General features: G+C 37.5%; 6 protein-coding genes and 1 pseudogene across 13 annotated transcripts in view; 2 read left to right on the top strand and 5 right to left on the bottom strand.

Annotated features, from left to right (window-relative positions):
- Positions 1-31,937, bottom strand: part of IMPG2 (interphotoreceptor matrix proteoglycan 2) — a gene marked incomplete at both ends in the record, with an annotated part of 38,696 nt that extends 6,759 nt beyond the window's left edge. Inside the window, 13 exons of the mRNA XM_084232037.1 lie at positions 1,387-1,606; positions 2,245-3,500; positions 4,362-4,656; positions 7,920-8,005; positions 9,581-9,825; positions 16,312-16,332; positions 17,949-18,007; positions 21,524-21,685; positions 23,634-23,716; positions 24,890-24,939; positions 28,884-28,907; positions 29,020-29,051; positions 31,887-31,937. Coding sequence (XP_084088163.1) covers positions 1,387-1,606; positions 2,245-3,500; positions 4,362-4,656; positions 7,920-8,005; positions 9,581-9,825; positions 16,312-16,332; positions 17,949-18,007; positions 21,524-21,685; positions 23,634-23,716; positions 24,890-24,939; positions 28,884-28,907; positions 29,020-29,051; positions 31,887-31,937 — 2,584 coding nt within the window. The remainder of the gene's footprint in view (positions 1-1,386; positions 1,607-2,244; positions 3,501-4,361; positions 4,657-7,919; positions 8,006-9,580; positions 9,826-16,311; positions 16,333-17,948; positions 18,008-21,523; positions 21,686-23,633; positions 23,717-24,889; positions 24,940-28,883; positions 28,908-29,019; positions 29,052-31,886) is intronic.
- Positions 31,938-38,994: 7,057 nt separating this feature from the next.
- On the bottom strand, positions 38,995-176,068 carry SENP7 (SUMO specific peptidase 7; the record flags this gene model as incomplete). Of its 2 annotated transcripts, XM_084232254.1 has the most annotated exons (24): positions 38,995-39,132; positions 42,496-42,646; positions 42,927-42,995; positions 43,084-43,127; positions 44,893-44,945; positions 45,730-45,854; positions 46,471-46,563; positions 51,073-51,195; positions 53,554-53,670; positions 55,975-56,108; positions 57,992-58,260; positions 60,117-60,296; positions 67,653-67,686; positions 74,123-74,269; positions 78,179-78,336; positions 91,423-91,759; positions 94,064-94,236; positions 96,990-97,108; positions 121,032-121,226; positions 143,214-143,411; positions 149,381-149,478; positions 157,713-157,808; positions 163,079-163,131; positions 176,029-176,068. In XM_084232254.1, the coding sequence occupies 24 exons, from the start codon at positions 176,066-176,068 to the stop codon at positions 38,995-38,997; spliced, it is 3,144 nt and encodes a 1,047-aa protein (XP_084088380.1). The 2 variants fall into 2 exon arrangements, with proteins under 2 accessions (XP_084088380.1, XP_084088381.1); XM_084232255.1 differs by lacking the exons at positions 38,995-39,132; positions 42,496-42,646; positions 42,927-42,995; ... (15 more) ...; positions 163,079-163,131; positions 176,029-176,068 and having other exon boundaries at positions 96,982-97,108; positions 157,713-158,191.
- LOC311169852 (ATP synthase subunit d, mitochondrial-like) lies at positions 75,376-76,615 on the bottom strand (annotated as a pseudogene). Its single transcript has 2 exons — positions 76,595-76,615; positions 75,376-75,874 (listed from the first exon to the last, which is right to left on the bottom strand). The product of its transcript is annotated as an ATP synthase subunit d, mitochondrial-like (transcript).
- A 28,999-nt stretch (positions 176,069-205,067) lies between the features above and the next one.
- On the top strand, positions 205,068-206,444 carry TRMT10C (tRNA methyltransferase 10C, mitochondrial RNase P subunit; the record flags this gene model as incomplete). Its single annotated transcript, XM_084232644.1, has 1 exon — positions 205,068-206,444. Exon 1 carries the CDS (start codon positions 205,182-205,184, stop codon positions 206,442-206,444), a length of 1,263 nt encoding a protein of 420 aa, XP_084088770.1. The 5' UTR covers positions 205,068-205,181.
- A 5,591-nt stretch (positions 206,445-212,035) lies between these two features.
- PCNP (PEST proteolytic signal containing nuclear protein) lies at positions 212,036-224,684 on the top strand (the record flags this gene model as incomplete). 6 transcript variants are annotated; one of them, XM_084231472.1, is made up of 5 exons in its annotated part: positions 212,036-212,162; positions 218,155-218,369; positions 221,450-221,524; positions 222,769-222,824; positions 224,558-224,684. In XM_084231472.1, 5 exons carry the CDS (start codon positions 212,036-212,038, stop codon positions 224,682-224,684), a joined length of 600 nt encoding a protein of 199 aa, XP_084087598.1. The 6 variants fall into 6 exon arrangements, with proteins under 6 accessions (XP_084087598.1, XP_084087599.1, XP_084087601.1 ...); XM_084231473.1 differs by having other exon boundaries at positions 212,099-212,162; positions 221,453-221,524; XM_084231475.1 differs by having other exon boundaries at positions 212,099-212,162; positions 218,155-218,316; positions 221,496-221,524.
- A 14,600-nt stretch (positions 224,685-239,284) lies between these two features.
- ZBTB11 (zinc finger and BTB domain containing 11) lies at positions 239,285-263,370 on the bottom strand (the record flags this gene model as incomplete). The annotated part of the gene is made up of 11 exons (XM_084232494.1): positions 239,285-239,802; positions 240,536-240,711; positions 240,821-240,979; positions 243,916-244,033; positions 245,032-245,176; positions 249,042-249,287; positions 252,272-252,451; positions 252,686-253,524; positions 256,055-256,286; positions 256,974-257,209; positions 263,061-263,370. 11 exons carry the CDS (start codon positions 263,368-263,370, stop codon positions 239,285-239,287), a joined length of 3,159 nt encoding a protein of 1,052 aa, XP_084088620.1.
- Positions 263,371-266,028: 2,658 nt separating this feature from the next.
- On the bottom strand, positions 266,029-270,863 carry RPL24 (ribosomal protein L24). Its single transcript, XM_084231408.1, has 6 exons — positions 270,839-270,863; positions 270,640-270,715; positions 269,996-270,106; positions 268,254-268,390; positions 267,133-267,196; positions 266,029-266,446 (listed from the first exon to the last, which is right to left on the bottom strand). Exons 1-6 carry the CDS (start codon positions 270,841-270,843, stop codon positions 266,366-266,368), a joined length of 474 nt encoding a protein of 157 aa, XP_084087534.1. The 5' UTR covers positions 270,844-270,863; the 3' UTR covers positions 266,029-266,365.
- Positions 270,864-277,113: the final 6,250 nt, after the last annotated feature.

A 277,113-nucleotide genomic window follows, 5' to 3' on the forward strand; every position in this document is an offset into this window, starting at 1 on the left:
TCAGCCAAAAAGACACAGTTTCCAGCAAATGGGACATTACACACAAAGACTTTAAGGTAAGAAAAGTATTTTGAGCCTGAGGTACTAAAGAAAGAGCATTTGAGGGCCTCTCCTGGTGGCACAGCGGTTGAGTGTTGGGTTGCGAGGCTGTGCGCAGCCTCTGCAGCACCAGTTCGATCTCTGGCCACCGGCGAGGGTCCCACAAAAAAAAAAAAGAAAGAAAGAGCATCTGACTAAAACATTGCGAAAAAAAGAAGTTAATTTCATTGGATGATATTGGGGAAGATAAGGGACAAGCTTTGTGGCTTGTGAACCAGGCAGCCATTGAAGTATTTCAAGGAGGGAAGTGAGAAAATTTGACTGATGTTTTAGAAAGTGCCAGTAGAAATAGACAGAAGCACATAGGTTTCAGATATATTTAGAATTTAGACTCAGTATGTTTGGTGAGTGGCTGAAAACTAAGGTATCATAATGAATTGCAGGGTTAAGTAGATGAATGGATTCAGCTTCCATATATCAAATGGAGATGTTAAAAGAAGGAGTATTTTTTTAAATTAATGAATTTATTTTTAAGTGAGGTAATATTGGGGTACCCCCAGTAGGTATTACCACCACAGCGCACCCACCACTCACTCACCCATATTCTCCCACCAAAGAGCATTGTGCTTCCTTCCCTCTTTGTTCTTACTCCTCCTCTACCCCCTGGAGTCTCCATTCTGTAGTCAGCTATTAAGGGTTAGATTTTCAACTTGTCATTATCTGACTATTAATTTACTTACTTTTTAAGTAAAGTATTTGTCTTTCTCCAAGAAGGAGAAAACTTAAAGGTAGGGAGATATGGAAAACAAGAGCTTCCTCTTAGACATCTTATATTTAATATACATAGAATATATTCAAGTTGAGATTTTCAAGTATGTAGTTGTTTATTGAATGTACAGCTCAGATGATGTCTGATATACATAGAAAATATATTGGTATTTATATAACTTAAAATAATGGGAATAGGTAAAACAAATTAGGAAAGTAATATAGAAGGGAAAAGAGTTCACATCTATTGGTTCTGGCAACACAGATGTGGCAGGAACAGATCTAATGAATTAGTAAAAGAGAGATCCACATAGAAGAGTAGGTAGGAAGGGGACTAGGAGGTAAACAAGATTACATATGTGGACAACCCTTTTGAACAGAGAATGACATTGATGTCCTTTGAAGATATATTTTACTTATTATCAAGATGTAGAAAACTTGCCTGACATAGTACTCTTTTCCCCACACATATTGTATTCATATATTCACCTTGACTCACTGAAGAAGAAAACACACGAACAGTGAATTCAGTGAAACTGGATTCCACAAAGAAGTCACCATAATACTCAATATAATTACCTGATTCTACATCAAGGGAGTATTTATCAATAGCCAAGTTCATGGTTTGATAGGCTGTGGTGCAAAAGTCTTCCAGAATCATATATACAGCATTGTTGACATTAGGAGGTATAGAGTTGGCAAACTTCATTCGACTGTTCACCACAATACTGCCGTTTCTGAAGTTCAGGATTTCTAAATTCTGGAACCCTGTGAGATTTGACTGCAGATAGGGAACCAGCTGCAATACATGAAATGTGAGCAGTTTATTGACAAATTTTACATGCTGTTAAATTAAAAAAAAAAAAAAACCCTCCTCAAACAAGATTGAGTTCCTCCCCTATTTTCCCAAATTGGACACTATATTATTCAAACTGCTCATCAAAAGTATAAATTGCAAATTATTTGAGAGTCATAAGATTCTTATAGTGATATTTATGAATCCCATTGAACTCACAGTTTTAGATACCCAAAGTGTTTACCATCTATTTCACCAAAAAATCACAACAGCAAAGGCATCTAGTTACTTACAAAATATTGGCTCACAGTAAAATGTGAGAAGAAATCTTAAACTTGCTTCAGTCCCCAAATTCATAGAATACTATCTTTAGTATCTAAGTTATCACATCACCCTCATTCCACCTTTGTGTTTTCCATTTCTTATATCTGTGTGGTTACTGTTTTCCTAACAAATCTATACCATGACACTATTTAGAGATAAGATAGAGAATGAAAGTTCATTTGTAGATAAGATAAGATAAGGAATACAAATTCATGTAGACCATGCTTTCCTTGGTTCAGATCTTATATGTTTGGGGCAAATAGAGGTGCTTCATACACGATTGTTCACTAACACTCAAATTTACTTCTTGTGCTTACCAATTCTAAGAATCTTTGCTCCAGGACTTTATATCCCAAGGAGTTTTTGTTAAATAGATCTTCTGAAAACACCATGTTAGTCACTCGAAGGCTGAAGAAAACTACCAAAGTTCCTGGGGCCTGGGTATAGCTTGAATCACCTACTTTTGTAGGCTGAGTCATAATAGTCATCTCTGAGGAGTGAACATTTGTAGACATATCCACATAACTACCAACCTTGCCATTTTCCTCATGGATTATCTCTGACTGATAATAATCTGTGCCAGCCTGGTCTAGTTCTAATGAAATATCCTGTACGCCCATAATTACTTCATCTTCTTGCAGAACAGAGCCTGTGGTTGGGGGCAATTTGGTAGACTGTGTAGCTTTCAAACTGAGATCGTCAATATTCTGTAGTGTTCCTGCCAATGTATCTCTGGACAATTTCCCTGGGGAAGAAGTTCGTGCCCAAACTACATCGGATTCTGGCAATGTGGTCCACAGAGGTCGCATATCTGGCTTCTCTATTGAAGCCTTGCTATGAAACCATTCACGGCTGAATGGCTCTGTAGTTTCCTTTAAAAAAGCTTCTTCTTGATGTGATTTATCAGAAGCAGCAGAAATTGCTATAGATGGCTGTAGAAAAGGTGCTCTGGTAACTGAATAATAATAATCATTGTCCGGTATCTCTGGTAGATGCTTGGAGAGAATTAGAGATGCAGACTGTGCTGTGGTCTCTGCAACAAGTTCTTTTTCTGTGGTGTTTGTGGAACTGTTAAAATGCCCATACTTTGAATGCTCAGTACTTTGGCCCATGGAATCTATTTTGTCATCTATAAGAAGTTTCTTATCTACATCTTCAGGTGGCAAAAGTGAATCCTCATCTTCAAGCCATGACTTGGACAGTGGTTTAGTGCTCTTCCCTAATGAAGTCTTGCTCCATGGCCAAGTAATCAGATCCACCTTATGGCCAGACCCTGAACCTAAACCACTGTCAAATATGAACTCTTTTTCCACAGATGTGTCTGGCATCAAACTACTCATTTCTAATTGATTTTTTATTTTGGAAGCTAGAGAGTCCAAGCCAAAAGTTGTAGTTATTTCTTTAGTAATAAGATCTAATGTGACAGAGGAGGCCAGATACGGTGGGGATGTCAAAAACACATCAGAGTCTTCAATGGGTGGTACTGTTTCTTTTGGCACAAGATGAGTTAATGGATTTAAAGGCAATGGATCAATAGAAAGAAAATCTTCTGACACTTCCACTTTAGTTAATCCTAAAAATAAAATTTTCCATCAATTAATCTACAGAGTTCCCAAAATTTATTCCTAGTTATCCTAATAAAGCCATCTAATTGCTTCTCCCCATAGAGTCAAGAGACAATTGTTGACTTTGTTGACTTTTACTTTGCTATATCCAGTCAACAGCAAGTAGGTCTGATCTTGTTTCTGTGATGTGGCACATCATTAATGAATATACTTCCTCTCTCTGAGTATCTTGGCTATTAAAATAATTCATCTTTAAACAAACACTTGATTTTTTTAATCCACAAAAATAAAGAACTACTGTTAGTCACATTAAGAACAAAGACTGAATCTAGTAGACACTTAGAGGGAAAATTGCCTAGGAAATTTTGTCTTTGAATTACCATTTCTTTGTTATGTGTATTTATTATTTATACCTTTGTTCATTTTTCTCTTTCACATATATACTCCATCCCTAAGTCACATTGATTTTTTTCCTACACAGCTACATCTTGATCAATACTTGACCTTCACAATTAACCTATTAAAAACTACCAGAGTAATCTTTGTTTATACTCCAATATACAAGTAACTAAAGCAGTTCTTTAGTAGTAATTTACCTGAATTATATATTCTTCAGTAGGACCTTCAAAATATTTATAAATTATCTCCACCCCACCTACCAAGTTCATTTCTTATTACTTACCTAACTGGACCCTCCATTCCAACTAACTAAATTTGAGTGTTCACTTTCTCACACAACTTTCCCAATGCATTTCATCCTAATGCATGCTACCATGCTTTTTGACTAATACTGCCTTTTTACTCTCTTCAAAACTCTTGCCATTTGATACAAGAGTAAAGACATAAATAAAATGATTGGAATTTCTTACCATTTTCTAATGAGTAAGATCCAGAAGTCCTTTCCTCAGAAGGCACAGGCAAGCCAGTGTGAGGCTCTGCTGGGGTGACAGAATGAAGAGTCAAACTGCTCGCCTCTAAAACCTCTGGAGATGAACTGAGGCTTAGCTTTGAGGGAAAGGTTAATTTGGGTATAGACACTAAATCATCCACAGGGCTTTCTAACCCGAGTTTCCTGTCAGTGGTTAAAGGAGGACCAGAGCTGAAATCAAGTGGTGAAATATTGCTGATGTTGGATTCATCTGCTGAGGGCCATTCAGTATTATCCTAGGGAGAAGGGGGGGGAAAGGTTAAGTCATATCATAGATAAAAGAAATAAATTAAAATGATTTCAAACACCACCTATTCATCTATTTTCCAGATTTTCTAGGGATAATGAAGCAATGTAATCTTGGGGGAGAGGAACATGGGCTCTAGACTCAAACAGATCCATAATCAAATCCCATATTAAAAAATCTTTTGTTATTCTCTGCTTACTTCAATATCCTTATTTTCACTCCCTTAACCCTAAACATGCTGCCATTTAAGTGATCTATTACTATTAATATCCTCGCTAAACCATGTTTTGTAGTGCAATACACTTAAAATATAAAAAAAGAAATTTTAAATAATTTCTGTCAAAAATTACATAATTTGTAATGAATTACAAATGAAGAGTAAAGAGTGAGAATCAATTAAATCATCAACAATAACATGAATCCAAAAAGGTCTCTCTGGTTAAATTTAATTAGAAATAAAGTGCAGGGGTCTCCCTGGTGGCCTTCGGGTTAAGTCTAAGGGCTATCACCATGACAGCATGAGTTCAATCCCCGGCCAGAGAGCTAACCCAGATGGGGCAGCAGACCTCTCCTGTCTCACCCACTGTTCCCTTTAGCAGTGTATTTCAGTAGATCTGCCTGTTCTGCTCCCACTCTGTCTCTGGTGAATCCTCTCACTTCCCACACCTCTGGCCTACACCCCAGATCTTCTATATAAATATAAAAAAAAACTTTTAAAAAATGAAAAGAAATAAAGAGTGTAGAAGGGAAAGAAGGAGGTGATGAAATGTAGATGATTTCTGGCTATGTGACTTTGCTCAAAAAAAAAAAAAGGAATAGAAGACATATTTAGAGGTTAGATTCACTTCTGCTAATGCCAGTTCAATGGTTTGCTAGTGCTAATAAAGCATAATACTGTGCAGCAAGGGATTTTCCAAATCAGGATGCCAAAAGCTGTCAAGTTCAATATCTCAACATTCCTACCTCTAACATAATCTGTAATAACTGTACAATTGAGGCTACTACAAGGAGGTTGGGGTGGGGACAAAGGGTAAAGGACCCCCATGATGAAGAACTGTGGGTGCTTTGGTGGTGGATGTGGTGTGGTGACATACATCTGTGGAAGAGTGACCCTTTTCCCCTAAATAATGTACAGTGTTGTAAACAAATGTTACCTCAACAAAAATATATACAATAATAAATAAAACAAATTCTAAAAATCAAATTTGTTTTAAAAAATACTCACTTCTACAAAAGAACAAATTCTTTCTAACGGTGTGCCAGAGGAGGAAGGGGTTGGGGAAAGGAGGAGAAGAAAGTAAAGAAGCAATACAAAGTCCTTCTAATTAATAATTTTGTTCATGTCTCTTCATTACCCATTAGCATTCCAATGACTCCTCAAATAGTTAATTTCCTACAGCTATCACTAATCAAAAATAAAGGACTTGGCTTAAACACAAATGAAACTACAGAAGAAGTCAGCCCGGCTAGTCAGTGCTTGCCATCAATAAAGGGGCAGCCTCTTTCAGCCAACCTCCAGCCACTTTCTACAACAAAGGAATGTGAAATTAATGATACCAGATCTTCCTGTTCTTTACAATAAAAAAGTTGGAGATCTTTATATTCATGCCAAAATCTACTAATCTATAAATTTGGCCCCAAAGTACATGCCATAGCTCTATCTAACTAACTGGTTTCTGGTTTGCAAACATTGACTGTATAGAAACTCCTGTCTTTACAAATCATTCTAAAATATCATCTCAGATCTTCTAGGGTTATAGAAGTCTGAAGTTGAATGGGGTTAGAAGAAACTAGTGATGCCATGTTCTTATGAATCACCATTCCCTCCCAGTGCACCCTCCACAGACTTCAACGATAGCATCATCTAATTTGTGCAAAAGTCTGTGTACTACTACCAGACTGGAAATTTCTTGTAGACAAGTCCACACCTTATTTGTCTTAGTTTCCCCAGCACTTGGCACATGAAAAACACAAAATAAATATTTGTGAATGAATAAATAAATGCCAAATGAATGTAATCTCTGATGTCAAACCCCCTCTAACCTTTTTTCTTCAATATGAAAATTGGTGATTATTTCTATGATTACACATTTCAATCTGAGTTACTATATAATTGAGTAAAAGAAATTGTTGCATATATTAATGCTTAAGTAAAATTCAAGTATTTCAATTTCATTAACAGGAGTTTATTTTGTCATATGAGACAGAAAAGAAGTGCTGCAAGTTTAGAAGGACTGGAGAATAAAGAAGGGAGTTCCCCCAGCTGTGTCTATGTGATAATAAAAGAATCATGTATTCATTGTGGACAGGTAAGTCTGTCGTGGAGTTGTGATTGTAGTGGTAGTTGTCATTGTTACTGTTTTTTTAACTGTACTTGAGGAAGTCACTTTCTTTTCTAGTGAATGCCTTCCTACAGGTGAAGTGGCAAGTGAAGGTTTGGAGGGAGTAGGGAGTACCCTGGAAGTTAGATGGTAGGAACGAAGAGTAAAATTCAATATGGTATTAATCAAAAGGAAATTGGAAGGGGTGGAAGCAAGGGTAGAGGCAACAATGGGCAGTGTAATTGCACTAAAACTTTGGTGGTGGATAAGCAAAGCTTCTATACATACAAAGGAATGAAATTGTGCCCCCCAAACTATATAGTTTGTAAATGAATGGTAAATCCATAAAATTTGATTTAAATTTTTTAAAAAGTTCTTTCTATGCTATTTCTGTACAAATGAGAAGGTTTTCAGCTCAGGTTAAAAGGAGCCTGCATGATATTTGACAGCCAGCCATATTTTCAGTTTTCCTTCTCCCCTTTCCATATATACATGATCCTATATGCTTAGGACTCTAAATTTGCTCTTCAATACAATCCCAGGGAACAAAAACCTATATTATGTACCCATGTTCATCAATTTATAGTCTTGGCTATAAAAACTATTGCTTGGTCACTTTTAGAAAACAACACAGTGAGGACTTATAGTTAATTATCATCAAACAAGTACAGACCATAAATATGTTTTTTACCATGTGTGGAGTTTGCTAACACCAAATGTGTGGACTTCATTTAATCACTGCAGAAGGTTTAAATTTTTTAAATGAATTTTTGGAACCCATGAGTTGACAACTATGAATAATGTTCCAGGGATGATGTAAGAGAATATTTGAAATCAGAAATATTCTGATTTCATGATGCCAAAGTAAGCAGGTAAGGGTACAAAAAAAGCAAATGTTGAGTGCCTGGTTCAAGGCATAAAACATACAAACCAGAATAGATGGTGGAGTTGTCTGAAGACTCGAGCTTTGGGTGTTCCAAACTCGCTCTTCAGTTTGAGGAAGTAAAGCTCCTTTCACTAAATAAAGAACAATATTAAAGAACATTTTTTAGCTGAAACACTATTGTACTTGAGGTTCAAGTACAACTGAAAACTAAATCCTCCTTCTCTACAGTTTAGATGTTAGCAAAACAGAGTGAGGAGACTTGCTTAGAAAACACAGATATTTTACTTAGATTAGCACAATGTGTCTGAATTATAAGATTTCAGCATAAATATTTGTTCCATTATCACATCTAGGACATTCCTATATTATTTCTTTTCCTATGACAAGTCAGAATTACTCTTCCCAAGATTTCTATGAAGCCATTATTTGTAACCTAACTTTTTGCATTTTAAATTAAAAAATTGAACTGACATTTCAACTCATTTGGTTGATATTAAGTTTGGAGAAAATTATACAAAGTGATTTCCTTTTTGGCAGAAGTGCCTTTGAAAAATTGGTTAGGGCACCAAAAAATTTATCACTATAGCAATATTAAAGAACAATGAGATAATAGATTGCATAATTTAATTCAACAAATAATTGCTGTATCTTTGCTAGTTACTATAGACTTTGCCTAAATTATGGCTATAGCATTAATAAAGGCAAACTTCTATGGAAATATTCCCTATGACAGAGAGACAAACACAAACATAAACTATGAAGGAATATAATGTATGGGAACATAGACAGGGAAGAAATTGATTTTACCTGGAAGGGGGAGGGAATTAATAAAAGGAAGGAGAGTGATCTGCTATATGCTCCAAAAGTAGAAGGAAGATCTCTCTCTCTATTGACCTGTTCAATGGCCTAACAAAGAAGGATCAATCAGAAACCAAAAATCCTATTTTGGTTTACTTTTTTTTTTTTTTTTCAAAAACTCTTTCCAACAATGTATACAATTACCTTGAAGAAAAACAAGTGAAAATGATAGAAGAGAACTCAGGAAAGTAAATCAATAAGGTACAAGAAAGTTCAAAAAACATATTCATAAGCTCAGAAATAAAATTAACAAGGCAAAGTTAGAAATTGAAGCTTCAAATCAGAAAATCACATAGACTCCAAATTGAAAAGAAATAAGTAAAACTTTCATTATTTTCAGATGACATGGTAATACACAAAAACCCATAAAGACTCCACTAAAAAGCTCTTAGAAACAATAAATCATTACAATGAAGAAACAATAAATCATTACATTCATTACATTACAGGTTACATACTCAATACATAAAAATCAGTGCAATCCTATACAAAACAACAAACTAAAAAAGAAAGAAGTCAAGGAAACAATCCCATTTACAATTGCTTCAAAAAGAACTTTCTGTACTTGGCTCCTATTTTTTCTAAATTACTTACAAATTCCATACTGTTCTCCATTTTCCCCACTCTTTTTGTCTTTTGGTCTATACATATGTCAAAGCCCCTGATTAACCTATCCAAAATAGCTGCATGACTAAAGTTCCATTCATGTCATGATGCCTCGCGTGTCAAGCAGTCTAGAGAACACTCAGCAGAGAACACTCAGCAACACATATACTTAGGGAAATCAGTGTTCATACTGGAAAAGAACTAAAACTAAACAAGCATTTCATGATGGGTATCAAACTCACCATCAATAAGTTGAAGGGAATCAGGATCCAGATGCAAGGAAGAGTTCCCCATCAAAAAATTCTGGTGCAGCGTCTCGGCAATATAATCTCTGAAGTTACTAATTGTATAAACAACAGTGGGCTTATCATCCAATTCCACAAGACCATGGTTTTCCACCTTGTTGGAGTGAAGGCTAATTAGGTCCCAGGTGGTATTGCTGATGGCTTCACCATTGAAGGTAACTGTGTAATGAACTTCTATGCCACTATGGAGGAAAAGAGGACATATTAGGCACTGCCAAGGAATCACAAAAAAAGGAGCTTTGAACCCATGGAGGACAACATTAGACAAGAGGAAGAGTCTCCAAAAGCATGGATTTCATCACCATTCTTCTAGACTTCGGGCCATTTTTTGCCATTCCCCCACATCCCCCAGAAAACAGAGGTTCACAGAGCTAAGAAATTGGAGAGTTCTAGGAATACCACAGAGCAATTCTGCAGAATACTCAAGCATCTTCTTCACCTACATTTTTACCCTATCTTTTTACCATCAAAACCAACAGCTTCTCTCTACTATTAACCTGCTTCCTACTTCTCCACTGATATTAAAAAAAAAAAAGGAAAAGAACTTGTAATTCCACCCAACAATGGGTGGTCTTCTCTTTATTTTGTTTATTGTTGTTGTTGGATGAATTTTGTGCTCCACAACAGGCAGTGATGTAGTGAAGTTTAATTACTGTGAACTAAAACAAAGGTATTATTGTGGACATAAAATATAAAAACCTTGAGAATAAAGCAAACTGATGATTTGTGATTTTTTTAAAATATCATAATAGGATATTTTCTAATAGGACAGTTATCTAAGTCTTTCAGGAGACATACTTTTGTTTGGTAGCCCAGACAATTTACAGACCTATAAAATTTAATAGCAAATTGTAAAAACATACTAAGAAGTGATTTTTTTGTCTGGTAGGAATAACTCCAAATTTACAAATTTACTACATTTTAGGGCATTAACCAATTCTGTGTCAAATTGAGCAGTCCTTTTCCAATCAACTACATAAATTTCTGTTTTTCAAATGTTCTACAAACTAATTCATTTTTTTTTACAGATTCCCTCATCAATGAGTTGACTAAACCTTGACAACCACTAACAAATAACTTTATCTGGAAATGGGATTTTTTTGCTGTCTACTTTTCTATGAGCAAACAAAGAGAAGATTTCTTAGAATAAATAACAGAGTGAAAATAAAAGAAGTAGAAGTTGATGTGTCATTTTGGAGAAATAATATCAAAATATAAAACTTTAAAGCAAACAGGAATACTTTTAGATGTTAATTCAGATGTTTCCAACAACTAGAAGCTAACAATTTGTAAGTGTTTACCATGTGATAGATTTCACATGAACATTTATTATCTTCGGATTATGGTTAAGATATAGAACTTAAAGCAGGGCCCTCCCCAGTGGTGCAGCTGGGTAAGCACAGCCCTGTGAAGCTTTCCGCAGCCTCTGCAGCATGGGTTCGATTCCCGACCGGCCAGGGAGAGTCCCACATGACGAGGCAGACCTCTCCTGTCACACCCCCTGCTCCCCTCGGCAGTGTATTTCGGTCATTCTGCCTGTTCTGCTGCTCACTCTGTCTGTGGTGAATCCTCTCACCCTCCCTCACCTCTGGTCTTTATCCCAGCTATTGTATAAATTTTTAAAAAATCTTAAAAAAAAAAAAAGAACTTTAAAACAGTTACAAAACCTAAAATTTCATAACATGTAAGTAAGAAATAAAGATTCAAACACAGGGGCCTCCCCAGTGGCGCAGCAGTTAAGCGCTGGGTTGCAAAGCTTCCCGCAGCCTCTGCAGCACCAGTTCGATCCCCAGCTGCTCCCCAGCCACCGGAGGAGGGTCCCACATGGCGCGCAGACCTCTTCTGCTGCCCGCTGCTCCCCTCTGCAGTGTACTTCGGTCCTTCTGCCTGCTCTGCTCCCTGCTCTGGCTCTGGTGAATTCTCTCACCCTCCCGCACTTCTGACTGTACCCAGTGCTTGTATAAATAAATAAATAAATCTTTAAAAAAAAAAAGTGTTTAAAAAAAAAAGATTCAAACACAGATCTGTCTGACTTCAGCACCTGCATTCTGAACTACTCTGGCACAATCTTGGCAGCTTTAATTAAACTAATTACCAGGAGAAATATGGGGACAGCTTTGCTCTAGTCTGATCTCCAGCCTGTCTATGCAACATGCCATTAGAGGCAGATCTAAGCTACAGCAACATCCCTCCAGAAGAAAGAATACTACCTTCCTAGAGATGAATCACTCACGACAGACATGAGAGGTAAACAATTTGCCATCTTCAGGATTCTGTAAGAGCAAAATGACTCCCAAATCAAAGCATAAAAAAATTAAGTACTTCCTGCTCTAAACTTATGTATTTTTGTATGTTCTTGATTATAGCTTTTTCTGTTTTGTAAAAAGATCTCATTTACAATAACTGCCCTTCAGCCTCTTTTTGAACTTCTGTTCCCAATGTTCAGCTTGGTCACCTGGCACTGAGAGAGATCCACTGCCTACTAAATAAACAAGAATTTATTGTCTGAATATGAAAACTACCACCCAGTGAAGATACTCAGTTATCTAACGAAAAAGTGTCAACATACAGAGAATGGTATCATGAAGTCAAGAAAAAGGAATTAAACAATTAATTATCAGAAGGCTTCTGATCAGTGTATTGTGACTTCCTTATAAGAAATTCTTAGCTTGGAGACGACTACAAAAGCATGACTTAATGATAATGGCCACTGAGATCACCTAACTGGCAAAGGGAACTTCTGACTTTTAACTCCCTAAAGACTTTTCTGTGGGGAAAGAATGCAAAGCAAGTTGATGCAATAATCAGATCTATTTCTCACTTAAAATGGACCAATTGACATCCTAGAGAATGTGTTGCATTTTGTGATTCAATAAGCATGAACCCACTATGAAACCACCCTTTCCTGGAAGAACTCACAGCTCTGGACCTGTCCTGGGTCTGCATCCTTCAGATCACACCTTGGACTACAGGAGACACCATGAAGGTGACAGCTCTCACCTGCCAAGTAGCAGGTTTCTTTGATGTTCCTGACTCTCAATAATTTCATTCAGGTTTTGATAGTCTAGGATCTAATAAGGTAGTCTAAGGCTCTACATCTGACACCCTGATGCTCTACTAAGTGGCAAAACATCTGCTTGTCATCTGGAACTTCCCTTAATGTTTCATGTCAGAATAATTTGATTCATAAATAATTCCTGATCTTGTTTACCAAGGGAATAAATTCACAGTAAAATACACTAAAATAAGCAAAGGATGGCTTCCAGGAAGACTAAAGCAGTAAGAGGGACACCTACTGGTCAGAATTCTCCATACCATATGTGTCCCAAGCATCTAACACAAGGCTAGCTCATAGCTGTTTAATAAAAAAGCTTGAAAATAATGAAAAATCACAGGTCAATTTTATTCACCAATGCAGGAAGATAAGACAATTAAATCTGTGCCACTTATATGTGCCACTACTTAAAAAAGAATAATTTTTTACTCTAAAAGGTATCTATATTATTTGCATCTTCTGAGTAATCACTTTAGGCACAATGTATCACAGTTACACCCCAAATCTAGTGAGGATATACATACCCTTCCCAGGATCTAAGGGATGGACCATGCCTGCATCTGCTGAAAAGTGAACTTTTCCTTGGGATCTTTGCATAACCTATTACCAAGTTAACATGGCTTAAGGTAGGAAGCAAAGATAAGGAAAGAATGGAGAAGGAAAAGTTGTGCCAGTTAGCACTTGAGTTGGTTCCTAAACTCTGCAAAAATCAGATAAGGAGAATCAAGCTTTTACTGGAAGCTTACCACAACCCTTGCATGACTTTTTAAATATCACAAGGAGAAGATCAAGAGAAATGTTCCTGGATCAAGAAATGTATGCAGATCAGGAAGTCTGGGTTAGATTACTGGCCTTACTCTATTGGCAAAATGTAATTTGTCTCCCAAGGTCTCTCTTGGACATTCTTAAATTGTTATTCAAAATACCACTTCTATTATAATCTACATAGTCTAGTGAGGATAAATTCATTAAAGAAGATAAAATAATAATCTACATTAAAGAAGATAAAATGCCTCAGAGAGATGTTGTAATTTATCACCATGTTTTTATCCTGGAAAGAGAACTGAAAGAAACATTTGAGGTATCAGGAAACTATCTATTCTCAGAACTGAGAACTTGATGTGATCTAGAACAGAATGAGTTCTGGCATGGTAAACGACATACAAAGACATCTCCAAATGAGGGTCAAGAGAGAGAAAGTCAAGAGACCAAGGAAGTGTATACAAAGTGGAAGGCACACTGATAGACAAAACATTATCTGATTGAAGAAATCTGTGCTGGCTCTTTGTGCTCAGCAACTCAAAGTTAGCCATTCACTGTATCATCCTCTTTCATCTAAACTAGACTGAAACAGCTGCTATGTAGAGGAAAGTTTCTCTGTCTGACAGTTATTTCCAGAGACATCAATGATGTGGGGGTGAAGTTACCCTTTTTTATTCTTTCACCTCAAATGCCTTGATTGGCTGTTTGACATGTGCAGATTAAGAAAAAAATGCTATGTCTCATTAAGATTGACCAAAATACAGATATTTTGAAGAACTCAGACATTCCTTCTCCAAAATCTGGAGTTGAATTTTTGAAGTATGTATAACAGGCAGATACATTGCTGATCCTTGTATTATTGTAACATGTACACCTTGAAAGAGACGCAAAGCAAACAGAAAATTTCATGTACATACAAATGTTTACAGAGGAGATTATATGTTATATAGGTTATTTCTGTACCACATATTCACTCACACACAGCTCAGAATAAAGGTATACCAAAAAGTTAGGAAGAGTTTCATCAACTGGGTAATACTGGACAACATTGGAAAGTCTACCAAAATTAACAATTCTATCATAAAACCTAATTACTTCATATTGAATTGTTATCTATGTCCCTGAGACTCTTAGCATTCAGGAGGTGGCTATCATTCTTTTAATCACAGGGTTTAAAAAAAATAATAGTCACAGGGTTAATGTTAGAGTCTGGGTTGTTCTAACACTCTTATCACTCTTGAGAGGGTAGCAGTGAAACAATCAGGCCTTTTGGTTGAGTGCTGACCATCAACACACATACTTATGATACATACACAGACAACAGCTCCATGTACTAAGAGTACAGAATTCCAAACTCAGATAAGCTTGGTCAAAATATATGATATATCCTACTAATAAAACTTACAGTAATTCATTTTGCCTCTCTGAGGCAAATTTTCCTCACCTTAAAAAGGAGATTTATATTAATTTCATTTTTAATATCTCACCGGGATATAAGAAAATAAAATGAAAGAATGAGCACTTTGGCAGTCTCTGAAATCACTTTTTATTAGACTGTGTGTTTCTAGAGGGTAGAGACAAAGAGTTACTCATTTTTATAGGCAGAGGGTTTACCCAATTTGTAGACACATAGTAAATACTTGCTAAAGTAATATAAATAAAATGAGGATGTCCAAAAGTCCTTTCCAAACATAAAATATTACAATGAAGAAATATTACTATATCTCTGAACAAATACAGATTTAGCATTTGCTTCATAAATTCTGCATTATACTAATAAATCTTCCAAGAGAAATTGATTTTTAAATAAATTTTAATCCCAAGGTTAAAAGAGACAAAGCAAACTTCAGGAGGTGCATTAACTACACTTTTAGATTATGCTACTTCTACAAAACTCCTGAGTGAAGATGTTTTTGCAAGTCAACTATTACCCAGATCACTTTCTCCACCGCATTTACTTTTTTAAAGGGCAATGACTATACAATTCAATGACAAAATATACTGTAAGTGGTTGCATTAGTGCAAGTTTTTATTCTTATTTTAAATTAATTATAATTCAATATTTAAAATACTTGTCAGTCTGGGCCTCTCCAGTGGCACAGCGGGTTGAGCACAGCACTGTGAAGCTGTCTGCAGCCTCTGTAGCGTGGGTTCTATTCCTGGCCGGCCAGGGAGAAACCCACATGGTGCGGCAGACCCCTCCTGCCTCGCTGGCTGCTCCCCTCAGCAGGATCTTCAATCCTTATGCCTGTTCTGCTTCCCACTCTGTCTCTGGTGAATTCTCTCACCCTCCTGTGCCTCTGACTGTTCCCCAGTTCTTGTATAAATAAATAAATCTTTTTAAAAAAACTAAAAAAAATAAATAAAATAAAATACTTGACAGTCAGCAACCTAGAATAGGAGCCTGCACACTACAGCTTGTGAGACAAATCCAAGCCACTGTCCATGAGTTAAAGGATTCTGAATTTTTAAATGGTTGGAAAAAATCAAAAGAAGAACAGTATTTCTGACATGTGAAAATTATATGAATTCAGATTTCAATGTCCATAAATAAAGTTTTATTTGACCAGATCCATATTCATTTTCAATATATGGTCTGTATCTACTTTTATCTACTAGTGGTAAGTCAAGTAGTTGCAACAAAGACCATATGGCTTCAAAAAATGTAAAATATTTACTACCTGACCCTTAACATAAAAAGTTTCCCAACCCCCAATCTATAAGAAGATAGAAAATGAGAGTGGAAGCAATGAAAGGATTAAACCATGCTCCATTAGACCTAGGGCACCAAATTTTCTAAACTACCTCCTTATTCAGTCAAGTGCATAGAAAATACCAAAAAGTACCCTACCTGCCATTTTCCTTGGGGGACCTGAAAACAAAAATTGATTGTGTTAAGCAGAGTTTAAGACAGTTGTAATTATCACATTATTCATCAAAGTACAAGTTCTTAATATATTTTTACCTTGAAATGTTTCCTGAAATGAAAATGCATATATGGTATCATAACAAATACTGATAAATTCCTACAGATTGAAGGAAGTAAGCAAAGGTAGAGAAAGTATTCTATTTTAAAACCAATAGTTATAAAACTTATCATTAAACTTGGTTTAAAAGACTTCATATATGGTTATCTCTTTATTAATAAACTTTTTTAAGATTTATTTATTTATTTATACAAAAACTGGGTACAGTCTGAAGCGCAGGAGGGTGAGAAAATTCACCGAGCCAGAGCCGGGAGCAGAGCAGGCAGAAGGACCGAAGTACACTGCTGAGGGGTGCAGCGGGTGGCAGGAGAGGTCTGCACGCCATGTGGGACCTTCCTCCGGTGGCCGGGGAGCAGCTGGGGATCGAACTGGCGCTGCAGAGGCTGCGGGCAGCTTTGCAACCCAGCGCTCAACCACTGCGCCACTGGGGATGCCCTTTATTAATAAACTTTTTTCAGTAAATTAGCAGAGGACTTAAGCAGAGTTGTTGACATTAACACAATCAGGATTCCATTTTTGGAGCTACCGTGTGTTATGTAGTATTTAAAATAAATGGAAAGAAAATCAAATGGTATATAGAAAGTCAATTCTGACATTTGGGAATGGTCAGAATTGACTAACTATAGTTTTTAATATTTATTTATTTTATATAATGACACTTAATAGAACATTCCCTGAGCCAGGAACTGTACTAAGCATCCTGCATAAATTTAGTTCATTTATTCCTCATTAAGACTCACTAAGCAGGGCCTCCCCTGGTGGCGCAGGCTGTTGAGCGCTGCGCTGTGAAGCTGTCCACAGCCTCTGCAGCGCAGGTTCAATCCCAGCCGGCCTGCGAGGGTCCCACATGGCATGGCAAACCTCTCTTGTCGCGCCCGCTGCTCCCCTCAGCAGTGTACTTCGGTCAGTCTGCCTGTTCTGTTCCTGGCTCTGTCTCTGGTGAATCCTCTCATCCTCCCACGCATCTGGCCTGTACACCGGTTCTTGTATAAATAAATAAATAAATCTTTAAAAAAAGACTCACTAACGGGGACCTGCCCCAGTGGCACAGTGGAGCTGTGAAACTGTCTGCAGCCTCTGCAGTGCAGGTTTGATTCCCAGCCCACCAGGGAGAAACCCACATGGCGTGCAGCAACCCACATGGCGCAGCAGACCTCTCCTGGCTTGCCCACTACTCCCCTCAGCAGTGTACTTCGGTCAGTCTGCCTGTTCTGCTTTCCACTCTGTCTTTGGTGAATTCTCTCACCCCCTGACAAACACACACTTCTGGCCTGTACCACAGCTCTTGTATGCATAAATAAATAAATCTTTTTAAAAAAATTTAAAAAAAGAAAACAAATTTACTAGAAAAAGCAATAAATTGCAGTATTCAAACCTTTGCAAATCATTGTTAGAGAATATAAAACACAAAAGAGAGTCCAAAAGAAATAAAGAAATAAAGACAAAAAGAAATACAAAAGAAATAAAAAGTGCTAACAAACATTAGAGTATGTCTATTTACCTAAAGTCAAGTATACGTATGTCTTTGTAGCCAGGTAATCCAGTAAACGCATTTTCAACCTATTAAAAATAAAAATAGAATGTATAACTATGGAGAATGTGAAAAAGTGTATAGAAAATAGCACACTTAAGAGTAGCATATAAATTATACTGTTTACAATTATTAGGAGCTTGTACACATACATAGATACACAGAATATTAAATAAAAATTTACAATAGATACTGTGTTAGAAAATAGTCTCTATCTTCACATTGGCACATTTTTACTTCTTACTTTGTCTTTCAAAATTTTAATGTGCTTTAATATTGGTTTTGTTTCAAATTATAAAAATCATATGTCATATTGGCAAGGCACCATGTCTTCCTTATTGTGATGAAATGTACAAATAATGCATTCATTGCTAAAAAAAAAAAAAAACAAACACTGTAATAACATTTTAAAACGTAATTGTTTGGATTAGAAATCTTGCCACAAAACACACACTGATCGTCAGTGCTTATTTTTATAAAAATGTTTGTTAGCATCTGTTTCCTGTTCCCACAAATGTGAACATGGTCTACATTGAAAAGAAATCTGTAAGCCTGAACTCAGCCCCCCACCCCCACCCCGGAAAGAACTTTGTTAACTAAGGTGGCTAGGAAACAGTGACTGATAACGTAACTATCAAAAGATCAATTTGTGAGCATCGGATGTACAGGAGCCAGTTTTATTAGAGTCTTTAAAATCTAATCATGTAAATCAATACAAACTTAGTGACTAAAGGAGAAAAAATAATGCCAGACTGGACTAAAGACCTAAAAATAATCAGGTTATATACAAATACATTTTAAACAAAATTGAGTATTTCCGTTGACATTCTCACTAATTAAGTAACTATGGAACCAATACCAGAATACAGGAATTAAGGGGTTAGTGGTCTTTGGGGACATCTCTGGGCTTCTGCTCTTAAAACCAAGTCTTCATGTGATCAGGAGAGAGGGATTTAAAAAAAAAAAAAAAGATTTTATTTATACAAGCACTGGGTACTGTCAGAAGCGCGAGAGGGTGAGAGAATTCACCAGAGCCAGAGCAGGCAGAAGGACCGAAGCACACTGCTGAGGGGAGCAGTGGGTGGCAGAAGAGGTCTGCGTGCCATGTGGGACCCTCGCCCTGCGGCTGGGGATCAAATCGGCACTGCAGAGGCTGCGGGCAGCTTTGCAACCCAGCTCTCAACCACTGCGCCACCAGGGAGGCCCCAGGAGAGAGGAATTTTTTAAAATCTTGGATCAATGAATATCTTCATACCAGAAGGACAAAGAATCCAAACCCATGAAACTCTTTAACTATAATAATTCACCTTGCTTTATTCCCTGAGAGGAAAGAGAATAGTGTTATAATTCTTGTAAGATGATATGGAAATGGAATCCATAGGACTAGGAATCCAAGAATAGCTGAGGCATGGTCCTAGCTGTTTTGCTAGCAAAGTGACAATGCATAAGCCTCTTATAGAACTAGTAATGACTTACCCTACAACAACATTGGTTATTGTAAGATTAAAATGATGGTACCTGACAGAACTCCATCAACTGCAAAATGTTGTACAACTGTACATTATTATTATTATTACTAAACCTATCTCTTTTTGGGTTTTGCCATCTACCGAGTCTAAACATGTATAGGTATTCTAATTCACCACACCTATTTAGCTACTGTACAAGTGTCTAGTTGCAAAAAGCCATTCTACTTTACTAACATCAAGATTAACAACAGGTACAATTTATTGAATGACTGCTATGTGCCTGGTACATTGCAATATGAATTCTAATTATTGCAACAAACCTAAGAGATATATATTTTTGCAATTTTGTAGATAAGCAAACTGAGACTCTGAGAAACTAATTTGCTCAGGATCACACACTAGGTTAGTAACTCCATCAGAATGTATTCAACCCTAAATGTCCCTTACGTCAAAACCTGTATTCTCCCTCACTGAATGGCATGCCTCTTTCTCTTTCCCCTGCCTCATAAATATGGTGAAATGTTAGAAGTAGGACTGGGAAAGCTATGGAACTCACCATAACTTCTCACCTGAATTAAAACAAAGGGAATTCAAAGAAACTCTCTGAAAGGAAGTTTTTTCCTTCTATTCCTAAAGACTGAAATGATCATGAAAAGGTTACTTTCCTCCAGAGCTTTATCTGTAAAAATGGAGATCTTACCCCCATGGCTGCTGTGAGCCAACAGACATAAAACCATGCATGGACACTGTGTTGGTATGTGGCTGTGTCCAGATACCAGTTCCCCCAAGCCTATAACGCTAACTTTTCCCTCTCTGAAGTCATATTTGCTGTTGTCCCAAACTTGTCTTACTCTTCTCAATAAAAAAGAGAGAGAGAGAGAGAAAAGGAAAGAAAAAAGAATAAAAGCTCCTGAACCTCAATCCTCTCCAAACAGGCTTTCTTTTTCCCTGTATGTCTTCCGTAGTACCTAGGAAGTAATACTGAAGGAAGAATTCCTGTGACTGTGCCCTAAGAGAGCTAAAGGGTCCCCTTCAGTTTGCTGTACACATGATGACAAACCGGTCAAAGCACAGTCTCTGACCTTGCTGTTCTACACAAACATGTGGTGGTTGGTAGATATTTTATTCCAGGTAAAGGGACCAGGTTTAGAGATAAATTAGAGAAGGAATTATTTCATAGCAGGCCCAAAGCCCTCATCACCCTTGAATTACCACAAGTCAATAGCTACCTACCTCATAAAGTCACTGCTGGGGATGTTTTTCAGTGTTTATTAGACTTTCTCTAAATATGCAGTCATTCAGCACAACAGTTTACCCACACACCCAGGTTTATTAACGTTCCCTTAATCCAAGGGCAGAGAGAACCAGAAAGCAGATCCAAGACATTATCTGATGCCAGGTGGCCACTGGCCTGGCTGACATTTCTTCCACATACCATACAGCCTCACAACTTGGCCCCAAAGCTAGGAAATTAATCGTCTGACCTAGACTACCCATGTCTGATGGCTTCAATGATGCTATTTGGCTGAGAGATGCGCATTTTTTTTTCCTCATCTAGACACAGTGTCTAGAGAAGGAAATTAATCCAAGGTAGTGGAATTGAAAAACATGGCCAAGGAGAATCCCATCAAGAGGGAATGGAAAAGAAATAAACAGGAAGGAATGATATGCTCTATCATCAGACAGAGAGGGAAGATGGGCATTTTTATGTCTTTATCCCTGCAAAGACGTACAAAAGCAGGTAAATTATGGGTCCTTTCTGACTAAAATAACCTTGAGTTGAAATGCTATAGAGAATTCTCCCAGAAAGTAAAGTTGTGAATGATAAAATACATGATTCTTTAAAGAATTCCTTTTTTAAAAACATCCCCCAACCAAAGAACATAACTCATCTTCTTCCTGTGAATTTTTCATGAACTTTTGGAAGAAATGGTAAATCATCATTCCCTAAACCAAGTATGTAGACTGACTCCTAAACCTACCTTGAACCAATGTTGTGAATATGGGAAATTCACTTCAGCAAACTGTCTTGTGTATTAAAAAAATGAATAAAAATAAGCAATAAAGATCACCCACCTCTGAAATGAACTCTTCTACAAGGCGCTGGTGGTGAAAACTAGAGGGATCCTGGAGTTCTTCCAAGTATTGCTCCCCCAAAAGGTGGATACTGAACTCTGCAATCTGCTCATCTGCCAGTTTTGTGGATTCCTCTATCACATTCTCAATTTCATTACTAATCTAAATTTTTTAGGAAAAGAACAATAAATGTCAATGTGGACTCATTTAATCAATAAGTATTTTTGGCTACCTATTAAATGCCAAATACTACTAATGCAACTTATGATGATGACCTTTTACAGAGCACATGTCATGTCTTTGGAACTACTAGGTGGGCTTTAAAACACAGCCTAATATTAAATCTACTGAGCATATGTACATTCCTTGGAACATATAAAGACAGTTCAGGGGAAGACAGGAAACTTTCCAGATAGCCACCAAAGTTGACATCAGCAAATGAGTTAAAAAGAAGTGACTATGCCAAAGTTATATCTGAAAATAGCTTAGAAGAGTGAGTCTCAAGCTTTTTGGTTTTAGGATCCTTTTATATTCTTAAAAATCATTGAGGAGCTCAAAAAACTTTGATTTTTTTATAGGTTATGTCTGTAGATATTTACTAAACAAAAAAGAGAAATTTTTTACGTACTTACTAAATCGGTAAAATAATAAGCTCAGACTGTATAAAAATTAACAATATATTCTGCAAGATAAAATTAGTGAAAAGAATGACATTTGTATTTTATAAGTTCTTTAATATCTAATTTAATAAATGATTACTGAAATCTCGTTATGTCTTTCTGCATTCACCCTATTGCAGTATCTTGTTTAATATGAAGTACATGAATAATACACAGTCACAGAGATATATGTATTGGGGAAGGGAGAAATATATTAATAGCATTTTCAGACAATTGTGAATTTTTTTTAGATATAACTTCAAATTCAGCAAGTGGTAGTTTCTTAAAGATTAGTTGCTCTGTGGAGTCTGAGACCACATAAACAATTTTTTGTACTCTGTATTACTAAAATCCACGTCTTCCAGAGTGGTCAAAGCTGGAACAATTCAAGCAACAAAATGAAAATTGTATTATAATCCAAATAATAAAAAAAAAATCCATGAATGCATACTGATATTAACAATTTAACAAAGAAATGAGGGTATTTCTAAGTTATTATGCCATATGATCATATGTATATTTTATATATATGCATATATGTATATATATGTGTGTGTGTGTGTGTGTGTGTGTGTATGTATAGTTACTTAAAAGTAGACAAAAAAACAGCCAAATTATCCACAAGGGAATAACAAGTGAGTTGACAGTTGATTCTCAGTAGCAACAATAAAATATAGTGAAATAAAACCTTGACCTGCCCTCCTCAAAAAACTCAATCTGGAATTTACACAGATTTAGAATATCTTCCTGGGATAATAAAGAAATTTTCAGGTGATCAAAATCTGAGATTGAACCAGTGAGAGACTTTTACTAAAGTAGTATCAGAAGCAACTATTTCAGAAGAAAAGTTTTCACAGAAGAGATTACCAAAACGCAACAACAACAAAAAAAATTTAAGAAAATAAAATAACATTGGGTAAGCATTCAAGAAACTTTGTATAATACATTCTAAATTGTGGAGTTAAAAAGAAAAAACAAAAAAGGAGAAAGAACAAAAATACTGGCCAAAAAAACCCAGGTTAATCAATAGGGTGATCCTTTGAATTGTAATATTCTAATGTTCCTGCATTGCTGAGGAAAAATATAAACATTTTGAAAAACTTAAGCTTTGCTAGATCATATATTATAATTTGTAACTACTAAAAAAATAGAAATAATTTCTAAAATGGAAGGTAAAAAATATATTAGAAAAAAAAACTGAATGGTAAAAACATACCATAGACTTCATTTTCAAGTAGAGATACTAACAATCTAATTGTTAGATATCTCTACATTAAATATCCCTAGACCCCAAGTCATCCATTTACAATCTGAAGCCCTCCCTGGTCAAAAGCAGATTTACTAGACTCTAAGGAATCTCAGCTTACTTTTAGTGTACCATTTCAGAAATCCCATTTCCACAAACTGTTCTTCACACTAGATACTAACTAACAAACCAGAATATCACTCACATTCTCCTCCTGCCTCTCCAAGTTATTCTCTGAGGTACCTTCATAGGAAGTCACACTTGGATATGGAACACTGAGAATAGCGCCTAAGTAGAAAAGCAAAAACATGTCTGAATTCAGTCCCTAAGTCAGAATTCATATTTAAAAACATAGAACTGATTTCAAAACCATTTCTATAAGTCTAAGTTTAAATATAAATATGTAAGTCATTTGCTTTTTCATGCTGGAAATCTAGTGTATTCTAAATCTAACCTCAAGTATATTTGCAGAAGAAGAAATAATTCTGAGCCATTTATTCATTCATCATTAATTTACTGAGGACCTACTCTATGTCAGGCTTTATGCAAGACACAAGCGTTACAGACAAACTCCCTATCCCTGAGGAACTAGTAAGGGGGCAGATACTGAAAGAAGAGGCAAAGTGGGTGAAAGTTAGAAACTGGCAGGAATTGATCATTCTTGAAATTGCAGTTCATTGTGACTACTTTTGAGTACTTGGAATATTTTGAATATTCTGACTACTTTTGAATATTTTGACATTTCAATAGAGAGAAGCTTTTGAAAAAAAGTAAATAATGTAACTGCCAATTTACAGAAAACAGAGTTCATAGGAACATGTTATAGTGCACCACAGAACACAATCAGAAAAATACTTTGGGAACCACTAAAAGACAAATGGTGAAACTAGAAAGCTTCCTTTGACTTATGCAGTGGGTACAGAGATCTTTGCCTTAGAATTCTTAAATTTTATTTTAAGTAGTTTTCTGGATTATGCTTAATAACGATTTTTAAGTGCCCACAATAAAATAAATGAAAAAAGAACTACTTTTTGTTGAGATTCTTGAATAACATATAAGGAGAAAGAAACATGGTTTTTTTTTTATTTTTTTAAAAGATTTATTTATTTATGCATACAAGAGCTGGGGTGTAGGCCAGAGATTCAGGGAGGTGAGAGGATTCACCAGAGACAGAGTAGGGAGCAGAAAAGGCAGATGGCCTGAAATACACTGCTGAGGGGAGCAGCAGGAGAGTCAGGAGAGGTCTGCTGTGCCATATGGGTCAGCTCCCTGGCCAGGGATCAAACTCATGCTGCAGTGCCTGCTGATAGCTTCATAGTGCCGAGACTTAACCCCTTACACCACCAGAGAGACCCCAACATAGTGTTTTTAAAATGTAAGCTAAAAAGTATGTTTGCTGGCAAAATTGTGTTAAGCTATAGATAATTTAAAAAGAGAAAAGGATAAAGGCACAAAACATACCTCCCAATGTTGAGATATCATCAATAGGAAGTGGCGATGACAATTCAGGACTGGAGGGAAAATGTTGAGAGTTAATACAGTGATAGAAATGTAAGGTTTTATTTGGGGAGTTGTTTTCCAAAAAGGAAATCACTAGATCTCCAAATAAGCTTTCCAAAACAAATTACTGAGTAAAGCAAATTTTAAAAAATAGGAGAGGGAGCAAAGGGAGGGAGGAAGGAGCACAGGGGACTGAGATGATGGTGCACAGGTACATTGGTGAAGGAAACTCTGTGGGGACTACACCTGAGGGGTGGGGGAAGCAAATATTGTTTAAAAATGAACAATGATATAAAAAATAAATTAAAAATAAAAATAGCAGTGTTCATAATTCATTTATTTTACATTAATTGATGCCTATTCTGCGAGAATCACCCTATATAAAGTACTTTTCTACTTACCATTTCATCACCCTGTTTTCATTTTTCTCATTTGTTATCACTCTAGGAAATTATTTTGTTCATTTATTTACCTACTTTTTTATCCAAAACCTTTAGTCATCTTGAATGGCATTATCTAATAAGTTAGTCACTGGATATATGTGACAATTTGAATTAACTAAAATTAAGTAAAGTTTAAAATTCAGTTCTTCATTCACACTATGTTTTTCAAGTGCTCAATAGTGACATATGATTAATGGCTACCATTTGGATAGTACAGGAAAGAACATTTCCATCAGAATAATGTCATTAAAATGGCTATATTACCTAAAGCAACATGCAGATTCAATGTAATCCCCACCAAAATCCCACAGGCATTCTTTACAAAAGTAAACCCAAAGAATCATGACATTTATTTGGAACTTTGAAAAAATTTTATGTGGAACAACAAAAGATAGCAAAAACTCCTGAGAAAAAAGACCAAAATAGTTATCATGTTCCTTGACGTCAAACTATACTATGAAGAGATAATAATTAAGACAGCTTGGGATTGGAATAAAAACCGACACACAGATCAATGGAACAGAATTGAGAGCCCAGAAATAAAATCACACACATGCAGACAACAAATTTATGGCCAAGGAGCTAAGAGTTTACAATGGTGCAAGGAAATTCTCTTCAATAAATGGTGCTGGGAAAATTGAACTGCCTCATGCCAAAGAAGGAAACCAGACCACTAACATCACACATAAATATTAATTCAAAAATGATTAAGTACTTGGATGTAGGACCTAAAACCACAAAATACACAAAAGAAAACAAAAGGGATATGCTCCTCGACATCAGTCTTACAAATGTGTTTGTGGACTTGATTCCAATGGCAAGGGAAACAGATAAACAAATGAACTACATCAAACTGAAAAACATCAGCATGGTGAAAGAAACATGCATCAAAATGAAAAGACATACTATCCATTGGGAGAAGATATTTGTACATCCTCCATCAACAAAGGGTTGATAGTTCCAACAGGGTTTAATATTCAAAATATACAATGAATGCATAAAAATCAATTGAAAAACAACCCAATAACAAAATGACCAGAGGATCTGAACAGATACTTCTCCAAAGACATACAGGTGGTAACATGCACATGAAAGAATGTTCACATCTCTTATTAATAGAGAAATGCAAATTAAAAACAACAGTAAAATAGCACCTCAGACCTGTGAGAATGGCTATTAACCAATTGAGAAAAAATAGGTGTTGGAGAGAATGTGGAGAGAGGAAAACTTTATATGTGGGATTGTAAATTGGTGCACCCACTATGGAAGTAGTGCAGAGATTCCTGAGATATCTAAAAAAATTAAAAGAGACATTCTATGCGATCCAGTTACCCCACCTCTGGTATTTATCTGAAAAACACAAACACTAATTGGAAGAGATACATGCCCCCCATCTTTACTGCAGCATTATTAATAATGACCAAGAATTGGAAACAACCTAAGAACCAATCAATTGATAAAAGGAGAAAATGTGGTATACATACATAATTGATTACTATTCAGTTATAAATAAATATGAAATCCTGCCATTTTTGCAATAACAAATCCTGCAATTTGGATCTAGCAGGAATTATACTTAAATACTTATAAGTCAAAGAGAGAAAGATAAACCCCATATGATTACACTTGTGTGGAACATAGAACAAACAGATCCAGTAAATTAAACAAACGTAAGACATTTGTAAAATGTAAATAAAACAAAAAACATTTGTAAGAAAAAAAATCTCCTGGCTTTTAAAAATACTGTCTAGAAAGAAAACTATATTAAGCCCCTACATGAAACTTATTACTATGGGTTACTTATACTGCATTTACAGGAAATTGCTTACTAAGTGCTGTCATTTAGAGGTATATGACACCCGGATAAGTCATTATGATGAATGATGAGCAAAGGATGATGACTTGGGAGAAAAGAAAGCATCCAGAGACTTCTTGGTTTACAGGAGAAAAAAAATGGGATTCAGATGAAATTGGGATAGACATGAACATAATCAGACCTAAATAGTCTATTCATAGTCCACAATTCAGAACCCCTTCAAAAAAACCTTCATTTTATACATGGAAAAAACAAGAGCCAAAATGGGAAAAGCAATTTTCCCAGTACAGACAGTGCCTTGTCAGTAAAAATTTTATATAGTCAGTTCAACTATGATGCTATTTGTAAAATTGTTTCATTGTGATAAATATATTAGGAAACAACTACACATAATGCAAATTTCTCCTTCACTTATACAGAGTTTCTTAGTGAGAAACACTAGAGGAATGCAGAAAACTACACCCAGTTGAAGTGAGTCACAGAGAAAAACACAGAACACACACACGCGCACACACACACAGTAACTCAAACATCTTTCAGCTACTTCTGTGTTATAAGCCACACCCATCAACATACATTGCTACAGCTTCCATCCTATTTCAGATAACTCTCCTTGTACGACTTTACAGTAACTCACAAGCTATTTTCCAGTGTCCACTTTCACAAGCAAACTTCGGAGCTTCTTTGATGTCAAGTGCCAGATGTATTATACTATTTATTTATTAACCACACAAGATGTGTAAAAGGTGCTATCATTTTCATTAGGTACAACTCTGGTAGTATTCATCAGAGTATTTAATCCATTGCCTATGTGTTGCAATAGCAATCACAAGGAACCTCTCAGATCTTCTTCCTCTTCCTCTCAATGGTCAAAAGCTCACACCCAAGCAACCACATGGCCCCACCCTAAGTAGGTATTTAATCCCAGGCCAGCATAGACTCAGAGGTGATATTAGCTCTGCGGATGCGTGAGATCACACAGAATCCTATTTCCTTCCCATTTGTTCATGACTACCTTGAAATCAAACATATACCCAACTACTAACCACATGTACAATCTACGATGCCTTTCCCTGGACTCTGCTGCCCAGGTGGGCACACTGACTCATCTACTTGATTTTTCAACTTGTCCTTCCTTCACTTGGAGGCATAATGGATTCTGGCCTGAATTGAATGTCCTAGTGATGCTTTTCTAAATAATCACCCACAAACTGGCACCATCTAGATATTCTGAATATGGGTAGAATCAAACATTTTTTAGACCTTGTGGATTCAAAGCTCCTTACCTTCCGTGATCTGCTTTGTACTGCTATTGCTCGAGTCAGGAATAAAGCTAACCCTAAGTCTAAAGGCCAATAGAGCCAAGAATCATAACATTGGAGGACTTATCAAGATTGTGTTATTCCTGTTTCAAGATCATAATCATCATCACTCAATAAAGTGAGCCACACCACCCATCATTTAATAAACTATGCTCCTCTACAGTGTACTATTTCACAACAATTTTACCCTCAGTCTGTAAGCTTCAACAACAGTAGGTCATTCCAAATCCCATTTCCCCAAATCTATTTTTCTCACCCAAGAGAGAGGAGCAAGTCTGCCTCCTGTGAGGTCAGACAGTAAACAAGCACAGCGGCTGTGATGGTGGTCCGGAAAGGTAAGTGGCCTCAAGATGAGGAAAAGTATTTGGACTTACCCACAGGCCTGGTCACTGCAGGGACTGGCAATAAAAAAAGAAAGAAACCATTAAATTTGAGGTGAGTCTTGGAGTAGATGTACAATCCATTCTCTGTTGCCAAACATGAACTAACTTGGGGAAAAAAGACACTCACCTGCTTACAGTATCCTTTGTGTACATCAGTTTCTAAGGAAAATAAAGATGTTAAAATGACTGCCTGAATTAATGACAGTTATTAAACTGTAAATAAAAGTTATTACACAAGGAACATGAATGCCCTAAAATTACAGAAATTTTGTTATTATTCCCTTTGGTTAGACAAATAGTTAAAACTAGGCACCTAAAAATACAAAGATTTTTTGTGTATGTGACTGTGGGAACATCCCTATACTAGGTTCCTGTGCTCTTATAATGAGTAAAGATTAACAGATTTTGCCTGCTAATCATTCCAAAATAAACTACAAGTTAGACATGGGTAGAGTTTTATATTAATTTTCCATGAAATTAGAATCAAAATGTTTTCTGATCTAGCCTATTTATAGTAACAATAATCCCAGAATAATATAAACATGCTTGTAAAATAACTGATAAATCTGATTCTCCAGAATTCAAACAAAAAGACAAATTGTATCAATTAGTGGATTACTCCTCTGGAGTATTATTTCCAAAGTAAAGCATCCCAAGATTCCTCTAAATGAGTGGCTTACATTGATCGCTCCTTGATTAAGCTTATGTGTCTTGCTTGTCAGTTTAGCTTCAGTGGATTCACACCAGCTTTTTCAGATTCACTGGAAATCTGACAAATTTGTTAGATACCACTCAATTCTTGGGTAAAAAAAATTAAAAATTAATTATGGCTTAATGTTGAGACCAAAAGATAAAAAGATCAGAAAACCTAGTTTCAAGTTCTGTTCTCTCTTGTTTAGCTATAGAAGCAAATCCGAAAATCTCTCTGGTGTCAGGCTTCAGTTTCTTCATCTGTAAAATGGAGACAGTATTACTCTAAGTAACTCTCATAAGCAACTCACTGCTCTTATTCTACAGACTTTTCCAGAATAATTTCAGCCACTCCTATGGTTTTAATGACCACCTCATGACTGGTGATTTCTATAGGTATATTTGTGACCCACATCACTTCCTTGACTTCATATATAAATATCAACTCACATTTCATACATGGCTCAACTCAGTATGTTCAAAAATGATGTCATTCTTTCCTCCCTTGCCCCAACATCTACAAATCTTCTTCTCTGATTTCTCAGTCTTTGCCATCCAAGACTTCCTGTTCCATTTCTTTGGTCTTCCCACTGACCACCAATCCATGACATGCTCCCTTTCTCTATCTCATGGTCTAGTTAGGACCTTCATCCCCTTAGGCCTGGAGTTCTAAAGTAGCATTTCTCTCCCCTCTCCAGTCTTGTGCCCTCTAATCCAGCCTACAGTGACCACCCATAATGATCCTTTTAGCCATGTGACTCACCCACTTAGAGATTTTTGATAGTTGCCTATCATCTAAAAAGTTAAATACCAACTTATTCAGTTGTCTGCTCTTCTAGCTTGATCTCCTCTCATTTCTAGTTTACCCTTCTGGTGTTCTGGTCCAAGCAATTCCCTCCAAACTCTTGGCTTACATTGCCCCCGCTGTCTAGAATGTCCATCCCAAATTCTTCCTAATTTAGCTAACTTGTGCTTGTTATTTAAGACTCAATCCAGATAACACATTTACCCCCTTTGCATGTTCTACCAAATAGTCATTTAGTTTTTTTTTGGGGGGGGGGTTGTGTTTTTTTTTTTTGTGGGACCCTCGCCGGTGGCTGGGAACGAACCGGCGCTGCAGAGGCTGCGGGCAGCCTCGCAGCCCAGCGCTCAACTGCTGCTCCACCAGGCGAGGCCCCAAATAGTCATTTAAAATGTATTTTTTATGCCTTTAAATCTAACTTACTAAAAGTTATACTAGTGAGAGACAACTTCCAAAGTAACAAGTTATACAGTCAATAATTTAGTTTCCCTAAAGTATGTAATACATAAAACCGGTATTTAAAATAATATACATTGTTTATAAATTGCAGCAAATAGGAAAGGGACATTGATAGCTATTGGTTATATATTTTTTTATTTCAGCAAATATCTATCGCATGTTTACTTTAACATGGAAAAGCAAAATGAACAAATAATGATGTAATTTTTGTTCATCAGCCCCTGGCCTGGTAGAGGAATTAATTACATATAAAAGTAATAATAAAATGTAAAAAAAAAATTAAAGAATAAAAATGTTGCTCGTCAAAGAATTATGAGAGCTAAATTTGCTGCATTGGGGGTTGGTTCCTCACAAAGGAGGCTACATCAGAGTTGAGGATGTATAGAACTTAAAACAGATGAGTGGGGAGACACAGAGGGGGTTATCAGACAGCATGAACAATTTCCCTTATCCCTTAGCCCACCACTTTCTGTGATTTCTGTTACCTGCAGACAACTGCTATTGGAAAAAATTACACACAATAAGACATTCTGAGAGAAAAGGAGAGACCACATTCGCATAGCTTTTTTACAGCATATTATTAAACTGTTCTATTTTATTATAATTTATTATTGTTAATCTCTTAATTAAAAGCTAACTCATAAATTAATATTCATAGAAGGTATATATTAGAGGAAAATACATAATATATATAGGGCTTTGATATTATCCATGGTTCAGGCATCCATCAGGGGTGTTTGAACATATGCCTTGCAGGTAAGGGAGGACTGTTATATACCTAAACAGTTTTAATGTCTTGTCATAAAGTCATGCCACTATTTGAAAAGAAGAATGGGCAGGGTTAAAAAGACTACAGACACACGCCCAATGGGAGTCCACTCAAATAGCCTAAAAAAAAAAAAAGCAATGCAGAGATTTGCCACTTGTTCTTTCCCCCTTTTTAAATTTTTTCCCTCTTCCCACCCTTTTTTCTTCCTTTAGTCTTTAACTGTGCATACATATTCCTACAATAACGCAGCAATTCCGTTCCTTACTACATTTACCTTCATAATTAAATGTCTGTGTTCTACAGACTGACTAAAATGTGTGCCCATTTCAAATATAGTTGTGACTCCATCCTCACACAAATCTATCCAGTAATGATATTCTTCATCTCCAGGAAGTCGATACCAGAAAGTCCTGAAGGCTTCCCAGACTGCTTCCTGACACACTGGAAAGCAAACAGAGAGGTATTTTTCTTTTTTAAATAATTCTGTTTAATATTTCTCAAATTATTTGATTATTAAAATTATTTGATATATATTCAATAGTAATAAAGCATACCTGTAATTAATAAGTATTTGCTATATCCAAGGTGGCCTGTTGAATTTTTTCTTTTTCTTTTATTTATTAAATTTATTTTCTTACATTGTTGTTAATTTTTGTCACTTGATTTCTTCCCTCAGGTGTAGTCCACATAGTTCTACCACCAACGTACCCACGACCCATCACCACAATCCCTTGTACTCTTCCCTCCCCTGTTTTGACCCCTTCCCTGCTGTAAGCCTCAGGTCTATGGTCAGTTTACAAGTTCTGTCTTTTTCCTAACCCTTTGTTTGGTTTCTCTACATTCCATATATAAGTGAAAGAGTCCGATATTTCCTTTAAAGCTAAGAGTGTTTGGGGCTCACACAGGGATCAAGTAAATGCTCAATAAATAATATTTAAAATTATGCATGAATAAACAAACCTAATTTCATTATCATTTCATCACCTATCATAACTTTAGTTTACTAACCTCACATCCATACTAATGCTTTTTTTTATTGGCTATTGAGCAAAAAGCAAAGTTTGGGGGTCCTCCAAATATCTAAGGTATACATTATAGCCAGTTAAGCGATTTTGGTTAGTAAACATAAATATACCTAATAAAAGAAATAGAGAATAACTCAAATAATAAAAAGGTATGAGATCAAGGTCAATAATTTTAACCCCTGGTGACACAAGGGGTTAAGACACAATCTATGAAGCTGTCCACAGCCACTGCAGCACAAGTTCGATCCCCGGCCAGGGAGCTACCCACATGGCGCTGCAGACCTCTCCTGACTTGCCCACTACTCCCCTTAGCAATGTACTTTGGTCAATCTGCCCGTTCTGTCCCCCACTCTGTCTCTGGTGAATCCTCTCACCCCCCACACCTCTGGCCTGTATCCCAGTTCTTATATGCATAAATAAATAAATCTTTTAAAAAATCCCAATTGTGTTGCTTTAGCATTCATTATGAGAAATTACATCATTATACACATAAAAAGCTTTAAATATATCAATTAGAATGTAAGTAGCATAAATCTGTAAAATATCTAAACTATAAAATATAGAATTTGATTGTATTTTCATATATATAATTAAATGGGTATGTTTACCTTGGTAAATACATATATATGTATATTTAAGTAAATGAATTAATGAAAAAAGTAAAAACTAAAATAAGTGTATCTAGTAACATAAACTAGTACTTTTGAAACACTTAAAAAGATTTAAACCATCTCCTCTTAAAACAATGCAAACTTTCCTCAGAAGCTATAGAGATACTATATTCATAGAAAGTTCTTTTTCCATCTAATAGAAAGATAACATTTGGTTCAGTCACTTCTAAATTATCATATTTTTAATTATGAGATACAGTAAGTGTGATAGAATTACATATGAATTTCATCCAGGGTAAGGGTGTAACTGTTTGCTTACCTCGTACTTTGAAATACTTCACATGTTTTGCCACAGCCTCTGTAATACTTTCATCTGGGCAGATTTTCACTCCATTAGGAAACAAAGTAGATCTCCTTCTTCTGAGCAACCACTGTCTCTCAGCTTCTCTGTGGTCCAGTGGTGCTTTCTTTTCAGTAGATAGAGAAGGGACTGTGGATTCCGGATGGGTCAAGAGAAAAGAAACTGCACTCCTGGGTTCCTGGAGTTCTTCAAAGGATAAGTAGGTTTGTGCTACACAGTGAAACCATAAACAAGGCTTTTGATAATAAAGATAAAGTAAAAGACAATAAAGAAATCTGGTATTTGTGCCACATTTGGATTTTGAAGTCAATGTTCAGATTACAGACATAGTTGCCTAAGGAGAGGAGGAATGACAATTTAAATTTGTTCCATTAAATTCCAACTCCTTTATTTCAAGATTGTTAGCTATTGAAATGAATATACCTCCAAAAATTCAACACAAGAAATAAAAGGAAGTAAATTACCTTAGAGCTACTAATGAAAGAATTACTAATGTACATGGAACGTAAAATTACTTGGAAGATTTTAAAACAACGTAAATGAAGCAGTATCAAAGATTAATTAAGAGTATTTCATTCAAATTCTTCCAGTACTCAGCCACATCAAATAGTATTTTTAGAGAGACTATATTAGAGATAAAAAGAAAAACTGTAGATTTTTAAATACCTGTTGATGGATGCTTTTCTTCTGTCATGACAAACAGCAAAACACCCAGAAAAGTCTTAATAAAATGAGGAAACATAATCAATTGGGCCAAAACTGAAGGAATGAGAGGCCAAAATCCTTGAGTATCCAAAACCTTAAAACTTCCAGTAACAAATTGTTACAGAAAGATCTACCAGTTTGAGATTTATACCTGTCCCAAAACCATTTTAAATTAAATAAAAATGATGTTCTTATAAAATAACCTCTCACTCCTTTTCTGAAATAACCAGCATGCTTTGAAAGCAGGAGAGGTAAGCTAATTAGAACAGATGGGAAGAGACAATTTCTTCTAATCTAGCCAGCTAAGCTCTTTACTAACAGTCTCCTTATGTCCAACAAGTTCATTTACAAATACTTATTTCACATATAATAACGTTCTATGACTTTTTTCTTAATATATTAGTCAAACCTTATAGATTCTTGTTTTCTCTGGCTTCTTCTGAAGCCTAATATAAGAATAACTATACCTATATCTATCTACTTCAGACTGACTTACCTATCTACTTCAGAAATGCAGAGCTACATAGAAAATTTGTTTTGTTGTAGTTGTTTTTATAATAAAACCACTATTCTGTACATTTCTCTCCTGTATAAAAAATTTTAACATCTTGCACTACAACGCTGTCCCTTTCTTCACCTATTAAATAGGATTGGAATAGTGTATCTATCTCATGATAGAGTTGCTATGAGAACTACTAGACAAAAAATGCTCAAAATAGTGTCTGACACATACAAAATATTCAATATAAATGAAAACTGTGTGGTATCTTTGTTCTTTAAAATTGCTATTAAACGTGAGACCCAGTTTGTTTATTTACATTAAAACTTAACCAAGAAAAAAATGAAGATTTTATCTGTGGTCCAATATGGATGAAACTGGAGGGGACTATTCTAAGTGAAATAAGTCAGGAGGAGAAAGACAAATAACAGATAATTTCACTTCTATATGGAACACAGGGAAACAAAATAAAGGAACTGATGGAACTAAACCAAAACTAGAAACATGACTACAACATTGAATACTAGAGGGGGATAAACTGAAGGGGTGCAAACAAGAGGGAGAGCAGATCCAGTGGTCAGTGGGTGCTTTGGTGGTTAAATGTGGTATGATGACATGCATCTGAGGAGGTATGAACCTATAACCCTAAATCAGATAGTGTTGTAAACCAATGTTACCTCAATAAATCATCTCATAATCCACATTTTCAGTTCTTATACAAGCTAACAAATTTAAATGACCATTAAATACATGGATGTAGAAGCATTTTCAAAATATTGGTAAGAAATTTTTTTGCCAAAATTTACTGTTGAAAGACAAAACCTGGAAATTTCATTACCAAAGTTCTATTTTAAAGTCTCAAGAGAAGCTTCATGTTGACAATTCAGAATAAGGGAGAACTTCTAGACAATAAGTATTTGTTGCAAATTATTCTGTTTGATGGCTTCATATAAGCTAGAAAATCTGAGAATCACAGCATTCTAGAAATATTTCTGTACTTAGAATGAGAAAACCTGGACTCAAATTTTGTTTTTTACCGTTCAATCTTTGATTTTGATATATTATGTAAACTCTTTGAGCTTATTTTACTCACCAAAGATATGATAATTTCTCCTGAGATCAAATAGTTGCTGGGAATAATTAAGGAATATTAGAATAAGAGAAGTTTATACAAATTGTTTTTTTGTTTTTTTTATTTTTTACATCATTGTTCATTTTTAAACAATATTTGCTTCCCCCCACCCCCTTGCTTATACAAATTGTTATGGAAAAAAGAGGAAAGGGAATAAGTAATTCAGTTTGAGCAAATATAGGAATGAAGATGTTTGAGTTATGTTTTAAAAAAAGAATTATAAGCGTGAAAGAGTGCTCTAGGAAGAGGGAATAGCATATATAAACATGAGGTATGGAGGTACAATCCCGCAATGCCCACTGCACACAATATCTGTGATCTTAAGTCTAAAGTCTAAAGTTTTAAGTCTAAAGTCTTAGGTCTAAAGTGACTTTCATACTCACCAGACAACAGTCCAAAACGCCATTAGACTACAGGCAAGAAAGCAGTGTTATCAAGATAGTATCAAGTAAGGCATCTTCATCTAGAATCCTTTAAGAGTCCTGGCTGAACCTTCCAAGGCCCAAAAGGGATACATTCAGTTATAACAGAAATGACCACTTGGGTGGATGCAGACCACACCAGCATACGGAAGCCTCACACAAACAGAATTGTTATCTTTTAAAAGCCGCTGGTCAAAGTTTCCATATTTCCAAAAGGACAAGAGACTCTACAGAGAGAAACAGAAGCTGCACCCTTTCTAAATCCTTTCCAATAGGATTTTATAAAGTTCTGGAGCACTTCAGAAGATACACATCCATTCACAGTTCCTCCAGTCCAGACACAATTCAACAATTAAAGTTTTATTTTTTGCAATCAAAAAATATTGGTACAGTACTGAAAGAAAACACACGATCATTTCCTACAGAGAAAGGGCTTACGCTTGGTGTAAGTGAAAAGTAATGAATGATTTTATATGACCGAAAGTAGGTGACAGTGGAAAGCTGAAGACAGAATATAATTTGGAACCAGTTCTAAAAAGTTTTCTGTATGACAACTCTAGACTATTTTTTCCACTAACATAAAAAAAGAAGTTGATTTTAAAGGTATTAAAGTTTCCCTAGTTCTTAAAAAAAAAAAAATGACATGTACTACCAAAGAAAAATTATGGCCATTTTACCAGAGAATATTAAAAATGATTATATGCCCATTTTTCCCATTAGATTATAAATAACTCAGGAATAAGAGGTATGATTTATTTATTGTACTTAGCAAATTGGCTGTTAGCAGTAGATGCTCAAAAATTATTATCTGAACTATCAAATGAACTACATGCGACTTATAATCATAAGAAAAATTAATGTAAGCATCAGTTATATGTCTTGCAATGGGTATCATATAATTTAAAATCGATTTCTAAGAATTGATCGTGTTTCTTAAGAAAAAAATGACACCTCAATTTGAGGATTTGGAAACATGTTTAATATAAAATGGTGATATTCTCAAAGCATTATTTCCACATGAATTTAGGCAAGGAATTTTAAATAATCTTCAAAACATGATAAAGAACAGTGGTAATTGTGAAAAACATTTAAACAAAAAAGTTAAGAAGTCACAAGAACATGTATTATATAATTGCTTTCCAAAATTAGATGTACAAAATAATAGTCATCTTTAAAAGTCCCCTCCCACACACACAAATTGGGAATGAAATATTTAATTATGACTAACTTTACAGGAAATCCACAAAAGACAAATGTCTCCTAACAATAAAAAGATGATGACAAGATTAACAAAAGCTTTAAAACACTGAAGTTTAACTGACAATCTCAATTCACATGATTTTGAAAAAAAAAATAATTCCAAATTTTATCTTCCTCTTAAATTGCCTTTGCTTCACTGCTTTATATATAGCTACAATGTAAATCTAGATGTTTAAAACACAAGATTAAAATGTCTTAAACAGTTTTCTAATGTAAGAAATACACTAAAATCACTCCTCAAAATATTCCTGATAACCTTAGAAATGCTGTGAAGAGTTAAAACATATATAAACCACCATCACCACATGAATTCAGAACTGTTACCTGAACATTTAATAAAATATTAAGTTCCATGGTGCTAAAAGGTCTCTAAAAACTACAATTTAAAAAATATAAAAGCAATGACAGCAATCTGGCTTTGCACTGAATAGTGGATAAACAGCTATAAAATTATATATTTAGTTCTAACAATTAATAAATAAATTTTGAGGGTATTTTTTTAAGGTTATGGGGACATCAATTTTATCTTCTATACTTAGAGCATCTGTGTACATATATTCTGGGATAATGAAGGAGTCAACATTTATATAGCTATACCCCAAACAAACTAAGTTGAGCTATATATATAACTTTAAAAAACCTATTTTGGATAGCTAAATTTTTTTGTTCCAAATCTCTCCTAAATGAAAGAACTAAATTCTCAGATCCCCACATATGACATCAAAAGAAATTGGGGGGGAAATATTTACAGCAGAGTAACAATTTCATTTAGCAGTTGACAAAAAAATAAGCTGCACTTTGAAAGAGTGAATTTTCACCATCTTCCTATCATTATATCTTATTACACTATACAGAAGGGATGCCGTCAATGGCATTTTCTGAAGCCTTGATACGGAACTCTTTATAAAAATACACAGTATTTATACTGCATGCTTGAGTTGCAAAGAATAGAAGTATAATGTGACTTGTCAACAAATTTGACAAGCACGGGGGCTGGCACCAGGGAGGATCTAACTCCCTTTAACCCCCATTATGTGGAAGTACAGATCACAAAGTTTTATTACCTATAAAAACATTCCCACATTACATGTGCTATTGCATAATTCAAGCATATTTATTATAAAAATATCAGTATTTATGAAATCTTAATGTCTATCTGATAAGTTTATCTGTATCACTCCCATTTCCACTCCATCTCTGAGATCCCAACAATTCTAGTAATATATCTGATATATTTTAAATAACACTCAATGACTTATAAAACTACTGCAAGTTATTTTCTTCTCTGTGAGCTGGCTAACACAAATGCTGGTAAGCGGCTTTCCAGTAATCGTACAGGACATCTGTGTCATGTCTGTCAGGATTAACTAACTCCTGCTGGCCTTCTGTTGCTGTAAATGAAGTTTCAAAATGAGCTCTCGGATATCTTCCCGTTTGGTCTTTATTACATGACGAGGAAACCATTTCTCCAATTGAATCGGGAGCTCAAAGTTAACAATAGGGTCCTAAAGAACAAAGAAAAATGCAATGACTTTTAGCCACATAATTTCAAATTTGCTCTAATTTCATTTGACAAGAAATGAGGAATTTCTGTTTTTATTTTTTTTTCACATTTTAAAATTTTTTTTATATTCCCCATACAATTACAACCCCGTTATTTTGACCCCAAGCCCTCCTTTCCCCGCCCCCCACCCCCCATAGAGTGTCTCTGGTTCATAGTTGTTTGTTGATTTTGATATTTTCTTTCTTATAGTTATTCTTTTTCCTGGTCCCTTATTTAAATTTTCTAGATTCCTGCTATGAGTGAGACCATCCGGTATTTCTCTTTTTCTTTCTGGCTTATTTCGCTGAGCATGATCCCTTCCAGCTCCCTCTATGTTGCTGCAAATTGCATGTGTTTATCTTTTTTGAATGCTGAGTAATATTCCATGGTGTATATGTACCACATCTTCTTGATCCAGTCATCTATTTTTGGGCATGTGGGTTGTTTCCAAAGCTTAGCTATTGTAAATAGTGCTGCTATAAATATAGGGGTGCAGGTGCTCTTTGGAGAGGAATTTCTGTTTTTAAACAACAGCTTTACTGAGATACAATTCACAGACCATACAATTCCACTAAGGGATTCAACTGAATAGTTTTTAGTATATTCACAAGAGTTGTGTGATCGACACCACTCAATTAAGTTACTAAGTTTGAACATCAAAATCAAATACCTCTGTCCTGCCACAATGCACATTTAGGTAGATTAGGGCAAACAGAATTGGTAAATAGAGAATGATTCAATACAGTGCAAACTTCACTGCTTTCTGGGACTTTTTCTCCACATCTTTGCCTCTTGATATAGGCCATTCTCACAGGTGTGTGGTGGTCTCTCACTGTGGTTTTGATTTGCATTTCCCTGAGAGTAAGTGATGATGAGCATTTTTTTAAGTGCTTTGCTGGCCATATGTATGTGTACTCTGGAAAATTGTCTGTTTAAGTCTTCTACCCATTTCCCGATTGTGTTATCTGCTTTCTTTTGTCAAGTTATGTGAGTTTTTTGTAAATCTTGGGTGTTGGCCTTGTCTTATATATGGCGTGCAAATACTTTCTTCCTTTCGGTAGGGTGTACTTTCATTTTAGTGAGTTTCTTTCACTGTGCAGAATCTTCTTAATTTCATGTATTTGCTTATCTTTAGTTTTATTTCCTTTGCCATTGAAGTAAAGTCCCCCAAAACATCCTGAAGTCAATATTGTGGAGTGGTTTGCCTGTTTTCTTCTGTATATTTTAGGGTTTCTAGTACTGTATCCAAGTCTTTGGTGCAGTTAACTTTTGTCTGTGGAGTGAGACAGTAGTCAAATATTATTCTTACATATGGCTGTCCAGTTTTCCCAAAACCATTTATTGAAGAGACTTTTCTTTCTCCATTTGTTGCAGATTACCTATCCATATAAATGTGGGTTTATTTCTGGACACTAACGCTATTCATTTAGTTTGTGTATCCATTTGTATTCCAACACTATATTAAGATTACTATAGTTTTGTATACTTTGTAAGTTATATAGTTTGAAGTATGCAGTGTGATACTCCACCCTTCCTCTTTTTTGTCAGGGTTGCTTTGGCTATCCAGGGTCTTTTGTGTTCCCATATAAACACACAATGTTTGTCCTATTTCTTTGAAGAATGCCATTGAAACTTTGACAGGGATTGCACTGAATCTGTATATTGCTTTAGATTAGTAAGATGGTAGTTCTAGCAATGCTAATTCTTCTTATCTATGAGCAGAGCATACCCTTCTATTTTTTATGTCTTCTATTTCTCTTAATGATGTCTCATAGCTTTTATTGCACTGGTCCTTCCCCTCTTTTGTTAAATGTACTCCTAGGTATTTAATTCTTTTATGATGTGATTGTGAAGGGGATTATGTTCTTGATTTCTTTCTCTTTTAGTTCACTGTTGGCATACAGGATTGCAACTAATTTTTTTATTTTCTTACATTGTTCATTTTTGTACAATATTTGATTTCTCTGCTCAGGTATAGTCCCTATAAATCTTCCACAATCATATCACCTGTGAACCATCACCATAGTCCCTTGTGCTCTTCCCTCCCCTGTTTTGACTCATCTCCCTCTCCCTCCCCTGTATGCCTCAGATCTATAGTTTGCCTGCGAGTTTTCTTTTCTTTTCTTTTTTTGATCCTTTGTTCAGTTTCTCTATATTTCTCCTATTAGTGAAACCACCCCATAATTTTTTTTCCTGCTGATTTGTCTCACTTAGCACAATCCTTTCTAGCTCCATCCATGTTGCTGCAAATGTCATGAGTTTATATTTTTGATTGCTGAATAGTGTTCCATTGTGTATATATACCACATGTATATATGTGTATATATAACACATGTGGTATATATACCACATCTTTTTGATCAAGTCATCTGTTTTTGGTCATTTAGGTTATTTGCATATCTTAGCTATTGTAAACAGTGCTGCAATAAACATAGGAGTGCAAGTTTCCTTTCAAATTAAAGTTTTTATGTCCTTTGGATAGATTCCTAGGAGTAGAATCATATATCCATGTTTAGTAATCTGAGGAACCTCCGCACAGCTTTCCATAGTGGTTGGACCAGTTTGGGAATGAAACTCATTTTTGCACATTGATTTTGGAACCTGTAAGTCTGCTGAACTGATTGTTTCTAGGAGTCTTTTAGTGGAGTCTTTAGGGTTTTCTATGTATATTATCATGTCATCTGCAAATAGTGATAGCTCCCAATGTGAATTCCTTTTATAGCTTTCTTTTACCTAATTGTTCTAACTAGGACTTCCAAAACTATGTTGAATGTTAGTGGTAAAAGATGAAATCCTTATCTTTACCTGATCTTAGAAGAAAAATTTTCATATTTTTCCCACTGAAAATGATGTTAACTGTGGATTTGTCATATATGGTTGTTATTATGTGTAGGTATTTTTCTTATTCCTCATTTTTTAGTTTTTTATCATAAATGGATATTGAATCTTATCAAATGCTTTCTCCGCAGCTACTGCAGATCATATGATCATATGATTTTTGTCTTTTCTTTTGCTGCTGTGGTGAATTAAATTCATCCTGAATCAAATTATTTTAAAGTTCTTATCTGCTAATTCCAATATCTGGATTGTACGTAGTTTTATTTTTCTCTTTCTTAATTACCTATAATATTTTCCTGATTCTTTGTTTGCCCAGTAATTTATGATTGGTAATTGTGAATAAAAAACTTACTTATGATGATGGTTGTTAGACTTATTGTGGTGATCATTTCACAATATATACAAATACTGAATCGTTGTATACCTGCAACTAATATGTTATATATCAATTACATTTGAATTTTAGAACATTTATATTTTTACATACCTTGAAGAAGCTTTCCACATATTGCAGCAAATATACTCCACAATCACTGCTATTATCTTGCTTAGGAACTTTAGGGCATAGGTCCACCATGTTTGTTTTGCTGAATTCACGGTGAGTTTTTCGTTTGACTTCCCACTCTACCTCTAAATACCTTAAATAATGAAAGAGTAGAGTGTCTAGAGTAGAAATGTATTTACTATCATGCAATATTTTCATAAATATAGAAAACATTTGCTGACAGATATGTTGCTTCAAGCCAAATTAATATAACAAATTATAATACGTGATGCTTCAAAGTTACTTCACATATCACATGGTCAGGATAGATATAGTTTTTGCAATTCTGATATAGCTTCAGCAATTTTTAAGGTAGCTTCAAAATTACTAAGGCTTTAGACAACAAAGTGAAGGGTGAAACTGTCATTACTTACTCCCGCAAATTCTGAACTGTGTTTTGTACAGAAGCAGCTTTCAAGGAATCTAGTATAAGAATGCAAGGCCTACGAAAAGCAAAGGAAGAAATTACAATGTAAATATCTGCATATGAAATAAACCTAATTATATGAAAAAAATATAGCATATACCTACCTTTTACACATTTTCTTTGGTGTTGACATATTCCTCTCAGTACTCTGAAATAATATTAATTTTTATGATTTTGTAGTTAAAACAAGTTTGAAAAAATATTCAGTTGTTCTATAAAATGTTTCAAACAACTGTGGATCAAAATTTTAAATAAGAATTCTTTTCATCACCTGAAGTAAACTAATTTCATTTTTTCAAAAATTCACTGATTTATTTTCTTGTACTGGTGAAACAACTGCTTCCCCACCCCCAATTCTATAGTCAATTACTATGGGTTCTAAAGGTAAGTTTTAAAAGTTTATGAGTACACTTTTCCATGTAGTATCAAGAAGTTATGGGGTCAAAAAAATATACAACTTTAATTACTTTTATTCAGAGTTACTATCTTAAGCAAAAATAAACAATTCAATTTAACCTTTGCTTACATACATTCTCTAACTCAATATAGGATGCTGGTAGAGACACATTTTTTTCCTTTGAAGCACAAGAGTACAGAAGGGATCATGCTCAGAGAAATAAGCCAGAAAGAAAAAGAAAAATACCAGATGGTCTCACTCATAGCAGAAATCTAGAAAACTTAAATAAGGGACCAGGAAAATGAATAACTATAAGAAAGTGAAACTCAAAATCAACAAAAAACTATGACCTAGAGACACTCTATGGGGGGTGAGGGGCGGGGAGGGGAGGGATTAGGGTCAAAATAAGGGGGTTGCAATTGTTTGGGGAATATAAAAATAAAATTTATTTAAAAAAAAAGAGTACAGTATTTTTTTTCCTTTTTTCCCCTTTTTTTATTATTAATTTTTTGACATCATTGTGGATTTTTAAACAATATTTGCTTCCTCCCACCCCCTCAGGTGTAGTCCCCATAGAGTTTCCTTCACCAATGCACCCATGCACCATCACCTCAGTTCTCTGTGAAGAGCACAGTAGTAATGTGTACTGAGGGAAAAGGGATGGAGTGTTTTTTTTTTTTTAATTAATTTGCCAAACAACAGATCAAACTAAAGCAGTGTTCTTTAATGTAGAACTTCTCAGTATCTTTATTATTTAAAAACACAGCATCTCTAAGAAAGGAATAACACACTAATTTCGAATAGCTTAACTGACCTTAATTCTTTTTATCACAACTGCACCAAAGAACAAATGTTTTAAGCAACCCAATTTCAGAAGCCCAGTCCTAGAAGCAAGAAGGAAGTCCCCTGTCTTTCCACTATGACAACAGTAAAGAAAATCCCATTCCTTCTGCCCATTCTATACTAGTGACAATAAAGACACCGACCTATATTGGGAGGCTGTTGCTATCCATACAAAAAAATTAATTAGGTGGCTACCTTAAGCAATTAAGACACTGAATCTAAACCATGCATGACAGTTTGGAGACCCATATAAAGAAAAGTTAATAGTATCTCTTATCCTCAGAAGTCATATAGATTAATCTTTAGTCTACTTTGAATAACTTTTACAAAAAATTCACAAAAATGGAAAACAGAATATAAAGCATGTTTGCTCTGATTATTAATTATGATTAAGTAAAAAAAGTAAATCTGACTCACAGAAATTAGAAAAGTTGTTAAACAAGATGATCAGATGAACTATTGAATAAACACACCCAGGGATTTAAAATAAGCGATTATAAATGCAAGGAGAATGACAATTTCTCTTGTTCTCTTTCCTATCCCCACAAAATATATCAAAGAATCATAAAGCAGCAAAATCAAATTATAGTCCACCTAGCTATGCCCATTTTACAGATTAAAATTATTGTATTTATGAATTCCTTCCTTCACATCCAAACAATAACACACTTACTTGGGAATCCTCTGTCCTCGAGAAGAGTGCTGCAGAAGTATGAAGATCATTATCTAGTTAAAAATAACAAGGCAGTTTTGAGTTTCTATTTAATATGTAATACAAAGTATTTAAATAAGTTTAAATTATAGTCTGTATGCATGGTAGCAAATAAAGGGAATAAATACATGGAATCTATTTAATTTTTTTCATGGCTAATGTTATGAATAAAAGCAAATAAAACTGTTATCAGATAATATATAAACCCCAGAGCCAAAACCTGAAATACCAATTAATTGGGCCAGTTTCCTATAAAAAGACAATCTTTAGAAATAGCACACTAATCAAAATGTCTGTTTTAACATGGAAGACTGTTAATTTGCATAGTAGTGTTTCTTAAACTCTATGATAAGACTGCTGCATAAGTACACACCTGAAGCATAAGCAGATCAGGAAAAAAAAAACTGAAAATAATTAGCTTTATTAGTTTTTTTCTGCCTCCCATTGCCACCTATATGTTGGTCAATATTAACTGTAATAGCTATTATTAACTCTGCTTGCCACTTTGCTACAACTATAAAACATATAATTTGGAGTTTTTGAAGACTCATTGCTTAAATACTTAGTCATGTTAGCAAGATTATTCTATACAAGTGCTGTCATAAAACTTGATAAGACAGTACAACTTAATACTTTGTCTATACACAACATACACATCTATCATGAAAATCTCAGATTTATTATTTTCTTCTAGTAAGCTTAATAATCACTACACTATTTCAATGTCATATTGTTCCCTATGATCATTGTACTGTTGTTATCATTTTTAAAAAACACCATCTACATTAACTTTATCACCTATTGCTTTGTTGTCTTGTTGGGACTGCTGAGTCTGGGAGTGCTGAGATGCAGTTTGTGGAAAATCTTCATACACTGTTTCTTCTAACCAGGGAAAACAAATGACTGCAAGATACCAGTGAGATCTGTTGAAAATTGAAACAGTGTATAAGAATACAGTGTACAGCTACAGCTGAGGAAATGGGTATGACAAACTTCCTATCAATTTTGAAGAAGTCCATTGTAATATCTGATAGAATGTATGCGATTATAAAACTAAATAGCAACCGTACTTAGAGTAAAATATGAGTAACAAATTTATTTACTTTCATATAATCAACATTTCTCTTGATGAGGATCTTTTTAATGAACACGGTATTACATTATGAGGATCTGTTTTAATGAACACGGTATTACCTTTATTAAATTAATGCTTAAAGAGCATGTTCTCTTTAGTATTTGAAGATTCATCCTAAAATCTTTTGAACATATATTTAGAAAATCTTTTCTTGAATCCAGAAATTTAACACCTCAGTGGAGTTGATCATTTGTCATTTTTTCCACTACTCTTATAATATAACCATATTAAAACAAAATCCAAGACAAGTAATTCATTGTTTTAGTTACTTCTACAGAAAGGAATAAAAATAATTTCTGGGGTTTATGTACCCATACATTTTATTGAATTTTAATCTAAGCATGCACAAAATATTTTGTCTGTAATCTCTCCAATTTTTTTTTTAAATAATCTGAAATACTCACGACTCATTTACAGGCACGAAGATGTAATCTTTATTAAAGATGTTTATATGACGAGTCCATGTTCTTACTCGTTTATGTCTTCTCTGTGCCAGTCTAGGAATATGGAAGGTAGATATATTTCACAAATTAAAAAATTTAAATTTAAGAATTTCAAGAATCATTTTTTTAATCACTTTTTTTTAAAGATTTATTTATTTATTTATTCAAGCACTGGGTACAGTCAGAAGCGCGAGAGGGTGAGAGAATTCACCAGAGCCAGAGCAGGGAGCAGAGCAGGCAGAAGGACTGAAGTACACTGCTGAGGGGAGCAGCGGGCGGCAGGAGAGGTCTGCGCGCCATGTGGGACCCTCCTCCGGTGGCTGGGGAGCAGCTGGGGATCGAACCGCTGCTGCAGAGGCTGCAGGCAGCTTAGCAACCCAGCACTCAACCGCTGCACCACCAGGGAGGCCCAAGAATCATTTTTATATACCAAAAAATGCTAGGTTTAGTATACCTACCTAGCCACCTCATTAAGATATATAATATTTAACACCCTAGAAAATTATCTGCTTTGACCAATTCCTGATTGTTCTTAAACCTGATCACTATTGATAAACAATAATGTTATGGATAGAAGAAAGGAAGCAATATATTAAAAGTTGTGTAGATTTCAAGAGCAATTAAGCCATTCAATATAAACACAGCTATACCTGTTTATTCTATATAATTCCATCTAAGCATGATATAAAATACTGTCATTTAACCTTAAAATTATTCTCTCGTAATATCTGATGAGGGAAGTGTCAAAACAAAGGAAGAAGAAGAATGAGGCCTATGTTGGATATTTAAAGGTAAAATTTATCTCCTTTCATTTCACATGTAAGGAAACTATAGTACAGTATATTAAGTATATCCTTCATTCATACATCTTTCATTTTATTTCTTCAACAAATATATATTAGGTTCCTAAGAACAAATTGTGAAAATCACTCCTCACACTGCCCTAAGGAATTTGTAAAATAATGAGGGTAGGAAAAAATTAAAACAACTGAAATAGAAGTTTTATAGGGATCAAAGGAATAATGTTAAAGCATCTAGGAAAGCCACCTAGAAAAGGATTGGACACACACACACACACATACTAGTTTTTCTTCACCTCACTAGAGAAAGAAGGAAAATATCAAACCAAAATTAAATGTAAAAAAAAGGGGGGGACCTCCCTGGTGGTGCAAGGTATTAAGACACAACCTATGAAGATTTTCGCAGCCACTGCAGCACGAGTTTGATCCCCAGCCAGGGAGCAACCCACATGGCGCAGCAGACCTCTCCTGACTCGCCCGCTGCTCCTCTCAGCAGTGTGCTTCAGTCAATCTGCTTGATCTGTTCCCTACTCTGTCTCTGGTGAATCCTCTTACCCCGCACACCTCTGGCCTGTACCCCAGTTCTTATATGCATAAATAAATAAATCTTTTAAAAAATTATTAGGAAGGAAATAGCATTAGCAGTGGCTCATCTGGCTTAGACTTTGAAGGACTTCTTTTTTAAACATGGAATTAAACAAATCATAGTATTCTTACAAATTTATATACCAACTAATACAGGAAACATATATCTTCACTCCATCCATGTTTATCTGCATATCTAATCAAAATCACAGGGGTAGACATTAGGAATAAGATGGAATCCAGAATAAGATAAAAAAAAAAAAGTGCAGGCAATTAGACACTAATACATTAGATTAACTTTATAAAATAATCAGGAGTCATATGTTTACTGAATTTTTCTTATTTTACAATGAAATCACCATCACGACAATCATTAGCAATTACTTGCAACTACTACAAAATCTATTAATTTGTTTTCCATTTGAAAATCTTAAGGATTGTCAACCTCATTTTCCGTTGTGTTGTTATGTTGGTGTTAGGTCAATCTAATTCATTTGGAATATATTAGACAAAGAATAGGGCAAGGATAGGGGAGAATATGGACCACGACTTAATCTCTTATTATCAGTTCCAAACCATATAAAAAAAATACTCTCTTCAATAATATACACTGCTATCATCTTCTACTGTGAGCTCCTACTATGTTTTAAGCACTGAGCAAAAGATGCTGGGGAGAATAGAAAATTACACTGATGAAATCCCTGACTTCATGGAACTTGTACCTTAGGATGAGAAAATGAACAAGCAAACAACCAAACAAAATGATAGAGAAATATGTCACAAAACAAAGAAGAAATTTGTCAGAAAATAGGAAAGAGCTTAGGATATCTGAAAACTGACAGGAGGTAGGTTGAGTTGAATTATGGGGAGTAGAGAGAATACTGAGATGAGTTTAGGGAGTTGGACAGAGGCCAGATTGTGCAGGATCTCTTAAACCATAATAATTAGTTTGTGTACCTTTAATTTGCAATGTCCTAACACCAGCAGTTTGAGCCTCTTGTTGGGGATATATTGACCATTAAGATTTATACACCTCGCCACTTAGATTCTAGGATATTCTTTGTTGTTCTTTAACTGATTCATAGGGCTTCATTATATGAATGCTAATTATATACATATCAGGTAAGCATTAGCATGAACGTGAATGTATGTGTATATTTACACATAAATATAATATTTTACCCGTCTTACCCTGGAATATGCCACTTAGGTAGCTTTTTTCTATTACTTTTGTTTTCTATTACTTTTATATATGATCGAGCATACAATATCTAATTTTATTTTTCATTTACTTAAAAAAATTAAAATATAGCAGAATCTACTTTTTTCCCTTTGGTTTCTAAATTGGCATGCCAAATTCATAATCTCTACATTGACTAGTAATCTTAAAATAAAATGTAGGATTTAAGGCATGGTGCCACCATCAATTTCTATATACATAAAGTAGAACAAGAGAGCACTGAAAATATTAAATAACATATTTTCTTACTAAATCTTCCCTCTCCGCTAACCCTGAAATCAGGAATATTTTCTTTTTTTTTTTCCTTAATTGATGATGGCAAGCCTTGTCCATGAATACAAGCCCCAAACTTATAAACTCTAGTTACAGTGAACTATCCATTTCAGTTTATCTAAAGAAGACCAGTACACTTGTGCTGTCCAGTATAACTATTAATAGAGGTTCCATTTATATTCTAAAGTGCTCCAATTAAGAGTATAATATAGTTACAACACTGTAAGCAATGAAAAGAGCTAAAACTTTGAAATTGGAGTTACATCCATGTTTGGACAACTCATCTATCTTTTTTAAGCTTCAATTAATAATGACAATGGTTACTTTTCTGGAACAGTTATTGTAGAATCAAACAAAATAACTTTATGTTCACTGCATTGGTTCCAAGCAGGTATTCAATAGTTACTAATATTTTCCCTATTCCTACTTTCTTTTTCCAACAATACAACAAATTCAGACAGTTTTGATCATCTTTTTACTTGCTTCTTATTACTATTATTTTAAAGAGATGAAACAAATTCTCACATACTTTTTAAAGGCTTTCCAACACAATGAAAACATTACTGGACAAGAGGCTAAAAGATAAAAATTTAAAGTACCAACCAGTTCTTCCATTCACTAGCTGAATGTCTTTAGTTATTAAATATTCATTGACCTACTTCTCATGTGAAAAGCTGGGATATAATATGCCCTACATATCTAAAAGCACTGTTTTGAGAGGAAATAATGTACTTTGTAAATTGTAAAGTGGTAGACAAATGTTTACACTAACTTTTTTAATGAATAAAAACTTAATTTTATCATGGGTCTACCATATGTATTATCAAATGGACTGTTAAAGTATAGAGGTAATGAATACTACAATTATCAAATTTAGTGCTATCTAGAAAATAAAAATAACTTCTTCCTCCTTTTTGCCTATTCCTCCCTTTTACCTATTCTTTGTCACTACTCTATAGGTTTTAGCATTACTCAAACATATGTTCAAGAGAAAAATTGTGCCAACAAGTATGGCACATAATATAATATTTATATTATATGTTTTGTATAATTTACATCAGTGTTTTGTATAATTTACATCAGCTTAATTAAACATTAGTATGCTGGTGATGATCTTACCAAGATCTTACTGTCCTATATATGTAAGACAGTGAAAATATAATGCAGAGAATTGGCAACAGTGGTGATAGAAAAAGAGCAAAGCCAAAAAAGAGGGCAGTGAGGTAACCAGAGATTAGCATAGCAGGAAACTGCTATACTCCCATGCTAAAGGGCAGAGAGAAGCACCAGTACCTCCAGATGGAAACTAGAGCTCTAGCAGGTCTGTCCACTGAGAGACGGACCCACAGAGGAAATATAGCCACTGCCAGAATGACTGACCAAGGCAGAGAGAGTAAGAAATAACCTGGCTTCTTGCTTTTTTGCCTTAAATCTCTATAGTGTCCTCACAGGACACACAACTGGGAATGCAGCCTGCAGGAGTCAATCTCTCTGTGATAGGGAATAGAACAGTGGAAGGAGAAGAAATGTCTCTGAGAGCAAACAAACCCAGAACCCAACAAGTGATTATTGCTCACTCTTGGAAATATTCATTCTTGCTCACTAACAGCATCAAAAGAATATATTTTCCTCTTAAAACTTAAGTATACTGGAAGATTGACTTACGAAAGATTTGGATTATCTTCTGTTAAATTATTTTCCTTTCTCGTCAGGCACTTATAGAAAAAGCTACTGAAAATGTGACTGCGTTCAACAAGTTCATCCGAGGCCTTCTCCAATATAAGATACCTGTAAAGTAACAACACCACACAATTATTTTAATATTTTACCTAGTCTTCCCCAATTATCTTGTATGTTCAGGAAATAATTTTTATATTCAATTAGATTCAAGGTAATGTTGCAATTTGCTCTTATTTCAGTGTTTTCTTTAATTACCTCACTATCCAGCAAGGTCATTTAAAGCAGAGATCACACATATAGTCATTTATTTACCTAACATATTTATCAAAGTCCTAACATGTGACAAGCACCATATTTATACTACTGACACAAAATGGGAGAGAAAACAAATAGTACCTGTCACCATAGAAAGAGTACTGAAGGCTGGGGCAAGAACCACCTGTAAAATTAGAGGGAATAGTACCTAGCAAACACACTAGCCATGGCCATGGCACATTTTACCTGGAAAACATCATAATGTATAAAGCATGGGATAGAGTGCTCACAAGGATCTTTCTTCAGTAGTTGAGATTAATTTGTTGGTTTCATCTAACAAGTCTTAAGAAAGCTAGAGCCTCAAAAGCATCAAACACTTTCCAAATACTATTCCAGAACAACATTCAAGAAATGTATAGGAAGTGAAAAATACCCAGCACCAAGTGACCTAACATGCAAAATAGTGAAAATATGCATTTCATAATACAGGCAAATCCGCTGAAATCAGCCCAAAACTGACACAGTTGTTATAATAGGCAGGAAAGGACAGTAAAACAGTTATTTAACTATATTCCACATCTTCAAAAAATTAAATACAGCAGGTCCTCAAATAATGCTGCATCTAGTTTCATTAGAGCATTTGTGAAGGGGGAAAAAAAAACAATTTCCAACCGGGAATTAACTGTGTGAAGAATGTCCATTTTCCCCATGTCTTCATGAATTTTCTCTACATACTATGGTTTTCTCTCATACTCTAAAGATGTGCATATTATGGTCCTTAGCATGTCTAAACTGTCCAATCTAAGTGAGGGTGTGTCTGTTCAAGCACTGATAGGGATTGGCATCCTGTCCAGGTTGGTTCCCACCTTCCACCCTGAGCTACCAGGACAGGACCCAAGGACCCATGACCCGAAAATGGAATAACTGGGTTGGAAAATGAATGAATGAATGAATGAATGAATGAATGAATGAATGAATGAATAAAAACTATTTAATATAAGAAGCATTTTGGGATCATAATTAGAAGTTCAGTCATATTTTTATAATCAGGAATATACAATGTTTTACGTTGTAGACACTTAACTCTTTGTTTATATCAATTAGTCTACAACAAATGGTTTCATTATACATCACACTGTATATATTTATAGTTTCCAGGAACCTATAAACAACATTAAGTAAGGACTCACTGTAGAGATATGAAGATTTAAAGACCCAAACTGAACTTCGAAGGGTTAAATCTATAGTGTGTGAGATGAAGAATAAATGATGTGAGACGGTGGAGTCAGAATAATTGCAATAAAAATGGTATTATCAGTAAAACAATAGAGCACAGGTAAGATGATAATAAATCTGGCTTGAGAGGGTGAGTGACATAATTAGGAAGATTTCAAAGAAGTGTTAGAAATGCTGGTCGAGGAATGCAGAACAAAATGAGAGCCAGAAACAAATTATCTTTGCATGAATGTTTACAGAACTTCCCAAATTGTTCCTTCATCTTAGCTAAGAAAAAGTTGAAATTATTTTTTAAAGGAAGTTATATGGCTTTTTTAAATGATAGCTATCTTTTATAATTCTTAAAGATATGATAAGCATTAAGTTGATATAATAAGCATAAGAGTTGATTTTTTTCAGCTCCCAACATGATTTTTAATTATGTCAGTAGTTCCTATACCACAATAATAGTCAAAGAAGTACTATAAATCAAAACCAACAAACACAACATGGTTATTTGGGGAAAGGGACTTTAGGGAGGTAATTAAGGTTAAATGAAGTCATATCTTAGGCCCTAATTGCCTAATACAATTAGTGTCCCTCTAAGAGGAAGAGATACCAGAAATAGGGTAAGGACACAGAGAAAAGGAAACCACCTAAATTACAGGGAGGAAGATCTAACCAGACACCAACCCTGCTGGTTCCTTGATCTTGAACATCCAGTCTTCAGAACTATGACAAATAAATTTCTATTGTTTAAGTCCAAAAATAAAGCTAACAAAAAATAGTAGCTTTTCTGAAATATATAGTATCTACAGTAAATCAAGGAATTAAATCAAATTGGTCAATTCTAGAAACCTTCATAGGTAAATGCTTTTCAAATTTGAAATCTTGGCAGATTTCTTTTAGCAACAGTTAAAACACTTCAAAGGTAAATGCACTTTAAGGTTCATATAAAACCTGCAAAACATATGAAATGACTATATTTGTACTTACTTAAGATAAAAATCAATGATTACATCATTAAGAAACTCTCCTTCTTCTAAGCACTCCAGGTCTTCATTAGTTACTCCTAATCCCCCTTTCGTAGGTGGTGGAGGATATACAATCAACCTTAAAAAAAGTGAAAATGAAGTTCAAATACATTGATATTGAAATTCTAGTATGAAAAAGATTTGCTATATAGAAAACAATAGTAGGGTAGTAGCATTCAACAACTAAAATTTGTAGGGTAAAAAATTAGACAAATTACAAGAAATTATACTTTCCTTTCTTTATTTCACCAAATACTAACAGTACTCTCAGTGAGTATCTTTTCATTTCCAATTCCTTCCCATGGGAGCTAGTCTTGCTATCTGTCTAATTAAGAATCTGTGTCTCACAATCATTTATAGTACCATTATGGCTCTCCTCTGAACAATTTTTAATTTTCAACAAACTGATATAATGAACTGTTGAATATTTTACTAACTCTATTTTCCAACCCTAAATTTGAATCCCCTAAACTACCTCTTTTCCATTAAAAAAAAAAAAAAGCCAGCAATCAAAAAGTATGTTCTCCTACCAGTGGCTAGTCTACACCAGCACTGGGCAATAAAGAAATAACATAGTAGTTTAGGAGTCAAGGTTCCCATAAGAAAATATTTACAACATAAAATGTAAGGGCACATAAAGAAAACAAATAGCTTGAAAACAATCAGAAAATAGAAAACATGACAATCAAACATTTTTCTTCTGGCACACTCCATTAAAGCTCAGAAATAAAACCAGTTGTGAATTCTTGGATATAACCTTAGAATACATAGTCTGGTACTACTGTACAAATTTAGTCAATAAGAAACCAGAAAGATTCAAGAAAAAGAGTAGTCATGTACAATTAACTTAATACAGGTAGCATGGCACATGAATCAAACAAGAATATGTGAAAATCTTAAATGCTAATGACAGTTTCTATTTTATTGACTATTTTCCTATCCTGCAAGTTTGCTTTTCTTTTTAAACAGAGAAAAGGAATCACATAAAGGAATAGAAATCACCCTCAAATACTCAGATTCTGCCTTACCACCAGAAGACATAAAGGAAGAAATATGAATAAAGAAGCAACTTGTGAAAGAGAATTTGTAGATAAGCTTCAAAATTAGGCATACTAGTGAGCAATTTCATCTTCCTATCATATATTCAGATGTGGAATATATATAACCTTAAAGTTCATACACTGTTGTTCAAATATTTCCAACATGCCGAAGACCAGCTCCAGCAAAATGTCGGGTTAGGTGTCCCTGAAAGGATGAGATGGCGTCAGCCAAACTTGAGGGCTGAGGGGAAGGGGAGTAAGGCAGACACAGACACTCTTTGATGCAAGTATCTCCTGCTGAGGGTCTCAGCAGGTCTTTATTTATACATTAAGGAAAGCAGTGGGATTACATCATCCTATGCATAGAAGCAAAACAGAAATAATCAGTACATTCCTTTCCCAAAGACATTTTGGCGCCTACGTGTTTTGAGAAAAGAAGTGACCTTAAAAGTTAAATAGATAATTAAAACTTATACTCATTATTTCAGCCTAAATAACTACCTAAGACAGCTATTAGTCCTTGGTACATTCCTATCCACCAAGGCTACAATATCAGGAGACTCTTCTATCTATTTGGCCTGCAGCTAGAGACCAGTTGCTTTCCAGTTATCAGTTATTAGAACTTTTTTCTACCTAAAAACTCCTAGAGTAATCAACTTTATGAATCATTAAAAGGCTTCTTTACGGAACTTCCATATGAGGAAAATTGCGGCCAGCTCTGGGTTGCTTATCAGGCATGCTCTTGTACAGTAATTATTTCCCATTGTCAAGTGGGCCAAATTGTTCCGTGTTTAATTTTTAAGCAAGTAATTCTCCATGCCATGTATTTACAATATTCTTATATGTATAATTTATTGCCCAATGTATTTGCTAAGAAGTTCTTTCTATTATGACCAAGAACAAAAAACAAAGGGATGTTTAATCTTCAGCCCTACCATGTGAGGCACAAGGAATCTTCAGCCCCATGGTGTGAGGCTCTTTGAGCTTCTGTGGCCCCATGGTGTGAGGCCCTATTCTTAGCTGCTTGCCAGTGTCTTATCTGGCTGGGGCAGCAAGTCCTGCTGCACCAAAACATGCTTTCATCTAACCAAACTTGACATTTTGACTGTCATTCCTGTCTTACCAACATAAAACTAAATTAAATGGCACTATTTTCTAAATTAAGTTTTTAACATTCTTAAAAGTAAATTTTCTTCAATTATTCTTAATTATATTTGTATTAGCTGTCAGCATGAAAATAAAATTCAAAACATTTTTTAAAATAACCTACTTAGAAACAGAAATAGGAATGAAAACCACTAGAGCGCCCACCTATTACAAACAGGATATGATACAGTACATACTTCTGAACAGGTCCAGTGTACCTGACTTCTCGCCATTCTTCATCAGGATTAGATGTAATAGAAAGTGAATAGCAACCACTACTTTGCTTCTGCAGGAAGGTGTAGGTAGGTTTGGCTGTATCTATATTTAAGGGCTGTCAGAAAATGGCAAAGAAAAAGGTCCTCTTGTAGATATATTAATACATATTACCTCTCAAAAGAACAAAGTTAAAACCTAAACTTACAAGAGAAAATGTGAATGATATACATATCAATAAGTTATACCTATACTTTTAGAATTTCAACAGCTATAACAAAATCAAAAATGCTTTTGATTAAAAGATACTGGATATGGGCCTCCCCGGTGGCGCAGCGGTTGAGCGCTGGGTTGCGAAGCTGCCCGCGGCCTCTGCGGCGCCGGTTCGATCCCCGGCTGCTCCCCGGCCACCCGGAGGAGGGTCCCACATGGCGCGCAGACCTCTCCTGCCGCCCGCTGCTCCCCTCAGCAGTGTACTTCGGTCCTTCTGTCTGCTCTGCTCCCCGCTCTGGCTCTGGTGAATTCTCTCACCCTCCCGCACTTCTGACTGTACCCAGTGCATGTATAAACGAAACAAACAGACCAGCAAACAAATAAATAAAGCATGCCTCTATACAAAAAAAAAAAAAAAAAAGATACTGGATATACAATGATCAAAATTTACTTGAAGTATTAGTTCCTGGTCTGAGCTTTATAATTGAAGAATTTGAAAATTTTACAGTCCAAATTGAATAAAAGAAGTGCTATTAAATATCCATAGTAGGAAAATAAAATGTAAAAGAAAAACCAAAATAGTTAATAACAAATAATACAGAAGTAAATGAAAAGTAGAATACACCCTATAATTATTCATGCAAAATTTGTACATTATGCAGAAAGCGGTGAAGTCTTATGCTTCCGCCTCTACTAATGTGGCTTTCTATAGACCTTTTAAAAAATAGAGTAGTCCCAGCCCAATTCCATGTGTTGTGCATGTTCAAAACTTAATAATAAAATTTTTTCTAGAGGTATTTGGCAGAGAAATAAAAGCCATACATATATTACCAACTTCCTATAAAAATAAATATAACATCTTTAAACTTACTATTGTCGATAAATTTTTAGAGTTAAGTTGCAAAAAACAAAGCAAGTCTTTCCAGATTCCCATAATACTAACATTTTTTCTAACCATAGCGTAATTATAAAAATTAACATTTGCATATTATAAAATAGAAGATTTTATTCTGAATTCACTAGTTTTTCCACTAATATCTTTTTCTCTGTATCAGGATCTTACAACTCCTCAGTCTTTCCTTATCTTTCATGATCTTGATCTTCACGATGTTCTAAGATGTTCAGTAAATTCATATTTTGTAACTGGGTTTGTCTGATTTTTCTCACTATTACACTGAAGTTATATAATACTTGGAAAGTGATGTACCCTCAGCACATGACATGTTAGGGTACATTAGTCATTATATTTTATTGCAGATGATGTTAAATTTGATAACTTGGGTTAAGGTGAAGGCTTTCAGGTTTCACCACTGCAAAGTTGCAACTTTCCTTAATTAACAAATGTTTTAGAGGAGAGGCTTAATATTATGCACATGTACTACTTCTCCTTTATTTTTCACCATTAAATTTAGCGTCCCACAGTGGACACTGCTTTAACAATCGTAAACTATGGTCCAGTGGTGGCTTTATATTTCTTATTCTTCTACATTTATTAACTAGAATAATTTTCTAAGAAAAATTGTCTTCTACCTACCGTTTATTATTTACTTACTCATTCATTCAGTGACTTAAATATATCTATACAGAATCGCGGAGATTTGTTTTATTCTTTATTATTGACTTTATTGACTGTTGATCAGACTGTTCTAGATTTGGCACTGGAGTTCTTTCAGCATGGGTCCTGTGCCCTTTTGATAATTAGCATTTTGAAATCAACCTAACATCAGTGAAAGAATTTTAACTGAACCTCCCCCTTCCCCTTCACCAATTATATTAACCAATGCTAACCTGAGATACTGGCTTCATTTTCACTTCTTCAGCAGCAGCAGCAACAGCAGAAAAAGGACAAGTTGAAGCACGGTAATAATGAATAAAAGAACTTTCTTCTGGAGAAAGGTTCTGAAATAAAGGACGTGCCTGAAGCCAATTCAACGGATAAGAAAGCTCTAAATCTCCATTGGTTGTACTTATTGCTGTCATAATATCTTTCAATTTTAATTCTTCTCTTTGTGAAATAGAATTGTATAGCTCGAGGAAAATGAATTCATTGGATTTTGCTATAAAATAAAAAAGAAACCAATATTTATCAATAATATTATTTTCCAATTTTAATTATTAAAAATAGTAAGTTGATATATAAACCCCAAAAATATTTTGTATGTTAGTTAATAACTCAAATAAACTAATCCCCAAACAACAGACCATGAGTAACTTAGACCCAAAACTCACAATTTTTGGACTCCTATTGCATTAGAATGGAAATTTCACAATGGTAGTGACCACTACAACTCCAGTCTCAGGCATATAGTAGGTACTAGTAAACATTTGTCAATGAATGTATAAATAAGTTAATAAATGACAAGCAATTATTTTTCTCTAGTCACCTCCATATATCAAATCTATCAATTAAGTATTCCAAGCCAAACACTTCCTTCAAAATCATTTTCTTTCATCAATTGTATTAATAGCAAGCTCAGAAGATATTCTCTCGCCACATGATTTAAATGACTATCTCTATTTCCCCAATTTCTTTGCTATTTAATCATTTCTCCCAATCAGCCTGGGATTAGAATAAGAAAATCATTCTAAAGATATAAAATTTATTTAATACCTTTGTTTTTAAATAATTTCTTTACTCTGAATATCTTTAATGTACAAGGCAGAATGGGGGAAAGGCAGAGAGATCAAAGAGATGTGAACTAAAACTTAGTTCTCACTAATGTGATTTATCCAATTCCTAAATCCAGATTCCTTTAGAAGTTGGAAAACTAATCACAATTGGGAAACATCTTAAGACTATAGAGAGTAAGTGTTAGAGGGGCATACACAAAATATTTGACCCTAGTCTTAGGAATATATATCTTATAGATACATATCTTATAGCTATATATTCCTATATATCTATATATATAAAAACTGAGTTTTATTTTTTAGAAACTAAAGAAAATGTTGAAGGTAAAAGACTTCTGTATTGTATTTAGCTTTACCACTGATTATCTGTCACAGTTCAGTATAAAAAACTGTATGCAACTCTCATAAGAAATATTACCAAGGGGACTCCTGGTGGCACAAGGGATTGAGTCTCAGCACTATTAAGCTATCACCAGTCACTGTAACATGAGTGATTCCCAGCCAGGGAGTTACCCACATGGCACAGCAGACCTCTCCTGTCTTGCCCATTGCTCCCCTCACAGTGCGCAGTGTATTTCCTTAATCTGTCTGTTCTGTTCCCCACTTTGTCTCTGGTGAATCCTCTCACCTCCCCTGCTGCACCTCTGACCTATACCCCAGGTCTTGAATGCATAAATAAATAAAAATAAATCTTTAGGGCCTCCCTGGTGGCGCAAGGGGTTAAGAAGCAGCCTATGAAGCTATTCGCAGCCACTGCAGCATGAGTTCGATCCCTGGCCAGGGAGGAAACCCACATGGTGCAGCAGACCTCTCCTGACTCGCCTGCTGCTCCCCTCAGCAGTGTATTTCAGTTGGTCTGCCTGTTCTGTTCCTTGCTCCATCTCTGGTGAATCCTCTCACCCCCTGCACCTCTGGCCTGTACCCCAGTTCTTGTATGCATAAATAAATCTTTAAAAAAAATAAATAAATCTTTTTTAAAAAAGAAATATAGCCAAGGATGGCAACTGCAAAAAATATAAAGTATCCCCGTTTACTTTAGAAAATAATTTCACTTGCTTGAGTAAATTTATCAGGAGAAATTAAGTAAAATTAAAAAAATTGAAACATATAACATTAAGGGATAAAACTATTTTTAATTCATCAAAATAAATTTAAATTCAATGGAATAATTCTACTAGATTATTTTAGAAGATAAATTATTCTAAATTATTTTAACAGATACCTTATTTACAACATTTTTCAGCTATCCTAAAACTTACCAAATTTGAAATTGTATACTCACATTGTTGGCTTAACATAGTATTTTCTAACTGGGTCTGAATAGTTTGAAGATAATCTGAAGAGACCCAGAGGAAAAGAATAGCATGACTCCTTTTCCCGTGATCATCATCCTTACTTTTCCATAATCCAAATCTCTTTAAATATGTGGTATCGACCAGCAATGAAATCTCATTCAGGGACACTGAAAATGTTAAAAAAAAAAAATTAATGAACTAATCAATTCAGGAATACAATAGTTGCATACTACATGACTTTTTTAAAACACTATTTTTCAAAAGAATTATACACAAAATTTTCAAAAAAAGTATTTCCAGTGTCCTTCACTAGATAATTAGTTGAAATACCCCAAGCATTATTATTAGTATAAAAAAGATATTATAATTAGAAAATGATCAAATAATTATTAAATGACAATTAGATGTAAGGGTCTAATCTCTCACACAATATGATCTCAGTTATACCAGGCAAAGAAAACATGAGATTAAATTTTCATAATATAAAAACTGTCCAAAGAGATTTATTACCAGGGGGAAAAAAAGAAAGAAATATTCTCTTATCAATGCAGAAAACTAAGAGAGTATAACTTAGAAAAGCATGCATTTCTATGTCATCAACTATCAACCAAGACCACATATGCTATCATAAGCTATCAATAATTATGCCTTCCTTCTTCTCCCAAAACATCTGCATTTCACAACACAGACTAGTCACTCTCAAAAGATTCTTAAGAATAATGTGTTTCCAAATGTTCAAAGAAAATAATGTTTACAAATTCTTCCATGTTTTACTTCTCAAAACTTCCAGGTAACCACTCTGAATTATCAATCTTTCTCCCTCTTAAAAAAAAAAAAAACTGGTGTAAAGAAGTACTGAAGGTGGTCAGTCCAAGATTAAGAAAACAAGCAGCTGGACTAGGAACACAAATATTTCAGTATAAACCTAAGATGGGTACCTATTTGTTTTTATTTCTTTTTATTAATTTTTTTATTTTTTACATCATTCTTCATTTTTAAACAATATTTGCTTTCCCCCACCCCCTCAGGTGTAGTCCCCATAGAGTTTCCTTCACCAGTGCACCTGGACACCATCACCTCAGTCCCCTGTGCTCCTCCCTCCTCCTCCCCTGCAGGATGTCTCTGATTTATAATTGTCCATTTTGCTTTGCTGTGTTTTGTACTGTTATTATTTTTTTACACTGATGTCTTATTGGGTTCCCCTGTATTCCGGCTATAAGTGAAATCATCCGATATTTTTCTTTTTCCTTCTGGCTTATTTCACTGAGCATAATTCCTTCTAGTTCCATCCATGTTGCTGCAAATGGCATGAGTTTATCTTTTTTGATTGCTGAATATTCCATTGTGTATTTATGCCACAAGATGGGTACCTATTTGAAACAAATCTCTTAGTACCCCTCCCTCTATTATTTCCTGTCACCTTACTTCTCAAAATGCAGTACCCAGTCTGTGACACTGGCATCGCCTAAAAGCTTGTTAGAAATACAGAATATCAGACCCCACCCTAGAGCTACTGAATCAGAAACTTCAATTTTCAAAACCTCGCAAGTGATACATATGAATACTAACGTGTGACAAGTATTTCACAATGAGCATTCTTACTTTCATATTTAAGCCATACTTTTTTCTTATACTTTTTCTTAAAAGCTAAACATTTTAAACATCTTCTCTTTATTTCCTTTGTATTTTCTCCTTTCCTTCCTTTATTCCATTTCCTCATACCCTTTTCTTGGTACTGCTCTGTATTTCTATTTTGCCTCTGTACTTATCTGCCTGCTTTCATCTCTTCTTAGCCTGTCCTGTCCTGTCCTAACCTAGCCTGTCTATATTATTTTTGTTTTACTTTCTAACTAACAGCCCCTTTTTATTTTATTTTATTTTTGATGCAAGGGTTTTTTTTTTTTTTTAATAGAGGCATGCTTTATTTATTTATTTATTTTGTTTGTTTTGTTTATACATGCACTGGGTACAGTCAGAAGCGCGGGAGGGTGAGAGAATTCACCAGAGCCAGAGCGGGGAGCAGAGCAGGCAGAAGGACCGAAGTACACTGCTGAGGGGAGCAGCGGGCGGCAGGAGAGGTCTGCGCGCCATGTGGGACCCTCCTCCGGAGGCCGGGGAGCAGCCGGGGATCGAACCGGCACCGCAGAGGTTGCGGGCAGCTTCGCAACCGAGCGCTCAACCGCTGCGCCACGGGGGAGGCCCGGGTTTTATTTTTTTTAATATTTTATTTTATATAATTCTTACATCATTTTTAATTTTTGCACAATGTATGCATTTTCATTTTGGTTATATTCCCCATACAATCGCACCCCCCCTTATTTTGACCCTAATCCTTCCTCTCCTCAACCCCCCCACCCCAACCTGCAGTGTGCCTCTGGTTTATAGTTGTTTGTTGATTTTGATTTTTACTTTGTATTAATTAGTCTTTTTCCTGGTCCCTTATTTAGGATTTCTAAATTTCTGCTACGAGTGAGACCATCCGATATTTTTCTTTTTCTTTCTGACTTATTTCACTGAGCATGATCCCTTCTAGCTCCATCCATGTTGCTGCAAACTGCATGTGTATACATAGAGAACCCCAAAAACTCCACATAAAAACAATTAAACTAATCAATCAGTTTAGTAAAGTTTCAGGATACAAAATCAACACGCAAAAATCAGTAGCCTTCCTATACACAACAATAAATCTGAAGAAGAAGAAATTAAAAAAAAATCCCTTTTATTATTGAAACAAAAAAAAAAATACTTGGGAATAAACCAGCCCCTTTTTAAAATGTTTATTTCTTTTCCCAGTCTAACTCTTTTTTCTTTCATATACTGACTTGTTTTACTGGGTTCTCCCTTTCAAAATTAGTTCTATTAATTACCTACCTATGGCTTTAGCTATTTGTATTTTAGAAACCAACCTAACTATCTGCCTACCTTCCTATCTAGCTGTTATCCATCTATTTTATTTTACTGTAATATCTTGATGAACTTCATTTTAGATTTTCCCTTGTCCACAATTGTACTTAATTTTCTTACTAGCTCCCCCTTTTCACATCCTTATCTCTCTCGCCTTCAAATTTTCCCTTCTTTTGTACTTTACTGTTTCCCACAGACTCATCACTTATACATCTTTCTTTCCTCCCACTTACCCCCTTTTTATTTTGCTCCTTCCTTCTTTATTCATTCTTTCAAAGCCTTTTTCTAGTCTTCTTGCTCCATTTCATTCACCAGCCTTTCTGTCTTTGCATACCTGCCTTTTTCTTCTTCTCTTCCTTTCTTCCCCTGTCCCTCTTTCATGCCTGTGTCTTTCCCCTCCTCTTTCCTTCTATTTGTCCCTCCCTCTTTCTAGCCTTTCCCTGTCTTTCCTGCATACTTCTGTCATTCTTGTGTTGCTGCCTCCTGCTTCTAAACATTTTTTCTTTCTTGTTCTAACTCTATCTCTTTGCATCTATTTTGTAGTCTTTCATACTAGCTTATACCTTTAAAATCACATCTGGCTCCCCAGTTTCCTTTTCTATATTACTACCTTTTTTACTAACTTCCATTTTTGTTATTTTCAGATTATTTAGATAAAAATGACATAGAAAAAATACGTCAGTATAAGGTATTAACACATGCTGATTTGATCCTCTTATTTATTGCAAAAATATTTTATTAATTACCATAGCCATATCCTTAGCTAACACTTCCATAATATTACATGATTATCATCTCATTTTGGGGGTGAGAACATTTAAGAGCTAATCTTTTAACAACTCTGATCATACTCAACAAATCCCCTACTGTCCTCTCCTAGCCAGCTTTTTTAGACTCCAAATATAAGTGTTTTTATACAGTATTTGTATTGCTCTGTCTGGCTTATCTTACTTAACCTAATGCCCATATTGTTACAAATGGCAGAATTTCATTCCTTCTCATGGTTGAACAATATTCTACTGTGTGTGTGTGTGTGTGTGTGTGTGTGTGACATCTTCTTTATCCATCTATCCACTGACTAGACTTAGGTTATTTTCATGTCTTGCCTATTGTAAATAACACTGTTAAGACCATAGGTGTACAGCTAGCTCTTCAAGATCATATTCTCACTCTGAATATATACCGAGAAGTGGAACTGCTGAATCATATGGTAGTTTGATTTTTAATTTTTTTGAGAAACCCTCCACAGTGGTTGCAACAATTTACATTTCTACCAACAATAGACAAGGGTTTCCTTTTCTCCACATCCTTGTCAACATTTGCTATTTCTTGTCTTTTTGATACTAGGAATTCTAAGAGCAATGAAGTGATAACCTATTGTGGTTTTGACTTACATTTTGATGATGATTAGTAATGTCAAGCACTTTTTCCCTATAAAGTTATTATTTATTTGGGTAATGTTGATTTATATCACAATATATGTCTTAGATTATAGATTTACACCTGTACAAATATATGTTATTTCACCTCATTATCAGCAAAACCCCATTAATCCTCCATTGGGCCCCTCTCTCCCCTTTGTTCCCACCCTACCACATCCCCCTTCTGGTAGCCTAAGTCAAATGTGCTCATCCCCCTCCTATCCTCAGTTCTCCTCTTTTCTCTCCCCTTATCTCTCCCCTTCTGGGTGCTTTAGATCTACTGGTCAGCTTACAAGGTTTGTCTTTGTCTGACCTTTTGTTTGGTTTCTCTATATTCCACATATAAGTGAAACCATCTGGTAATTACCTTTCTCCTTGTGACTTATTTTATATGTTAAGCACTTTCTTCATGTACCTATTGGCTATTGGTATGTCTTCCTTAGAAAAATGCCTATTTGAATCCTCCACCCATTTTCTAATTGGATTGAATTTTTGTTACTGAGTTATATTAGTTTTTAATGTACTTTAGATAGTAACCCCTTATCAGATATATGATTTGCAAATGTTTTCTCCAGTTGAGTAGGTTGCCTTTTCATTTTGTTGGTTTCTTTCGCTGTCCTGAAGTTTTTTTAGTTTAATGTAGTTCCATCTGTTTATTTTTGCTTTCAGTTTTTGCTTTTGTATTTTTTGTTTTATATTTTTATTTTCAGTTCTAAAAAAGACTGATGTGAAGACTGATGTCAAAGAGATTTACTCCATGTTTTCTTCTAGTTTTATCATTTCAGGTCTTATTTTCAAGTCTTTGATTGATTTAGAGTTGACTTGTGTGTATAGGGTTAGATAGTAGTCCAATTATACTCGTTTGCATGTAACTACAAAAGTTTTCCCAACAACATTTATTGAAAAGACCATTCTTTCCCCATTGTATAGTCTTGGCTCCTTTATCACAAGTTAATTGACTTACATGGAATACTAAAAATGGATTTATTTCTGAGCTCTTAATTCTCTTCTGTTTATTTATATCTGTTCTTATACCAGTATTATATTCTTTTGATTACTGTAACTTTGTGATATAGTTTAAAATCAGAAAGTGTGACGCATCCAGTTTTGTTCTTTCTCAAGGTTGCCTTGACTAAATGGGGTCTTTTGTAGTTCCATATAAATTTTAGGATTACTTTTTCAATTTCTGTGAAAAATACCACTGAAATTTCAAAGGGATTACATTAAACCTGCAGATCACCTTAGGTAGTATGGAAATGTTTACCAATATTAATGTTTTCAACCAATGAGCAATGTAACTCCCCCATTCTGAAAACAGTCAGTAAAACTGGCAGCAAAGTGAAATAGATTAAGTTAAAAGAACAGTGAGAACCTTCAGAAAAACTTTTCAACGTTTCTTCCTCAAGCAACTCAATGGCCCACTGATAGTGGAAACTATTTCTGTTAAATGTAGACAATTACTGCTAATCCAATTGTTTTGCATTTTTAATATTAAAGCTAAATTTTTGTTAACAAGACTGCTTTAAAGTGTTTCCCTTGAAAAGGGGGTAAAGGGAGATAACACTTATAAGAAATATTTTCCTCATTCCAAATAATCCCCTAATATTTGACTTATTCTGTTACTGGCTAGAGCAACACTAGAAGTAGGAGTTGCCTATCATTTTTCCTACCCACTGTGAGCAATCTTAGTAACAAAACCCTAATTTTATTTAGGAAGTAAGATACCAAGCTTTTAAATACTGTTTCCTGCTTTGACAAATAATTGTGTCATCACATGACTAAATTCTAGCTAAGAAAATATTTTCTTTTTCCTTTATAAGACTTATTTTCTTTTTCCTTTATAAAATTATAAACTTACTACTACTGAAAAGAGCATTTGCCACAATTTTTAACTAAAATTATCTTATAAAAGTCATATGGGATAAAAAATTATAAAAAAAAGCAATATTTGAAATATATGAACTATGAACCTAAAATACCATTTTTGAAGCTTGTATCTTAAGAATTTGAGAGTTAGCTCTCTCTATAACACTACAGATGATAGCACTATCTTTTCTCTCTTTTTTACTCTTTATATTCTTTTATTATCAAAATGTTCTGTCAGCAAAAGTCATTTGCTTTTTTTTAATAGATATATTTTAGGCTTGGTGCTGGGTATACATACCATACAGTGACAATACCTGATGTGGGCACCCAAACATTACCTCAATTAAAAGTATATAATTCAATAAAACATGATCTTTTCTGAAATTGTTTCCTTTTAAATTATAGGTATTTGTTTCTTTCAAATGGATAATATTATTATTCCTCAATAACAAAAAAATTTCCTAAGTAGGAATATGAATATTTTCATTTTGTGCCTTATATAGTCTTACTATTTTTAGCAGCTTCCTAATTATTAGATTCATCATCATAACGTATAACTATGGAGCCTACACATGGGTATCTGGGGAGTCCAACTGAAATTTCTTCGATCACAACTTCATTCTGTGAAGAGATGATTCCTATTCTCTAGCTCATATCTGAGGTATCTAGTACATTCTTGGGTATTTTTCTTCCTTGGCATTTTTCTTCCTCATTCTTTTCATAATTCATTCTCTAAAGAGAACTTTACTGATTATTTTTTGTTTTCTTAGAGTCTTATTAATTCTGAAAAGTTTTTACATGGAGAGAGAATGAGAAATTGGTCTAACTCTCTACAAATTTCAGTAGTATTTTCTAGTCTATTTTATCTTGTTCAGCTAAGAATTAGTATTAAACAAAAATCTTTTAGCTCTTTTTCAAAAACATTTTAAATGTTTGTGTGCAACATTAAAATTAAGCTTCTTAAGCAGGAAATACAAGTTAACATAAAAGCTAAATAAATAAAATTAAGCTTTTTATACATTTTTATATACCAAAAATCTTCTTGCTATCAAAATATTATTTCTGTTACTCCCAAGAAGTCACCAGAATTCCTTAATATTGCTTAACTTAAAATTATTAAAACAATTATTTCCATTTTCAGTGTTTCAAGACATTTTAATTCTTTCAAAAATAGTGCTAAGTTGAACTACATTATTAAATTTAGTTTTATTTAAATTTTAAACTGAAAGAAAATATGGAAAGCAAGTTGGAGAAAGATTTCAGAATTTATGTTGACCAATTATTTTATAATCAAAGTGCAGTGAAGAGGGGTTATTAAAAAAGATAGCTTACCTTGAAATGGGATCTTAACATACTTTGGTGTGAACTAAAAAAGAAAAATTAAAAAGCAAAGAATGAATTGATGTAACACTCAAAAAGTATTTCTACTGAAAATCTAAAGTTATTTTTCTATTTTCAAATGACAAATACATATTCAAAATGTACATTAAAGTATTCAAGACTTTTTATAATTAAACCAAGAAAATATTTCACTTAATTTTATGGAAGTTTAAAAACCCTGTGCAAGTATTTTAATTTTCAATATGCCCATTTCTGAAAACCAAAGAGAACTTACTTAATAAAATGTTTCCTTAATATTTAAAAAAGAAATAAAACATAATCTGAATAAACTGTCAAAAGACCGCACAAAGCAGCACTGACTTTGGTAAATAAGACTGGGTTTGATTCCAAACATTCTTGCTCTTTTTGTTTAACTGTGTCAGGACACTAATTTTTTTGTTGGTACCTTTTACAAATATCTGACTTCCCTAAATGCTACTTATATAATGAACTGTCAAGAGTTGTGGACAAGAGTCAGCGAAATAAGCCAGAAAGAAAAAGAAAAATACCGGATGGTCTCACTCATAGCAGGAATCTAGAAAACTTAAATAAGGGACCAGGAAAATGAATAACTATAAGAAAGTGAAAGTCAAAATCAACAAAAAACTATGAACCAGAGACACTTTTTTTGGGGGTGGGTGGCGGGAGGGGAGGCATTGGTGTCAGAATGAGGGGGTTGCAATTATATGGGGAATATAAAAATAAAATTAAAAAAAAAAGATTAACATACTTTAATACACAACCTATGGGATGAAAGACTTGTACACTGTAAACTATGAAAAAAAAAAAAAGAGTTGTGGAACACTGAAATCTTATATGTACCATCCGAAACAAACTTATGCTTTGAAGTTGGTCTATTAATGCCAAGAGTTCACTTCCATTTATCCTTTCATTAAATTTAACCAATACATTTGTGAAACTTATAACCAATTTGTGAGTACAAAGCAAAATGGAAAATGATCTTGGTACATGTATACCTCAATTAACTACCAACAGAGTTCCGTAAGTGGCAAAAACAATGTTCAATGAAACTACAGGTTTACTGTAAAATTTAAACATTATTTCATATTGTAAATTTCATAAATATAAAACTCATATGCCACAGTATAAATTAATCACTAAAGCAAAATGTGAGCAAAAGGATATGTATGTTAAAAGTTGATCTTAAGGTTGAAATCCTACATCTATTATTTTTGCCACTGTACAGGTAAGTACAGTACCTCTCTAAATTAGATAAGACCTTTACAGGGAGCTATAAAATCATTAGATATTAGCATCTAACTAAGATTACCTAGCTTAATTTAGTCAAATACACTTTATTATTCCATCACTTTCAAATAACTGCTATATATATTTTGTGTATATTTATATTTTTGTGTATATTTATATTTATGTATTTTGTGTATATTTATATTCTATTTTCCCTTGTCAAATCTTTTTGACATGTTTTAGTGGGTCTTTAATCTCAAAAAAATAAATCTTAGCAAATATAATTTGTTCTAGAAAATGGATATAAAAAGTGTTTGCTGGCCCTCCCCTGGTGGCGCAGGCGGTTGAGCGCCGCACTGTGAAGCTGTCTGCAGCCTCTGCAGTGCTAGTTTGATCCCGGCCAGCTGGTGAGGGTCCCACATGGAGTGGCAGACCTCTCCTGTCTCGCCCGCTGGTCCCCTCAGCAGTGTATTTCATCAGTCTGCCTGTTCTATTTCCCACTCTGTCTCTGGTGAATCCTCTCACCCTCCAGCGCATCTGGCCTGTACCCCGGTTCTTGTATAAATAAATAAATAAATCTTTAAAAAAAAAAGTGTTTGCTTTTGAGATTTTATAGTCATTAAAACAAAAGTATGAAACAAAAATAGTGCAACTATATGTCCTTTGCCTCTTTTTTACATTATTCTCTGGTTCAACTACCATTAGTTCTTTTCCTATCAAATCTTTCTGTTTGGGCAAGGATCTAGTACTCATTTACATCTTTTGTGGTGACTAAGCCAACATACTACCTCTCCTGGGGCAAAACTCTGCTCCACCAAAAATGTAATGCTCAGTTAAGTAAATGAGAAAATGTTTTTGTAATAAGATAAACCCAGTTCTCTGAAATCATACCACATCTATTTAAAGTTGAAAATAAAGCTGAGGGCCTCCCTGATGGCCTAGGGTTTAAGTCTCAGCTCTACTCACCACTACAGCCTCAGTTATATTCCATGCCAGGGAGCTGGCATAGCAGTCCTCTCCTGTCTCACCCACTGTAACCCTCAGCAGTGTACTTCAGTAGATCTGCCTTTTCTGCTCCCCCTTCTTTCTGTGCTGAATCCTCTCACTCCCTGTACTTCTGGCCTACAACCCAGTTCTTGCATGAATAAATAATAAAAATAAATCTTTTTTTTTAAAGGAAGCTGAATGTAACAGTTATTTTATAACTTATTAAAATAATCAGTACAGTTCTTGAAACATAATATGTTCTGAATAAATATTTTTCAACTATCAACAGAATTGAGATCTAAAAAATGAAATGGAGAGTGACTGGAGAACATGTGTACATATAGAAAACCAAAAATACAACCCAAAATTAAAAATTAAAATGTCCACATATTGCAGCATTCTTAACACTAAAATAACCTAAATGTTCAACTATAAGAAAGGAGCTATAATTTATGTGACAGTTTTCTACTATGGGATTTTTTCCATTTCAGCTAAATTATAATTAAGATGAAAATGAGAACAATAGCTCCACTGTTCTCAATACAGAGTAGAAAATAATGAAACATTTTGGAGAATGAATGAATTTTAATTCTCTCATATAGTTATGGACTTCCCCCAAAAAAAGTTCTTTAATTTCAAATGTTACAGACCATCATAGAATATATCTGAAAAAAGGTTACATATAATAATTCTTTTGAAAAACTTTTTGAAAATTTTAAGTTTAATCCTTTTCCCCTTGTTATTCATTATATTTCTTAATTTTTTTAATTATGTAGGTTATCTCTATCACAACTTTTTCAGAATTACTCAGCCTTTATTCAAATAGAAATATTTTATCTATATATATTGATTTGATTTATTAAACATGTTCCTATAATGAAACATTTTTATGTTAATTATAAGAAATGTTCCAACAAATATGAGACAAAATTTAAAGACCTATTTTATGACATTTATTGATATATGCAGTCCCTTACTATCTGTAATACCAAAATGCTGGCACAACCAAATTGTCCGATAGTAAGGTACTATAAAAGGCAATCCAAATATTCCAAAATAGGTACATAAATTAAATTACCATGTTGTAATTATGGTAAGTTACAAAGTCTTATGTATGATGTCATATTCTCTTGTTTTTAAACATGTATATGCAGCTAATATGAAGAATATGGAATGATATACACTATAGAGTTCATGGCAGTTACCTCTGTATAAGCAAAATTATACTTGCTCTTTAAATTGTTCCTTTAGAACTCTAATACACTATTGGTGGGAATGTAGACTGGTCCAATACCCATGTAAAACAGTACGGAGATTTCTCAAAATAGATCTACCATGAGATTCAGCAATTCCACTCCTAGATATCTACTAAAAGAATGAAAAATACCAATATGAAGGGATATATGCATTTCTATGTTCACTGAAGCACTATTTATAATAGCCAAGCTATGGCACCTAAGTGCCTAAAGACAGATGAGTAGATTAGGAAGATGTGGTGTATATAAACAATGGAACTCAACTATTAAAAAAAAGATAACTTCAACTTTTGTGATGAAAAAAGATTGAACTGGTGGAGGTTATGTGAAGAAAATTAGTTAGGAGAAAGATAAATACTGGATATTGTCATATATGTATGGAATATAGAAAAACAAAACAAAGGGTCAAAAAAAAAAAACAAAAACAAACCCTAGAAATCTGACTATAGAAATGAGGATATCAAGAGGGAGAGAGGGGTGGGCAGAACAAAGTGAGGAGGGGGCACAAATCAACTATGATAGGTGTGGTATGGGTGATATCACAGATTTCTAAGCCACATACAATGTTTTTAGCCAATGTACCTCAAAAATAAAGTTAATAATATATTGGGCCTCCCCGGTGGCGCAGCGGTAGAGCGCTGGGTTGCGAAGCTGCGCGCGGCCTCTGCGGCGCCGGTTCGATCCCCGGCTGCTCCCCGGCCACCGGAGGAGGGTCCCACATGGCGCGCAGACCTCTCCTGCCGCCCGCTGCTCCCCTCAGCAGTGTATTTCGGTCCTTCTGCCTGCTCTGCTCCCCGCTCTGGCTCTGGTGAATTCTCTCGCCCTCCCGCGCTTCTGACTGTACCCAGTGCATGTATAAACAAAACAAACAAACAAACCAGCAAACAAATAAATAAAGCATGCCTCTATAAAAAAAAAAATAAATAAATAAAAAATAAAGTTAATATATTAATGAAAACCCTGATGTGAATAATTGTCAGATGTTCTGCACCTTTTTAATTCAATCATTATATAAGTTATTAAGTTCTTATCATTAAGTTCTCAAAAAAAATAATTAGTTAAACCCTGAATTTAAAATAACAAAGCAGGGCCTCCCTGGTGGCACAAGGGTTAAATTCTCAGCACTATCAAGCTACCACCAGCCACTGTAGCCAGGGAGCTAATTCACATATGGCGCAGCAGACTTTGCCTGTCTTGCCTGCTGCTCCCCTCAGCAGTGTATTTCAGTAGATCCACCTGTTCTGCTCCCCACTTTGTCTCTGGTGAATCCTCTCCGCCCCCCCCACACATCTGGCCTACACCCCAGTTCTTGTATGAATAAGTAAAAATAAATCTTAAAAAAACAAAGCAAAATAAGGTGGAAATTATGAAAAATGAACACAATTCCTTAAAGAAAAAGAAATATAAAATCACCCACTCATGTCAAAACCATTATTATCTGAAAACTAGTGGCCAGGGACTATTAATTTTAAACTAAATTTTTCTTATGCTTTCAAAGCAATTTTAACTGTATCATAAGCTACCATTATTTGTAGTTCCCAATTTGCTGGGTTTATGTATGATATTTATTACCCCATTGGGATTAAGTGTTCCCCTTGTGTTGTCAATAAGTTAGGTCCACATTTAGTCTTAAATGGTGTTAGATCTCAATTTCTCCAGAGAGTTATAGATTCTCATTCCCATGTGCATCCTTCTTGTACATATTTCCATTGTACATTTTACCATAATGAAAAGTGTCTATTTATGTATTTGTCTCTTCCATTAGACTAAAAGCAGATCCAATGTCTTACCATTTTTATATTCCCTACTCTCTCCCTGACATAAAGAAATATTAATGAAACTTACATGAAAATACTGAGTTATAATTAAATATAGTTACCTCAATTCAACTAAAGTCCGTAAGTGCCTACTTAGACTTGAGCCATTTATGGAAGGTATTAAAAGGGAATTAAAGCAAGACACTTCATCATTATATGCTTAAAGGAAGTTTAGGCAACAATGGGGAAGTTTAGGCAAGAATATAAATAATTATAAAATATATAGAATAACTCTTACAACCAACTTACAAATAAAGTGCTATAGGTATACAGTAAAGAAAGGATATAATTATGGTTAAAAAGGAGAAATCAAGAAAGGTTTCCTGGAATAGGCAGTATTTCAGACAACTTTAAAAGACTAAGATTTTTAACAAGCAGAAATATTATGAAAAATACAGAGAACTGGGCCTCCCTGGTGGAGCAGGCGGTTGAGCGCCGCGCTATGAAGCTGTCCGCAGCCTCTGCAGTGCCGGTTCGATCCCAGCTGGCTGGCTAGGGTCCCACATGGCGCAGCGGACCTCTCCTGCCTCACCCGCTGCTCCCCTCAGCAGTGTATTTCGTCAGTCTGCCTGTTCTGTTCCCCACTCTGTCTCTGGTGAATCCTCTCACCCTCCCGCACATCTAGCCTGTACTCTGATTCTTGTGTAAAATAAATAAATCTTAAAAAAAAAAAAAAATACAAAGAACTGAGCAAAATCCAGTCTGGCTTTACATGAGGATGACTATTGAAAAAAAAAAGTAGAAAAACAGAATAGGAACTGTTCCTGGAGATCCATAAATGACAAAGTTGAGGAATTTGGAGAAGTCAACTTAAAACAATTCAAGCCAATTTAAAATGAAATTTCTTCTCACTTTAAATTAAAAACTAACTTACTACCAAATAACTTTTAGAACCCAAAATTCAATACCACATACAATTTTCTTTTCATCTATTATCTTCAATATCTAATTAGATCAGAGATATGATTTCAGGATAGTCGCCTATGATTTGGGGACTTTCCCTCTAGTTAAGGACACTTCAAAGTAGGTATGATGACATTTACAAAATATCCCATCTAAAGTTAATTTCAATTCTGTTTTCTATTAATAGAGAATATTCTGTAATTCCTTGTCTAAGACCCAAAACTTTTTAAAACAAAGAAAATATACTTACTGTAACACAACCTTTAGAAGCTCCTTTTATTTTACCAATATAAACAGAAGTAAATATAAAATCCAGCTGTCGATCTACCTCATTTGTGTCTGTAATACAGGAAATGTTTTCCATGACGGGATTATATGGACATAATTCAGATGAATCCTAACAAAGAACAAATCATAAAACACATTTAAGCAGTATATAAAAGCTGACGTGACTTTCAAAATTAGATTCTTCAAAAAGGGGAGAAAGCACAATGGACAACGGTGGTAGACTATGGGTGATTTGGTGATGGGTGCGCTATGGTAGCAATAGCTAACAGGAGAATCCATTACCTCAATTTAAAAAAATAATTTAATATTAAAAAGTTACTATTAATGTATTTGTGAAGGGTTATACTGTTCTTATGATGAAAAAATAGATACCGAGATTTTTCCCTTAAACAGTATGTGCTTTTTTTTTTAAAGATTTATTTGTTTTTTTATTTATTTATTTATACAAGCATTTGGTACAGTCAGAAGCGCGGGAGGGTGAGAGAATTCACCAGAGCCAGAGCGGGGAGCAGAGCAGGCAGAAGGACCAAAGTACACTGCTGAGAGGAGCAGCAGGCGGCAGGAGATCGAACCGGCACCGCAGAGGCCGCAGGCAGCTTCGCAACCCAGCGCTCAACCGCTGGGCCACCCAGGGAGGCCCAACAGTATGTGCTTTAGGGCCTTCCTGGTGACACAAGGGGTTAAGTCTCAGCACTATGAAGCTATCAGCAGCTACTGCAGCATGAGTTTGATCCCAAAGCTGGGAGCTTATCCACAGGGAGCAGCAGACCTCTCCTATCTTACCCACTGCTCCTCTAGCAGTATATTTCAGTACATCTGCCTGTTCTGTTCCCCACTCTGTCTCTGGTGAATCCTCTCACCACCTCACTCCCCACACCTCTAGCCTACACCCCAGCTCTTGTATGCATAAATACATAAAATAAATCTTTACAAAAAAAATTGTGCTTTACCTTGAGAAAATTAATTTTAATAGCTGAATCCAAAATTAATTCCATAGTCTAAGACCCAGAAAATTATCTTCTTCCTCTATATCAAAGCCATGATTTCAAATTCAAAATTCTCTAATAGATTTTATTCATTTTTTAAATTCATTTTTAAATTAAGAATAAATTAAGATGTATATAGTATATTAGGTTTAAAATTACTTTTTTCCACTATATAATTATTTTTAATATTCAGAATTAGGAGAACCGGAGCTTTCTTCTGGACTCAAGTTTAAAAATTCTCAATGTGCTTGTGTGGCCAGTAGGGATACTTCTTCTGATCTAATTTGGTTTCTACGAAGACTTCGTTTAAGTCCTCAATGGTCATCTGATCAAATGCAATTGTGTCTTTAATCTTCTCCAACTTTCTGGTACTCCCAAATCCTGACCTTTGAGAGGTTCAAAAACTTGCACATTTTCTCGTATCTTCTTTATCTTCAGCGTCTACTTGGGCAGTATATTTATCCTCTCGCACAGGAACCTTTAGAACATTAAACTTTTTCTCAAACTCATCTACTAAGTCAACCTTCACTACATTGGCTTGTAGGAAGTCCAGCTGATAGCAAGTAGATTTTCAGGGAGAGTAGCCAACCCAGAGATGAGGGTCTCATTCTAAGATTTCAGGGAGTCGGAAATGGCTTTCAGTTTCAGGGGATGATATCCCCAAAAGCTACCCAGTAAATGGCTTTTAGAGCAAGTTTTCTCATAGCTATCTTGAGATACTTCACTAACTACAGCAGCTCAGAGTCCACAGCAGAAAGTAACAAAAGTGGGGGTATAATTACTTTTAAATAACTCTCTTTTAATTTCCACAACTGCCTCACAAGGGCGGTGTTTTACTTTTTTCCTTTTTCAAAGAGTTAACAGACATTTGGATTAGTTACATGATTTACCCAAGGTCATACAGTTAGTAAAAAGCAAAACTAAGACAAATTCAATTTTCTGTCTCCAGATCAAGTGTTATTTCAACTACATAAAATTGCTTCCAAAACCAAGGTAATGCTGAAACTACTGTACTTTTAGTGACCAACAAAAGGTCCATGAATGTCTAAGAACTGTTACATCAAATCTATACACTTTGCTCTACACTCAGTATGTATATGCTCTATCTTGACTAGTCAAAAAGTTGTCTACAACCTCAAAAGTTATACCACTTCTACTCAAACAATTGTACAACGTGGCTTTTAATTTATATTAAATACCTCCGCAGTATCAGCAGCAGCTGTTTTCCACAATATCCTTGAATTTCATATTGCTTTCAGATGACTTTTACAGCTCCACATTTCTGAGCCTTCGCAGAATATTCCTCTTAACACTAACATCACAAATGACCACTCATACAATTATGTATGTGTACTCATTCTCTTCCTACCTCCAGAAAATGTGATTAATCTTCATCTCAGACATATATGGTATTCATTATTTTCAACCCAGCTCAAAATATCATTTACCTGCTTAACAGAATTTGTCATGTTCACCTTTTATTGCCTACTATACTATACTACTATACTATTGCCTACTATACTATTCTTCTTGTTCTCTACGTAAAATTGGGGCGTCAAATCAACTAAAGGAGGCTCTAATCTAATTAGCCAAATAACTGTTTTGTTAAGTGATAAAATGAAAAAATGGAATCAAAAGAATTTCTCATTGGGTCTCACATTTTGTAAAGGCTAACTGCCTCCTAAAAATCAACAATTCATGTTTCTCATAAGTTTATTTTAAACTGGAAACAAGGGAGAATATGAAGATGTTATGCTATTTTTGCCTTATAGGTCACAGTAGATCTCCATGGTATTTGTGCTTCATTGTGATCATAAACTATTAGTTCTACAACAGATACTATTTTCTTCTCTTTAAAAATCTTTACTTTCACAATTGCTATTTTCTTGTACTATAATCATTTCATACTGTACGGCATTGTCATCTTATATGGAAACTACACTCATTTAGAAATTTAAACAGACACTGTTTTAACTACAAATACACTAATTCATCAAGTAGGCTACTGGTACAATCTGGACAGAATGGTTATATTTTAACAAAATTTCAGAACACAATTGCTGAGTAGGTTTTTGTATGGAGTTCCAAATGCAATAGAAATACCTATGAGGCAATAATTAGACCATCAAACTGTTCTCATAGAACTGACTAAATTCTTCACTATACTACACTATAGAACAACAGTCTCTCACATTATTCAAAACAAACTGAACTCTGTAACTATAACTCTGACCTGGTGATCACTAATAATCATTTCTTAAAAATAGGATAATCAAAGGCTGATAATATGAATGAATACTGGCCATAAATGAGTTGGACTTGACTTTATAGCTACACTCTTCAGAGTACTATGTCAAAAAGCATGACTGGCTGACATTAAACTGATAGAAACTTCCCTTTATTTTCTGTAAGAAAAAGAGATTAAGATATATTTGTGACACTATTATAAATATTTTCAATTATTTAATTATTATTCAAAATAACCTTGTGAGGTAGGAGTTATTATTTTTAACATATGAGAAAACTCAGGCTTAAAAATGTTAAGTGACTTGCCCAAATGGCCAAAGTAGGATTGGAGTTAAGTCTGTATACCTCCAAAACCCATGTTCTTTCCTCCATATCATGCTGCATTAACAGCATGTGAAAAAAAGAAACAATTTCAAGTAGCCATAGTACTACAAGACCTGACAGACAAACTTTGGAAACTGTTCAGTTCTAAAAATGTCTTGATAAAATAGTAATATATCCAGTTAGGACAATAAGAAAAAATATTCAAGTCATAGAATGTCTAGACTGAAAAAAATATAAATATAAATGACTGGGAGAAAAAAAAGATAGAATCCTTTCACTTCACAATAAAGACAATTAGCATTTCTCTCAAACTAATATGAAAGTTGTCTCAAAATTCAAACTAAGAAAATTACAAAAATTATAATTTTATTACCATATTCAGCTTGAGGAAATAAGAAATAAGTCACTAGCTAACAGTGCATATTTCATGGCTAGTCTGTGAGAAAGCAGAAATAAATTACCTGTATAGATTCACATGTAATCAAAGGTAGTCCTGACAACGTTGATTCAAGGGAATTTTTATCTTCATTAATGATGGCATGGTCTTGCTCAGGTTGTAATTTAAGAATTTCTGAACGTTTTTGTTCTACTGGTCCTTCTTCATCACTGGAAACAACAACTAAAAGTAAAACATTTATTTTAAATGTCACAATATTCTCATACCCAAAAGAGAACTTCCTAATTCATGTAACAGATCTTCAATAATGCCATTAAATTAAATTATCTGAATTATTTGATTTAGAATCTGGTCTATCATTCATAATCTATTTATAGTAGTTATACACAATGTTTCCATATCAGCACTACTGTATAGTAGTTACCTACAACTTAACATCTTGGAGGATGAAGATTTTTAAAAATGACTAAAGCCATTAAAAAACTTGGGAACAGGTTCTAGTTCTAATAATGTAATGTGCCATTGCTTTAAATTTACAACTAAATCCTATTAGTTGTTTCAATTAATGGTAAATGGCTGGCTAGAGGAAGATGTGAGAGATTACTCACTGTATACCTTTTAGAAGCTTTTTTTTTTTTCACATGTGACCACAGCAAATACTCAAAATAGTTACATCAAAATTGATGATAGTAATTACCGGTACTTAAAGTCTCTGTAATTCAGATTCATCACCCCAAAGGACAATAATAACAGTCCTTACAAAGTCTTTTTAAAAACTACTGAGATGACACCACTCTCATCAATGGACAGATCAACGAGACAAAAAATGAACAAGGACACCAGAGCTCTAAATAAGGACCTAGATCTTATTAGCTTAACAGACATCTATAGGACACTGCACCCAAAAAAATCTGAGTACAGATCAATATGGTGGTGGGGGGCATCCCCTGGTGGCGCAGCAGTTGAGCGCTGGGCTGTGAAGCTGCCCGCAGCCTCTGCAGTGCAGGTCCAATCCCTGGCTGCCAGCGAGGGTCCCACATGGCACACAGACCCCTTCTGCCATGCCCGCTGCTCCCCTCAGCAGTGTACGTCATCAGTCTGCCTGTTCTGCTCCCCGCTCTGGCTCTGGTGAATTCTCTCACCACCACCCCACACTTCTGACTGTACCCAGTGCTTGTATAAATAAATTAATCTTTTAAAAAAAAAAAGGAATAAGTCAACAACAATAAAAAAAAAAAATGGCATGGTCTCACTCATAGCAGGAATTTAGAAAGCCTAAATAAGAGACCAGGAAAAAGACTAATCAATACAAAGCAAAAATCAAAATCAACAAGCAACTATAAACCAGAGACACATTGGGGGGGTAGGGAGGGACAGGGAAAGGAAGAACTAGAGTCAAAATAATGGGGTGGTGCAATTGTATGGAGAATATAACCAAAATGAAAATGCATACACTGTGCAAAGATGAAAAAAGATGTTAAGAATTATATAAAATAAAATATTTAAATAAAATAATAATAAGCTGAACTTACCAACTAAAAAATATATAAATGAACAATGATGTAAAAAACATGTAAATAAAATATTTTTGAAAGTTAAAAAAAAAAATATGGCGGTGGGGAAATGGTGCGAGCAAGTACTCCCATTAAAAAAAAAAAGGTATAGGAAGGAAAAGGGGCAGGTCCCTGCGAGCCGAGAACCGGGACATGGAAGATAAACAGGAGACTCTGTCAAACTGCCCGAAGAGGAAAGTCACCATAAAAGAGGACCGAAAGGGAGGAAAGCTCAGAATCCTGCTATCCTCCCCTACCCACAAAGCCAGCACACTCTGACCAACGGAAAGGGGGGAAAAAAGAAAAACAACAACAAGAACAAGAACAAACTACAGATCAAGCTGGAGGGTGAGTGGAAAGGAACTACTGCAGGCACTGCATCCCGCAAACAGGAACTGTGGAGAGCAGTGCGGGATTCATCACAGAGGTGAGAGACAAGCTCTGGGTGCCATTAGAGGAAGATAAGGACTCCTTGGAGAGACCTGCAAATAGCCCAAGGCCAGCCGGTAAGCTTGCACCAGAAAAGCCAGCACCCGCGAAAGCATATGCGGATCGCGATGCCTCCGTGCCCGCGCTTGTGACCTAGGTTCATGGGGAGAGGCACAGGAACCCTCACTGAGGTGAATGACCCTCACTAGCTAATCAAAAGCCAGGTGCCTGGGCATGGGAGCTGGGTGCAAAAGGCGCCATTTCTGTGGACACTGACTGTGCTACTAACCATGTCCTGGATCTGAGGGCTTCAGACTGAGAAGGGGGCCTTGAAATTAGGAGCCTGGGATCCCTATGATGGCGGCGTACAGGGCAAACACAGCTCCCCCACACTGCTGAGGTGCTCTATGCCACCCCCACTCTATTCCCCAGAGACCCACAGGGAAAAACGCAGTTCTGGAAGGATACTAGGAAGGATCTCTGGTACCACCTAGTGACAAGAACAAAATCACCAACATCCTGACAGTTGTAAGCCAGGGATCCCAAAACCACCTTCAGGCTCCTAGAGAGGGTGGGCAACGCAAACGGGGGTAAGAAGGGAAACAAGGCGTGGAGCAAGACCCCATTCTGGAACTGAGAGCCAGGCGCAAGATTCAGGGCGTGGGACACGCCATAACGACACAGGGTGACAGCCAGCATTTTGGATCTGACAGCCCTCAAACTGAGACATTGAGTGCAGAATTCAGGGTGTGGGATCCATACAGCACCAGGTGAACACGGGCAGAGACAGCACCCAGCTTGAACAAGAGTCCCTGTGTTGAGGTGCTCCTCTCCCTCCCTCAGTTTCTCAGAGAACCACTGGGAAAAAGTGCAGGTCAGCAAGTACTGGTCTCTGGTGCCACTTAGTGACCAGAACAAAATCAACAACTAGCTGACTCCCTGCTGGAACTGAGTAAATAGAGGGAGGGAACTGTAGGAACATTGCCTAGCAACACAGCATCAACACCCTGGTGAGGATTTGGCAAACAGTGCAGGACTCAGTCTGGTAAAAAGTTTCTGACACCACTGAAGGAGCACCGCAAAGAGATGGCCACCAACACCAGTGGCACAATGTCCCAACACATAGAACTAATTAGAAAGCAAACAGCAGGGAGAAGGAAAAATACAAATAACCAAGCAAGCCCACAAGAGAAGGACACACCACAAAAAGAAAAACAGTCACCAGAGCTCAACAATGACATGGAAAAACATCTCTGCCTGTCAACTAGAGAATTAATGATAATCATAATAAAAAAAAGCAGAAAGAAAACGAAAAGGAAAAAAAATAATTTGAGACAAATAATCACTGAACTGAAGGATGAAATTGAGACCTCAAGAAAGGAAAGAAAACAAATGCAGGAGATTAAAAGATTACTAGAGGAAAAGCAATAAAAACAGAATCAATGAAATTGAAGAACGGATCAGTACTCTTGAAGATACAGAAATAAAAAGAGCCAAAAGAGAAAAGGAAAGAGAAGTGCAAAGGATGAAGTTTGGAGACATTCCTAGACAATTATCAGACTCCATGAAGAGAGGAAATGTAAGAGTGATAGGTATTCCAGAAGGTGAGGAGAGAGACACAGGAACTGAGAAACTATTCAAGGAGATAATTGAAGAAAACTTTCCAAGCATGAAAAAGGAGACTAATATAGACATATAAGAAGTGAGAAGAACACCCAAAAACCACAAAGAAAAGAAAACTACAGCAAGACACATAATAGAAAGCTTGCAAGAGTCCAAGACAAGAAAAAAAATTAACTGGCAAGGGGGAGGAAACAGATAACTTATACGGGAAAACCAATCAGGCTAACTTCAGACTTCTCCAAAGAAACACTACAGGCAAGAAGAGACTAGAGTAACATATCCAACAAACTTCAAGATAGCAAATGCCAACCAAGAATACTTTACCCTGCAAAGCTCTGCTTCCTCTGAAGAAAAAATATGGACCTTCTCAGACAAACAGAAACTCCAGAAATTCATTACAACTAAACCCCCATCCAAAAACTTCTATAAGAAATCCTAAAGCCAAAACCAACAGAGGAATGATCAAGAAGAACGGAATAAAGCGAGGAATAAAATCACAAAAAGACAAACAAATGGCAAATACAGATGCCAACATATCAGTATTAACTCTAAATGTAAATGGATTACATTCATCAATAAAAAGACACAGAGTAGCAAGCTGGATTAAAAAACAAAATCCAGGGCCTCCCTGGTGGTGCAGGCGGTTGAACGCAGCGCTGTGATGCTGTGCACAGCCTCTGCAGTGCAGATTCAATCCCAGCCAGATGGGGTGATACCCACGTGGCGCAGCAGACATCTCCTGTCTCACCCACTGCTCCCCTCAGCAGTGTATTGCGGTCAATCTGGCTATTCTGTTCCCCATTCTGTCTCTGGTGAATCTTCCCACCCTCCCACACATCTGGCCTGTACCCCAGTTCTTGTATGCATAAATAGAATAAATATATCTTTAAAAGATAATCCAACCTTCTGCTGTCTCCAGGAAACACACTTAACCACAAAAGATAAACATAGACTGAAAGTAAAAGGTTGGAAAACAATCCTACAAGCAAATGGACCAAAAAAGAGGCAGGAAAAGCCATACATAGATGAAACAGACTTCAAGTTAAAAAAAGTAAAAAGAGACATAGACAGACACTACATTATGATCAAGGGGACAATACATCAGGAAGATACAACACTCATCAACAACTACTCACCAAATGAAGGAGCACCAAAATATATTGACAGTTTTTATCAGTTCTGAAAATGGACAATAAAGAAAATGCACTGTATGCATTTTCTTTATTGTCCATTTGGGAGACTTCAACACTCCACTCTCACCAATGGACAGATCAATGAGACAAAAAATAAATAAAGACACTAGAGCCCTAAATAAAGGCATAGAACTCATGGACTTAACAGACATCTACAGGGCACTGCACCCAAAAAAATCCGAGTACATATTTTTCTCAAGTGCACACAGATCATACTCCAAAATCGATCATATATAGGGCCACAAGACAAACATCAACAGACACATGAAGATCAAAATCATTCCAACTATCTTCTCCAATCATAAAGGCATCAAACTAGAAATAAATCATGAAAAGAAAACAAGGAACCCTCCCACTTCGTGGAGATTGAAATCCACACTACTGGAAGACCATTGGACTAATGAGATCAAAGAAGAAATTGAAAAATACTGTGAGTTGAACAACAAGGAGGACACCACTTTCCAGAATGTACGGGATGTAGCAAAAGCAGTAATAAGAGGAAAATATATTGTAATACAGGCTCACATCAAGAAACAAAAAAGAACTCAAAGAAACAACCTAATCTCACATCTCAAAGAGCTAGAAAAAGAGCAACAAAAAAATCCTAAAGCCAGTAGAAGACAGGAAATAATAAAAAGCAAGCAGACATAAATGAAATGGAAATTTTTTAAAAAAAATCCAAAAGATCAATGAAACCAAAAGTTGGTTCTTAGAAAAAATAAACAAAATAGACAAACTCCAGTCAGGCTCACAAAGGAAAAATGGGATTACAAATGAAAGAAGAGAAATCACAACAGACTCAGTAGAAATCAAAAGAATAATCAAAGATTACTATGAACACTTACATGCAAACAAATTCAATAATATAAAAGAGACAGAAAAATTCCTAGAATGATATAATCATCCAAAGCTGGACAAAGAAGAAATACAACAACTAAACAGACCAATTACAAGCAGTGAAATTGAGGCAGTAATCAAAGCACGCCCCAAAAACAAAAGCCCAGATCCAAATGGTTTCACATCATAAATGAATTCTACCAAACATTCAGCAGTGTATTAGAGCCTATTCTACAAACTCTTTCAAAAAATTGAAAAAGAAGGAATACTACCAAATATGTTCTAAGAAGCAAGCATAACACTAATACCAAAGACAGCACAAAAAAAGAAAATTACAGGCCAATCTCCCCAATTAACACTGATGCAAAAATCCTCAACAAAATCCTTGCCAACAGAATTCAACAATGCACCAAAGGGATAACATACCACGGTCAAATGGGATTCATCCAGGGGCACAAGGATGGATCAAATATAAAAATCGATCAGTATAATCCAACACATCAACAAAAAGAAAAATAAAAACCACATGATCATATCAATAATGCTGAGAAAGCATTTGACAAAGTCCAACATCCACTTATGACAAAGGCCCTTGAAATTCTCAGGACAGAAGGAACACACCTTAACATGATAAAAGCCATATATGACAGGCCTCCCCGGTGGCGCAGCGGTTGAGCGCTGGGCTGTGAGGCTGCTGCAGCCTCTGTAGTGCCAGTTTGATCCTGGCCCCCGGGCGAGAGTCCCACATGGTGCGCAGACCTCTCCTGCTGCCTGCTGCTCCCCTCAGCACAGTACTTCGTCAGTCTGCCTGTTCTGTTCTCCGCTCTGGCTCTCGTGAATTCTCTCACCCTCCCGCACTTCTGACTGTACCCACTGCTTGTATAAATAAATAAATATTTTTTTAAAAAAGCCATATACGACAAAGCCACTGCCAATATTATTCTCAATGGCGAAAAGCTGAAGCCCTTTCCTTTAACATCAGGAACAAGACAAGGATGTCCTCTCACCACCCTCTTCAATATAATACTGGCGGTCCTAGCCAGGAGAGTAAGACAAGAGAAAGACATACAAGGAATACAAATAGGGAAAGAAGTAAAACTATCACTATTTGCAGACAATATGATAATATACATAGAGAACCCTAAAAGCTCCATAGAAAAACTACTCAAAATAATCAACCAGTTCAGTAAAGTAGCAGGATACAAAATCAACACACAAAAGGCAGTAACCTCACTATACACAAACAATCAATGTGAAGAAAAAGAAATCAAGAAAACCATCCCTTTTATAATTGAAACAAAAAAAATTAAATGCTTGGGAATAAATCTAACAAAAGAGGTGAAAGACCTATACAAAGAAAATTATGAAACACTGTTAAAAGAAATTGAAGAAGACACAAAGAAATTGAAAGACATCCCCTGCTCATGGATTGGAAGAATTAACATTATTAAAATGGCCATCCTACTAAAAGCAATATACAGATTCAACGCTATTCCAATAAAAATCTCAATGACGTTCTTCAAAGAAATAGTACAAATATGGGCCTCCCCAGTGGCACAGCAGTTGGGCGCTGGGTTGTGAAGCTGCCCGCAGCCTCTGCAGCGCCGGTTCGATCCCCGGCTGCTCCCCGGCCACTGGAGGAGGGTCCCACATGGCGTGCAGACCTCTCCTGCCGCCCGCTGCTCCCCTCAGCAGTGTACTTCAGTCCTTCTGCCTGCTCTGCTCCCCGCTCTGGCTCTGGTGAATTCTCTCACCCTCCTGCGCTTCTGACTATACCCAGTGCTTGTATAAATAAATAAATAAATCTTTAAAAAAAAAAAAAAAAAGAAAAAAAAAGAAAACAAAGGAGAAAGGAGGTATCACACTTGCAAACTTCAAGCTGTACTATAAAGTCGTAATAATTAAAACAGTTTGGTTTTGGAACAAAAACAGACACACAGACCAATGGAACCCAGAGAGAATAGAGAGCCCACACTTATATGGACAATTAATTTTTGACAAAGGAGCAAAGAACATGCAATCGAACATGGACCATTTGTTTAATAAATGGTGCTGGGAAAACTGGACCACCACATGCAAAAACATGAAACTAGACCATTACCTCTCATCGTGCACAAAAATCAACCAAAATGGATAAGAGAACTGGACATAAGACCTGATACCATAAAATATATAGAAGAAAATATAGGTAAAACACTACAAGACATAAATCGCAATAAAATCTTTAAAGACTCATAACCCAAAGCAAAGATAGTCAAGGAAAAGATAAAGCCCTGGGATTACATCAAACTGAAAAGCTTCTGTACAGCAAAAGAGACATTAACCAGGCCTCCCTGGTGGTGCAGGCAGTTGAGCGCAGCGCTGTGAAGCTGTCCATAGCCTCTGCAGTGCTGGTTCGATCCCCCCAGTCTTGGAGCAACCCACATGGCGAGCAGACCTCTCCTGTCTCACCCGCTGCTCCCCTCAGTAGTGTATTTCGTCGGTCTGCCTGTTCTGTTCCCCACTCTGTCTCTGGTGAACCCTCTCACCCTCCCACACATCTGGCCTGTACCCTGGCTCTTGTATAAATAAAATAAAATCTTAAAAAAAAAAGAGAGAGAGAGACATTAACCAAAACAGAGAGACACCCCACTGACTGGGAAAAAATCTTTGCACTCCAGTCAACTGATAAGAGACTGATCAGATATACAAAGAAATACAAAGATATACAAAGATATACAAAGAACTCACATGACTCAACAAAAACAAAATAAACTTCTAGTCAAGAAATAGGCAGAAGAGGGCCTCACCGGTGGTGCAGTGGTTGAGCGCTGGGTTGCAAAGCTGCCCGCAGCCTCTGCAGCACCGGTTTGATCCCAGGCTGCTCCCCGGCCACTGGAGGAGGGTCCCACATGGCATGCAGACCTCTCCTGCAGCCCGCTGCTCCCCTCAGCAGTGTACTTTGGTTTTTCTGCCTGCTCTGCTCCCTGCTCTGGCTCTAGTGAATTCTCTCACCCTCCCGCGCTTCTGACTGTACCCAGTGCTTGTATAAATAAAAAATAAATCTTAAAAAAAAAAAAGAAAGAAATGGGCAGAAGAACTTAAAACACATTTCTCCAAAGAGGAAATGCCAATGGCCAACAGGTATATGAAAAATGTTCAACATCCCTTATCATCAGGGAAATGCAAATCAAAACCACATTGAGATACCAACTTACACCAGTAAGAATGGTACATATCAAAAAAACAAGCAACAGCAAATGTTGGGGAGGATGCAGTGGATAAGGAACCTGCCTACATTGCTGGTGGGAGTGCATACTAGTCCAACCTCTATGGAAAGCTGTCTGGAGGTTCCTCAATCTACTAAAAATGGAGCTACCATATGACCTGGCAATTCCACTCCTAGGGATCTACCCAAAGGACACAAAAACACTGATTCAAAAGACCACCTATGTTCACTACAGCACTATTTACAATACGTAAAACCTGGAAACAACCCAAATGCCTAAAAATAGATGACTGGATCAAGAAGATGTGGTACATATACACAATGTAATATTACTCAGCAATCAAAAAAGATAAGCTCATGCCATTTGTAGCAATGTGGATGGAACTAGAAGGAATTATGCTCAGTGAAATAAGCCAGAAGGAAAAAGAAAAATATTGGATGGTTTCACTTATAACAGGAATAATGGGGAACCAAATAAGAGATCAGTGTAAAAAAATAATAACAGTACAAAACACAACAAAGCAAAAACAGACAATTATAAATCAGAGACATCCTGCAGAGGAGGAGGCGGGAGAGGGATCGGAGGGAAGGACGGAGGAGCACAGAGTACTGAGGTGATGGTGCACGAGTGCATTGGTGAAGGAAACTCTATGGGGACTACACCTGAGGGAGTGGAGGGAAGCAAATATTGTTTAAAAATGAACAATGATGTAAAAAAATTTTTTTAAAAAATATGAGTACTTATTTTTCTCATGTGCACACAGATCCTTCTCCAGGATTGATCACATATTGGGTTACAAGACAAACATCAACAGATATATAATGATCAAAATCATAACTCTCTCTCTGATCATAAAGGCATCAAACTAGAAATAAATCATGAAAATGAAGCAAGGAACCCTTCTACTTCATGGAGATTGAACCCACACTATTGGAAGATCACTGGATTAAGAGGAGATCAAAGAAGAAATTAAAAAATACCTTGAAATGAATGACAATGAGGACACAACTTTCCAGAATGCATGGGACACAGTAAAGCAGTAATAAGCAGAAAGTATATAGCAATACAGGCTCACATCAAGAAATAAGAGCTCAAAGAAACAACCTAATCTCTCATCTCAAAGAACTAGAAAAAGAAAAACAAAAAAACCCAAAAGCCAATAAAAATAAAGGGAATAATAAAACTCAAAGCAGAAATAAATGAAATCAAAATTTTAAAAATCAATCCAAAAGATCAACAAAACCAAAAGTTGGTTCCTTGAAAAAAATTAAAATAGACCTCTATCCAGGCTCACAAAGAAAAAACAGGAGAAAACACAAATAAATAGTATCATAAATGAAAGAGAATTACAACAGTCTCAGAGATTAATTAATTAAAGAATAATCAGAGATTACTAAAAACAGTTATATGCAAACAAGTTCAACAATTTCAACAATCTAGAGGAGATGGACAAATTCCTAAAATTATACAATCATCCAAAGCTAGCTAAAGAAGAAATAGAATACCTAAACAGACCAATTACAAGCGTGAAATTGAAACAGTAATCAAAACCCTCCCCAAAAACAAAAGCCCAGGACCAGATGGCTTCACAAATGAATTCTACCAAATTTCGGAAACGAACTAGTGCCTATCCTACACAAACTCTACTTTGAAAACAATAAAATAAGAAAAATACATACAGGGCCTCGCTGGTGGTGCAGGGGTTAAGACACAACCTATGAAGCAATACGCAGCCAATGCAGCACGAGTTCAATTCCCGGCTGGCCAGGGAGAAACCCACATGGCGGGACAGACCTCTCCTGTCTCGCCCGCTGCGCCCCTCAGCAGTGTACTTTGGTCCATCTGCCTGTTCGGTTCCCGGCTCTGTCTCTGGTGAATCCTCTCACCTCCCCACATCTCTGGCCTGTACCCCAATTCTTGTATAAAAATAAATAAATCTTTAAAAAAGAAAAATACATACAAAGAACCCAAAAAGGGAAAGAAACAAAACAATCACTATTTGCAGATGATATGATAATACACAGAGAATCGTAAAAACTCCACAGTAAAACTAAACAAAATAATCAACCAGTTTAGTAAAGTAGCAGTATACAAAATTAACACACAAAAATGAGTAGCCTTCCTATATGCAAACAATAAATCTGAAGAAGAAATTAAGAAAACCATCCCTTTTATAAATAAAAAAATCAAATACTTAGGAATAAACCTAACAAAAGAGGTGAAGGACCTATACATAGAAAATTATAAAACATTGTTAAAAGAAATAGAAGACACAAAGAAATTAAAGACATCCTCTGTTTATGGATTGGAAGAATTAACATTATCAAAATGGGCATCCTACCAAAAACAATTTACAGATTCAATGTTATTCTGATAAAAATCTCAATGACATCCTTCAAAGAAATAGAACAAATACTGATGAAATTCATATGGAACCACAAAAAACCTTGAAGAGCCAAAGCTCCCCTGACTAAAAAGAAGGAAAATAGAGGTATCACATGCCCAGACTTCAAACTATACTAACAAAGCCATAATAATTAAAACAGCATTGTACTAAACTGAAACAAAAACAGATACACAGACCAATGGAATTGATAGAAAACCCAGAAATAAACCCACATATTTATGGACAACTAATCTTTGACAAAGGAGCAAAGAATATGCAATGGAACAAAGACAATTTGCTCTATAAACTGTGTTAGGAAAACTGGACTGCTACATGCAAAAGAATGAAGCCAGACTTCACCACGCACAAAAAAAAAAACCTCAAAATGGATAAAAGAATTGAACATAAGACCTGAAATCATAAAATATTTAGAAGAAAATATAGGCAAAACACCAGATAACATACATCTCAGTAACATCTTTAAAGACACATCTCCCAAAGCAACAAAAGTGAAGGAAAAGATAAAGAGCTGGGATTACATCAACCTACAAAAGTTTCTATACAGCAAAAGAGACAATACCCAAAACAAAGAGATACCCAACTGACTGGAAGAAAATTTTTGCACACAATACAACTAATAAGGGACTGATCACAAAGGTCTACAAAGAGCTCACATGACACAACAAAAACAATCCAGGGAAACATGGGCAGAAGAGCTAAAAAGACACTTTTCCAAAGAGGAAATGCAAATGGTCAACAGGTATATGAAAAAATGTTAAAACATCACTTGTAATCAGGGAAATGCAAATCAAAACCACAATGAGCTACCTATTACCTTACAGCAGTGAGAATGGCACATATTAAAAAAAAAACAGACAACAAGGCCTCCCCTGGTGGCACAGCAGTTGACCACTGGACTTCGAAGCTGCCCGCAGCCTCTGCAGCACCTGTTTGATCCCCGGCTGTCGGCAAGGATCCCACATGGCATGACAGACCTCTCCTGCCACGCCCGCTGCTCCCCTCAGCAGTGTACTTCATCAGTCTGCCTGTTCTGTTCCCCGCTCTGGCTGTGGTGAATTCTCTCACCACCACCCCACACTTCTGACTGTACCCAGTGCTTGTATAAATAAATAAATCTTTAAAAAAAATTTAAAAATAAAAAAAAGACAACAATAAATGTTGACAAAGAGGTGTAGAAAAAGGAACTCTCCTACACTGCTGGTGGGAATGCAAACTGGCCCAACCACTATGGAATGCTGTGTGGAGGTTCCTTAAATTACTAAAAAATGAGATAAACATATGACCCAGCAATTCCATTCCTATGTTTATTGCAGCACTATTTAAAATAGGTAAGATATGGAAACCACCCAAATGCCCAAAAATAGGTGACTGGATCAATAAGATGTGGCATTTATACACAATGGACTACTATTCAGCAATCAAAAAAGATAAACTCATGCCATTCACAGCAATATGGATGGGGCTAGAAGGAATTACGCTTGGTGAAATAAGCCAGAAGGAAAAAGAAAAATATCAGATAGTTTCTCACTTATAGGAGGAATATAGGGAGCCAAATAAGGGATCAGGAAGAAAAAAACAACAATAATAATAAATAAAAAAAAAAATTAGCAGGCAACAAAAAATCAGAGAGATTCTCCAAGGGAGAGGGAGGTAGTGGGATCAAAACAGGGGAGAGAAGAGCACAAGGACCATGGTGATGGTTCACGGGTGAATTGGTGGTGGGAATTTTATGGGGACTACACGTGAAAGGGGAAAGCATACAAGCATACATTACACAAAAATGAACAATGATGTAAAATACATAAAAATTAAAAACTACTGAGATGAGTTACAGCACACTAAAAAAAAAAAAAAATTAGCCTGCTCCTAAGAACTCCATTGTTTACCTAAACCAATACAACAAAATTCATCAAGTCCCAACACTCAGTCTTTTTTTCTAAAGTTAATATATTCTACAGTGATGTCATACACAGCTTATTCCATTATTTGATCAAGAAAAGAAATTAAAAATCTAAGCAGAGAAAATTAAGAGCCTTGATAGTCCTCCAGTCACTTACTTGGTTCAGCTGAGATCAACAATTTGTTCCCTGCACTGTGTTCACTTAAAAGAGGCTTTTCTACTGTGTGAATTTCATGTTCACCCTTCTCAACCAGGGCAGAATGCCCCAGAGTATCACCAGAAATAAAATCCTCAAAAGTTTCAGTGATTGGACAGTTAGAGTTGCTTTCCTGAGCAGCACTCAAAGTCACCTGCTGACTAAATGAGGCGTGTTTATTCAAATCACTCGTTGCAGGCTCAGGTGCAATTACTTCAAGCAGTTTTGGATCTTGATGACAGTTTTCACTTGACTTCTCAGATACCGTAGATATTGTTGAGTCATTTTCTTGTTCTTTCTGAACATAAATAAATGCACACAAAGATTAGCATTTTCAAATTTGGATAGTATAATGAATTTTTAAAGATTTAATTCCTAAAGAAAGAACATAAAATAAATATATCATTGCTATAACTGCAAGAATAGAAAACTGTACAATACTATTTTTTCAAAGATTTACGTTATTATTTATATGACAAGAGCTAAGGTGTAGACCAGAGGTGTGGGGGCGGGGGTGTGGGTGAGAGGATTCACCGGAAACAGAGTGGGGAGCAGAATCCACTGAAATACAGGCAGATCCACTGAAATACACTGCTGAGGGGAGCAGCCGGTGAAATAGGTGAGTTCTGCTGTGCCATGTGCTTGTGCCACCAGGGAGGCCCCACAATTATACTATTTTACTTTTGCCAGCACCTCCCAAGTCAAAGATAGACAGTTTAGGCTACTCCAATCTAACACTAACCATTTTTTTAATACAAGATAGTTGTAAGGGGCTGAACTGGACACAGTGCAGGTTTTCTGATCCCATGCAGACCGGGTAAAGGAGGAGTCAGAATCCTCAGTGGTTTTGCAGGTTTTTATTGGGGTTCAGCGGGTACGTGCAAGGCAGGGGTGCTGGCTGGGAGGCTGGCTGGGGGGCTGCCAGCCTCCCAGCCCCTAGCAAGTCCTCACTCTATCTGAGCTCTCTGGAGTTCGTTCTGCTGCTTCTCGGCTTCTCTTTCGGCTTCTGCTTCGGCTTCTGCTGCTGCTACTGGCGTCCCCGTGACGCCGCCCTTAAAAAGCACAGTCTTAGCTCAGCTGAATCCCATCTACCTATGCCCACACCCTATTCCAGGTGCCCGCCATTAGGCATGCATTCAGGACAAGGATCCATCATCTATCCTGATGGCGGAAGGGCAGAAAAGCCTGACATTTTCTTTACCCTACAGTAGTGAAACCCCTATATTTACAAGTGACCCAGATGGCCTTTCTATTATGCGAAAAAATTGTTTTACAGTGTTCCTTTGTGAAATAATGAGACCATGAGTAACAAAAGCAAAAAATTAAGAGAATAATACAAAAAATTATGAAAATCAATCACTGACTTTACATCTCTATTACTCTATAAACCCAAACTATGTTTATAAGTCAAAAGCAATGCAAGATCCTGAAATGCCTTGTGTAATGGCGGGAATGGGCACAGTGCAGGCTTTCTGATCCAGCAGACTGAGGTAAAGGAGGAATGAGTCCTCAGTGGCTTTTGTAGGCTTTTATTGGGATTTACCAAGCACATGGCAGGCAGGGGTGCTGGGGGGCCGGGAGGCTGGCAGGCCTCCCAGCCCCCAGCAAGTCCTCACTCTACCTGGGCTCTCTGGCGTTCTCTGGTGGCCCTGTTCTTGTGGTTCTCCTTTCTCCATTTGTTTTGCTTCTGCATCTCTGCTTCTGCTGGCGTCCCCATGAAGCTGCCCTTAAAAGCCCAGTCTTAGCACAGGTGAATTCCATCTACCTATGCCCACACCCTACTCCAGGTGCCTGCCATCAGGCATGCATTCAGGGCCGCAAGGATCCATCATGTATTCAGATGGCGGGAGGGTAGAAAAGCCTGATACTTTTTACCTTACCCTACACCTTGTAAATCAAAAAGCTGTCTTATAGTTTTACTGTTATCTGTATACTCTCTTTGAAAACAGATGATATACGCATGAAATATAGTAATTCTTTACTTACCCTATTAAGGTCTTAAAAAACAAGAGACGTATCGTCAAATAGTACAGGAAAAAATCTCATTTAGAAAAGTTCAAAGAAACATTATCAAAAGTGCGTTATAATGTACTTCCAAAGCTAATATAAAAAGACTGTACAGTATTAAATTCTCATAGAGCAAGGGGCCTCCCTGGTGGCGCAGGAGGTTAAGACACAACCTATGAGGCTATCCACAGCCACTGCAGCAGAATTCAATCTGCTGACTCGCAGCAGACCTCTCCTGACTTGCCTGCTGCTCTCCTCAGCAGTGTATTTCAGCCAATCTGCCTGTTCTGTTCCCCAGTCTGTCTCTGGTGAATCCCCCCCGACCCTACACCTCTGGCCTGTACCCCAGTTCTTGTATGCATTAATAAATAAATCTTTAAATATATAAATATATTTAAAATTTTTTACAATAAATGTATTACTGCAAGAAGTTTTCATTAAATTATTTTTAAAAATCAAACAATTTAGGAGAGAAGCAAATAAAAATACGAAACTTGATTAAAACAGAAAACTGAAAGAATATTATTTTGCACAGTCAATTCACTTTCAACATAGCACAAATTATTTCATAAGACCTCAAAATACTTATACTTACTGACTGTTCTGCTGAGTTATACAAAGCAGAAGTAGAATTAAGACAATCAGGTAAATTACTTCTGAGTCTTTTCTTTCTCTTCCTGGAAGGTGTTTTTGAATCAGCATATGTGTCATCTTTGTTTCTGCTCCCCTCTTCAAGATGATCACAACTTCTACTTCCCCTATTAAGGTCTTTTAAAAAAGAGAGACATAGTCAAAAAGAAGAGAAAACAAAATCCTGTTTAGAAGAGTTCGAAGATCCAGCATCAAAAATGCTTTATAAAGTATCTCCAAAGCTAATATAAAAAGAATGTAGACTATTAAATTCTCATATAGGCACTGATGAATAAAAAGAAAGACCTCATTTTAAACTGCATACACAAAATAAACATTCATTGTACAATAAATATGAGGTGAGAAAATAACACTGAAAAGGAGTATTCCTTAGTAACCAAAGCAAAGCAACCAAATCACATTTTCCTTTTACTATAACTACATTTGGCTATCATATCCAAAAGTCTTCTTTGGAAAACTCATTTCTTTTTTTTTTTTAATTATATCATTTTTATTGAGATATTTTTAGTGTACATCACTGTATATGTTTTAAAGGTAAAGATTCACACTTCTTCAAATTTATGTTTTCACACCATATCCACCACTGAAGGCTTTGTTTTGGTTTGCTTTTTTCAATTTCTTTGCTTGCTTTCTTAGTATTCCACATGAGTAAACTCATTTGAGTCAAAATGCCTTTCCTAGAAAGCAGTTGAGTGTGATATGAAATCATTCACATAATTATCAATTTGCTTCAGTTTGTCTGTTCTTTTTAAATATCTAGGCCCTATCATTTGAAATCTCCAATAAATTTATTGCCCTACAGAGAAGAAAGTTTCCCTTTTTTAAGTCAACATTATTTAAAACCCATGTCAATTATTACTAAATATACTTAGTATTTCAGATATCAAATATATTCTAGTTATCAAATATTATTTACTGAAGAAAAGTATCTTCCAAGAGGTTCTACCTAATTAACTGAGGCTTATCATGAATTATTTTACTTCAGAATCTATATCATGAGTACTAACTCAAAGTTTATACACAGCAAGCCCCAAAGCAGCTTCCTTGAATTCATAAATTATAACCCATGTAACACTAAATGGCCCAACCCTTCCATTTTCAAAGTTTTTTAACAATACACTACGCTCTTCAAATTCTGGCTGCTATCTAGCTTCATAAACACCTAATGATTTACATTCATAACATGTTTTTGTTGTTGCTTAAAGGTCAGGCATTGGAAGAGACTGAAAGCAAAAACTCCAAGACAGCCAAGTCTTCCAATTTCCAAAGAATAAATTCTTTACTACCTCCCTTAAGGAAATCAGCTCCCCCCAAATCATCTACTCCTTATTTTGAAAAGCACATTAAATTTCATTTTCCAATTTTGTACATTGTAAAGGTAGTAAAATATGACTTCTATATGTAAGACATTATCAAATTATAATTTCTAAACATAAATGCTATCACAAAAAGACTGATTAAAAGAAGAGGGCTTGAGAAAAACACTATTACACAGGAGATTCCCTTCAAATAGTTTAATATTTGCACATTAGTTAAGACTATCTCCAAATATGAAAAAATTTACTAGATAGAGCTAGGTATTATTAAAATAGGAATCCACCTGAATAATATAAAAAATTGAACTTGCAAATACTATTGGCATGTACAATTTAAGAAGTATAAAATTCCTATAAAAGAAGAATATTAAATAATTCTAATGCATTATTTTCATAAAAGTAAAGTCCACAAGACAAACTTAATATACTACAAAAGAATGGCATAGCTGTGGTTTAATTCAGGATTCCCATTAATTTATAGGTGTAAGTAACTGGAATTAGACATAGTTACCTAGTATGAAAACAATGAATTTTAATAAAATTTCAATAGCTAATTCTCTTGAAAGCACTTTACTTGCAAGGAGAACCATAAGTGATACCAAGAGAGTATAGAGTGTTTCTTTTATCATGCATTTTTTTCCCTGCTTCAAGTCTAAAATTCCACTGTGACTTTTAATTAATACTCAAAGGGCACAAAGAGAAAGATTTGTATTCAACTATTCTTGCTCTACCTAGGAACACAGTGGATTGTGAGGGCTTAATAGCTATTAAAGGACCAAGCCTACCTATAAAATTACTTATATTTTTATTTGGTAGTTAAAGACAATTGTTTCTGGGAAAAGTTTATATATAAAACAATTCAGAAAACAAAATATCCCAACTAGTAGCTGTCACTAATCCAAGAAACCCATTAAGATGTTAAATTCACATCTGACTAATGTAGTAAATCATTTAGGTGATAATTTTTATGAATTATTTTAAAATATTAAGAGAGACAAAAAGGAGAAAAGAAGTTAATCAATTAACCCTACATGCAAGGTGGCCTACAAAGAATTTTCAGAAGTCTAGGATGTATTTACCTTTAAATTTGCTAATAGTGGCTTGTTTTGGCATCCTCCTAGAGTTGAGAGAAATTCTAATGAATAAAGAATATATTTCATAGTAGGAGGATAGACAGTGGGAAGCTAGCGTTGACAACTGAGTTAGTAGTAATATCCATTACCAGATATATCCATGGAAATGACACTTAGAAATAGATAAATTAATACTATAACTGTATAGCTCTATGCCCACCCCATTCCCACCACCAAAGAAAAATATTCAAATTTAACTTTTGAATTTAGTAAAAAATCAAGAAATATAAAAAAAGTAAATTTAGCAATTTTCTATATATTGCTAAATAATCTTGCTCTACTTTCACATCTTTAAATGAACAATGAGATAAAGCTATATATACATATAAGATGGAGCTATACATAACTTTATATCTTTAAAGTTATTTCAAATTTATTAAGCAAACATTAAAAAGACAACAGTTTTCTAAGGTTCACAAACCTTTAGGCTGAGTATCAGAAATTTTAAGAGAAATGCCATCATCATCTCTTCGCTTTTCTTTAGTGTGTACATCATGCTGCATGTTATTATTATCTACAGTTTTACTTGGTCGTGAACCCCTGCAAAACAAAGTAATATTACTTGACTCTTCTAACCCAAATGAGTTTAGAAGTCATCTGGCCATTCAAACTAGAAATTCAGTAGGTTACAAATGCACCTCAAGTAGCAGAGTACATAATTTGAGCAGTGAAAAGAATAAAGGCTGAAGTGGCAAGTTTTCGTCCTGGTTCTACATTTCAATTTTCCATGTATTTTCGAGGGAAAAAACACACTACAAGATTGTGGACATACAAAATGAGCAAAAGAACAATACAAGTGTTACACAAATCAACGCTATCTAAAAAGTAAAATTCCATGAACATTAGTTCATAAATAACCACACCTATGTGTAAACGATTATGTTATGTTTCAAGTATGGTTAAAACATCAAAGGTTAAGCACAAAATAAAGTTTGGAGTATGGCAACAATTTTTACCTATAAAGGAAGTAATTTAAAATATAAAGAACCCATTAAGTATATAAAATATAAAACTGTGTGAAAAACGATTTGGAATGATAAACACAATGTCATCATTAATGAATCAATACAGCAATACCAGGGCACTTCAAATACCCCACTGTCAGCAATGAATAGATGACTGAAACCAAAAAAAAAGAAAAACTGCAAGGAAAATATTTAAACAATTAAAACCTCACACTGGACCAAAAAAACAGGCATTTATAGAACATGCTTTTCAACAGCAGAAGAATATACATTCTTCTCCTGTGTGCTTTATAGAAAACATTCTCTGGCATAAAACATATAATAGCCACAAAACAAGTCTTAGGATATTTAAGAAGAATGAATTCATACCAAGTATCTTTTCCAACCATGACTGTCTAAAATTAGAAATTAATAACAGGAGGAAAGCTGGAAAATTCACAAATATATGGACATTAAACAATATATTCCTGGAATAACCAAAAGAAGTGAAAGGGAAATAGAGAAATATCTTGAAATAAATGAAAATGAAAGTATAACATGTCAAAAGCTACATAATGGTAGAAAAGCACTTCTATGAGGGATGTTTATATCAATAAAAGTCTACATTAAAAAACAAGAATGAACCCCAATAAACAACTTACTTTCTACCTCAAAGAGCTAGAAAATGAAAAACAACCTAAGCCCAAAGTTAAAAGAAGCAAATAAACAAAGATCAGAGCAGTAATGAATTAAATAGAAACTAAACGACAATAGAAACTAAAAAGATAAAGAAAAGATCAACAAAACTAAGCTAGTTTTTTTAAAAGAAAAAAAAAATTGACCAACATTAGCTAAAGAACAAAGAATAGGAAGATTCAAAAACAAATCAGAGAGAAGTATTAAAACAAAAATGAGGGAAGAGGGCGGATCACCATGGCGGCGAGGAAACGCTGTGAGTAAGATCTCCCATTAAAAAAAAGTTAATAGGGAGGAAAAGCGGAAGGTTCCAGTGAGAACTGGGACACGGAAGATAAACGGGCAACTCCAGCAAACTACCCGAAGAAGAAAGTTGCCATAAAAGAGGACTAGAGGGGAGGAAAGCTCAGAACCCTACTACCCTCCCCCACCCACAGTCAGCACTCTCCAACCAACAGAAAGGAGGAAAAACCAAAAAAAACTGAAACAACCAAAAAGAACAAACTACGCATCAAGCGGGACTGTGAGTGGAAAGGAACTATTTCAGCCACCACACCCCGTGAACTGGAGCTGTGGAGAACCCTGCAGGATTCGCTGCAGAGGTAAGCGAATGGCTCCTGGTGCCATTAGAGAAAAACAAAGACTCCCAGAGACCTACACACAGCCCCGGGCCAGCCAGGAAGCTTGTGTGGAAAAGCGGCGCACTGGAAAAGGATACACAGATCGCGGCTGCCCAGGTCCCCGTGCCTAAGACCTAGGCTTGCGGGTAGACGCGCGGGGGCCACCACTGAGGTGAATGTCCCTCACTGAGTAAACAGAAACCAGGCACCCGGACATGGGAGTGGGGTGCAAAAGGCGCCATTTCTGCGGACACTGAACTGGGCTACAATCCACATCCTGGACCTGAGGGCTTTGGAACTGAGACCCGGGGCATGAAATTCGGGGCATGGGTTCCACATGACGGTGGGGCACAAGGCAGACACAGCACCCCAAAGCCGTTGAGGCTTTCCCCACCACTCCCACTCTGTTCCCCGTCCCACGGGGTGAAAAAACAGCTTCCCAAGGACACTAGGAGAGATCTCTGTCACCACCTAGCGACCAGAAAAAAATATCACCAACACCCCATAGAATAGGGACCTTTCTTCAGTAAAGATTGCTTGAAAGCAGCAGAAGGCTCCCGGAGGACTCAGAGGTGAGCTGGGAAGTTCGCCCAAGCCAGGCCCCTTCTGGCTATCAGTCTGAACCCAGAGGGGGAGCGGGCACCCAAGGCCAGGGCAGACCAGGCCGGCAGAAGAGTGTGACAGTCTTCGAATCGCCATTTTAGAATAGGGACCTTTCTTCAATAAAGACTGCTTGAAACTGGCAGAAGGCTCCCAGAGGAGCCAGAGGTGAGCTGGGAAGTTCACCCACACCAGGCCTATTCTGGCCTGCAGTCTGAGCCAGGAGGGGGAGCGGGCACCCAAGACCGGGGCAGACCGGGCACACAAAGGAGTGCAAACCCACATCGCCTTTTTAGAACAGGGACCTTCCGTCAGTAAAGTCCGATTGAAACCAGCAGATGGCTCCTAGAGGAGCCAGAGGTGAGCCGGGAAGTTCGCCCAAGATGCCAGCCAGTACCAGCAACACAGTGTCCCAATGCATACAGCAAATTAGAAAACAGAAAGTAGGGAGTAGAAAAACCACACATAAACCAGCAACTCCTCAGGAAAAAAGAACACCACAAAAAGAAAACCACCCCCCAGATTCCAATGACAGTAACTTGGAAGAACTTCTGACCCTTCCAGAAAGAGAATTTAAAATTGCCATAATTAAAAAACTGACAGAAGTCATAAAGGAAAACAATGATAAGAGAAAAATAATCAACAATCAGAAGAATGAAATTGAGGCCCTAAAGAGGGAAGCTGACAAGAGGGAAGAAACAGATAACATTCAAAGGAAAACCAATCAGACTGACATCACACTTCTCCGAAGAAACACTATGGGCAAGGAGCAAGTGGAGGGACATAGTCAACAGACTCCAAGAAAACAGATGCCAACCAAGAATACTCTACCCCACACAGCTTTCCTTCCTCTATAAAGAATGAATAATGACCTTCCCAGACAAACAGAAACTCTGGAATTTCATTACGACTAAATCCCCACTCCAAAAAATACTACAAGGAGTTCTAAAGCCAGAACCTCAGAGGGACGAATAACAACAAAATAAAGCCAAAAAAAAGTTATTAAAAGAATAAATAAATAAAATCAAAGGACAGACAAACACAATGGCAAATACAGATGCTAACATATCAATATTAACTCTAAATGTAAATGGACTAAACTCTTCAATAAAAAGACACAGAGCTGCAGACTGGATTAAGAAACAAAACCCAACCTTTTGCTGTCTCCAGGAAACACACTTAGCTACAAAAGATAAAAATAGACTCAAAGTTAAAGGATGGAAAACAATCCTACAAGCAAATGGACCAAAAAAGAAAGCAGGAACAGCTATACTTTTATCAGATAAAACAGATTTCAAACTCAAAAAGGTAAAAAGAGACCCCAATGGTCACTACATTATGATCAAGGGGACAATACTTCAAGAAGAAATAACACTCATTAACATATACTCACCAAACGAAGGAGCACCAAAATATATCAGACAACAACTGTCATCTCTGAAAATAGACATCAGAGAAAACACATACGTAGTGGGAGACTTCAACACACCACTATCAACAATGATTAGATCAACGAGACAAAACATAAGTAAAGACACTAAAGCTCTAAATAAGGATCTAGAGCACTTGGGCTTAACAGACATGTATAGAACGCTAAACCCAAAAAAATCTGAGTACATATTTTTCTCAAGTGCACACAGATCATTCTCCAGGATCAATCACATACTGGGACACAAGACAAACATCAACAGATACACCAAGATTGAAATCGTACCAACCATCTTTTCTGACATGAAGGCATCAAACTAGAAATAAACCATAAAAAGAAGGCAAGGAACTCTCCTGCCTCATGGAGATTGAAAACCACACTTCTGGAAGACTACTGGACTAACGAGGAGATCAAAGAAGAAATTAAAAAATTCTTTGAATTGAATGACAAGGAGGACACCAATTTCCTAAATGTATGGGATGCAGCAAAAGCAGTAATAAGAGGAAAATATATAGCAATAGAAGCTCACATCAAGAAACAAGAAAGAACTCAAAGAAACAACCTAATCTCGAAGCTCAAAGATCTAGAAAAAGAACAACAAAAAAACCCCAAAACCAGTAGAAGAAAAGAAATAATAAAAACCAAAGCAAAAATAAATGAAATCGAAACTAAAAAAACAATCCAAAAGATCAATGAAACCAAGAGCTGGTTCTTTAAAAAAATAAATAAAATAGACAAATCCCTAGCCAGACTCACAAAGGAAAAAAGGGAGAAAGCACAAATAAACAGGATCAGAAATGAAAGAGGAGAAATCACAACAGACACAGCAGAAATCAAAAGAATAATCAATAACTACTATGAACAGTTATATGGAAACAAGTTCAACAATCTAGAGGAGATGGACAAATTCCTACAACTCTACAATCACCCAAAGCTAGATAAAGAAGAAATAGAACACCTAAACAGACCAATTACAAGCAGCGAAATTGAAATGGTAATCAAAAACATCCCCAAAAACAAAAGCCCAGGACCTGATGGATTTACAAATGAATTCTACCAAACGTTCAGAGACGAATTAGTGCCTATCCTTCACAAACTCTTCCAAAAAATTGAGAGGGAAGGGATAATACCAAACACGATCTATGAAGCCAACATTACACTAATACCAAAACCGAACAAGGACAACACAAAAAAGGAAAACTACAGGCCAATCTCCCTAATGAACACTGATGCAAAAATCCTCAATAAAATTTTAGCTATCAGAATCCAACAATGTATCCATAAGATAATTCACCACGACCAAGTAGGATTCATTCCAGGGACACAAGGATGGTTTAACATCCGAAAATCAATCAACGTTATCCAACACATCAACAAAAAGAAATATAAAAACCATATGATAATATCAATAGATGCTGAGAAAGCTTTAGACAAAGTGCAACACCCATTCATGATAAAAGCCCTTGAAATTCTTGGGATACAGGGAACATACCTCAACATCATAAAGTCCATCTATGACAAGCCAACAACTAGTATCAATCTCAATGGTGAAAAGCTGAAAGCATTTCCATTAAGATCTGGAAGAAGACAAGGATGTCCACTCTCACCACTGCTTTTCAATATAATACTGGAAGTCCTAGCCAGAGCAATAATACAAGAGAAAGACATACAAGGAATCCAAATAGGAAAAGAAGTCAAACTATCACTATTTGCAGATGATATGATAATATACATAGAGAACCCCAAAAACTCCACAGAAAAATTAATTCAACTCATCAATCAGTTCAGTATAGTGGCAGGATACAAAATCAACATGCAAAAGGTAGTAACATTCCTATATACAAACAATCTGAAGAAGAAATAAAAAAAACCATCGCTTTTATTATCGAAACAAAAAAAAATCAAATACTTGGGAATAAATCTAACAAAAGAGGTAACGGACCTATACAAATTATAAAACACTGTTAAAAGAAATAGAAGAAGACACAAAGAAATGGAAAGACGTCCCCTGCTCATGGATTGGAAGAATAAACATTATTAAAATGGCCATCCTATCAAAAGCAATATACAGATTCAATGCTATTCCAATCAAAATTTTAATGTCATTCTTCAAAGAAATAGAACAATTATTGATGAAATTCATATGGAATCACCAAAAACCCCGAATAGCCAAAGCTCTCCTGAAAAAAAAAGAAAGGAATGGAGGCCTCACACTCCCAGACTTCAAACTATACTACAAAGCCATAATCATCAAAACTGCATGGTATTGGAACAAGAACAGACATACAGACCAATGGAATCAAATAGAAAATCCAGAAATAAACCCACAGATTTATGATCAACTAATCTTTGACAAAGGAGCAAAGACTATGCATTGGAGCAAAGAAAGTCTGTTCAATAAATGGTGCTGGGAAAACTGGGTCTCTACATGCAAAAGAATGAAGCTTGACCACTACCTCACACCATACACAAAAATCAACTCAAAATGGATTAAAGAACTAGACATAAGACCTGAAACCATAAAATACATAGAAGGAAATATAGGCGAAACACTACGTGATATTCACATCAAAGACATCTTCACAGACACATCACCCAAAGCAGTGATAGTGAAGGCAAAGATAAACAGCTGGGACTACATCAAATTAAAGAGCTTCTGCACAGCAAAAGAGACAATAACAAAAACAAAGAGAAACCCCACCAACTGGGAGAACATTTTTGCACCCAACACTAATGATAAAGGACTGATCACAAAAATCTGCAAAGAGCTGATGAGACTCAGCCACAACAAAGAAAATAACCCAGTCAAAAAATGGGCAGAAGAGCTAAAAAGAAACTTCTCTGAAGAGGAACTGCAGATGCCCAACAGGCATATGAAAAAATGCTCAACATCACTTGTAATCAGCGAAATGCAAATCAAAACTACCATGAGATACCATCTTATAAGTGACTGGATCAAGAAGATGTGGTACATATACACAATGGAATATTACTCAATATTCAAAAAAGATAAACACATGCAATTTGCAGCAACAACAAGGGCGCTGGAAGGGATCATGCTCAGCGAAATAAGCCAGAAAGAAAAGAAAAATACCGGATGGTCTCAGTCATAGCAGGAATCTAGAAAACTTAAATAAGGAACCAGGAAAAAGAATAACTATAAGAAAGAAAATATCAAAATCAACAAACAACTATGAACCAGAGACACTCTATAGGCGTTGGGGGGCAGGGAGAGGAGGGCTTGGGGTCAAAATAAGGGGGTTGTAATTGTATGGAGAATATAAAATTTAAATTTAAATTTAAAAAAAATCACAGAGGAGACATAAAAACTCTTAACACAATAAACCATAAAATCCTCAAGACAGTACTATGAGCAATTACTAATTGAATAGGGAAAAGTCATCATGGCACCAGATTCAGCAATAATTTCTCATATACAACACCAACAGTACAGGCCGCACAGAATAGTAACAACAAAACAGACAAATCAGACTTTATCAAAATTAAAATTTTTCATACATCGAAGAGCAATATTAATAGTATAAAAAGTTAATCCATAGCATGGGAGAAAATTATATTTCTGCTAAGACATTACTATTCAGAATATACAAAGAACTACTAAAAATCAAAAACAAAAGGCAACATATTCATCAATGGGTGAAATGGTCAAACACTTGAACAGCCTTTTCTCCAAGGAAAATACATAAATGGCTAATAAAGTCATGAAAAGATGTTTAGCATCATCATTATTATTATTACTATTATTATTATTATTAGGGAACTCCACATTAAAACCACAATGAGACATGGCTTCACACCATTAAGATGGCTATTATGTAAAAACAGAAAAAAACAAGTGCTGACCATGTGTCCTGCTGGTGGCAATGTTAAATGGTGCAGTTGCTATGGAAAACAGTTTGGTGGTTCCTCAAAAAATCAATAATTACCATGTGGTCCAGCAATTCTACTTTTAGGTATACACCCAAAATAATATAGAAACATAGATACTTATACACTGATACTCAAAGCAGTATTATTCACAATGGCCTAAAAGTGGAGCAACCCTAATATCCACACTCTATCAGACTATAGAAAGTCAAAAAGAGGAATCAGAACTCAATTAGAAAAGTGAACTCCAAACTGTTGTTCTGGATCTGATACCTTACACAAAGCATCACAATTTAATTTGATTAACCTATTTCTATACCAGGGGTTGGGATCTAAGGATAAACCAAAACCTAGGCGTCAAACACTGATAGATTTTACAAAATAAAAATTTTTTCAAAGTATAATTTTTAATTCTGCATTGCAGAAGATACTATAAACAAAGTAAAATCACAAACAGCAAATTTGAAAAATATTCTTAGTACGTAAAACAGTTAATACTTTTAATAAGACTCCTTAAAAGTAAAAGATTGGAAGAAGAGTTCTTTCAATAAGAAACAGGATAACCCAGTACATGCAGAGACTAAAAAACACATAAGAAACACAAAATCCATCTTAACTAAAAATAAAATGAAAACAATTTCATGGAAAAATTATATTTTTGCTGACAGGTTACCAAAATGTGTTTAATGATTACACTGAATGCTGGTCAATGTATAGGAGAACGGGGCTATCAGAATTTTTGAGAACAAATACACAAAGACATATACCTAATCCACTAGACAAAAGTTGAAAAATGCCCTAAATGTACACTCATAGGGAAGTACATAAATGTAAAAGAAATGAAGTATATTTCTATGTATTGACCTGGAAATTACCAAATTAAAAGAGATAAGCTCATTTTCTCACTTATTCCCCTAGCATACCAAGATATTATCATCATTTTAAAGATGAGGCAAGCTGAAGCAATGAGAAAGAAGTAAAGCAAATTGCTTGAGCTTCAAGTCAAGCATGGACTAAACATGCTTATACAGGCATGGCATTACTCACACATAATAACGTAGTGAAGATTTAACAAATACTAGTTAAAAGCTATTATGGAAATAATATAAAGCTTAATAATGACCTACACCCTGAAATAGTGTTGTCCAGAAAAAAAACAAATATGTCAATTCAGGAAGATTATTTTTTAAATTTCCTGTTCAAAATATTGCTGAAATTTATATGGAAACACACACACACACACACACACACACACAAACCCTGAACAACCAAAGCTTTCTTACTAAAAAGGGGAAGAATGAAGGTATTATATGCCCAGACTTCAAACTATACTACAAAGCCATAATAACTAAAATGACATGGTACTGGAACAAACACAGACACACAGACCATAGAATCAAATTGTAAACCTGGAAATAAAGCCACACATATATGGTCAACTACTCTAAGACAAAGGAACAAAGAACATGCATTGGAACAAGGGAAGTCTCTTCAATAAAAGGTGCTGGGGGAAATTTAACCACTATATGCAAAAGGATGAAACCACATTACTATCTCACAACATACACAAAAACCAATTCAAAATGGATAAAAGGATAAAAGATGAATGTAAGACCTGAAACCATAAAATACATGGAAGAAAATATAGGCACAGCACTCTTTGACATACATACATCTCAGACACATTCAAGGACTCATTTACAGAAGCAAAGAAAATGAAGGAAAAGATAAACAGCTGGGATTACATCAAACAAAAAGCTTCTATACAGCAAAAAAATAATAATAATAATAACCAAAAGGAAGAGGCAACCCACAAATCTGGGAGAAAATATTTGTACTCCATAAAACGGACAAGGGTCTGATACCAAAAATATGCAAAGAGCTTATACAACTCAAAAAAAACAAAGCAAAAAGCCCAATCAAATAAAGGACAGAGGAGCTAAAAAGGAGAGAGGATCAACATGGCAGTGGAGAAAGGCTACAAGTTAAGTGTTACAGGGCAGGGTGAGGGGCAGCCCAAATCCCGCAAACCTGCCTATTCTAAATGGGTTCTGCCATCCACCACATCAACACAAAAGATATGAGACTTTAATGGGAAGGAACTTTAATACAACTAGGAAACAATACAGAAAAGGCAAAGAATATAGTTTCTAAATCAAGCACCCAAAGTTACCCGTCCCCTCGTGGGTAAAACTCCATCCAAATGGGATTGGCCCAGAGCAAGGCCCCAAAGCCTGCCACAAGCCTAAAGCATCTTCCAGTGGGGACCCACAGAAAAGGGTCAGAAACAATCAGACAAGCCCAGAAGGAAAAGAGCAAAATCAACATCAAGATAAAAGCTGCCATTGTCACCTCCCCATGGGTCTCACCCACATCTGTGTCACCCAGTCCACGACCAAAAGACAAGCGCAGTTTCTTCACGTGTCTCTAGGCTCCATGCGCCTCCTCCAGGTCTCCTTCTGGCTCCATCCTGCTTCCTTCCTCAGTCTACTCTTCAGCTTCTTCTCTCTCTGCTCAGCTCTCTGCTACCCTCCTTTTGGATGGGGCAGGAAACCTGGAACCTCCCCCTTTCCTGGGGACCACCCTGTTACATAAATACTCCCATAAAAACGATTAATAGGGAGGAAAAGTGGCAGGTCCCTGCAAGAACCAGGACACAGAGGATAAACAGGCAACTTTGGCAAACTGCCTGAAGAGGAAAGCTGCAATAAAAGAGGATGAGAGGAAAGCATCGAACCCTGCTACCCTCCCTCACCACAAAGCTGGCGCTCTCCAGTCAACAGAAAAGAGAAAGGATAAAAAACCCAAACAAAAACAAAAAACAAGAGCAAACTAGAGATCCAGTGAGACAGTGAGTGAAAGGAACAATTGCAGGAACCACACCCCGCGAACAGGAATTGTGGAGAACCATGCGGGAATCACCACAGAGATGAGCTGCTGGCTCACAGAGCCAATGTAGGAAGATAAGGACTCCGTGGAAAGACCTGCAAACAGCCCAAGGCCAGCCTGTAAGCTTGTGCAGGAAAGCACACGCATGCTCGAAAAGCATACATGGATTGTGGCTGCCCAGGTCCCCACAACCTAGGATTGTGGGGAGACACGAGGGAGTCAGCATTGAAGTGAATGACCCTCACTGGGTAATCAAAAACCAGGTGCCAAGGCTCTGGAGCAGGGTGCTGAAAGGTTCGGCGCGGTAAAGAAAAGGAGAGCCAGGCTACATTTCTCAAAGGGAGGGAAAGTTTATTGCGCCCCGGGCGGACCTCACAGACCCAACGTGGGGGTCAGTGGAGTCTCACACGTTGTTAGGGGGAAGCAGGGTTTTATAGGGCGAGGAGAGGTCAGGTGGGTAGTTGGGCTGGTAAGGTGGGAAAAGTTTGTAGGGCAGGTAGAGGTTCTTTGTCTGAGATGAGACTCCTAGGGGGAGGGGGGAGGCTCATTGTCTGAGTCCTCCAGGCAGGTATCCCCATTCCTGCCCCCCAGGTGGGCTTCCTGGTTGGCTCCTGCATTCTGGCTTCCTGCATGGACCTTTCAGGTGCAAAAGGCGCCATTACTGTGGACACTGGACTGGGCTATTACCCTTGTCCTGAATCTGAGGGCATCGGAGCTGAGAACCAGGGCACGAAATTCGGGGTATGTGACCACGATGAGTGGCACAGGGCAGACACAGCACCCCTACGCCGTTGAGCCATTCCACGCCACTCCCACTCAGTTCCCCGGAGACCCAAGGGGGAAAAGCACAACTCTGAAAGGATACTAGGAAAGATATCTGGTGCCACCTAGTGATCAGAGCAAAGTCACCAACTTCCTAATAGTTGGAAGCCAGGATTTCCAAAACCACCCTCAGGCTCTGAGAGGGGTTGGGCCATGCAAATGGAGGTAAGAAGGGAAACAAGGTGTGGAGCAAGACCCCATTCTGAAACTGGGTGCCAGGCATAGGATTTGGGGCATGGGACGCGCCATAACAGTGGGCACGGCACAGGGTGACAGCCTTTGTTTTGGATCTGAGACCCTGGGATTGAGAACTAGAGCACAGAATTCAGGGCACAGGATCCACACAGACGCTGGCACAGCACCGGGTGAACATGGGCAGACACAGCACCAAGCGTGACCAATAGCCCCTGTGTCCAGGTGCTCCCTTCCCCCCCTCCATTTCTCAGAGAACTACAAGGGAAAAGCACAGGTCAGCAAGTACAGGTCTCTAGCGCCACCTAGTGACCAGAGAAAAATCACCAACTAACTGATTCCCTGCTGGAACTAGGACTATGGAGGGAGACAGTGCCCAGCAACACAGCCACAGCATCAACACCCTGGTGGAGTTTTGGTCTACCAGTGCTGGTCTTGCAACAGGGTGGTCCCCAGGAAAGGGGGAGGTTCCCTGCCCCACCCAAGGGAGGGTGGAGCTGAGCAGGAAGGAGAGAAGCTGAAGAAGAGACTAAGGAAGGAAGCAGGATGGAGCCAGGAGACCTGGAGGAGGCGCATGGAGCCTAGAGACACGTAGAGAAACTGCGCTTGTCTTTTGGTCGTGGACTGGGTGACACAGATGTGGGTGAGACCTGTGGGGAGGTGACAATGGCAGCTTTTATCTTGATGTTGATTTTGCTCTTTTCCTTCCGGGCTTATCCGGTTGTTTGTGACCCTTTTCTGTGGGTCCCCACTGGAAGATGCTTTAGACTTGTAGCAGGCTTTGGGGCCTTGTTCTGGGCCGATCCCATATGGATGGACTTTTACCCACGAAGGGACGGGTAACTTTGGGTGCTTCATTTAGAAACTAGACTCTTTGCCTTACCTGTATTGTTTCCTAGTTTTATTAAAGATCCTTCCCATTAGTCTCATGTGTTTTGTGTTGATGCGGCGGATGGCCGAACCCATTTAGAATAGGCAGGTTTGCAGGGTTTGGGCTGCCCCCTCCCTGTCCTATAACAGATTTGGCTACTCTTTCCTTAATACCCAGGCATACATTTGCTAATTTAAACACCATTGCTCAACAATTGGCTTGCAAAATCCATCAGGCAGAGAGCAGGAAGTAGCCAAAGACAAAGCAACATACCACTGAAGAGCCATTATTGCCTTTAGAAATGCTAATGAGACAGCAGAGATTGCAAAAAGAAAGAAAGAAAAAAGTTCCACAGTCCTAGCAACAAGAACCTTTGAATTTTACAAGAGCACGCCAAGTGCCCTCAGACGCCATCTTTGATCTGGCCACATGGTCCAATGTACTGCCTTATCTTTTGAGTAAAACTGGCACAGAAAAAAATTTCCACAAATTAAAATGTCTTAGCTAGTCACGACAAACAAATTACACACAAACACACAGAATCTTCACAAAGCCCAAGCCAGTTTTTCAACAGCAAATCGACATATGAAACAAACACACTGGAGAAACCAAAAATCACATTTGCGCTTATCGTAGCCAGTGCCATAGGGAAGCCCAATTTCCCCATGGGGCTGACTAACCACGGATGGCTCTGTCCTAAATCACGTTGGACGCCAAATCTGTTATAGGACAGGGAGGGGGCAGCCCAAACCCCGCAAACCTGCCTATTCTAAATGGGTTCGGCCATCCGCCGCATCAACACAAAACACATGAGACTAATGGGAAGGATCTTTAATAAAACTAGGAAACAATACAGGTAAGGCAAAGAGTCTAGTTTCTAAATGAAGCACCCAAAGTTACCCGTCCCTTCGTGGGTAAAAGTCCATCCATATGGGATCGGCCCAGAACAAGGCCCCAAAGCCTGCTACAAGTCTAAAGCATCTTCCAGTGGGGACCCACAGAAAAGGGTCACAAATAACTGGATAAGCCCGGAAGGAAAAGAGCAAAATCAACATCAAGATAAAAGCTGCCATTGTCACCTCCCCACAGGTCTCACCCACATCTGTGTCACCCAGTCCACGACCAAAAGACAAGTGCAGTTTCTCTACGTGTCTCTAGGCTCCATGCGCCTCCTCCAGGTCTCCTGGCTCCATCCTGCTTCCTTCCTTAGTCTCTTCTTCAGCTTCTCCCCTTCCTGCTCAGCTCCACCCTCCCTTGGGTGGGGCAGGGAACCTCCCCCTTTCCTGGGGACCACCCTGTTGCAGTCTCAGTCGGGTAGAAGTTTCCAACACCCCTGAAGGAGCAATCCAAAGAGATGCCTGCCAACACCAGTGGCACAACATCCCAATGCATAGAACAAATTAGAAAGCAAACAGCAGGTAGAAGGAAAAATACAAATAACCAAGGAAGCCTGCAGGAGAAGGACACACCACAAAAAGAAAATTAGTCCCCAGAACTCAACAACAATGAATGGAAAAACTTCTCTGCCTGTCAGATAGAGAATTAATAATCATCATGATTTAAAAGTACAATGAGATGAGAAAAATAATCAATGAAATGAAGAATGAAAACGAGACCTTAAGAAAGGAAATAAAAGGAAAGGAGGAGACTAAAAGATTACTGGAGGAGACACTTGGAAAAGCACTGAAAAAGAACAGAGGAAATGAAAGAATGGATCAGTACTCTTGAAGATACAGAAATAAAAAGAATCAAAAGAGAAAAAAGAGAAGTGCAAAGGAAGAATGAGAATACCCTTATACAATTTTCAGACTCCATGAACAGAAGAAATATGAGTTATAGGCATTCCAGAAGAAGAGGAGAGAGACAAAGGATCTGAAAATTATTCAAGGATAACTGAAGAAAACTTCCCAAGCATGAAAAAGTAGACAAATATAGACATACAGAAGAGAGAAGAATACCCAAGTACTACAATGAAAAGAAAACTACAGCAAGACACATAATAGGAAAACTTGCAAGAGTCCAAAACAAGGAAAAAATAATGAAACTGGCAAGGGGGAAGAAACAGAAAACTTATAAGGGAAAATCAATCAGGTTCACCTCAGACTTCTCCAAAGAAACATTATGGGCAAGAAGAGAATGAACATATTCAGCAAACTTCAAGACAGCAAATACCAAACAAGAATACTTTACCATGCAAAGCTCTGCTTCCTCTATGAAGAAAAAATATGGACCTTCTCAGAAAAACAAACTCGAGAAATTCATTATAACTAAACCCTACTCCAAAAAATCCTACAGAGTCCTAAGACCAAAACCAACATGTGGCAGCTCCTGTCTCCATGGTTGGTAATGCCACTGTTGCCACCATTGCTCGCCAGTAATTGGATGAAATAAAGAGTGGCTGTACTGTGGATGCTCACAAATAGAGTACGTAAGACCCTCTTCCCCTGTGCGCTGGACTGGACAGTCAATGACGGGTAATATCAGGGGCAGACTAAAGAAGGCACTGGCCAGCCTCATGTCTGTGACTCCTGACGACCTAAGACAGGCGCAGTCCCCGAGGGGCTTCATCATAATAAACTTTGGCGTTCAGATCAAACAAGGCCTACAAGCCTATAAGCCCAATCTAGGCAATAAGCCTGCAGTAAAAAACCCCTTCTTTGCTTGAAAACAAGGCTGCTAAGAGCGTTGCCTACAAACAAGCCTGATGGAATTACCTACAAAGCAGTTTAACCATTAACCAGTTAATCATTGTTTCTGAATAAGTAGTAACTTAGCAACTTGTCCATAATTAATTTTCTTACCTGACTTTTTCTATATATGTAAAAATCAGTTTCAGGAAATGTAACCACATATGCTTAGCAACTTGTAAACTATTAGCTAGAAAATTGTATTCTATGCCTAGGTAACAAGAAACATTGTTATGCTGGGAAAATAGATTTTGTGTGACCTAATGCCTTTTGAAAATGTATAAATATGCATAATGATTTGAGCAAATTACACTCAGATTTTCACTCTCCCTTGAGTGTGTCTGTGTGTCATTCTTTCTTGTCCACCGCCCTAATTCCTTCGACCACCTTTTGCTCGTTCTCACTCAACCCTGAGATTGTCTCGATCTCCCGCCGCCGCTGAGCTGGTCTGCGGCACCAACAGAGGAATGATCAAGAAAAACAGAATAAAATGAGGAATAAAATCACAAAAAAGACAAAAAAAATGGCAGATACAGATTCCAACATATCAATATTAACTCTGAATGTAAATGCATTAAACTCATCAATAAAAAGACATAGAGTAGCACGCTGGATTATAAAACAAAATCTACCTTCTGCTGTTTCCAGGAAACACATTTAACCACAAAAGATAAACATAGACTGAAAGTAAAAGGTTGGAAAACAACCTACAAGCAAATGGACCAAAAAAGAAGGCAGGAACAGCTATACATAGATGAAATAGACTTCAAATTTAAAAAAGTAAAAACAGCCATAGACAGACACTACATTATGATCAAGGGGACAATACATCAGGAAGATACAACACTCATCAACAACTACTCACCAAATGAAGGAGCACCAAAATATATTGACAGTTTTTGTCAGCTCTGAAAATGGACAATAAAGAAAATACATATACAGTAGGAGACTTCAACACTCCACTCTCACCAATGGACAGATTAATGAGACAAAAAATAAATAAAGACACTAGAGCCCTAAATAAAGGCATAGAACTCATAGACTTAACAGATATCTACAGGGCACTGCACCCCCAAAAATTCGAGTACACATTTTTCTCAAGTGCACACACATCATTCTCCAGAATCAATCATATACTGGGCCACAAGACAAACATCAACAGACACATGAACATCAAAGTCATTCCAACTATCTTCTCCAATCATAAAGGCATCAAACTAGAAATAAATCATGAAAAGAAAACAAGGAACCCTCCCACTTCATGGAGATTGAAATCCACACTACTGGAAGACCACTGGACTAATGAGGAGATCAAAGAAAAAATTGAAAAATACTGTGAGATGAACAACAAGGACACCACTTTCCAGAATGTATGGGATGCAGAAAAGCAATAATAAGAGGAAAATATATAGCAATACAGGCTCACATCAAGAAACAAGAAAGAGCTCAAAGAAACAACCTAATCTCACATCTCAAAGAGCTAGAAAAAGAACAACAAAAAAAATCCTAAAGCCAGTAGAAGGAAATAATAAAAATCAAAGCAGAAATAAACAAATTGGAAATTAAAAAAAAAAATCCAAATGATCAATGAAACCAAAAGTTGGTTCTTAGAAAAAATAAACAAAATAGACAAACATCTAGCCAGGCTCACAAAGAAAAAATGGGAGAAAACACACATAAATAGGATTACAAATGAAAGAGGAGAAATCACAACAGACTCAGTAGAAATCAAAAGAATAATCAAAGATTACTATGAACACTTATATGCAAACAAATTCAACAACATAAAAGAGATGGACAAGTTCCTAGAATGATATAATCATCCAAAGCTGACAAAGAAGAAATACAACAACTAAACAGACCAATTACAAGCAACAAAATTGAGGCAGTAATCAAAGCACTCCCCAAAATCAAAATCCCAGGTCCACATAGCTTCACAAATGAATTCTACCAAACATTTAGCAGTGAATTAATGCCTATCCTACACAAACGCTTGCAAAAAATTGAAAAAGAAGGAATACTACCAAATACGGTCTACGAAGCACACATTACACTAATGCCAAAACCCAACAAAGCACAAAAAAAGAAAATTACAGGCCAATCTCCCTAATGAACACTGACGCAAAAATCCTCAACAAAATCCTTGCCAACAGAATCCAACAATGCATCAAAGGGATAGTACACCACAATCTAGTGGGATTCATCGCAGGGGCACAAGAATGGTTCAACATACAAAAATCGGTCAGTGTAATCCAACACATCAACAAAAGGAAAAATAAAAACCTATATGATCATATCAATAGATGCTGAGAAAGCATCCAACATCCATTTATGATGAAGGCCCTTGAAATTCTTGGGATAGAAGGAACACACCTTAACATGATAAAAGCCATATACGACAAACCCACTGCCAATATTATTCTCAATGGCGAAAAGCTAAAACCTTTCCTTTAAGATCAGGAAGAAGACAAGGATGTCCTCTCTCACCATTGCTGTTCAATATAATACTTGAGGTCCTAGCCAGGGCAACAAGACAAGAGAAAGACATACAAGGAATCCAAATAGGGAAAGAAGAAGTAAAACTATCACTATTTGCAGATGATATGATAATATACATAGAGAACTCTAAAAACTCCACAGAAAAACTATTCAAAATAATCAGGGCAATAAGACAAGAGAAAGACATACAAGGAATCCAAATAGGGAAAGAAGAAGTAAAACTATCACTATTTGCAGATGATATGATAATATACATAGAGAATCCTAAAAAATCCACAGAAAAAACTATTCAAAATAATCAACCAGTTCAGTAAAGTAGCAGGATACAAAATCAAGATGCAAAAAATCAGCAGCTTTCCTATACACAATCAATCTGAAGAGGAAGAAATCTAGAAAACCATCCCTTTAATAAATGAAACAAAAAAAATCAAATACTTGGGAATAAACCTAACAAAAGAGGTGAAAGACCTATTCAAAGAAAATTATAAAGCACTGTTAAAAAAAAAAAAATTGAAGAAGACACAAAGAAATGGAAAGACATCCCCCACTCATGGATTGGAAGAATTAACATTATTAAAATGGCCATCCTCCCAAAAGCAATATACAGATTCAACGCTATTCCAATAAAAATCTCAATGATGTTCTTCAAAGAAATAGAACAAATACTAATGAAATTCATATGGAACCACCAGAAACCACGAATAGCCAAAGCCCGACTGATGAAAACAAAGGAGAAAGGAGGTATCACACTTCCAAACTTCAAGCTATAGTACAAAGCCACAATCATTAAAACAGTTTGGTATTGGAACAAAAACACACACAGACCAATGGAACCAAATAGAGAACCCAGAAATAAATCCACACTTATATGAACAAGTGATCTTTGACAAAGGAGCAAAGAATATGCAATGGAACATGGACAGTTTGTTCAATAAACAATGCTGGGAAAACTGGACCTCCACATGCAAGAAAGTGAAACTAGACCACTACCTCTCATCATGCACAAAAATCAACTCAAAATGGGTAAGAGAACTGGACATAAGACCTGAAAACATAAAATATTTAGAATAAAATATAGGTAAAACACTACAAAGCATCTATCTCAGTAACATCTTTATAGATTCATCACCCAAAGCAGTGATAGGGAAGGCAACGGGATTACACCAGGGATTACATCAAACTGAAAAGCTTCTGTACAGCAAAAGAGACATTAATCAAAACAGAGAGACACCCCACTGATTGGGAAAAAAATCTTTGCACTCCAGTCAAGTGATAAGGGACTGATCACAAAGATATACAAAGAACTCACATGACTCAACAAAAACAAAATAAACAATCCAGTCAAGAAATGGGCATAAGAACTTAAAACACATTTCTCCAAAGAGAGAATACCAATGGCCAACAGGCATATGAAAAAGTGTTCAACATCCCTTATCATCAGGGAGCTGCAAATCAAAACCACACTGAGATACCAAATTACACCAGTAAGAATGGCACATGTCAAAAAAAACTAGCAACAACAAATGTTGGCAAGGATGTAGTGAAAAAGGAACTCTCCTGCATTGCTGGTGGGAGTGCAAACTGGTCCAACCACTATGGAAAGCTGTCTGGAGGTTCCTCAGTCTACTAAAAATGGAGCTACCATATGACCCGGCAATTCCACTCCTAGGGATCTACCCAAAGGACACAAAAACATTGATTCAAAAGAACACCTGCACCCCTACGTTCACTGCAGCACCATTTACAATAGGTAAAACCTGGAAACAACCCAAATGCCCAAAAATAGATGACTGGATCAAGAAGATGTGCTATATATACACAATGGAATATTATTCAGCGATCAAAAAAGGTAAACTCTTGCCATTTGCAGCAACATGGATGGAGCTAGAAGGAATTATGCTCAGTGAAATAAGCCAGAAGGAAAAAGAAAAATATCAGATGGTTTCACTTATTGCAGGAATATAGGGGAACCAAATCAGTGTTAAAAAATAGTAACAGTACAAAACACAACAAAAAAACCACACCATTATAAATCAGAGACATACTGCAGGAGAGGAAGAGGGAGAGGGATCAGAGGGAAGGAGGGAGGAGCACAGGGGACTGAGGTAATGGTGCACAGGTGCACTGGAGAAGGAAATTCCATGGGGACTACACCTGAGGGGGTGGGAGGAAGCAAATATTGTTTGAAAATGAACAGCAATGTAAATTTTTTTTTTAAAAAAAGAGTTAAAAAGACACTTCTCCAAAGAGGAAATACAAATGGTCAACGGGTATATGAAAAAATGTTCAACATCCCTTTCATCAGGGAAATGCAAATCAAAACTACAATGAGATACCACTTTACACTGTAAGAATGGCCCACATTAAAAAACTGGCAACAATTAATGCTGGAAGAATGCAGAGAAAAAGGAACCCTCTCTTACACTGATGGTGGGAATCCAAAGTAGTCCAACCATTATGGAATGTTGTGTGGCAGTTCCTCAAATTAGTAAAAATGAGCTACTATATGACCCAGCAATTCCACTCCTAGGAATCTACCCAAAGGACACAAAAACATTAATTCAAATGAAACTCGCACTCCTATGTTTATTGCAGCAGTATTTATAATAGCTAAGATATGGAAACAACACAAATGCCCAAAACCAGATGACTAGATCAAGAAGATGTGGTATATATACACAATGAGATACTAGTCATCAATGAAAAAAAAATAAACTCATGTCATTTGTAACAATATGGATAGAGCTAAAAGGGATTTATGCTCAATGAAATAAGTCAGAAGAAAAAAGAAAAATATTGGATGGTTTCACTCACAGGAGGAATCAGGGCACCGAACAAAGTTTCAAAAAAATAAAAAAAGACACAACTTGAAGGCAAACTATAGATATGAGGCATACAGCAGGGGTGGAGGAAGAAGAGGGGTCAAAACAAGAAAGGAGAGCACAAGGGACTATGGTAAGTGTTAATAGGTGATGTGGTGGTGGGAGATTTATGGGGACTACACTTGAGGGAAGAAATCAAATATCTTACAAAAATGAACAACAATATAAGAAAACAAAAATAGTGAGAGTGGGATGCCGCGGACCAGCACAGCAGTAGACGATGAGGCCACCTCAGGGTTGAGAGAAGCGTGCAGGGTGGTCAGGGCATCGGTGAAAGAAATGACAAACAGACACACTTCAAGAGTGAGACAGATAAGGGATTAAAGTTTGTAGTTCTAGAAAGACTGGATAAGATTTTTAGCATTCTTGTAGTGGTTCTTGGTGGTCGTTATCTTTTTGATAAGCTTCTGCCTTTTCAGGGAACTTCCGCTGAACTTCCTCTGCTTCAGGCTGTTCTTACCCCACCCCCCCACCCCCCGCCCCCCCACCCCCCCACCCCCCCACCCTCCGACCGCCCCCCCCCCCCTTGCCCAGCTGGATCTAGGGACCGTGGTGAAAGCCATTCCTAAAGATCACTGGGGGGGGGGGGGTGTTGGGGGGGGGGGGTGTGCAGCAGGTAGGGTTTTGCTGTTCTTCCCCTGCAGGCTGGTTGCCCAGCCGGACCTAGGGCCGGTTAGCCCTAAAGGTCACTGCAGGGGGAGGTGCAGCAGTGGGAGGAAGGAAAGGAAGGGGGAGGGGGAAGGGAGGGAAAGGGAGAGGGAGGGAGGGAGGGAGGGAAGAGGAGGGAGGGAAGGAGAAAGGAAGAAAAGGAGGGAAGAAGGAATAAGGAGTTCCTGTTCACACTTGGTATTTCTATTGTTCCTTAATTTTTCTCATAAAACACAAGATTATTTTTCCTACGTAATTCCATTCAGGTTGCATGTTATAGTTATTAATAGTGATTCTGAACAATAAAGATAGGCTAATTAAGACTTTTCATCTTATATAATAGTTTTCTATATGTATCATCATGTGCACAAATGCTAAGTTTCCAGAGGAAAACTCAGTTTTCAGAGTTACAGCTCCCATCCTTAAACCCACCAATTTATAGTTGTTACTTGACATTATATTTTTATAACAAGAGCTGGCATGTTTGCCATATTCTTTTCAAAACAGAATACCAATCATATCAGGATATCATGACTCCTTCTAAGAAAATTACATATATTCTATTTATTCTTCCTGATTTTGAGAAAGGGAAGCTGGGAGGGGGTTGATTACAATGGAGTCCCATTCTTCAGCCTACCCTGTGTTCATCCTGTATTTCAGTTCTGATGGAACATACCTACTGAAATGATGGTACAGTCATACTTGCAATTACTTCCATGAGTCACTCTGGATTCTCCTCAAAATTAACTCATATTAAAGGAAGAGAGAATTAAGTTTGGTTTAAGGAGTACAGTACTCCTCATTGAACCAACCAGTAATACAGGTATGACTGTAACAACTGCTGTGGTAGCAATGGTAATAGCAAGAGGTAACAATGGCGTCCTCACCATAGAAGACTTCAGTAGTACCAACAATGGCAACATTTGCTTATGGCACTTTTGATATTAGCAGCAATATGAGACACAAAAATAATGACTACATTTATTAATCATCAAGTTTCTTATTATTCCTGTTTTAAAGAAAGAATAAGTAACTTGACCCAAAGAGCATCAGTGTGTTAGTACTGCTAAAATCTGAACCCAGATCTTTACCTGCAAACTCTATGCCTATTTCAAATGTAAGAACCAAAATTACTACAAAGAGAACGAATTTTCAGGACCCCATCAAATACCACCTGGAAATTTCATTACTATTTAAAAAGGATTCGAGGAAAACTAGAGTTCTCATTGAAAACATTTTTAACAATTAGAAATTGTAAATCTATATTTAAATCTTAGTTCCAGGTTGGTAAAAAGTCTGAAAACAGATTACAATTTGAAAGGTTTCATACAATTCTTATAATATTGCTATTTTTCCTAATAACATGAATATGTACTGATGTCTTTTGAATTCCATGGCAACAGTACATCTTAACTTTTTCTATAGAAAGTGTCTTCAATGATGATTTTTATTTGCATGGTATTTCATATACACCAAAAATTGTCCCATGTGAGACTTAAAAGAGCTATCAGTTTTTGAGGCTAAAATGTCATTCAAAATTACTTTTCTTTATATGGTTCAAGAAACCAGAGCTCAAGTTAAATGACATGAAAATCAATCTAATTGCACAAAATTTAACATGTGCTGAGCTAAACTCTAGGTATAAATGTAAATAATACATAATATCCCTCACGGTCTAGCAGAGAAGGCAGAAAATAGAGTCTTCTAATGGAAAAGAAAATGTACTTCTAATATCTAATTATATATTAAACTATTAGTTATATATTAAACTATTTAATTATATATTAAACTATTACTAAACCACCTTAAGGGGGTTGAATCCACTGAATCACTCACAGTTTTTTTCAAGCAAATTCGAAAAGAGACCTTATAAAGTATAAAGTGAAAATTGCACTGATGATTCACTAAATGGAAGCTAGGTGAAAACATAAAATATTTTCCAAAAGGAGAAAAATTCATAAAATGTATAAGTTAATAAGAAATAATCAGTTTATAAAAATAAAATTGTTAGAAACATATGAAATTTGTTACAGTTCTTTAAAACAGTAAGTATACTCTTTAATAAATGTTATTAGGTCTAGAAGAGAAATACAAATCAGAAGTTACCTTCGGGTGGTTTAGCATCAAAAATAAACAATTTAGACTTTATTAATAATTTCTCAGATCAAAATTATTTACTATAATGACTGACAGCAGAACATTTTTTAAAGTTCATGAAAATAAAAGGATAAAAATCTAGTAGTATTTACTGAGAGCCCCTAGATTTTTTGGTCTTATGTATAGTCCCCTCGTGTGCCTCCCCTTGATTTTAAAACAAAAGCAACTACGAGAGCCTGCCTGGTGGCATAAGGGTTAAGTCTCAGTGTGATCACTGTGCCAGGTACAATTCTAGAATATGGATATGGAAAATAACGGAAAAAACAAGATGGAGGGGTTAATGGATAGAAGGATGGACTGACACAACTGGCAAGATGTATGGGTAAGACAGAGGAATAATAGACAGATGTTAGGGGAATGACTTTCAATCATACCAGACAAACAAAGTGAAAACCTGAAATAGGTAACTAAATTTCCATGAAGAGTATGCAGTCATTTTCCCAAAACACAAGTAGAGTGACCAGTAATTTCTAAATCCATTCGCCATGGACTACTGGATACAACCAATATTCCAGTCACAAGGGAAGAAAAGTCATAATAGTCATAAAAGTAAATCTGCCTCGCAGATAGCAATAACTTTATCTGGGGGAAGAACAGAGAAGGGTTCATGAGAATAAAGTAAGTTATCACTAAACATACCTTTCGGAAAAAAAGAAGCTCTTGTGAGGATTTAGATTTTGACAAGATTCTAGGCTGCCATCAGATGATGAAGCAAGCTGTTCTGATTTCAAGTTGTCTGTATCACCCAAACTGGCCTCATTAACAGGTGAGGTCTTTATGTATTTTCTTCCTAACTCCGTTCCCAGGACATTCGTCAATATAACTCTCGGTATCCTGTCACACAAAATAACAAACACTGTACTGTTCTGAAGTCGCTGTGAAAAATATATTCTCGGAAGTTCAATTTTCAAACATTTTCATCTCAGCACAAATAAGCTATTAGAACTACACCACTCTAGAAAATGACCCATACTCAATTTTTGTTAATGAATCCACTCTTTTGTTTCTAGTACTTGTGCTTTATAAATTGGCATTAGCCTGTCACTAAAATGCTTTTCTATTGAATGTTATTGGGGTGCTTAAAATTTTAAACATTTGTCCAAAAATGCTTTCCTTTTCCAACAATTACTAAAAATACAGATAACTACACAACCATTCAAGAAATCTTTATTCTTTCCATTCAACAAAGATCCTTGAAAAGTAATTATACATTTGTAATTAACAAATGAAAAAGTTAAATTAACAAGAAATGCATCATTTAAATTGTGTTTATGAATAAAAACTGCATTTATGATAATGACAGATTTTATAAGTGAAACAACACATATACTGATGGTAATATATATGCTTTATATAATAACATAAGAAAATTCAATGTTTAGAAAATTAAAGTATATTTTTTAATCCAAACTTTTTATTTAATAAAATTTTATTGACTTACCATTGATTTACAAATCTATATGAATTTCAGGGAAGCATCTTCACCTTTATGTGTATAAGCCTGACCTACCATCAAAGTTCTACTGACCTTCCCACTATCAGATCCAAACCCTTCTAGCCTCACTTCTCACTGTCCCTCAACCCTAGCGCCTCTGGTAACAATTGCATTTTTCAGAGTCTAAGAGTTGTATTTATTATGATTTTATTTGGTTATTTATATTCCACGTGTGAGAGAAACCATCTGATAATTATTTTCACTTATTTCATTTAGTATAATCACCTCAAGTTCCATCCACACTGTGACAAAAGGCAAGATACAATCTATTTTAATGACTGAGTAGTATCCCACTGAGTATATATACCACAACTTCTTTTTCTAATCACCCATCAATAGGCATTTAGGTTGTTTCCATGTTTTAGCTATTGTAAATAATGCTGCTATGAACATAGGGGTGCATAAATCTTTTTGAATCTGTGTTTTCATATTCTTCAGGTAAATATTGAGGAGAAGTATTTCTGGGTCACATGGTAGTTCCATTTTTAGATTTTTAAGGAGTATCTATACTGTTTACCACTATAGGTACACCAATTTAGATTCCCGCAAATAACAAACAGAGTTCCTTTTTCACTGCACCCTCAACAACACATTTTTTCCAGTCTTTATTATACAGGCCATTCTCACAGGTGTGAGGTGCTATTTCATTGTGGTTTTGGTTTAATTTCCCTTATAATAAGTGAATTTGAGCATTTTTTTTTATGTGCTCCACAGTCATCTACATATATTCTTTGGAGAAGTGTCTTTAATTCCTCTGTCCATTTTTTTTTAAATTAAAACTTTTTAAAATTGGTGGGATTCATATTACATGTACTATATAAGCCTGGTGTCTTCTTAAACAGAATAATATCTTTTCTTGTTTAGACAGTTGTTATTATGAACAACTGATATACTTTACCATACTACAATGATGCCCTCAAAGTTATTATTTGATTCTGAATTGACTGGCCCAAGCCAAATTATTGTGATTCCTAAAATTCTTTTTACTATATTTTTTAGCTTTTCCTATCTTCTCTTCATCAGATACCCCTTTAACTATTATTGATATGTCTCTAGGAGCACTTTAATGCCTTTTTGTGAAAGATGATAGATACCACTTTTTTTAAAAGGGTCAGTAGTTTTAAGTAAAAAGCGGGAGCTTTACTGTACTTTGTTATATTTGCTGTAGTACTTAGAAGTACTCTGTTTAGGCATTATGTTCTTTTCACTATGTACCAGACAGCACAGAATTTTAGATCCTAGCAGAATGTTAAAATAATTAAGTCTTCTATTTAATTTAATTGTGAAGAACCCAAAGTTCAAAAACAGTTAAATGACTTGCCCAAATATAGGTAACTCTTAATAGTAGAAGAATTTGGGTCTATTATGACTTGTTTTTTTAATTTTATTGTATTACACTATATTTTCAATACTAATTTGCCAGAAGTCAGACAACTGAGCTTTTCCATAGACACTTCAGGAAACACTTAAAAATTCCTATTTCCAGCACAACCAACAGAAAAAATATGATTAAGTAGTATCTATGCTCTAAAAAGAAAGGTCATTGCTGAATATAACTCCCTGAACTCAGGATTTGAGAAAAGAAAGAAAGGAAAGGACTCTATTCAATATTCTCCTTTTTGTGTATTTAATGCCTAACATGTTCCTCTTTAAAAATCCTGGATTTAAGCAACATGGATGGCGCTGGAAGGGATCATGCTCAGCAAAATGAGCCAAAAAGAAAAAGAAAAATACCGGATGGTCTCACTCATAGCAGGAATCTAGAAAACTTAAATAAGGGACCAGGAAAATGAATAACTATAAGAAAGTGAAAATCAAAATCAACAAAAAACTATGAACCAGAGACACTTTTGGGGGGGTGAGGGGCGGGAGGGGAGAGATTGGGGTCAGAATGGGTGGGTTGCAATTGTATGGGGAATACAAAAATAAAATTTATTATTAAAAAAAAATCCTGGATTTAACATGAACAAAAGAATGAATCTAGACCACTACCTCACACCATGCACAAAAATCAACTCAAAATGTAAAAAGATCTGGACATAAGACCTGAAACCATAAAATATATAGAAGAATATAGGTAAAGCATTACAAGACATATATCTCAGTAACATCTTTAAAGACTCATCACCCAAAGCAAAGAAACTCTAGGAAAAGATAAACACCTGGGATTGCATCAAACTGAAAAGTTTCTGTACAGCAAAAGAGACATTAGCCAAAAGAGAGAGACACCCCAATGACTGGGAAAAAAATCTTTGCTTTCCAGTCAACTGATAGGGGACTGATCACAAAGATATTCAAAGAACTCACAGGACTCAACAAAAGCAAAGTAAACAATGTAGTCAAGAAGTAACCAGAAGAACTTAGAAGACATTTCTCCAAAAAGGTAATGCAAATGGCCAATAGGCATATGAAAAAATATTCAACATGCCTCATCATCAGGGAAATGCAAATCAAAACCACAATGAGATACCAACTTACACCAGTAAGAATAGCACATTTCAAAAAAACTAGCAACAAATGTTGACACGGATGTGGTGAAAAGGGAACTCTCCTACATTTGCTGGTGGGAATGCAAACTGGTCCAACCACAACGGAAAGCTGTCTGGAGGTTCCTCAGTCTACTATAAACGGAGCTACCATATGACCCAGCAATTCCACTCTTAGGGATCTATCCAAAGAACACAAAAACATTGATTCAAAAGAATACCTGTACCCCTATGTTTACTGCAGCACTTTTTAAAATAGGTAAAACCTGGAAACAACCCAAGTGCCCAAAAATAAACGACTGGATCAAGATGATGTGGTATATATACACAATGGAATACTATTCAGCAATCAAAAAAGACAAACTAATGCCATTCGCAGCAACATGGATGGAGCTAGAAGGAATTATGCTCAGTGAAATAAGCCAGAAGGAAAAAGAAAAATATCGGATGGTTTCACTTATAGGAGGAATATAGGGGAAATATAGGGGAATATAAGACAGCAAGGGGAAAAAATAGTAACTATACAAAACAAAACAAAAACAAACAATTATAAACCAGAGACATCCTGCAGGGGAGGGGGAGGGAGAGGGATCAGAAGAAGAGAGGGAGAAGCATACGGGACTGTGTGATAGTGCTCGAATTGGTGGAGGAAATTCTATGGGGATTATACCTGAGGGAGGAAAAAAAGCAAACATTTTTTAAAAATGAACAATGATGTAAAATATATATAAATAAATAAATTAAAAAAATAAAAATCCTGGATTTGCTGGGGACAAAACAGGACAAGTAAGGAGTCTCAAGAAATCTTTTACCTTAACTCATAACTAGGAATTATTATGAAATGAATTACTAAAGGGTCCTCCCTGGTGGCACAGGGGTTAAAGACACAGTGCTGTCAAGCAACCACCAACCACTGCAACATGAATTCGATCCCAGTCAGGGAGCTAACCCACACGGTGCAGCAGACCTCTCCTGTCTTGCCTGCTGCTCCCCTCAGTAGTGTATTTCAGTATATCTGCCTGTTCTGCTTCCCACTCTGTCTCTGATGAATCCTCTCACCCCCCACACTTCTGGCCTACACCTGAGTTCTTGTATGTATAAATAGATAAATCTTTAAAAAAAAAAAAAAAAGAAATGCATTACTAAAGAAAACTCAACTGTGGTTCTCGGTACTTCAAGAAAAATTAGTAATGTTAGCAGAAAGAATTTTTTCAGGTTATTTTATAGATAAATATTTTATAAGAAATATAATTTTATCTATTTTTAAGATGAGAAAATCTGATCTATTAGATCAGATGTTTTTTATGGTCCCTATCATTACTGAATTCTAAAATCTGGCTTACAAAAATAAAGTACAAAAACTGTAGAATTTAAGTAAAGAAAAAATTTGGGAAATGACAGATCAAAGAAATGACAGCTGTCATTTAGTTTCTCTATTTAAAAGTCTGGCTATAGTACGTTTAAGTATGTGTTTAAATGTTAAGTCCCTAGCATTCAAAAAAGATAAACACATGCAATTTGCAGCAACATGGATGGCGCTGGAAGGGATCATGCTCAGCGAAATAAGCCAAAAAGAAAAAGAAAAATACCGGATGGTCTCACTCATAGCAGGAATCTAGAAAACTTAAATAAGGGACCAGGAAAATGAATAACTATAAGAAAGTGAAAATCAAAATCAACAAAAAACTATGAACCAGAGACACTTTTAGGGGGGCGGGGGTGGGAAGGGAGGGATTGGGGTCAGAATGGGGGGGCTGCAATTGTATGGGGAATATAACAATAAAATTTATAAAAAAAAATAAATAAAAAAAAAAATAAATGTTAAGTCCCTAAAAATGAAATGCATATATATATATATATATATATATATATATACATACATACACACATACACACACACACATATATACACACATAGGTATAAAGTTATATTCCCAAAATTAATTTTGCAAATAAATGGCAAATCATGAAATCTGATTTTAAAAGTAAAAGTGCTGTCTCTCCAAATAGGGGAGTTGGAGTTCATAGAAGATTTGTCCTATACAAAATGTTAAAGAAAAAAATCAACAAAGACAAAGTATTTATCAGGAAAATTTTTAAATGTTAGAATTCTTATCTGAATAAGTGATGATCATCCTATTTTTGTATGATTTGTTTTGCTGCTAGATTTTGAAGAAAGAAAAAGCAAATAACCTTAGAGAATAAATGAGACCTTTAAATGTTAAGCAAATAGCTAAAAGTCTTTCCTAGAAGAGAAAAATTTCAAGATTCACCTAAAAACCATTTAAAAAGATCATATTTCAAGCTATGTAGAACCTACATTTCTAAAGCACCAGTATCTAGAGGACTTTTGAGCTATCAGAAGTTTAAAGGAACCATCTCGCCATGCCAGCCATGGTATATCTTTCAATTAAAGAGTACTGTATTACTATGTGAACAAATGCCATAAGGAAAAAAACTAAAGATTAAATAGAATATTTAAAAGTTAATAAACTAAATTATCACATAAAATGTGTAATAAGGGACAATTCCTACTTTGCTTATAAAAAAAAAATTTAAGTTCTTAAAAGAGTGAAAAGCAGTATGGCACAAAGGTTAAGAGCAAGAACTCCAGAGTCAGACAAACACAGGGTCCGATTCTGATTTCAGCACCTTATAACTATATAACCTTGGACAAAGCACTTACCATAATTTATGGCTCTTAGCATTGATCTCCTCATCTCTAAAATGGGAAGAATAATATCTACCTTACAAAGCTGTTGACATTAAATGAGATAATAGATGTAAAGCAGTTAGCACAATTCCTCACATAGCAAGTACATAATAAATGGAAACTCACTTTGTGTGACAGTCTCAAAATACAAATCTATAAAGTGAAGACTAATTTCATAATACCTAGGCTGTCTTTCGGATGAAACTATACAAATTAGTACTACTGTGGAAACTCTAGAGCTAGCCAATATTTCAAAAGATTCTGAATTTTCACAGGAAATATACAAATATTAGTATCTCTCATACTACAACTTGAAAGACCAAAAACTGTACTTTCATAACATTTATCCAATTTTTCCCAAATATGTAAACAACATCTGTAATTAAAATAAATTTTCTTAACTTTACTTACTAGTATTATAAAATCACACTTCAAAATGTAATGATACAGTAGTCTCCCCGCACCCCATCCATGGTTTTGCTTTTAGCAGTTGCAGTTACCATGGTTAATTGTAATCTGAAAATATTACATACAAGAAGATAGTTTGAGAGAGACAGAAAACATTCACTAAACTTTTATCATAATTATTCTATTTTATTATTAGTTATAACAAACTTCTTACTGTGCCCAATTTATAAATTAAACTTTATCATAGGTATGTATGTAAAGAAAAAATAAAGAGAGTTAAGTACTATCCATGATTTCAGACATCCACTGAAGACTCAGAAAGTAAGTCTAAGCTAAACCAAAGAAAAAACAAATTTTGTAAGTGGATGAAGCATAAGCAATGTGATTAACTGATTGTACCTCTGCATAATTATTCTGACTCAAGTTTCCCAATTATAAATTGTGGATTCTTTCTCTATTTAAGTAGCAAAAATTCAAATAATGTAACAAATTGGGGGAAATTTTGAAAAACTGATGAGTTGTTAATATACACTTGGTGACAAGCAAATTTTTGAAGAAATGGGAGGAACCCTTGTTAAAAGATAGTTATATGAGGGAGTAAAGCTATAATATAACAAGCAAAAATCAGAAGGAGAAATACAAATATCATGTTTTCACTTATATGGAATATAGAGAAACAAAGCAAGAGAATGGACAGAACCAGATCAAAGCCAAAACCTAGAAACCTGACTCTAGAATTCAGACTACCAGATGGGGAGGGTGGAGGTTGGGGCGCAAGGTATGGAGGGTTCCCAATGGACTATAGGAGAGGACTATGGTATCTAGTGGCATCTGAGGCATCTAGTGTCGTATATTAACATTTTCTCAATTAAAAATACAATTAAAAATATATAACAAGCAGGCCTCCCCGGTGGCGCAGCGGTTGAGCGCTGGGTTGCGAACGAAGCTGCCCACAGCCTCTGCAGCGACGGTTGGATCCCCGGCTGCTCCCCGGCCACAGGAGGAGGGTCCCACATGGCGCGCAGACCTCTCCTGCCACTTGCTGCTCCCCTCAGCAGTGTACCTCCGTCCTTCTGCCTGTTCTGCTCCCCGCTCTGGCTCTGGTGAATTCTCTCACCCTCCCGCGCTTCTGACTGTGCCCAGTGCTTGTATAGAAAAATAAATTAATTTAAAAAAAAAATATATATATATATAAAACAAGCAAAAAAAAAAAAAAACAAATTGAGTTTCCACTGCTGTGACTTACATGAATGTCTTTCTAAAACTTGCTATATGATATTTAAATAGGGCTTTATAAACTCATTCTTATTCCAGAGGATACAATCTAAATCAGTTTCCAGAACTATGTAGAAAAAAATTAATTTGAAAAATTAAGTTTTTGTAACTTTCTTTAAAAGATTCAGTTTTTTTCTAAATTTGCTCTTTTCTTTTACTAAGCTAAATTTTAAGTGACCAAGCTTTCATTCAACAAAAATATTAATGGTTTAAAGAAATCTTAAGATAATAGTAATACTGTAATATCTAAAAATCTCTCATCCCAATAGACAAATAAGAAATTTTTAAAACTCCAAACACATGTAGATTGAAGAAAAAAATAATAAATAAAATTCCCATGCAGGGAATTTTCAGAAACAGGAACTAATTTTTCTTAATGGAATCTAGGTATGCCATATCCACATTTCTCTAACAATCTCAAGTGCCAATTGACAAAACTAGGAAAGTGGTTTTACCTTCTCAAAAGCCTTCTATATGTGTCTCACTAGGTACCCTTCCTATCTAGCCTACTGATGAAAGTTTATAAATGTCCAAAAATTTTCCCCAAGGAAAACAGATTTGGATCACATACGGAGATAAAACCTTCACTTAAATACTGTCTGCTTACTTATAAAGGAATTTGATGGGCCTCCCCTGGTGGAACAGAGGGTGAGCGCTGGGCTGTGAGGCTGCCCGCAACCTCTGCAGTGCCGGTTTGTTCCCTGGATGCTGGTGAGGGTCCCACAAAAAAATAAATTAATTAAAAATAAATTAAAAATAAATAAATATATAAAGGAATTTGAACATTCTATATGATTTGATATCGCGAAGACTCTTGATGTTTTTCTTCGTTATTTAACAGGACTGATTTGAATTGTATAATTTTTCTGAGGATTTTGTTCTCAATCTGTTGCAGAAATTAAAAGGCTAAATTGTCCTTACCTAAATAGCAACATACTTAGATCACTACCTACAGACCTCAGAATGCAAATAAAATTTCTAACAAAATGCCCCTTCTGGGATTTAATGTTTAATTTTTTGTTTACTCAATAGTTAAGCTTTAAGGTAAATTTAAGTACAAATATAAAAACTTTCCCTTTCCTCTTTCTAAAATAGTACAGTCTGAGTAGATAAGAAAGAAAAAAAGACAAAAATCTCAAGTTAAGCAAAGACTGAAGAAAGTAAGTCTCCTACTCCAGAGAGCAACTGCCAAAGGAAAACATCTATTCAAAGATATATCCTAAAAATTCTGCAATTTTCTTATTTGAAACTTATCTCCTTTCCCTGATTGTCACAAAATCACAGAGCAAATAACTGGCTGTGATGGAGGAAAATGCATTACAGAATCTGGAGATGTAACTCTTCTGAGAATCAGTCTCTTTCTTGTACTCTGTAAGTATTTATTGAGCACTTACTATGCTCAGCACTAGTAATAGAAGAAAAATAAAATGTAGTCCTTGCCCTCATGAAGTTTCTAACAGGGGAGACAGAGAAATTAAAAATCACAATATACTGTAATGGGCACTACATATATGAACAGGCTGCTTAGACAAAGAAAGGGATCAAATGCAGATATGCGGGGGAGGGGGAGAAGAAGGAGGTAGAATCAAGAAAAGATTACCAAGAAGATGGCACATGAGCTCACTTTTAAAGACCAACATAAGTCAATGAAAGGGAAAAGGATAATCATCTCTATGATAAGAGAATAAACAGAATGAGCTCAGAGGTATAAAACAGCATGATCTATTCAATGAGCTAAGAGTCCCCTAAGTCTAAGGTACAATATGATGTGGAGGAGCAGACTCTTAGAGATAAGCAAAGATATGATCATTAAGGACCTAGCACACCAAACTAAGAAGTTTGGACTTTGTCCCCAAGGTTATGTGGAATCATGGAAAGATGAGAATGACAGGTAACACCTGCCTTTCAGACTGACTACTATAAGGAAATAAGCAAGAAAAAGATTATGCATAGGAAGTCCAATGAAGTTAACATTGCAGTTATAAAGGCATAGAATTATTGTGGTTTGAAATGAAACAGTGGCAATGTAGAGGTCATTCCAAGGCAGATTTAGGAGGTAAAAATAAACTAAACATGATAAATGACTGGATATAAGAAATAAAAAAGAAAGAGGAGTCAGTATAATTCCTACTATAATTTGAATGTATAGAAGAGTCATAAACTCAGACTGGAAGGGATACAGAAATAGGAACAATACTGAGAACAGGGATAGTTATGTTAACTTTGGAACAAGTTTAGGATATCTGGAGCTCAGTCACCCCAGAAATTGAACACAAAAAGAAAAAAAAAAGTAAAAACCAAATCAGAATCTTATTAGAACTTTTTAATACATATTATATTCATATTTCACAAACATATCCTCTAACTGCTATAATTCCCGGTGAGAAAAACAATTCTTTTGAAAGAACGGAACAGGAGCCTCCCTGTTGGTGCAGGGCTTAAAGTCTCAGCACTATCAAGCTATCGCCAGCCACTGTGGCATGCTTTGGATCCCTGGCCAGGGAGGTGACCCACATGGCACAGTAGACCTCTCCTGTCTTGCCTGCTGCTCCCCTCAGCAGTGTATTTCAGTGGATCTGCCTGTTCTGCTCCCCACTCTGTCTCTGGTGAATCCTCTCACACACTCCACACCTCCGGCCTACACCCCAGTTCTTGTATGCATAAATAAAATAAATCTTTAAAAAAAATTAAAGAATGGAACATTATACTTCTAATCACACTGTTCTAATTGAAAAAGGACAGTCAAAAGTTGCAGACTGATAAGCTAGTTGCCATTGGAGAGCTAAAGCCTCTTTTCAAGAGTGAAAGGAATTAGAAGGGCCATTGCTTTATCCAGTCACTTTATTTATATCTAACAGCAAAATGAGGGAAAAGTTCCCCTATACTAAAGAGGAGAAACATTAGATCTAGCAGAATAAGAGCAAAGTTTCATAAATTACTGAAGCTAAGTTGTTTGACCTTAAGTCTTAGTATGTTTTATAAAGTTAAGTTCACATCAGGTATGACCTAGTAAAAAAGTTCATGTTAAACTTAGCTTCTGATATTTTGCCCCCTTTTTTTTTAAGATTTTATTTATTTAGGCCTCCCCAGTGGCGCAGCGGTTGAGCGCTGGGTTGCGAAGCTGCCTGCAGCCTCTGCAGCGCCGGTTCGATCCCCGTCTGCTCCCCAGCCACCAGAAGAGGGTCCGACACGGCGCGCAGACCTCTCCTGCCGCCCGATGCTCCCCTCAGCAGTGTACTTCGGTCCTTCTGCCTGCTCTGCTCCCCGCTCTGGCTCTGGTGAATTCTCTCACCCTCCCGCGCTTCTGACTGTACCCAGTGCTTGTATAAATAAATAAATAAACAAATAAATCTTTAAAAAAAAAAGATTTTATTTATTTATGCGTACAAGATCTGGGGTACAGGCCAGAGATGCAGGGAGGTGAGAGGATCCACCAGGGACAAATTGGGCAACAGAACAGGCATACTTACCGAAGCACACTGCTGAGGGGAGCAGCGGGTGAGCCAGGAGAGGTCTGCTGTTGCTGTGTGGGTTGGCAGGGGATCAAACTCGTGCTGCAGAGGCAGCAGATTGCCCCATAGTGCAGTGCTTAACCCCTTGAGCCATGAGGGAAGCCTATTTTGCCCTTTAAAAAAAAAAAGTGTGCATTTTGAAAGTTGAGTTTGAACTTTTAATAAGCAGGCAAAGATTCCTAATTTTATACTTCAAATAAATGACTGCAAAAATCAACACAAAGTAATTTACCCTGAATTTAATTTCAAAAACCTATTCCTGAGAAAAATCTAACAATGGAGGCCATACAAATGAGTTATACAAAAGAAACTAAAGCAAACACTTTGCCCCTCACTTACTATGTTAAAGATTAGCAGTAGTGTAACAAAATTATACTAGATTTGCAGAGACATACTGCAGAGGAGGAGGAGGAAGAGGGATCACAAGGAGGGAGGGAGGGAGGGAGGGAGTGAGGGAGAGAGGGAGGAGCACAGGGGACTGTGGTGATGGTGCACAGGTGCATTGGTGAAGGAAATTCTATGGTGACTACACCTGAGGGGGTGGGGGAAAGCAAATATTGTTTAAAAATGAACAATGATGTAAAAAATAAAAAATTAATTAAAAAATTATACTAGATTTAGAAAACTGACACCTCACCATCACAATTTTCCAAATACTTCATAATCATAGAAACTCCAAAATATAACTCAAGATTTTCAATAGAAACAGCATGTGGCAGTAGAAAAATTAAAGGCAAAAATGCTTTGCATAATTATTGGGACTATTATTAAAATTAAAAATTCCATGGCAATTATGTGAGAAAGTTAGTTTCTTGTTATTAATGCACACTGATTACTTGAATTATTTCCAGATATTCTTAAGAAATTTTTTTTAATATTTATTTATTTATTTACTTATTTATTTATTGTACAGAGAACTGTGGCGTAGGTCAAAGAGGCAGGGGGTGAGAGGATTCACCAGAGACAGAATGGGGAACAAAACAGGCAGATCCACTGAAATACACTGTTAAGGGGAGCAGCAGATGAGAACAGGAGAGATATCCTGCTCCATGTGGGTTAGCTCCCTGGTTGGGGATTGAACTCAGGCCATAGGGGTGATAGTGCTGAGGCCCACCAGGGAGGTCCTCTTAAGAAATTCTTAAGAAAAGAATCCTAAAACATCTACAGTCCAAAACAAAAGTTTTGATAAAAAAATACAACTAACTTTTTTAAAGAGCAGATAATCACATAAAGCAAAATCACTTATAAAATAAATGGTCAAGGAGTTCTATCACATCATCTCTTCTTGGAAGTATCCAAGGGGATGTCTAATGTCTGCTGACCTTTCTCTAGTTTGATTGAATTATTTTTCATGAACATACTATCATTAACAATAGTATAAAATCATAAGGTATATTTACAGTATTAAAAAACTATGACATCCCTTTATTTACAATGACCTTTTCTAAATAAAATACTGTGGGAATGGTCAGGAAATTAAGACTTGGAAATGAGTGAAAGGTATATGTTTCTTTAGGAAAAACACTTCCATTTTCCTACACTCTAAATACTATTATGCTAAAGCATGACAACAGACATAAGTTATATTCATGGTAGCTAGTTTTCAGAATGATCATGTCAGTTCATTCAAAATTAGCAAGAAATCTACATTAGTTGGCATATTTATCTAAATTTCAGTAAAAATAATAGCTATTTAAAATTAAACCTTTAAGCAGTGCCTTAACAGTACCAAAGGAAGATTATGTCTAGTAGTATATCTGAAAAAAGGCATTTATTTCATAATAGATAACTCCATATTAAAATTTTATATAATACTTTATATAAACCATACTCCTTAACAAGGCACTTTTCGCCCTATTCATGCTTAAAGCTGCTGGCTCTATCTATTTCCATTATTTTAAAATTTATTTTATTTTTATATTCCCCATACAATTGCAACCCACCCATTCTGACCCCAATCCCTCCCCTCCCACCCCCCACACCCCAAAAAGTGTCTATGGTTCATAGTTTTTTGTTGATTTTGATTTTCACTTTCTTATAGTTATTCATTTTCCTGGTCCCTTATTTAAGTTTTCTAGATTCCTGTTATGAGTGAGACCATCCGGTATTTTTCTTTCTCTTTTTGGCTTATTTCACTGAGCATGATCCTTTCCAGTGCCATCCATGTTGCTGCAAATTGCATGTGTTTATCTTTTTTGAATGCTGAGTAATATTCCATGGTATATATGTACCACATCTTCTTGATCCAGTCATCTATTTTTTGGGCATTTGGGCTATTTCCAAAGCTTAGCTATTGTAAACAGTGCTGCTATAAACATAGGGGTGCAGGTGCTCTTTGGAATTGATGTTTCTGTGTCCTTTGGGTAAATACCTGGGAGTGGAATTGCTGGATCATATGGAAGCTCTATGTTTAGTAGGTCCAGAAATCTCCACACAGCTCTCCATAGTGGTTGGACCAGTTTGCACTCCCACCAAGAGTGCAGGAGAGTTCCTTTTTCTCCACAACCTCGCCAACATTTGTTGTTGCTAGTTTTTTAATATGTGCCATTCTCACTGGTATAAGATGGTTTCTCATGGTAGTTTTGATTTGCATTTCCCTGATTACAAGTGATGTTGAACATTTTTTCATATGCCTGTTGGCCATTTGCATTTCCTCTTCAGAGAAGTTTATTTTTAGCTCTTCTGCCCATTTTTTGACTGGGTTATTTTCTTTGTTGTTGTTGAGTCTCATCAGCTCCTTGCAGATTTTTGTGATCAGTCCTTTATCATTAGTGTTGGGTGCAAAAATGTTCTCCCAGTCTGTGGGGTTTCTCTTTATTTTTGTTATTGTCTCTTTTGCTGTGCAGAAGCTCTTTAATTTGATGTAGTCCCAGCTGTTTATCTTTGCCTTCACTATCACTGCTTTGGGTGATGTGTCTGTAAAGATGTCTTTGATGTGCAAATCACGTAGTGTTTCGCCTATATTTCCTTCTATATATTTTATGGTTTCAGGTCTTATGTCTAGTTCTTTAATCCATTTTGAGTTGATTTTTGTGTATGGTGTGAGGTAGTGGTCAAGCTTCATTCTTTTGCATGTAGAGACCCAGTTTTCCCAGCACCATTTATTGAACAGACTTTCTTTGCTCCAATGCATATTCTTTGCTCCTTTGTCAAAGATTAGTTGACCATAAATCTGTGGGTTTATTTCTGGATTTTCTATTCGATTCCATTGGTCTGTATGTCTGTTCTTGTTCCAATACCATGCAGTTTTGATGATTATGGCTTTGTAGTATAGTTTGAAGTCTGGGAGTGTGATGCCTCTATTCCCTTCTTTCTTTTTCAGGAAAGCTTTGGCAATTCGGGGTTTTTTTGTGATTCCATATGAATTTCATCAATAATTGTTCTATTTCTTTGAAGAATGACATTGAAATTTTGATTGGAATAGCATTGAATCTGTAGATTGCTTTTGGTAGGATGGCCATTTTAATAATGTTTATTCTTCCAATCCATGATCAGGGGATGTCTTTCCATTTCTTTGTGTCATCTTCTATTTCTTTTAACAGTGTTTTATAGTTTTCCTGGTATAGGTCCTTCACCTCTTTTGTTAGATTTATTCCCAAATATTTGATTTTTTTTTTTGTTTCAATAACAAAAGGGATGGTTTTTTTGATTTCTTCTTCTTCAGATTTATTGTTTGTGTATAGGAAGGCTACTGACTTTTGCGTGTTGATTTTGTATCCTGCCACTTTACTGAACTGATTGATGAGTTGAATTAGTTTTTCTGTGGAGTTTTTGGGGTTCTCTATGTATATTATCATATCATCTGCAAATAGTGATAGTTTGACTTCTTCTTTTCCTATTTGGATTCCTTGGATGTCTTTCTCTTGACTTATTGCTCTGGCTAGGACTTCCAGTATTATATTGAAAAGCAGTGGTGAGAGTGGGCATCCTTGTCTTGTTCCAGATCTTAATGGAATTTCTTTCAGCTTTTCACCATTGAGAATGATACTGGCTGTTGGCTTGTCATAGATGGCCTTTATGATGTTGAGGTATGTTCCTTGTATCCCAAGAATTTCAAGGGCATTTATCATGAATGGGTGTTGCACTTTGTCGAAAGCTTTCTCAGCATCTATTGATATTATCATATGGTTTTTATATTTCTTTTTGTTGATGTGTTGGATAACGTTGATTGATTTTCGGATGTTAAACCATCCTTGTGTCCCTGGAATGAATCCTACTTGGTCGTGGTGAATTATCTTATGGATACATTGTTGGATTCTGATAGCTAAAATTTTGTTGAGGATTTTTGCATCAGTGTTCATTAGGGAGATTGGCCTGTAGTTTTCCTTTTTTGTGTTGTCCTTATTCGGTTTTGGTATTAGTGTGATGTTGGCTTCATAGAACGTGTTTGGTATTGTCTCTTCCTTCTCAAATTTTTGGAAGAGTTTGTGAAGGATAGGCACCAATTCATCTCTGAATGTTTGGTAGAATTCGTTTTTAAATCCATCAGGTCCTGGGCTTTTGTTTTTGGGGAGGTTTTTGATTTCCATTTCAATTTCGCTGCTTGTAATTGGTCTGTTTAGGTGTTCTATTTCTTCTTTATCTAGCTTTGGGTGATTGTAGAGTTGTAGGAATTTGTCCATCTCCTCTAGATTGTTGAACTTGTTTCCATACAACTCTTCATAGTAGTTACTGATTATTCTTTTGATTTCTGCTGTGTCCGTTGTGATTTCATTTGTGATCCTGTTTATTTGTGCTTTCTCCCTTTTTTCCTTTGTGAGCCTGGCTAGGGGTTTGTCTATTTTATTGATTTTTTCAAAGAACCAGCTCTTGGTTTCATTAATCTTTTGGATTGTTTTTTTAGTTTCAATTTCATTTATTTCTGCTTTGGTTTTTATTATTTCTTTTCTTCTACTGGTTTTGGGGTTTTTTGTTGTTGTTTTTCTAGATCTTTGCGCTTCGAGATTAGGTTGTTTCTTTGAGTTCTTTCTTGTTTCTTGATGTGAGCTTCTATTGCTATATATTTTCCTCTTATTACTGCTTTTGCTGCATCTCATACATTTAGGATATTGGTGTCCTCCTTGTCATTCAATTCAAAGAATTTTTTAATTTCCTCTTTTATCTCCTCACTAGTCCAGTGGTCTTCCAATAGTGTGGTTTTTAGTCTCCATGAGGTAGGAAAGTTCCTTGCCTTCTTTTTATGGTTTATTTCTAGCTTGATGCCTTCATGGTCAGAAAAGATGGTTGGTATGATTTCAATCTTGGTGTATCTGTTGATGTTTGTCTTGTGCCCCAGTATGTGATCGATCCTGGAGAATGATCCATGTGCGCTTGAGAAAAATGTGTACTCCGTTTTTTGGGGGTTTAGTGTTCTATAGATGTCTGTTAAGCCCAAATGCTCTAGGTCCTTATTTAGAGCTTTAGTTTCTTTACTTATTTTTTGTCTTGTTGATATATCCATTGTTGATAGTGGTGTGTTGAAGTCTCCCACTACATATGTGTTTTCTCTGATGTCTGTTTTCAGAGATGACAACAGTTGTCTGATATATTTTGGTGCTCCTTCATTTGGTGAGTATATGTTAATTAGTGTTATTTCTTCTTGAAGTATTGTCCCTTTGATCATAATGTAGTGACCGTTGGGATCCCTTTTTATTTTTTTGAGTTTGAAATCTGTTTTATCTGATATAAGTATAGCTGTTCCTGCTTTCTTTTTTGGTCCATTTGCTTGTAGGATTGTTTTCCATCCTTTAACTTTGAGCCTATTTTTATCTTTTGTAGCTAAATGTGTTTCCTGGAGACAGCAAAAGGTTGGGTTTTGTTTCTTAATCCAGGCTGCAACTCTGTGTCTTTTTATTGAAGAGTTTAGTCCATTTACATTTAGGGTTAATATTGATATGTTAGCATCTGTATTTGCCATTGTGTTTGTCTTTCCTTTGATTTTATTTATTCTTTTAATATCTTTTTTTTTCCTTGCCTTCTTTCGTTGTTATTCGTCCCTCTGAGGTTCTGGCTTTAGGATTCCTTGTAGTATTTTTTGGAGTGGGGGTTTATTGGTAATGAAGTTCCATAGTTTCTGTTTGTCTGGGAAGGTCCTTATTCTTTCTTAATAGAGGAAGGAAAGCTTTGCGGGATAGAGTTTTCTTGGAGTCTGTTGACTATGTCCTTCCACTCTCTCCTTGCCCGTAGTGTTTCTTCAGAGAAGTCTGATGTCAGCCTGATTGGTTTTCCTTTGAATGTTATTTGTTTCTTCCCTCTTGTCAGCTTCATTATTTTTTCCTTGTCCTGGATTCTTGGGAGCTTCACTATTATGTGTCTTGCTGTATTTTTCCTTTCGTCATGGAAGTTTGGTGTTCTTCTTGCTTCTTGTATATCAATTTTCAGCTCCTTCTTCACATTTGGGAAGTTCTCTTCAATTATCTCCTGGAATATTTTCTCTGTTCCTACATCTCTCTCCTCTCCTTCTGGTATTCCTATAGCTCTTATATTTCCTTTCCTCATGGTGCCCGATAGTTCCCGAAGTCTTTCTTCGTTCTTTTTCCTTCGTACTTCTCTTTCCTTTTCTGTTTTGGTTCTTTTTATTTCTGTGTCTTCAAGAGAACTTATTCGTTCTTCCATTTCATCTATTCTGCTTTCATTGCTTTTCCCAGAATTCTTTAGTTCTTCCATTAATTCTTTGATCTCCTGCATTTCTTTTACTTCCCTTTTTAGGGACTCAATTTCATTCTTCTGATCGTTGATTATTTTTCCCTTATCATTGTTTTCCTTTATGAGTTCTGTCATTTTTTTAATCATGGCAATTTTAAATTCTCTTTCTGGAAGGCTCAGAAGTTCTTCCAAGTTACTGTCGTTGCAATCTGGAGGCTGGTTTTCTTTTTGTGATGTGCTTCTTCCCTGAGGAGTTGCTATGTTGCGTGTGGTTCTTCTACTCCCTACTGTATGTTTTCTAATTTGCCGTATGCGTTGGGACACTGTGTTGCTGGGACTGGCCGGCATCTTGGGTGAGCTTCTCTGCTCCCCTCTGGCTCCTCTGGAAGCCATCTGTCAGTTTCAAGCAGTCTTTACTGAAGAAAGGTCCCTGTTCTAAAATGCCGATGTGGGGACACACTCCACTGTGCTCCTGGTCTGCCCCGGCGGTGGGTTCCCTCTCCCCCTCTGGGCTTGGACTGCAGGCCAGAGGTGTTCTGGTGTGGGCGAACTTCCCCAACTCACCTCTGGCTCCTGAGGGAGCCTTCTGCAGGCAGTCTTTACTGGAGAAATGTCCCTGTTCTAAAATGGCGATGCGGGACACACTCCCTGCGTGTCCAGTCTCAGGCACACTCTTCTGCGTGCCTGGTCTGCCCCGGCTTTGGGTACTCGCTCCCCCTGTGGGCTCAGACTACTGGTCGGCATGGCCCAGTGTGGTCTAACTTCCCAGCTGGCCATTGGCTCCTCCAGGAGACTCTGCTGGTTTCAAGTCGCTAGGTGGCACCAGAGATCTCTCCTAGAGCCCTTGGGGAGCTGTTTTTTTTTTTTTTTCACCCCGTGGGACAGGAAACAGAGCAGGAATGGTAGGGTAAACCTCAACGGCTTTGGGGTGCTGTGTCTGCCTTGTGCCCCACCATCGTGGAGAACCCACGCCCTGAATTTTGTGCTCTGGATCTCAGTTCCAAAGCCCTCAGGTCCAGGACACGGGCTGTAGCCCAGTTCAGTGTCCACAGAATGGCGTCTTTTGCACCCCGCTCCCGTGCCTGGGTGCCTGGTTCCTGGATACTCAGTGAGGGACTTTCACCTCAGTGAGGGTCTTCGCGCGCGTCTCCCTGCAAGCCTAGGTCGCAGGCGCAGGGACCTGGGCAGCCGCGATCCCAATCCGCGTTTGCTTTTCCAGCGCACCGCTTTTCCGGGCAAGCTTACTGGGTGGCCCAGGGCTGTGTGCTGGTCCTGGCCTCCTCCTGGGGGGCGGGGTCTCTGTTTAATGGCGCCTGGAGCTCACCTCCGGCAAATCCTGCAGGGTTCTCCCCAGCTCCCGTTCACGGGTTGTGGTGGCTGCAATAGTTCCTTTCTACTCACAGTCCCGCTTGCTGCGTAGTTTGTTCTTGTTGGTCGTTTTAGTGTGTTTTTTTCCTCCTCTCTGCCGGTCGGAGAGTGCGGACTCTGTGGGTGGGGGAGGAGAGCAGGGTTCTGCGCTTTCCTCCCTTCTAGTCCTCTTTTATGGCAACTTTCTTCTTCGGGTAGTTTGCTGGCGTCACCCGTTTATCTTCTGTGTCCCAGTTCTCACTGGGACCTGCGGCTTTTCCTCCCTATTAACTTTTTTTAATGGGAGATCTTACTCGCAGCGTCTCCTCTCTGCCATGTTGCTCCGCCCTCTCTATCTATTTCCATTCTTAATTTCCATTACTTAAATGTCTTCTATGTAAGTTATTTTGACTGTACACTCCTTACCAGACACCTTACATGGAGCATCTTGGAACTCAAAAAACTCTTAAGCAGAGAAAATATTCCCACTTTTGGTAATTCTTGATTAATATTTGTATAAAGAATGGATATAGCATTCAATGGCTTAACAAAAAATGAATTATCTTCATTCTTCCTGCCAAACTTTATATCACCATGCTATATGGAACATGATACCAAAGACCATATCCATTTTTGCTTACTATCACTTGAGTCATGTATGAAATTTTCCTATAGTATAACAACTGGGCCATGATTCAACAGTGGTCATCAAAATGTTCTTCTGCTTAATGCCAAATATGGTAGGAAATACAAAAATATGGTAGGAACAACAAATACAACAAATATGGTAGGAAATACAAAAATCCTAATTAATTGCCTGTTGATTAGCATGACCTGCAAATCAATACTGTGGACACAACAGTTGGTTCTTCTCTGCCAAAATTTTCCCATAGTTTTCCAATTTCATAAAAATGTTCAACTCTGGATATATCTTTCTCTTGCCTCCAAATCCTTCATTAACTTAGTTTGTGGTTTTCTTTTGCAGTAGCAAAGGTTATTTTGGAATTCTACAGGGAACTTGCAGTCTGGTGTACACTATGGGTTTGGGATTGTGGTGTCCCACACACCAAAAAAAAAAAAAAAATCTGAGGTTCATTTTCACAGATGTCAATTTTATTGAGCCATCTGGAATCTGGCAGAAGGAGTCCCACATCCTTGTCACCACTGTAACATCCTAAATTAAAATAGGCTGCCTTGAAAGCTGTGTGGAGATTCCTCAACCAACTAAACATAGAGCTTCAATATGATCCAGCAATTCCACTCCTAGGTATTTACCCAAAGGACACAGAAACATCAATTCCAAAGAGCACCTGCACCCCTATGTTTATAGCAGCACTGTTTACAATAGCTAAGCTTTGGAAACAGCCCAAATGCCCGAAAATAGATGACTGGATCAAGAAGATGTGATACATATACACCATGGAATATTACTCAGCATTCAAAAAAGATAAACACATGCAATTTGCAGCAACATGGCTCTAGCTGGAAGGGATCATGCTCAGCGAAATAAGCCAGAAAGAAAAAGAAAAATACCAGATGGTCTCACTCATAGCAGGAATCTAGAAAACCTAAATAAGGAATCAGGAAAAAAGAATAACTATAAGAAAGTAAAAATCAAATCAAAATCAACAAACAACTATGAACCAGAGACACACTATCGGGGGGTGGGGAAAGGAGGGATAGGAGTCAAAGTAAGGGGGTTGCAATTGTTTGAGGAATATAAAAATAAATTTTTTTAAAAAATAAAATGTTTTTTCCTAAAAAAAATAAGAAAAATAAAATAGGCTGGATAATAAAATATAATAATACAAAATAATATAAAATACAATAATAAAATATAATAATAAAAATAAAAATAAAATATATTTTTCAATAGCTGGAGTTACAGAGGAGGAGGTGGTTAGGGTAAGGCCAAGTAGCATGAGGCTGGATGAGTGCAAGTATTAGTCTTACATAAAGAAATTTATTCCATCACCAGTCTTGACACCAGCTCCAGCTGCAGTTGAAATACCCTTTTTAAAAAATTAATGTACAATATTATGTTCAGATGTCTCAGCAAGTTCTTGTATTTTAAAAAATATTGCGTTGAAAGTTAGCAGTTTTTATCTGGGTCTTAGGTTAAAGTACTTATGAGGTGTCATTCAAATTACAGACCACCTAACCAAAGCATAATCTAGCTAAAGACAGGTTTTCTAATTAAAAGCATGTACCTCCCTTTAAAAAATACTTATTTAACAATTAAAAGCATAATGGAAATACATTAAAAATACTATGTTACAAATCACAAATTTCAAAAACTAATTTCAACTCCAAACTCAATACACAATACTTTTTAAAAGTACACAACAAAACTAGTCTTTTAAGTTTTCAAAATTAAAATGCATTATTTGTTATTAAAAAATATCAGGGTAATATTTCAATATCATCTTCTTTGTATAAAAATGCATGTAAAATACAAGAAAACTCACAAGCAAAAAGTAGGAAGACTTGGACTGAAAAACATCTAAAAGTTATTTTTAAAAGGCAGAAAATAAAAGGTATATATATATATATATATATATATATATAGAGAGAGAGAGAGAGAGAAACAGAAATGTCTTTTTATTTTCTGCCTCTTTAACGAATATTTTAAATGCAATTTAATCAAGCCTATCTATCTACATATTCTTTCATTTTATATCATTAATAAATCTGTAAAAACATATACACATAAATCATATTATGTAAACTAAATACAGTAAGGATACTTGTTTATAAAATAATTATATGTTAATCTACTTAATAAAGTATAAAACTATCACCTGGTAAACTAAGGCTGTCAGCTTTAAGATTTGCTTTTGAGTGGGACACACCTATAATTGAAGATTTTCTTAACAATCATTTCCAACAATCTTATTTATAAGGTTATTGGACATATTTCAAATGTGGTAAGTTGAACAAAATCAATACTGAACAACATACCTTTCAGATAAATTAAGGCTTTGGTGAAGAGGTTCTAATTTTTGAAATGTCTCTAGGCTGTCAACAGATGTCGAAGGCAATGAGTCTGAGTGCACCTTGTTCCCATCACACAAATTAGCATCGTTTCTAGGTAGGGTCTTTCTGAATTTCCGTCCTAAATCCGTCCATAGGACATTCGTCAACATAACTTTGAGTTGCCTGTTACATACATAAATAATTAATGCATACAGTACTAAACATTGTATAACACATGAATTCATCACAAACTATATGAAAATCTGTAAGAGCACTAAATTTCAGTTCTTGAAGAGTTTAGAGTAATAAATATCCTAAATTAAGAAATTTGCCTAGCCATTCTCAAATATACATTCAAAAGTAATCTTACTTGGGCCTCCCCGGTGGTGCAGCGGTTGAGCGCTGGGTTGCGAAGGTGCCCCCAGCCTCTGCAACGCTGGTTCGATCCCCGGCTGCTCCCCAGCCACCAGCCACCAGAGGAGGGTCCCACATGGCACGCAGACCTCTCCTGCCGCCCGCTGCTCCCCTCAGCAGTGTACTTTGGTCCTTCTGCCTGCTCTGCTCCCCGCTCTGGCCCTGGTGAATTCTCTCACCCTCCCGCACCTCTGGCTGTACCCAGTGCTTGTATAAATAAAAATAAATAAATCTTTTAAAAAAAAAAAAAAACTCTTTAAAAAAAAAAAAAAGAGTAATCTTATTTGGCCCACCACACTGACCATAAGGGGCCAAGCTACACAAAAAGCACTAGGTCCGAACTCCCGTCACAAAGCCAGGCTAAATTCTCCTCTCCAACACTGGTTTGAGCCCTCATGCACAAGCCTCTAGTAAACCTACTAGTTTAACTACAGCTAGCTGACCCTGATGAATTCTTTATCTCTGAGGGCAAAGGACACATTCTTTTGTATCAATATCCTGTAGCACATTTTATGGTGACAGATGAGTGGATTAACACAGCTATTTAAAAAGATGAATACTTGTCATTAGACTAGAGAATCAAAGGGGATTATACTAAATGAAATAAGTCAGAAGGAAAAAGACAAATACTTATGGTTTAATTCATGTGCTAATTATACAGAAACAAACAAAAAGAAAAAAACAAACCCTAAGAGTCTGATTATAGAATTCAGGCACTAGAGGGGGAGGGTGAAAAGCAGGGGACCCAACACCCTATGGTGGGAGCTATGGGTGCCTTTGATGGTAGGTGTGGTACAGTAACAGACATCTGAAGAGGTGTGATCCTATACCTACAAAGCATATTCAATGCTGCAAACCAATGTTATTTTAATAAAATTAATAACAAACAAGCACAATAAACAAGAAAAAAAACAATACTTCAAGGGGGGGGGGAAATCAGATTTCCAAAGTTACCATGTTATTAGATTCATATACTCAGTTTTCAACAAAAAAATCACAAGGCCTGCAAAGAAACAGCAAAGTATGGTCCATTCAAAGGGAAAAATAAATCAACAGAAACTAACCCTGAAAAAGACCTGAAGACAAATCTACTAAGCAAAGTCTTCATAACAACTATCTTAAAGATGCTTAAAAACTGAAGGAAGATTAGAAGGAAATCAATAAAATAACATATGAGTAAAATGGAAATATCAACGAAGAGACGGAACATCTTAAAAGAAACTAACAGGAAATTCTGGTGCTGAAAGTTCAATAAGCAAAACAAAAAAACATCACCAGAGGAATTTCAAAAGCAGATTAGAGCAGGCAGAAACAAAAATCAGCAAACATGAAGGCTAATTATGTTTTTTTACATCTTTGTACTCCCCATAGTTCCCCAGCCACCCTATCACCTATGAACCATCACCATAGACAGCTGTATTCTTCCCTGCCCTGTTTTGACTTACCATCCCTTCCCCTCCCTTGCTATATGCCTCAGATCTATGGTTAACTTGGAAAGACAACTTAATGACTAATGGCTGAGAGGATTATCTGGCACTGTGTCAGGGACATAAACACACACACAAAATCAAACAGCAGGGCCTTTCTGGTGGCACAGGGGTTAAGTTACAGCACTATGAAGCTATCCACAGCCACTGCAGCACAAATTTGATCCCCAGCCAGGGAGATAAACCACATGGCACAGTAGACCTCTCTTGTCTCACCCATGGCTCTCCTTAGCAGTCTGTTTCAGTAGATCTGCCTGTTCTGCTCCCCACTCTGTCTCTGATGAATCCTCTCACCTGCATCTCTAGCCTGGACATCAGTTCTTATATGCATAAATAAATAAGTCATTAAAAAAAAAACAAATAGCATAGTCAAAAAATAGTAATTCAGGGAGAATTTTATATCAAAGTGACAAACTCACAAAGGAAAGAGTAATAACCCAAAGCTAGTCACAAGCAAAGAGTGACCACCAAAGAGGGAAAAAAATAAGCAAACCTGAAGATAGAACAATGGAAATTGTCAAGTCTGAAGAAAAGGATAAAAAAGAAAATTAACAGAGCCTAAGGGAACCGTGTGACAGACCAACTTGACCACAGATAAGGATTCCAGAAAGAAAAAGGACAACAGAGCAGAGAAAATATTTGAAAAAATAATTATAAAAAGCTTCCCAAATTTGAAAAGAAACATCAACAGAAACATCCAAAAAGTTTAAAATACTCCATGTAAAATGAATTCACACAGATTCATTCTGAGATACATCATAAACTCTTGAAAGACAAAGACAAAAAGAGAGTCTTGAAAGGAGCAAGAAAAACATAATTGAGAGATACTCAATAAGATGATAAAGAAATTTCTCTCCTTAATTTTGAAAGCCAGATGGCAGTAGACTAATAAATTGAACATTCTGAAAGAAAAAAGCTGTCAACCAGAAGTCCTTTACTGACAAAACCGTTCTTCAAGAATGAGAAAGGAATTAAGACAGTCCCAGACCAAAAAAAAAAAAAAAAAAAATCCTACCCTACAGGGAATGCTCAAAGAATATCATAAAGTGAAATGAAAAGACACTCCACTCTATACCATATGAAAAAATAAAGATCTCAATAAAGGTAAGTACATGAGCAATTATAAAAGTTATACTATCGTGACATTGGTTTGTACTCTACCTTTTGTTTCCTACATGATTTAACAGACTAACACACTTCACAATATTTGCCTAAAGGCTATTATTATTCCAACTTTGATTTATAACTATTTTTGGTCCTAAGTAGTTTTGACATAAGTTCTTTGCTGAAAGAATTTTCACCACATAACCAATTGGCCATAAGGCAAATTTGTCTCAAAAGATAAAATAACTGGTTGACTGATTTCAAGTTTAGTTTTAACTGACATATGCCATACTAAAAAATCCTAACATATGAAGTGTAAAAATCCTTCAGTGAACAATTCATTTCCAACCATTTAAAACAAATGGGTTGGTAATTAAGTCTCCAAGAACACTAATTATCAATTTTTTGGATAATTTAGATAAAATAGCTTGTTCTCTAATGTCATCTTACCAAATCCATCACAAATTAGAAGTTGGAAGCAAAAGGAGATTCAATCTCCTCCTACCTCCCCCAAATGAAATGGTAACATGATTCCCACAGAGCCTATATTTTTTAAAAATGATAATATTCTTTTTGCTATTTGATAGTGGAAAATGTGTGTTATATAAAGAATTTTGTGATTTGGCAGAGACTCAGGCTCAGATGATGTGGTAAAATGTAAGAACTAGGCCTGTTATGACAGTTTAAGTGTAGTTCAGATATATACTATCACTTATGTAAGTTACACATAATGATAAGAAACAGTAGTACCTATCTTCCGTTCATTTTACTTCCACGGAAATGTGAAAAGACTCACATGATATTTTTTGATATTAAGAACTTACATTCAATATTAGATTGTGAATCCTTCATGATCAACTTTGAGGAAGTATTGCTACTTTTTTTAAAACTCAAATACAACCAAACTGTGAAGCAATTATTTTATAATTAGTTATATAGTAGAAATTTTTGTGGCTGAAACTAGATGTGGTATGATTCCATTCATAAAGAATGTCAAAAAAAAAGCAAATATATAGAAAGAATAGATAATTGGTTGCCTTGAGCTGCAGGTAAAAAAAGGAGAGTAGCTGATAATGAGCATGCAGTTTCTTTGGGGGTATAACAGAAATATTCTAAAATTTGATTGTGGTAATGGTTACAAAACTCTATAAATGCACTAATATTACTAAGTTAGATTTCAAGTGGATGATTTGGTAAAATGTAAACATATTGCAATAGCTATTTAATTTTTAAAAAGGGGGGCCTCCCTGGTGGTGCAGTGGTTGATTGCTGGGTTGTGAAGCTGCCCACAGCCTCTGCAGCACCGGTTCGATTCCCGGCCGCCAGCAAGGGACCCACATGGTGCAGCAGACCTCTCCTGCTGCGCCCGCTACTCCCTTCAGCAGTGTATTTCATCAGTCTATCTGTTCTGCTCCCTGCTCTGGCTCTGGTGAATTATCTCACCCTCCCGCGTTTCTGACTGTACCCAGGGCTTGTATAAATAAATAAATAAATAAATATCTTTTTTTAAATAAATAAATAATAATTTTTAAAAAGGGATACTGAAAGGTATTAGGATCTTTAAAAATAAGATCAAACACAGGAGACATTATAAATAATACAAATGTATGAGGAATATTTTCCCCTTTCCAGATATATTTTTCTTGCATTTACTTCCCTGCACACAGTAGCAACTCATATTTCAGAAAGCCTAGCAGAACTCAGTAATATCTGTGACTAAATAAAAAATAAGTCTACTAATATCCAACCAAGTTTTCCAGAGATATACTAATATTCCTCCCCATAATAATTAGAAGATCTAAGTAAGGCCAATATTACTTATATTCAGACTTGGGAAAATTAAATGAGACAATTAAGGGTTAGCCTAATGCCTGGCATACAATAAACACTCATCTATTGAGCTAACAGCCTTAATTATAAAAAGTATTCAGATCCAGTGTGATAACAGTATTCATATTGTTCATTACTGACATTCCAGCAGGAATCATTAGTAGAGCAGGAAATAATAATACAACTTGGTAAGAATATTACATTTCATAACTAGGTACTTAAGTGCAAATTCTATAAACTCATTGGTAATGAAAATGAGATCAATAAAGGTGGAAAATGAAACTTGAGTAATAGAAGTTTTGAACTATGCAAGGCTTTCAGGATCTATCTCTATCATCAAACAACCTTGCATATGCAAATCTTTTAGGGAATGTTAATTTTTTACTAAAAATATGATTTCTCTACTTGTAGCACTCTACCTTGGTTCAAATTATATTTGAAACAAATATAATTTTTAGTATGATCTCAGTAATATTTAAAGAAACCAACTCTGTAAACTGAGTGTGTGGTTATTCTGAGGCTTAATACATAATCATTGCAACATCATGCTGCCCTGTTCACCGTTACAATTTTATCCCCTGTTAGAGGATCAGGAGTAACCGATGTTTGTATATTTCCTCAGACAATTTACCTAAAAGGGAAGAATAAAACTAAGTAACAGTGCTTTGATATAAAGTCAAGAATTCCCATTAATCTTCTAGTTTGTGTGACTTCCCCAAAATTTTAATTTTTACTTTACTATTGTCATTTTTTTATTCATTCACTATTCTAAAAAGAAAACTCAATACCCTTTTGTAAAATAACAACTTTTTAATCACTTGCTGATTCCAAATCTAAAATGCTCTAAATTCCTTCTGTTGATAGTTGCAAGTTGAATTCCCCCCGATATTTAATTCGTTATATCCATTAACAAACACTATGATTTGAATCACAATTGCTAAGTGGAGCATCTTTTTCACTACAGACTACAAATGATTAATTAAGCATTATAATTTGTGTGTGTGTGTGTGTGTGTGTGTATGCTGTTTTATCAGCTGAAGTTTTCAATGGACAAATGTTTTCAATGGACAAGATGTTTTCAATCAAGATGTCTTCAAATGGACAAAAAACAAGGGGTTAAAGATGACTTAGAGGAAGTTAAGAGTTTGGAAAGAACCTCAGAGGCCACTGAGTCCAATCCTTATGTTTTAAAAGTTGCAGTAATGAAAAAATAAATAAATAAAAGTTGCAGTAATGGAGACGCAAAGAGTTTAAATGAATTGCCCATAGAAACACTATTTATACAAAGTATGAATCCATCATGTGTCACACACATACCTTTCTGATGAGTTCACAGAAGTGACAGGACGCCCACGGACACCTTTTTTACTTTCATGATCAAGAGAGAGGACTTTATTTCTTAGGCTTCTTTTCCACTAGGAAAAAAAAGCGGGGGGGGGAGGATTTTAATAATAAATATAGCAATGAACATAAAAACATAGACAGACAGATAAGAGGCACTGAATTTTTCATTTAGAAATTCAAGATAAACAGCCAAATCCCGTAACTTACAAGTAAAAAAATGTGCAATCTACAAAAAATCCTGGCTCTTTTGCTAGTACAGATACGTAAGTCCACCAAAAAGTAGTACAAAGAGATTTAAAAATTTCAAGGTTTAGGAAATCGACATTTTGAAATCCTGAAGCTTATGAAAATTATAAACACCTTTAAAGGAAATAATAAAAATTATTACATGCCAAGTTAAATAGGATCTATGATTCTGAAGTAACTGCATTTTTAACAATTGGAAGGGATTATAATTGGTTCCCCAGGAATTGCTTCATGGATACTGTTTGGAAAGAATCAAATATATTGCTCATAGGTAACAAAATGAAAAGACAACCTACCAAATGTGAGAACATGACTGCAAATCACATATTTGTGTGTTAATGTATATATTAATATCCCAAATATTTATAAACTCTCACAACTCATTAGCAAAAAAAGTCTGACTTTTTTAGTTGGCAGAGGATCTGAAATGACATTTTAGCAAAGAAGACTTACAGGAATGAGGGGTACATGGGTACTCTCTGTAGTATTCCCTCAATTTTTCTGTAAACCTAAAACTATTCTGAGCTCTGCTAATTAAAAAAGTAAATAAACGGATAATACCAAGAGCTGACAAGGATACACAGCATCTAGCACTCTCTACATATTGCTGGTGGGAATGCAAAATTGTGTACTTTGGAATCAATTTGGAAATAAACACTAAATATCATTCAGAAATTTTACTCATGGGTATTTATCCTGGAAAAACTAAAACAGGTTCACACAAAAACCATACGCAAATATTTATAGCAGTTTTATTACTAATGGCCAAAAACTATTAACAACCCATATGTCTTTCAATGGCAGAACCAATAAACAGAAATATTAATACACACAACGTGGAAGAATTATAATAGCATTATGCAGAATAAAAAACTCTCAAAACATTATATTCTCTATTTTTGCATTTATGTGACATTCTTCAAAATATGTAGTATAGGTACAGAAAAAGTTACCACCATTTATGGGTGGGGATAGAGAGCATCTACAAAGGGAATGCCACCAATGAAGGTTTTCAGAATGATGGACTCATCCAATATGTGCATTGTGATGATAATAATATGAGTCTATATATATCTTATAACTCAAAGATCTGTATACTGAGAAAAAAGAAGTATAAATACAAACACACACCTTTATTATGGTATGGTTATAAAAGTGTATACCTTTGTCAAAATTCACAGAACATTTAAAATGGATTGATATAATTGTGTGAAAATTAATCCTCAATAATATTTAATGCAGTATATACACATTAATTTTTAATGAGGTACAGCAGAAACTTACATGTTATAATACCATGTTACTTCAATTTTTAAAAGTAGGTTAAAAGGGAGAGCAAAAGGTTTAAACACATATCATAAAAATATACATAATGGCCAAGCAATATATAAAAACTGTTTTAGGGCCTCCCCGGTGGCACAACGATTGAGCGCTGGGTTGCGAAGCTGCCCACAGCCCCTGTGGCACCGGTTCAATCCCCGGCCGCTGGGCGAGGGCCTCACATGGCGCGCAGACCTCTCCTGCCGCCCGCTGCTCCCCTCAGCAGTGTATTTCATCAGTCTGCCTGTTCTGTTCCCCACTCTGTCTCTGGTGAATTCTCTCACCCTCCTGCGCTTCTGACTGTACCCACAGTGCTTGTATAAGTAAATAAATAAATCTTAAAAAAAAAAAAAGCAACCCTTAAAAAAAAAAAATAAAACTGTTTTAACACTATTAGTCATCAGGGAAATGAAAATTAAAACTAACTCCAAAAGACCATCAACAAAGAAATACTGTAAATAGTGTTATATCCTAATGTAATCAAGTATTAGTTAACAATAAAAAGGAATAAACTACTGATGGATGCAAAATAGGGATGGACTTCAACAACATTTTACTGAGCAAAAGAAGTCTAACACTGGAGTATAAATTGTTTAAACAGGCAAAACTATCTTATGGAAATCAGAAGATTGGTTGCCAAGAGTGGATGAGGCTGGGGGCAGGAGCAACAAAAAGATATAATAGAAAGGGACTCAGGAACTTTCGAAGCTTATGACAATGCTCTAATTTCACTGGGATATTGATTACATATGTTTGTTTACACTAGTCAAAAGATCTGTGCAGCTTACTTGATATAATTATATCTCAATAAAAATCACAAATAAATGAGTAAGCTAAAATTGTGTTAAAAGGGCCTCTCTGGTGGAGCAGGGGTTAAGACACAACGTATGAAGCCATCCACAGCCACTGCAGCATGAGTTCAATCCCCGGCCAGGGAACAACCCACATGGCGCAGCAGACCCCTCCTGACTTACCCGCTGCTCCCTTCAGCAGTGTGTTTCAGTCAGCCTACCTGTTCAGTCTCTGGTGAATCCTCTCACCCCCCCCCATACCTCTGGCCTGTACCCCAGTTCTTGTGTGCATAAATAAATAAATCTTTTTTAAAAATTGTGTTAAAGACTATGGAAAAGGATACTTACCCCATTCTCTTTCACTGAAACTCACTAAAAAACAACTTCAAAAAAATGTGAAAGAAACAATGAAGCAAGACACTGACATACTCTCAAACTGCACAAACTATGAAGTACACTTGAATACTGTGAATCTAAGCCAACAAGGACACACCATACTCTTGATATATGTGCCACTTCAAATCTCAAACAGGATACATATTTCTCAAAAGTTAAGTGTCACTATCCTAAGGAAGATATCCAACTAGGGCATTAAACTACTTATAGGAAAGAAAGTCGGACTCTGAAGAGGACTTGTTCATTCCATGGATTAGCAGGAGCCAAAGGAGAAATAAAGCTGCTAGCGTCTCAGGAGGAAAAAAAAAAAAAAAAGACTGCCAAAATGAAGAGGAGGTAAGGAAAAAGGAGAAGACACCAGATTATACCACAAAGATAATACCTAAAATGTAAAGCACATCTGCCTCTTGAAGGGCAAAAACTAAAAAAAGGTATGTAATGTATTCCCCAAGGGTAAAGGAAAAACATATTTAATAAGATACTGCTTAAGAAAACTCAACAAAAAGCATCTTTCTACTTCCAAGAAATATGTGTGTATTAAAAATTATATATGTTGTGTATATAATTTTACTCCACAATAAATTCTATATTCTAAAACATAAAATAAAATTTTCTTATAATAACATTTTTTCTTCCTTTTTAATTGGCAACAATTTTACTTCAAGATACAACCCAATGCTAGTAAGTTTGTAGAAAAATGAGAACTCTCATTGTGGCAATATAAATGGGTGCAAATTTCCAGTGAGAGAATTTTGCAATATTTACTGAAATTTAATATACAAATTTCCTTAGAACTATAATTCCACTTAAAAATTGCTCCCTATGAAGAAAAAATGACGTTCACTGCAGTATTATTTCCATTAGTAAAACTCTGGAAACAACCAAATTGTCTAATCAATACACTAAGTAAATATAGTATATCTATATGATAGAGCACTACAAAATCATCACAAATTAAAGAGGTAGATCTAGATTTGTGAAAATAGAAAAAAAATATTAATTAACTAAAAACAGCAAAGCACAAGTCAGTATATTTTATGATCCCTTTTCTGCAACAATTGAAAAATAACAAACTTACATGTGGGCATATGCATATTTTTCCTTGAAAAGAATGGGGAAAAAACTGTTAATAGTGATTGCCTTTAGGAAAAAAGGACAGAAAAGAATTCTTTATTCACATTACCTCACACCTTTCTATAAAGCCCAAATTTTCTAACGTTAGGCAATTTTTTTTCTTTTTATGTCAACAGAAGTCATCTGGTCCCATTTATTATTACCCCTTTTTTGTACCTTACATAAAAAAACCATCGAATGTATGACTGAATAATTAAATTTTTAATAGTTTTAAAGCAACTAATATTAATGACAAACATTTCCTCTGAGAACAAGTTATAGCAAATGGTAAATTTTTCTTGTCTGCATATTTGGAGAAGTGAGTCTTTAAAAATTATACAGTTGTGGAACCTCCCCGGTGGCGCAGCAGTTGAGCGCTGGGTTGTGAAGCTGCCCGCAGCCTCTGCAGCGCCGGTTCAATCCCCGGCTGCTCCTTGGCCACTGAAGGAGGGTCCCACATGGCGCGCAGACCTCTCCTGCCGCCCGCTGCTCCCCTCAGCAGTGTGCTTCAGTCCCCTGCCTGTTCTGATCCCCGCTCTGGTGAATTCTCTCACCCTCCCGCGCTTCTGACTGTACCCAGTGCTTGTATAAATAAGTAAATAAATCTTTTAAAAAATAAAGAAATAAAAACGCTATCTTTAAAAAAAAATTATACAGTTATGTAAATGAATGGCAAAACAATGAAATTTGAGAAGGGAAATTTTTTTCTTGTCTGTAACATAAAAACACATATTTAAGATATGTTAAAAATTGTTACCCTAACCCAAGTATTAATATTATAAAAATGTTCAACAAAAAGCAATTTACAGGGACCTCCCTAGTGGCACAAGGGGTTAAGTCGCAGCACTATGAAGCTATACACAGCCACTGCAGCACTGCACAGAGTTTGATCCCTGGCAATCCAGGGAGCTAACCCACATGGTGCATCAGACCTCTCACATCTCACCAGCTGCTCCTCTCAGCAGTCTATTTTTCAGTAGATCTGTCTGTTCTGTTCCCCATTCTATCTCTGGTGAATTCTCTCACCCCCCCTGCACCTCCAGCCTGGACCCCAGTTCTTGTATGCATAAATAAATAAAAATAAATCTTTAAAAAAAACTGGAAAAAAATAAATGCTGAAGAGAATGTGGAGATAAAGGAACTCTCTTACACTGCTAATGGGAATGTAAACTGGTCCAGTCACTATGGAAAGCTGAGTGGATGTTCCTCAGAACACTAAAAATGTACCTACCACATGGTATAGCAATTCCACTCCAAAGGACACAAAACACTAATTCAAAAGGAAACCTGCCACTCCTATGTTTACTATAGCACTACTTACAATAGCCAAGATATGGAAACAATCCAAATGCCCCAAAATAGATGAATGGGTCAAAAAGTTGTGGCATATTTATACAATGGAATATTACACAGTGATCAAAAAAGACAAACTCATGCCACTTGCAGTAACATGAATGGAGATGGATGGGATTATGCTAGTCAAAATTAGTCAGAAGGAAAAAGATAAATACTGAATGGTCTCAGTTATATGTAGAATATAGAGAAACCAAATAAAAGGTCCAAGAAAAAGTCAAAACTAGCAAGCTGGCCATCGAACTAAGGCATACAGCAAAGGAACAGGTGCAAAACAGGGGAGGTATGAACACAAGGGAATATGCTGATGGTTTACAGGTGATTCAGTAGAAGGAGAACTATGAGGGCTACAACAATGTAGGAAAAAAAATATTAATAAAATGTTATCCCAAAGTGCTACAATTATGAACTGAATTGTGCCTCCCCAAAATTCTTATGTTGAAATTCAAACCACCAATATGGACTATATGTGGAGACAGGGCCTTTACAGAAGTTAATTGAGGTTAAATGAGGTTGCTTGGGACCCCAACAACAAGTTTGATGCCATTATAAGAAGAGAAAGAAATATTAGGGTTATGGGCAATAGAGAAAAGGCCATATGAGAATACAGTAAGAATATGGCTACCTATAAGTTAAGAAGAGAGGTTTAAGAGAAACCAACTCTACTGGCACCTTAATCTTGGACTTCAGCCTCCAGAACAGTGAGAAAGAAGTTTCTGTTATATAAGTCACCTAGTCTGTATTATTCTGTTATGTTGGTCCTAGCAGATTAATAATCTTCAAATGAATAAATTGAAAAAAATCTAAGAAAAAAAATTTTAATCAACTAAGATTTGTGCCAGACAAAAGAAAAAAGGTACTTAAAAGCAGCTATCTTAAACACTTAATCATAAAATTCTTAATGGTGATAAAATTAAAGCCCAGATTTATACAGAATATTTTTTATATCATATTAACTATGTCAACATTTAAGATATACCCTCTCAAAAGAGTCTAAAAAACTTAATATTCTAGTAAACTTAAAAAATAATTTAATTGACAGTAATGACATTTAAATTTCATGAAGAAAACAAGCATGCACTAGGTATGAGTTTCTTTTTCAAATTAAATTTTATTTCACGTTGATAGAGACCACAAAAAAACCTTGCATAGTCTCATAGCCCATTTCAACAGAATAGTGTTTGCCATAAGTTAGATCTTGTTGCTCTGTATAACAGAAAAAAAGTTTATATTCTTCAAAATAAAGCAAAATAACTTAGTAAATGATTGTTTAAAAATCTTAAATTCAGAAGCACAAGGCTTCTATATAGTCATTAGTAATTATTTCCTTTATCAATTAGCACCCATTTATAAAGATGCATTCCTAAAAAATAAATAAGAATATATTCCTAGGGCCTCCCTGGTGGTGCAAAGGGTTAAGATGCAGCCTATGAGGCTGTCTGCAGCCACTGCAGCACGAGTTCGATCCCCATCTGGGGAGCTACCCACATGGCGCAGCAGACCTCTCCTGACTCACCCACTGCTCCCCTCAGCAGTGTATTTCAATCAATCTGCCTGTTCTTTCTCCCACATTCTCCCACTTTCTCCCACTCTATCCTCTCACCCCCCACACCTCTGGCCTGTACCCCAGCTCCTGTATGCATAAATAAATAAATCTTTAATTAAAAAATATATATTCCTAACATTGTTTAGTCAGTTGGAAAACAGCAGAAAAATGAACAATTAAGGAATAGCAAACATACATTTTTGCTACATATTAAACAGTCTGGTAACTACATCATATTTATTGAGTTTTCACTAAACTATTACCTGTAAATTTGTTTTCAAATAATTTTATCAGTAATCTGAAAACCTCACCTATTTAAAATCAAATAATTATAAGTTTTATGTTACACAAAAACTAATTTTTAAAAATCACAACTAAAGTGAAAATTTCAAAATTTTCAATTTGTCAGATAAAAAGTAAAGTAAAATTTCTAATGGAGGTTGATTTTTCAACAGAAGTTAGTTTGAAATATATATATGCAAAATACATATTAAAAAAACTAGCAACAACAAATGTTGGCGAGGTTGTGGACAAAAAGGAACTCTCCTGCACTGTTGGTGGGAGTGCAAACTGGTCCAACCACTATGGAGAGCTGTGTGGAGATTAATTGACCTAATAAACATAGAGCCTCCATATGATCCAGCAATTCCACTCCTAGGTATTTACCCAAAGGACACAGAAACATCAATTCCAAAGAACACCTGCACCCCTATGTTTATAGCAGCACTATTTACAATAGCTAAGCTTTGGAAACAACCCAAATGCCCAAAAATAGATGACTGGATCAAAAAGATGTGGTACATATACACCATGGAATATTACTCAGCATTCAAAAAAGATAAACACATGTAATTTGCAGCAACATGGGGTGCTGGAAGGGATCATGCTCAGTAAAATAAGCCAGAAAGAAAAAGAAAAATACTGGATGGTCTCACTCATAGCAGGAATCTAGAAAACTTAAATAAGGGACCAGGAAAAAGAATAACTATAAGAAAGTAAAAATTAAAATCAACAAATAACTATGAACAAAAGACACTCTATGGGGGGTGGGGGGCGGGGAAAGGAGGGCTTGGGGTAAAAATAAGGGGGTTGCAATTGTATGGGGAATATAAAAAATAAAATTTAAATTAAAAAAAATTCCTTAATATGAAACAAAAAAAAATAAAATAAAATATTGATGAATGAAAAATACATATGTGTAAAATAAGTAAAATAAAACTATGCTTTAAGGATAATCATTTTAGAGCAAATCACCTTAGAAATTACAGGCTTAAAAATCCCAGAACACACTACATTATGACCCAATTATCCTTTGTCTATGGAAAAATAAAACCACAAAACCAGTCTCTGTCTCCTTTCCAATATTCTTTATCTTATTTTAAACTATTAATTGAAGATTCTAATAGTTAAATAAATCTAATCTGAAATTAAATAAGAAATGAAAATCCAAAATGGACATATAATTTAAATTCAGTTTTACTAAAATATTTTTAAACATATCAAATAAGGTTTTATACTTAAATCAGTTTTTATTTACCCTCTGCAAAGGGATATCCCAGCGTTCTGAGCTTCTGAGTTTCGAGAGTGATGACTGAACATGAACCTCCTCTGGTTTTGTATTTAACATCTTTTTGATCTGAAACCAGAATTAGAAAATAATCAGTTTGACTGAAATATAAATAACATTTGAATCAGCTAACAGAACCATGTTATCCTGCATTAATATTCTGCTACTTTAGTTTTAAATTCAGTGCTTAATATTTTGGCAGTTAAATACAATTTGATTTAAAAAAAAAAAAAACCTTGCAATTACTATAGAGGTAGATAGATAATAACAATAGCTTCCTAACTATTCTCTTACCTCCAGTTTCCTAATCTTTCAAATGCTATCCTTAGAGATCTCTAATTTGCAAATTTAAATATGGTTACAATATTTAAAAACAAGAATAAAGACATCCCTTACTTAGAGATAAAACTTAAACCGGACTCTTCCACATCACCCACACATTGCAAATTCTGCCCAACCACATTGAGTTTACTCAACCTCTCCAAACCAGTCCTATTATACACTAAACTTTTTGTACATACTGCTCCCTCAATCTAGAATGCCCTTTTCTTGCTCACAATTATCCTTTCATCCACACAACTGTCACTACCACACCACAGCATTCTTATCTTTGGTACATTCGTACAATGCACTTGGTATATTGACATACATCATTTATATTATACACAGACCATATAATTATTTATCTACATTTCTGTTCTCCATACAGTATAAGTTCTTAAAGAGAGGGCCCTGACTTAGTCACCTCTATATCTCCAAATTACATGGCTCATGATACATAGAATAAATAAATGAATGAATAGATGCACCATAGCCACAAGTTTGAAATCACTTGTTTAGAATTTATATATCTTAACTTTCATAGTAAGAGAAAATGTGATATAATAACCACAACATACATAAACTAGATCCAGTAATAATCCATAAAAATTATTTCAATGAGAGTCAAGCATAAATCAAGAGGATAGAATAAATTTGAAAAAAGTGTATCTCAACCCTTTTATTTAACTAGTACCTCTGAGGTAATGCTCCCAGGCACCAATACCTATTAGTTGTACATATTCTGTATATAAATGTACTTCTTTATAATTCTTCATGTGTAAAAGACAATGTAATCTCTAAATCATTTCTTTGTATTCTTAGAGAACAGTTACTTTCTCATGGGGTAAATTGAGGGGTTCAAGCTGTTCACACATATGGATCCTTTATAAGTTTTTTTTAACCTACTCTGGATACTGTGGTATACTGTATTTTCCAAAGATGGCCTAACCAATACTCCACATCCTACAGGTAATCTTATAATGTGACACTGATAATTCTTCGACATCAAATAAGGTCTATGTTCCTTCCTCTTGAATCTGGGTAGGCCTGTGACTTTTAAGATTAGACTATAATGGAATGTATCTTCAGTCTGGCTCTCAAGTTCTGTGTTTTATCTCTTCTTCCCTCTTTTTTTCCCCTTTCTGCTCCTCAGCACACATCTTGGGAGTCCTGAGCCAACAGGTAAAAGATCTTGGATACCCTAAAGCTGCTGTGCTAGAAAGATCCCAGGGGAAAACTAAAAAAGAAATATACACCAAAATATTTGAGTCCTCCTTCTAGCACAGGAGGACTCAAGATAAGAGTATGAGAGTCACGGAGATGTCTCTGAGAAAGACGTTGAGAATCTAAGATGATTCCAGGCCCCAGCCTCCAAGTCAACCTAGGTAACACCATATGGGACAAAGAAAAGCTACCTCCAAGTAAAATCTTCCCAGAGCACAGATTCATGAGCAAAATACATTTAAACCACTGAGTTTTGTGGTAATTTGTTACATGACCCTAGTAATAACCTGGAAAGATAACAAGTTCAAATTTGCAGAAGAGTAGTTGAGATTTAGCAAATTTAAGTGTTGGGTATAATAGTTGGGTATTTTATAAAATGAGTATCTTATGAAAGACTGATGATGTCCTCTGTGGAAGACTTAATGTTCTTTTCACAGTGATTAGTTCTTATCATTTTACCTATAAGTTTCTTAAACAGTATCAGTGGAGTATTTACCCCACTAAAATATTCACGTACACTTCCAATAGGATAAACACAAAATGTCATCTACCCTATTTTCAAAAGGGTAACTTTCTACTTACCCCAAAGTATAAATATATGAAGCCTGCATACATATTGAAACTCTAAACTGGCATCAAAAGCCTTGAAAATGAAGGAACAAAGAATATATAATGGAACAAGGAAAACTTACTCAACAATGGTTCTGGGAAAACTGGACTGCAACATGCAAAAGAGTAAAATGCACACCATACACAAAAATCAACTCAAAATGGATAAAAGGCTTAAATGTAAAACTTGAATCTATAAAATATATAGAAGAAAACATAGGCAAAACATCCCATGACATAAACCTCAGAAAAAGCTTTGAGGACTCATCCCCAGACAAGGAAAACAAAGAAGATAAACAGCTGGGCCCACATCAAACTAAAAGGCTTCCATGCAGCAAAAGAGACAGCAATCAAAATGAAGAGACACCTGAGTGGGAGAAAATATTTACACATACAACTGATAAGGGACTGATATCTATGATCTATAAAGAGCTTATGCAACTCAACAAAAACAAAGCAAACAACCCAATCAAAAAATGGGTAGAATCACACCATGCACAAAAACCAACTCAAAATGGATTAAAGAACTAGACATAAGACCTGAAACCATAAAATATATTGAAGGAAATCTAGGTAAAACACTACATGACAAACACCTCAGTAACATCTTTAAAGACACATCACCCAAAGCAGTGATAGTGAAGAAAAAGATAAACAGCTGGGACAACATCAAATTAAAGAGCTTCTGCACAGCAAAAGAGACAGTAACCAAAACAAAGAGAGACCCCAGTGACAACACTAATGATAAAGGACTGGTCACAAAAATCTGCAAAGAGCTGATGAGACTCAACAACAACAAAGAAAATAACCCAGTCAAAAAATGGGCAGAAGAGCTAAAAAGAAACTTCTCTGAAGAGGAAATGCAAATGGCCAACAGGCATATGAAAAAATGTTCAACATCACTTGTCATCAGGGAAATGCAAATCAAAACTACCATGAGATGCCATCTTACACCAGTGAGAATGGCACATATTAAAAAAACTAGCAACAACAAATGTTGGTGAGGATGTGGAGAAAAAGGAACTCTCCTACACTGCTGGTGGGAGTGCAAACTCATCCAACCACTATGGAAAGCTGTGTGGAGGTCCTCAATCTGCTAAAAGTGGAGCTTCCAGTAGGATCAAAACAAGAGGGGTGGGAATTTTATGGGGATGATAACCAAGATGAAAATGCGTACATTGTACAAAAAATGAAAAATGATGTAAAAAAATAAAATAAGCTTTAAAAAAATGGGTAGAAGACCTAAAAAAAAACATTTCCCTAAAGAAGAAATGCAAATGGTCAACAGGCATATGAAAAAATGTTTATCATTACTTGTTATTAGGAAAATGTACCAGAAAGCAAAGACATGCTAAAAAGAAAGAAAAGATTAGGAACATGTCAAAATGGTATAGGAATCAACGTGAGAGATCTCCCAGTGCCAAAGCTGGAACATTTTGATCAACAAAACTAATAAAGATAGTAGTAGATTATACTCTATATAATAAATTAATTCTTATGTGTCATATTGATATAAGCAAATAACTAAATAAATAGTGGAAGAGGAGGAAGTTCAATTAACATAGGTAGAGAGAATGAAGTAGAAAATCATTGAAATATTATATAATTGTTGCAGGCAAAATTCAGTTAGATGCTAAAGTAGTGGGGAAATTTTAAGAAGAAACAGTATATTTCCATAAATTCAAATATCTCTCCCAAAATGTCTAGTTATTACAAAAAGAAAGACTAGCCGTACAACAGCATAGCCAGGCAGACACCATCTTAACTAGGTGATGGGAATGACATTATCATGTAACCCATCTGTCCATTGCCTGGTACAGAGAAGGGCACATCACTTTGTGGTATTCTTCCCCAAAATCCATAACCTTAATCTAATCACAAGTAACCCTAGACAAACCCAAACTGAGGAGTATTTCACAAAATACTGACCAGTCATGAAAGAAAAGACTGATGAACTATCATATACTAAGGACATACACAGGATCCTTGATTGGATCCTGGAACAGAAAGATGAAATTAGTGCAAAAACTGAAGAAATCCAAATAATGCCTATAGTTGGTATAAAATATATCAATCTTTAAAATCTTTAAATAAATAAATAAATAAATAAATTATATCAATATTTCTTATTTTTGGTTATTATTCTTTGATTATATAAGATATTGACATGGGGGAAGCTGAATGAAGGGTAGAGAGAAATTCTGTACTATTTCTGTAACTCTTCTGTAAGTCTAAAGTTACTTGAAAACAAAAAGCTAAAAAAAGACTGTACTGCATCTAAAAATAAGAAAGAAAAATGTATTTACTCAATATTATTAATGTCTTATGGTAGAATATCAGATTAAATTCCATGAAGCAGTAGTCTAAAACAGAGACTTTCACTTCCCTGGAGTCACTAAACAGAAAAGAAGTCAACAAAAAGGTATTTAAAATCAGGTATGGTAGCAATGCAAGATTTTCATTTTTATCTCTCTCATTTACTATAAATTAAATCCAGAACTTTAGATGGAGAAACCATACCCCGCATATCCGAAATAAGAAAAAGTAGAGGAAAGGTACCTGCAGTTCTGCTCTCTGAGCAGTCTTGTAAGGTACTTGATTCCCTCTCACAGCTCTCCTTTATGATCTTTCCCTCCCTCTTTGTTGTGGAAAGTGTACCAAGTTAAAGTTCTCTGTGCATAAGATAGATTATCTTTCTAAAAAACAGATTAATTTGGGCCTCCCTGGTGAAGCAAGGGGTTAAGACGCAACCTATGAAGCTCACTGCAGCACAAGCTCAATCCCCACCTTGGGAGCTACCCACATGGCACAGCAGATCTCCCCTCTCTCGCCCGCTGCTCCCCTCAGCAGTGTATTTCAGTCAGTCTTCCTGTTCTGTTCCCCACTCTGTCTCTGGTGAATTCTCTCACTCCCCACACCTGTGGCCTGTACCCCAGTTCTTGCATGTACAAATAAATAAATCTTAAAAAAAAAAAAACATTAATTTTTTGCGGTCTGGGAAGTATACCTATTCATCTTACAATTATAAATAAGGCTGGTCCCAGAAAGGGTTTTCTGGTTAACACTTGGTTAAAAAAGAAAATAACAGTGATCAATTTAAGTTTTACAGTATTTTTAGATAAACAAATACAGTCAATACAGAAAAGAAAACACATTCAATGAACAAGAGCAAAACTAATGCATACCTTATGTAACTCAGAAGATGAAGACTTTTTCCTTTTTCCTTCTGTGACAATTTCTACAAAGACATGGCAAAAATTATCATTTAATATCTAAATAATATAAGTAAATAAATCCTTTCACAGTCATCCTGTGCTTTAAATTAAACTCTTGTTGGAGTTAGAATTTATACTGATATATTCTACAAAACCAGAACTAAACATGAAGGTCAAAAAACAGAACAGTAGCAGAATCTCGCAAAGTCTCCATTTAACAACATATGTATAATAACAACTTTTTTAAAAGAAGAAACTTAGGGAGCTCCCTAGTGGCACAGGGGTTAAGTCTCAGCATTATCAAGCTATCAGCAGACACTGCAGCATAAGTTCGACCCCCAGCCAGGTTGCTAACCCACAGATTAGCCAGGTTGCTAATCTCACCCACTGCTCCCTTCAGCAGTGTATTTCAGTAGATCCACCTGCTCTTTTCCCCAGTGTTTGGTGAATCCTCTCACCCCCCATACCTCTGACCTGCACCCCTGTTCTTGAATGCATAAATAAAAATGAATCTTTAAAAAGAAGAAGAAGAAGAAACTGAGGTCCAAAGCCTAAATCAGAAATTCCCTGACAAAAAGCCTCCCATCCAGTAAGTAGCTCAATAAATGTTGATTGAACCCAATGGCCAAAGTCTTTGTAGATAATGAAGAAAGACAAAGCAGAGGTAAGAGCTAGAAGTTGGATTATTCTACAAAAAACACTTTTAGTTTTACTACAAGCTCAGTATGTGACTGGAAATGGTTGAACTCTTTGCCAACATTTTTCAAACTTCTTGTGAAGTTTTCTTTTATGAATTCTTTTAATCAGGAAATATTTGTTCAAGGTCCATGATGGGCCTAGCACTGTGCAAGGCAGTGAATATAGAGCAGTGAGTAAAAAAGCTTCCTGGAATTCACAGTTAATTGCAATATTTCATATCACATAATTCACAACAAAAATGGTAATATCCCTATGTATGTGGTCACTACTTTTGATAAACACACCACTGCAATTCAGTAGGAAAGGGATAACTTTTTCAATAAGTAATACTGAAGCAATTTGATAACAAAGAAAGGAGGGCCTCCCCTGGTGGCGCAGTGATTGAGTGCTGGGCTGCGAAGCTGCCCGCAGCCTCTGCAATGCCGGTTCTATCCCCAGCCACTGGGTGAGGGTCCCACATGGCGTGCAGACCTATCCTGCCGCCTGCTGCTCCCCTCAGCAGTGTACTTTCGTCAGTCTGCCTGTTCTGTTCCCCACTCTGGCTCTGGTGAATTCTCTCCCCCTCCCGCGCTTCTGACTGTACCCAGTGCTTGTATAAATAAATAAATAAATCTTTAAAAAAAAAAAAAAAAGGGAAAAAAATAAGCCTTGACCTCTACCTCACACTATACACAAAAATCAACCTGAATGGATCACAGAGCTAAATGTCAAAGATAAAACAGTGTTACTAGAATAAAAAGAAAGTAAATACCTTCATGATCATGTAGTAAATAAAAATTTCTCAAACAACACACAAGTAGACTAACCATAAAGAGAAAGATTAATAAATTCGGCTTCATTAAAATTAAGAAATTCTATTTATCATACTTCATCACAAGAGAGTAAGAAGGGAAGCCAAATTGGAAGATCATTTATGATCCATGTATTTCGATATAGCACTGTGATTGTTGGCAATAGTACTGTGTAACATGTACATCAAGGGTCTCATCACCAAAATATATAGAGAACTCCTACAGGGACCCCTGGTGGCCTATGGGTTAAGTCTCAGCCCTGCTATCACCACTACATCCTGAGTTGGATCCCGGCCAGGGAGCTAACCCACATGTCACAGCAGACCTCTCCTGTCTCACATGCGTCTCCCCTCGGCAGGGTATTTCAATAGATCCTCCTACTCTGCTCCCCACTCGGTATCTGGTGAATCCTCTCATGACCCCTCCTGCTCCTCTGGCCTATACCCCAGTTCTCCTACACACAAAAAATAAATAAATAAAATCTTTTAAAAATAAATAAATAGGGCCTCAAGGGGTTAAGCACAGCACTCTGAAGCTATCCACAGCCTCTGCAACATGAATTCGATCCCCAGCCTGCCAGGGAGCTATCCACATGGCGCAGCAGACCTCTCCTGTCTTGCCTGCTGTTCCCATCAGCAATGTCTTTCAGTCAGTCTGCCTGTTCTGTTGCCCACTCTGTCTCTGATGAATCTTCTCACCCGCCGCACCTCTGGCCTGTACCCCAGTTTTTGTATGCATAAATAAATCTTTAAAAATAAATAAATAAATACATTTAAAATATAAATTAAATACTCTAAGAGACCTTAGTATATCATTATTAGCATATAGAAAATAGCATATAGAAAATACTCTCTATTCTCAATCTCAATATGAGTCAAACAATTTAAAAATATGACTTTTTCTTAAGCACCTTGTGAAATAATTCATTCACTTACTTATCCCATAAACAGCTATTTAAGATGTTTTAACATCTACTTAGAAGATTTATTTTTTTAGAATTACAAACTTCTTAAATTTTTTATTATTTTTTATATCATTTTTCATTTTTGCACAACGTATGCATTTTCATCTTTGTTACAGTCCCCATACAATTCCCACCCTCCCCTTGCTTTGATCCCACTCCCTCCTCCCTGCCCCTGCACTAAGTACTTTACACGAATTACTGTATTTAATCCTTACAAAAGACTCAAAGATCATTAATGGTATTATCTCTGTTCTACAGATGAAGAATTTAAGTTGGAGAATCCAAATAATTAGCCCAACATCACAATGCTGATCCACCACTAGTTTGATTCCAGAGATGGCATTCTTAACCAGTACACGCTAGGCATGTGGATGCTATAGGGGCAGAAAATGAATACGGCAGTCCCTGTCACAGAGTTAATAACAGCAGTAGTTATTATGCAGTTAATAATAGCAGAGATTAAGCAATTCAGCAAGCTAGAAAATAGTGTAATTTGATAAACATCGTGTAAAAGGCACAAAGACCCATGGAAATTCAAAACGTAATTTTTTCAAGTTTGAGTTAAATAGGAGATAGTTCCTAATTGAACTGGGCTTTGAAGTAAGTTTTAGGTAAGTACATTGTAGATAGCAGAAACAGGTGAAAAGCTCAGTGGGAGGCAGAGCCAAGAGTGGAATTATCAATATAGGCACATGTGAAGTCTAGCCAGCTTCCTAAATAATTGAGACCATATTAGTTATCCATGTGGGAGGTAAGTTTGAGACAGCACCATTATAATAAAGTTCCTGTCTAGACTCTGGAGCTACTCAATCCTATCCAAAACCCATTTCCTGGATTACCATGTCCATCTGATATACTTTCTAATCCTCAACCTTCATCATCACGTTGGGAATCACATTCAGCATTCTAGGGGTCAATTCTTACATCCTATACCTTTGCTAGTCTCATCGCTTATATAATTCAACTGTACCCTTTAATCTACATTGTATTCCACCCTAGCCCACAAAATTCCTTTCCAGAGCCAAGTTTCCTGAAATTCTGAATCTTTTCCTTGAACATTTCTCTCCACCTTAACTAAATGAATCCTAGCTTTCTATTGATGACACTACTTTTAAAACTTTCAAGAAGATTCTTCTCCTACTTACAAAACCAGGAGCAGAGGGCCTCCCTGGTGGCACAAGGGGTTAAGAAGACACAACCTATGGAGCTATTTGCAGCCACTGCAACACAAGTTCGATCCCCAGCCAGGGAGCTACCCACATGGTGCAGTAGACCTCTCCTGTCTCGCCCGCTGCTCCCCTCAGCAGTGTTTTTTAGTCAGTCTGCCTGTTCTGTTCCCTGCTCTGTCTCTGCTGAAGGAGGCGATCCTATACCTCTAAATCATATACAATGTTGTAAGCCAATGTTACCTCAATAAGAAATTAAAAACAATCCCTTCCCACCACCCCTACTTCCAATTAATATTGTATCTTTATTGGAGTAATTCCTTTTTTTAAAATCCAATAAACTTGGGGCCTCCCTGGTGGCACTGGGGTTGAAGTCTCAGGGCTATCAAGCTAACTCCAGCCACTGTGGCATGAGTTCAATCCCCAGCCAGGGAGATACCCACATGGTGCAGAAGACCTCTCCAGTCTCCAGTAGACCCTTTGCTCCCCTCAATGGTATATTTCAGCAGATCTGCCTGTTCTGCTCCCTGCTCTGTCTCTGTTAAATCTTCTCAACTCCTGCACCTCTAGCCTAGACCCCAGTTCTTCTTATCTGCATAAATAAATAAAATAAATCTTTAAAAAAAAATAGAATAAGGGCCTCCCCTGGTGGCGCAGCGGTTGAGCGCTGGGTTGCAAAGCTGCCTGCAGCCTCTGCAGCGCCAGTTCAATCCCCGGCCACCAGCAAGGGTCCCACAAGGCGCGCAGATCTCTCCTGCCGCGCCCACTGCTCCCCTCAGCAGTGTATTTCGTCGATCTGCCTGTTCTGTTCGCTGCTCTGGCTCTGGTGAATTCTCTCACCCTCCCGCGCTTCTGACTGTACTCAGTGCTTGTATAAGTAAATAAATAAATCTTAAAAAAAAGAGAGAGAGAATAAAAGTCCAATAAATTGGGTAATTACCTCCCCATATTTGTGATTGCCATATACTAACCCAAAACCCTTACCGATGTTCTTAGATTACTCGATTCTCGATTCAGTTATCCTCTCTATCACTAATATTTACCATCATTCCAAAACCTAAAACTTCCACAAATTAACTCCCTGAACACTGTGGAAACTTACCTTAATTTACTCTAGTCCAAAAAACTTCTACACATGCCCAGCAACACATATTCATGAATGGATTTAGGAACAATGTTGCACTTCTCCAGTTCTCAAATATGGAACTTTTCATTCTAAAACAAAGTGTCCTTCCATCCTTCCTATTTCTTCACTCACACTGTCAGTATCTTTGTCCCCACATCTTGTCAGATGCTTTAAATTCTAATTAAAACTGAATTCTTTTCTTTTTTTTTTTTCAAGCTCTTGCTCCTAGACTGTTTTAGCACCACTAAAGAAAATCAGTAAGTGTAATGGCAACTATTACTGCTACAAACTCATGCTTAACAAAGACTTTCTAATTGACCTCCTAAGCTATTTTGAGTTCCCAATACCAACTGAACTGAACGTCTCTCTCAAAAGCTGCTTTAAGCAGTGATAGTGAAGGCAAAGATAAACAGCTGGGACTACATCAAATTAAAGAGCTTTTGTACAGCAAAAGAGACAATAACAAAAACAAAGAGAAACCCCACCAACTGGGAGAACATTTTTGCACCCAACACTAATGATAAAGGACTGATCACAAAAATCTGCAAAGAGCTGATGAGACTCAACAACAACAAAGAAAATAATCCAGTCAAAAAATGGGCAGAAGAGCTTAAAAGAAACTTCTCTGAAGAGGAAATGCAAATGGCCAACAGGCATATGAAAAAATGTTCAACATCACTTGTCATCAGGGAAATGCAAATCAAAACTACCATGAGATACCATCTTACACCAGTGAGAATGGCACATATTAAAAAAACTAGCAACAACAAATGTTGGCGAGGGTGTGGAGAAAAAGGAACTCTTCTGCACTGTTGGTGGGAGTGCAAACTGGTCCAACCACTATGGAGAGCTGTGTGGAGATTTCTGGACCTACTAAACATAGAGCTTCCATATGATCCAGCAATTCCACTCCTAGGTATTTACCCAAAGGACACAGAAACATCAATTCCAAAGAGCACCTGCACCCCTATGTTTATAGCAGCACTGTTTACAATAGCTAAGCTTTGGAAACAACCCAAATGCCCAAAAATAGATGACTGGATCAAGAAGATGTGGTACATATATACCATGGAATATTACTCAGCATTCAAAAAAGATAAACACATGCAATTTGCAGCAACATGGATGGCGCTGGAAGGGATCATGCTCAGCGAAATAAGCCAAAAAGAAAAAGAAAAATACCGGATGGTCTCACTCATAGCAGGAATCTAGAAAACTTAAATAAGGGACCAGGAAAATGAATAACTATAAGAAAGTGAAAATCAAAATCAACAAAAAACTATGAACTAGAGACACTTTTAGGGGGGCGGAGGCAGGAGGGGAGGGATTGGGGTCAGAATGGGGGGGCTGCAATTGTATGGGGAATATAACAATAAAATTTATTTTAAAAAAAAGCTGCTTTAAGTGAAATCTGGGGGAGAAAATCAAATACCACATATTTCAGTCATGTGGAATATGGGGGGCAGGGGGAGGGAAGAGTACAGGAAAAAACAAACCAAACCAAAACCCTAGAAATCTGACTATAGAATTACGACTACCAGAGCGGGGGAGGGGAGAATGGGAAAAAGGGAGGAAGGAACCCACTGGATTATGGAGGAGAACCATAGATGACCTCGGAAGAGGTGTCAACCTATTACTTCTAAATCATACAGTGTTGTAAGTCAATGTTATCTCAATAAAAACTACCAAAAACAAAGATGCGTTTACCTCCTATTAGAAGCTACAACTGCAATAACCTTAACTTCTTAATTTTTCTCTACTTTTATCCATTTCACTGTGACTATCTTTTGATTCCATCATCCCCTATTTCTTCTGGGACCTCACCCCATCAATTATCTCTTACTTGATATCCTTTCTCATTACTGACCCCCTTCCCACTTCCTATCAGCCTGAATTAAGTCTCTTATGGTCTTTAAACAAAAAAAAATGAAAACAAGCTTCTTTTCTACCTGATTTCCTACTGAAGGAAAGGAAAATCTGAGCTTGATCTCTACTATTTACTATCCTATTAAAACCACTGTCACCACTGGTAAAAGTAACTTGCTCATTGTCAAATCCAGTAGCCTAGTTCTTAATCTCTGATTTACATTGTTTTTCACTCTTTTTCTTTGCTTCCCAAATCTACCATGTTCCTAATCAGCCTAACTACTTATCAATATCTCTTTCTACTTTCTACTTTGAAATTAAATGTATTTTATTCAAGAGATTTCTCACCCTATGTTCTTTCTGTAATTCTATTCATTCCAATGACTTCAGTTAGTATTTCTACAAATAATGTGGTTTTATCATGATTAACCAGTTTTGAACTTAAATTATGGCACATTATATGTACCATACAACTGTACAGATAATACCTGAGTCTACTGGATAAAAGGATGTAACATCATGCAACACTAGTTTCTTAAGATGAAACTGGGGAATGAGGGAAGAATTTCAAAATTAGGTAAATAAGAGACACATTGCATATTCAGTCACTCTTTTGGAAAAGGGATCATGCACAGTAGCATAGCAAAGACTGAAAAATGCTACAGTAATTAACATTTTCCAACCACCATCACACTTACTTGTCCATGAAAACTGTTTTCAAACATCCTGTGACAGTAAGGTTCAAATTACATATTTGTAACCAGAAAGACCAGATTTTGAATCTTGACTCTGCTTCTTAGTTGCTATTGCTAAATTGCCTACCCTCCTTTAATCCCAGTTTCCTCATCTGCAAATCAAAAATAATAGCCATGTCATAAGGCTATTGAAATAATTTAAGTTTATAAAATTCTTAGTATAAATTTTTTAAGTTTGTATAATTCCCAGTGCCTAAGTACTCAACAAATATTTATCCTCAACAAATATTTATCCCCAGACCTCCAATGACGTTGCGTGAAGCAACTAGTTGAAAGCCTGGTATTAACTTGAACTTTCTTGTTTTAATTCAAAAATTCATTTGAAATTTGTGATATATGACTCTAATATAATTTATACTTTTGTTGTTGTTAAACATTTCTCACGATAATTCTCCCTTGCATCTAATTGTTATTTCATTCAATTGTTAGTGGACTTCTTCTAGTGCCAATATTTTTTTTTTGTATTTATGCATCCAAGAACTGGGGGGGGGGGTAGGTCAGAGGTGCAGGGGTAAGAGAATTCACCAGAGACAGAGTGGGGAGCAGAATAGGCAGATCTACTGAAATACACTGCTGAGGAGAGTAGTGAGTGAGACAGGAGAGGTCTCCTGTGCCGTGTGGGGTACCTCCCAGGCTCGGGATTGAACTCATGCTGCAGTGGCTGGTGATAGCTTGATAGCACTTGATACCCCTGTGCTACCGGGGAGGCCCAGGGCCAATATTTTTTTAAACTGTGTCCCCATCTAATTTACTGCTTTTGATGTGCTGTGAACTTGGAAAAAAGATATTCATATTAAACGAAGTCATAAGTAATTTGAAAATACAAATTTCAATATATTCTGAAAAAAGATTTAAGAAGCTTCTCATGAGTGAATTCTGGCACAAAAACCTTGTAATTTCTCCTCTCACGGCTCAGAAATGTTGTGTTCATAATTACTGATTCATGGCCACATTTAAGAAAATTAATCAGTTTTTTGGGGCCTCCCCTGGTGGCACAGCAGTTGAGTGCTGGGCTGCGAAGCTGCCTGCAGCCTCTGCAGCGGTGGTTCAATCCCTGGCCAACGGCGAGGGTCCCACATGGCACGCGCAGACCTCTCCTGCCGTGCCTGCTGCTCCCCTCAGCAGTGTATTTCGTCAAGTCTGCCTGTTTTGTTCCCTGCTCTGGTTCTGGTGAATTCTCTCACCCTCCCACGCTTCTGACTGTACCCAATGCTTGTGTAAATAAATAAATAAATCTTTTTAAAAAAAGTAATCAGGGCCTCCCCGGTGGCGCAGCGGTTGAGCGCTGGGTTGCGAAGCTGCCCGCGGCCTCTGCGGCGCCGGTTCGATCCCCGGCTGCTCCCCGGCCACCGGAGGAGGGTCCCACATGGCGCGCAGACCTCTCCTGCCACCCGCTGCTCCCCCCAGCAGTGTCCTTCGGTCCTTCTGCCTGCTCTGCTCCCCGCTCTGGCTCTGGTGAATTCTCTCACCCTCCCGCGCTTCTGACTGTACCCAGTGCATGTATAATCAAAACAAACAAACAAATAACTAAATAAATAAACATGCCTCTCTTAAAAAATAAAAAAAATAATAAAATAATAAAAAAATAAAAAAAGTAATCAGTTTTTGTAGTTCTACTTGGCAATTTTTTCCTTTAGTATTAAAAATTTATTAATTTACTTAAAAATAACAAATGCATCGCAGATAACATAGATCTGTTCTTTTTATGAAAAACTATATTTTAAAAAAATACTAAGATGAATGGAATTTTTGTTTTAAATATTTATTTATCTATACAAAGAGCTAGGGTACAGGCCAGAGGCAGGGGAGGATGGGAGAATTCACCAGAGACAGAGCTGGGAATAGAACAGGCAAACGGGCCAAAAGCACTGCTGAGGGGAGCAGCAGGAAAAAGGAGAGGTCTGCCACACCATGTGGATTGCTCCCTGGCCAGCCAGGAATTGAACCCGCGCTGCAGAGGCTGCAGAGAGCTTCACAGCGCTGCGTTCAACCCGCTGCGCCAGCGGGGAGGCCCAAATGGCATTATTTTACTTGTTTGCAAAGGTCTTTAATGTCTGGTTAGTAAAAGACAGTTGATTTCCAGAGCCTCCCTGGTGGCTCAGGGGTTAAAGTCTCAGCTCTATCTGCCGGTGCAGGGGTTAAGTGAGCGCTGGGTTGCAAAGTGGCCCGCAGCCTCTGCAGCACAGGTTCAATCCCCGGCTGCTCCCCGGCCACCAAAGGAGGGTCCCACATGGCGCGCAGACCTCTCCTGCTGCTCGCTGCTCCCCTCAACCGTATACTTCGGTCCTTCTGCCTGCTCTGCCCCCCGCTCTGGCTCTGGTGAATTCTCTCACTCTCCCACGCTTCTGACTGTACCCAGTGCTTGTATAAATAAGTAAATATATCTTTAAAAAAAAATCATCACCAGCCACTGCAGCATGAGTTTGATCCCCAGCCAGGGAGCTAACCCACATGGCACAGCAGACCTCTCCTGTCTCCTCCACTGTTCCTCTCAGCAATGTATTTCCGTAGATCCATCTGTTCTGCTCCCCACTCTGTTTCTGGTGAATCCGCTCACCCTGCCAACCGCCACCTCTGGCCTACACACTAGTTCTTCTATGCATAAATAAAAATAAATCTTTTTTTTTAAAAAAAAAAAAAAAGACAGTTGTTTTCCCCTATCTGCTTCTACATTCAATTTGTTGTAACACATGTTATTTAGCCTCTGGAAAATTCTGCCATATACATGGCAGAAAAGGAAAAAGCAGCTTGTCTTGAAATGATTATGAAAACAGTTTTGACTTCCCAGACCCAAAAAGGTCTTAGGGAACCCAGAGGTCCCCAGACCTTGAATCCAGTGCCTAAAGCAGATGCAGCCATGCTGGAAACTATCTCACTCCTACAGTTATATGAGTTTATAAAGACTTGTGGTTTAGCTTAAACCAGCTAGAATTGGGTTTCTGCTACTAGCAACTAAAAGAGTTATGAGAAATACAATATGTAATCCTTCACAGTTCTACCTTAATTAGGAGAAAGCTTAAGGAAAACTAGTACAGTCTCATGAAAGATATTTTAAAACAAACTTCATGTCTTGTTTTCTCTTCCTACTGATATCTGCAGTCTATCTATTCTAACTTAGAACTCTTCCTGTTTTATTACTCAAATTTCTCTCTTTAGAGACTTATGAAATTCTGGTGACCATAAATATCACTTCTAATCATATGAGTTCCAGTTAGCAACCACTCATAAAGAAATGGAAACTTTACACATGCAGATTCCAGAATCCCTTTAAACTAACTGATCATTTGCTTTGCACCTGAGAATTTATGTGGGAAAATTAAATAAACAGTATTAAGAATCATTTTTCAAAGTCAATGTTTATCCCTTTAACCAAACTGGAGAACAGCTAGGCAATAGATTTGTTAATGTATTTATATACAAACAATAACTTTTCAGAAAGGGCAATTCCAAAAGGGAAGTCAGGAGGAAAAAAAAAAAAAACCAATGGCTTTTTGGAATTAATAGCTTTATTTTCAAAATTTACTTCCCACAACTACTAGCATCAAATGAACTGTAATAAATTTGTTTAACCAGGTAATTAAGGACAGATGGAATTTCGTGAAGGACAAGGCTAATATTTTGCCGCTTTCCTTCCCAAAAATGTATTAGGCTAAGACAAAATGCATATGTTGGAAAAAAAGACTGCATGTAAAACTGAGTATGCACTATGGAAAGCTGTGTGGAGGTTCCTCAATCTGCTAAAAATGGAGCTTCCCTATGATCCAGCAATTCCAGTCCTAGGTATCTACCCAAAGGACACAAAAACATTAATTCAAAAGGACACCTGCACACCTATGTTTATTGCAACACTATTTACAATAGGTAAGCTATGGAAACAACCCAAACGCCCAAAAATAGATGACTGGATCAAGAAGATGTGGTACATGTACACCATGGAATATTACTCAGCAATCAAAAAGATAAACTCATGCCATTTGCAGCAACACGGATGGAGCTGGAAGGGATCATGCTCAGTGAAATAAGCCAGAAAGAAAAAGAAAAATACCGGATGGTCTCACTCATAGCAGGAATTTAGAAAACCTAATAAGGGACCAGGAAAAAGACTAATTATAATAAAATCAAAATCAACAAGCAGAGACACACTACAGGAGGGGAGAAGGGAGTAGGAACAAAACAAGGGTGGTGGGAATTTTACCGGGACTATAACCAAAATGAAAATGCATACATTTTACAAAAAATGAAAAATAATGTAAAGCACCCAAATGACACTAGATAAACAATGTGCATTTTTGTCATTTGTCAATTATACTTGATGTTCTTAGGGGGAAAAAATACACCAAAAAAACACTGATCTATTGGAAGCATATATACATATATGTACTTTTAAAGGCAGTGATATCTCTAGAATACATACACACACACACCCGGTTACATATGAAAAGGGATCTGAGGTTTGCAACTGCTTCAAGCAACGTTCCAGAGATACTTTTCACTCTCTTTTGCGGTTAAGTCCAAAAACAGTTTGAGATGCCACAAGGGCACTCCTGATTAAATCTGAAACTATTAGGACTGTCTGAAGAAAAAAAAAACGGCACAATAACAAATAAAAGCATGAAACCTAACTGCTGATTCTCTAGGTGTTGTGTACTTTACTGTAAGCTTATTAAAGATAAGAGTCCTCTTCCTCTCCTCTGGTAGCGCCACAGGACTAACACAATGAATTGAGGTATCTTTGATGGATGAGATGTTTGACAAAAGCTTGTTGACAGGAAGGGTCTCTATCTTATGTCTTGTAAATCCACTGTTGTGTTTCCAAGATGCAGTACTTAAAACTGTAGTTATTCAAATCATAAAGCAATTTCAGAAACAAAAATACGCTGAGAATAAAAAAACACAGTGAAAGCAAAGCTTCAAATCTTTAGTTCGACTTTAGCCACTTTTGGAAGAAGCAGAAGGAAGCTGAAAAAGAAAAAGGTTATTAAGCGGGGCTTTTCAGAAGAACGAGTCAACTTGCATGGTCCATCCGAGAAGTGAAGTGGCAATTCGCAAGCCCCGCCTTCCCTTCTTTGTAGCCGCTTCTACCTGCCTGGGGCGGGTGGGGGCGGTGTGAGAAAGAGGCAACGTCGAGAATAAAGGAATAGAGGAAAGTGGGGTCCGACGCCGAGAAGCTGGAAATGAAACCGGGACATTGGTGGAATTACGAGGAAGGCGTGGCAGGAGAAGAGCAAACCAACCGGGAAGATGCGTGGGTTGTGAGACCCAAGCAGGGTGTTCGCGGGAGGAGGGAAAAAATGAAAAGGGTACAGGGGTGAAGAACGTCCAAAGCTCGATGACAGCTCACGCTGGGTCCGCCGCTTGCCCGGGCCGGGGGAACCCGGGAGCCTTCCATTGTGCGCGCCCCTCCGCGCCCTCCCCCTCCCGCCCCTGTCACCCCCGCCCGAACCGGGGCAGGAGCCCGGGCAGCTCCGGGCCGCAGCGCCCGTCGCCGCCGGTGCCATCCACTTGCCCAAGGCAGGAGATCACGGGCTCAGCCCCGCTCCGACCCTCGCTCACCGGATGGAGATCGCCGTCGCCCAGGCTTTCCCTTGTCCATCTTCTCCTGCCGGAGTCGCAGTTGCTGTCGCTGTCACCTCAGGACCCCTCAGGCTAGAGAAGGGAGGGGGAGGGGGACGAAAAAGCCAGGAAAGTGAGAAGCGCGCGTGCGCAGGAGGCCCCGCCAGCCCTCAGACCGGAAGCAGCCGCCCCTCCCACCGCCGCCCGGAAGTCACTTCCTGGGACGTGTTTTCTGTGCCCGCGGCCGCCGCGGGCCCTGCGAGCCTTTTTTTGGACGCGCTTTTTTCTTTCTCTCTGCGCGTTTGGATAGTCAAGTGGGCGCGAGGTTTTAGCCCGCGATCTTCAAAAGCTTTGTTGAGTTTGAGGACTAGGGTGGCTAGAAATTAAAGAGGGGAAGCTAGGAATTTCTCCAGGTCGCTGGATTCCCTCAAGGTGGCCCCGAAATAGCGTAAATGTTTGTCCTTTTGCATTATTTATTTTCTCACGGTCTCTCCTATGGATTTGTCCTCAAGGCTCTGATTCAAACTCAAAATCAAAGACGAGCTTAAGGTGGAGAAATCATGTAATAGCCTCGCTATCGGCTTATCAGCTGAAGTGGAGATAAATTAAGTCAACCGAAGAAAACATGTCAGAGGGGGGTGGCAGGAGAGAGAAATAAGCTCGAACTCCGTCTTTTACAATATAAAATGCTGAGATGATATTGCAAGTGGAGGACTATAACAATTCGTTCGGCTAACAATTTAGGGAATAGCTCTGTCCCCTGAACTCGACCTCCAGTACTTTTAAACTGATCGTTGTTGAAATCCTTTCAAATGGTCGGTCAATTGCGAAAACTGCCCTATTCTACTAGCCATATTATGCATATTTGAATCATTTTTAATGTGTACGTTCAGCAAAATTTAAAGTAAGTTCAGCAGAATTTAACAGAGCCCTCTAGTCAGAGGCAAAACGATGCTGGAACGTTGCAAGCAAGAAGGCACTTAGAAATCGGTGAATTGAGTATTGGTCCCTACATTTCACCCCATTTTATCTGGGCCAATAAAGGCACTTCCCCTAGCTCGCCGCTAGAGCCCAGTCTAGTGCTTGTTGAGTTGTGTGTCTTAATTACTGTGTGGTGTGGGCTCAAGTAGATAGGGAGGTAAACCTTCAGGTGTTAAGGACTATTGGGCTGGGCGCTGTTTTACAAGAAAGGAATGGCTGAAAAACAGAGTTTGCCAGATACTGACTGACATTCACTACCGCGAGGCCCTAGTTTATTTCTGTTTAACAAAAACCTTGCATGCTGGAAAATATATAAAATTTAAGGTTCCTTATAAATCAACTTAGGTTGAATAATTTAGTTCAAGAATCAAACCAGTATAATTCATTAGCCAATATTACAGGAAGAAAATTAACTGCAAAAGAAGGAAATAGAGGTAAGAGATGGGAATATTAAAAAGGTAAGTGTAAATAGGCCTAATCCATTGCGGCTGAATTAAAAGTTTCAGAAAAGTAAGTAGTTTTAAAGTTTAACAGTAGAGGTTATGGATGGGAAATTAAAGTATTCAGCAGTGCAGATAGATCATTTAAATTTGCCATTAAAATGAGCATAGCATTTCTGCTATTAGTGAGGTACTGTTTCTTAGAATTGGAGCCTGTTTTGAATAACACACTTGCATCTAAGTGACTTTAGGGACAGGAAGGGGCACAGTGCAGGTTTTCTGATCCCATGCAGACCGGGTAAAGGAGGAATCAGAGTCCTCAGTGGGTTTTTGCAGGTCTTTTATTGGGGTTCACCAGGCATATGGCAGGCAGGGGTGCTGGGGTGCTGGGGGGCCCAGCCCCCAGGAAATCCTCACTCTATCTGGGCTCTCTGGCATTCTCTGCTTCTGCTTCTGCTTCTTCTTCTTAGCTTCTCTCTCGGTTTCTTTTTCGGCTTCTGCTGCTGCTGGCGTCCCCATGACGCCGCCTTTAAAAGCACAATCTTAGCCCAGGTGAATCCCATCTACCTATGTCCACACCCAGGTGTCTGCCATCTGGCATGCATTCAGGACTGCAAGGATCCATCATCTATCCTGATGGCGGGAGGGCAGAAAAGCCTGACATTTTTCCTTACCCTACAGTGACTTTTAACCTCAAGAATTGCAAAGTTGTTTTTGTAACAAATATTTTTATTGTTTTAACTTTCACTATCTGTACAGCATAGTTAACTATACTCCCGACACTAAAAAACTAAAAAATTCTGTTTCTACTTCGGGAGTCCATTACCATCTCACTTTGTCTTTTCGGAAAGACTACTGAATGATTAGTTGTTAAGTGGTAGCTTTCTTTTATAGTGTTTGATGATGCTCAGGTGAAAGCTTCCCTGTTTAAAAGATAATATCAAGAAAGGTAAATGATTTATTTAACATGTCGGGGATAGTGTCATTCTGTGTAGATTTAACTCACACGGTATAGAGCCTTTTAGATTAAAATCATTTGCAGTGAAGCTTATGTACATACAGAGATGTGAAGGGGTAGTCCTGAAATTTAGTAGTGTAAATTAATGAAAAATCAATAAACTTTTAATTAAAAATAATAATGAGTGGTCTCCCTGGTGGTGCAAGGGGTTAATAAGCACTGTAGCTATCAGCAGCCTCTGCAGCACAAGTTGGATCCCCAGTGTAGGGTAAAGAAAATATCAGGCTTTTCTGCCCTTCCAACATCAGGATAGATGATGGATCCTTGTCCTGAATGCATGCCTGATGGCGGGCACCTGGAATAGGGTGTGGGCATAGGTAGATGGGATTCAGCTGAGCTAAGACTGTGCTTTTTAAGGGCGGCGTCACGGAGACGCCAGCAGCAGCAGTAGAAGCCGAAGCAGAAGTCAAAAGAGAAGCTGAGAAGCAGCAGAACGAACGCTAGAGAGCCCAGATAGAGTGAAGACTTGCTGGCCCCTCACCCAGCACCCCTGCCTGCCATATGCCTGGTGAACCCCAATAAAAAACCTGCAAAACTGCTGAGGACTCTGACTCCTCCTTTACCCGGTCTGCATGGGATCAGAAAACCTGCACCGCGTCCAGTCCTGCCCTTACACCCAGCTGGCCAGGGAGGTGACCCACATGGCGCAGCAGACTTCTGTCTCACCGTTGCTCCCCTCAGCAGTGTATTTCAGTCAGTCTGCCTGTTCTGTTCCCCACTCTGCCTCTGGTGAATCCTCTCACCCCCCACCCCAGCAGCTCTGGACTATACCCCAGTCTTGTGTGCATAAATAAATAATCTTTAATAATAAAGAAATAAAATTATTTGAGATTAGAAATTCTGTAGCCCAATATTGTATAAGAAGATTGAGGATGTAATGCTTTTATCTTAATGGCTATGGTTCTTACTGAATGTTAAATAAAATGTTTAAATTAGGTATTCATTGTATTTTGTTTTAAGCAATGGGTATGCTTTTAACAGTTTCAAGACATAGAGGCAGTGTAAAACTAATGAACCCTTTATTTTACCCCTGATTAACAGTTTCTTTGAAGGGATCTTAATGAAATCTGCAAAAGGCCCTTTCTCATCACTAAATGCACTGACCTTAAGTACAATATGAATGTAAATAGTTTTGAATCAACACTGAGAACATCTTTACTTCATAAACTGTTTTTTTTTCCTTAAAGATTTATTTATTCACCAGGGACAGAGTGAGGAGCAGAACAGGTGGAACTGCTGAAATACACTGCTGGCAGGAGCAGTGGGTGAGACAGGAGAGGTCTGCTGTGCCACATTGGTATCTCCCCGGCTAGCTATTGAACTCATGCTGCAGTGGCCAGTGATAGCTTAATGGCACTGTGTTTTTAACCCCTGCACCACCAGGGAGGCCCCTGAAATGCCCTTCATTCTGTGCTTACTAATGGCATAGGATAGACAAAAGGATCTCTTAAGTATACGAAAGGACAGTAAATACTGCAAGCAGGTTTTAATGTGTAACCAAGGTTTAGTCCCTAACTTTTCAGATTGCAAAATTGTGTTTTCAAAAACCTTACTATCACCCATGAAATCTTTTTAAATATAACCACTTTATGATCCTAGGAAAGAAAGGAGTTCCTTAAATAAGCTAAATTGCATCTGGTACCCCACCCACACTATTTTCCTTGTGAAATTCATACAGACAGAAAGTAAAATGATGATTGCCAGGGTCTGGAATGAAGAAAAAAATGAGGAGTTAATGTTTAATGGGCACAGTTACAGTTTTGCAAGATGAAAAAATTTCTGTGGATGGATGGCAGTGATGGTTACACAACAATGTGAATGTCCTTAATGCCACTGAACTGCACACTAAAAATGGTGATAATGGTAAATCCAGTATCTTTTATTGCAATTTTTAAATAACTAATTCAAAGTAATAACCAAAATCTAGAACAAAACACAACAGCTGTGTTACCACCTAATCCAGGTTACTAGATGGATCTAACTTGAAATTCCCATTAATGGTTATATATTATTTATATCATTTACTGTAAAATGACTAGACTATTTTATATAGGAAACTAAGTGTCTAACAAATACCCTCACTAAATTTTTAGCAAATGAATGAAACAGTCAAATAAAGTGCATTTTTAAGATTACTGGTTAAAAAATGAATCCATTATCAGGATCCTTTGGCCAAATCATTTTACCTTTGAAAGTCTCACTTCTGTCTTTATAAAATAAATTTATTGGCTAAGAATATTAGTTAGGTCCCTTGCAGCTATAACAATCTTGTTTTTGACACCAAATTATCTTATCCCAACCCATTCTTTAGAAATTAAACACTTAAATAGTTTGATTCTCTCCTTTATTTTAATGGACCATTTTGATTTGCAAGAGAGAAAACAGTTACATATAGTGTATAGGATATTCTCAAATAATTCACAAATTGACATTTGTTAACTTCAGAATTACAGAAGAAACCTATAGCTTTTCAAAAATATCTTTTAAAAAATCTTTCTCCTCTCCCAAATGTGAAGAAGGAGCTGAAAATTGATATACAAGAAGCAAGAAGAACACCAAACTTCCACGACGAAAGGAAAAATACAGCAAGACACATAATAGTAAAGCTCCCAAGAATCCAGGACAAGGAAAAAATAATGAAGCTGGCAAGAGGGAAGAAACAGATAACATTCAAAGGAAAACCAATCAGGCTGACATCGGACTTCTCTGAAGAAACACTACGGGCAAGGAGAGAGTGGAGGGACATAGTCAACAGACTCCAAGAAAACAGATGCCAACCAAGAATAATCTATCCCGCAAAGCTCTCCTTCCTCTATGAAGAAAGAATAAGGACCTTCCCAGACAAACAGAAACTCTGGAATTTCATTACGACTAAACCCCCACTCCAAAAAATACTACAAGGAATCCTAAAGCCAGAACCTCAGAGGGACGAATAACAACGAAAGAAGGCCAAAAAAAAAAAAGTTATTAAAAGAATAAATAAATAAAATCAAAGGAAAGACAAACACAATGGCAAATACAGATGCTAACATATCAATATTAACTCTAAATGTAAATGGACTTAAACTCTTCAATAAAAAGACACAGAGTTGCAGCCTGGATTAAGAAACAAAACCCAACCTTTTGCTGTCTCCAGGAAACACATTTAGCTACAAAAGATAAAAATAGGCTCAAAGTTAAAGGATGGAAAACAATCCTACAAGCAAATGGACCAAAAAAGAAAGCAGGAACAGCTATACTTATATCAGATAAAACAGACTTCAAACTCAAAAAAATAAAAAGAGACCCCAATGGTCATTACATTATGATCAAGGGGACAATATTTCAAGAAGAAATAACACTCATTAACATATACTCACCAAACGAAGGAGCACCAAAATATATCAGACAACTGTTGTCCTCTCTGAAAACAGACATCAGAGAAAACACATACGTAGTGGGAGACTTCAACACACCACTATCAACAATGGATAGATCAACAAGACAAAAAATAAGTAAAGAAACTAAAGCTCTAAATAAGGACCTAGAGCATTTGGGCTTAACAGACATCTATAGAACACTAAACCCCAAAAAAACGGAGTACACATTTTTCTCAAGTGCACACGGATAATTCTCCAGGATCGATCACATACTGGGGCACAAGACAAACATCAACAGATACACAAAGATTTAAATCATACCAACCATCTTTTCTGACCATGAAGGCATCAAACTAGAAATAAACCATAAAAGGAAGGCAAGGAACTTTCCTACCTCATGGAGATTAAAAACCACACTACTGGAAGACCACTGGACTAATGAGGAGATCAAAGAAGAAATTAAAAAATTCTTTGAATTGAATGACAAGGAGGACACCAATATCCTAAATGTATGGGATGCAGCAAAAGCAGTAATAAGAGGAAAATATATAGCAATAGAAGCTCACATCAAGAAACAAGAAAGAACTCAAAGAAACAACCTAATCTCGAAGCTCAAAGATCTAGAAAAAGAACAACAAAAAAACCCCAAAACCAGTAGAAGAAAAGAAATAATAAAAACCAAAGCAGAAATAAATGAAATTGAAACTAAAATTACAATCCAAAAGATCAATGAAACCAAGAGCTGGTTCTTTGAAAAAATCAATAAAATAGACAAACCCCTAGCCAGGCTCACAAAGGAAAAAAGGGAGAAAGCACAAATAAACAGGATCACAAATGAAAGAGGAGAAATCACAACGGACACAGCAGAAATCAAAAGAATAATCAGTAACTACTATGAACAGTTATATGGAAACAAGTTCAACAATCTAGAGGAGATGGACAAATTCCTACATCTCTACAATCACCCAAAGCTAGATAAAGAAGAAATAGAACACCTAAACAGACCAATTACAATTAGCGAAATTGAAATGGTAATCAAAAACAAAAGCCCAGGACCTGATGGATTTACAAATGAATTCTACCAAACATTCAGAGAGGAATTAGTGCCTATCCTTCAAAAAACTCTTCCAAAAAATTGAGAAGGAAGGGACAATACCAAACACGTTCTATGAAGCCAACATTACACTAATACCAAAACCGAACAAGGACAACACAAAAAAGGAAAACTACAGGCCAATCTCCCTAATGAACACTGATGCAAAAATCCTCAATAAAATTTTAGCTATCAGAATCCAACAATGTATCCATAAGATAATTCACCACGACCAAGTAGGATTCATTCCAGGGACACAAGGATGGTTTAACATCCGAAAATCAGTCAACGTTATCCAACACATCAACAAAAAGAAATATAAAAACCATATGACAATATCAATAGATGCTGAGAAAGCTTTCGACAAAGTGCAACACCCATTCATGATAAAAGCCCTTGAAATTCTTGGGATACAAGGAACATACCTCAACATCATAAAGTCCATCTATGACAAGCCAACAGCCAGTATCATTCTCAATGGTGAAAAGCTGAAAGCAATTCCATTAAGATCTGGAACAAGACAAGGATGTCCACTCTCACTGCTTTTCAATATAATACTGGAAGTCCTAGCCAGAGCAATAAGACAAGAGAAAGACATCCAAGGAATCCAAATAGGAAAAGAAGAAGTCAAACTATCACTATTTGCAGATGATATGATAATATACGTAGAGAACCCTAAAAACTCCACAGAAAAACTAATTCAACTAATCAATCAGTTCAGTAAAGTGGCAGGATACAAAATCAACACGCAAAAGTCAGTAGCCTTCCTATACACAAACAATAAATCTGAAGAAGAAGAAATCAAAAAAACCATCCCTTTTATTATTGAAACAAAAAAAATCAAATATTTGGGAATAAATCTAACAAAAGAGGTAAAGGACCTATACAAAGAAAATTATAAAACACTGTTAAAAGAAATAGAAGAAGACACAAAGAAATGGAAAGACATCCCCTGCTCATGGATTGGAAGAATAAACATTATTAAAATGGCCATCCTACCAAAAGCAATCTACAGATTCAATGCTATTCCAATCAAAATTTCAATGGCATTCTTCAAAGAAATAGAACAATTATTGATGAAATTCATATGGAATCACAAAAAACCCCGAATAGCCAAAGCTCTCCTGAAAAAAAACAAGGGAATGGAGGCATCACACTCCCAGACTTCAAACTATACTACAAAGCCATAATAATCAAAACTGCATGGTATTGGAACAAGAACAGACATACAGACCAATGGAATCGAATAGAAAATCCAGAAATAAACCCACAGATCTATGGTCAACTAATCTTTGACAAAGGAGCAAAGACTATGCATTGGAGCAAAGAAAGTTTGTTCAATAAATGGTGCTGGGAAAACTGGGTCACTACATGCAAAAGAATGAAGCTTGACCACTACCTCACACTATACACGAAAATCAACTCAAAATGGATTAAAGAACTAGACATAAGACCTGAAACCACAAAATACATAGAAGGAAATATAGGTGAAACACTACGTGATTTGCACATCAAAGACATCTTTACAGACACATCACCCAAAGCAGTGATAGTGAAGGCAAAGATAAACAGCTGGGACTACATCAAATTAAAGAGCTTCTGCACAGCAAAAGAGACAATAACAAAAACAAAGAGAAACCCCACCAACTGGGAGAACATTTTTGCACCCAACACTAATGATAAAGGACTGATCACAAAAATCTGCAAAGAGCTGATGAGACTCAACAACAATAAAGAAAATAATCCAGTCAAAAAATGGGCAGAAGAGCTAAAAATAAACTTCTCTGAAGAGGAAATGCAAATGGCCAACAGGCATATGAAAAAAATGTTCAACATCACTTGTAATCAGGGAAATGCAAATCAAAACTACCATGAGATACCATCTTACACCAGTGAGAATGGCTCATATTAAAAAAAACTAGCAACAACAAATGTTGGCGAGGGTGTGGAGAAAAAGGAACTCTCCCGCACTGTTGGTGGGAGTGCAAACTGGTCCAACCACTATGGAGAGCTGTGTGGAGATTTCTGGACCTACTAAACATAGAGCTTCCATATGATCCAGCAATTCCACTCCTAGGTATCTACCCAAAGGACACAGAAACATCAATTCCAAAGAACACCTGCACCCCTATGTTTATAGCACCACTGTTTACAATAGCTAAGCTTTGGAAACAACCCAAATGCCCAAAAATAGATGACTGGATCAAGAAGATGTGGTACATATACACCATGGAATATTACTCAGCATTCAAAAAAGATAAGCACATGCAATTTGCAGCAACATGGATGGCGCTGGAAGGGATCATGCTCAGCGAAATAAGCCAGAAAGAAAAAGAAAAATACCGGATGGTCTCACTCATAGCAGGAATCTAGAAAACTTAAATAAGGGTCCAGGAAAATGAATAACTATAAGAATGTGAAAATCAGAATCAACAAAAAACTATGAAACAGAGACACTTTTGGGGGGGTGGGGGGCGGGAGGGGAGGGATTGGTATCAGAAAGGGGGGGTTGCAATTGTATGGGGAATATAAAAATAAAATTTATTATAAAAAAAAAATTCTTTCTCCTCTGCATAAGCTAAAGGACTTTTGCTCTTTACCACCTTATGCCATTGGCCAAAACCGGAAAATTCTAACAATATTTAAGTGCTTACCATGTATCAGGCATTAGTCTCAGAACTAAAGGCAAATTAGTCAACAAAACTAAGTCCTGGAATTTACACAGAGAATTATTCTCTGCAAACAGAATAAACAAGTATATGTTCCTTGGGAAATGCTGGGGTGGAGAGGGAGGGAGGGAAGGAAGGAAAGAGAGAAAGTAGAGAGGAAAATGAAGCATCATAGGGAGTTAAAAAGGATTAGAGGTTTATAGTTGCTTGTTAATTTTGATTTTTTCTTTATTATAATTAGTCTTTTTCCTGGTCCCTTATTTAGGTTTTCTAAATTCCTGCTATGAGTGAGACCATCCGGTATTTTTCTTTTTCTTTCTGTAAACCAGAGACACACTGGGGGTGGGGGGAGAGCGGAGAGGAAGGACTAGGGTCAAAATAAGGGGGGTGGGAATTGTATGGGGAATATAACCAAAATGGAAATGAATACATTGTGCAAAAATGAAAAATGATGTAAGAATTATATAAAATAAAATATATTTTTTTAAAAAAGGATTGGAGGGAAATGCACTTTCAGACAGAATGCTCAGAGAAAATTTCTCTGAGCAGCTAAATAGATAGGCAGAAACACAAAAGAAATGACATCCTAGAGATACCTAAGGTAAGAGTATTTCAGGCTGTGGACATAGCAAGAGTGAATGCCCTTAAACAGGAGAAAAAGTCCAGATGTAGCTAGAGTGAAATAAGCAAGATAGTGGTGGGAAAAGACACCTGAGAAATGGCTAAGAGCCAGGTTTGACTGCGAGTTTAGTAAGCAAAGGAGGAAATAGAAGGAAATGACATTGGAGAGCTAAGGGCCATATGGTACCTTGTAAATCACAGTAAGGAATTAGTTTCTATTTTGAGTAAGAGGAAGTCCATTGAGTATTTTGAGCAGGGATGTGAGATCCAATTTAGATGTTTTGTAAAGATCACTGTAGGGGCCTCCCTGGTGGTGCAAGGGGTTAAGCGTCAGCACTGTGAAGCTATCACTCGCCACTGCAGCACCCCCACACCTCTGGCCTACACCCCAGTTCTTGTATGAATTTAAAAAAATCTTTAAAAAAAAGATCATTGTAGCTGCTACGTAGGGAACCTCAGGTAGATAGAAATGTATACAAAGAGATTGGATAGGAGACAATAATGAAGGTGAGAGTTGATGGTGACCTGGACTGAGATGTCAAGGAGAAGGGGTGGCAAGTCATTAGATTACAGATATATTTCAAATAATGGAGTCCAAATCAGATTTGCTGATTTGGATGTGGAGTGTGAAAGAGAGAAGGGAAGTTTGCAGCATTAGCAAATTAAAGAATGGAGTTTCCATTTACTAAGATAGAAAAAACAGGAGGGAGGTAAATTGAAGGGAGTGTTTTGAACATGTTAAATTTAAGATGGATATTTTAATCAAGTAGAGAGTTGGATATGAATTTAAGGAAGAGTTACTCAGGAAATTATATTACCCAAGGAAAGTGTGCTTTTTAAATCAACCTTTTCATTCTACAAGATACTCATTATTTTGTTCCTGTTCACCCTACCACCATTTGAGTTTTCCTGTTTGCAAACTCTCATTCTCCCTAAGAGTATTCTCAAACTACTAGATACACAAACACTTAAAAAGGGCAAAAAAGAGTAATTGAATGGTGTATACTATGTGCTATTAGACAATACTGATTTTTGTTTATTTTACTCCCTGGTTGGAAAAAAGTTAGCTAAGGGCCTCCCTGGTGGTGCAAGGGGTTAAGACACAACCTATGGAGCTAACCACAGCCACCGCAGTAGGAGTTTGATCCCCCAACCAGCAGGGGAGCAACCCACATGGCACAGCAGACCTCTCTTGACTCGCCCACTGTTCCCCTCAGCAGTGTATTTCAGTCAATCTGCCTGTTCTGTTCCCCACTCTGTCTCTGGTGGATCCTCTCACTGCCTGCACCTCTGGCCCCATTCTTGTATGCATAAATAAAATAAATCTTTAAAAAAAAAGTTAGGGGCCTCCCCTGGTGGCTCAGGCAGTTGAGCGCAGCGCTGTGAAGCTGTCCACAGCCTCTGCAGTGCGAGTTCAATCCCAGCCAGCCAGGGGGAATCCCACATGGCGTGGCAGACCTCTCCTGTCTCTCCCGCTGCTCCCCTCAGCAGTGTGTTTCACTCAGTCTGCCTGTTCTGTTCCCTACTCTGTCTCTGGTGAATCCTCTCACCCTCCCGCACATCTGACCTGTATCCCAATTCTTGTATGTATGAATAAATAAATCTTTTTAAAAAAAGTTAGCTAATAAGATTCTTTGTTTAGCTTATTGAGTTTTAAATATTCTATGTCCTTCTCTTTCTTTTTATACATAAAAAAGCATTTTCAATCCAGAAATAAACCCACAGATTTATGGTCAACTAATCTTTGACAAAGGAGCAAAGAATAATCATTGAAGCAAAGAATGCTTGTTCAATAAATAATGCTGGGAAAACTGGGTTGCTACATGCAAAAGAATGAAGCTTGACTACTACCTAACACCATGCACAAAAACCAACTCAAAATGGATTAAAGAACGAGACGTAAGACCTGAAACCATAAAATACATAGAAGGAAATATAGGCGAAACACTCCAAGATATGCACATCAAAGACATCTTTACAGACACATCACCCAAAGCAGTGATAGTGAAGGCAAAGATCAACAGCTGGGACTACATCAAATTAAAGAGCTTCTGCACAGCAAAAGAGACAATAACAAAAACAAAGAGAAACCCCACCGACTGGGAGAACATTTTTGCAAACAACACTAATGATAAAGGACTGATCACAAAAATCTGCAAAGAGCTGATGAGACTCAAGAACAACAAATAATCCAGTCAAAAAATGGGCAGAAGAGTTAAAAAGAAACTTCTCTGAAGAGGAAATGCAAATGGCCAACAGGCATATGAAAAAATGTTCAACATCACTTGTAATCAGGAAATGCAAATGAAAACTACCATGAGATACCATCTTACACCAGTGAGAATGGCACATATTAAAAAAACTAGCAACAATAAATGTTGGCGAAGTTGTGGGGAAAAAGGAACTCTCCTGCACTCTTGGTGGGAGTACAAACTGGTCCAACCACTATGGAGAGCTGTGTGGCGATTTCTTGACCTACTAAACAGAGCTTCCAAATGATCCAGCAATTCCATTCCTAGGTATTTACCCAAAGGACACAGAAACATCAATTCCAAAGAGCACCTGTATCCCTATGTTTATAGCAGCACTATTTACAATAGCTAAGCTTTGGAAACAACCCAAATGCCCAAAAATAGATGACTGGATCAAAAAGATGTGGTACATATACACCATGGAATATTACTCAGCATTCAAAAAAGATAAACACATGCAGTTTGCAGAAACATGGATGGAGCTGGAAGGGATCATGCTCAGCGAAATAAGCCAGAAAGAAAAAGAAAAATACTGGATGGTCTCACTCATAGCAGGAATCTAGAAAACTTAAATAAGGGACCAGGAAAAAGAATAACTATAAAAAAGAAAATAACAAAATCAACAAACAACTATGAACCAGAGACACACTATGGGAGGTATGAGGGTGTGGGGAAAGGAGGGCTTGGGGTTAAAATAAGGGGGCTGTAATTATATGGGGAATATAAAAATAAAATTTAAATTAAAAAAAATTAACTCTTGGGGGAAAAAAAAAGCATTTTCAGCACAGCACCTGAAAAAGAAAAGTATTTTTAGATCTGTGAGATTACTAATTTTCTGTGCAGACCTTTTCATCCAGGCCACATTATAAAATAGACTTTCCTTTTTAAAGAGCAATTTGGCAATAGCTTGTAAAATGGAAGATGATAATATGAACCAAAAATTCTATTTCTAGATAAATTGCTAAGGAAACTCAATATACACACAAAAATATAGGTGTTAAGTATGACACAGCTTTGTTTATAATATCGGAAAATTGGAGCAACCTAAATATTCACACCAGGAAAATGGTTAAACAAGCTATGGTACATTCAAGCCATGGAACAATATAAACAAATAAAATGAATGAATTTTTATTAATATGGTAAACATCACAATGTAAAGTAGGAAGCCTTGACAAGAGATGTGCTTTTTTACTTCACATTTCTCAAAAAAAGGAAGATAATCACATCGAATTTCATAGAAACATCAATGTGTGAGAGCTGATATAAAAGGTTTTTGCCCTACATTAGTTAATTTAATTCTCACAGAAACCTTGTAAAGTAAATGATGTTATTACTATATTGCATTTATTCATTAAAAAAATCTATATGATAGATTCAGACACTGCTCTCAGTACTGAATATATAGCAGTTAACAAAGTTCATGTTCTCATACGGTTTTCATTCTAGTGAGGACAGACAGATAATGAAAAATATGCAAACAATTCTATATGGTAATGTAGGCCATGAAGAACAAGAAGGCAGACTAGCAGGATAGGTAGTAATAAGGACTGCCATTTTATTTTGTTTTTTAAGATTTATGTATGCATACAAGAGCTGGGATATAGGCCAGAGGTGCGGGGTTTAGGGGGCAGGTGAGAGGATTCACCAGAGACAGAATGGGGAATAGAACAGGCAGATCAACCTGCCTGGCTGAGGGGAGCAGCAGGCAAGTCAGTAAAGGTCTGCTGCGCCATGTGGGTGTTCGATCCTGGCTGGGGATCGAACTTGTGCTCCAGTGGCTGAGGATTGCTTCATAGTGCTGCGTCTTAAGCCCTTGCGCTACCAAGAAGACCCCTATTTTTTTAAAGATTTTTTTTATTCTTTTATGCATACAAAAACGGGGGTGCAGGCCAGAGGTGCTGGGGGTGAGAGGATTCATCAGAGACAGATGGAGAGCAGAACAGGTGGATCTATTGAAATACACTGCTGAGGGAGCAATGGTAGAGACAGGAGAGGTCTGCTGTGCCATGTGGGTTAACTCCCTGGTTGGGGATCAAACTCATACCTTCCTAGGTGGCTGGCCATAGCTTGAAAGCACTGAGACTTAACCCCTGCGCCACCAGGGAGGCCCAAGGACTGCCATTTTAGAGGATAAATTAAAATTCAAAAGTTGAAGGTGAAGAAACTAGAAGTCCAAGGGTAGGAAATCTGAAAGTCACTCAACTTGGCAATTTGCAATAAAGATTAAAATAAATCAATCTAGGGCCTCCCCGGTGGCGCAGCGGTAGAGCGCTGGGTTGCGAGGCTGCCCGCAGCCTCTGCGGCGCCGGTTCGATCCCCGGCTGCTCCCTGGCCACCGGAGGAGGGTCCCACATGGCGTGCGGACCTCTCCTGCCGCCCGCTGCTCCCCTCAGCAGTGTATTTCGTTAGTCTGCCTGTTCTGCTCCCTGCTCTGGCTCTGGTGAATTCTCTCACTCTCCCGCGCTTCTGACTGTGCCCAGTGCATGTATAAACAAACAAACAAAAAAAAACCAAACAAAGAAATAAATAAATAAATAAAATGTGCCTCTATTAAAAAAAAAAAAAGTAAATCAATCTAATTCTGGAGGAATCTCCTTTTAAAAGATGGTTAATTAGGGCCTCCCTGGTGGTGCAGGCAATTGAGCACAGCACTGTAAAGCTGTCAACAGCCTCTGCAGTGCCAGTTTGATCCCCGCCGGCCTCAGAGCAACCCATATGGTGAGCAAACCTCTCCTGTCTCCCCTCAGCAGTGTATTTTGTCAGTCTGCCTGTTCTGTTCCCCACTCTGTCTCTGGTGAATCCTCACACCCTCCCGCGCAACCAGACTGTACCCCGGCTCTTGTGTAAATAAATTAAATCTTTTTTTTAAAAAAAAAAGATGGTTAATTATATCAAAGCAACTGAGACCAGCAACAATAGAAGAAATAGAGTTTTTAGTGGAATAGAGAAAAATCTAGATAAGTTGGGTGTTTTGAATGACCACCTTCATAAAAGAACATCTGGCTGTGAGAACCAGAGAAAGATTCAAGAAGTGAGAGTTAAATCAATGCAAGCGAGCACATTTTAATTTTGCCCTAATCCTTGATAACAACCTGAATGGAACTGAAAACCAGTTTGAGTGCTGTTTACTGAAACTGGGCTACAGATTGCCAGTATCAACATTAAGAAATTAAGGAGAGAAAATATTAACGTATTTGAAAGTCAAGAGCCTAGTGTGCAAACATTTATTTAATGGTTGTTTTGGCCATAGGGGGAACCACTTAACCTTTCATAGTCTTTCCTTTGCCCGTCAGGCTCTGTCCACAGTAACTGTCTTAATTAACTTCTCCGTCATCCTTTTTTTCCTTCTCCAACATCAGAACAGTCATACCTTCTATTATTAGATAAGTTGATCATAACCTATGCTGCCTGGCTCACACTGCACCCCCAGTATCATCTCCTGACATTTATTTAACAACAAAATTCATTAAATACTTATTGTGGAAATAAACAAATACCAAATAAGAAAAGCAAAACCTATTTATTCTAAGATTGCTATAGTAAGGAGTCAGACATCATCACTTATATTTTAGCAGAAACTAAAGCAGAGAAGCGGGAAAGTTTTAAAGTGGAAAAAAGGGAGGGCTTCTGGTATGTTCTGGATGGAAACTTAGAGAAAAAATTTAGGATGGAAGGTCTCACAAGAACAAACACCAGAGGTGGGGTAGGGATGATTAATGTGTCTTACACTAAACCTGGCTATGGAAGTTTCCAGAAATCCAAAGTGGGGTCAGAAAATACTATCAGCTAGGGGTGGGGGCAGAGAGAATTACTGATCTTAGAAGGCCAATACAATCTGGCTTCAAGGTGAAAATTTCCACAATAATTCCATCAAAGAACAGTATAAAAGAACACCACCTGCCCTGGCAAAAGGCAGATCTTGTATTTTAAGCCTGCCCGCCTGTTTTTATGCAGGTGTCCCTTTCTTAACCCCTTCCAAAACTACAATTCTTATATTTGAAGACTAACCACCTGTGTCCATGCTTGCGTCCCTCTTTCCTTGTTCTCTTTTCCTTAATATACTTGCTGTGTGCTGATGAATGGGAACATCTGCTGAATTTTTTCTCAAAAGGACCCAAGAACCTCACACACTAAACCCCATCATCTGAACCCCAATATCCTGATTGAAAACAATTTGCATGGGGTAATGTAGATGGGCTAACTAGAAGCAGGGCATCATATGTGATTGGTTAGGGCTGTATATTTGACTTTCTCTGCTGTTTCCTAAGTTGAAAGTGGGGAAGTAAAAATTAGGGAAGCTGTCAGTTATTTTTCAAGTCCTGGCAGTACTGGGCAATTGTTACAGAAGTTGTTTCATTTCCTGGATTGTCATCAGATTGACAGCAATCTGATTTCCTTGAAGGCATACTTAAAGCAGGCTTGCTGCCTGGGTAATTTGCTACTGGTGGAGAGTCAAAATTCTGTTTTGTTTGTGGTCTGGGTATTGTCCCCTAGTATATTTGATGGAGGATAAGAATAGAAAACTGGAAAGGAGATACAAAGTCAAGAACCTAACTCACACAAGGAGGTAGGGGTGGAAGGGATTAGCATAATCCATTAACCCAGTTATAGAAACCAAGACCCTTAGGCATCAACGCCCCATCAGGAGGTGCAACACCCAGAAACTATCAGACTGCTATAGGGAGTGTCAATGGCACAAACCATCCACCCACAAAGATGAGCCCCTCCCTGAAGATGATAAAACCTAACAGCCCTCACAACCTGGCAGCACTTCCATTGCCCACCTGTGACTATGCAGGTGCCTCTTTTCACCAACTCTCTCCTCTGCAGGGCAGCATCCTCCTGCCTGCCTGTGACCTGTACCATGCCTGGGCTTCTCTTCACTGATCTCCCTCAGTGGAGACAGCTCTCCTCAAGGCCGCCCGCCTGCAACCATGCAGGGCTCTCTTAGCAAACCTGTCCCTTTCCAGGTAGCTCTTCCTGCCCGCCTGTGTCTATGCAAGTGTCTTTTACCCTCCTATCCCTCTTTTTTTTTTTTAAGATTTTATTTATTTATACAAGCACTGGGTACAGTCAGAAGCGCAAGAGGGTGAGAGACTTCACCAGAGCCAGAGCGGAGAGCAGAGCAGGCAGACTGACAAAATACAATGCTGAGGGGAGCAGCAGGCAGCAGGAGAGGTCCGCACACCATGTGGGACCATCACCCGGTGGCCGGGGATCAAACCGGCGCTACAGAGGCTGCAGGCAGCTTCGCAGCCCAGCACTCAACCGCTGTGCCACCGGGGGAGGCCCACCGTCCTATCCCTTTTATAATAACCTGCTCTTTAAATATAACTACCATCTCTGTCTCCTGGAGAAACTTGCCGTGTGCAGCGGAAATAGGAGCTCTGGTGAAACTTTCCCAGAGTGAACCCAAGGTCCCTGCACTAACTCCAAAAACCACATCATAGAGACCTTGCAAGGCACATTCTAGTAAAAGAAAAATAACCATGGCACCACCAAGCCAGTCTACATGGATCCTACCTCCCCACAGAACCACCACGCTGAGTCGGAGCAGGCAGGACTGTTGTGTAGGACGCGGAAGTCCGCCATCTTGTCAGTTCACCAGTGCCTTACCAGAGCCGCTCGCTTCATACCAAACCACGTCTGGCGAAGACTGGCTCGTGGCCTCTGGCCACACTTCAATCATAGGGAAATGGAAGAAGTAGATGAATTCTTACTCCTTTCCCCTTAATGATCTCTCCTGTGATGAAGTTTATGTTGGCTTTGCGAGGAAGGTCCTGCAAGATGGAGCATCCTCACAGGGACAGGGGCTCCTTCTACTCTGCCCCTCGCTCCTCCTCTTGGGTTGCACTCCCTGGGAACCTACTAGAAAGTAGTCCTTTGCCTCGGGCTCTGCATTCCAGGTCATTACTGACTCTAGCTGGAATAAATGAAAGATAAAGTGCTATTAAAAAATTAATTTAAGGATAATAGCATTCCAAGAGATTTTTCACTGAACTGACTCAGCAGAATTCTTGTTAACAACCGGAGTAAGCAGATGGAAGGATAGGGCCCAATATTGAAGCCCAATGAAAAGGAAAGCTTAGAGGATCCAGACACAGATTTGGTCAAAGTTCCTGTCTTATTCATATATGGGCAAAGCTGAAAAATAATTTGAAATCTATTCCTTTTCTCTTTAAAAAATTTTCTTAAAAACCCAAAATATATTCTTCACTAGTAGTTCCTATCTCAGCAAATAGTATTTCTATCCACCTAGTTGCTCAAGTCAACCCTCTGGAAATGCTCCCCTCCTCTCCTTGTTAGTTACTAGACAATGAATCATTCTCTTAGTACTTAGCCTTGTCCCGGCATACATTCACCGCCAAGGTTCTGCGTTATGAGGTATATTCTACTCCCTTTCTAATCTTGCCTGTTTCTCAGACTTAGCTTTGCTGACACAAGAAAGGACATCATGATCTGGACATGGGCCAGTCTTCCAGCCCATGTTGACCAGTCTTCCAGTCATGACTCTGACATTCTACTTTTCTCAGCACCTCACACCTCAGGGGTCTCCAACAAAACACACTGCTGAGGGGAGCAGCAGGTGAAACAGGAGAGGTTTTCTGCACCATGTGGGCTAGCTCCCTGGCTGGAGATAGATCTTGTGCTGCAGTGGCTGCCAATGGCTTCATAGTAGTGCTCAGACCTGCACCACCAAGTAATGGGGTGTATCTGCTTGGCTACATAAGGAGGTGATATGTGAACCCTCATTCTTGCAGCATTATTTACAATAGCTGAGGGCTGGAAACAACTTAACTGACCATCAACAGATGATTGGATAAAGAAAATGTGGTATTTATACACAATGGGATAGCACTTAGCTATAAAAAAAAAAAAAGATGATATACTGCCTTTTCCAACAACATAGATGAACATAGAGGGTATAATGTTTAGTGAAATAACTCAGATGAAGAAAAAGACACTCTGAGATTTCACTCATGTGATATACATAGGAAACAAACAGATGCACTAAATTAAACAAAAATAACCTTTTAGAAGAAAAGACCAATTAGTGTTTTCCAGAAAGAAGGGGGGGGGCAGGTAAACGGGGTAAAAGGGCTTCAGTGTGGTGAAGGACAGAATTTGTCTTAGTGGTAAACTTAATGCAGTACACACATTATACTGCTATATTACAGTGTTACTTAAATTTTAAAAAATTTGGGCCTCCCCAGTGGCGCATCGGTTGAGCGCTGGGCTGCGAAGCTGACTGCAGCCTCTGCAGCACAGGTTCAATCCCCAGCCACCGGCGAGGGTCCCACATGGCGCGGCAGACCTCTCCTGCCGCCCGCTGCTCCCTCAGCAGTGTATTTCATCAGTCTGCCTGTTCTGTTCCCCGCTCTGGCTCTGGTGAATTCTCTCACCCTCCCGCACTTCTGACTGTACCCAGTGCTTGTATAAATAAATAAATAAATCTTTATTTTCCAAAGCGGGGAGCAGAACAGGCAGAAGGACCGGAGTACACTGCTGAGGGGAGCAGCGGGTGGAGCAGGAGAGGTCTGCGTGCCATGTGGGACCCTCACCCGGCAGCCGGGGATCAAACGGCACTGCAGAGGCTGCGGGCAGCCTTGCAGCCTAGCGCTCAACCACTGCGCCACCTGGGAGGCCCCAGTAAATAAATAAATCTTTAAAAAAAATTTTTTTTAATTTAAAATAAGTTAATAAGGAAATAAAACTGAAACAAATAAACAAAACAAAGCATCTGTTACCAGTCATTGGTGTGTGGGATTTCCATTATTATATTTATTCTGTTAGGGGGAAAGGATGTCCTGAGCAAATTCCATACAGGCTTTGTGGACGCCACCCCCAACTCCAGACTACAGCCATCAAGACATTGGGAATGATGAATCCCATTATCACCAAAGGGAGGGTTGCTGGGACCTGAGGGTGGAGTTAAGCTGCCAGGTTTGGTATAAAACCAGACACATGGGCCTTGGGTCTCTCTTTTGGTCTCACAGCTCTTGGCTCTTCACCAGCTCTCAGCGGTGCCATTGGGATTCTAGGTTAGCGTAATGAGTAGGGCGCATTTAAGACTTTATCTCCCTCTTTTCTCCCTGAGTTGTACATTTCCTCATTCCCCTTCCCTTGTAAATAAACCTTTTGTTAACCTTTTGTGTGTGCCTGCAGTGTAAGTCCCTTTGAAGCACACGGGTGTGTGCAGGCAAACTGTTTTATATTGGGGTTGCCTGTAACAATTCCACTAGCAGCCCTATCCAGTAAGCATCTAAGAGAATGCAAAAGATGCAGCCCTCACAAGATTCCGTAAAGTTCACTCCCAGAATCTGGGCTTAAGTAAGAACAATGAGGGCCTCCCTCATGGCACAAAGGGTTAAGTTGCAGCATTATGAAGCTATCTACAGCCACTGCAGCAGGAGTTGGGTCCCGGCCAGAGAGATGACCAACATGGCACAACAGACCTCTCCTGTCTCACCCGCTGCTCCCCTCAGCAGTGTATTTCAGTAGATCCTCCTGTTCTGCTCCCCACTCTGTCTCTGGTGAATCCTCTCACCACCCCCCTCCAACAACCTCTGGTCTATACCCCGGCTCTAGTATGCATAAATAAATAAATCTTTTAAAAAAAAAAACAATGAGGGGCCCTGTATGCCTCCCCCATTCCCCCCCACTTTTTTTTTTTTTTTTGAAAACAATGACATTCTTTGGGAGGAAAAAAGATCAATGATCAGGAGTCTCAAACCAAAATGATCAAAAACCAGCACTGATATACTCAAAATATTTGTTTCACTGCTATTATTTCCTGCTAATCTTCATTTTAGAAGAGGGAAAATGTCTCACCACTCTCACTTCACCAAGCCCTTGAAGATAGAGAACCAGGAGGCTAACACACTAAAATCTTGACTCTTCGCCAGCTATTGTCAGAGGTCCCAGAATCTCTCTCGGCAGCAGCTGTCCAGTAGCAAGCAAAATCCAGCCCATGAAGTAGTCCTTTATGGTCGTCAAGTTATCAGGGAGGAGGGGGGTATTGACAGAGATTAAAGGAAAAATTAATTTTCTCTCCTATGTAGCCAGCTGAATAGGACCTAAAGAGGACATTATTTGACTGACCTGAAGGGTGAGCAAAGTCAAAATACCTAAAATTACCTCACCATCTCTATCCTCACCCCATTTGCTGTTCTGCTTCAGCTACACAGATGCTTATACCAGACTTCTACCCTTAAATCCCCATCAGCCACCAAATTCTAAACAAATTCTATCCATTTTACCTTTTAAAAACATTCCAAATTTGTCCCTTTTCTTTATTTCTACTGCCTCTACCTTGGCTCAAACCACACTCATCACTTCCTTGATCTAGTACAATATTCATCAGTTAATAGTTATCGAGTTCCCAATATATGCCAGGTATTGTTTTAGGTGAAGAGGATTATGCTATGCCGCTGCCCAAATATGCCACTCTGGCAGAAGAATTATTTTTTTTTTTAAGATTTATTTTATTTATGCATATAAGAGTAGGGGTGTAGGCCAAGGTACAGGGTTGGGGGGCTGTGAGAGGACTCACCAGAGGCAGAGTGGGGAGCTGAACAGACAAATTGACTGAAATACACTGCTGAGGAGAGCAGCAGGCGAGACAGGAGAAGTCCACTGCACCATGTGGGTTAGGTCCCTGGTCAGGGATTGAACTCATGCTGCAGTGACAGCGGATTGCTTCATATTGCTAAGTGAGACTTAACCCCTTGCCCTACCTGGAGGGCCCAGGCTTAAGAATTATTTTGTGCTCACACTATGAGGCAATTTGCAGCCTCTGCAGCATGAGTTTGATCCCCTGCCGGCCAGGGAGCAACCCACATGGCGAAGCAGACCTCTCCTATCTCACCCAGTGCTCCCCTCAGCAGTGTGTTTCAGTCAGTCTGCCTGTTCTGTTCCCTGCTCTGTCTCTGGTGAATCCTCTCACCCACTGAGTCTCTGGCCTGTACCTCAGCTCTTGTATACATAAATAAATAAATCTTTTTTAAAAAAACAACAAATTATTTTGTGCTAAAGGCATTGCACACCTGAAATCCCTATCTGCCTTAAAATAGAACCTCCCAAAAGTACTCATTTGTCATAAGACTTCTCCCAGGGAGCAACAGTAATTTTCCCTTCTGAAAGAGAAGTCAGAAATGCACCCAGACATTATCACAAACTGTCACTTCTATTCTTCTAAGAATCCATTTACATTTCCATAAGTTCCCTTTTACCACCCCCTTGTGTTACTCACCTCTGAGTGCCATCCCCATGGGTATTTGTGAGCCACATGATATAAACTGTTTTTCTTTTGTTAATCTGTCTTTTGTCAGTACAATTTATAGGGCTCCAGCTGAAGAACCTAGAAGGGTAGATGGGAAAAGATTGTCCTCTCTTACATAAGTACTGAGGATACAGCATGGAAACAGAAGAGGGCTACACTTTGTGAGAAACATATTTAAGTCTATTGAGTGTATGCTTTGTCTTCCAACTTTTGGAAGAAACCTTTGTATAGAGAACTTGTACTCATGTATATATAAAAAAACCGTACAGGGAAGATACATGCATTTGTACCCGTATAGGAAAGACAATATGTGATGGAATGAGCTGTGAAGAACTGAATAGGGGATACCTTGAATATAGAACGGCTTCTACTTAGATTTACCAGTTATTTCCAACCAGAAATACAGAAATATGGACCAAGAACATTCAGACTTTCTGCTTTTCCAGTCCAGGTTTTTATATTTTGCTTTTAAATGTTATTTCTTACAATACTTTATGTCCCATGTTATAAGCTATTCCTTATATACCAAAATATAAATGTGTGTGTGTGTGTGTGTGTGTGTGTGTGTGTGTGTGTAAAATCACTGTGTTTTTTTGGGAGTTACTGTATCTCACACTAGAAATAATCTTTTTTTTTTTAAAGATTTTATTATTTAGTTGTACTAGAACTGGGGTACAGGCCAGATGTGTGGGAGGGTAAGAGGATTCACCAGAGACAGAGCGGGGAACAGAAGAGGCAGAATAACTGAAATACACTACTGAATGGAGCAGTGGGCGAGACAGGAGAGGTCTGCCATACCATGTGGGTTGCTCTGAGGCTGGCGGGGATCGAACCGGCGCTGCAGAGGCTGAGGACAGCTTCACAGCGCTGCGCTCAACAGCTTGTGCCACTAGGGGGGCCCTAGAAATAATCTTAATTTAGAAAAGGTAAGATCCCTGACAGTGATTAAATAATGTTCTGCTATATTTTTAGCAATGCTTTCAAAGATTTACCACATGTCAAAACTTAGCAAAGAGTAGATAAGAGTAAAATGAAATTTCCTTTACTTAGTAAAGATAGTATATCAAAATCCTCCAGAAAAAGAATGTATCAATGGAAAACTTATAAGTTATATCCCTTTTCGGTCAGGAACAAGAAAAAGACAACCTATAATACTGATACTATTTTTAAAATTGTTTTATAATACTTATTTTTAACTCCTATTTTGGGGGAAAACTCATGATTATTTTGGTTTTCTTGCTTCACCTTTCACTCAGGATGGTAGTAACTAGATAGTATCATAATACATCTTGTACAATGTATCTTTTTTGGAAACTATTAGGAAAAAAATATGCCATGGCTTTTTAACATACCATTCTTTTTTATTTCTTTTTTGTTTATTTATTTACTCATTTGCATAGAACTAGGGTGTAGGCCAGAGGTGCCAGGGGTGAGAGGATTCATCAAAGACAAAGTGGGGAGCAGAACAGGCAGATTTACTGAAATACACTACTGAGAGGAGCACTGGGCAAGACAAGAGAGGTCTGCTGCATCACATGTGTGTTACTTCTCTGACTGGAGATTGAACTCAAGCCATAGCAGTGATAGCATTGAGACGTAACCCCTAAGCCACCAGGGAGGACACCCATTCGTTTTTCCTTGTGCTAAAATATATGGAACATAAAATTTACCAATTTAACTATTTTCAAGTGTACAGTTTAGTAACATTAAGTACATTTATATTATTGTATGACAATCACTACTATCCATCTCCAGTACTTTTTCATCATCCCATACTGAAACCCCCCCATTAAAGAGTAGTTCTCCTTTCTCTCCTTCTTCCAGGTCCCAGTAATCACTGCCTACTTTCTGTGTCTACAGCATGACTGTTTTAGGTTATAAGTAGAAACAATGCATCATTTATCCTTTTATATCTGATTGTTTCACTTAGGGTAATGCCTCTAAAATTCATGTTGTGGTATGTATCAGGACTTCATTCCTTTTTGTGACTGAATAATATTTCATTGTGTATACATACTACTTTCTTTTGGTGGGCATTTGGATTACTTCTACTTTGACTACTGTCAATAAAGCTAAAATGAACAGTAGATTACAAGTATCTTTTGTGTCCCTGATTCTAATTCTTTTTTTTTTTAAAGATTTATTTATTTATTGATTGATTGATACATGCATACATCCAAGCACTGGGTACAGTCAGAAGCACGGGAGGGTGAGAGAATTCACCAGAGCCAGAGCGGGGAGCAGAGCAGGCAGAAGGACCGAAGTACACTGCTGAGGGGAGCAGTGGGCGGCAGGAGAGGTCTGCGTGCCATGTGGGACCCTCCTCTGGTGGCCGGGGAGAAGCCGGGGATCGAACTGGCGCTGCAGAGGCTGCAGGAAGCTTCGCAACCCAGCGCTCAACCGCTGCGCCACCAGGGAGACCCTGATTCTAATTCTTTTGAATATATACCTACAAGTGGAATGGCTGGATCATAAGGTAATTTTATGGTTAACTTTTCAAAGAACCCCTAAACTATTTTTGATAGCAGCGATCCCATTTTGCATTCCAACCAGCAATGCACAAGTGTTTTTATTTCTCCACTTTTTTGTTAGTTCATGTCTGCTTTTTTAAAGATAGTCATCAATGAGTATAAAGGAAGCATCTCATAGTTTTGATTTACATTGCTCTACTGACTAGTTATATTGAACATTTTTTGGGTGCTTATTGACCATTTGTATATCTTTGGGGAAAAGTCTATTCAAGTTCTTTATTTTGAATTAGATTATTTGATTTTTGTTGTTGTGTTGTAGGAATTCTTTATATAGTCTGGATATTAATCTCTATATATGTGATTTGTAAATATTTCCCCCATTTTATCGGTTTTTTACCTTTTTACCATTACAGTGTCCTTTGTTGCACAGAAGTTTTAAAGTCTTGTATAAGTCCAACTTTTGTTGCCTATGCTTTTAGTCAATTCCAGATTCAAAGTCATGAAGTTTTGTCCATGTTTCCTTCCTTTTATAGTTTTGTCCATGTTTCCTTCCTTTTATAGTTTTCACCTGGTCTTTGTTTTATCCTGAGTTAATTTTTATTTGTGTTCTTAGCTTACGGGTCCAATTTTGTTCAGCACCATTCCTTGAAAAAACTTCCCTTTCCCTAATGAATAAAAAATGTACCTTGTTTTAACAATGACAACTAAACACGTGAAGACTGTCTGTGCTGCCTAAATACCTGCAGACTCGATTTTGACCCAAAGACCTTCAATTTGCAGTATATGCCTTAACGTCACTTTCACATTTAAACTTTCCGAATGAGGCAAGAGGAATGAGCAACATGTTGCTTACCATGTTGCATGTACAGGTGATTAACTGATCAAAAAAATGTTACTAAATACTAGGAGTTTCAAGCTGGGTGACACTTATCAATGCGCATTTTATTGTACCACCACGTGAGTAAATGCTTATAAATACGTTAGCCATGAAGAGAACAGGTTAAGAGGCTTAGAGTTTCTTTTTTAATAATGGGGAAACAAACAAGAACCAAAGAAACCCGTAACTAGGTCACTCTAGTTCAGTGACAGCTGAGCAGCCCACCGACCTATCTCCGCCACAGAGATGCTTTATTGGCAGGAAGGCGGCCCTTCGTGGATTGACGTCACATTGCAGCGCCGGCGGGGAGGCGGGATTTCCGGCTTCGGATCACACGTTAGTGACGGTCTCTGTGCGGACTCGTAGGGCTGCTGCCTGCGTGGTGCGGAGTAGATGCCGGGCTGCAATTTACAGCAGGGTCTCGCGTCCTTTCGGGATTCGTGCGGCGGGAACACCCGCGGGACCCACGGTCAGCACGCCCGGTATGAGCATGGGTTTTTTTGTCATCTCTCATTGTGTGTGCTGAGCTAGGAGAACTGGGGAGACTTCTTGAGACACACTTAGTGGAGCACGTGCGCCAAGAGGGCTCATAGATAAGAGGAAGCCCAGGGATTTAATAAACAATGAGTAACGAGTAGTGTTTTCAAAATTGTATCTTTGGTCGCTTTTTAAAATTTGGAGCTTGCATTTCTATAATAGCCTAAACCTCTTTACCAGTTGCAAAGACACAACTCAAAGACCTTTGTGAAATCAAGGTTTTGAGGCAGAGGGCACCCAAGGAGTCGAGAGTAAATTGTTCTTTAAAAAGTGAATGAACATCCAGGAAAAAGAATAACTATAAGAAAGAAGAAAATCAAAATCAACAAACAACTGAACCAGAGACACTCTTGGCGGGGAGGGGGGGATTGGGGTCAAAATCGGGGTTGCAGTTGTATGGGGAATATAAAAATTAAAAAAAAAAAAAGAAGCGGATGAACATGTTTTAAATGTGCGAAGCATTCGAAGACTACTTGACTGATTACTGTGAGCCATATAAGTGCCAGGCATTGAGTTCAATGTTAACAAAATAAACACAGTTCTTGTCCTGATTGCTACCCAGCGGCGCAAGGACAAATAAGCAAGCAGGCAATTACAATACAGTCTTAAAAGTACTATAGGAGGGAGGTAGAGGATGCTATAAAAACTAATAGGAAGAATACTTGGTCTAACATATGAAATGAAAGACAGCTAGAAGTGTAGTAGAAGAGGTAAGCTGAGGTTGATTTCATGACAGATTTTATAGGCCCTTTTGATGAGTTTGAACTTTTAAGCCGGTAGCAATGGGCATTGAAATACACATTGGGAATGATAGGATTACTTTTGCCAGGTTTATACTTGTTCCAGGTGGCTTAGAGTAAATTGGGAGACTGGTAGATACAATAAAGACAATCTGATTGAAGAGAAGTGAATGAGTTCGAGAAGCACTCAGAATGTAAAATGAGCATAATGCAAATGGATTAGATATGATTGAGTGAGAGGGGACAGTAATAAAATGACTTCCAATTTCTGTCTTGATCAACTGTATGGCTAGCAGTGTTCCACCTTAAATGCCAGAAAGAGAAGCAGGTTGGGAAGAGAAAGGAGAAAGACTATTTCAGTCAGTTGCATTTGAGGTATTTTCTAATGCATGGTGATTGAAACCATTAATACAATCTTCAATGTTTAGAAAATAGAACTAAGGACAGAACTCAGAGACATACAGTTTAAGAGGGGACAGTGCATCTGAGTAACAGTGCACAATTCAGACAGGTAAAAGACCCAAAGACGTGTAGTCATTAAATGAAAACAAGGGAAATGGGAATTTTTCTTTTAAAGTATTTTATTTGCTAAAACGCTGAGTTCCCTTTCATGTTTCACATCTGGCATATTTTCAAATTTTTAAGCATCATCGTTTTGTGGACATTCAGACCTTTAGGATAAAATTGTGGAGCTTTACATTTGCTTGCCCTAATTTTGGACATTTTTGTTTGTCAGAAACATTAGCTACAAAATAAAATCTAAACTCAAGAATGATTTGATTGTTTTTAAAGCAGCTGATCTTTATATTTGTTTTGTGAGGATTAGTACAGCAGCTGCTAAGTACTTTTTACTAGTTACCATCTTCTGTAACTTTTCTGCCATTTGTCTTCATGTGTTGTTTATGGGAAGGGTTTTTTTTTTTTTCTTAAAGATTTATTTATTCATGTACACAAGAACCGGGGTACAGGCCAGAGATGCGGGGGATGAGAGGATTCACCAGAGACAGAACGGGGAACAGAACAGGCAGATAGACTGAAATACACTGCTGAGGGGAGCAGCGGGCGAGTCAGGAGAGGTCTGCTGCGCCATGTGGGATGCTCCCTGGCTGGCCGGAGATTGAACCAGCGCCCCGGCGTCTGTGGACAGCCCCATAGGTTGCGTCTCAACCCCCTGCACCACCAGGGAGGCCCAAGGGTCTTTTTTTTTTTTTTAAAGATTTATTTATGCACACAAGAACTGGGATGTAATCCAGAGGTGTTGGGAGGGTAGGGGGTAAAAGGATTCACCAGAGACAGAGTGGGGAGCAGAACAGATCTACTGAAACAGACTGCCAAGGGGAGCAACAGGCGAGACAGGAGAGATTTGCTGCACCTTGTGGGTTAGCTCCCTGGCCTGGGATCCGACTCCTGCTGCAGTGACTGGCAGTAGGTTGGTAGCGCTGTTTTCAACCCCTATGCCACCAGGGAGGCCCTATGTGAAGGATCTTGTATTTGTGTTTGTAGCTAGGCTTGGTATAGCATACAGTATATATACTTAGTATAGAATACAGGATCATGACCTCAGCCACATGAGTGATACATAACTTTGATCTTATAGTCCCCTAGATACAAATCTAAAAAGGATCTAAATTCATGTCTAAAATAAGAACCCAAGTAAATTTTAAACTTTTTTGCCTAGTAAGGTTGTACTGACATTTCATTTTGTTTCAGAAATTGATTGCATTTTGAGGTCTTAAATTTATACTACACAGTTGAGAGGTTTTTAAAATCTTTAACTTTTATTATATTTTCTCTTATAGGGATTTCTTACATGCCTGTTTTCCTCAAAATGAGTGTTAGTATCACCTTTTTAAGACCTTTTGCCAGGTTTTTGGTGCCACTTACCCTTCATGGCAAGAAAAGGATTTCACATTCAACAATTCTGCAGAGATGTCTGTCTTCCAAAATACCAAATGTGTCCTCTCCTAATAAGGAAAACACATCACCTCCTGAGCAGCTGGAATTGGATAGGTGGAAAATTACAATGAAGTCTAGTGTGCAAGATGTTTCAACAGTTTCGAGTAGCAAGGATGAAGATCCACTAGCTGCCACCAGGGAATTAATTGAGATGTGGCGATTGCTTGGCAGAGAAGTACCAGAATGCATCAGTGAAGAAGAGCTCAAAACTGTTATGGAATGTGTTTCTAAATCATCAAAAAAAAAATATTTAAAATATTTATATGTGAAGGAAAAAGTGAAAAAAGCTAAGCAAATAAAAAAGCAAATGAAAGCAGAAGCAAATGAAAAAGCAAAAAAAGACAGGCTACCAGAAAGCACTACGGAAGATAAAAAAGACTTTCTATTTCTACGACTCTGGGATAGGAATATGGACATTGCCATGGGCTGGAAGGGTGCTCAGGCCATGCAGTTTGGACAACCTTTGGTTTTTGACATGGCTTATGATGATTATATGAACCCTAAAGAAATGCAGTATACAGTTTCCCAACTTTTAGAGAGTGAAGGATGGAATAGAAGAAATGTTGATCCTTTCCATATTTATTTCTGCAATCTTAAAATAGATGGTTCTTATCATAGAGAGTTAGTTAAACGTTATGGAGAAAAATGGAACAAATTACTTTTAACAGCAACAGAAAAGTCTTATGTGGATATATTTCCAAAAGACAGTATTATATATTTAACTGCAGATTCTCCCAATGTTATGACTTCTTTCAAGCATGACAAAATTTATATAGTAGGATCTTTTGTTGATAAGCATATGCACCCAGGAGCATCCCTAGCCAAGGCAAAACGACTAAAGCTGGCAACACAATGCCTTCCATTAGATAAATATTTACAGTGGGACACTGGTACCAAAAATCTCACCTTAGATCAAATGATACGTATTTTGTTGTGTCTGAAAAACACTGGTAGTTGGGAAGAGGCTCTGAAGTTTGTTCCTAAGAGAAAACATACTGGTTATATGGAAGTTTCTCAGCATTCTTATGAATTTGTCAACAGATTGAAGAAGTCAAAGACACTCAGTTCATTTCCAAAACGTTCTTTAAACAGACGCAAAGAGAGGTGGATTGAATGAGAGTATTTGATAGCTTAACAGATTGAAAAAACAGTTCATTAGTCTATTTCTTTCCAGATGGAATTCATTTGCTCTTTCTTTTAAAGGTAGTTTTTGTAAACTAACTCAAATATTTCTTTTCCCAATGAAGTATCTGTAAAACAATGGAAATCTACTTTGTTATAAGAAGAAACTTTAATCTTAGTAAAAGGAATTATCCAAGTTTGTTGAGCCCAATAAAACTGATACCTCTGGTTCACTGGTTTGACTTTTTTCAATTTTTTTAAAAAGATTTATTTATGCATACGAGAGGGGTACAGGCCAGAGGTACGAAGGGTGAGAGGATTCACCAGAGGCAGAGTGGGGAACAGAACAGGCAGACTGACTGAAATAACACTGCTGAGGAGTAACTGGTGAGACAGGAGAGGTCTGCTGCACCATGTGGGTAGCGCTGTGTCTGGCAGAGGCTGTGGATAGCTTCACAGTGCTGTGCTTTAACCCTTTGTGCCACCAGAGAGGCCCAGTTTGACTTTTTAAAATAAATACTTTGAGTATCAGATTCCATTTTCCTTCTTAAATGTTCTTGAGCCATGTCAAGGTACCCTTTCATAAAAATTGATATAGAGGGCCTCCCCGGTGGCGCAGCGGTTGAGCGCTGGGTTGTGAAGCCACCCGCGGTCTCTGCGGTGCCGGTTCGATCCCCGGCTGCACCCCGGCCACCGGAGGAGGGTCCCACATGGCGCGCAGACCTCTCTTGCCGCCCGCTGCTCCCCTCAGCAGTGTACTTCGGTCCTTCTGTCTGCTCTGCTCCCTGTTCTGGCTCTGGTGAATTCTCTCACCCTCCCACGCTTCTGACTGTACCCAGTGCATGTATAAACAAAACAAACAAATAAAACATGCCTCTATAAAAATAAATCTTTAAAAAAAATTGATATAGAAAAGATTTCTAAACTTAAGGCAGTTGTTCACTTGTTAAGTAACATTTGGTACAGCGCTGGGTATGACACTGTTACTAAGGTATATTGTTCAACTGAATCCTGGATAAGCAGAAAATTAAGACATCCCTTGACATGTCATGGGAGTTGACTATATTATGGAAATTGGGTGGAAAACTGGATACTGTAGAAAAGAGTGAAGCTTAAAAACAGACTAATTTCTGAACTGTTACCTCTGCTTCCAGCTATATATATATATAGATTTGCCTTTATCTTGAATGGTTGTTCAAATCTCATGTAATGCCCTGATATCCCTCTAATAAATTCACTTTTTTGCCTAAGCCAGTTTGAGTTGGGTTTCTGCCACTTGCACCTAATGAGTCTCCTTGAAAACAGTAAAGCGATGTTTGGCCAACTATTTCTACTTTCTGAATTGAAAATTAGCATGATATATGCTACCCAGTACATTTCTTAAAGCTGGACGTAATCTGTTTACACAATACTATACCTAGTCTGCCAAACGGTAGGCCATTTACATGCACTAGTTACAGGTAATGTCATTAACACCATTTTTTTTTTTATAGATAAGGAAAATTTACACAAGATAATTCAGCCTTTAAGTCTGAGCTTAAGGGGGCCTCTTGGTGGCATAGGGGTTAAGTCTCAGCGCTATCAAGCTATTGCCAGCCTCTGCTGCATGAGTTCAATCACTGGCAGGGAGCTGACCCAAGTGGCAAGTCGACCTGTCTCACCCCCTTCTCCCCTCCACAGTCTATTTTGTACATACGCCTGTTCTGCTCTTTACTCTGTCACTGGTGAATCCTCTCGAGACACAGGGTAAGTTAGGGTAATTAGGCAGTTTTAGGGACACTACAGGAGGGGACCTCAGAGAATTGAGGAAGGCTTCAGAGATAAGGGCAGCAAGAGGAATGTAACTAATTCTACCTGGAAAAACAAACATCCCAGGACCAAGGACAACATTGTTAATGCTGGCCTTGGTTTCCTTCAGGTGGTAAAGGGAGGCAGAGATTGGAGAAATGGAGAGTGGTTTAATTTATGGACAAATTAGAAGGGCAGCTTCAATGCAGGATGCTCATCCAGAGGACTGGGCCATAAAGATAAAGAAGTAACAAATGGGGAAAATAAACCTGTTAGATAAGGAATGTGAAGATCCCCCACTCAGTAACAAATTAAGTGAAACAGCAGAGAATTAACCAATCACAAAGAGACTGGAGGAGCTTTACAATAATTAGGGAAAGAAGGTATATATTCCCGAGACACGACTCCACTTTGGCTTACTTGCCCCTCCCAGGCCTGGTTTCCTGGCCTGGCAGTCCCACTTTATTTCTGTTCTTTTTCTCCTCAATAAACTTTTTCTTTCTCTAAACAAACCTGCCTCTTCTCGCTTGCTTGCCTGAGCGTCTGCGAAGTTCCTGCTGCGGCTTCGTGAGACACCAACCCGTGGTGGTCTAGTGGCTGGGTCTCAGCACTGCCTCTGCAGTCTGGGATCTGTTCCTGGCTGGGAGACTAGGCCTGACAATTCCGGTATCACTCTCACCCCCACACCTCTGGTCTGCACCCCATTCTTGTATGCATAAATAAAATAAAATTTTTTAAAAGCCTGACTTTAAGGTTTCAGTTTTTAAATTAGGCTCTCTAATAAGAAGTGCAGGGGCCTCCCCGGTGGCGCAGCGGTTGAGCGCTGGGTTGCGAAGCTGCCCGCAACCTCTGCAGCGCCGGTTCGATCCCCAACTGCTCCCTGGCCACCGGAGGAGGGTCCCGCATGGTGCGCAGACCTCTCCTGCCACCCGCTGCTCCCCTCAGCAGTGTACTTCGATCCTTCTGCCTGCTCTGCTCCCTGCTCTGGCTCTGGTGAATTCTCTCACCCTCCCGCGCTTCTGACATACCCAGTGCTTGAATAAATAAATCTTTAAAAAAAAAAAAAAAGTAAGTGCAGTGGAAAAGGAAGGGATTCCTAAGATAAACTCAAATCAGGAAATGTCTTGATGAAGTAATGTATATTCTTAGAACTGAGAACTGTTTAGACACTACTAAGTAGCAATGTATTAATACTTCAACTGCTTGAGATACACTGATACAATAGCATAGTGGGTAAGAACAAGGGGTTAAGATTGCTCAGCAGGGGCCTCTCTGGTGGCCAAGGGATTAAGACTCAGCACTATGAAGCTGTCCTGCAGCCTTAGCAGCAAGAGTTCGATCATCCCTCAGGCTGGCCAGGGAGCAACCCACATGGCGTAGCAGACCTCTCCTGACTCACCTGCTGCTCCCCTCAGCAGTGTATTTCAGTCACCCTGCCTGTTCTGTCCCCCACTCCAGTGAATCTTCTCACCCCCGCCACTTCTGGCCTGTACCCCAGTTCTTGCATGCATAAGTAAATAAATCTTTTTTTTTTTTTTTTTTTTAAAGAAAGATTGCTCAGCAGATCCTGCACCCTAGTGAGGCAAATGAGTTCCAGTCCTGCTCTCTGGATTCCAGCTCCACCTCAGACATTGCCTAAATTGCTTAATCTCTTAAAATTTAAGTTTTCTCTCTCTCTCTGTGTGTGTATATATATATATATATATATATATATATATATATATATATGAAAGATAATAGAAATAGTTCTTGACTCATAAAACAATCTAGTATCTGGCACATAAGTGCTAAGTATTAACTATTCTCTGACTATACAAAATGTATGAAATTTCTAATACTATTATATGAAAGTCATTGTATCCCTTTTAAGGAGTACATTCTTTTTGTTTTTTTGGTTTTTTTGCATAGAAGAACTGGGGTGTAGGCGAGAGGTGCAGGGGGTGAGAGGATTCACCTGAGACAGTGGGGAGCAGAACAGGCAGATCTACTGAAATACACTGCTGAGGGGAGCAGCAGGGAGACAGGAGAGGTCTGCTGTGCCTTTTGGGTTAGCTCCCTGGCCAGTGATTGAACTATTGCTGCAGTGGCAATAGTTTGAGAGTGCTGAGACTTAACCCCTTGCACCATCAGGGAGGCCCCTATTCTTAATTTTTATTACCCTTAGCTCTATGGTATACAGAACTGAATCTACCCTACATAGCTGTACCTGACCACTCTGAACTTCGCTGTCCTCATTTAAAAATACAGGCCTCTATAAATAAATACACAACTGCACAGGGAAATCTCACCTATGTCCACATTTAAAAAATAAGAGAAGTGAGCCTCCGTGAAATTAACTTGTGACGTCACATCTAGAAAAAAATGAATTGAGTACCTGTTCTATTATGTGGGCACTTTTACATATGTGCCACCAAATTACTAGAACACTACCAAGCCATCCTGTTTCTGTCATGGGAAACACACTTTCTGCACTCAGACTTGGAACCTGTCATCCATCCATAAAATCACCTTTCACATATGAAATAGCACAAAGTGCTGTGAAAAAAACGATTTTTTAAACAGCTTGTTGCCAAAAAAATATCAGGAAGCTTTTCTCTCTCTCTCTCTCTCTCTCTCTCTCTCTCTCTCGCACACACACACAAAGTGACCAGGAATGGTATTCACAAATTATATAATTTGATGTCCATGTTCACCCGTTGAGGAGATACTATTTCCATTTTATAGAGAAATCATAGGTCTGCCCTTTAAGTTTTACTCAGCCAGTAAAAAGAACAAAGAATCAAACCCACGTTCTGACTCTTTTAAGACTAAGTTCTGTAATGTTGTATATTGTAGGGTAAATGGTTTTCAGGCTTTTCTGCCCTCCCACCATCAGGAATGGCAGGTTTGATGGGGCACCTGCAATTGTTACACTGTTGTAAGCTGTCTTGTTTACTTCTGTGAGCCACCGGAGGAGTATTGAGATAGTCACCAAGAGAAGCAGAGGCAGGAGAAAGAAGCAAGAGAGAGAAGGGAAAAAAGAAGGCAAGAGAAGCCCAGAGTGAAGATTTGCCGGGGGCTTGGGGGCCTGCCCGCCACCTGGCCCCCTCCCACCCCTGCCTGCCCTGTGCCTGGTTGCTGCACTACATGTAGGAGCTCACTGAAAGCCACAGAGGACTCCAGGGCTCCTCCTTTACCCAGACTGCCGGGATGCTAGATAACCTGCTCTGGCCCATCCTGGCACTACAGCAAGTATGGTAGGAATTTCTGCATTGCTTGATGAAGTAACGTCTCTTTACTTGGTACAGAAAATTACATCCTATATGAGGTTTTACCCGTTGGCTACGTGACCTTGGATAAATTACCGTTTCGGGCCTCCACTCGCACAGCTAAGTAACAGGCTAATTCCGCACTGGACTATTGTGAGGATTAAACGAGCGAGTCTGACACTAGAGGGCGCTCGATGGGCGGTCGTTTTCTCAAGTAGGGCCACACCGCCCGCCTTTTTTCCTTTTTCCCTTGCATAAACACAAGAGGATCCAGCAAGACAAGAATGATAGACCCGGCTAGCTTCAGCTGCAACCAAACTCACGTGTACAAACACCTTACAAGACCCCACCATAGTTCCCAGAGGGCTGCTCCCCCACTTCTATGTCCCCGTGCCGCCAACCAATCCTCACAGAAACAGCCCTGCTTTCCCCGCCCTTCCTGAGAGGACTCGTGCCGATGACGTCACATCCACTTCCGTTTTTGAAAGGGCCGCTTTTCAATTTCTTAGGGCGCTCTAGGCTGCCGCCTCGCCGGCTGGCTCCAAACTCAATGGTTTCTGGGCGGGGCCGTGACGTCCTTGGCGTGGCAGCCGGGGAGGCCGCGGCGGGGAAAATGGCGGACGGGAAGGCGGGAGAGGAGAAGGCTGAGAAGCCGCAGCGAACTGCAGCCGCCGGAGGTGAACACAACCCCAGCGTCGCGGGCTGCGTGGGATGCGCTGGGCCTTTCGTTGAGATCCCCCGGGTGGGGGGAGTTGGGGGGAGTGAGAATGGGCGAATCTGGCGCCCACCCGGCTAGGTGCTGGGCCCAGACGAGCCCTGGGCACGCCCGGTGCGGCCCGCTGGGATCCTCTGGGATCCGGGCCCACATTTCTTCTTGCCGGGGGGGGAGCCTACACTGCTCGTCACCTCCTGGCCCCAGCGGAGGCATTACTTCCGAGAAGGGAGATGGGCAGCAGAAAGAGGGGCCGAACTAAGGGTGGGACCGGCAGCGGCGGTGCAGAGCCGCGGCCGCCACCCCGGAGGCGCACTTCACACAAAACCCGCGCACGCACTGAGCGGGCGCCGCGCCCGGGCCCCCGGGGCTGGCCGGAGGCCGAGTTTCCGACGGTGCCGGCCTCTCACTTACACCTAGGAGTTAGTTACGTTCGCTGCTCTCCTTTCGTTGAGGAGGTGGACGACCCGGACCTTTTTTCTTTATTTTCAAGCCGAACACCAACCCTCGAGCAAGATCATGGCTCAAGGCAAGGGAGGGAAAAGAGAAATGCCTTTGCCTGCCTGCTGGTTTAGGCTGCGGGGTCTGTGGTTAGGGAGCGATTGTCTTTCTTTGAAGTATCTGCCTTTCTTGAGTTAGACTGTTCACAGCTCCCTTTTTCCCCGCTGTTTAATGGTTAGATAGGCTAACGTGAGTCTTGTATTTTTGTCACGACGTAGAACGAAGATAGTTATACATTACATCTATTTTTTATTCCTCCCCTTCATCCCTATAAATTTGGTTTTTGTGCATTAGGGAAAAGGAACTTCATGTAATCTCTCCAGCTCCCCCCTCTTTGTCGTGTAAGGCAAGTTAACTTTATTAGCACGTGCGAACTGATCATAATTTCTTCAGATTATGATTTTTTCAAAACTTGTTAAGTATTACTCTCTTACAAGTCCCTCGAGTCTTATCTCTGAAAATATTTAACATGAGAAATGCAGGTTCTTAGCTGATGACAATTAGGACCTACTAATGTGATATTTAATGTGAATTGCCTTGGGAGCCAAATCGAAAGAATGTAATGTTAATATATTTTGGGCCAGAATTTCCTTTTTAGAAAAAACATAATTGAGCCAAACTCACCCTCCTTCCTCCATCCCCCCTACCCCTTAACTAGTAAAATAGCTTATCAACAGCAGTTTGAACTATTTAGTACTACCTCATTAAGGATTTTTTTCCCTCAAAAATTGTATGGAAATTGTCGAGGATTAAGTTAAAATGATTAGATTGAGGGGGAAAAAGGTGTAAAGATTTTTATCGGATTTTAGATTATCTTTTAACTTTTAGATTGAATTGTTAACTATCTTGACAGATGTCTTTAATGTGCAGCAATAATCTATCTTGTCAGTAAAATTTCTCTAATATATCCACCATCGTTTCAGTTAGAGGTATTCTGTAGTCTCAACGTTCTGTTATAGCATGTAAAGAAGGGGGAGGCATAAGATTATCTTTGCTGATCGCTGTCAAAGATTGTTATGGTCTTCTCCTTGGTAACTTAAAATAAGCAATATCCCTAATAACTGCTACATAATTTGCCTTTCTTTACAATAAAATAGTACAAAGGAATCAAAATTAAAAGATTTAGTACTACAGGTATTGTTAATTTCATGATTATGTGGCAATAGGCACCGTTTTGAAACTATCATATCTGTTTTAGGGGCTTTCCTAGAGAATATTCTGATTTTTAATTTGTATTGAACAGTTCTATAAGTTTGACATATAAACATTTTTCATGAAATTACCTGCATAGTTAACATGAGCTTATGTCACTAAGACCCACCTCTCTCACCATAAAGAAAAGCACTAATGTCAAGAGTAAGGCTTTTGGGTAGATTTTGCTATTCTACCTTTAGCTAAATGTTGGTAGCCCATTGAAATAGAAATTCTACAACTAAGAGCTATCCAGGTAATCGTGGTGGTCTCAGGCTATTTAAGCTTATTGAAGAATGACCTTAATGAAATTGACATGATGCCACACACTAGAAGAGCCTGAATATGTTCTCATTTTAATGTTTGCCCCCGATTTAAGAGAGAGGTGGCTTATGTGCCTTTTTTCAGCTACAGAATGCAAATGGATCACAAAGGGTACTCTCACAGACTTAAACTTTGTTATTAGGTAACTTTTTAACCCACTTAACTTTTTAACCCACTTTCACTGGGAAAAGGTTGCTATACCTTGTATAATTTGATTTTACATTTATTACTGTGCACATTTTGTTTGCTCAGAATGTATAAACTAGAAAAAAATAGCCTAGTTAAAATATTTCTTGATAAAGAAACTAGTAATTCAATATAATTTTGTCCACATTTTCTTGTAAAGCGATGTATGATTTTAAAAAACTGACGTAATTTTTTAAAAAGATATTTATTTATGCATACAAAAACGGGGGTATAGGCCAGAGAGGTCCAGGGGTGGGGAGGAGAGGATTCACCAGAGTCAGAGTGGGGAGAAGAACTGGCTGATCTACTGAAGTACACTGCTGAGGGGAACAGCTGGCTTTCCAGACAGGAGAGGTCTGCTATGCGTTATGGGTTAGGTCCTTGGCCAGGATTGAACTCACAGTAGTGGCTGGCGATAGCTGAATAGTACTGAGACTTTAACCCCTAAGCCATCAGGGAGGCCCTTTATGTACTTCTTTAAAATATAATCACATTGTTAAAAGTTTTCACATTAGTTAATTATCCAAAATTTTGTTTTCCACAATCCCAAGATAGAAAACATCTCATTAAGTAAATTGAAAGTAACAGTTGATTAAAAGCTCCAAGAATCCACATTATGTTTAAAAAATACATTTGATATTTAGGAGTTAATGTTGATATTTAATGGTATATTTCAAAGCTCACATGAGATTAGAATAATTGGCTCTTTCAATGAACTTTATAGAATTGCAGAAATTGTAGTAACAATCAGTAATTAGATTTTGCTCATATTTTTCCATCTTCATCTCTTATTTCATTTACTTTATTTCCTGAATGTTTTGTGTATTTTGCTACATAATTGTTAGAAGATGATTACATAAAATGAAAGAAAATAACTCCTCAATCCATATATCACATTGAGCCATTTAAGGCTAAGTTAGTAGTCCTTCTAGTGAATCCACCTTCCTAAACTCCCTTATTCACACCTCTTCATGGAAGAGTATATGTTTTCTAAAACTATTGAACATTAACGGTTGCTTTAAAAAATAAAATCTAGAGATCAAGGGCAAACAGTTATTTACTATATCCAGAAATTGCAGGGTCTGGAATCAGTTGTGTATAGAAATGTCCTGTTGGACATAGTATGTTTAATCTTCAGTGTGGACTTACTAGTTTGTGGTGGTCTTAATGATTTGTCTCTTCAGATGACAAGACAGATGTGAATAAAATTAAGTTACTGCCAGTTGATTACTAAATGATAGCATTTCTCACTCCTTTTTCATGCCACCATGACCACGCCCCCCTTTTTTTAAAGAACAATCTATAGAAATCTTCCCTGTAGCATTATGGGATTGGATAGATAATACTGTGTTCCATGTGCTAGCATATACTAGTTCAGCTATTTGTTGAATTTAATGTTAATATGATAGTAAGAATTGTTTTCAGTTTTTCTCAGTATGCTTTATGGAACAGTTCCAGAACTGTTTTCTGGGTGAAGGGAGACCTTTAAGAGAAGATAGGTTTTAAAAGAATTAGAATTCTGCCTTAATTACATACTTGAGTCACAGTTTTTTTGTTTTTTGGTTTTTTGCATAGAAGAACTGGGGTGTAGGCCAAGGTATGGGGGCAATGAGTGGATTCATCAGAGATAGAGTGGGGAGCAGAACAGGCAGATTTACTGAAATACACTGCTGAGGGGAGCAGTGGGCGAGACGGGAGAGGTCTGCTGTGCTGTATGTGGCCATGTGTGGGTTGTTTCTTTGTTGGAATGTAGAGCTGAGATTTAGTCCCTAGGCCAACAGGAAGGCCCCGGATCACAGTTCAAAGACCACTTATACTATAGTCAAGAAATGTGCTTTATGCTATTTGTTGTAATGTTCTCAGAGTTTGTGTTTGCACAGAATTTGTGCTTTCAGTTTATTGATTGTTTTATATAAAGGTTATTTCATATAAAATTTTCTATTTCACCCATAGAACCAATGAGTTTTCAATTTTAGCTGTGTGTCAATCACAAGGAAGTAATTACTGTTTAAATTACACTGTAAAATTCATACTTGATTAAAACTATAAACAGAATGTAATATATTTAGCATAAATTCTTTTAATAAACCTAGACTTTGAAAATACTTTTTTTAAGAAATTCATAATTGAACTCTATTTCAGCTGTTGAATGGCAGCCTTTCATTTTTCAGGTGCTTTTGTAAACTTATTATCTTTAAGTGAATTGCACCTCAAACAACCATTCCAGTACCATCTTTGTAAACTGGCGAAATCCCTAAAACTAATTCTGCTCATTAATTCATTATAACTTTAATTTCTAATATCTAAAGGGAATAGATTACCAAAAAAAAAAAAAAAAAGTGGGAATAGAGCGTTCCTTTTATTTTTCTTCTAGGCAAAAAATGTTCTGTTCAAAGAACTTGCTAGTGTAGAGACCCCATCATTCCAAAGCCATGTAGATTGAGAGCAATAGCCTCCAGGCTTTGAGTCCATTACTTGATAGTCTCTCTGTGTTTGATTTCCTCCTTTCACCCATTCTAGCTTTTTCTCCTGTTTTCTTAACTGTTCGTCAGGGCCATCCTTTTAGAGCATCTTCTTTTTCTCTGGAAATAGACTGTCAATGTAACAGAATACATTCTGTTGGGTGAGAAAGCAAGCTAAAATTTTAGTAATCAACCAGCCTTCTGTCTTCCCAATATGTTGGTAAATAACCTTCTTGTATAACAGACCTAAGATATTCAAGATGCAAACTATGTTCTTCATTGACTTAATATAAATGCAAGCAAAATTACTGAAAGACATCTTTCATTGAAAGCCTATATATGTATGCCTTCTACTATTTGAAATTTTAATAAGCTTATCTTTCATGAGAAAAAATGTGTAAAACTAAGTATAATTGTTAATAGTTCTTAAAGGTAGCGTATAACAGGTGACCTTGGAGTCTTCCTTGAAATTCCTTTTCAACTCTTAGATGTACCCAAGAAGCACATTACTGAAGACAATTACTTCAGGGTATATTGAGGGTAATAATGGGTTGTTCATAACTAGCTTTTTTTTTTTTTTAAAAAAAGGTTTATTTATGCATGCAAGAACTGGGGTGTAGGCCAGAGGTGCCGGGGGTGAGAGGATTCACCAGAGACAGAGTGGGGAGGAGAATAGGCAGATCTACTGAAATACACGACTGAGGAGAGTAGCAGGCGAAGCAGGAGAGGTCTGCTGTGCCAGGTGTGTTGCCCTGGCCAGCTGGGGATCAAACTCCTGCTGCAGTGGCTGGTGATAGCTTGATAGTGTTCAGACAGTATTAATCCCTTGTGCTACCAGGGAGGCCCCATAATTAGCTACTTTGTATAACTATTAGTATATATTGAATAATATTAGAATTTATTAGTCAAATGTATTATCCTATGATGTGACTTGATTGCTCCCAAACTGTAGAAGAATTTATAGACCTTAATTCCTAAAATGCAAAATACCACAAATATCTAGATTACTGTGCAATTTATATAATATTTAGTTGAAGGGTCTTTTGTGAACTCTGTGTTTATAATTTTAAATTGCTCTGTATTTTATGCTAGTTAATTCATGGGAGCCTCTTCTACTGCCACACAATCTCAGTTCCTGCTGTATACTCTAACAAACAGTGGAAGAGACTGTTGGGTCAGTAGGTGACAACTGCAGAGGTATCTTCCTTATAACGATGCTTTTTGAGGTTGCTGCTCCCATCAATCTGCTCAGTAAAAATAGCTCATCTTGGTAAGTTGTTTCGACTTCACCAGGACCTGAAGAAGAAGCAGAAAAACCTGTGAAAACTAAGACTGTTTCTTCCAGTAATGGAGGGGAAAGTTCCAGTCGCAGCGCTGAGAAGCGATCAGCTGAAGAAGAAGCTGCAGACCTCCCAACAAAGCCTACAAAGATCTCCAAGTTTGGATTTGCCATAGGTAGTCAGACGACAAAGAAAGCCTCAGCCATATCCATCAAACTTGGATCAAGTGTGAGTTGTTATTTTACATCTGATATTTGTAAGGGGTTTTCAGAATTTGTTTTGGAAACTTGCTTTTACTAAGTAAAGATAAATTAAGCTTTAAAGGTACTTTGGTGGTGAACATACATCTTAAAAAGTTCTTAGCTCTGTGTTCAAAAAAAAGTCTGATGAATTATCTCAAAGAAGCTGGTGTGCTTTTTATTTAGGTTTATTATATGTAAAGTAACAGCTGCTATAGTAACATGATTTATAAAGTGATAATTTAAAAATTTTTTTAATTGAGCAAAACCTGAAAAATATTTCCAAAGAGAATTTCAGCTTATTTTTCTTATTTTTCAATTCCAGAATTATTGAAAATAGTATGTCTAGAAATCACTTTATTTATATCTTAAAATATTAATATTGATAAGGTATTGCTTGATAGGAAGAGCTTCCCAATTATTTTTAGAGCTGCAAATGGACATTGAGTACTATATATGCTATGACGGAAGCCCTTTGGAAATCAACTTTTGATTAATTATTTTAAGGTGCAAACCTTGAATTTATACTTATTAACTATGGAATAATTGGAAAGTATTTTAAATACTGGATTGAAGCATATGAAGTTTGGAAATTTGACTATTTCTGACCTTACAAAAATGACATAAATAGATTCTTTGTCAAGAAAGAAAAGTTGCTTAAATTGTGTATTGCTATTGACTTTAGAAAACAGTTACATTCTTGTACCAGAAGAAAAATCCCAACAATACTTTTGGGTTGTTTAGCCATGTCTGCTCTGTAGAAATTAATACTTACTTGCAAGATGCGTACAGTCTTATTTCTGTACTAGACATTCATTCAGAGATCTTAAAAAATACGATACCCATCAGGTCTCTACTAGTGTATTTGAAATACACTTCTAGTTTTAAAAGAGGACCCTTAACCCAATTCTTTGCTGTTTTTCCTTTTTAAAAAATATTCAATCTGATCAAAAGACATTGCATTTATAACTTCATTGCTTCTTGGCTTTTCTCCCTATTTGAGCCATTCTTTTTGTTTATTTTTTTTTTTTATTCAATAGAGCTAACTACATAAATATTTATCTTTTTTGATAGTATATTAAACATGTATTCTCACACAGATGTTCCCTTTGAATAGTAAACTTTACCAGGGCTCAGTATACGCTCTAAATCAGATATCCAGGTTCCTTCTTTTTCTAAATCATTGGTATTATTTAGTAAATGATAATCATTTTAGATGGGAGGCTTATGTTTGAAAAAGCTTACTTAGTAAAACTGTTTTCATAAACTATAGTGTTAAACAATCTTCATGGGGAAATGAGGTATGGGACAAAAATATAATAGAAACTGTTACTTCGTTACTTTCAATTACATGATGTGAAAAGATACTTGATCAAGAAATAGTTGTGTCTTATGTCTACATGAAATACTTGACATCTTTCAAAGAGCAACTATGCTAGTATGTTTGTGGATTGATATTTTTATATTCCTTGGAAAGCGAGAACTGCTTCTAAAAAGTATGTATGTTACAGAAGAATGAATGACTAATTTTGTTTCAGTGGGTCAGAGAAGATTTCACTGATGAGGCACTGAGTTGGTCTTAAGTGCAGGCAGGTGGCAAAAGGGCATCTCAAAAGGAATTTCATGCAGAGGCTATTTATATGTGAAGCTTACTGGTACATCCAGGAGATCGTTAATAGTCGGAAAGTATTTGGTAGGCAAATATATAGAAATGGTCTCCAAAATGAGACCATGGGACCAAATCATAAAGGATTTGTTTTCCATAACATAGTTTGATTTTATTTTTAGGTTCCAGCAGAGCCATGGAACCATTATAAGGAGTTTCAACCCTTAAACATATTTGCCTTTTAGAACCATCACTCTAGTACTGGTATAGAGGAATAGAAGGGAAAAAAGATATGGTTGGGAGCTGGTATTTCTAACAGTAGTTCATAAGTAATACTAAGAGACCTTAGGTGTTGCTAGTGTGATAGTTTGATAGGGAGACATAGGGAGATACAGTTCTTATTTAATAAAAGATCTAGTCAGTAGGACCTTAGACTAGAATGTGCAAATTGGGAAAAAAGTTTTCTGGCTTTAGTACTTAGGAACACTATGAAACTAAAGTGCCCATGGGAACTTTTAAGTGGAGCTGTCTGGTAGGCAGGTGACATCCTCTTTAGGGATATAGACATAAGTTTTGTAGTTAAAACTATGAGGATGAATGACATCGACCAGTAAATTGCAGAGTCGGAAAAGTCACTATGGACAGAAGGGGAATAGGGAACAAAAGGTCAGAAAATTAGGAAAATAGCCAATAAAAAGCAGTGTCAAAGAAACTAATATGTGAATGTTTTCAAATCGAAGCCAGTAACTAGAATCAAATGCAGCATTCCAGTCTGGTGACTTTAAAGGATAGCACCACTTGATACTAGGTGAGGAAGCCAGGTTTTAGCAAGTTTGAAGACTGAATGGTGGTGAGAGAATGGAGGCAGTGATGACAGTTTACTTCAGAAATGTAGGTTGGATCAAGAGAAGAAATGGTGTGGATGAAGGATGTTTAAAGTAAGCTAAAAGACTGAAAGCTAGCTAGTAGAAAAATGGTTCTTGGTATCTCATATATATATATATATATATATATATTTTTTTTTTTTTTTTTTTGGTGGGACCCTCACCAGGGGCCGGGGAACGAACCGGCGCTGCAGGGTCTGCGGGAAGCCTTGCAGCCCAGTGCTCAACCGCTGCGCCACCAGGGGAGACCCTCATATATTCTTCAGGCACACTGTACTTAATTTTAATGTTACTATGTGCGAAAGTATTAGAATTTTCTTGTACTTAAACTAGATATAGGTATAAATGACATTATATATCCTAACTAGAAAATCTTTTGTAGGAGGAAGACAAATGAACATACAAAGTAAAACCTACATTTCTAACCAACATTTTCAAAAAATATTTGGATTTATTCAAAACTTATTCTGCATTACTATTTTTCTAAAAACATAAAGTTGATTCTCTGAAGATTATTGCTATCATTGAACAAGCCAGTAAAAACATCATATGATATTCTTTTCAATGTTTCTTCTTTAGAAGCCTAAAGAAACGATTCCAACTCTTGCTCCAAAAACCCTTTCAGTAGCAGCAGCTTTTAATGAAGATGAAGATGTAAGTTGATACCTGTTTTGTTTTCTTTTAACAATGTTCTGTAAGGAAGATGTTATTTTTTGTTGTATTAATGATACTTAGGAATTTTTCTTTGCAACTGAATAGTCTTTGTGACACCTGCAAAATCTGTATTTTTTTTTTAATTTGATTTGATTATGGGATTATTTTAAAGTATTACAGACTTTGGGGCAAGAAACTTAAGAACCAAATCAGTGCATGCTTATTATGAATAATGTGTATGTGTAGAGAAGTACTTAGGATCCAAAAGAAAATTCAGTACTGCTATTTCTGATCATTTAGTTGAAGTCTTCAGTGATGTAACATCTAATATGCATTCATTCTTGAAAAAAAAGGCTGCTATAATAGATAACTCTTTGTATCCCCAGGAAGATTAACAAATGGCCAGTGATTCTATCAGAAGTTCTACTCAATAATAAGCACATTTCAGAGCAAGCATTAGATGTTTCTCACTGTTTACTTAGGCGTGACCCTCTCTCATAATGCTTATAAAAGAGATAGGGGTGTTAAGCATAATTTTAGCTGTGCTTTTCTACCTTAGGTGCTCTTACTTTACAGCATACACCAACTTAAGGCCCCATTGTGTGACAAGTTAGTGTTATAGGCTACATGAGTAATTGCTCCAAAGCAATATGGATACAAATTTTACATTCAGAGGAGTATAAATACTGTGGGATTGGAATGGCTTGGAAGAATATATAAGAAAAGTAATATGAATTGGGTACTAAACAGGCAGGATTTGTTTTGGGCAAGCCAAGAAATACTTCCGTAAGCTAAGGCCATCAGCTTTTTGTTTTTCCTTTTTAAGGGAGTTCCTAAAAAGAGACAGTTTTGAGAAGGTAAATACAGTAAAGTAGTTAAGAGCCTTTGCTTTGGCTGCAGACTGTATAGCAATGTGTTAGCTTTGTGATGTTGGACTTGTTAACCTTTTTTATGCCTCTACTACAAATGCAAATGAGAATAATCAGACTCGCCTTGTGGATTGTTAAAGGTAGTGAATATTAAAGCATTGTAACACACTGTGCAGCACATAGTAAATAAATGGTTTGAGTTCTAGAATATCAACTTTTTAACCAAATTTTTTCTTTATGCAAAATCAGCACACTAGAAGGTATTCATATCTTTTTTAAAACTTTTCCTTTTATTAAATTATGATATTAAAAATATCAAGACTTAGTTGTAAAGTTTAGCATTATTCATAATCATCTTATTTTTTTTTCCTCCAGAGTGAACCTGAGGAAATGCCTCCAGAAGCAAAGATGAGGATGAAGAATATTGGAAGGTATTAAATTTTTCACTGTGAAAAAGCTTTTTTTTTGGGGGGGGGGGGGTAGAAAATGGCAGTGAATTTAAGAGCAAGAGTAAAGTGCACATATTTTTTTAGTATTCAGACCTTCTTGCATATTTGGGTAAAATATTTTTGTGAGCTATCAGTGGTCTTATTTTCTCTCCTGCTAAGATATAATGGGTGTCTTTAGAAAAATTAAGGATTTTTTGTTTTGTTTTAAAGATTTCATTTATTCATTTTTGCATAGAAGAACTGGGCTGTAGGTCAGAGGTGCTGGGGGTGAGAGGATTCACCAAAGGCAGAGTGGGAAGCAGAATAGGCAGATTTGCTGAAATACATTGCTGAGGGGAGCAGCAAGCAAGAGAGGAGAGGTCTGCTGTGCTCTATGTGGGTTAGTTCCCTGGCCGGGGATCGAACTCAGACCGCCACAGAAGGCTGTTGCGGTGATCACGCTGATACTTAACTCCTAGGTCACCAAAGAGGCCCAGAAAAACTCATGATTTAAAGCTCTTTCTTTCAAATACTTGTAAGCTATATTTTTTCAAATGAGAAATAACTAGGAAAAATGGTTTTTATTTTAAATTAATTTATTTTGGTACAAAATAAATGGCTTTCCCTTATGATGTCATTTCCACTACTTTATCTTATGTGGGTTCCACCCCCCTCCCCTAATTTAGATGCCAGATACAAAATAAGACAAAGGTATTTTAATTTTTTGTTTTCTTCCATTGTTTCTCTTATCATGGAAATAACATTCATTTCAAGTTAATTATGTTAAAGACTTTCCTGTGTTTGTATGCATGAATGGGTAACTTAAAAATAATAAGAAAGTTCAGTTTAAAGTGAGCCCATACTTTGTCTCCATTTCTACCAAATGGAAATGTTTAAACTCCCAAAGAAATAATTGCTTAAATCTGTACACAATCGTCAGTGTTTAGACTTCGTCTGATTCAAATAGGAACAGCCCAAGTGGCTGTCTGCCCACCTTCTTTTCATACTGAGAACTAAAGTAAGAAACACATCTGACACTAACCTAATAACCACTGTGCATATTTATAAATATCAGAAATAGAAACAGAACGTTATGAAGTTTTTCATATGTGATACATTTTCATCTTTCTTTGGTTTTAAATTTTATAAATGCTGATAGCATGTCACCAAATTGATTTCATTATCCTGTTAATGGGTTGTGAGCAACAATATTAAAATTAATGCTTGCCACCCTTAGCTGTGTATCAAAATCACCTTAAATGTTAAGATTATGGATTTACCAGATCCAGCCTCTGATGTACTGATTCTGAAATTCTAGAACTGGGTCTGTGGGAAGGGTATTTTTAAAAAGCTTTGATAGGGTAGGGTCTCCCTGGTGGTGCATGGGTTAAATAAAGTCTCAGCGCTATCAGGCTATCACCAGCTATTGCCAGCTACTAATTCGATGCTCAGCCAGGGAGCTAACCCACATGGCACAGCAGGCCTCTCCTGTCTCCCAGCTGCTCCCCACTCTGTTTCTGGTGAATCCTCTTACGCCCTGCACCTCTGGCCTACACCCCAGTTCTTGTGTGCATAAATAAGTAAATAAATCTTTTTAAAAGAATAAAAAGCTCTAAAGGGCTTCAAGGTTCAGTTTGTGTTTGTAAGTGTTAAACAAATGTGTATTGAATGAGTTAAAAGCATAGTCCCAAAATTTTATATAGCATTTTAAATAAAATTCCTTTCTTTTAACACAGGGATACGCCAACTTCAGCTGGACCAAACTCCTTCAATAAAGGAAAGCATGGCTTTTCTGATAACCAGAAGCTATGGGAGCGAAATATAAAGTCTCATCTTGGAAATGTCCATGACCAAGACAATTAAATGATGTGTTTTGAAATTGGGGAGTGGGGTGGGTGTAAAGTTAAAAGGAACAGTTTCCTTTTTAAAAGAATGGTTATAAGACTTATCTTTGGAGCCGCCTTTTTTTTTTTTTTTTTTTAAAAGATTGAGTGGTACACTAATAAATGAGAGTTTGAAATTAGAGGTAATTTATGTTTTATATGCAGATTTCAAGACATTTACTAATTTTGTAGTTTCTTGTGATTAGTTTCCAAAGGTTACAGATAATCAGATATGGTACCTTTTTAAGAATTGCATATTTTTTTAGACACAACTATTAGCACATTGAGAAGGAAGCAACAAGTTATTGCCTATTTAAACTGCAAGCAATTACTCTCTTTAACTCCCTTATTAGCTAAACTGGCTCCCTGGAACAGCCTTATAGAGAGAGAGTATTGTATTGGGAGGAAAATGTTACTGGACTATTGATGAAAGTAAATTAGATAAAATTAAACACAATTTTTTTTTCCTAATGGGCATTTGTTTTGTTTCAAGTCATCATAAACTAGGTATTGCATTGCTATCTGTGGATAAAGATGCTTAACTCTTAAAAATTTTTTTATTTTGTGTTAACTGTTGAGTATTTGAAAGAGCCCACTTCACCTTAATGGGTCTTGTCTACCTTCTTTAGTCTTCAAAGAACAACCAATTGCTACCAAAGTAAATTAGTATTTTGAATATGCTTCTCTTGATTTTTGTTATTAGCTAGTTCCTTTAAGCATTTCCACCAGAATTTGAGGCAAATCATATGGAAGCTGTTTCTTTTAAAATACAGACCACCACCAAAAATTTAAATGTACATAATACTTAAATATTTGGCTGTTTTTATTTTTTAAAAGGTATAAACACCAAAAAAAGTCAACATTGTATGAAGATGGAAAACAAGAAGATGCACTTTCTGTAACTTTGTCAAAGCATTTAGATTACTAATTTATGAAACACATTTTTGAGTTAAACTTACTACAGGATTTCTTATTTAGTCCAGTAATATGTCTGTTTTAGGTGAATACATATTGACCAATGACCTCTCAAAAGCACATTTTAGGTAAAATGGAAAGAAAGAAAATGCATCTTCAAACATCTTATGGAACTTTTGACCACATATACTTTATTAGATCTATGTTGTAAGGTTGTTTTTTTGTATTGTGTATGAATTATTTTTTTAATGTGAAAGCTATACACATTTTTAAAAGCATAGTCACAGGTAAAAGAAACAAAATGATTTCCTTGAAAACTACAATATTAAATTTGCAGGCAATTCAGACTGTTTTATGGTGGTAACTACTGCTGAGCTCTTTTAATAGGTATAACTCCAGAGAAGCAGCCTGTATATATTCCTAACACTTTGTTCACTTGCATTTAAGTTTAGAGTAAGCCCCAAGTAAAACAATGGAAATGTATATAGAACTATTAGTTCTTTCTTACATGGTTTAAATATCAGGATACATGAATTTAACTTGCTTTGATGTAGGCAAACTTTCCATTTTTGTCCATTTTAATGTTTATGTTAAGATAACATCCCTCTCCTACATACTATTTTCTTGACTCAAATGAGATATTAACCTAAGGTCAAGATAGGAGAGAAAAACGACTGAGATGAATGTCTTTACTAAAATACCAATAAATTTGTCAAACTCAATAGTGTTCTCATTTTCTATTGCACATAATTGTTTCATTTTTAACGAAGAGAAAAATGATATTATTGCTCTTGCCTAGGTTGTTGGCCAAAGTAATCGGAGATTTAAAAGTATTTATTGAAATCTGCCTAATTTAGCACATAGTTCTATAAAGGTTACAGTATCTCGGGTTAATCCAAATCTTCATGCACTGCCAGAGTCTAGTCTATTTTGTGCTATAGAAAATCCCTAAGCGTTAGAAAGTATTCTTTTATTAGTGTCTACCATCCATTGGCTCTATATATTTTCTTAGTTTTTATAATGCTGTTGCCCAATAGGTTAGTCCTTAGTAAATGACAAATCTGAACTATTGTTTGAATTAGGATTAATTTCTTGTTTGATTACAAATAAAGGCTATGAGTTTCAAATGTTTTTTCCTTAATAAGGTTAGCTTGATGTATGGTGCAGGGATTGTTGAGGTCACTTTCCTGGTCAAATGATTAGACTTTAAAATTTTTTAACATTTCATTTTGAAAATTTTTCGGACTTAAAAAATGTTGCAAAAATACTAAAAGTATTTTCATGTTCTCCAAATGTTAACATCTTACGTAATCACAGGACAATTATCAAAATTAGGGAATTAATATATTAATATTATATTACCTTAATACTGTTGTCTCAAACATTTAGATTTTACCATTTGCTACACTGTCCTTTTTATTCAAGATTTATTTTTATTTTTTTACGTATACAAGAAATGGGGGTGTAGGCCAGCGGTGCGGGGAGTGAGAGGATTCACCAGAGAAAGCAGGGAGCAGAACAGGCCAATTGACTGAAATACACTGCTGAGGGGAGCAGCAGGCATGTCAGGAGAGGTCTGCTGTGCCATATGCATTAGCTCCCTGGCCAGGGATACAAGGGATGGAACTAGTACTGCAGTGGTTGCGGATAGCTTCATAGTGCTGAGACTTAATCCCTTGTACCACCAGGGAAGCCTCCACTAATGTCTTCCTCGTTAAAGGTCTACTTTACTTTCACACAATTTAGTTGTCTCTGACCTTAGATTTTTTTAAAATATAGGCCAATTAGTTGTGAAAAGATCTCTCACTTTGGGGCTTGCCTAATGTTCCCTTATGATTAGATTTGGTTTATGCATTTTTAGCAAGATTAACAACTTGTCTCAGCAAGCAGTCAGTTTGATCACATGCTTAAGGTGATAGCTGCCAATTTCTTCATTTCAAATTACTGTTTTTTCCTTTGTGTCTAAGAAGTGTCTTGTGGGAAAATTCTTGAAACTATTTTTTTTTTAAAGATTTATTTATGCATATAAGAGCTGAGGTGTAGGCTTTGAGAGCAGGGGGCCAGAAAGGAGAGCTCTGCTGTGCCATGTGGGAGACCTGCCTGGCTTGGGAGGTTGGTGATCTTGAGCTGCAGCTGCAGTGCTGCAGATAGCCTCATAGTGCTGAGACTTAACCCCTTGTGCCACCAGGGAAACCCCAGTAAGTACTATTTCTAATAGTGGTTTTGCCCACTAATTGGCAGGCATTCATGTTTGTTGTTTATAATAGCTCCTTCCTGTAACGGTTGTATAATGTGTCAAATGATAATTTTCTGTTTACAACATCGTTCTGCTCTTAATTTTCTACCCTATTCATTATTCAGTTATTGATAAAGAGCTTGTATATTCTAATGTTATTCTATAGGTTATAACTCATTACTTAATATCATTATTTTGTTACTCAAATCTTCCAATATTTGACATGCAAACCCTTTCCAGTTGACTCCTTTGTCTTTTCAACATATCCCCATCCTTTTTTTTTTAGTACTGCCTTAATTTCTGATACAAGATACAGTAGTTTCAGCCCTAGGATCTCATTTCTTTAAGAATTTACAGTTCCTTTTACCAGAGAATGGCACTTGGAAAGCAAAATTAACTTGGTGTATTGACATGTCATTTCTTCTAGCCTGCTTAACAGCTCGAAAATATATGTATGTACTTTTGTATTTCTTGACATATATGTACATTTATATGTATGTCTACTATAGGTATGTGCATCTCCACGAGTTCATATACTTCCAATATCAATCTGACCCCACAGAATTGATTATAGTGTTCCTGTCTATATTTGTAACTTGTCCCAACAGTGAGAAATGTGGCTTTGTAGTCCCATGTTATATGCACTTAGATTTACTTAATTTCTAGAAACACACTAAGTATATTTGTGTTATAGTTCCTTTTCAGCCTTATAGTATATAATCAAAATACTGTTTTATAAAGTTACATAAGTTAATTTTTTTGTATGTGAATCATTAACAACTCCAAGTTAGAGCAATACAGAAAGTGTTAATCCTTTCTGTCCTTTCTATCTCTCCTTAACTTTCTATTTTGTTTGTACGTATCCCATCTAGATAACCTAGCTCTAGCATGTTCCTTTTTTTTAAATGAGTAGTTGGGTGTTAATTTCCCCTTTGTCTTACATGAAATGTAGCATAGTTACTTTTTTTTATACGTTTTTCACTTTACAATATGCCAGTTTGTGGAGGTCGTTCTCAAAAAGTTTTGGCAATTACATAGTATTCCTGTGTTAATATTGTACACTATAGTTTATGTAGTTCTTATGTTTATGCATTTAGGTTATTTCCAGTATCTTGCCATTATAATACTATAATTGAATAACCTTGAGCATATATATTTTCATATTGTGGGGATGAAACTACAGGTAAATTTTCAGAAATAGGATTGCTGGGTTGAAATATAAATTCATATTTATTTTTGTTAGATGCTATCACATTTTCTCCCAAACGTGTTACACCAGTTTTCTTCCACCAGGAATGTTAGAGAGTGCCTCTTACAATATCTAGCCAATAGAATGTGTCATGCTTTATAATTTTGCTAAATCTGATAATAAATGGCATTTCATGGTAGTTGTAATTTGCATCTAGCTTTGAATGAAATTGAAATTTTTTATATGTTAAAGACCATTTGAATATCTGTTTTGTGTATCATTTACTCATTTCCATATTATTAATGAGTTTTTGGTCCCTTCTCAAATTTTAAGAATTCTTTATATATTAACTATCTTTGATATGTTACAAGTAGCTTATCCCAATTATTAGTTGTCCTGTGGTTTTGATTCTGGTGATTTTTGCAATGCAAAAAAACCTTTATGTAGCCAACTAGTCTCTTAATTTTGGTAATGGAAACCCTTTCTCATTACTGAGGTTAAAAATGAACTGACTCTGTTTTCCTAAAGTTTATATTATTTTTAAATTTTAAATAGATTTCTGACCCATTTGGGGTATATTCCTGTGCATTTGCCATATTGGGTTATCAGTTATCTTTATGCTATTAAGCTATTCTAATCAAGAGCATCCTGCTTTTGTGTCATTCAGGAGTGTTTTAAATTTGTCTCAATAGGTTTTGCATATTTCTTGTTAAGGTTATTCCTAAGTGTTAAATCTTTGTTGCTACTGAAGTAGGGTTTTCTGTATCACTGTGTGCTGGTTATTTTTTTGCAAACTGAAAGCTATTTCTCTGTTAATTATGTATATTTCTACCTTTCTGAATTATTTTGTTGTTTGAGTTTTATCATTGATTCTCTCTATGATTTTCCCGCTATACTATCATATCACCTGCAAATAGAAATGTTTTACTTCTTCATCAGTTTTTGTTTCTCTAATTCATTTTTCTTACCTCTAGTAAGAGTATAGTACCTCCAGTACAATACCGCTAGAACAATATAGTAGTACTATATATAGAATAGTAGTAGAAATAATGGACATTTTTGCCTTATTCTTACTCTAAATGTTTTACCATTAAATAAAGTGGTGACTTCAGGGCTAAACATTTTATCATGTTAAAAATAATCCTGCTTTTATCAGGAATGGGTGTTGAATGTTGTCAACGCCTTTTAAGCATTGTACCAATAAAAGAAAACTAGTAATTGTTAATATAGAACTCTTAGATGTAACACAAGTAGCAAGTAGGAAAAAAACTACCACCCTTGGAGCTGAGGAAATAAATGAACAAGTGAAAGACTTAAACAAGACTTAAAAATCTGTTAGAAAAGGAATGTAGAAAAGCAGTACAAAAGAAAAGCAAACAATAAAAGGGCAGGTATATGTGCAAGCAGGTCAGTAATTATGTCAGATTTGTTTAAATGGACTAAATATTCTTAGGAAAAGACAATGATTGACAATCTGGATTTTTTTTAAATTGCAGTTAACTTTGATTTCCATCATTCTTTGTGTATTAGAAGTTTAGGATCTCCCCCTCCCCAAGGAATTACCATACCACACCCACCACTAAGACAACATAATGCACCAGCACAGTCCATTGTTTTCCCTCCCCTACCTTGCTCTTCTCTGCTTCCCCTCTTCCCTCCAACCCCCAGCCTCAGTTCTATAGTCAGCTTTTGAGGGGTAGCTTGGTTCTATCTGGCCCTTTGTTTCATATCTACTCCACATATAAGCAACGCTATCTGGTATTTGTCTTTGTCCTTCTGACTTATTTCACTTAGCAATAATTCCAGCTCCATCCATATTGTCACAAATGGCATGATTTTATCTTTTTTGATAGCTGAGTAGTATTACATTGTATGTACAACATCTTCCTGATCGCTCATCTATTTGGGCACGTAGGTTGTTTTTTTCTTTGAATTAGTGTTTTTGTATCCTTAAGGTAGATATTTAGGAGTAGACTGCTGGGTCATATGGCAGATCTAGTTTTAATCTTTTGAGAAACCTCCTTACTGTTTTCCATTGGGGCTGGACCAGTCTACATTCCCAACAGTAGCATACAGGGATTCCCTTTTTTCCACATCTTTACCAGTACTTGTTTCTGGTCTTCTTGAAATGGGCTGTTCTCACTGATAAGAGGTGGTGGTTTTGATTTGCATTTCCCTGACAGTAAGTGATGCTAAACATTTTTTCATAGTTTTTTTAAAGACAATTATATGCTGTATACCAGAGATACCTTTAAATAGGCTGAAAACATAAGGATGGTGAAAGGCACCTTATGTAATTATTATTTAATTTCTATCAAAGCAGACTTGAAACTAAAAGCATTACCTGGAGCACTTCATTTTATCTTTTCAGAGTAACAGGTTCAACTCACCAGGAAGATAAAATTTTATATGTGCCTAATAACAGCTTCCAACTCCATTACAGATTACAGATACATAAAGCAAAAATTGCCAATGTGATTTCCTTATTTTACCCAGGCCTTTGCTCAACAAGGTAGCTGAAGGCAGGATGAGGAAGACAGATTTCCTGGTATTCATCTATCATACTGGAAGTTGTCATTTTAAAAAATACATTATTTTGAGGTAATCTAAAACTTAAAAGAAAAATTACTAGTAAATCATTTATTCTTGAGATATTTAAGAGTAATTTGTCATTTTTTTCTTAAGATATTTGGGATGTAATGTGTCCCATCACATCTGAATTATATATTTCTTATAAGAACATATTTTTACATAAAGTTATAAATATTGATAATCTTACTACCATGTAATTGGCTGACTCAAGTTTCACGGTCTTAAAGCAAAAAGATCTAGTGCAGAAAGAGTAATTGCACTAGTTGCTGTTTGGTTAGTCACCTTTATTTTTTATTTTTTTAAAAGATTTATATAGGGCCTCCCCGGTGGCGCAACGGTTGAGCGCTGGGTTGCGAAGCTGCCCGCAGCCTCTGCGGTGCCAGTTCGATCCCCGGCTGCTCCCCGGCCACCGGAGGAGGATCCCACATGGCGCGCAGACCTCTCCTGCCACCCGCTGCTCCCCTCAGCAGTGTGCTTCGGTCCTTCTGCCTGCTCTGTTCCCCGCTCTGGCTCTGGTGAATTCTCTCACCTTCCCACGCTCTGACTGTACCCAGTGCATGTATAAACGAAACAAACGAACAAACAAACAAATAAATAAAACATGCCTCTATAAAAAAAGAAAAAATTTAAAAAAAAAAATAAAAGATTTATATATACAAGAACCAGGGTACAGGCCAGAGGTGTGGGAGGTGAGAGGATTCACCAGAGACAGAGCGAGGAACAGACAGAGCAGGGGCAGACTGACGAAGTACACTGCTGAGGGGAGCAGCAGGCGAGACAGGAGAGGTCTGTTGCGCCATGTGGGACCCTCGCTGGCCGACCGGGATTGAACCAGCGCTGCCAAGGCTGCGGATAGCTTCACAGCGCAGTGCTCAACCGCTTGCGCCACCAGGGGAGGCCCTGGTTAGTCACCTTTAGACTGGTATGGTCTTTTTGTGTGTGTGACCTTGACTTTTTTGAGTATCACAGACCAGTCATTTTTGTATAATCACTCAATTTCTTATGATTGTCTAATGTTTCCTTATGTCTAGATTTGTTATGCAAATTTTTTGCAGAAATGTCATAAGTGATACTGTGTTTGAACTGCATCCTACATATTTCAAGTGACACAGAATTCTGACTTGTCCACTTGTCTTTTTACTGAGGATCACTAATGACAAGGTGGGAACTGTTAGGCTTCTGCACAGTGAAGTTCTTTTTTTTTTTCACCTTTGTAAGTCTTATGGAGAAATTATGGAAATATCCTGTTCCTTATCAAATTTTTTTAAAAGATTTATTTATTTATACATACATACAAGCACTGGCTACAGTCAGAAGCACGGGAGGGTGAGAGAATTCACCAGAGCCAGAGCAGGGAGCAGGGCAGGCAGAAGGACCGAAGTACACTGCTGAGGGGAGCAGCGGGCGGCAGGAGAGGTCTGCGCGCCATGTGGGACCCTCCTCTGGTGACCGGGGAGCAGCCAGGGATCAAACCGGCGCTACAGAGGCTGTGGGCAGCTTTGCAACCCAGTGCTCAACCGCTGCGCCACCGGGGAGGCCCTCAAATTTTTGATTTATTCATTTGTTCATATTAGTGGATGAGAAGAGTTAATATAAGTCTGAACAGCCATCCTTGAAATGGCCTGCTTCCCAGTTTGGCCTCTGGCCAGTTTCTGGAAACTTCATAAACAGTTCCTATGCTGATATAAAGCCTTTCCAAAGTGTGAGGCTCATTGTGTCTAAACTCCTTTTACAATGTGGTTTCTGCTGAACATTTGCTTTCCTTCTGGTAGCCTGGAATTTTGGAATGTTCGCAGATAGTGCCTGTGTGACCAGCACCAATAAAATGGTGGACGCTGAACTTCTTATAACCCTCCCCTAATAGGTAACACTTAATATGGTATCACAACTCATTGCTTGAGGAATTTGGGGTTCTTGGAAATTACTTGCATGTTTTTCCTGGACTTTGCCCTACATGACTTTCTTAATAAATCATACCCATGAATATAACTGTTTGCTGAGTCTTATGAGTTATTCTAGTGAAGTACTGAACCTGAGGATGGTTTTAGAGATCCTGACAGTGGACTTTTGGTGTCCTATTTTATTCAGCAGTGTATATTATAGTGCTCACTCAATTTGCCACCATTTGGCCACCAGAGTTTCTTCAAGAAAATTGTGCCCTCTCAACATGTCTTCATCATTCTTTGAGTATTTCTTGACTTACGACAAGATTTTCCAGGCTCATTTCATACCTCACTGACCCACCCTGAAGCTATCCAACCTCACCCACCATGTGAATCTCAAATTTTCATTCTAGGATTGGGAGAAAAGACAAGGATGCCAACAATTAACGCTGTAATAGAGGTCCTATGCAAGAGTGCCAAAACAAAGTAGCACTCGAACAGGAGAATAAAGCTTTGTAATTATAAATGACATAATAGAGTATATAGATAATCCAAACTATTTAAAAAGGGAATTTAGCAAGATTGTTGGGTAAAGGGTCTTACGTCCTTGGGCCTCCCTGGTGCAAAGGGGTTAAGTCTCAGCGCTATCACCCCTGCGACCTACCTAAGTTCAATCCCAGCCAGGGAGCTAAACCACATGTGGCACAGTAGACCTCTCCTGTCTTGCCTGCTGCTCCCCTTAGCAGTGTATTTCAGTAAAAATCCACCTGTTCTGCTCCTCAGTCTGGCTCTGGTAAATCCTCTCACCTCCCTTTCTCTGGCCTACACCCCAGTTCTTCTTTGCAAAAAAAAAAAAAGAAAAAGAAAAAGGTCTTACACTCTTAGAAAATTTTAAACATTTCAACATTTAGAATGTTTTGTTGTTTTTATAGAAATCTTTTATCAGATGAAGAATGTTCCCTAAGGAAAAAAAAGTCCCCTAAATGTATACAGAAGTGTTTTGTATTTACATATACCAACAATAAAAACTTTTAAATACTGCTGTATAAAATATACCTAGGAATAAATCTAACAATAGCTTTACTTATACACAGTGTTTTAGGGATTGGGCATCAGCCCAACCCACTCCACGCATTAAGCACTCATATGGCACGATTAGTTGTATATCAGACTCCCAAAGAAAAATTCTACTGGCAATGAGCTCATACTCTAAAATTTATAAAACTCCTCAGGAAAAACAGTAAAGAGCAGTATTAAATTTCAAAACTTCAGCTAATAGGCCATAAAATAAGTATGGTATATTTAAAATTATTGAACTAGCGATTACCTATGTACTTTGCTCCTTTCTACTTGAAGCTACAGACAAGTCTGTACAGAGCCTGGAGTAGGCTGTATTTATAGGCAGTGAATAGAAAGAAAGAATTCAGTTAGAATCTGTTAAAATCAAGAACTAATGAAAACCAGCTTTGGAAATTCCTGAAGCAGACACAATTAGCTCAGTGACACAAACAAAGCTCAACTTAGTCTAGTTCACAAGACTAACCTTGCAGTCACTTTTTTAATTAATGTCTATGAATCAGGCATTTATCGGAAATCACTTCTTGGTCTTCAGGTTTTTTATTTTCCTAAAGGCACAGGTGTGGGATTTTTTAATATTATACCCCCTCGTTCCATTTTTAGATTAAAATTCTTTTGCATTCCACAAGCTTCTACAAGCTATAACTGATAGCTTTATACACTTATAGGGTCAGGATGGGTCAAAGGCTTTCATTGTGTGAGAACTAAACATTAGATATAAAACCCTTGTCTAGGAACCTCCAAGCAGACTACAGGTTTAAAAAGAACCATGAGCATGAACATTATGCAGTTTACCAATGCTATTAAAAATTTTTCATAAAACTGGAAAAATATCAAAAAGTAAAAGAAATAAAGTATTTGGTTTATAATTAAGCAAACGAGAGTAGGTATTGTGAAATTAAATAGTCACTGACTTCGACTAAAATAGATTCACACACACATTAGAAGATTCGTTAATTCACTTCTATAGGTTATACACACCCTGTGACCAACAACGACTCAAATCGCTTATCAGAAGCAGCAATAACAAGAAACTTAAGCAGGGAGTACCCAACACATTTTGGGGAAAATCATGTGACAACATCAACAACACAACAATGCCTAGTTTTTAAAAAAATTATATGTATATATATATTTTTTACATCATTTTTCATTTATGTACAGTGTATGCTGGTATGCTTTCTCATTTCAGGTGGAGTCCCCATAAAATTCCCACCGCCAATTTACCCATGGACCATCACCATGGTCCCTTGTGTTCTTCTCTCCTGTTTTGATCCCACTACCTCCCTCACCCCTCGCAGAATGTCTCATTTATAGTTGCCTGTTAATTTTGTTTTTATTATTTTTTATTTTCCTGATCCCTTATTTGGTTCCTCTATATTCCTCCTATAAGTGAAACCATGTATTTTGTTTTCCTTCTGGCTTATTTTACTAAGCATAGTCTCTTCTAGCTCCATCCATGTTGCTGCGAATGACATGAGTATCTTTTCTTTTTTTAAAGATTTATAAGAACTGGGGTACAGGCCAGATGCACGTGAGGGTGAGAGGATTCACCAGAGACAGGGCGGGGAACAGAACAGACAGACTGATGAAATGCACTGAGGGGAGCAGCAGGCGCGACAGGAGAGGTTTGCTGTGCCGAGTGGGATTCTCACCTGCCGGCCAGGATCAAGCCCACACTTCAGAGGCTGTGGACAGCTTCACATTGCGGCGCTCAACTGCCTGCGCCACCAGGGAAGCCATGAGTATCTTTTTTGATTGCTGAGTAGTACTCCATTGTGTATATATACTACATTTTCTTGATCCAGTCATCTATTTTTGGGCATTTGGATTGCTTCCATATCTTAGCTATTGTAAAAAGTGCTGCAATAAACATAGGGGTGCAGGTGTCCTTTGGATAGACTCCTAGAAGTAGAATTGCTGGATCATATAGTATTCCATTTTCAGTAGTCTAAGAAACCTCCACACAGCTTTCCATAATGGTTGGACCAGTCTGCATTCCCACCAGCAGTGTAGGAGAGTTCCTTTTTCTCCACATCCTCGCCAACATTTGTTGTTGCCTGTTTTTTTTAATCTATGCCATTCCCACTGGTGTAAGTTGGTAGCTCATTGTGGTTTTGATTTGCATTTCCCTGATTATAAGTGATGGACATTTTATCATATGCCCATTGGCCATTTGCTTTTCCTAAAAGAGGAATTCTTACATATTAATGTAAAAGTTTCTCCCCATGGGTATATTAAAAACAATGAAATTTTGGGGGCCTCCCCTGGTGGTGCTGTGGTTGAACGCTGGGCTGCGAAGCTGCCCGCAGCCTCTGCAGCGCCAGTTTGATTCCCAGCCCCTGGGCGAGTGTCCCATATGGCACGCAGATGTCTCCTGCTGCCCACTGCCCCTCCCCTCAGCAGTGTATTTCGTCACTCTGCCTGTTCTGCTCTCCGTTCTGGCTCTGGTGAGTTCTCTCACCCTCCTGCGCTTCTGACTGTACCCAGTGCTTATATAAATAAATAAATCTTATAAAAAAAAACAACTATGAAATTTTGGAACCATTATTAATACTTGCTTATATATAATTTATGTAATTCAACAATTTAAATATCTAAAGAAGGCAGTTAATCATACAACTATTAGTTATGTTGGAGACTAAGAAGTTTTAATATGATTATGTGTTCCCACAATATTATTTTAGTTTTTTTTTTAAAGATTTATTTATTTATGCATACATGAACTGGGGTACAGGCCAGAGGTGCGGGGATGTGTGTGAGAGGGGATTCACCAGAGACAGAGTGGGGAACAGAACAGACTGACTAAAATATACTGCTAAGGGGGGCAGCGGGTGAGACAGTAGAGGTTTGCTGTGCCATGTGGGTATCTCCCTGGCTGGCTGGAGATCAAACTCGTGGTGCAGGGGCTGTGGACAGCTTCACAATGCTGTGCTTACCCCCTTCTGCCACCAGGGAGACCCCGTACAATGTTATTTGAAAAATGTTCAATTCCTTTCAAAATGGATTAAGGTATCAAATAAAAGCAACTGATTTATGAGTTGGAGATAGTGACACGCTCAACTCCAAAGCTTCGGGTTTTAAACAATATTCAACATCTTTTATTTACATATTTATGACAAACATTAACGGTCTTTTACAGCTAATTAAATCTAAAAACAATGTGAGAACGAACATAAAAGGCACAATTTCAAATTTTAGTCATGTTGAAATACAATTCCACTAACTGAAAGATACTACAAACAAGCAGCCATTACAGACTGCATGTCAATACACTCAAAACTGAAAGCCACACAGCTATTGAAACAATGAAAAATTTGTAAATGTAAATATTACATATGTAGGTATAATGCATGCATGGCATCACATTTATTCTTTATCTTTTAAGCCTTTTTAAAGTAAACTGAAATAAGTATCTTAATATATGTACATCAAGGCACATTCTTTTCTTGTGCTTTAGGAATGATTTACATATATGATTGGCTTATATCTTAATTTACACCTTATAATGCTTCTAATACTTAAAAGTTAAATTTTAACAATTACAGCTTACGTGGTGGTTTCCCAGGAGAAAAACATGGCATCTCCTCATGGTTACTTTGAAAATTGAGACTTGGCTATCTTAAAGAGGAATTTAAAAATCAAACACACAAATTAGTAATTTAATTTTCAGGTAACTTTTGAAAATAATTTACTTTCAACAATTTGATGGACCATAATCAATTTCTTTAGGTAGTATAATATAATAAGGGCTGAAGACTTTTCAGTATTCTGAAATTACTTGACAATCATGGTATCCACAGGACTGTAGATGTCTATCTCACTACCTATTTCTAAACTGCAGTTTTTCAACAAAATTTAACAAGTAAACATGATACAAAAGCTGCAAACATACTAAACCTGGTTTTAATGCAATAGAATGAGTCTTTTATTTTTTTTTATTGTTCTAGGTTATCATGGAGAAATCTCCCAACAAGTGTTTAATGACAGTATTCTCTGCTCATGGTCAATTTACTTGCCTTGAAGAGATAGTATAATAAGGCTTTAATAGGCATTTCATGCATTTTAATGGCATTTTAAAAATCAGCTACTCGTTTAAGGGTTCCCTATGTAGGTAAGTATACTGTGCAAACTTGATTACAACATGTAACTCATTAAGTGCTTTAAAACAGAATAAAGAATCCCTGACTTACAAGGGGTTAAAATAAATAGTCAAGAATCACAGATTATAGACATCAAAAAATGTTATATACCTATGCATCCTACTAAAATGCTTTATGTTAGATTTTTTGTAAATCCATAAACAGGGCAAATGAAATCATAGAACTCCTATATTTTGAGAATAAAGGAAAAAAGTCAAATGGTGCAGCCTTTCAAACTCAAAATAAATGTCAAAATGCAAATGAAACTGTACAGTTTTTAATTTAGCACAGTCCCTTATAAACATTAATTCATAAAAAGTATACCATGATAAACGACTGCCATCAAATGTTTTCGAGTTCTTTACAGGAAAGGGACTTTTCTATAGAACCCATTAACCAGACAAACCTTTCAGAAATGTTGAGCATCACCAAATAGCCCAGAGCCTTGACATACAAACTCTAGGAAGATAGTCACACAGTATTGTAAACAAATGCACTATAAGTTCAGTATACATGAGATGTCACTTTTTATCTCCATTCCTATATTCATTCTGCTTCTGAAATATGTGCCACCTCTACTTCAACAGTTTGAATTGCTTCTGCAACTTCAGATAGCTTTTGTCCTTGCTGTTGTGCCAATACATAATTAACCACTTGCATAATACTTTGGTCAGAAAGCGTAGATACCGAAGGACACTCTTCAGTAGCTGCAACAGCTTCAAGCGCTTCCATAGTTTCCCCTGTCACTACCACAGCCTCAATTTCTTGAGGACCACTGCTTTCTTGTTCCTGCATGTCTGCTGTTAAGATGCTAACAGCATGCTCCACTTGAGTTCCTTCATTATGAAACCGAAGTGTATCTTTTTCCAGCATAATTTTGCAAGGCACATAATCTCTGTGGAATTTAGTCATGTGTTTACGGAGTGTTCGAGCATCTATGTAGGCTTCACTACATACTGGGCAGACATAAGGTCGTTCACCAGTATGTGTTCTGACGTGACGTTTCAGAGATCGGGCATCAGCCCAACCTACTCCACATGTTAAGCACTCAAATGGCTTAACTCCTATTAAAAAAAAAAAGGTGACAAAGAAGAGAGGTATGTTGAGGTGCATCAAAATATATTCAAGTTGCCTGATAATGCTTTTCAAGTACAGTAGTCCACAGGCCTTACTATCATGACTATGGCAATCTTTTATTTAGGACCAATGGTTTATTTTAGAATAACAAGATTCTGCACTATAATCTTTCAAAAGATGTTCCCGTGGATAGAAATTACTGAGACAAATTTCATTTTCTATGCATACTCTCATTTAACATTTATAGCAACCCCGTAATAATAGGATGAGGAAACACAGGCTCCACATAGTCTATTTCTTTTCTTTTCTTTTTTAAAGATTTATTTATTTATACAAGAACTGGGGTACAGGCCAGATATGCGGGAGGGTGAGAGGATTCACCAGAGACAGGGTGCAGAACAGAACAGGCAGACTGACTGAAATATACTGCTGAGGGGAGCAGCGGGTGAGACAGGAGAGGTCTGTCCCGCCATGTGGATATCTCTGCGGCTGGCAGGGATTGAACCTGCACTGCAGGGGCTGCGGACAGCTTCACAGCGCTGTGCTCAACTGCCTGTGCCACCACGGAGGCCCCGCATAGTCTATTTCACCATAAAAATGCGGGTGTAGAATATCAAGCTCACTGAAAGGGAATCTAGGTAACAGGCAAGAGGACTGATAAACGGAGAATCATCACAGAACTGGCTTTTACTTTACATATATAAAACTACGTTTAATTACCTTCATGGTTGTTCATGTGTCTCCTATACTCTCTGAGCTGAGTGAACTTTCTTCCACATTGTTCACATACTCGTTCCAGGTTTTGCTTTGCTCTTCCTTTTTTCCCATGGGTGGCTTTCTTTACATGCCTTCTAAACAATGCTTTTTCATAAAATTCTTTGCCACATATATTACACCTAAAATAAAAGAAAAAACCCTAAACTTTGTTTTCCAAAGCACCAGTATCCATAAGAATTAATCCAAGTATATCTCATTTAATTTCAGACCCTCCTCAAATTTACCCACCTGTAAGGTTCAGTGACAGAATGAGACTTCACATGGGAATACCAATCTTTCTTCCAACTGTAGCACTTATCACAAAATTGGCACTGGAATGGCTTCACACCAAGATGTTTGTTCATGTGCTGACGAAGATCTCTGGCTTCAAAGAAACTTTTTTCACATCTGCAATAATAAAGTGCAATCATCCAACTAGGTCCTCATCTACTTGTTTAAAACCAGTTTATAAGAATTCAGTAAATCCTTAAATTTGTAGAACTCCACAAGATGATCCCAATTTAAAACAAAAGAATTTCCTAGTATTCCAATCAAGGCACATTTTTGAGTTATTTAAGCTTTAGAGCTTGAGAAATTTTATTATTTTTTTTAAGATTTATTTATTTATTTATACAAGCACTGGGTACAGTCAGAAGCACGGGAGGGTGAGAGAATTCACCAGAGCCAGAGGGGAGAGCAGAGCAGGCAGACTCATGAAGTACACTGCTAAGGGGAGCAGCGGACGGCAGGAGAGGTCTGCGTGCCATGTGGGACCCTCGCCAGGTGGCCGGGGATCAAACCGGCGCTGCAGAGGCTGCGGGCAGCTTCGCAAATCACGTAGAGCTTGAGAAATTTTAGAAAGAATCAGGCAGAGCTTCCACAGGTTATTACTACACAGGACATTTACTTCTGTCTTCCCCTTAACTCCCTCTTATCTCATTCTTTTTTATCACTTAACCCTCTCACATTTTTTTAAAAGATTTATTTATTTATGCATACAAGATCTGGGGTACAGGCCAGAGATGCAGGGGGGTGAGAGGATTCACCAGAGACAGAGTGAGGGAATAGAACAGGCAGACTGACGAAATACACTGCTGAGAGGAGCAGTGGGCAAGACCTGAGAGGTCTGCTTTGCCATGTGGGGTGCTCTCTGGCTGGCTGGGGATCAAACTAAGCTGCAGAAGCAGCGGATTGCCTCATAGTGCGGAGCTTAAATCCTTGTGCCACCAGGGAGGCCCCACCCTCTCTCACTTTTTGTCCATGTGCTAGGAGTAGACCTCACTCTTGAAAAAGAATGGAGCATCTGACTCAGGCCTATGTCAATCAGAGCATAGAATTCCTCTTGCTATCATGATTGTGTCAGAGATAAACAGATCTAAAGGTAGTGAACCTCAAGGCTTTAAAATAGCAACTACTAAGAAAAGCAGTCTTGTCACTGCTTTGTCCATACGCAGCCTCACAGACACCAAGTACAAATGAATCTGAACCCAATTTAAAGTACTCAAACCTAGACTTTACCTTTTATTAGGTCAGTTTGGGTTGTTTCCTTTCACTTTCAACTAAAAATGTATTGTTGATAGATTCATTGGTTTACAGTAAAACTGATTAGAATGACATGAAAAAATACGGCAGAGTAGGGAATGTCTTTCACTCCACATAAGCAGTAGACAAATTGGCAGAAACTGTCATAATCAACTTCACTGAAACTCTGGAAACTAATAGTTTACAGCAACCAGGTAAATGTTTAATCAAGGGGGGAAAAAGTCATTGAATTTCAATAAGAATTTTCTGGCATTCAACTTATCCTAGTCCCATCTGAGCTCAGCTCACCAGCAATAGTTAAGACAACAGAATATATTCCAGCTATGGGTTTCTACTAGCAGAGGGACTTATTCTCACACGACTGCATTTGTTTGTTCAGACCTATCTGTTGACACTGTAAGAAGCACCTCAAAGAGACTGCCTAACTTCCCCAGGGCTGAGGATAGGGGTGGGAGGTAAGGAAGAAGTTTGTTGAAAATATTTAAAGGTAAATGTATTAGCCAGTCACCTGGCACAAGGAATAATAGATTGTTGTAAACAATATACACCCAAAATCTTGAAAGGCTAGGGAATGAGACATTTTGGGTAACATGGATTCTGAAAAACTCTCATATTCTCAGGAATCTAGAAGTTCACACATTTGCCCAGGGCTGAGCATATTCTCAGAAAAGACCTGAGAAGGCCCAAAGCTCTCACCTCTGGCTGACTCTGCACAAACAGGAAGGCCAGGCCACGAAGAGCAGTAAAGTGCCTGGTGCCCACTGAAGGCATTCTTAAATCTGTGGTGATGCTGGCACAACTGTGTGAATACTCTAAACATCACTAGATTTTATACTTTAAAATGATAAATTTTATGTTATGAGAATTTTACCTCAATTACAAAAGAGATACTTTAGGAGCCTTTGTTATATGAAAAAAATGGGAGAAAGGAATCTGAAGAAAGGAGAGGTCCCAGCACCTCAAAGGAACTACCTAGGAAAAAACTCTTACTGAAACCAGGGACTCTTTTCCCCTATAATTCCCATTGCCATGTAGCACAATGAAGAATCTCTTAAAATTATTTAAAATGAGTGATGTGTAGTAATTTATAATTACATGAATGGTTAAAAAATAATAAGCAGCAACAGCCAGGCAAAAAAATTCTGATTAAAATTAAGAGTAAATTAAGAGCAAACAAATATCAGTTTAATATTTTCAAATATTTTCTTCAGCTTTATTGATATAATCAACAAAACTGAAATATAAAGTACATACTGTGATTTGTCATGATTTATATCTTGATGATTTATAATGATTAATATATTCTTTGAAAGGATTTCTTCTGTGTCAATTAACACATCACTATGTATCCATACGAAGATTTAAGCTCTACTCTCTTAGCAAAATTCAACTTTACAATAGTGTTATCTACTATAGTCACCTCAAATACTTTCTTTTGAAAACAACTTTCAAATAAACCAAGTAAGAATTAAAGGATGGGGCCTCCCTGGTGGTGCAGGTGGTTGAGCGCAGCAATGTGAAGCTGTCCACAGCCTTGGCAGTGTGGGTTCGATTCCAGCAGGCTGCGGAGCTACCCACATGGTGCAACAGATCTCTCCTGTCTCTCCCGCTGCTCCCCTCAGCAGTGTATTTCCTCAGTCTGCCTGTTCTGTTCCCTGCTCTGTCTCTGGTGAATCCTCTCACCCTCCTGCACATCTGGCCTGTATACCGGTTCTTGTATGTATAAATAAATAAAAAAAAATTAAAAAAAAAAAAAAGAATTACAGGAAATTAACTAAATAGTTAACAAATTAAATACTTACTGAGTACAGTGATAACCTCGAACCTCAGGCTTTGGCTGGTGTTTCTTTAAGTGCTTACTGAGCCCAGAACCCCTATGAAAAGACTTTCCACAAACTGAGCAAAGGTACATGGACTTTCCTATAAAGAGTAAAACTGAGTCATAAATCCAGCAAGCAATCAAATAATCTTCCAAAAGAACGTTTTATTTGTCATATTTCTGACGTTATTTTATAAAGGGGATATGTAAGCTATAAACTGTAACAGCTACCTTCAAGGAATAGTAACAAACTATGTCAAAATTTCTATTTCCTCTTAACTGTAGTATACTAACAAGGCTACTCACCAAGAAAAGGGATATATTTGCATAATCATTTAGATAACATTAGAGTTGAACAGAAAGAAGCTCTAGAGCTGACATCAACCCTTTATCAGCCATTTCACAGAACTGCCTTTAGCATCTGAAAAAAGTATGTGGAAACCAAAAATTCTAATAAAATTACAAGTCACATATTGACAGCTACATCTTTTATTGGTTGACTTTTAAAAAGCATGACCATATGGGGGAATATAAAAATAAAATTTATATAAAAAAATAAAAATAAAAAGCATACATTATACATAAAAAAAAAAGAAGTTTTGCATTTGTGACAATGAGTGGACGTTGAGAGGATTATAAAGAAAATAAAGCAAGCAAACAAAAACAAACCCATCAACTCTATAAACAGAGTTCACAGAGGGGAAGTAGAGGGAGGGAGAAGGTAGAGGGTGCCAGTTGGTTGGTAGTAGGTAAAAAAAAAAAAAAAGAAAAAAGAAAAGGCAAAAAAAAAAAAAAAAAAAAAAAAAAAAAAAAAAAAAAAAAGCATGACCATTTCTTTAGGTGCCTGAATCTAACTTACGTATTAGAGTTAATACACATTTTTGTATATGAGGGAAACAGTAATTGTTTTTACACAAATAAGATAGTTCTAATATTTAAATATTTAAACTAACAATTTATGGAAATTTTTTAATTTCAATAAAAAATCTGTAAACATATAGCCATTAGTATATCAATATAATTTCAAAAATAATTACAGCATAATCAATAATGATAAATTAAGCACATAATATATATGTCAGTATAAATTTTTCATTACCTGTGTGAATACTCATATGTTCTTGAAGACTCCGTTTGGTAACAAATGACTTAACACACAGTTCACATTGGAACTGCTTTTGCGATTGATGAAGACTCTGGTGTAATTTTAGACCATGCTTGTAGATGAAAGTCTTTCCACAGACCTAAGAGAGCAAAGGGTTTTAAGGCAATAAAAACAGAAAGGGAGAAAGGTGCTTTATCTGAAGAAAGAGCACTGAGAAACTAGAATGCTCATCTCAAATAAAAAACTTAAACAAAATTACAAGGTGAAATTGAAACCAGTGACAATGCTATTAGTTGTTCATCTTCTGATTCAACATTTAACAAACACTGCTATTTTTCTTACAACTATATGATCACTGGAACTCAAAACAGAACCGAAAAATAAAAACAATTCAGTACTGTGCTGTCCTTGTGAGTTTGGTAAACAATGTATATTACGTTAACAGACATGAGAGTTTAATCAAGAACAATACACTCATTTCCTGCTGCCCAGTAGAAGAATGCTTGTTTTACCTTGTCCCACTCAATTGGGGAGAGATGTTGAACAGAATAAAAATATCACAATGTCAAATTGCCATGACAGTTCCTACATGCTTACTCTCTATTGCTGCACTTATGTCCGCCATACACAAAACCAAAGTAATATTTCATTTAAAAGTATGTGACTAAAATGATGCTTAGGCCTTGATTTCAAAATAATGGAAGGTCAGGAACAAGACAAGGATGTCCAATGTCACCACTTCTTAATTACTATTAGAGGTTTTGGCCAGAGCTATCAGATAGAAATAGGGGAATTGGGGAAAGGACAACTTCAGGAAACTGGAAAGCCAAATGTGAAAGAATGTAGTTGGATCACCTGCTAAACTCAGACACAAAAATAAATTCCAAATGGAGTAAAGATTTAGATATAACCTGTAACAATAAAATATTTAGAAGGAAACAATGGTGATACATTCCATGACATTGGTCATACATTGGTGATACATTCCATGACATCAACAATAAAGATGATTTTTGGTGACTCTACCCCTTTGGCAAGGGAAATAAAAACAAAATAAACAATTGGGATTACCACAAGTTGAAAAGCTTTTATACAGCAAAAGAAAATGTAAGATTAGAAACACACTCAATTGAATGGAAGTTGTCACATAATATAATATAGAACTGATAAGGGGCTAATATCCAGGATATATAAAAAACTCATGTAATTTTTTTTTAAAAAACTCACATAATTTAACAACAAAAATGCAAACACCCCAACTGATAAAGGGACAGCAATGAAAGACAATTTACCAAAGGGGATCCAAAAGGCCAATAGACATATGAAAAAATGCTCATCCTTGCTTTCAATAAGATATATACAGGTTAGGGCCTCCCCTGTGGCGCAGCAGTTGAGCACTGGGTTGTGAAGCTGCCCGCAACCTCTGCAGCACCGGTTCGATCCCCGGCTGCTCCCCGGCCACCGGAGGAGGGTCCTACATGGCGCGCAGACCTCTCCTGCCGCCTGCTGCTCCCCTCAGCAGTGTACGTCCGTCCTTCTGCCTGCTCTGCTCTCCCCTCTGGCTCTGGTGAATTCTCTCACCCTCCCGCGCGCTTCTGATGGTACCCAGTTCTTGTATACATAAATTAAAATAAATAAATAAATAAATCTTAAAAAAAAAAAAAAAGATATATACAGGTTAAAACCATCAAGAGATACTATCTCACATTCCTGAGAATTATGTATATGAAAAAGACCTCCAGGGCCTCCCTGGGTTCAATTCCCAGCCAGGAAGCTAACCCATATGACTCAGACTTCTCCCATCTCACCCGCTGCTCCCCTCAGCAGTGTATTTCAGTAAATTCGCCTTTTCTGCTCCCCAATCTGTCTCTGGTGAATCCTCTCAACCCCCATACCTCTGGCCTACACCCCAGTTGTTGTATGTATAAATAAATATTTAAAAAGGAAAAGAAAAAGACCTCCAACAACAAATGCTGGAGAGGATAAAGGAAAAAGAGGAACTCTCTTATACGCTTGGTGGGAATGTAAACTGGTATAACCATTATGGAAAGTAATCTGGATTTACTTAACAAACTAAATACCAAGTGATGCACTGATGCCAAAATTTATATGTTCCAATGCTCATAGCAGCATTACTCACAATAGCTAAGACATGAAAGCAGTCTAAAATCTTTATTAAACATGACTGGATCAAGAAGATTTGATTATTTAACACTATAAATACTGCAAAGCATTAAGATAAAATGCAAAAAAAAAAAGAAAATTTAAATAAAATGCAATCATTTTCAACAAAATGAAAAAGCTTGAGAGAACTAACGTGTACAGCAAATCAGAACTAAAAAAAGAGGGGCCTCCCTAGTGGCCTAGGAGTTAAGTCTCAGCACTATCACCACAAAGGCCTGAGTTCGATCCCCAGCCAGGGAGCTGACCCACGTGGCACAGCAGACCTCTCCTGTCTCAACCACTGCTCCCCTCAACAGTGTATTTCAGTCAGTCTGCCTGTTCTGCTCCCTACTCTGTCTCTGGTGAATCCATCCCTGCACCTCTGACCTACACCCCAGTTCTTGTATGTATAAATAAATAAAATAAATCTTTAAAAAAAAGAATGAAAAACAAGAAACAAATACTGGACATGTACATAGCAGATGATTCATAAAGTAAAGTACTTTCAAAAACCAGTGGAGGGCCTCCCTGGTGGCGCAGCGGTTGAACGCTGGGCTGTGAAGCTTCCCCAGCCTCTGCAGCGCCGGTTCGATCCCCAGCCGCCAGCGAGGGTCCCACATGGTGCGCAGACCTCTCCTGCAGCCCGCTGCTCCCCTCAGCAGTGTATTTCATCAGTCTGCCTGTTCTGTTCCCCGCTCTGGCTCTGGTGAATTCTCTCACCCTCCCGCGCTTCTGACTGTACCCAGTGCTTGTATAAATAAAGAAAGAAATCTTAAAAAATAAATAAATAAATAGAAAAGAATCTTAAAAAAAAAAAACAAAACAAAACAGTGGAGATCAATAAACACTATTAGGGTTGTGAAGTTAAGGAGAGGGGAAAAAAGGGACAAGGAGATATAAGTGATGGGGGTGGGGGGGAGAATAAATAACAAGAGAGGAGTATTAGGGCAGTGAATGGCAGTACAGGTAAAAACACAACTGACCATATATGAAGGTCTATCCTATTCTCTTATATTAGAAAAAGAAAAAAAGAAAAAAGACAGAAAATACTGAAATGTCATTGGTTCCAACACTTTTATTAATAAAAATAGTGGGTCATGCTTACACATTAGACTACAGGTGCAATTAGAAAAATTTCACTATTCCAAATTAGGTAAGAGCTGGCCAATCCCAGGATTCTTTATCCAAGAGTCATATTTTGGTGTTTAGGTACCCTCAGTCCTCAGTTCTTGAAAAAGCTGCTAAAGATATTTACTGAAGCCCTGCAATCATTTCCATCCAGTTTGCTCCCACTGAAGGTTAACTGATGATTGAGCTGTTGAAGTAGTTATTCTTATCCAGTACAATTCCCTGATATATCAAGTTTCACAAACATTCTAAAAAAGATTCATTTCAGGGGCCTCCCTGGCGGTGTAAGGGGTTAAATACCACATTATGAAGCAATCCACAGCCTCTGCATCACGAGTTTGATCCCCGGCCGGCCAGGGAGCTACCCACATGGCGCAGAAGACTTCTCCTGACTCGCCCCCTGCTCCCTTCAGCAGTATATTTCAGTCAGTCTGCCTGTTCTGCTCCCCACTCTGTCTCTGGTGAATCTTCTCACCCACTGCATCTCTGGCCTATACCCCAGCTCTTGTATGCATAAATAAATAAATCTTTAAAAAAATTTATTTCAAATTATAACTTCAGAGAGCAAATTAAAGAACACACCTGAGAAGCACCCTTGAGTAGGCAACAAAGTGAAGTCACAGAATTCCTTGAACAGTGTATAAAAGTGAGGAATTTCATCACCAGTTAGGTTCAAAAATCCTTTAAATAACAAAATAAATGTAAAGTTTTACCTGGCATGCATGTGGCTTTACACCTGTGTGCTTTAACATATGTATTCGCAGAGAATATAATTTAGGTAATATCCTTCCACAGATGGAACATATAAATTCTCGTTTGGTTCTGCCCTTCTCAGATGATGTTCCTGATGCCTCATTAGATGTGGAATTGGATGATGATGAAGTGGGGGCATCTTTTCTGGTATGTCGAATGAGGTGTGCTCGCAAAGAGGCACTGTACTGAAACTGTTTTTTACACAACTAGAGAAAAAACCAGAATTTTTTTTAATTGTATTTCCATCACAACTATTAAGTGAAACCCAAGACTCAGATTTCAACTCTCTAACTTGCTGCTACAATTATATAAACCAATAAACATATATAATGGGATGAGGTGGCGAAGAGGTAAAGGTAATGGATTGCAAATAAACACATATACTATATATAACACAATATATTAAGTACCACACTACAGACAAAAATGGGATAAAGCCCAGCCCTTAACTCTGGAGAAGTATGTAATTTAGCCACAGGAATAGGATTTGTATGTTAAAAAAGAGAAATATTTAAGAGGAAGCTTTCAGAACAATAAAGAAAGGTATCATCAGGGAGGCTGAGTCTTGAGGAATGGTAGGACACAGACAAAAAAACAAAAGAATAGTATAATTACGTAAGTTCTAATAATAGGTGGAGCTAGAAAATTGGGAAGATAAAACTGATGATCCTTGGATTTTATAATGTAGTTGCTGGGGATTCATTAGCTTTATTCTTTCTTTAACAATCTATGTTGCATATGATTGCTATGTATAAAACATTTTTCTTAAAAAATAAATTGTCTCTTGGTATACTACTCTACACCACTTTTTTCTGACTCTCTTCAGGCTTATCTTTGTAACTGTAACTAACAAATAATGGAAGGTGACTCTCTTCTTCACTCCCTACACTTACATAATTCCTTTCCATTACTCTACTTTCTCAATATAGTTATAGCACACTTTTGATGAGACCAAACGCAGTGTTTACACAATTTAGATGCTATAAATGTTACTGCAGCTGGGTCATACACTATACTGTGATTTTCTCTTCCTTTCTTTTTGTTTTCTGTTTTGCTATTTCTCTTTGTACTTAGAGTTAATTTATCGCCAAACCCTTCCTTCAATTATCTACCAAGAGATTTAACAATCTTATGGGAGATCTCTGTTCAAAGTTAAGTCTCATTCTAACCTTGCTGTCTGTTACCTATACTTGACTCTGCAGAACAGGACTCCATGTTTGTTTCTCATGTCTTATTTTGACGGAATACCTTTACCAAAGGCTTACTGATAGGGACATAAAACTCAAAACCCGTGGGCTTCCCTCATTGCACAAGGAATTAAGTCTCCACACAATGAGGCTATAGGCAGCCACTGTAGCATGAGTTCGATCTCCAGCCAAGGAGCTAGCCCACATGCGCAGCAGACCTCTCCTGTCTTGCCTACTGCTCCCCTCAGCAGTGTATTTCAGTCAATCTGCCTGTTATGCTCCCCACTCTATCTCTGGTGAATCCTCTCACCACCCCCAAATCTCTGCCCTATACCCCAGTTCTTGTACACATAAAATTGAAAAAATCTTTTAAAAAAACACAAAAAAACTCAAGACCCTGCAGGTTTGAAAATGCTCTTTTAATATACCATCACAAATAACTGAAAGTTTGACTAGCTATGTGTTCCAAGTTGAAAGTCATTTCCTTTCAGAACTTCATTTTTTTTAAACTTTTTTTTAATGATTTTTTTAAAGATTTATTTATGATTACAAGAACTGGGGTACAGACCAGAGGTGTGGGAGGTGAGAGGATTCACCAGAGACAGAGAGGGAAACAGAACAGGCAGATAGACTGAAGTACACTGCTGAGGGGAGCAGCGGGTGAGACAGGAGAGGTCTGCTGCGCCATGTGGGTAGCTCCCTGCCCGGGGAATGAACTCATGTTGCAGAGGCTGCCAATAGCTTCACAGCACTGCGCTCAACCCCTTGCGCCACCAGGGAGGCCCCCTTTTAGAACTTTAAAGACATTGGGTCTTTGTTTTCTAGCTTCCACTGTTGCTGCTCAAAGTCCTGAAACCCTTATTCTTTCTATGAGACTGACCATCTTTTTTCTCCCTTGCAATCTACAGTTCTTTTTTCCCTTGAGTATAGTTCTCATATATGTTATTTGTTCTTCTTTACCCACAGTTCCAATTTCACAGCCCCCAAACTTGGAATTTCCTAAGCCATTAGAACAATGTATTTTCTGTCTCACAGTTCCACTATACCCTTGGAATTTCCTGAGTGAAAGGATACTAGGGGCATCTTTTGTCATAATATTTGGTCTCATGTCCTCAGCTCCCGAGATGGCTTCAGAGTTTCATAGAAGTTGAGATGGGTGTCTCGTTAAGGGTCTGTTAATGAAGATAACTTCTGGTAAACACCCTTGAAAGGGGGGTGGTTTGCCAGGGAAACCAATATGAACAGAGGCAGAGGGACTTAAAATTCTACCCCCTGATTTCCTGAAAGGGGAGAAGGTCTAGAAGTGGAGTCCAATCACCAGTGTCCTATGATTTAATTGATCACAGCTAAGTAGTGGAGCCCCATAAAAAATCAAGAGAGCTTATAAGTTGGGAAACCAGAGTAGTTCCATGTGCTGCCTTGTAGGACCCCAAGCTTTACAGAAAAGGAAGCTCCTTTGTCCCAGGACCTTGTCCTTCTCATATGGCTGCTGATTCATATTCTTTAGTATCCTTTGAAATAAACCAGTTCTCTAGTTAACACATGGATTTCCTGAGTTCTGTGCTAGTCTAGCAAATTAATTGATTATGAGGAAGTGGTTGTGGGAACCTCACTTATAGCCAGTTGGTAAGAAGCAGATACTAATCTGAGATTGCAATGAGCACCTAAAGTCTGAGGAGATGGTCATGGGAACCTCTAATCTTTAGCCAGTTGGTCAAAGGCTAGGGTAACTGCTTGAGTCCTGTTATAGTTACCTGAAGTAGAGGGTGGTCTTGGATACTGAACTCTTAACCAGTGGAACCTGATAGCATCTCCAGGGAGAGAGTGTCAGAACTGAGTTGAAGTCTTGGCTGCTGTTATCTGTTATGTGCTCATAGGTGAAGGGAATCTAAACACACCTGTTAGGACTGGGTCCAGAAACCCAACACAACTAAAAATGAAGCACTAAATTGGGCTCTATCATGAAATTAGAGCCATCTTCAATTAACTTTCCAGAGACTTACCGGACATTTGTAATCTCTAGCTCTTTCATGTTTCAGTGTGTGCATTATGAGGGCATATCGTCTCTGAAAAATCATTCCACATTCCCCACATTTATGGGATGCTTCCTCTTCAGTATTCTCTTTAGCATCTCTATTTGGCTGTTTCATCTTTTTTCCTCTTTGAACTAATTTCTGAGCCACCTAATTAAGGCATAGAAAACACAAACCAAGTAAACATACTCATTTATTTGTAAAGTCATGATTCAAGTTATAAATATTCAAGTTCACGTTATTTAATTAATACTGAAATCATTGTTGCTTTTCAGCACCTATACCCTCCCCACCAAAATAATTTTCATCATAGGCATAAGTTTCTAAATGGAATGTCTGAACCTAAAGTTAAAAAACTACAAAAGTCAATTCTTTACATCATACCTGTTGAACTGCTGACTTGGGAATGGCTTTCCGTTTCTGCAGTTTCTTCTCCATTCCTTTGTGCAATCGGATATACCCCCCTTCATTAACAGAACGCTGCCGAAGCCTACTTTTATAAGTATCGTCATCAGGTCCCAGGTCTGTTTTCACTGTCGGAGCAACTAAGTTTTCGTGATCTTTTAAAGTCTCACTAACATTCTGCTGATGCTCCGGAATGTCTTCAGCACAGATATCTTCCACTAATGTATCATTTCCCGTATCAGTGTTTTCTGGAGAGTTAGCAATTACATTCTCTTTTGAAAGTTTAGAAGGCATATTAGAAACTGTACTATCTTTGCAGTTTGAAATTTCTAGTTCTGTCTGGTTGTCTTTTGTTATTAAGTCAACAGACTCCATTTCAGGATGGGAGTCAGTTACACAGTCTGTAGGTGACACAGTAGCATCAGCCGCTGAAGAAACCTGGGGCTCAGGCTGTTGTCCTGGTTGTCCATTCTGCTCAGTCTCTGGCAATTCTCCATTTACTAGTAGTACAATTTCACAGTCCCCAAGTTCAGGAGATAAAGTCGTAGTTCCCTCATTGCTAGCTACAGGAGGGGCTGTATTTCCATTTTGTTCTGGTAAGTCCTGGGTAGATGCTACTGTTTGTACTTCACCCTTCTTATATACCGTGAGTTGCTTCTCTTCCATTAGTTTATGTACACTTTCACAGATTTCTAAAACTTCTGACATGAAAAGATGACGAGCCAAGATTGCTACATCAGCCATGCTACAGAAGTCAAAACTTAGCACAGAAGTATAGGCAAATTCCAGTAAAGGAAGGAAACTTGCCTTACAAAAACCTATGAAACAAGGATGGTAGGCAAAGAAGTCAGTCACTATTAAAACACCTTATAAGGGGGTTGTAATTGTATGGGGAATATAAAAATAAAATTTAAATTAAAAAAAATTAAACACTGAAAAAAAAGCACCTTATAAAAACAATTACATATGAGTATGACAATATAAAACAGAATATAAGTGCAAATATCACCATTTATTCTGCAGTTAAGCACCCTGGATTTGTTTTCTTTTTGTTCTGGCTGTTTATTAAACCATAACTAATTCACTTCTATGAGCCAAGTCTCTCTATACCTAAAACAGAAAATAATATTAGACTTACTACCTCAATGAGTTGGTGTAAGGCAGTCTTTTTCAAACTCTACTTCTTAGAACCCCCAGGGTTCCTCAAATTCCACTCAAGGAACAGATAGTAGAGAATGAAGGATAACAAAAGAGATGGAGGCAGGGTTCAAACAATCTGTCCCCTAATCTCACTTTACTAACCATAACTGTATATTTTAATAAGAACTGATACAAAATTTGATGGTGAACATGGAGTTCTATGACAAAAAAATTGCAAACCAAGATCTAAGGTAGAGAGGCGCCAGCAAAATTTTTCTGTAAAGAATCATGTAGTAAATATTGTAGCCCATAAGAATCTGTTGCAAACTATTCAATTCTGCCACTATTGCCAGAAAGAATAACATACATGGGCCTCCCTGGTGGTGCAAGGGGTTAAGACGCAACCTATGAAGCTAACTGCAGCCTCTGCAGCACAAGTTCGATCCCCGGCCAGGGAGCAACCCACATGGTGCAGCAGACCTCTCCTGACTCAACCGCTGCTCCCCTCAGCAGTATATTTCAGTCAGTCTGCCTGTTCTGTTCCCCACTCTGTCTCTGGTGAATCCTCTCACCTCCCCCCCACCGCCCGCACCTCTGGTCTGTACCCCAGCTCTTGTATGCATAAAAAATAAATTAAAAAAAAATAATATACAGGAAGGTGTGGCTACATTTCAATATAACTTTATCTACAAAAAGAGAGGGAAAGGAGGAATGGTCTTGAGATATAGTGTGTCTACCCTAGAACAAAATAATTTCTATACACAAAAGATATTACATCCCATTTTATGTCAGAAAATAAGATTAATTTTTTCCTAAGTTCTCATACTTTGTTTTAGAACACCATTTTTAATGTTCACATGATTTGAAAAGCAGATTACATAGCGATGAATCCAACTCAACTTTCCCAACCAGTATGACTAAGAATCTGTATAGCTTTTCAGAATTTTCTAGATAGTCAATTCTTATTCTCCTAGTCATTCTTATTCTCTCTTCTTACAGGTATATTACATATATCATCTGTGCCTTGTTAGTCTCATAATTTATCTTACAGATCTTTTAATATATATAGAGAGAACCAATGCAACCTTTTAAAAATTTTTATTTCTGTGTTTTTCAGTTTTGATTCAAGGTATGTAATATGTGGTCTTTTCATATAAGCAGATAAGGGGTAGAGGAGAGCAGTATGCATTAGGAGTCAGGGTGATAAGTAAAGGGACCACAAATCAACATCATGGCTAATCAGTCATTCCTAGAAAAGCTGATAAACAGGCTGAAGCCATATAAATCCTGCTACAAATTGAAGACCAAGCTAAGCTTGAGGTAAGAATATTTACTTATTTTTAATCATGTTTATTGAGGTAACATTGATTTATAAGATATAAGGCTTTTTCTAGGGGGGGGGGAAATCACCTACCAACAAAATAATATGAAATAATAATCCTTTACACCCAGCATCTTTTAAATTTCTAAACTGAAGGCATAATAAAAGTTTCCCATAAAGGAATTAACGCTGTTCCAAACATCACTTTAACTATCTAAAATCTTTACTTAAAAATGAGTCACCAGGGCCTCCTCTGGTGGCGCAGCAGTTGAGCACTGGGCTGAGAAGCTGCCCGCAGCCTCTGCAGCACTGGTTCAATCCCCGGCCGCCAGCAAGGGTCCCACATGGCAAGCAGACCTCTCCTGCCGCCCGCTGCTCCCCTTAGCAGTGTATTTCGTCAGTCTGCCTGTTCTGTTCCCTGCTCTGGCTCTGGTGAATTCTCTCACCCTCCTGCACTTCTGACTGTACCCAGTGCTTGTATAAATCAATCAATCAATCTTTAAAAATAAATAAAAATGAGTCACCTGTTTACTATAAAATACTATGAAACACAAAAGAAGAATCACTCATAATCCGACTACCAGAAGATAATAGGTAATTTGAGTATTTTGTTTTTACCCCAGTCATTTTACACACACACACACACACACACACACACACACACACACTCTCCCCCCTGTGGAATATCTTAATCAAATGAAATGCACACTTTTACAATATTAATGACTTCTAGTTCTTGGAAACCTTGCTAAATGAAGACCTTTTTGGTTTAGCTTAACTGCTGCTGTAAGTGAGTTTCTCCCACTTCAGTAAGAAAGCTGAGTTTCTAAGATAGATGGACAACGCTCTAGTATATAATTATAACAAGAATATTAGACAATTCTTACCAGAAAGATCCACCACTGCTTCATGACTGGACACAGCTCCTTTCTCAATAAAAAGATCTCGAAAATATTCGCTATTAGCTGACAAAACAGATTTATGAGCTTTGTACTCTTCTCCTTCAATTAACAAAGTAACATCACAAAACTGGTTTGAGAGTCTCTGCTCATTCAGCTGTTTTAAGACAGCCTGACAATGTTTTGGAGAAGAACGTTTTACCACTCCTTTGGTGTCAACCTAACAAAAGAGTTTGAGACCAAGAGTTATATTACATATAATCTGTACCTCTACCCTTAACAGAATTTAAGACAAGATATACTATTTCATTTTTAAGACACCACTAATTATTATGAATATCCTGATATTCTTTTTTTTAAAAACTTATCTATTTAAATAAAAACAGATTTCCTCATTATTTTCTGATATATTTATTCTACTTGACTCAATAAAAACTTGCATCTCATTTCTTGCTATCCTTCCTTTACTAACCAGAAATCTGATGTTTGAAACTAATGCAGGCAAAACCCAAAAGCCTAGTGAGTTTAATTTTACTTTGCCCCATGACCCAGAGACTATTTCCAGAAATTCATTTTGTTATACTAAATGCATTAGTTATACTAATACACCATCAATATGCATTTTGCATATTAAATGCATTAGTTATGCTAATACACTATCGAAAAGGAAGAAGTGATAAACTAACAAGTTTTATTCCTAAGAGGAGACAAAACAGAATACTCAGAATCAACAGTTATAGTATATACAACAATCAAATCATTACTTCAGACATAGACCTGCTTAAATCTTCAATGTCAGTGTCAACAGTCAAATAGTTTCGGTAGTTTAAGAAAAAAGTTCAAAAAGACTACAAATATTACTAATCATTAGTTGCAAATATTAAAGCTGAACAGAAGTCCTACTTACAAATACAAGTTCATGCTTGGATACCGGCTTCTTTTTTGTAGATTTGGAGGCTGTAGTTGGAGGAGAAGTAAAGTTGCTTAGATCATCCTCTGATTCATTGCTTTCTTCTCCAGATTCAAGGTCTAGTCCCAATTCTTCCAACATTTCTGAAGTATCTGATATTGGACGGGAGCGATCTAGTTTCTCCTGGCATTTGCTACACTGTTTAATGTAATCTTTGACTTGCCTTAATATGCCTACAATGAAAACAAAAATTAAGTTTAATAGTGATCTTATTTGAAAATTTAATAGATTATATTATTTACTTTATCATATAAAATGATTATGTAGCAGGTCTTTCTGCCTACTTGTATCTATGCAAGTGTCCTTTACTCTTCTTTCCTTTTAGAAGAAAACTATTCTTTTGAATATAAAAACATTATGTAGCCCACCCATTTCCACTGAGTTGCAGCTCCTTCATTCAATGAGAAAAACATGAAATTAATAATATTCAATTATTTTTAATTTTCACAAGCAGTAATATAACGTGGTTCAAGCTAATACCTTTCTCCACCCTATCATCAATTAGTTTTTTTTTTTTTTTAAAGTATTTAGGTACAGGCAGCTTCTTTTTTTTTTTAAGATTTATTTATTTATTTATTTTATAGAAGAACCTGGGTACAGGTCAGAGGTGCGGGAGGGTGAGAGGATTCACCAGAGACACAGTGGGGAACAGAACATGCAGACTGACGAAATACACTGCTGAGGGGAGCAGCGGGTGCAACAGGAGAGGTTTGCCATGCCATGTGGGACCCTCGCTAGCAGGCCGGGATCGAAACAGCGCTGCAGAGGCTGCGGACAGCTTCACAGTGCTGCGCTCAACCGCCTACCGGCACCACCAGGGGAGGCCCTCATCAATTAGATTTGACCAATATGTTGTGTGCCATGTTGCAATGGAAATTTAAGGGCAACTGAGTGTATCCTACCAGTTTTCTGGTCTTGTAACCTTTTAGTACAGCATGTCCCAGGTGGACTCTACTCTTTAGTCTGAGTTAAAAATGAAAAAATACAAATGGAACCAATATGCGACCTGAATAGGATTACAATCAAAACTGTCTCATTTTTGGAAACCATGAATCATTTTAGACCTACTCTTAAAGATTCACTATCTTAACCTCCTTAATTCACCAAGAGATGATTAAACTGAAAGAATCTGATTCAAGTTAACTACTCAAAACACATCAATGTGTAAATATAGTTAACTGTTGAGAATGAGAAATTACTGCAAGAGGTTAAAAGGATGTAGCAAAATCTGAACCTCTCAGTCACTATATCACTGAACCTCTCTGTGCCTATATGTAATATGGGGATAATAGTACGGTAGTTCCTCCTCATCCAGTTTCTCATTCCTTGGTTTCTGTTACCCAAATTATGAAAATATAGTATACAATAAGGTATTTTGAGAGCGAGGTGAGGTAACATATTGACAACTTTTTTTTTTACTACAGCATATTGTTGTAACTGTTCTACTTTATTATTAGTTATTGCTGACCTCTGTTTAATTTATAAATTAAGCTTTATGGTATAGGTAAAAAAGCAGTACATAGAGGATTTGGTAGCATCCCAGATTTCAGGCATCCACAGGGGGTCTTGGAAGGTACACAGGTAAGGGAGAACTACTGTACTTACACGGGGCTGTTATGAGGCTTAAATGTTAATCTTACAACACACTTTGAACAGTGTTGACATACAATAACTTTCATTGTGTTGAATATTTATTTGTCAACCCCTCTGATACCGCCCCCCCCAAAAAAAAATCCTTGAAAAAACACCATGTTATCATTAAAAGATTCTTTACTGAGCATAGACTCAATCTCAGCAGTAAAGAATTACGAGGTCAAACGATTCTTGTTGGGGTGGGAGGCAGGGGAATCCAGCTGTCTTATGCGTGTATAAAGTTTAGGAACATCTCTGATCTCTGCCCAACTAGATGTCAATAGCAACACCACCACCATTTATGACAAACAAAACTGTCTCCAGATATAGCAAATGTTCCCTGGGAGGGAAAATCCTCCTAGCTAAGAACCAGTGCTCTAGAGATATGCCCAGTTTAACAATTTGCTTCTGTCAGCTGTTCAAGAACCTCCCTCCCCAATCAGTGCTAGCTACAGTAGTGGGGTGTGAAAGTGTGGGATGGGTGGGTGAGGTGGTGGTGTCAGTGGCTCTTATTTAAGTTCCATGCATATTAGTCGCTTGGTTTTTTGTTGTTTTGTTCAAAGGGGTTACAAGTAGTTAATTATAGCTTTATTTACATAAACCAAGTTCTTGATGGATTTTCTAGACATCACACACTCCTCTTCTAGATTAGATAACACCATTAATTTACATTCATCATCTAAACAAAAACAAAACCCTTATTAGGCTAGGAAATTCTGCACACAAGCTATTTAGCCTATTACATGGTTTTGCTAGTTTAATCTTTGCTAGTTTAATCTTTGCTAGTTTAATCTTAATTTTATCTTCACATTTTGAAAGCAAAGTTAAGTGTAGATCGCCATACATCAATATGTGACTGAAGCAAAGATTAATATTTTAGAGCTCTAGCACTTATTAACATCACAGGATAAAATGAGGAGAGTCTGAGTGAGAACATCTATTAACAATGAGAATATTAACATTTTCCAATCTAAAATAAATTTGGTGTACTTAAACTTTAGGCACTAAGTCAGAGTTTTTCCAATGTGTTCAAGCTTGCCCGAGCAATGGAACACAGCTTATAATGGCAGCATTCCAGAAAAAGCAGAGTAATAAAGCCACGTAAAATATACCTACTGAAACGTCTAGTGGATTGACTTTGAAGCACTGTCCCTTGGCAAATATGCCAGGGCATAAACCTAACTAAAGTGGGAAAAAGGGGAAAAGAGTCAGTGAAATTAGTCTTTTCTTGGCATCTACACTGATCCCTATCAGATCCTAGATTAAAAAAGTTCACATGGATTTGGACTATGTATATGTGGAGAGCCCAACTGTAGTGCATGACACATTAAAAACTGATAGTTGACATGTTTATCAATTATTACCAGTACCATTATTAAATATTACCCACATAAGCAGTCAATTAGCTTAACCATTCTTAATTACTCTGAAGTTGCTAAATAAGTTGGATTTTCGAAAGTTCTTAAAATTGTGAAACAAATTATAAAGGACTTCACTACTGGACATTCCTTAAGCAGTTCTAATACTGCATTAATTGTGACTTATTTTTCCATGTATTTGTGATATTTTTAGTAAGTCTACAATAAACATAAATGGACATCAAAAAGAATAGCTAAGGGCCTCCCTGGTGGCATAAGGGGTAAAGCACCACACTGTTAAGTAACCCACAGCCTCTGCAGGGCGGGTTCTATCCCCAGACAGCCAGGGAGCAGCCCACATGGTGCAGCAGACCTCTCCTGTCTCCCCTGCAGCTCCCCTCAGCAGTGTACTTTAGTGTATCTGCCTGTTCTGTTCCCCACTTTCTCTGGTGAATCCTCTTGCCCCCTGCATATCTGGCCTGCGCCCCAGCTCTTGTGTGCATAAATCAACAAATCTTAAAAAAAAAAAAAAAAAGGAATAGCTAATAATGGAGGGCAAACTGCTGATACTTATTGACTACAAATTGCAATTCAAATGAAGTATTAAAATAAAAAAACGAGAGCAAATAATAAACTCATTACAAGTCAACACACCTAGCATTTGTTATGCCATTGCTTGTTTTGTTTTCAAAGACAAAAATTAAAGAGAAGCACTAATTTACATTTTTGCAAATCTTTTTAATGTGTAACTTAACAGAAAACAGATGATCATGTATTCTTCTGCTTTCAATCTATCGCTGTATTTCACATGTAATCTCTGGAAAACGCAATGTCTACTTGTGAGACATGAATGAAAAAGGCAAATAAAGCCACAGCATTATTATGAAGGATCTCAGGGCCTTGCTGTCCAGAGGTTCAGTACATTAAAAGAGCTGTTCTCCTGTTTAAAGACTTTGAAATCCCTCTTAGTAGAAAGTTATCTCTTTCATATTTTAATTAAGCTAACATAATAAACATGGTATCAGTGTTTTCCCCCTAAGACAATGAACACTGAAAAGAAAAAATCAAGCTAGATTACATATTATCGCAATAGATAATCAATTTAGGAAAAAAGGAAAATTCTTAACACTAAACTATATACAGGGGTCTCCCTTGGTGGCGCAACGATTGAGCGCTGGGCTGCAAAGATGCCCGCGGCCTCTGCAGCGCTGGTTCGATCCCTGGCCGCTAATGAGGGTTCCACATGGCCCGACAGACCTCTCCTGCTGCAACCGCTGCTCCCCTCAGCAGTGTATTTCGTCAGTCTGCCTGTTCTGTTCCCTGCTCTGGCTCTGGTGAATTCTCTCACCTTCCAGAGATTCTGACTGTACCCAGTGCTTGTGTAAATAAATAAGTCTTTTTAAAAAATAAATAAACTATATACAGGACCTTAAAATATTGGCTTTTGTGAAATCACAACCTTTGACATATTTAACCTCTTAGTGCTTTCAGATATTGCTTGGTCAATGTCATCATTAGCTGTAGTTATAATCTTTAACATAATGTACTAAGCCTGAGACATTTACAAAACGTGTGACCAAATACTAGCAAAATATAGCAATTACTCCTCACTTTTTATCCTTCACAGTTGCCTCTTTATTAGAATTTAATTCAGATTACTATAAAATACGTCAAGGGAAAGCACATAAGAATATCGAGCTAGTCTGTTTTCGAAAACACGAAAGAAAAGACTCCTTAAGGAAGGAGTGCCCAATAGTCTGTCAATGACTAGAACTGATGATAATGTTTATAAACTGAAAAGAACCTAAGAAACTACTCAGTAGTGTAATTCCTTTACTCACAGGTATGTAACTGAGATTCAAAAATTACTCCCTCCACACTGCAGCACAAGTTCGATCCCTGGCCAGGAAGCTACCCACATGGCGCAGCAGACCTCTCCTGACTGGCCTGCTGTTCCCCTCAGCAGTGTATTTCACTCAGTCTGCCTGCTCTGCTCCCCGCTCTGTCTCTGATGAATCCTCTCACCCTCCCACGCCTCTGGCCTGTACCCCAGCTCTTGTATGCATAAATAAATAAATTTTTAAAGCATGCACAAATAAATAACTTTTAATTTTAAAAAATTACTTCTTCCAGAGCCAAACAGAGAGGCAGATCCTTCCGGGCAAAACCTCAGATTTTTACTCATTCTAACTGAACTGTCTGAGCGTGATGGCCGTAAGGCTAAGGACCCCGGCTCTCCTCCCCTAACCTGGTTCCGGAGTAGTCAAAAAACGCAGACCCGCATTTCCTGACTCTAAGGAGTCGCGGTAACCAGGCTGTCCCGGGGTCTACCGAGCCCCCATTCACAGTTTCCCCAGCGCTTTCCACAGGCTCAAGAGGGAAGATTCAATCCCGAAGCAAGAGGCTCCGCAACTCTACGCTCAGTTCTCGTCCCTACAACCAGGTTCCCGGTGACGGCTCCACACAGGCGCCCAGTCGCCACGGAATCGCATTATTCCGTCTTTCCGCCGCAGCAGCACCATTTGAGGCTCCCCGGCCATGCGGCGCCGAGCCCCCCACACGCGCCGCGAACGCCCCGCGCCAACAGCCCCGGGCCCGGCGGGCGCGCCGCCCCTCCCCCCAACCGCCGGCGCGAACGGGTTTTTAAAGGCGCAGCGCGCCGCGCCCACCCCGCCCGCCGCCCGGAAGCTCCCCGGGAGCCGAGCGGCCGCCACCGCGCGCCCCGCCCCGCCCCGCGGCAGGCCCGGCCCCCGGGGAAGCCCCTTTCGCCCCACCCCGGCGCAGGGCCCGCCCCCGGCGCCCCGGCCTACTTCCAGCGGGAAGTGCGGCTCCTTTCGCGTCCCCCACCTTCTCGGCTCCGCCTGGCAGCAGCTCCGCCGCCGAACGCCAGCCGGGCGGGCGAGGAGCGTTCGGGGAGAGGCCGCGGGCCCGCGAACTTGGGGGAGCGCCCGCAGGCCCGCCTCGGCCTCCGCCAGCGGGTCTCCAGGGGACCACAGGCCGCCGGCCCCCCGCCTCGCCGCGGTCGCGGCCCTACCTCGCCACCAGTACGTCTTGGACAGGTCGTGCCAGGTCTGATGCCGGGTGTGGTGAGTGCCGCCCGGGCCCAGGTGCGCCGCCTCGATGAGCCCCCGGCGCCGCTCGGGCTGCAGCACCACCTCCAGCTCCGCGAAGGTCTTGCGGTGCCGCTGCCGCCTTTGGTAATATAAGGTCCCGCCGCGCACCACGTAGCAGGCGGCCGCCTTGCGGATTTTACGCTTGACATTGCCCTCCGTGCCGGGCGCATACGGCTCGCGCTCGTTCGTCAGGTAGCGCAGGATGGCTCGGTAGCTTTCCTCGCTTGACATCGTTGACGGCGAAGGCGTCTGTAGTGGGGGTGAGGAAGACAGCGCGCTGGCTCCGGGTGGATGCCACAGCGGCGCTTGCACTGTAGAGAAGAACGGCGGCGCCCGCGGTGAGCGCCCTTCGACGGCGCCGGCCGCACGGAGGGAGAACGGACGAGTCGGTAACCAGGGGGAACTGCACTTCCCCAGCGCGCGGGATCCGCTGGCGACTGACAAAATGGCTGCTGCACCACCGGAAGTGACGCGATCAAGGGCAGTGGTGAGGGAACTGGGCCCTGATTGGAGCGCATTGGTTTTCTGGCTTGATGAAGCCTACCGAATGACGTTAGGACTGAGGGCGGACATTTTGGAAATGGGTCTGCCCTTCCTGGGAGAACGAAGCGGCTTGAGCAGACATGTTAAGTCCTGGCAGGTTCCTTTTTTTTTTTTTTCTTTTACCCTTCTTTCCCATAGTCTAAGCACGTGTTAAGAGTCGATGGGCAGTTGTTAGCCTGTCTTAGAAACAGTGAGATGTGGAATCTTTTTCCGTCTACCGTCTGCGACCTCCGAAAACATTAAGACACTTTGGGGCGCCCACTAAAACATTAGCATATGGACACAAGGCCAAAAAAATCCCATTCAGGTGGAAATGTAGGTTCCAGTAAACAAGATTATAAAATGTAAGCCTCTTGATTCTAGGTGTGATTGTAACTTCTAAGCTTCAACTGCTGGCTCCAAACCACCCTTGGAATAGTCACTTTTCTGGTACCATCGGTATTACCGCGGTTTTCTGCATAAGGCGATCACGTTGGAAAGGGGTGGGGGTGGGGAAATAGCATGATCTTCATACAAGCTTCATTTTTATTTTTACATAGTTACGAAAGAAAAGTATCCATTTTACTGAGTGCAGAAAAAGCCGAGGCCACTTGAACTGCTTTTCCCAGTGTGCAATGTGGATCCTATTCACCATTGTTGTCGAGGGTGGTGGCCCTGGTCACCTATCCCCTGAGCTGAATCTGCAACACTACCAACCATACTCCCAGGCAATTTGGGCTGGAACTAGCAGTGCTTAACCAGGGTGCGAAGGGTGTGAAACCTTATGCCAACCCCTTTAACTCCTAGCTCTGGAGACTGTGATTCCCTGACTGAGGCAAATGAATCTGCGAAGACATGATGGGCAGACAACAGATAAAGGCAGAGCTCAAATAAGGATGCGCCCAATCTCCATGGTTCTTGGATATAGAGGTTGCAGAAAATTATCAGGTGAGAGCACCATCCAAAAAAAAAAAAAAAAAAATCCAGTTATAAGTACATGAATTCTAGAGATGCAACCCCCACCCCATGGCATGGCATGGAGTCCAGAAGATGTGCAACTCCATCCTGCAGGTGGCTGTTTTTTGCTGGGACAGAACCACTTCACACTTCCACTGTGAAACTGCCTATGAAACTAAGCATTCCAAAATATGTAAACTTAACTAAACTTGAATAAGTTTAAACAAGTTGTGTAATTAGCAAAAATACCCAAGAAAAAAAAACTCCCTCCCCTAACCCCCCAGTTTCTAAGAAAACACAGTATTGCGCTCATTACATTTCGAATTCACTTTTGTTGTCTTTGGGTCAATATAAAAAACCACTAACTAGTAAAATGCTTTTTTCAGATGATCCAATTGTAAAATTGCTGTACTCAGTTTATTTCTAGGTCCTTTAAGAGATGCAGGTTACCCAGTTATCAAGGGCAATCAGAATTAGCAGATTCACTTTTAATACATTATCAGAAAAGCAGTGCTTTTAAAGGACACTTTATTCCAGGTACAAAAATTAGAATTCATAGTTCAGCATTAGGTAGGTAATTAGGTTACTTAAGCTTTCCCTATTCACAGCTAAATAATATTCACCTTTTTATTAGTTACATATTGTTATCCTGTTCTTCCAGCACAGCAAAATATATTTCTAAATTGTTCACACATCCTTTGTTTTCAAGTCCAATTCTGAATTTAGCATACACTAGAAAGAACCATTAGTTCCTTCACCTTAAATAGAATAAGGTCTTTAAGAGTTGACATTGACTTTCCCTAATATTCCTATGTGAAAAAGCGTTCTCAAGAAAAGGACGTGGATCATTCACTTTATCCTTACAACTCAACAGTGTGGTACTTAAGACAATCTATTTAACATAAATTATGTTTATCATATCCTTTACATTTTATATGTATCAGCAGGCTTATACATCATTGCAATTTTCATTGTGATTCTATCAAATTTCCAGCTCAACAACACTAATTTTGGAATGCTATATATTCTTACTCAAGTAGTAAGACTCTGGTTATTACCTGGAAGCAAGAACAGCTGATAGTTTAACCTTTTACTCAGCTATCAGCTAATGATAAAAATGGACCATTTTACTAAAAGACAAGTCAATATAAAATGTGTTATAAAAAAGGAAATTTAACAATAATTCATAGAAAGATTTACTTTCTGCACAGAAACAACAGAAAATGCATCTTTTGTCCTCAATCTGGACAACATTTTCTGTGCATCATCCTCATACTTAGAGCCATCGAGTCAAAACCCTAGGAGTATGGCCTATATAATGTGCTCTTAACCCTTAGCTGGGCAAAGCTAGAACTGTAAAGAACTTACATTTTGTTTAACTACTCAGGCTTGCAATGAGCTCTTAAAAAAAAAAAAAAAAAAAAAAAAAAACCACCACTGGGGCCTCCCTGATGGCATAATGGGTTAAGTCTCAGCACTATCAAGCTATTGCCAGCCACTGCAACATGAGTTAGAGCCCCAGCCAGGGAGCTAGCCCAGTGGCACAGCAGACCTGTCTTGCCTGCTACTCCCCTCAGCAGTGTATTTCAGTACATCTGCCCGTTCATGGGCTCTGGTGAATTTTCCCGCCCCTGCATCTCTGGTCTTGTATGCATAAACAAAAATAAATCCTAAAAAAAATTAAAAATCCACCACAATCTAGTTATAGACAGACATCTGTTTATTTTAAAATTCCAATCTTGTCAACTTAGCGTTTTCCACCAACTCGGGGTGCAGAAACTTTCACAGGCTTCACAATCTTTTGCTTAGGTGCTGCCTTTGTGGGAGCCTATAAAAGATAACATGATGTTATGTGGCATTACTCCATGCAATGGATCACCAACCCCTTATGGATCCTTAACTACATGAATGGAAAAAAAAAATTTTGTTACATAGTACAGGACCAATGTTAATATTCTGAGTCTGAAAAATTTTCTTTAGTTATCTAAACTAGTAACAATGGGGGTGGAAAAAAAAAAGGGCAAAAAAGTCACCCTTATTTTCCCCGCTTCCAATTTCTGTTTTGGAATAGACCTGTTGGGCTTGGCAGAGGGAGCCCTCTGGAGACCTGAACCACTCCCAGAAACCAGTTATGAACATCATTTCCATTACTCTTGTACTACAATTTCTTAAAAACACGAAACTTTCGGGCCTCCCTGGTGGTGCAAGGGGTTAAAACGCAACCAGTGAAGCCAGCCACTGCAGCACAAGTTCCATCCCCAGCCAGGGAGATACCCACATGGCACAGCAGACCTCTCGTGACTCACCCACTGCTCACCTCAGCAGTGTATTTCAGTTGATCTGCCTGTTCTGTTCCCCACTCTGTCTCTGGTGAATTCTCTCACCCCCCCGCACCTCTGGCCTGTACCCCAGTTCTTGTATGCATAAATAAAAAAAAAAAAAAAAGAAACTTTCACTTATTGCTATTTAAAGTAAAAATCTGTTGTCATATATCCAAGAAAGTCTCAAAATTACCTTAGCAGCAGCCATTGCTGTCTTTTTAGATGCTTGCTTAGCCTTCTTTGCTTCCTTGGCAGCCCTGTGTAGTTAAAAATAACAAGGGCAGAGCTTATTAACAAGGAGCTAGTATGTTTTAGAAAAGTCCAATGATTATATTCTTTCCCCATCTTTAATTACTTGTAGGAGAAATCCGGATTATCAATAAATTTCTTTAGCCAAAATAGCTAAACTTTAATATTAGACACTGTACATTAGCTTTAAACACATAGAATTTCAACCAACCATTATAAAGTTTTATGTTATTAAATGCAAAATATCAAAACACACAGAAGAATAAGCCGAAAAAGCAGAAATAACAGAAGAGTAATCCGAAAGCAGAAATAACCCAAGATTAAACTGAAGGGGAGGTGGAGGAGGGGGAGGGGGGGAAGAGGAGGAGGAGGGGGAGGAGGAGGGGGGAAGAAGAGGAGGAGGAGGGGGGAGGGGGAAGAAGAGGAGGAGGGGGAGGGGGGAAGAAGAGGAGGAGGAGGAGGGGGGAAAGAAGAGGAGGAGGAGGAAGGGGAGGGGGGAAGAAGAGGAGGAGGGAGGGGAGGGGGGAAGAGGAGGAGGGGGAGGGGGGAAGAAGAGGAGGGGGAGGGGGGGAAGAAGAGGAGGAGGAGGGGGAGGTGGGAAGAAGAGGAGGAGGAGGGGGGAGGGGGAGGGGGGGAAGAGGAGGGGGAGGGGGAGGGGGAGGGGAAGAAGAAGAACAAATTGTAAAAGCAGATAATGCAGAAGAAACAGAAAAGTTGTAGAAAAAGAAGAGGATGAAGAACAAATTGAAAAAGCAGATAATGCAGAAGAAACAGAAGAGGATGAAGAAGAAGATGGAGATGTAGAACAAGATCAACAAGAAGAAATAGAAGAATAAGCCGAAAAAGCAGATATAAGAGAAGAATAAGCCGAAAAATCAGATATAAGAATAAGACGAAAAAGCAGAAATAACAGAAGAATAAGCCAAAAAATCAAAAAATAATAGAAGAGTAATCCGAAAGCAGAAATAACAGAAGAATAACACACAAAATTCTTGGGTGATAAACCCAAATATAATCTAAAATCCATCCCAATAGCTGAAATTCTCATAATAAAGGTTTTCTTACCTGATAGCTTGTTCTCGTTGAGCCTTTCTAACTTCAGGCTTCTGATTCCTCTTGGCCATGATATCGGCAAGTGATGCACCAGTGATGGCCCTCTGGAATTTGACTGCACGGCGGGTTCTTTTCTTCTGAATTTCTTCCTACAAAACAAAAAGATGGGAAACACTTCTGAACCCTGTAACCTATGAATTTGGGGGAGAAAGTAAGTCTGATGATTTATTTGTAACCACTGTAGTGTGTTTGGGCTGCTAAAAACAAAACAAAATCAAAATGGGTAGATTAAAAACAGAATTCTATTTCTTAACAGTTCTGAAAGTCAGAAATTGGGATACCAGCAGGCCTATTCCCATTTGTATCCTCACAATGCATAAAGTGACAAGAGAATTTTCCAAGTCTTTTTTTTTTTTTGTATAAAGGCATGAGGGTTCTGTCCTTATGACTTTATCACCCCTCCACCGACCCGCCCCCCCAAAGGTCCCATGCTCCTAATATAATCACCAGAGATTAGGTTTGAACATATGAAGATAAGGGGAAATAAATTTAGCAACATTCTACAAATAAAATTCATACAATTATTTGAAAACATAAAAAACATGGTTTCTAATTACAGATTTGTTAAACCATCTACTACAAATCTTCACTAATTTTTACTATAAAAGTTAAAAAGTAACATTCTAAGACAACTGGTTATTTGAGTAACTGGCTAGAACTTTGAAAGTGACCAGTAACACTTTAAAGAATTTACTTTTGGAAAAAGTCAAGGTTTAGGGCAATCAAGGAATCAAGACACAAGTATCCAGGAATCCAAGTGTCCAGGAATCAAGACAGCACAATTCAAACGCTGCCTACAAATTCCACAATGGAAGATTCATCCATGCTAGCTGGCTGTTGGCTTAAGGCTGAAAAACTTCCCACATTTCATTACCTCTTTATCCACTGATGGAACATTTGAGTTATTTCCACGTTTTGACTATTGTGAATAATGCTCATGCACATTGGTGTACAAGTTATCTGTTTGTACCTTGCTTCCAAATCCCAAGTATACACCCAGAAGTGGAACTGCTTAATCACAATATTTCAAATATTGCCAAACTATTTTCTGCAATGCCTGCAACCACCTTACATACAACAATGCAATTTCTCATCACTAATTAGGCACTACTAATTTTTTTTAGAATAAAGATCATCCAAATGAATGTCAAGTCCACTTTTAAAAAAGTGAAATTAGCAGTATCTCTTTCCTCTGAAAGACAACACTAACTCCATCTTATAGGCACCCGGGGGGTGCTCACTAAATATTCACATAACTTAATATTCCATGCGCCCTGAAAACCGAACCTACCTGCCATGACACAAAAATTTTTCTCAAAAAAACACAAACTAAAGAATACTTTCAAAGAAACTTCCAGTATTCTCCAGAACTAGTATGCTGAAAGACTCCACATAAGACTAATTCTTTAAGAATATTCAAAAGCTACTTTGTTCTGCTCACTGGAACAATAACACACTTCCATGGTGCCTTATAACCCAAATGTGCTTAATTTCTTATCCTCCCCTGAGAGTTATTTACCCCGAAATGAAAATATACAATGAAACACTATCAATCATTTTTACCTGTCTTACTCCTTTAGTTCAAGAGCACTTCCACTTACTGTCTCCGTTAATTCAGTTTACACACTGACATGAGCAAAATGAGAGGTTCAATTAAGAGACAACCCCACAACATCAAAGTGTATTTCACTTACCGACTGTCCCTTTTTGTGTTTTCTTCTGTAGAGAACAGTCCAGTTTATTTGCCGAGGATTCCTCTTGGAAAGGAATGCTGATTCGCATTTTGCATTAAGAAACTGGAAAACCTGTTGTCGCAAGTTCCAAGTCGTTACTTAGTAAACGATACATGCGGCTGAGCCTGAAATCCCTAAGATTAATCGTTTAGTTCTGCCCCCTCGATATACAATATTGTGTTCCACAGAGACCATACGGTTTGTGTCACACAACCAGCAGTCTGCGTTTCGTTTGGTCTTTTCTCGACAACAGGCAAATCTGAACTCATAGCACAAGGGAGTGTGAGGCGCATCTAGCTCCTATTCCCCCCGGGGATTCCAAGAGGACCTGGTACCCATAAGTAGCCTGACGTCTGATTAGTCCACTTCCCTTATAATGGAACATTGAAGTTACACACATTTCCAATTTCCAACACGACTCACACTAGGTTATCAAAGCTCAAGACTGGTAAATCTAGAGGCTTCCGATCACTGCACATAGGGTCTCCGAACCAAGCTTTCCAAGGGGACAAAGTGGTGTAGTAAATGAGCCTGTCTAGACCTAATGAGATCGGTCTTTACTCTCTACAGCAGCACAAACAGAGCTTGGCCGACGCGGCCTTCACCTTCCCGTCGGTCCTGGCGTAGCGCCTCCCGTGTCCCGGGTAGATCTTGTACCCACTGAAACTGCACAGCTCAACCCTGTAAAGAAGAGCGAAAACCCATTAGGAAGGATGTCTACAACCAAAAGAAGCCATGTCCAAGACCCCGGGAGGGCACTATGGAAGAAGATGTAGATGGATTCAAAACCAGGATTCCACTTACTTCATGGCTGCGGCTGCCGGGGAGGACGAAAGATGGCGAAGAGAAGGAGAGGATCATGGGAAGAGACCTTCTAAGGTTCCGGGAGGCAATCCCCGCCCCTCATTCCTTCCACTAACCCGGCTCTCCGTGATGACGTCACGTTCGGGTTGCTAGTCTAAGCTGCCGCTATGGCTGCCTGTTTTTGGTGGAAATCCTCAGGAGGTGGTAGATTTGAGGAGGCGAGAATGGAATGGCAGCCGATTGGTTTTTGAGTCTTTCTGTCTCTCCTGCATTCAAGTGTCTTAGGAGCCCTCGTCATGCTGCAGAGAATGTGAACTGAAGAGAAACGGGTCCTCGCTCCTCTCCCTTATAGTTAATGACCCACAAACGTAAGGTAGGAGTTAAACTAATATTTTGCTTTTCGTGTTGGCCCATTTCCTCAACAACCAAGTTAAATTTTCATTGTTTCACCTTTTGCAAAATAGTGAATAATGACGTTCTCCCAGGCCGTGCGAATCCTCTTGTGCACGATGGCGTTTTCTATGAATTATAATTAACATTCACTGTTATCTCTGTGCCGGTATTATGCATTAATTCATTCAATTTACACAATCCCTGTTAAGTAAACACCGAAATATTCGATGCTCCCGAGCGTGACTGCGTGTAGTTGCACAACAAAGCTGGCTCTTCCTATAAAAAGAAATTTAAGAACCTCAATTCATTTGGAGCATGTGGCTCTTCTTTGAGGCCTAATTTGAACAAACAAGCTAAACAGACCATAGTGGTAATTTGAATACTGACTGGGTTTTGATATTAATTCTCTAGATGTTATAACTGTACTGTGGTTATGTTTAATTTTTAAGGGGTTCATATATTGCAAGATACAGAGTAAGTCTTTACAGATGAAAGGGCATGATGCCTGGGATTTCCCTCAGAATAATCTGAGAAAAGGGAAAGGGCATGGATGAAAAAAAATGATTGATGAATAGTGAATAATGGTTGAAGCTGGGTGTCAGGAGAGTTCATCAAAATAGTCTATATTGTTGGCACAGCAGACCTCTCCTGTCTTGCCCACTGCTCCCCTTAGCAGTGTATTTCAGTAAATCTACCTGTTCCTGTTCCTCACTGTGTGTCCCTAGTGAATCCTTTCACCTCCCCTCCACCCCCCCCACCTCTGGCCTACACCCCAGTTCCATGCCAAAAAAAAAAAGTTTTGGGCCTCCCTGGTAGTGCAAGGTAGTGCAAGGACGCAACCTATGAAGAAATCTGCAGCCTCTGCAGCACGAGTTCAATCCCCAGCAAGGGAGCTACCCACATAGCGCAGCAGACCTCTCCTGACTTGCCTGTTGCTCCCCTCAGCAGTGTATTTCAGTCAATCTGCCTGTTCTGTTCTCCACTCTGTCTCTGGTGGATGCGCTCACCCCACACACCTCTGGCCTGTACCCCAGTTCTTGTATGAATAAATAAATAAATCTTAAAAAAAAGTTTTAAAAAACCCGTATTGCAGGCCTCCCCAGTGGTGCAGCGGGTTGAGTGCAGCGCTGTAAAGCTGTCCGCAGCCTCTGTAGCTCCGGTTCAATTCCCCGCCAGCCAGGGAGAACCCCACGTGGCGCAGCAGAACTCTCCTGTCTCTCCCGCCGCTCCCCTCAGCAGTGTGTTTCAGTCCGTCTGCCTGTTCAGCTTCCCAGTCTGTCTCTGGTGAATCCTCTCACCCTCCTGCGCCTCTGGCCTGTACCCCAGCTCTTGTATAAATGAATAAATATTTAAAAAAAAAACACCTGTATTGCTATGTATTCTCTTAATTATTTTCCCCAATAGTTTATAAAAGTATCAAACATTTATAATGTATCTTGGCTTTGAAAATATTAAGTACCATGGTTCAGTCCAGAAAAGCAGGAAGAGTTAATGCCATCTGTATTATATAGTAATTTAAAAAAATAAGTTTTATTCATGATAAATATAGAAAACAGTCTAGGTGCCCTACCAATAGATGAATATATAAGCAAACTCTAATATATATATTTATACATATAGGCAATAAAATGGAATGAACTTGGGCCTCCCCGGTGGCGCAGCGGTTGAGCGCTGGGTTGCGAAGCTGCCCGCAGCCTCTGCAGCACCTGTTCGATCCCCGGCTGCTCTCCAGCCACCAGAGGAGGGTCCCACATGGCGCGCAGACCTCTCCTGCCGCCCACTGCTCCCCTCAGCAGTGTACCTCAGTCCTCCTGCCTGCTCTGCTCCCCGCTCTGGCTCTGGTGAATTCTCTCACCCTCCCGCGCTTCTGACTGTACCCAGTGCTTGTATAAATAAATAAAAACTCTGGCTCTGCTGTTACTATACACTTGCAAGCACCTGTGCTTCTTAAGTACCCTTTGGGCTTTCATGATCTTTTCCCCATGTCATTGCCCAGCTAAATTGGAGAGAATTATAAACCTTTCTCTGTTTCTGAGCTGCAGATTTTCCTCAATCCTCACTATATCCGGGAACAAGAGTTAGTAGAAGGCAATATTAAAGGCTTGCTTTGTTTTATACCTACGTAATAAGACTTGAGTTTTCTATATAAGGGTCTCTTGATTAAGGGGAAAAAATTTTAGTCTTAATTCCCTTTTCAAATCTAGGAAGTTTGTCTCCAGATTAAAACAGTGGGAAAGAGGGCCTACCTGTTGGTGCAAGGGGTTAAGACACAACCTATGAAGCTATCTGCAGCCACTGCAGCACGAGTTTGAGCCTCGGTTGGCCAGGGAGCAACCCACATGGCACAGCAGACCTCTCCTGACTCGCCCGCTGCTCCCCTCAGCAGTGTATTTCAGTCAGTCTGCCTGTTCTGTTCCCCACTCTGTCTCTGGTGAATCCTCTTACCACCCACACCTCTGGTCTGTACCCCAGTTATTGTATGCATAAATAAATAAATCTTTTAAAAAAATAAATAAAACAGTGGGAAAGATAGTTTAAAAAAAAAAAAGAAGAGTGGTATAGTCAGAAAGAGAGGAGGAGAACCCAGAAAGGGGGGAATGCTCACAAACTGTCCAGAAATCTAGCAGTGTGATTACAAGTTTTTCCCAAACAAAAATTACCAGAGATTTTGGTTGATGCTGTTTGAGAAGGAGAGGGGTTCAGAATAAAGGTTTCAAGACAGAATGGGGGAGCGGGTAGTAGAAACTGAAAGCTCCTTTTGTACATTCTGTGGTGCTATTAGCTTTTCCCCCCATTTCTTGTGAGCATAGATTCATTACCACCTGCGGCCTATGCTAATGTCTTGTCTTTTACTGTTTAGTCTTTTAGTCTCTAGCTCCATTTCACTACCTCCTTCAAGTTTTTCCTGAAGACTACGGGTTGTTTCTTTTTCTATTCCCTGAAGTTTTGAGTTCAGAGTTTAAAGCACACAATTTAGGAGGTAATAGCTATATCAAAAGTGTGAGCCTACTCCCCTCCAGAAAACCTAATTCTTATAGTTGGAGACCATATTGTCAACTTTTATCTATTTCCTGGAAAAATTCTAGGTGCTTGCTGAGTAAATATACTCCCAGGTCAAAGTTCTGTTAAATATTCAAGAAACAGGGCCTCCCTTGGGGGGCAGGGGGTTAAGACACCTATGAAGCTATCCACAGCTACTGCAGCATGAGTTTGAGCCCCGGCCAGGGAGCTACCCATGTGGCGCAGCATACCCCTCCTGACTTGCCAGTTGCTCCCCTCAGCAGTGTATTTCAGTCAATCTGCCTGTTCTGCTCCCCACTCTGTCTCTGGTGAAGGCTCTCACCCCCCCCCATACCTCTGGCCTATACCCCAGTTCTTGTGTGCATAAATAAATAAATTTAAAAAAAATTCAAGAACAGCCACTTAAAAATACTGTCTAAAAGCTACCTCATTCAACATCCGGAAATCAATCAACGTTATCCAACACATCAACAAAAAGAAATATAAAAACCATATGATAATATCAATAGATGCTGAGAAAGCTTTCGACAAAGTGCAACACCCATTCATGATAAAAGCCCTTGAAATTCTTGGGATACAAGGAACATACCTCAACATCATAAAGGCCATCTATGACAAGCCAACAGCCAGTATCATTCTCAATGGTGAAAAGCTGAAAGCAATTCCATTAAGATCTGGAACAAGACAAGGATGTCCACTCTCACCACTGCTTTTCAATATAATACTGGAAGTCCTAGCCAGAGCAATAAGACAAGAGAAAGACATCCAAGGAATCCAAATAGGAAAAGAAGAAGTCAAACTATCGCTATTTGCAGGTGATATCATAATATACATAGAGAACCCTAAAAACTCCACAGAAAAACTAATTCAACTCATCAATCAGTTCAGTAAAGTGGCAGGATACAAAATCAACATGCAAAAGTCAGTAGCCTTCCTATACACAAACAATAAATCTGAAGAAGAAGAAATAAAAAAAACCATCCCTTTTATTATCGAAACAAAAAAAAAATCAAATATTTGGGAATAAATCTAACAAAAGAGGTAAAGGACCTCTTTTACAAAGAAAACTATAAAACACTGTTAAAAGAAATAGAAGAAGACACAAAGAAATGGAAAGACATCCCCTGCTCATGGATTGGAAGAATAAACATTATTAAAATGGCCATCCTACCAAAAGCAATCTACAGATTCAATGCTATTTCAATCAAAATTTCAATGTCATTCTTCAAAGAAATAGAACAATTATTGATGAAATTCATATGGAATCACCAAAAACCCCGAATAGCCAAAGCTCTCCTGAAAAAAAAAAGAAGGGAATGGAGGCATCACACTCCCAGACTTCAAACTCTACTACAAAGCCATAATCATCAAAACTGCATGGTATTGGAACAAGAACAGACATACAGACCAATGGAATCGAATAGAAAATCCAGAAATAAACCCACAGATTTATGGTCAACTAATCTTTGACAAAGGAGCAAAGACTATGTATTGGAGCAAAGAAAGTTTGTTCAATAAATGGTGCTGGAAAAACTGGGTCGCTACATGCAAAAGAATGAAGCTTGACCACTACCTCACACCATACACAAAAATCAACTCAAAATGGATTAAAGAACTAGACATAAGACCTGAAACCATAAAATACATAGAAGGAAATATAGGCGAAACACTACGTGATAGTCACATCAAAGACATCTTTACAGACACATCACCCAAAGCAGTGATAGTGAAGGCAAAGATCAACAACTGGGACTACATCAAATTAAAGAGCTTCTGTACAGCAAAAGAGACAATAACCAAAACAAAGAGAAACCCCACCAACTGGGAGAACATTTTTGCACACAACACTAATGATAAAGGACTGATGACAAAAATCTGCAAAGGCCTGATGAGATTCAACAACAACAAAGAAAATAATCCAGTCAAAAAATGGGCAGAAGAGCTAAAAAGAAACTTCTCTGAAGAGGAAATGCAAATGGCCAACAGGCATATGAAAAATGTTCAACATCACTTGTAATCAGGGAAATGCAAATCAAAACTACCATGAGATACCATCTTACACCAGTGAGAATGGCACATATTAAAAAAACTAGCAACAACAAATGTTGGCGAGGTTGTGGAGAAAAAGGAACTCTTCTGCACTGTTGGTGGGAGTGCAAACTGGTCCAACTACTATGCAGAGCTGTGTGGAGATTTCTGGACCTACTAAACATAGAGCTTCCATATGATCCAGCAATTCCACTCCTAGGTATTTACCCAAAGGACACAGAAACATCAATTCCAAAGAACACCTGCACCCCTATGTTTATAGTAGCAGTGTTTACAAAAGCTAAGCTTTGGAAACAGCCCAAATGCCCAAAAATAGATGACTGGATCAAGAAGATGTGGTACATATATACCATGGAATATTACTCAGCATTCAAAAAAGATAAACACATGCAATTTGCAGCAACATGGATGGCGCTGGAAGGGATCATGCTCAGTGAAATAAGCCAGAAAGAAAAAGAAAACTACCGGATGGTCTCACTCATAGCAGGAATCTAGAAAACTTAAATAAGGGAGTAGGAAATGAATAACTATAAGAAAGTGAAAATCAAAATCAACAAAAACTATGAACCAGAGACACTCTATGGGGGGTGGGGAGCGGGGAGGGGAGGGGTTGGGGTCAAAATAAGGGGGTTGCAATTGTATGGGGAATATAAAAATAAAATTTATTATTAAAAAAATAAAAGCTACCTCAGCAAGAATTCTTTCACTAAATTTAAAAATAAAATTTATCCAATTTTTGGAAATCTCAATAAGATCGCCCAAGTTACTGCTACAGGAGGGTGGGGACTCTAAGCTCATTTAGAATGTCAAAA

Source organism: Talpa europaea (assembly GCF_964194135.1).
Source record: "Talpa europaea genome assembly, chromosome: 4".
Lineage (NCBI taxonomy): Eukaryota > Metazoa > Chordata > Mammalia > Eulipotyphla > Talpidae > Talpa > Talpa europaea.

Coding starts and splice junctions, on each gene's coding strand:
- RPL24 (XM_084231408.1), bottom strand. Junction 270,107..270,639: donor ACGCCAGGACCGACGGGAAG/GTGAAGGCCGCG, acceptor TTGCGACAACAG/GTTTTCCAGTTTCTTAATGC. Junction 268,391..269,995: donor AACACAAAAAGGGACAGTCG/GTAAGTGAAATA, acceptor TTTGTTTTGTAG/GAAGAAATTCAGAAGAAAAG.